This window comes from Budorcas taxicolor, chromosome X (assembly GCF_023091745.1).
Source record: "Budorcas taxicolor isolate Tak-1 chromosome X, Takin1.1, whole genome shotgun sequence".
Lineage (NCBI taxonomy): Eukaryota > Metazoa > Chordata > Mammalia > Artiodactyla > Bovidae > Budorcas > Budorcas taxicolor.
In genome coordinates, this window is record NC_068935.1 from 105,460,264 (window position 1) to 105,689,266 (window position 229,003).

General features: G+C 42.8%; 1 protein-coding gene across 2 annotated transcripts; it reads left to right on the forward strand.

Annotated features, from left to right (window-relative positions):
* The first annotated feature begins 21,231 nt into the window (after window positions 1-21,231).
* On the forward strand, window positions 21,232-190,572 carry SRPX (sushi repeat containing protein X-linked). Of its 2 annotated transcripts, XM_052663489.1 has the most exons (10): window positions 21,232-21,378; window positions 82,332-82,391; window positions 87,645-87,836; window positions 91,150-91,326; window positions 105,167-105,293; window positions 108,910-109,031; window positions 109,767-109,946; window positions 112,489-112,622; window positions 131,314-131,435; window positions 190,194-190,572. In XM_052663489.1, the coding sequence occupies exons 1-10, from the start codon at window positions 21,297-21,299 to the stop codon at window positions 190,375-190,377; spliced, it is 1,380 nt and encodes a 459-aa protein (XP_052519449.1). In that variant the 5' UTR covers window positions 21,232-21,296; the 3' UTR covers window positions 190,378-190,572. The 2 variants fall into 2 exon arrangements, with proteins under 2 accessions (XP_052519449.1, XP_052519450.1); XM_052663490.1 differs by lacking the exon at window positions 131,314-131,435 and having other exon boundaries at window positions 190,194-190,353.
* Window positions 190,573-229,003: the final 38,431 nt, after the last annotated feature.

Sequence of the window (229,003 nt, forward strand, 5' to 3'; positions counted from 1 at the left end):
TTTAATGCATTTTGAGTTTATTTTCATGTATGGTGTTAGAAAGTGTTCTAGTTTCATTCTTTTACAAGTGATTGACCAGTTTTCCCAGCACCACTTGTTAAAGAGATTGTCTTTTCTCCATTGTATATTCTTGCCTCTTTTGTTAAAGATAAGGTGTCCATAGATGCGTGGACTTATCTCTGGGCTTTCTGTTTTGTTCCATTGATCTATATTTCTGTCTTTGTGCGAGTATCGTACTGTCTTGATGACTGTAACTTTGTAGTATAGCGTGAAGTCGGGCAGGTTGCTTCCTCCTGTTCCATTCTTCTTTCTCAAGATAGCTTTGGCTATTCGAGGTTTTTTGTATTTCCATACAAATTGTGAAAGTATTCATTCTTGTTTTGTTAAAAATACCGTTGATAGATTGAATCTATAGATTGCTTTGGGTAGTATATTCATTTTCATGATACTGATTCTTCCGATCCATGAACATGGTATATTTCTCCATCTATTTGTGTCCTCTTTGATTTCTTTCATCAGTGTTTTATAGTTTTCTATATATAGGTCTTTTGTTTCTTTAGATAGATATATTTCTAAGTATTTTATTCTTTTTGATGCAATGGTGAATGGAATTGTTTCCTTAATTTCTCTTTCTGTTTTCTCATTGTTAGTGTATAGGAATGCAAGGAATTTCTGTGTGTTGATTTTATGTCCTGCAACTTTACTATAGTCATTGATTAGCTCTAGTAATTTTCTGATGGAGTCTTTAGGGTTTTCTATGTAGAGGATCATGTCATCTGCAAACAGTGAAAGTTTTACTTCTTCTTTTCCAATCTGCATTCCTTGTATTTCTTTTTCTGGTCTGATTGCTGTGGCCAAAACTTCCAAAACTATGCTGGACAGTAGTGGTGAGAGTGGGCACCCTTGTCTTGTTCCTGACTTCAGGGGAAATGCTTTCAATTTTTCACCATTGAGGATAATGTTTGCTATGGGTTTGTCAAATATAGCTTTTATTATGTTGAGGTATGTTTCTTTTATTCCTGCTTTCTGGAGAGTTTTTTATCATAAATGGATGTTGAATTTTGTCAGTCTTTCTCTGCATCTATTGAGATAATCATATGGTTTTTATCTTTCAGTTTGTTAATGTGATGTATTACATTGATTGATTTGCAGATACTGAAGAATCCTTGCATTCCTGGAATAAAGCCCACTTGGTCATGATGTATGATCTTTTTAATATGTTGTTGGATTCTGTTTGCTAGAATTTTGTTAAGGATTTTTGCATCTGTGTTCATCAGTGATATTGGCCTGTAGTTTTCTCTTTTTTTGTGGCATCTTTGGTTTTGGTATTAGGGTGATGGTGGCCTCATAGAATGAGTTTGGAAGTTTACCTTCCTCTGCAGTTTTCTGGAAGAGTTTGAGTAGGATAGGTATTAGCTCTTCTCGAAATTTTTGGTAGAATTCAGCTGTGAAGCTGTCTGGTACTGGGCTTTTGTTTGCTGGAAGTTTTCTGATTACAGTTTCAATTTCCATGTTTGTGATGGGTCTGTTAAGATTTTCTATTTCTTCCTGGTTCAGTTTTGGAAAATTGTACTTTTCTAAGAATTTGTCCATTTCTTCCAAGTTGCCCATTTTCTTGGCATATAGTTGCTGATAGTAGTCTCTTATGATCTTTTGTATTTCTGTGTTGTCTGTTGTGATCTCTCCATTTTCAATTCTAATTTTGTTTATTTGATTTTTTTCCCTTTGTTTCTTGATGCGTCTGGCTAATGGTTTGTCAGTTTTATTTATCTTCTCAAAGAACCAGCTTTTGGCTTTATTAATTTTTGCTATGATCTCTATTGTTTCTTTTGCATTAATTTCTGCCCTAATTTTTAAGATTTCTTTCCTTCTACTAACCCTGGGGTTCTTCATTTCTTCCTTTTCTAGTTGCTTTAGGTGTAAAGTTAGGTTATTTATTTGATTTTTTTCTTGTTTCTTCAGGTAAACCTGTATTGCTATGAACCTTCCCCTTAGCACTGCTTTTAACACAGAAAGGGTGTCATAGGTTTTGGGTTGTTGTGTTTTCATTTTCATTCGTTTCTATGCATATTTTGATTTCTTTTTTGATTTCTTCTGTGATTTGTTGGTTAGTCAGCAGCATGTTGTTCCTCCTCCATATGTTGGAGTTTTTAATAGTTTTTCTCCTGTAATTGACATCTAATCTTACTGCATTGTGGTCAGAAAAGATGCTTGGAACGATTTCAACTTTTTTTGAATTTACCAAGTCTAGATTTATGGCCCAGGATGTGATCTATCCTGGAGAAGGTTCCGTGTGCACTTGAGAAAAAGATGAAATTCATTGTTTGGGGGTGAAATGTTCTATAGATATCAATTAGGTCTAACTGGTCCATTGTATCATTTAAAGTTTGTGTTTCCTTGTTAATTTTCTGTTTAGTTGATCTATCTATAGATGTGAATGGGGTATTAAAGTCTCGCACTATTATTGTGTTATTGTTAATTTCCTCTTTCATACTTGTTAGCAATTGTCTTACATATTGTGGTGCTCCTATGTTGGGTGCATATATATTTAAAATTGTTATATCTTCTTCTTGGATTGATCCTTTGATCATTATGTAGTGCCCTTCTTTGTCTCTTTTCACAGCCTTTATTTTAAAGTCTATTTTATCTGATATGAGTATTGCTACTCCTGCTTTCTTTTGGTCTCTGTTTGCGTAGAATATCTTTTTCCAGCCCTTCACTTTCAGTCTGTGTGTGTCCCTTGTTTTGAGGTGGGTCTCTTGTAGACAACATATATAGGGATCTTGTTTTCATATCCAATCAGCCAGTCTTTGTCTGTTGGTTGGGGCATTCAACCCATTTACATTTAAGGTACTTATTGATAAGTATGATCCCATTGCCATTTACTTTGTTGTTTTGAGTTTGAGTTTATACACCCTTTTTGTGTTTCCTGTCTAGAGAAGATCCTTTAGCATTTGTTGGAGAGCTGGTTTGGTGGTGCTGAATTCTCTCAGCTTTTGCTTGTCTGTAAAGCTTTTGATTTCTTCTTCATATTTGAATGAGATCCTTGCTGGGTACAGTAATCTGGGTTGTAGATTTTTCTCTTTCATCACTTTAAGTATGTCCTGCCATTCCCTTCTGGCCTGAAAAGTTTCTATTGAAAGATCAGCTGTTATGCTTATTGCAGCCATGAAATTAAAAGATGCTTACTCCTTGGAAGAAAAGCTATGACCAACCTAGACAGCATATTAAAAAGCAGAGACATTACTTTACCAACAAAGGTCCGTCTAGTCAAAGCTATCATTTTTCCAGTAGTCATGTATGGATGTGAGAGTTGGACTATAAAAAAAGCTAAGTACCAAAGAATTGATGCTTTTGAACTGTGGTGTTGGAGAAGACTCTTGAGAGTCTTGGACTACAAGGAGATCCAATCAGTCCATCCTAAAGGAAATCAGTCCTGAATATTCATTGAAAGGACTGATGCTGAAGCTGAAACTCCAATACTTTGGCCACCTGATGTGAAGAAGTGACTCATTGAAAAAGACCCTGATACTGGGAAAGATTGAAGGCGGGAGGAGAAGGGGATGACAGAGGATGAGATGGTTGGATGGCTTCACTGATGCGATGGACATGAGTTTGAATAGGCTCCGGGAGTTGGTGATGGGTAGGGAGGCCTGGTGTGCTGCAGTCCATGGGGTCACAAAGAGTCAGACACCACTGAGCAACTGAACTGACTAACAGGTGGCACTAGTGGTAAAGACCTCACCTGCCAATGCAGGAGACATAAGAGATATGGTTCGATCCCTGAGTCAGGAAGATCCCTTGGAGGAGGGCATGGCAACCCACTCCAGAATTCTTGCCTGAAGAACCACATGGACAGAGGAGCCTGGTCAGCTGCAGTCCAAAGGTTCACAAAGAGTCTGACACAACTAAGGAGACTTCACACACACACTCCTTTCATGTATATTCATTGCAGTGTTAGAGTCTGCTCTTTAGGAAATTTGATCTGCAACAGGACATGAATAAGTCTTTCTCAGCTGCTGCTGCTAAGTCACTTCAGTCATGTCTGATTCTGTGCGACCCCATAGACAGCAGCCCACCAGGCTCCTCCGTCACTGGGATTCTCCAGGCAAGAACACTGGAGTGGGTTGCCATTTCCTTCTCCAGTGCATGAAAGTGAAGTCACTCAGTCGTGTCCGACTCTTAGAGACCCCATGGACTGCAGCCTATCAGGCTCCTCCATCCATGGGATTTTCCAGGCAAGAGTACTGGAATGGAGTGCCACTGCCTTTTCCAAGTCTTTCTCAGATATCCCCTCAAATCTCAATGTACCCTTGTGTCTTAAACACTCCCTTAAGCAGACTCCTGGTAGAGAGAACAGGACTTGGACCAAATAGGATTTGCCTCTGGAGTGGGGGAAGGGGTCACACTCCCTGTATTCTTATTTATTTATTTATTTTTGGCTGCAGTGGGTCTTTGTTGCTTTGTGAGGGCTACTCTTCATTGCAGTGCTCAGGCTTCTCATTGTGATGGCTTCTCTTGTTGAGGAGCATGAGTTCTAGGCACATGGGTTTTAGTAGTTGCAGCAAGCGGGCTCGCTAGTTGTCATTCCCAGGCTCTAGAGCACAGGCTCAGTAGTTGAGGCACATGGACTAAGTTGCTCTGCAGCATGTGAAATCCTCCCAGACTAGGGATCAAAGCAGTGTCCTCCGTGTTGGCAGGCAGATTCTTATCTGCTGAACCACCAGGGAAGTCCCTCCCCTAATTCTGTGGGGCATGGATGGGAAATGAATAAAACTGGGGCTCTGCCAGCAATGAAGATGCAAAGGATGGATATTGGGTTGGCAGCCAAGAGCATCTGAGGCATCACCTTCTGCCTCTAGATTTTCCTTCTTAACTCATGGCACCCTCTGCCATAGTCATCTTCTTCAGAGTCTGTTTTATTCATATGACTTCCATGCTTTTAAAAACTCTAAACGTATATCTACAGATCATATTATAGATACTTGTACTCTTTTTGTTTTTTTCTTGCCTCAGCATACCTAGAGAAACCACACACACCCATCAGCCACAAAGGCTTGTTACTTACTATTTCACTACAGGAGGGATGCTGGAAAAGAAGGAAAGGAGAAAGGCACCCCTGGCAAGGTGGTGCAAATCAGGCTCTCCAGAAGCAGGTATTTTTGACAACCCTAAGAGGCCATATTGCATTCTCCATGAGAATTAATAACCTATAGGTTCTAGGCTTTAGAATCAAGTGCTTAGCTTCTCACCACTCTTCAAGAACCTATATAATTTGGCTCCAGTTTTCCTTTTCAGCTGCCTCTCCCACTGTGTCCCTACATGACCATTCTGCTCCTGGCTTGTTGCAATGTACACACCCACTTCTGTGTTTCTGATCACATTGCTCGCCTTCAAAATCTACCTTAAGCCGTACCTCCTCTATAATGGCTTTCCTGACCCCCACCCCCACCCAAGTCTACTGACATCTCTCATTGACCATACTACCCATAGTGTCACTCAGCAAACACTTAATTAACAAAGGCTTTCTAAATCACTAAAATGTCAAATACAGATATTTCTATATACATTCCTAACTTTTTTTTTTTTCTGGGCTTCCCTGGTGGCTCAGACAGTAAAGAATCCTCCTGCAATGTGGGAGACCTGGATTTGATCCTTGGATTGGGAAGATTCCCTGGAGGAGGGCATGATCACCCACTCCAGTAGTCTTGCCTGGAGAATCCTCATGGATAGAGGAGCCTGGTGGGCTACAGTCCATGGGGTCACAGAGTTGGACACGACTGAACAACTAAAGTGCAGCTTTTTTCCTAATCACATTTCGATAGAGATGAATGATTCCTGGATGTGGCCACAGTATAATTTACTGCCGCAGAGACACAGAGGTTCAATCAGTTCAAGAACATTGTTGTTGTTGTTTAGTCACTGTGTTGTGTCTGACTCTTTTGCGACCCTATGGACTGTAGCCTGCCAGGCTCCTCTGTCCATGGGATTCTCCAGGCAAGAATACTGGAGTGTGTTGCCATTTCCTTCTCCAGTGGATCTTCCTGACTCAGGGATCAAACCCACATCTACTGCTTAGTAGGCAGATTCTTTACCACTAAGCCATGAGGGAAGCCCTCACGAACATTACCAAATAGAAAACAAAAGTCTATCAAGATCCTGATGGTGGAAGTACCAGCAAAGCATCAGAACTTTTCAGATTCAAATAAATGCCTCAGTAATTTCTCACAAAAATAAACACAAAGAATGTGGAGTCTTTGAATGACAATAGTCTCTGGTAAATTCTTGAAGCATTTCATGTAGGAACAACTACAGTACAGAACCCCTGTGGTATAATTCTTGGTGTTTCCAAATTGCCTTTGCACATAGTCAAATATTTGATGAATGGATGTTGAATCATCATTCATCATACTTTGACTAATTAATTTTACAGTGAGAAATGTCACCACAAATAAGCATAAGAGATTACACCATTAGATATATTGAATAGTTCATTTAAGCTGTTGTGTTTGAAAGTTATTAAACCTTGTACAAACAATAGAAATTCATTCATTAATTTACTTTAAAAGTTTATTTTAGCACCTCAGTTCAGTTCAGTCGCTCAGTCGTGTCCGACTCTTTGCGACCCCATGAATCGCGGCATGCCAGGCCTCCCTGTCCATCACCATCTCCCGGAGTTCACTCAGACTCATGTCCATTGAGTCCGTGATGCCATCCAGCCATCTCATCCTCGGTCATCCCCTTCTCCTACTGCCCCCAATCCCTCCCAGCATCAGAGCATCAGAGTCTTTTCCAATGAGTCAACTCTTTGCATGAGGTGGCCAAAGTACTGGAGTTTCAGCTTTAGCATCATTCCCTCCAAAGAAATCCCAGGGCTGATCTCCTTCAGAATGGACTGGTTGGATCTCCTTGCAGTCCAAGGGACTCTCAAGAGTCTTCTCCAACACCACAGTTCAAAAGCATCAATTCTTCAGCGCTCAGCCTTCTTCACAGTCCAACTCTCACATCCATACATGACCACAGGAAAAACCATAGCCTTGACTAGACGGACCTTAGTCAGCAAAGTAATGTCCCTGCTTTTGAATATGCTATCTAGGTTGGTCATAACTTTTCTTCCAAGGAGTAAGCATCTTTTAATTTCATGGCTGCAATCACCATCTGTGGTGATTTTGGAGCCCCCAAAAATAAAGTCTGACACTGTTTCCACTGTTTCCCCATCTATTTGCCATGAAGTGATGGGACCAGATTCCATGATCTTAGTTTTCTGAATGTTGAGCTTTAAGCCAACTTTTTCTATAAATACAATGATGAAATGAGACACTGTCCCTACTTGTGTCAAAGAAATCATAGTCTGTCAGGGAATACAGATATTGGTAGTGGGATTTATACAAATACATAAATACTATGATGAATTAAAATACTTTACACAAATAAGTATACATATGCTATGTATATGCTGTGAATCACTTATTTTTAAATTTTTTGTTATTTTTAAAAATTTTCTTGGAATATAGTTGATTTACAACGTTGTAATAGTTTCAGGTGTACCCTAAAGTGATTCAGTTTTACATATACATATATTAATTCTTTTTCAGATTCTTTTCTCTTACAGGCTATCACAGAATATTGAGTAGAGTTCTCTGTGCTATACAATACATCCTTGTTGGTTGTCTGTCTTACATATAGTACTGTGTGTATGTTCATCACAATCTCCCAATTTATCCCTCTCCTCCATATTTCCCCTTTGGTAATCATGTTTGTTTTTAATATCTGTAAGTCTGCTTCTGTTTTATAAATAACTCCATTTGTATTATTTTGGTTTCTAAATTAGATTCCATATATGTACAATAACATTTTTCTTTCTCTGTCTGACTTACTTCACTCAGTATGACAGTCTCTAGATCTATCCATGTTGCAGCAAATGTATTATTTTGTTCTTTTTTATGACTGAGTCATATTCCATTGTATATATGTACCATATCTTCTTAATCCATTCCTCTGCTGATAGACATTTAGGTTGCTTCCATGTCTTGGCTAAGGTAAATAGTGCTACATTGAACATTGGGGTGCATCTATGTGTTTGAATTATGGTTTTCTCTGAGTATATGCCTAGGAATGAGATTGCTGGGTCATACAGTAGTTCTATCTTTATTTTTTAAAGGAACCTCCCATACTATTCTCCATAGTGGTTGTACCAACTTACATTCCTACCAACAGTGTATGAAGGTTCCTTTTTCTCTACCTCTCCAGCATTTCTTATCTGTAGGCTTTTTGATGATAGCCATTATGACTTCTATGAAGTAATATCTCACTGTAGTTTTTTGATTTACATTTCTCTGATAGTTAGTGATGTTGAGCATCTTTTCACGTGCTTTTGGGCCGTGTATATGTCTTTGGAGAAAATGTCTATTTGGATCTCCTGTCCATTCTTTGATTGAGTTGTCTGGTTTTTTGAAGAAGCACACATTTTAGTTATCTATGCAGAGTAATGAATTGGCTCAAAATTCAGTGCCTTAAAACAATGAGATACCATTTATCTCACAGTTCTAGAGTTAACTGGGTTCAGTGGGCAATTCTCGGCCAGGATCTCTCATACAGTTGTGGTCATACGGTGACTTGGGTTGGAGTCATCTTGAAGGCTTCCCTCACTCCCATGTCTGGCAGTTGATACTCACTCCTGATTGGGATTTCAGCTGGGCTTTCAGGTGGTTCATAGACACATGACCCCTCCATGTGGATTCTTGCACAGCATGGTTGCTGACTTCCAAGAGCAAGTATCTAGAAAAATAAAAACCAGGTAAAAGCTGCATCTCCTCTTGTGTCATACATAACTTTGGAAGCACACCATGTTGCTTCTGGCATAATCACAGAGCCACCTTGATTCCAGGGGAGACAACACAGAGCTCCCTTGATGAGAGAAGTATTCAGTGTCACATTATAAGAAGAACTTATGGGATGGGAGGTACTTTGCAGCCATCTTGGAAAATATGGAGCACATAGAACTGAAATTTATCTACTAGGGAGTCTAGGAAAGCTTCCCTGAAGTGGTATTTAAGATAAAATCTGAAAATAAGGAGATGTTACCTAGAATAAGCGGTAGAAAAAGTAAGCAGAAGAAAGTATTTGCAAAGGCCCTGAAGCAGAAAGGAACAGCACAGACTGAAAGAAAGTCAGAGTGATAGCAGTAGTAAGACTGATGTAAGGGTGGTGAGAGCTGAGGCTGGATAAGTAGACAGTGTCTGGACGAAACAGAGCTTTGTATGTTATGCTCAGAATCTCGTTCTCTTATGTATCAGTACGTGTACCAGTAATCCAGCAAAGGGTTTTAAGCCAGTGAGTGATGGTTTGCTCTGACTGGAGCAAATGGAGAGGATGTGGAGGTCGCAGGAGATACAGGAGTGGATGCAAGGGACCACCTAGGAAGTCACTGATAGGGGTCCAGTTGAGAGGTGATAGTATAGAGCATGGGCCAAGTGGGTGACAGTGAAGACAGAGCAACATGGCTGGATTCAAGCATCATAAGGAGGAAAATACAGGACTGAGGGATGACTTGGCTGGAGAGAAAGGAATTCAAGGATGAATAGCAGTCACAGACACAGAGAATGCTGGAGGACACTGAAGTTCACAGGTTAGAGGATGTGAATCTATTCAGAATGTGTGGAGTTGATGGTGCATTTGAACAATCGAGAGAAGTTATTAAATATATAGTAAGGTCAGGCACCCACAGGAGAGTCTAAAGATACATATTTATGAATTATTAATGTTTAGCTGGTAATCGAAGCTCTGAGAGTAGATGAGATCACCTAGGAGAGAGAATAGAGATTCCCATGGAATTCAACATTTAATGGTTGCCCTGAGATGAATGGGTGGCCAAAAATACTTAAGAAGCATCCAGAGATGTTGGAGGTATGATAGTGTGGTGTCCTGGAATCTACAGATTGTCCACGTTACTTGAAGTGGTGTTGTTCAGTCACTAAGTCGTGTCCGGTGACAAGTGGTCACTAGTACTGAATGCTGAGAAGTGTATGGAACAAGGACTAAAACATGTCGATTGGTGCAAACAACACGCAGGAGACAACAGCAAGAGTTATTTCAGAGGACCAGTGTGCACAGACTCAGTTTGGAGTAGGCTGATGGAAGCCGAGAGTTTAGGCAACTTTTTTTTGAAAGGAAAATAAAGAGTTGGAGGAAACTGTGTAATACTATGGTCATGCAACAGCATTCATTTGAGAACATTCCAAGATATACCAAACATTGGGTTTCATTGTACCAGATCATATACTCAAGAGACATGTCACTGCGTATCCTCCTTTTAAAGAGAAGTGAGCATGAGGCAAGTGGGGAAGGTCCTTCTATATTCCAGCCAAACAGAAATTGAATCTACCCTGGCAGAGGGAGACAAGGACCAGAGCAGTGTGGGAAAGCTTCACACAGCCACTTGAAAAATATTACTGTAGACTCCCAACACTGATAGCTCAGAATCCTTATTCGGCTTTGGTGTGTTCAACTCTTGCGGGCCTTTGCTGCAAGTCTTGTAACTTTTCCACGAGTCAACTTTTCTTTGGCTGTTGACCAGGGTCAGAGGAAGGCTGATCCCTGAAAGGCAGACAGGACAAAAAGTCCAACAGGATTTGACTAAATGAAGCATTTGAATAGTTATCACTAATAGTATGATGCAACTTAGGAAGGACTGTTAACTCATTGTTTCTGAACTTGGCTTGTTTTTGTACTTGGCTGGAGCCCTCAGCCCTCTGGCCAAACAGCAGGGTTTCTGCATGTGCTCTGGCCTCCCTGAAGCCCTCATAATTGAGCCAGAAACTCTTGGGATCCAAGAGAGGTCTTGAGGAACAGGGGAAAGGCTCTGGGGGACAGCCACAGGAAGAGGCAGCCTGCACTGTGCCCACACGTACAGGGGATGCATGTTAGCTGTTCTCCTTGCAGCTGGAAGCCCTTCTTTAGCCTCCAGGACTCATTTTCCTGTCCAAGTCCTTTCTGTGATGCTGACCTTTGGGTTGATTACAAGTGAATAAATGAAAGCTTTCCCTCTCCTCCAACACGTCCTTCTATGACTTGAAACATGTGACAAGGCTGTTACCTCCAGCAGATGTTTTCTGGATGAATCAGCATCTGAAAAGGCAGAGGCCCCAGGGATGTGCCAACATCAACAGAATTGCAAGGACTAGGGGGAGAGAGGGGAGACAGTTCGATGGATGCAACCTTCTGCAGAGGGTCAGCTGCACAAACTTTAAAGAAGGCAGCCCGAGAATCGTGTTCAGAATAAAGGGTGAAAGGGCAGAACTGTCTCCACAGGGCCTTAAACAGATCCCACTGGACCGAGGACCAGGGTTGGTCTTCTTTGGGCAATCAATATCATCACAGTTGGATGCAGGCATATGTCTGAGGATAGTCTTTTGGCAAAAACATCCCAGTCTTACACGAGTTACACTCGTCTTCAAATGCATGGCATCTGGACTACCAACCAATTGTCTCATTTTTACCACATTAAGTTACTCCTGTCTCCCAAGAGCTCTGCCCCCTCCTCTACTCCTCTCTTAGACTGCCACAAACCACATTACCAGCCCAGGCGAGGGCTTAGAAGTTAGGGGTTCAATCCTTATGGGTGAGATATTTAACCACAGGATCTAACTGACGTTTCTTCACTTTGTTCTATTTTTTGTCAGCCTTTAGAACTGGGTCATGTTCCCTTGTCCATAATTTCTACAAGTCTTATCTGGCAAAAAAAAAAAAAAAAGTGTGCCTCTTCTCCCTTGGGACTCAGATGCCCCTTGTCAAGATTCAGAAGCTGTTGTTTGCTATGGCTTCCTTTGTGCTCCCCTGTTTAACTTGTATTTTCCAAGCCTCTTTTTCCTTTTCTTCCTTTTTCTCCAATGTCCTCAAGGAGCTCATCCACTTGAGTGACTTCAGCTTTCTCCTCCATGTAAGCATTTCAAATCTCTACCCCTCTCCTCTTCTCTCCTACTAAATTCCAAATGATCTTTGCACTAGAGGTCCCCACCTTGTTGGTCCACCCACACGGCCACCTTCACATGTTCAAAACTAAACTTACTATCTCCTCGCCCTCGCTCCTCACCTGTATCAGCCCATGTTCATCCAGAGAAGCAGATGTATATTGTGAAAGTTCAGTATGGATTCATTACAGGGAACTGTTCTTATGCAGTTTTGGCTGCTTACTAAGCAGTCTCTCTATGGCTGTTATCTCTGAGTCTAAAGCTGGAGCTTGACATTCATGGAATGTCCAGGAGGGAAGATGGATGTTAAGTGGAGGGGGGAGATTGAGGGTAGGTTGGAACCAAAAAACACAAGTTGGAGCCCCATGAGGAAGAACCAGACTCATGCAAATCCATGTGGCCTTTGACCTTGGTGATGAGGATCTCCAGCAGAAGTAGGGCTCTTCATCACAGAGCTAAACACATCTACATCTGGCCTAGAAGTCGAAGAAGCTGAAGGATTAGAGAAAGGTTGGTGCTTCACACTGGCGAGGTAAGTCAGCAAATCGGCAACATGTGTGAGCAACAAAATGGCCACTGCTTCTCTTCCAGCCTCCAAATCTCCCGAGAATCTTCCCTAACTGGAAACAAGAGAGTGAATTCTGGGAAATGTAGCTCAGCCTAGCCAAGCTGACACATCACGAAGCCATTAAAATTCACCCCTAGTCAACTTGGCATCCATACACATCTCCTTAAAGTATACTTAATATCTGAATCAGCACAAGGCTAAAGTCCTACTTCTGCCTAGTATTATACAACTCTTCCACATATGACCAAAAAATGCTAACCCTTTCCCCAGAAGAGAATACAGAGTTCCTTATTTTGTCCGTGGCTGATGTTCATTCTTTTCCAAGATGATTCACACATTTCCTTTGATATCGTTGAGATACAAAGTATTATTAATATATCATGTTAGATGATGAGATGAAATAACAAAGAAAACAAAAATATCTAGTTAATATATATACAAATATATCTGTATTAAAATAAGGAAGAACTATTTATAACTATTACAGTCTCCGTCTCTGCAGCAGCCACATGGTCGTAATGGATATTTATAAATTTGTTGTGGTTTACTCACTCAGTCATGTCCAACTCTTTGCGACCCCATGGACTGTAGCCCGCCAGGCTCCTCTGTCCATGGGATTGTGCAGGCAAGAATACTGGAGTGGGTTGCCATTTCCTCCTCCAGGGGATCTTCCTGACCCAGAAATGAAACCCAAGTTTCCTGCATCACCTGCATTGGCAGGCAGATCCTTTACCAATAAGCCAGTTGGGACACCCATGTTTATAACTGCCTTCCCATTGTATACTATTTGTATTCATTTTGCTGTCAACCAGCACCTCCGCAGCTTGTCGTGGTTCTTTGTTTGGTGAGGTGTGATAAACTTTCAGTCTTGAAGGTTCTGGTATATTAGCATCCCTGCCTGAATTGGCTTGTTGTCCACCCATCTTTGTGCCCTTCATTTAAGGGTTCAAATGGCTTCCCAGGTGGCACTAGTGGTAAAGAGCCTGCCTGCCAGTGCAAGAGACATAAAAGACAAAGGTCCAATGCCTGGGTGGGGAGATCCCCTGGAGAAGGGAATGGCAACCCTCGAGTATTCTTGCTTGGGAAATCCCATGGACAGAGGAGCCTGGCGGGCTACAGTCCATGGGGTCACAAACAGTTGGGCACGGCTGAGCGACAGCACACACACGTGGTTTTCTGTTGGCAATAATCATCGGACCTGGGAGTATTAAGAGGGACCCTTAAGGATTTTCACTAGAGGTAATAGCAAACAGTGCCGCTCCCATTTCCTCTGCTGTACTCAGGGATCTATGAATACTGGCTACAGGAAAACAACATCATATATTTGATGGCAACTCAAAGGATATACAGCATCCAGGATGACCCTGCCCAGCCCTGCAAGGTGTTACCACTTAGCTGTGCATCAGGTAAATCTTCAAAAGGCCGTGCCGCTTCAATCAAGCTGCTTCTGGGTGATAGGGAACATGGTAAGATGGGTAAATTCCATGACTCCGAGTCCATTGCCACATTTCATTTGCTGGGAAGTGCGTTCCTTGATTGGAAGCAGTGCTCTGTGCAGTACCATGATGGTGGGTAAGGTATTCCATAAGACTATGGATGGGAATTGACGCAGAAGCATGTGGACAGAGAAGGAAAATCCATATCCAATATCTCTACTCAAGTCACCAGGTGAAAGTGAAAGTAAAGTGTTAGTTGCTCAGTCCTGTCTGACTCTTTGTGACCCCATGGACTGTAGCCTGCCAGGCTCCTCTATCCAAGAGATTTTCCAGGCAAGGATACTGGAGTGGGTTGCCATTTCCTCCTCCAGGGGATCTTCCCAACCTAGGGATCAAACTGTGTTCCCTGTGTTGGCAGGTGGATTCTTTGCCGTTTGAACCACCACCAGGTAGACTTCTCAAAACCCTGCCTACTAAGAGGATCCCTCTCAGTGCTGCTGTTCAGGGCTGTAAGCGAGTTGGGTGCTAACGCTGCCACTCTCCACTTTCAGGTGCTGCCTACCTGCTGTGCAGAACTATCTGAGGTTTTTCTTCCTCAGTTAACTGGCCAGAGGGCTCATTCCATCAGGCCAGAGATGTGGGTTGGAAGAGAGAAGGTAATGTAGCAGAAGTAGGGACCATGGATTTTGAGGTCACTTCTTTTTTTCTTTTTGTGTTTTGGTTTTGGTTGCATGGGGTCTTTGTTGCTGTGTACGGGTTTTCACTAGTTGCAGTGAGTGGGGGATTCTCATTGCAGTGACTTCTCTTGTTTTGGAGCATAGGCTCTAGGCACACGGGCTTAGCTGCTGCATGGCATGTAGAATCTTCCTGCAACAGGGATAAAACCCATGTTCCCGGCCTTGGCAGGTGGGTTGTTTATCCACTGTACCACCAGGGAAGTCCTTGAAGCTTTTTCTCAATGCAACTTACGCCTTCCAGGCCCACACAAGCCTGATTACATATGAATCACTTCCATTTGACGATGGAGTGCCGCAGTGAATGCCCTACTGTATGGCTTGGCCAGTTGGACAACACTACTAGTTCACGATGAACAGCTCAAGTTACACAGTAACTTGGTGGTCCACAGATAAGCATTTCATCAACCAAAAGTTGATTCTGAAAAGGAGAGTAATTATCCACTAAAGAGGGCAGGGATTTGACCACAAAGTTTTAAGGGTCAGGTCTTGCTTCATCTAGAGGGGCTTGTCAAAGACTTCACACTGCACCTCTTTCAGCTGCTGACACATGGAACACCAGTAGATCTCCTGGGTCAAATGGCCCAAGTGACAGAGCAGCTTACAAAGTGGCCCAGACATATGGTGGGGTCTTCTCTTGTCCTGTGTGTGTGCATGCTCAGTTGCTCAGTCGTGTCCAGCTCTTTGCAACCCCATGGACCATAGCCTGCCAGGCTTCTCTCTCCATGAGATCTCCCAGGCAAGTATACTGGAGTGGGTTGCCATTTCCTCTTCCAGGGGATCTTCACAACTCAGGGATTGAACCTGCATCTTCTGTGTCTCTCTGCATTGGCAGGCGGGTTCTTTTCCACTGTGCCAACTGGCAAGCCCTCTCTTGTTCTGAGCCCCACTCAAAACTAGCATGTCTTAGGTCACATCCATACAGTATCTAACCAAAGAGGAAAATAAGAGGGATTCTTTCAACTGGGCTTTGTTTTATAAGTCTCTGAGCAAGCCCCTGGTTGGCCAGCCTGAGGCCTGTGCTGAGCCCTCTAATTCCAGGGACCTGGGGCTCAAGTTCTATTGACCCAGCGTGATTCATGGGACCACACCTATGACCGTGATTTGGAGAGTCTGTGGTCAGCAGATCCCGCCAAAACCACAGAAGGAGTTCCCCAAATGATTTTTTTTTTCTGGGAGTTCATCATCGAGCCATTCTTGGAGTTGAAATAAGGCTCTGGAAAATTCAGGTAGCCCTCTTCAAATAGTCCTTTTTTCTGGAGAAGTCTCTGAGCATATTTCAGAAGGATTACTTGTACCTTCTCTCTGCCAGAGCAGGAGGGGAACTTTCTTGGACCTTCACCATGAAAACCTGGTAGGGTTCCTGAAGTTAAAGCCTATGGCAGTGTGGGAATCTCTGCTATGACGTCACCCCCAGGAGTTTCTCACTCTCCTATTAGTCTGCACCCAGCCCTCAGTCATTTTTCTAAATTGCCATTACGGCGTACCTACCATGTATGACTCCAGCATGTCTTCTGCTCCAAGTAAGCAGATCTCAGCTGTGACTGTCTGGATTTGCCTGTCTTTCTAGATGGGTGGTGATTTGCCTGAAAACTCAGTTCTTTGTTGACTCCAAGAAAAGTCATGAATTTTTGTTTACCCAGCTTTCTCTTGTTGTCAGGACAGGAATGATAACTTCCAAGCCTGACCAAAGGCGTTAATTTCATATTTGAATCTTTGCATTCTTATATTTCTCAATTTTCTGTATGTGTGCTCAGTCGTTTCAGTCATGTCCAACTCTTTGTGACCCCATGGACTGCAGTCCTCCAGGCTCCTCTATCCATGGTGGTTCTCTAGGCAAGAATACTGGAGTCGGTTGCCATGCCCTCCTCCTTGGGACCTTCCCGACCCAGGGCTGGAAACCAGGTTGCAATGCGCCTTCAACCCGCATTGCAACCCTTTACCAACTGAGTCACCAGGGAAGCCTGTATGACCCTCTACTCCTACTATATAAGAGTATTCTTGAATCTTTTGCTGAATACACCAAATAGTTTCTGAAACTGCCTTTCCTTTTTTTGGGGTAGCTGATTATTTTCATAAATGAGATGTTTTCCTTTGAATCTTTAAGAGTCAAAATATTCCTTTTCCCTTATGCTGCAGAAATTTTCATCCCTTAGAGCTTGTATTGTATCACTCTGAATATTTATTCTAGAAAGAGAAGAAATCTCTTTAAGCCACGGGATTGTAAACAGACTGCCTGTAGCTTTTTTTGATCTTGACCTTGAGCACTCTTACGTTAACCCTCTCAAATCTAGATTTGTAACAGATAACAGTACCAGCCAAACTCGCCCTGCCCTCCTGGCATTCATTTAGCACGATTCCAATAGACTGTAGTTACATCTCCTTGTCCTTCGAGTCTTGAGTTCTCAGAAACCTGGAGTCTAGTGTGGTCTGTAGTTTGTATAAGTGCAGGATGGAAACAGTTAAACCCACTATAACTGTGCTACCCAAACTGTGGTCCCTAAACCCATGCTGCTCTCTGACTTATTCCCATTTTATTTTTCTAGGGAGTTATATTTATTGATTTTATGAAAGCCTTGATCAGTGATGGATTGGGAATTTTAAAAAATTTATGTAAGTATAGTTGATTTACAATGTGTTAATTTCAGGTGTACAGCAGAGTGACTCAGTTATGCATTATATACATTACTTTTCATGTTCTTTTTCTGTTATGGTTTATCAAGGGATATTGAATATAGTTCCCTGTACTATACAGGACCTTGTTGTTTATTCATCCTATATATAATAGTTTGCTTCTGCTAATCCCAAACTTGGATTGAGAATTTTGGAAAAATAGTCCTCACCACAGCTAGTTTCCAGGTGGCTCAGTGGGTAAGGAATCTGCCTGCAATGCAGGAGACCTGGGTTTGACCCCTGGGTCAGGAAGATGCCCTAGAGAAGGGCATGGAAACTCACTTCAGTATCCTTGCCTGGAGAATTCCATGGACAGAGGAGCCTGGTGGGCAACAGTTCATGGGTTGAAAGTAGTTGGACACAACTGAAGCGACTTAGCACGCACACATGCACAGCTAGTCTGCACTGTCTTAAATCTCATCCCAACTGAGTGTCTCCTTGACTTTGATTCCACTCCCATTTCCTAAGGTACAGTGAGCCACCAATGTTCCCCTTAAGCTTCAGGTCCTTTACTCTGGAAGGATGTGGGAAGAGAACCACTGGTTTGTGAGGGTGGGGGATAAGGAGGTGTGGGGAGATGGCAGGGGCTCACGAGGGAAGGGCCTTGACTGACATGCTCAGAAAAGCTCTCTCCTGCGGTAGGTAGGGGGCTGCCAGATTCTGTTTCAATGGCATCTCTGAGTCTACAAGTTCAAGGAAGAGAGTGGAGGGGTGGGGAATCCTGTGACTCCTTTTCCTTCCTTCTCCACTGTGGGTCATTCTGCTCTAACTCAGGGGACAAGGCTGTGCTGTTTAATCCGGCCTCCTCCACACTGCAATTGGTGGAAAGACACCTCTCCCCCACCCACCCCCTGCCAGACTTAGACTGTGTTCCCTTCTCCTCACTTTCGGCACTTTGTCCAGCACTCGAATGCTTCTGAGGATAGAACAGGCTCTGTCAGCAGTGCCCTGAGGTGCCTGGCAAATCTGTCGTAGCCTGTAGGCAACTAAGTATGGTAGGTACTGCTGAGAAGCCACGTTTCCTGTACTCTGAGTCTGTGTGGTTGAATTTTGAGATCTCATGTAGGGCATCATTATTTATTTTTCTTATCTTCTTATTTATTTCTGACTATGCCGGGTCTTCTTTGCTGCACACGGGCTTGCTCTAGTTGCAGTGAGTGAGGGCTACTTCATGCAGAGGGCAGGCTTCTCATTGTGGCGGCCTCTCTCTTTGTGGAGCACAGGCTCTAGAGCACAGACTTCAGTAGTTGTGGCTCTCGGGCTTAGCTGCTCCGAGGCTTGTGGGATCTTCCCGGGTCAGGGATAGAACCCATGTTCCCTGCATTGGCAGGCGGAGTTTTGATCCACTGTGCCAACAGCGAAGTCCTATCATTCTTTTTTAGTGTTCAGAGTCAATACAACATTCTTGCTTATTTATTAGAGATGCCTGGAACCTATTTCTTACCTATCTCTGTGCCTCATGCCAACAGTGTCTTTTCCCAACTCGTTAGTAGCTATGACCAGCAGGACAGGAAGAGATCAGACCTCTGTGGCACTCCCTGGGTGACTTCTCCTCCTGTTTCCATCCATTCATGACCCTGTCTGCTGGGTTCAATTGCTTGACAGATTATGAATCTGCTTAACCATCCTATTGTCTACCAGGACACTGTGAAGAGGATGGATAATTTCTCCTATGTGTCCCTCTTCCCTCATCCCTTCTGCCAGAGTCCTGTATATAAAAATTATAAATAGCAATACTAGTTATTGTAATTATTACTATAAATCTGGTTGGAGTTTGTTCTAAAGTAGCAAAGAAAGCAGCTCTTAACAGTGTGGTGTTGCTTGTTATCAGCCAGATTCAGGTGCTAGGTGAGAACCAGGTGTTCCTTGTCCGTTCAGTAATAAAATGCATGCTGGGTTTTGTGAGCAGAGCTTGTCTCAGAGGTGATAAAGGAAAGGAAGGCCACCGGTCAGACTAACCTGGGCCTGGAAATTTGGGGTGCCCATGAACCTTTGCTCATGAGCCTCCAACAGGGGTTCTCGATTAGGGCCAGTTTTTGTGCTAAAAGATATTTGACAGCTCCTGAAGACATGTATTGTCACAACAGGGAAAAATTGAGGGCCTGCTACTTGTTCTCAGGGGCACAGAGGCCAGGGATGCAACTAAAACATCCTTCAGTACACAGAGCAGGCACTTCCCCAACCAAGAATGGTCCAGCCGCAAATGTCAATAGCACTTGGGCTGAGAATCCTTGACTTAGAATTTATCCCATTCTAAAACCTGCACCACTGGAGCATGGGGGCAAGGGGATGATACATCTACTCAAAGGCCAGACCACATCCCTAAAGATTCTAGTTTCATTGGTCTGGCTGGGGTGGAACCCAGATAGGGTATTTCCATGAAGCTCCCCTAAGGTTTCTCTCCTGGGTGGACAGGATTGAGAACCACTCCCTGGAGAGCCTGGTGAGATGGAAGCCCAGGAAGAGCCTGACCACCCTCATTGTCTTGTGATCAGAGGGTTACTGAAGGGTTGTTGGCTCCATGAGGAGGCAGCAACGATGGAGAGAAGGCTCCCAGGCACCAGAGAGGGTAAGATGGAAGTTCAAGGCAGAGCCTTTTGTGAGAACTGGGAAAAAAAGCAAGCCATCTAGATTAAAAAAATTGAAAACCTTCTGGATGGATATTCCCAGGGCCCTTCGTCTAGCTAACAGACCAGACTGCTGAGGTGAGGAGAAAGCTGCCTTTCCACAATGAACATGGCCTCTATCATAGTACAGGGCTCGATGACCCCAGAGGCGGCTGGATGTTAGCACCCTTGCCCCTTCCTCCAGGACCTTCGCTCAGAGCGCATGGCACAACTGAATGCCGCAGCCCTAGTTGGAATCTGTCTTAGTTATGATCTGCTGGCAGGAAAAGGGGCGAGGTCCCTGCCTTAGGTGTTTACAAAAAAGAGAGAGAGAGGGAGAGAAACCCTTGAAGAAGAAACCAGATCCGTCCTGCAGGCAGCCGAGAAACCCTATCCTGACGCCAGCCCACAGGGTGGAGACTCCAGGCTGATCGTGGTGTCCTAGGGGTGCGAACAATCCAGGAAATGGGGAACTCTGATTGCAAGAAACTACAACAGCTGGATTCCCAGGCTGTGGGTGAGACGGGGAACTTTCTGGGCCTTGTGCTCTCCCATCAGCCAACCTTGGAAAGAGTACCTCAAGCCTCATCCCAAACCGCAGTGCAGCCGGCACGCACGCGGGCCAGCCCTTGATTCATTCCTTCGCTAAAGAGAAACCAAAAAGCCATAGCACGGACATTGGCGCCGGCGCAACCACACACCTAAGTTCAAATCTCTCCTCTGTCTGTAACCGTGAACCCGGGCAGGTTTCTAAGCGGCGTTTCTTTTCGGAGAGGGTGGGCATAATAACAGCAAACTTGGGGCGTGATCGGGAGGGTCAAACCCGCGAATTTGGCCATAATAACCTGCCGCGGTTGTCTCTTCTCTTTCCCTGAGACTCACGCAGCTCTCTGCTTAGATGATATGGTGGTAGGGGCCCGGGATCTAGGAGGGGGTCGGGCAACCGGTGTGTGTATTTGGAGTGAAAGGGCGCAAACTGGGAAACCCAGAGATACTTTGGGATGGTTCAGTTTACTAGGGCACGCCCCTGGCGCGCTCCGGCACCCCGGAGAGGGGGCGGAGGTGTCAGCCCCGCTCCAGAAGAAGCGCTGGCACAAAAGGAGGGGGTGGGTCGGAGCCCCAGCCGCGCCAGCGCTCCGGGGAGGCGGAGGAAGGAGGGTTGGCCGGGGGCGGGAGACAGGCGAGAGGAGGAGTTTTTAAGTTCGGCCTCCGCCGGCCCGCGGCACAGTCCCTCGGTCCGGTCGATCTCCTCCCGCCCCCGGGACGCGCGCCGCGCAGCTGAGCGGAGCGCAGCGCAGCCCCCGCGCGACATGGGGAGCCCCGCACTCTGGCCCGCGCTGCTGCTGCTGTTGCCACTGCTGCTACGAGTCCCGCCGAGCCGCGGCTTCCCAGGTAATGCCAGGGGCGGGCCAGCCTCCCCAACGGGGTGCAGGGGACCACCCCCATCCCCGGCTTGGCCGGAGGGTGGTGCGAGGCGCCCTTTGTTTGCGCCGACTTCGTCTTTCGCCGCCCGGGGATTGGGGGATGCGGAGCGGGGCTAGCGTCCGGGCATCGGGAAGGGAGAACCGATTGTCAGGCGGCCGCCGGTAGCCGATGGACCCTCTGCGCCCGGAGTTCCAGGGGGTCAATCAAACCCACGTAGGCGCTAGAGTCGACCAAGAGACTTTTGGCCGCGGGCTACTTTCTCATCCCCAGGAGTTGCCTCTCCTGCGGTTGCTCGCAGCCGGGACCCAGGGGACTGACAGCTTGTCCTGGAAGGAGTACCTACCCCCTCCCACTCGAGGTGCCAGGCCACCCCCTGGGGCTGCAGGGCACTAGTCGCCGTAGAAGGACTCTCGTGGCCGGCGCAGGCGGGGCCTCTCCCGCATCCCCCAACCCCCCCTGCTGGGGATTCCGAGAAAGTCTGCACCGCTGGGAGAGAGGTGCCAGCTGAGAGTGGTGACATGTGGCAAGCGCTTGGTTAGCACGCGGGCTCTGCTAGACAGAGGGTGGGGCTTCTGGTTTCTGGAAGGCGTGGTCTGTAGCATCTAAGGGGACCCAGGTGTTTATTAGGGCTCTCCTGGTGTTGACAAAACCTTCTTTGGAAATGCCCCTTTAAGAACTACTGCTGAGTCCCTCATCAGAGAGGCTTAAGTTAGCAAAGAGCTTCAGGGGAGCTGGGAAACATGGATGCACCCGTGTCGCCCTGGAGAGAAGAAATCCATGGGCGCATTTTAATTTAGTGTTAATGGGAACATGGGTGATGTGGGCTATGGGGTCAGCAGATATCTGGCTTTACTTTCAATACTATGGGCAGTTTAAATTTGGGTCTGAAAAGCGAACCTACAGAGTTGTGGGTGAAGCTTGGAGGGGGAGGGTTCCCAGATAGCATGTTGGGGACATTCCCTGCGCATCCACTAATGAGTGGATGAATCCAACGTGTGAAGTGATAATCAGGAACTTTTGTTTCCAGCTGACTCTTGTAAGTTTTTCAGCTGTTGGGTAGGAACTGATTCAGGGCGAAGTGGAAAGGAGACTTTATCCTCTGTGCCTGGCAAGTGCCATTCCCCTGACCCCCAGGTGGATTCATTTCCCCACCCCCCAAAGCGGGAATCAGGTTAATGTGAAACTAGAGGGGAGGGAGAAGCCCGCACTGGACAGGTAACAGGGGAGAAGTTGAGAAATTAGAGGTGGCTTTTCCTGCTGAATTGGGAGGCATCTCTAAGCCGCCTGTGCAACTGGTGGAGCCTTTCTTAGTTAGCCAAGGGGCCTCTTGTCTTTTTCCACCTGACCTTCCTCCCCTGTCTCACCCTGCCCTCCACTCTCCTTCCTTCTACTGCATAGCTTGCTGCCAGAGCCCAGCCACCCACAGAGTCATGGGTTTCCAGCTTGGGCGCTCACTACTTTTGGGAACTGGCCCTGGTTGGCCGGGCTCCTCCCTCCAGCGCCAGCCTGCAGGCTGCCCCCAACTTGGCACATCCCAATGGGATCTTTCAGGAAATGTGCTCTGCTGGGGCTGATGATTCCAAAGGAGCAGATTTCAGTCCAAGCCAGAGGTTTTGGAAGTCTGGGGAGGGGAGACTCTCTAGGTCTGTGGGTCCCAAGGCAAGTCATGTCAGCCATGTTCACCCTAAGTGCTGAGTGACAGATTTTGAAGATCATTTCAGAGGCAGTCTCTTAGCAAGTGGACAGTGTGTCTCTGGTAAGAGGCCTGGAATCAGAAATCTCTGAAAGAGGGAGATGGGTATTGAGAAGGCCCCATCAGCACTTCTCCCCCCATTGTATAACCGTCTGAGATTTAATAGGGAAACTGTCAGAGACAGAGAGAGAGAAAATCATTCCCAGTCCCACTCCTAGAAGGTCTCTGGAGTTCTTCCATCTTTGAATTTGATGCAGCTTTTCTGGCTTTCTGATTTTTGTAGCCTACCAAGATGCAGTGTCTATAAAAACCCACATGAAGTATATGGAAAGTTCATAGCAAAGTTGTCTATGTTGGATTGTGTTTGTTTGTCTGTAAGATAGGATTTCTTACTCTGTTTGTTTTTTCTTTTATTGATGTGTAATGGAGGCCTGGCGTGCTGCGATTCATGGGGTCGCAAAGAGTTGGACATGACTGAGTGATTGAACTGAACTGACACTGTAACATTAGTTTTGGGTGTACAGTGTAGTGATTTGATATTTGTACACACTTCACAATGGTGGCTACAGTAAGTCTAGTTATCATGCATCACTGTACATAGTTACAAAAATTTTTTTTCTTGTGATGAGAACTTTTAAGATCTACTCTCAGTACAGTATTATTAATGATAGTCATTCCCTGGTGACTCAGATGGTAAAGAATCTGCCTGCAATGCAGGAGACTTGCGTTCGATCCCTGAATTGGGAAGATCCCCTGGAGGAGGGCATGGCTACCCACTTTAGTATTCTTGCCTGGAAAATCCCATGGACAGAGGAGCCTGGCAGGCTGCAGTCTATGGGGTCACAAAGACTGGGTGAGTAACACACACATACCATGCTATACATTTCATCCCATGACTAATTTAAAGCTGAAAGTTTATACATTTTGATTGCCTTCACCCATTGCATCTACTCCTCACTCCCCTTCCCCTCTGGCTACCACAAATCTGTTCTATGTATCTATGAGCTTAGATTTTGTTTCATTTTTTAGATGCCACATATATGTGTGATCATATGGTATTTGTCTTTCTCTGCTTGACTTACCTCACTTAGTAAAATGCCCTCAGGATCCAGCCATGTTGTCACTAATGGCAGCATTCCATTCTTTTTTTCTGGCTGGATAATGTTCCATTGTATGTATATACCACATCTTCTTTATCTATTCTGAGCCAGCAGGGAAGACCTTTCTCTAAATGTAAATTTATATAATTTAATTTTCATTGCAAATGGGCTTCCCTGGTGGCTCAGACAGTAAAGAATCATCCGCAAAGGAGATGCGGGGTTCAATCCCTGGGTTGGGAAGATTCCCTGGAGAAGGGAATGGCAACCCACTCCAGTATTCTTGCCTGGAGAATCCCTTGGACAGAGGAGCCTGGTGGGCTACAGTCCATGGGGTCTTGAAAGAGTCGGACGCAACTTAGCAATTGCGCACACATGGTAGTTGTATTTTTAGTTTTTTGAGGAACCTCCATGCTATTTTCCATAGTGGTTCCACCAACTTATTTTCTCATCAATAGCACATAAAGATGCCCTTTTCTCCATATCCTTGCCAACACTTGGTGTTAATTGTCTTTTGGAGAATAGCCATTCTGACAGGTATCTCTTTGTAGTTTTGCTTTGCATTTCCATTTTATTCTGTTTGCAGTGAACTCTTGAGACCTCATTTACATCTGAGATTTTTGAGGTTCAGTGTACCTCCTTTTGCAAGCAAGGCTGAAGATAGAGAGCAAGCGCTGTGGCCACTAAGAAAGGCTCTGTGAACCTGGTGCCTGGTGAAAACTGGTAAAATGTGTGGTTTCACTTCACTGTTGTAGCCACGCATTCCGGGAAACAAAGTCACTCAGAAGGACAATGCAGATAGTGGAGTGCAGTTTATTACACCGGCGGGCCCAAGGCAGAGTCTCCTCTTAGCCAAGGACCCTGACCAGTTTTTCTGAAAACCTTATATACCCTAAGTGTACATGCCCAAACCCACCTCCCCAAATTCCCTGAAACTAGTCTGAACAAAGGAAAAGAAAGATATAATCAAAGTTAACCTGTGATTCATATGCCTTAAGCCTAGGTAGTTAACAATGGACAATTATCAATAGGCCTGTGGTCATACTCCAATAGGCATAATAGAATTTATGATTCTATTCAGTTATACAGATAATTTGGGTATTCTTTTAGGCAACAGAGAGTCTAGGTATGAGCCATGGGGCTCTTCCATCCAGGGGGCCTGGTTTTCCAGTTGGTATGTCGTTTCCATAGGTACTGGGCATATAGCTCAAAGTCCACAGTCCGGCCCAGGATGGAGTCCTGCTTTCAAGATGGAGCCTGTTCTGTCTGTTTCCTCCTTCATCCCCGCCTCTTGATGCTCTTAACTCATAGTATGAGCATCATTCATAGGGATATATTGCACCCTGACTCTCCAACCTCCAATTTGGGAGAACGACATCAACCTTTGGGTTACAAAGTTTATAATACGTTGTGAAATAAAGGGTCCACAAAGCAGAACTATCAAGACAACTATAAAAATGATAATATAGTTTTCCACCAATCACCCTTCACCCAAGATAGGACCAAAGTCCAAAAGGAAGATTATCATCAGACATAACTTTTACCTGACCTTTCATGTCATCTAGGGTGGCTGATATATAGCCAGATAAATCAGGAATATATGCACAACATTCAACTTTAATTATAGCACAGGTCCCTCTTTGTATTGAAACTAAGGTCAGTCTCAAGATGACACCAGCAAGTCCTTGTAGCAGCAGTTGATTGTAGAGCTTCCTCTCTGTTTCTTCCTTAAGATGATCTTGGCTTCACGGGGATCAGTGGGGTCCTGTTGTGTAGTCCGCTCGGCGTCCTCCGGGTCTGCGTGGTATGCTCTCTTCAGCCTCATGTGGTGGATCCAGGGAGTGACACCTGCAACTTTAACTGCAGTCGGGCTGGTTAGAAGAACAGTATATGGACCCTTCCAATGTGGGGCCAAGGAGTTGTGTTTCCAGTCCTTGACCACACCTGATCCCTGGGCACAAATTTATGAATCTGTTCTCCAAGGGGGAATGGCATCCTTTTTTGTACAAACTTAGTTACCTCATTTATTGCCTTACCCAGTTGTTCATCTGCTGTGAAATCTCATCTCCCCTCACCTGAGGCAAATTTGTTGATACCCGTTTTATTATGGGAGGGGGCCTCCTATACACAATTTTGTACGGAGAAGAGCCATGGGACTGTGGGGTCATCCTGAGTCTGAGCAGAGCCGTTGGAAACAAGTCCACCCAGGAACAGTCAGTCTCTAAGATCCACTTGGAGAGTGTCTCTCTAAGTGTCTGGTTGGTTCCTTCCACCATCCCAGAACTCTGGGGCCTATATGCTGTATGTAATTTACCCTTGATGTTTAAAGTTTTGCTTACTTGTTATACTAAATCAGCTACAAAAGCTGGGCCATTTTCTGATCCAATGCTGGTAGGAAATCCAAATCTAGGAACTATCTCCCTAAGCAGGCACCAGGCTACTTTTGATGCTCTTTCAGTCTGGGTAGGAAAAGCTTCTACCCATCCCGAGAACGTACATACTATGACCAGCAGGTAATGGTAGTATCAGTGAGGTTTCATTTCAGTGAAGTCCACTTCCAGGTGTTCAAAGGGCAGCAAGCCTTTTACCTGAATCCCTGGAGGTTTCTGTCTATGCCGAGAGGCAACATTGACCTGTGAGCAGGCAGTGTAGTTCTGAGATTGTCCCGCATAGGGAAGAGAGGCAGGGAACCAAGAAATATTTTCAAATTGGCTCTTCCAGTTTATCATGGCCTAGGTGGGTCACTTGGTGTGTTTGGCTTACCAGAGTCGGTGCCATCTCCTCCGGTACTAATAATTTGCCACTTGGCAATTCCCACCATCCCTTTTCAGTCTTGATGGCCCCTTCTGCTTTGGCTAGTTGGTTTTGGGCTTCGGTGTAATTTGGAGAGTCTAGCATTAGCTCAGGTAGCTCCGCCAATATGAGAGCTTTAATAGGGGCTTCACTTGTCACCTCCAAGCCTTTGGCTGCTTGTTTAGCCGTCTTATCTGCCAGTCTGTTCCCTGAGCCCGGGGGGTATCCTCTTTTTGATGTCCTCAGCAGTGTATGACTGCAACCCTTTCTGGTTTCCAGGCAGCATCTAATAGGGTCTTAATTTCTTCCTTATTTTTAATATCTTTTTCACTAGCTGTCAAAGGCCCCTCTCCTTATACAGAGCCCTGTAGTGTGGCAAAAGCATACCTGGAGTCTGTGTAAATGTATGTCTTCTTACCTTTTGATAGCTGGAGGGCCGGGATTAGAGCATATAGTTTGGCCTGTTGAGCGGACCAGTGTGATGGCAGAGAGCTAGCCTCAATGATGGTTTCTTCCATGACTACTGCATATCCCAACAATCACTGTCCTTGTTTCACCAGGCTGGTGCCATCGGTGTACAGGACCAAATCTGGGTCTGGGATTGGCTGGTCTCTCGAGTCAGGTCTGCTGGCATATTTCCTTGCAATCATGTGAGGGCCCACTTTCTCCCACAAGAAAGAGAGCGGCCAGATTCAGGACCTGACAAGGCTCAGTAGTAACATGGGGGTTCTCACATAACAGTCCCCGGTATTGAGTAATCCGGGATGTTGACAGCCATTTATGGGGGTCCCCTTGCAGGAGAGTGTTGACCTCGTGTGGGACTTTTACGAACAAATCTTGGCCCAAAGTCAGCTTGGTTGCCTCCTGGACCAGTAAGGCAACCGCAGCAACTGCCTGTAAGCATCCTGGCCACCAGTGGCAACATTGTCCAGCTGATTAGAGATAAGTCACTGGTCTATCCCATGTCCCTAGAGTCTGGGAGAACACTCCCATAGACAGCTTGTCCTTTTCAGTCATGTAAAGAGTAAATGGCTGAGCAAGGTCTGGCAGGCTCAAGGTGGGTACCGACATAATTGTACCAGGTTTGAGTTCTGTTACCAGTGGGACTTGTTTTGCAAGCCTGGTGGTGGTTGTCTTCCGCCCAGACCTCAGGGAATTGTTGAGTTAACTCTCTCTCTCTCTCGACTGTTTAGCCTGTCCGGTTTCCCTTCCGGAAGATCGTGCAACCTCCATTCATCTTGAGGGGTTACTGAGAGGAAGAGTAAATAGGTGGTTGGGCCCACTCGAACAGTGGGGTCTTTTGTGGGGGGAAGGGTCACTTGTGCCCCCAATATAGACAGCAAGTCTCTTCCTAACAAAGGTACTGGGCATTCAGGGATGTATAAAAATTTATGAGTCACTTGGTGTCCCCCCATCTGACATTTTCAGGGTAGGCTAGAGACACAAAGGCTGCATTTATTACCATCTGAGACCCAGCAGCCTCTGGCTGGGTCTATTGGCGTATAAAGTTTATAGGCCTCGCACAGTCTTTTGCAGAACTCAGAGGGTGATTCGCTTTCCCTTTGAATCACTTTGGAGGGTTTTGCGATACTCATAGCTTTTTGGGCCCCCCTCTTGAGACCTTGTAAGATAGTCACCAGATATCTCCCCAGGTGGCCCCTCCCTTCCTCTGTGTCACAGTCCCAGTTGGGCCTCTCATTGGGGGTGGCTAGTTCTGCCCACCACTGCAGGTTTGCAGTCCCCTCAGGTGCCATTTCTCTTAACCATTTTCTGGCCTCAGTTAGGATCCTGTGTCTTTCCTCAGTGCTGAAAAGGGAGACTAGTAGTTGGATTATGTCATCCTATGTAGGGCGGTGGGTTCGAAAAATAGTCTCCATTCGCCTAATCATGGCTTGTGGCTCCCCCGAGTATGGTGGAGCGTGTCTCTGCCAGTTTAATATATCCATAGAGGCAAATGGCTGGTAATAATAGGCTACAGGGGGCGGATGGTAGTGCCCCATGCGTCCTGAACTGGAGGCTGTTGTAGTCCTCTGAGGGGCATCTGTAGTGGAGTTCTTTCCCCCTGTTCCTTGGTGGAGCGCAGCCTCTGTCCAATTGCTGTGTTTTCTTCCCCTTTCCCATCAGTACTCACTGGGAGAGGTGGATACAATCTAGAAGGTCCAGCTGAGGTGGAATTCTGGGGGCATTGATCAGAGGTCTCCATTGCTGGGATTGGAGCCTGCTGAAACGGCGGCTCTACGAACTCCGGGAGAGCTGGCGGAAGAGTAGTGGCTGCTGCAGGAACTTCACCTGGCCCTGGATCGGGCATTAAGGCAGCCTCCGGTCCAGGTGGAGCACTGGGTGGCGGGCGCGTCATCACCCAGTATGGGGGAGGGGTCAGGTCATCCCCGTCCAAATCCTGTAGAATTTCCTTTTTTATCATCAGTCAATCTTTGTGCCATTAATATTTTTCCCTTTCCCTCCTGGATACAGAACCTTGTCCAAGTAGGAGGGTCTTGAGCTAACCCTAGCCATGAGTCAATATATGGATATAGATCCGGGTGTCCTGGCTCTCCTGTGATGACTGTATAGACTGCTGCCACTATTTTTAAGTTCATGGTGTTCTCTGGTGGCCATCCTACTCCCACAGGGGGCCATTTGACCTCACAGAGTATGTGGAGGCAGTTAGGCTTCATCCTCACCCCATAGTCTCCTCCTAATCCCTTCTTTAAACTTTTAATCATGCACTGCAATACAGTTGCCTTAGATTCACTTCCCCCCATCTTGCTTACCTTCTCGGACCTTCTTCTCCTTTTCCTTTTCGTTCTGTCTACGAAGTTCTCAGTACCCTATGTACTTCTGATATTTCTACTCAATGACACTTAAGTTGCCATTCTGCCTTCTTCCTAATTGGGGTGAGAAGAGCCTTACCTGCCAGTTGCCAGAGGGAGAAGAGGGATCAGCGTGTCTTCACCTGCTGGTCAGCACAGCCAAACCAGAACACCACGTGATCCAAGACTGTTTCTCCCTTTACTTTTAAAGTCCATTCTACCTTGGTGGGCTTGATCAGGTGCAGATGAAAATACAGATGGGTTAAATATCCCACATCCCAGGCTGTCTCTGGAGAAGCCAATTCGTACTCACTTATGTATCCCCCTCCTTCTAGCCTGACAATTTCAAAGGGGTCAAGAATTTCATAGAAGATGAACACCTCCTTGGGGAGGGCAGAATATGAGCACACAAAAACCAAATTTCTTCTCCTAAAAATCCCCTGGCAATTGCTTGGTAATAATTTTCCCTAAGACGGCGTGGATACCACCTCGTAAATGACCTTCACAAATTTCCTTCCTAAGCCCTAACACCCTCGTCAACCTGTGTACCAAGCAATCGTTGCCACCTGCCTATTCCAGGCTCCTGTGGGTCTGTGCCCCTTCTAATCCCTCCCAGGGGGGTGATCAGGCCCCCTCTTCCACCCTGCTAGGTGGGTTCCTCCTCACCTGAGCACTCAGTTCCCTTGCTGCTGTCCACTACCTGCTAACATGAAAGGTCCGGGCATTGAGAAGCAGAATCCTTCCAGAAGGGCGAGGCGCCTTCCCCCCTCTAGAAGATTCGAGCCACAAGGCCTCGGAGTAGTCCCAAATGGGACTTGTCTCCTCAAAGTGAGGAGTTTCCTGGCCCATGCACCAAATGTTGTAGCCACGCATTCTGGGAAACAACTCACTCAGAAGGACAATGCAGATAGTGAAGTGCAGTTTATTACACCAGTGGGCCCAAGGCAGAGTCTCCTCTTAGCCAAGGACCCCGATCAGTTTTTCTGAAAACCTTATACACCCTAAGTGTACATGCCAAACCTACCTCCCCAAATTCCCTGAAACTAGTCTGAACAAAGGAAAAGAAAGATATAATCAAAGTTAACCTGCGATTCATATGCCTTAAACCTAGGTAGTTAACAGTGGACAATTATCAATAGGCCTGTGGTCATACCCCAGTAAGCATAATAGAATATGATTCTATTCAGTTACACAGATAATTAGGGTGTTCTTTTAGGCAACAGAGAGTCTAGGTACGAGCCCTGCGGCTCTTTCATCCAGGGGGCCTGGTTTTCCAGTTGGTATGTCGTTTCCATAGGTACTGGGCATATAGCTCAAAGTCCACAGTCCGGCCCGAGCTGGAGTCCTGCTTTCAAGATGGAGCCTGTTCCGTCTGTTTCCTCCTCATCACCAGCCGGGAAAACTAAGTGAGGATGGCTGAAAGCCAAAGCAGACCCCACCAGCCAGAGCAGTCTTTTAAAATGCCACATTTGGAGATGAGTACTAGGAGCTGAACACCTGGCTCAGGATATACAATTAAAGTCTCATTGGGAGCGGGTTAGGCTAGAAATTTCTATTTGGGTTTAAAACATGTAATCAGCTGATAGAATTCCTCTGCATTCAAAAGGAGAATGCTAGTGAGAAATGGCATATTTTCTGCCCTAACAGTAAACATGGATGTCACAGCCATGAATGACTGCAGCCCTCCAGTTTGAGCCGGTGAGCCCTGGGGAAACTCAGGAAAGAAAAGAATTCCTGCTATCTTGACTGTAGCCATTCCCTACAGTGAACCCTGAGGAAACCCAGGATGTAAAAACACAGGATACTGGCTCTAAACAGCTGAGGTGCATATCAAAGGAATGATTTCAGTGAGCCCAGACTTGCATCTTCCCATAGATAGAAAAGCGCTGAATTTCTAACTTGGGTTATCTAGTTTTCTTTAATTAATGATAATCTTTTGATGTTCAGACTACCTGCCCTTTGGTGTTTTTAATATTTATTTTCATTTATTTATATGCCCTGTGAGAACTCTTAGTTGCAGCATGCAGGATCATAGTTCCCTTACCAGGGATGGAACCTGAGCCGCCTGCTCAGTTTGGGAGCATGGAATCTTAGCCACTGGACCAGCTGGGAAGTCCCTATCTGCTCTTTGTTGTGAAACTTCTACATAACCTGGCTCCTCTCCTCACCTCCTCAGAGCAGTTCTCTCAGGGCTACTGGAGATGCTGTCTCCCGGCTTGAAGTCCTAAAAATTCCCACCAAATAAAACATAACTCTCAGGTTGTGAATATTTTTTAAGTCGACACTGGGACAAGCAGGACCTTTTCATCTGGCATTTTCTTATTGGTAACACTTTCAGTACAATATCCTGCTGTTTTTGTTGTTTAGTCGCTAAGTCATGTCCAGCCCTTGCATCTCCATGAACTGTAGCCCACCAGGCTCCTCTGTCCATAGAATTCTCCAGGCAAGGATGCTGGAGTGGGTTGCCATTTCCTTCTCCAGGGGGATCTTCCCATTCCAGGGATCGAACCCATGTCTCCTGCATTGTAGGTGGATTCTTTACCACAGAACCACTGGGGAAGCCCATGTCCAATTCTTGTGAGCCCGTGGCTTTTCCGTCCATGGAGTTCCTCAGGCAAGAATACTGGAGTGGGTTGCCATTCCTTCCTCCAGATCCTGCTATTATTGCTACTCATTTCCTAGATTTGTGAACTGAAAGAGACACCAGAACCCATTACTAAAACACTGTCTTCAAACCTTCCTCACACAGAGATTGAAATATTGCCCTTCTCTTTTCAGTGATTTCTAGAACATTCTCATTTTTAGTCTCTCATATGACAACTCATCCTACATTCTTTGGCCAGATACTGCTCTTTTAAATACAATTTTACTTCATTTTTATTTTACTTCTAATTTTTAATGTTGAAGTAACTATCACTTTTCTTGATCACATTGCTCTCTTACTCAAAAAGCTAAAGCAGCTGCTCCCTGTCCTCTTAAATTAGCTAGAAAGTTCTCTGCTGTTGATAGGGGACTCTACAGTTTGCCTGCAGCTGAATTTTCCAGTCCTTCTCTCCTGGCTTCCTAAAATCCAGCCAAAGTTGACTGTATGCTTTTATAGACCTGGAGTCCATGTTTCCTCTTTTTGTTGGTTATTACTTCCTGCACCTGGAATGCTTCCCTCAAGCCTCCATTTGTCAAAATTCTGCCCGTCATCCAGCAACACTCCCACTTGGATGAAACTTTTCTGTGATCCTTTGATAAGGAAGCTCCTGCCTTCCTGTAAACACCCACAGCGTTTCCTGTGTCTTGTGGTATTTATCATACGTGCCATACATCACAATGAGCTATGCATTCCTTTATGCTTCTCCTAGATTCTGAGGCTGTGAAAGCAGGACACTACTCTGTCTTAGCCCTCTATATTTCCCACGGAGCCTAGCCAGGACCTTGGAAGCCAACAGGATATTTGTACTTATTGAGTTAATGTGTGCATGCGTGCTAAATCGCTTCAGTCATGTCCGACTCTGCAACCCCATGGACTGTAGCATGCCAGGCTCCTCTGTCCATGGGATTCTCCAGGCAAGAATGCTGGAGTGGGTTGCCATGCCCTCCTCCAGGGGATCTTCCCAAGCCAGGGATCGAACCCTTGTCTCTAACATCTCTTGCACTGGCAGACAGGTTCTTTGCTACCTGATAGTTTTCCTGCAATTCGGGTGATGAACTACTGGCCAGAGGAGCTAAGAGAAACGTGTGGGCAAACAGTACATGTGCCACCGCTAACCTCCATACATAGAGATAATGCCTTGCTGGCTGTAGAGGTTGGCTTTTTTAAATCCGTGAACACTCTCCATTTGAGCAATAACCTTCTCTGTTGGGGGTTGTAAGACGAGACACTTACTGTAGCCACAGGCTGGAATTTGCATTTATTATTTTTCTTGGCCACTTTGCTACAGTCCCTTCCAAAGTGGTTGAATGGTTTCCTTAGTCAACGCAAATGTGTGTGCTGCATCAATTCCCCTTTCAGAGAATGCAACTCAAATGAGTAATTGAAAGTGAAGACTGAAGTGAGTTTCAAGAGCAAAAGGTTGACTTGCCAGGTTGTACCATAGTCTGAAATTGTAGCAGCCAAGTTATGATCAATACCCAGGTTAAAGATTCATTTTGAAAACAGCAGTGTGAAGAATCACTTCACTGGAGTTCCAGTTCATAGAGAACTTCTCAAGCCAGCCCCCTCAGTTCTTTCTTTCATTTTTTAATTTTTATTGCTGTATGGTTGATTTTCCATGTTGTGTTAGCCGTCAGTTCTTGACTGTGTCATTTCTTGACTGTCAGTTTTTATGGGCCATTGTTTATGAGGTCTTTTAAGCCTGGCTCTTTCTCTTGGATTTTTGAATTCTGCCTTCTTATGGAACCTGGGCTCTACTCAGAGACTTTGTTTTTAAAGTGGACATAGAAGGATGGAATGCTAGAATACCAGGATGGAGAAGATGGGGAATTCCTTCTCACCATAAGACAGTAGCTCTCTGTATTATGGTGAAATAGATACCAAGTTATCTAAGGTGGTAACTATTAGCACACAGATGGGAGCCATGTAGGAACCCTGGACCTGGGGATTAAAGAATGATGTTGAGTGATGCTGATACCAATAGTGTTGACCCTACAGGCCCAAGGAAGGTTAACATAGGATGTCTCTGGGCTTCCTTCTCTAACAACATTTTGAAATTGAAAACAAAAATCTATGTGAGTGATCTTTTTCTGGGGAGAAGGCCCTATTCTAAATCAAAGCCACAACTTACTAGATAGCTTTGTGGATGTTATAATAAGTATGTGCTCTTAATGAGCACAAAAGTCAACAGAAAAAGTAAGATGAAATTGCCAGAGTAGGGAAACTTTGAACCAATGATTGGGTAGCCTCTTGGGTTATAACCAGCGGTACAGTTTCCCATTCTCCTCATTTAAAAATTGACACTAAACAAAACAGTCATAATCCTAGGTTGTAATTACCTTCAGGCCTGGGCTGGCAACTTACTATATCCCTCACTTAACACAGTATCTGGGACTTGGGGCAGAATCATTTCATGGCTGTTTGTGGGTTGATTGAACGATTGAGGTAATTGTGACAGGGAATCAACACATTCTATTTCAAATATCCTTGCAGGATTTAAGCAAAATTTCCAAGCTGCTACTCCCCAAAGAAAAAGAAATTCGAGATAGCAGAGGCAATTTGCAGGACTGCACCAAAGATCCATTTGGACAGGCAACATGTAGGGGCATAGTTAATTGCTCAGGCTCTTGCATCTCAAATCACCTTAGGACACTGGGAGACAGAAACACCAGGGAAGTTGCAGGGAGGGAGCAGGGTTTTTCAGATAAAAGATTTAAGGGTAAAGCTTGCTGGAGATGATAATTGGTTGCACCTGGGTCTTATGGACTCACAGCGCACTCTGACCTCAGAAACTTCTGGAGCTGTCATTCCTGAGGTGAGTGATTCATGGCCCCGTAATCCTTAGCTCATACTTCATGCCTCTTGATGCATTGTTCTCAAGAAGAAGATAAATGGGTTTGGACGTAGTGCCCTGGATTATCCCAAATGTTTGGGATTGTGAATTGAGTGTATTGGTTTTAAAACTTTTTTTTTTTTTTTAATGAGTAATAGTCGGACAGACCCAAACATGGAATTTGGGTGTGGACTTTCAGCCTTGGCATTGAAAGATCCTTGCCCCGTTGCTTCTGCCCTGCTCTGACAGTGACCTGTCCGATGACAGGGCCCCGCTGTTTCCTCTGTTATCACTCACTGGTGCTTGGCAGCGTCCGCCCAGTTATGTCGGATGAGCCTCTCTGTCTCTTCTGTAGCCAGTGCAGCCCAGGACCCTCTTCTGGAGGCCTCTGGCCTGCTGCTGGCTGTGTGGGTGGCTGGGCTAATGACCCTGCCAGCTCCAGGGATTCAAGAATGTTCAAACACGCTGGTTAAATGAGGGCCACGGGGCGAGTGAGAATTGAGCCGAGCATTGGCAGGCCCCTGGTGGAGTGGTGAGGAAGTGGTGGCCTGGCCACATCCCTCATCTTCTGAGACTCTGCCTCCAGGGTGGCCGCTCTGTAGAGGGACTCTGACAGACTTGTTGCCACTGACTCAGCATTTGTCAGACAAAGGCTCCAGTTCCTTTAAATATCCAGTGTTGAAATCCTGTCTCCACTTCGAGTCTAACTCAACTTTCCAAAGTAGTAGAATCGATCTCACCAGGAACTACTCATGGACCCGATGCCCCCAGCCATGTGAGCAGGCCTTGGAGTCTTGTTCATTCTGTGTCATCGTGGCTGACCAGGGAACCTGGTCCTTGGTGAGAGTGGGGCATTGTCTCAGTGGGACTGACGTGCTGGTGGGCATCTCGATCTCTATCTAGAGGCTCAGGAATTTCTCACCCACATCCAGGCTCCCTGCATGGGCCACTTGATTCATGTGGCACCTCAGCCTGAGAGGGCGCCTGAGACAGAACTCCCCATGTCTTAGTGATGATCCTCTAAGGTTCAGCAAGGGGAAGGAGTTTGTCTGGGGTCACACGGGGAGTGAGAAGCAAGGCTGGCCTTAGAACTCAATCTAATCTAGTGACTTCAGGATTCCCTTTCCTCCATGGGCAGGAACTAAATTCAGTTTTTGAATGGCCGCCACATGTTAGGCACCGAGGCACTGGCCCAGCACCAGGGATTGGCAGGCAGGGATCAGTGGTGCCCCAGGCACTCCCAGAGCCCTACCTTCATGTATTTCTGCGTGGTTGTTTGCATCAACACTTGGCTGCAATCTGAGACTCTCACACCCAAGGCTGCTTGGGTGTTCCTCAAGGGTTCTGAGAAGCTGCTGCCCTAAAGCTGGTCCTTGCCCATGCTTGTCGAGGTCCTGAAGGCTCCCTCTCTTTGCCACTTGCCTTGAGCTCCCCAACTGACAGGTCATGATATTTTTTAACAGCTTTCTTGTGATGTAATTCACATACCACATCAGTTACCCATGTAAACCAATTCAATGATTTGTATTCAAAGTTGTGTACCCATCACAATTCTAGAACGTTTTCATTACCCCTAAAAGAAACCTCACACCCCTTAACCATCACTTCCTACCCTCCTCCCCACAGCTTTAGGCAACCACCAAAGTATTTTCTGTCTCTATATTTTTCTCTTGTCAACATTCTATACAAATGGAATCACACAATATTTGTCCTTTTGTGTCTGGCTTCTTTGGCTTAGCATAATGTTTTTCAAACCTCATCCATTTTGGAGCAGGTATCAGCTCTTGACTCTTGTTTATGGCTGATTTGCATTCCATTGTATAGATAGACCACATTTTATCCATTCATCAATTGATAGAAATTTGAGCTCTTTCTACTTTTTGATTATTATGAGTAATGCTGCAGTGAATATTCATGTACAGACATATGTGTTCATTTCTCTTAAGTAGATCCCTAGGAGTGGAATGGCAAGGTCATACAGTAACTCATTTAACCATTTGAGGACCCGCCAGACTGTTTTTCCCAAGGTGACTGTACCCTTTTACACACCCATCAGCAGTGTGTAATGGTCCTGATTTCTCTGCATTTTCACCAACTCTTGAGATTATATGTCTTTTTGGCTGAGTGATATCATTATAGCTCAGTTCATGAACAGTATCCACTCAAGGGTTGAGTGACAAAGCAGTGTCTGAGCTGTCAACTGGCAGCATTTTGTCAAGAGTCACCTAAGGGTGCTTGCCACTCTCTCACTGCTGGCTGCAGAGCATTGCATAGTCCAATTCCTTTGGGCAGCTTAGAAAAAGATGCCCTGTCTAGGCACAAGTGGGCACAGAGCTTGATCAGAAGATAGATTTTGTGCTAAGTAGGAAAAGGATAGAGGCAGGCACAGGACTCAAGACTTAAAGAGTGGAGGGTGGGAATTTCCTGGCCGTCCAGTAGTTAAGATTCCGGGCTTTCATTGCCAAGGGTGCAGGTTGGATCACTGGTTGGGGAACTAAGATCCCACAAACCACGTGGTGCAACCAAAAAGTAAATAAATAAATGAAATAAATCTCATACAAAAATAAAGAATGGAGGGCAGCATGGTTTGAGACCCCCGCCTGGTCTTTGGTCGGGTGTGAAGGTGGGTGCTATGATGTAGACAACTTCCTGAAGGCCCATATATGCAGCAGTCCTGGGTGTCAGTAGCTCAGCTCCAGGTGGGACAAAGCTGTGGGCCCTATGTACTTTGACAACTTGCATCTATTAAAAGGCAAACTCATAGAGAAAGCGAGTCAGAAGCTCAGGCCCTACCCGAGACCGATTAAATCATGTGCATTTCAACAAGAGCCCTCTGAGGATTCTTCTACACAGTGAAGTTTGAGAAGGCTGGGTCTGCTGGGTGAGTTCAGTCCTTGACCAGGACCGGGCAGCAGGTCTGTTTCTAAGGGCTGCATGGTAACCCTCTTCCCCTTCTCATCCCCCTTCTCTCCTGGGCTTGGCCTTCCTTATGGCCTCCTCTAACTTCTTTTCCTAAGTCCCCGACATTCCTGAGATAAGCATGTGTAGCCTTTCCTTGTCTGCTCCCACTTCTAACTTCAAAACAAACCCAAGCCTTTGGGCCGGGGGCGGGTGGGGGGGGCGGGGGGGGGGCGGGGGGGGGCGGGGGGAGGGCTTCAACTGCCTCTCCTTTGAAGTCCTCCTCCATGGAGCACAGCCCCCATCTGGCCTGATTGCCAGCCATGGCAGAGCACATATTGGGTGATAGCTAACAGGGTGTTTGCCTGTCTTTGCCCTGCAGCTCAACTGAAGCTTAGAAATAACTTCAGCTCTTGAAGAAAGGCTGGCTGCGTGAGTCTAATTAGGACGGCTCTGCCTCTCTGGCAAGACCTTGTCCTGGGATTGAGAATTTCTGCAGCTGATCCACTCTTAAAGACACGGGGGCTCCACGTCTTTGTGCCAGAGATGGATGACGCTGGGCTTCGGTAGCAGGCAGCCCCTTGGAGGACGGGTGAGATTGACACCAGTGGGGAAGACAGAAGAGCACATCCCACCCCTCACATGAAGCCTCCCCAAAGCCCCCAGGCTGGGCAAGTCAGGAAGACTGAACTGTGAGCAGCACTAAAAGGGTTTCAGGGCTCTGGGTGGGCAAGTGGTTCCCCGCCCAGCAGTGGTGTTTGGACAGGCTAGGTTGGTATGACTGGGGGCAGTCTGATGAAATGAGGTTTCCTTGACCCCCTACCTCTGTGGGTTCTGCTCTGTCAGATCCGGAGTGGGGACCTAGGGTAGGTGTCTGCAAACTCTTAGGCTGGCCAAAAAGTTCATTCAGGGTTTTCTGTAACAGTGTGTGATGATCCCAAATGAACTTTTTGGCCAACCCAATAAATCTGGGCAGGCCAAACAGCATATCCCACCCCAAACCCCCTCCCCTGGTTTTGTAGGACCAGGGAGCTAAGAATGGTGGTTATATTTTCAAGTGATTGAAAAAAATCAGAAGGAGAAGACTAGTTTGTAACACCTGACATTTAAATGAAATTCAGCTATCAGTCTATCAGTGTCACTGGAACCCGGCCACACTCATTTGTTTGGGTGTTGTCTGTGGCTACTTGGTGATAAGTGGCAGGGTGGAGTAGCTGTGACAGAGACCACATGGCCCACAAAGCTGTAAGTAGTATTCTCTGGCTCTTTACAGCAAAACTTTGTCAACCCCTCAACTAGGGTCTTGGTACTCAGAATCTAGCCTGAGACCTGCCTGGCCTGGAGCTCTATAGAAGCCTAGCAATCACACCTATGAAGTCAGAGCCTCCCTGTAACAAGATCCCTCGGTGTTGGGGGCTTCTGCTCCTTTACCACAAGGCTCAGTTCAGGACTCATCTTGGTCTTAGGGGATCTTCTAAGCCATGTAGGCTAGCATGCTATGCTGTAGCCCTGTACACACTTTAAAAAATATTTATTTGTTTATTTTTGGCTGTGTTGGGTCTTTGTTGCTGTTGCACAGGCTTTCTCTAGTTGCGATCTGGGGCTGTTGTCTGGTTTTGGTGCACAAGCTTCTCATTGCAGTGACTTCTCTTGTTGTGGAGCTTAGTGGTTGTGGCGCACAGGCTTAGTTGCCCGGCGGCATGGGAGACCTTCCCAGAGCAGGTATGGAACCCGTGTCCCCTGCACTGGCAGGCAGATTCTTAACCACTGGACCACCAGGGAAGCCCACCCTGTTGTACACATTTATCTGATGAATAACGGCTGTCTCACTCTCTTTGTTGGAGGCTTGGTAACTTCCTGTTGGTCTCTAGAAACTAGGACCCTGTTGTATTCTCCACCAGTTCTTAAGGCCCGGTGTCCTGATCCAAGGCTGGAGGCAGACTGGCCTTGGCTGCCTCCTGACAGACTTGCTGGATGCTGTTAGCATTTCTGGACCACGGGCTTGGGGCTCTCCAGACCACCTGCCCTGCCAGGATCCTGCCTCAGGGTGTGGCCCGAAGCCCTTCACTACCCCTTACCCAGCTCACTGCCAAGGCCTTGACTTGGACATTTGTCTTTTTTGGTGGCGCTTTGCTCTGGAGCCTGTGATCTTTCTGCTGGTCAGGACCATCCCTAGTAGAAATTTTCCCAAAGTGGCTTCCTCAAAGCACTGCTTTCCAGAGAGATTCATACATATTGTCTGGGTGAAAGTGAAAGTGAAGTCGCTCAGTCGTGTCCGACTCTTTGCGACCCCATGGACTGTAGCCTATCAGGCTCCTCCATCTGTGGGATTTTCCAGGCAAGAGTGCTGGAGTGGATTGCCATTTCCTTCTCCAGGGGATCTTCCCGACCCAGGGATCGAACCCGGGTCTCCCGTATTGCAGGCAGACGCTTTACCATCTGAGCCACCAAGTTCTGTAGGTTTCTTTAGTGGGCTTTCCTCGTGGTTCAGTGGTGAAAAATCTGCTTCCCAAGCAGGAGACTTGGGTTTGATCCCTGGTTCAGGAAGATCCCCTGGAGAAGGAAATGGCAACCCACTCCAGTATTCTTGCCTGGGAAATCTCATGGACAGAGGAGCCTGGTGGGCTACAGTCCATCAGGTCACAGAGTTGGACACAACTTAGCAACTAAAGAACAACAACAACAAAGGTTTCTTTACTGCTGGACAGCTCAGGGTCATGATATGCTAATGTAATTGCTCCCCTATAGGAGAGAACAAACAGTGAGGACCACCAAATCTCAAGTTGTGTTCCCCAGACCACCAGTAGCAGCAGCACCTGCAAACTTATTAGATGCCTAAATTCTCAGGCCCCATCCCAGAACTGTTGAATCAGAAGCTGGATGCGGGGGACATTGGGCCCAGCAACCATGTTGTAACAACCCTCCAGGTGCTTCTGATGCTCAAGCGTGAGAACCACTTGTGTGGGCATTTCCAAGTTATTTTCCCACAGCATCTCAATAGACCGCATGCTAAGTTGCTTCAGTTGTGTCCAACTCTTTGCAACACACAGACTGTAGCCCACCAGGCTCCTCTGTCCACAGGATTTCCCAGGCAAGAATACTGGAATAGATTGCCATGCCCTCTTCCAGGGGATCTTCCCGACCTAGGGATTGAACCCATGCCTCTTACAACTCCTACGTTGATAGGTGGATCCTTTACCACTAGCACCACCTGGGAAGCCCCTCTCAATAGACTGCGGCTGCTGCTGCTAAGTCGCTTCAGTCGTGTCCGACTCTGTGCGACCCCATAGACGGCAGCCCACCAGGCTCCCCCGTCCCTGGGATTCTCTAGGTAAGAACACTGGAGTGGGTTTCCATTTCCTTCTCCAGTGCATGAAAGTGAAAAGTGAAAGTGAAGTTACTCTGTCATGTCCGACTCTTCACGACCCCATGGACTGCAGCCTACCAGGCTCCTCCATCCATGGGATTTTCCAGGCAAGAGTACTGGAGTGGGGTGCCAGTGCCTTCTCCGTCTCAATAGAATAGTGTTTCTATTTGTTGTTTTTCAAGGAAACTGAATTTGGGATTTCAGGACAGGACCTTTGGGAAGATGGCATTGAATTGCCTGAAGCGTTTACTGGTGGCAGGGACCACTGCAGGCTCAAGGGGAAAAGGAAAAACACCTTTGGGTAACACCATCTGCCTCACATCTGGCATGCTAGGTGGCTGTGTGCACACTTGAGAAGTTTCCTCCAGCTGAAGGCCACCAGTGTTTGGTTGTTGCAAATGTGTTCTTTGAAATGTTTTGTGTGTTAAAATGTGAAGAAAGCTGGGAACAGCCTTTGGGATATATCTCTCTCCTCCTCTAAACATTGTCTCCTTTCAGAATATTCTTCTTTCTTCTTCTGCAGAATTTCCTCATGCAAATCCCAAACCAGCCAGTCAGGTCCAAGTGGCTTTTGCTGGTGCCCTTGTCCACAGTGAGTGGCCCTCTTTCTGTCCATGAAAAGCCTCAGAAAGCTTTTAGCTCTGAAGAGATGGTGTGTCCTCTGACAATGACTCTTAGCCCAGGGCAGCTGTGCATTCCTTCTCAAGGCTCAGCTCTCCCCTTCTTGTTCTAGAACTTTCTCCTTTGCTGTCAGGGTCAGTGGTGTCACAGCCTTGGGCCCTCAGGTGAACACTTCATTCTTTGCCATCAGAGAGTTTATAAATGTTGTCACTTAGTTTGAAAATCTCAGCGACAGTGAGGCTTGAGGGTGAGGTGAGAGGAATCCCCGAGTCCTCTTGCCCACGTCTTGGCTGTGTCTTTGTTTAAAATGAGGAGAGGCCTCAGGACCTCGTGAGCTGATGTGGATGGGTGGGTTCTTGATATGGATCTCCCCTCTGAACAGAATTGTGAAGAAGTAGAATCACTTCATTTGCCTGGAGACAGAGGCGATTTGATGGCCGCCTGAGGTGAATCTGGAGCAAGGGAGAACTTGAATCCACCTCAGAGTCTCCCTCAGTCACTACCTTTATCTGGAACCTTCTGCTGAAGGGCTTGCTGCAGCCTCCCTCCTTTCTTGGATTTTCTCTGTCTCCATTGACCTCTGTGGAGAACAGTTGAGCCTTTGGAAGACCATAGGCCATTGCTGTTGTTCCGCTGTCTGGTTTTACTTTATAGGCCAGACCTTTTTTGGTTCTGTCTGTGTTGAGTGCCAACAGTCAGCCTCCAGGGCTTCAGGAATGCCCTTGGTGGGAACTGGAGCTGGCATTTGTGGAGGGCCTCTGCTTTGTGCCGATCTCTTCAGAGTTAGGTGCCTGTCTTTTTCCTGTCTTGCCTCTTTCCCAGCTTTAGGCAATGGGCCAAAAAGTAAACAATAGAAGGAGACTTAACTGGAAAAAAAATATTTTTCCCTTGGATGAGAGTAATGCCTTCATTTATAAAAGTTATCCTTTTAACTTTCTTTTTGTTAGCTGTGAGAATATGGTCACAATTAAAATTGCACAAGCCACATGCTGTCTTAATTGTCTCTGCTAATTCAAGGCAGAGTGCCTGGGGACCCCAGATACCATCAACTCTCCTAAAGTTGTCCTTTGGGGGTCTTGTACAAAAGAGTTTGAATGGAGGATGGAGCATTCTCTCAGATGAAGAGCTGTAGAAGCAAGGCCATCTCTCAGGTCTTGTGCCTGGCAGGAGTCACAGGCTGTATACAGATCTGATACTTTTTTCTTACCAGCTCCTCATGTTACCACTATTATTATTTTTTCTTTGATGAAATAAAGTTGAAGAGCAGCCTTAATGGGGAAAGAAATTACATAAAGGTGTAAGAGAGGGAAGAAGGGTCCTTAGTAGGATGGAGCTACAGTTGCCCAGCAAGCGGTCCATTTATTGCATTTCCTCTCTTCCCTCTCTTCCCCAGTCCATCATTACAATTATGCCCTCTGGGAGGCCTCCCAAATGAACCACCTGCACTTTACCTTTGAGTTTTCTGGGGACATTCACATGAAGAATGGCTCAGCTGGAACTTAAACCCAAGATTCAGAGTTCTTTCTACTGGTGAACTGATTCCTGCCAAATAGAGCTGCCTAGCTTAGAAAGTGAACTGTAATTCACACTTTTAGGAGGAAGCTTGAGGAGTGTTTCAGCTAGCTATTGCTGTGTAAGATACTCTCCTAAAACTTACAGGCACTTCATCTGGGATGGCTGGGATGGCAGGGCCTCTCTCTCTACCTCTTTACAGTCTCCTATTCTCTATATTCTTTCTCTTTCCTCCATGTTGTCTTTCTCCCCAGCAGACTAAGTGTACTTTTGAACATGTAGATGGTTTCCCAGGGGATGAAAGCCAAAGCTGCCAGGGCCCTGAAGGTCTAGGCATATCACTTCTGTCACATTCTATCCATCAGAGCAAATTGCAAAGCAAGCATACTTTCAGGGTGGGTGGTGGTAGTAGATGGACTCCACCTCTTAAGATAGCAACAGTGGTATACACGTGCAGGGTGGGAGGAATTGTTGCTGGCCAACTTTGCAAGCAATCCACTGTAGGGCTGGTCTGGAAGAGCATATTGGAAATGTGAGCTTAATTTCCCAGGATGTTTGCTGGGTGCATTCTGATTAAATGCTGGACCCCAGCTTAGCTATATAAATGTGTTAGACTGTTTAGCTACAGAAGGTGGCAGGCCCAGATTCACTGCAATCCATAGAAATGAATAAATCTGTAGTCTTGGGAAAATCCAACGTTTTCCCCAATGCTGACTGGTACTAGAATCATTTCTGTTGTTTATTCCCTAGTACTTCTCTCTCTCACTTTTATCAAAGGCAGATTTTGTTACAGAAAAGGTAACTCAAAATAAATCATAAATATAAAAGCTGTGTGTGTGTGTTCACTCAGTTGTGTCTGACTCTTTGCGACCCCATGGACTGTAGCCTGTCAGGCTCCTTTGTCCCTGGGATTTCTCAGGCAAGAATACTGGAGTGGGTGGCCATTCCCTTCTCCAGGGGATCTTCATGACCCAGGGATCAAACCTGAATCTCCTGTGTCTCACACATTGACAAGCAGGTTATTTGCCACTGAGCCATCTGGGAAAGCCACATATAAAACCAACAACTGTGAAACTTCATGATGATAATATGAGAGGGAATCTTTGTGAGCTTCAGTTACACAAGGCTTTCTTAGTTATGATACCAAAAGCATAATCTATAAAGTTGAAAAGTATTTCATCCAGATTGAAAACTTCTGTTCTTTGAAAGACATAGTTAAGAGAATGAAAAGACAAGCCACAGATTGGAGAACATACTTGCAAAAGATGTAGCTGATAAATAATTTTTATCCAGAATATATAAAGAGTTCTCTAAATTCAATAATAAGATAACAAGTAACCCAATTTAAAGAGTGGGCAAAATATTTTAACAGACACTTCAGCAAAGAAAGTATGTGAAAAGATGCTTAACATCTTTATCCACCTACTAGCTGGATGAACTTGACCAGCATGGTTTTTGCTTGCATCTGCCAACTGTGAACAATGCCACCTGCTCTCCTACCGAAGTAATCTGTGATGTACTGTGCATGTAGAAGTTATGGTTATAACTCCCAAAAAACAACTTGCTCACATTCTCTTCCTTGTAGAGGGCTGACTAGCCATTTTCTCTCTCTCCCTTACTGGACTTTATGTGACAGACACCCACAAATTGCTGGCCATGACTGTGAGGTAACCACTAGCCACTAGCAATTTGAGACAGGTCATTTACTGTAAGTCAAGTGGACGTGGGTGTCTCCCACCATGCTTTTCCAAGCCAGCCTGGTTTTTAGGTCTCCCTAAAAAATCTCTCAATGCCTACTTTTTCTGCCCTCAAGTGTCCTTATGTCCTTTCATTTCAAGGAACTTGCATCATTTGTCCCCAATAACAAAGGGCTTCAGTTGTTCCTTGGTACTATCAATACCTAAGAGATTTGCTTTGACCTTAAGTTTTTCTTTGAATTCATTTGTAATCTGAAATGGATTATTTTATATTTTCATGTTATTTTTTTTCTCCATGACCTAATGTTAAATGCTGAATGCTTAATAAGGACACTTATTACATGAGGAGTAAGTGACAGAATATTTTTTTCATCTAGTTTCTAAATTTGGATAAAGAAGCTAGGATGAACAGCTGCAGTAACCCAAGTAATTTTCCATTTCCATGAATCCCGAAGGCCCCCTTCATGTATTTAACATTCCTGAAATCCCTAATATTAAAAAAGTGAATACACAGTTGTTATTAAAAAAAAATAACAGCTTTATTGAGGTATAGGTGCATTAGGTGTGTGCTCCGTTGTGTCTGACTCTTTGCAACCCCATGGATTGTAGCCCACCGGCTCCCCTGTCCATGGGATTTCCCAGGCAAGAATACTGGAGTGGGTTGCCATTTCCTTCTCCAGGGGATCTCCCCAACTCAGGGATCAAGCCTGTGTCTTTGCTGTTTCCCACATTGGCAGGCAGGTTCTTTACCACTGCACCTCCTGGGAGGCCCATTTTTTGAGGTATACTCAGCATATAATAAACTCCATTGAATTTCCTTTGCACTTTTTAAAATAATTAATTGGCAGGGTTTTTTGCTGATCTGTTTCTTCTTTATTCTTGTCCATTGATCTTTGCGCCTATTCCTTCAATAATGTCATGTTATTTGGATTATTGTAGCTTTGTAAATAGTCTTGAAATTGGGTAGTGTGCTTCTTCCAGATTTATTCTTCTTTTTCAAAATTGTTATGGTTAGACATTCCATATAAACTTTAGAATAAGCTTGCCTCCATCGACCTAAGAAGCTTGCTGGAATTCTGATTGGAATTATGTTAAATCTATTAATCAATTTGGGGAGAATTGGCATCCTTTCTATTTTGAATCTTCTAATCCACCAACAGGATTATCTTTCCATTCATATAGATCCTTTTTTATTTGTTTAATTAGCATTTTTAGGTTTTCTGCATACAAATCTGGTACTTTTTTAATTGAAGATTTATACAGTCATCCCTTGGTATCTGTGTGAGATTAGGTTCCAGGACCTGCTGTTGATACCAAAATCCACAGATGCTCAGGTCCTGTAGTATGCCCTCCATATTTGCAGAATCTATATCCGTGGATTCAACCAACCACAAATCAGAAACAGAGATGGAGTTCGTTGAATCAGACAATGCAGAACCTGCAGATGGAGAGGGCTGACCATATATTTATTGAAAAAAAATCTGCATAAGTGGACCTGCACAGTTCAAACGATGGAGTTGGTTGAATCAGACAATGCAGAACCTGCAGATGGAGAGGGCTGACCATATATCTATTGCAAAAAATCTGCATAAGTGGACCTGCACAGTTCAAACTCATGTTGTTTAAAGGTTAACTATACTTAAGTATTTTGTTTTCTGGAGCTATTTTAGAAATGATTATTTTTTAAAATTCATTTTCTAACTATTTTTTAGCATATAAAAATACTTGTGATTTTGGGGTTTTGACTTTATATTCTGCAACCTTGCTAGCCTCAAGAGTTATTTGTAGATTGTTTAGGAGTTTCTATATAAATAATAATGCCACCTATGAATGGGGACTTCTTTCCAGCCTGCCTTCCTCCCTCCTTCCCTCCCCCTCCCCTTTCTTTGTTTCATCTTATTGCACTGGCTAGGATTACTAGTATAATGTTGAATAAGAGTGGTGCAAGTAGACGTCTTTCCATTATTCCCTATCACTGGTAGAAAGCATTCAGTCTTTCACCATGAAGTATAATGTTAATTGTAGGCTTTTTGTAAATTTTCTTCATCAGGTTGAGGAAGTTCTCTTTTCTTCCTAGTCTGCTGGGATTTTTTGTCATGGTGTTAAAATTCAACAAATGTTTTTTCTGTGTCAATTATATGATCATGTGAATTTTCTTCTTTAGTCTGTTAATGTGGTAGATTGCATTGTGGTTTTTTTTTTGATTGATTTTTTAAAATATTAAGCCAGCCTTACATTCCCAGTATCTATGTCACTTGATACTGGTATATTATTCTTTTTATGTATTGCTGAGTTTTGTCTGTTAATATCACTTTGGGGACTTTTGCATCTATGCTGATGACAGATATTGTCCTGTAGTTTTATTTTCTTGTGATTTCCTTGTCTGGTTTTAGCATCAGCTTAATGCTGGCCTCATAAAATCTATTTGGACATGTTTTCTCCTCATCTACTTTCTGGAATAGATTCCATAGAATTGATATTATTTCTTCTACAAATATTTAGTAGAATTCACCAGCAAAATCATCTGCACCTAGAAACTTTAACTACAAGTTTAATTTCCTTAATATCTTGGAGACTATTCAGGTTATTGATTTCATCCTGGGTGAGTCTTAGTAGTTTGTGATTTTTGAGGAATTGGTCTACTTTATCCAGGTTGTTAAAGTTATGTGTAGTGTTGTACATAGTATCTGAAATGATATCCCCTGCTTTATTCCTGATATTGGTAATTGCTTTCTTTCTCAGTCTTGCCAGAGTTGTATCAATTATATGAATATTTTCAGAGGACCAACTTTTCATTTGATTGATTTTTCTCTATTCTGTGTTATGTTGTTTTATTGATTTCTGCTTTTATGTTTATTATTCCTTCTTCTCTTGGCTTTATTTTATTCTTCTTTATCTAATTTGTTAAGGTAGAAGCTGAGATTATTGTTTTGAGACCTTTTCTTTTTCCTAATATAAGTGTTCAGTGCTATAAATTTCCCTCTAAGCACCACTTTAGCTGCATCCCACTGTACTCTTTCTTCTCTCCTTCTTGAACTCAGATGCCTTGAATGTTACACCTTTTGATCTTGTCCTGTAGGCTCCTGAGCAATAGTAAAAAAATAAACCAAGCTAGGGAAAGACAGAAGACAAAAATGACCCAGCAATCCCATTATTGGGCATGTACTGAGGAAACCATAATTGAAAAAGACACATGTACCCCAATGTTCATTGCAGCACTATTTACAATAGCTGGGACATGGAAGCAACGTAGATGTCCATTGACAGATGAAAGGATAAGGAAATTGTGGTACATATACACAATGGAATATTAGCCAGCTATAAAAAGGAAGTCATTTGAGTCAGTTCTAATGAGGTGGATGAACCTAGAGCCTGTTATACGGAGTGAGGTAAGTCAGAAAGAGAAAGACAAATACCGTATATTAATGAATATATATGGAATCTAGAAAGTAGGTTCATCAGTACCATTTTGCAGGGCAGCAAAGGAAAAACACAAAGAACAGACTTGGACACAGTGGGGGAAGGAGACAGAGGGATGATTTAAGAGAATAGCATTAAAACATATACATTACCAGGTGTGAAATAGATAGCCAGTGGAGTTTGCTGTATGATGCAGGGAACCCAAAGCCAGTGCTCTGTGACAACCTAGCGGGGTGGGAGGGGGTTGGGGGGTTCAAGAGGGAGGGGAAATATGTATACCTGTGGCCAATTCATGTTGATATATGGCAAAATCATCACAATATTGTAGTTACCCTCTGATTACAAAAAAAAAAACAAACAAACAAAAAAAACACCACGGATGATCTCCCTACCCTCTTGAGACCACAGCTTCTCCATTGAGAAAGTTTCCCTTACCCAGAGTCTCAGGTGCCTGCTGGCCCATGTTGCTACCGCTACCATCTCTCCTGCCCATTGCTACAAGATTACTTGGGAACTGGGACCCAAGAGAACAAAGAAAGGAAACAAGCAAGCAAAAACTGGAGAATTTTCTCCATTCTCTGAGCATTAGGAATCATCTTTCCCACTCTTTGAGCCAGAACTAGAGAGATTCTTCTAGAACTCTCTCTGCATCCAGTGTCCACTTGTGTATTCAGAATGACTTGAGTTCAGCCCAGTGGAACATCACCACCAATTCAGTGGTACTTCAAATTCTGCCTTCTTCTCCAGTCTACCCGCTGATGTTTCCTTTTCAGAGTCCTTAGATAGCTATTCAGTGCATTTTGTTCAGGTTTTTAGTCACATTCAGTAGGAAAGAAGAGGTGTGGAGTATGATTACTCCAACTTACCCAGAATTGTAATCATGTGACCTGTTTTTCTAAAATTCCATGATCTTTTTGATTCTGGCCACATAGACAATTTGCTTTCTTCTTTCTTTTTCTCTTTCATTTCTCCTTGTCTTTCTTTCCTGTGTTTTCTTGACTGCGGTACCAAGTAGATCATTAGACCTTGATAAGTAACTTTTGACTTTGTTGCAGATGGTGAAAATTCTTTTGTATAAAGTTTTGTAAAAATTATGATTTAGAGAAATGGTTGGAATACTTATTGGAAAACACTGTCTGCTTTCCAAACATATATTTACTAGTATAAGAGAAGAAAAGAATCATAATTTAAAGCACAGAGAATACTGATCTTATGGAGTCACCCTGAAAGCACAATAGGATAACATATCTGTATCTGACACAGGTATATAATTTTTGTCCCTTTAAGCAAACCCAGTTCCATCCAAAGCTGTTTTCTCATGAGGTCATGACAACAAATATATGTTAATAATTAAAGGAACCTTTGCTTTATTAAATAGTTCATTGGAGCAGTGATTGAACAATGCTGCCTTCAGTCTGAGTAATGGAAATTGTGGAATTGGGACAGAGTTAGTAAAACGTAATCTTTCATGCAGATGGGGCTTTTGGTAAACTTCTCAATTAATTGCTCTTTCCTTTGGGCACTTGTATTGGTGTCCTAAAACACTAAGCAGCTTTAAAACACAGTTATCTATATCTTATCTGAAAGTACAGACAATTATCTATAGAAGACTGAAGTGTGAAGAAGTGTGTGGCTTCTCTGTATGGGTCATGTACAAGGGTCCTAGCACAGTCATTAGCTCAGCTCTTTCTTTTTTTGGCTGTGTCACACAGCATACGGGATCTTAGTTCCCCGACCAGGGATCAAACCAGTGCTCCTTGCAGTGGAAAGGTGGCGTCTTAACCACTGGACTGCCAGGGAAGTCCCTGCCCAAGCTATTTCTAATCACACATGAACTAGCCACACATCCTTATTTTGAATGGACATCTGAAATTGCCTGCAGCACAATTCCTCAGTGATCGCCGAGACTCAGAAAACAGCATTCATGTTAACATCCAAGTTCTGTTCAAAACATCCGGAAAAGAGCCAAATCCTCCAATTCGATGAACTCTTTTGAAGTCTTGTGAGCCAACTATGTTGACATGTAATTCATCATTAGCTTAGAAAAACACTTTCAGAATATAAATCAGGCTTGAAGTCTAAGATGGAATGATGCTCCTTTCCATCAGAGCATCTCACCCTGCTGTTTCAGATCCTCTCTTCTTTTCTCCAGCAATTGCCATAAATCAGTCCCATCTCCCTCCTCATTTGTGTTCTTTTGCTCACACTCTTGAAATCAAGTCTTTCTCTCTGATGCAATGCCTGTGTCTTAATTTGAAAATCTTAGATAGAATGCCCTGACTCCATGCTTAAACAGGAAGAAACTAAAGCTGTGAGAGGTGGTGGGTCTGGCCATAAGCACACAGGTGGGTGGGAGCAGGGCTGGACGAGGCTTCCTAGCATGCCACTCCATTGTTTCACTCTGAATCTTTTAGAAAGGCACTGTTCTGATCGCAGAACCTCACCTCTGAAGACACCGCATTAGATTTTTAATCCACTCACAACTAAAAATACCACATCTAGTTTTTCATCTGCTCACAACTTTCCACACTTTTTTCTCTCTTTTTTTGGGGGGGGGGGGCTGCACTGCATTGCACGCAGGATCTTAGTTCCCTGACCAGGGATTGAACCCATGCCTGGTGCAGTGGAAATGTGGAGTCCTAACCACTGGGCTGCCAGGGACATCCCTCTTTCCACATTAAAAATAATTTATTTACTTATTTTTGGCAGTGCTAGATCTTTGTTGCTGTGCAGGCTTTTTTCCTCTAGTTGCAGAGAGCGGCGGCTACTCTCTAGTTGCAGCGTGCAGGCTTCCCATTGCGGTGGCTTCTCTTGTTGTGGAGCATGGGCTCTAAGGCACTCGGGCTTCAGTAGCTGCAGCTCCCAGGCTCTAGAGCATAGGCTCAATGAGTTGCTCTGCAGCATGTGGGATCTTCCTGGACCAGGGATCAAACCCATGTCTCCTGCACTGGCAGGTAGCTTCTTTACCACTGAGCCATCAGGAGAGCCCTACACTCTAAGCATATGAAAGGAAGTCACCTTGTGATGGTGTCAGAAGTCACGATCCTGCTCGTGATCCGTTCCTTAATCTGAGTGCTTTGGCCTGCGTGAGTTCAGTTTGAGACAAGTCATTGAATGATATACTTTTCTTTAAATAAAACATTTGTAAAAAGTCTACAGGAGATCAGTGATTGGTGGTGGACCGGTTGGGAAAAGCATAAGAGGAGACCAGTAGCATAGGGCAGGAGCCCTAATTTTGTGTCTGGGCTTCCAAACTGAATATTCTGCTAATGCTCTTTATTGTGCAACAAGTCACCGCTCTCATCCATCTTAAAAATTCATTTTCCTCTTAAAGCCCTTTTATCCTGCTCTCCAGGGTACTTTGGCTTCCTGGCGCCTGCATAATCTTTGTACCATCAGCGCTGCTGAATCTTACTTTAAAAGAGCCATTTGCTGTAGCTGAAAATCATAGCGATAATCATGCAGGGATCTTGGCCCCCACCCCAGGGTTCTTGCTTGTTTAATATTTGCTAACAAGCCAGGGCACATCTGGATTTATAGTTTCCCTGCACGCCTGTGCTCTAAAGCTCCAATGTATATGTGTGAGAGGCTGTAGTTTTCTTTTCTAAATGACAGCTCTGAGACCTCTTGTTTCTCTGCTTTTACATTGAATCTGAGATAGAGGAAATGCTTATTCATTGAGGCTTCTCTCTCTCCCATCCCCCACGTTTCTTTTCTAGCAGAAGGGGCAGGAGACCAAGTGTGTAACCAACAGTGGATTGAAAGCCACAGCTCCATCCCTCCTCCTCAGGACTGATGGAATGATCCTTGTAGGTGTTCAGGACTTGCCTTTTTAGTCTTCCTCTCTGTCTTTTGTCTCTTCCTCTATCTTTCTGCCCATCCCTCCCTCCCCACATGTTGTTCTTCAGTGACATCGGTTGATCCGGGGTCAGTGTGGGAGGCATTATTTAGTAGTCTAATTGCACCAAATCCTAGACTCTTAACCTTGGAGAGGGCCTTTAGGTTCCCAGCCCACTGCCCAGAGCAGGAACCCCCATCTCACTCACCCTGCCAGCATCCTCCACCCTTGTGGGAACAGGTCCAGGCTCAGTGAGTTTTGATGGTATCTCAAGATGGTCTCAATGCCTTGGAAAACCCTGGCTCAAATGGAGCTGAAACCAGCCTCTGGATAACTTCCAGACATTGTCTCTGGTTTTCACTTTTGGAATTATACAGAGTGAGTCTCCTTGTCTCTATGTTGATCCAGGAGAAATCAAAACATAGGGATTCTATTTCCCTGAAGTCATTTTCTTCAGACTATAAATCTAAAGTTTCCTCACCTTCTAACAAACTTTATACTTTTTTGGTTACTTATTTACTTGCTATGAAAGGTAGCCCACATTGGTCATTTGGGGGGGTTCTTCTTTCTAACATCTTCTAGCATGTCAGTATCATTCTCAAGTGGCCTCAAGAAGGAGCCTAAATGGTATCCCCAGGTGCAGTTGGTTCAGTATTCTGTGATTTAGTGTCTCTTGTTCTTTTCCTGGTCACTGTCACTGTCTCTTTCGTTTTCTTGGGTTGGCCAAAAAGTTCATTTGGGTTTTTCTGTAAGAAGCTACTTCATCTGTTAGCTCACAATCTGGCAGCTAGGTGACCGTTCTCTCCCAAGTCTGTCAGTTCTGCCCGTACTGGGTCTGAAGAGCTTAAAGGGAAGAAGAATATAAGACTTCATGTTCATAATCTTCTAGGTGTCCAACTGGCTATTGCCTCTGATGATTTCTTCATCTGTACTTTTGTGTCCACTTGTAGCCAGTGCTCCCCGCCCCCCAGCCCACCTCTGTGTCCTGTAGCCCAAGTGGACAGTTCCCACTCCTGGTGGCAGCTCTTGACCTCACATGTCCCTTTGTCTCAGAGACTCTGCCGGCAGACTTTCTCCAGTGTTTTGGAACCTGGCTTGGCAGAAGGTTCTAGAAAAAATAGGTTTACCACCACTGGGGCCAGCCTTCTGCCTAGACAGGGCAGGTGTCAGAAGACCAAGGCCTGAACTGCCGAGTCCCATTGCAGTTCCCCAGAGGGTCCCCCATGGGAGTGTGTCCCCATCAATTGCCCCTGGAAGCAGCCTGCACCTTAGCGCATCTTCATGGACTTTTCTCTTTTTCTCCTTTGTCAATTTCCCTACTTCCACACCAGGCTTACTGGGATCACCTCCCCAGTGACCTACCTACATCATTATCTCAGGGCCTGTTTGTGGGGAACACAACTAAGATCCTGTCCTCTGCAGCTCCGTATTATCTCCAAATTGTTGATCGAAAAAAAAAATGCACCACCTAAAAGTTGAGAATTATGCTTTACTTCGTGGATTTTTTTCTTTTCTTTTTTTTTTTTTTCGGGGGTAAGCCCAGATGACAGCTTTTTAGATTGCTCTGAGGGATTTTCCCCAAGAGGTAAGGGAGGAACAGCATAAAGAAGCGTGTTTGCAACAAAAACCAAGTAGTTGAAACATCAAAAGATGAAAGAAACCAGATATCTCCAGGTAATGAATTTAGCACTTTTCTGTGTATGGGAAGATGTGAAAGTCTGGGCTCATGAAAATCATTCCTTAGATATGCACCTTAACCATCTAGGGGCAGTATCCTGCTTTTCTCCTTCTTGAGTCCCCTCAGGATGCACTGCTCGTGGCAACTGCAGGGACTGAGAGTTTGATGGCTGCAACATCTTTTGTTTACTGATAAGGCAGGTGAAATTTTTCATCCACAAAATCTATTCTTAATTCTTCTCTTACTCATAGTCTACACAGAGCCCTATTGCACATCTCCTGACTGTTACACATTTGTGGCTTGTGAAATCTATTTAGTGGGTTGTGCCAGCACTTTTGTAACACTTGAATAGAGTAGAAAATTTAAGAGGGCATCACACCTTAAACATTGCCTTGCAGAACTTATTTTTCAGTCATATGAAGGTATGTGTGTAGTGACTTACAAGATAACATTTCTTTCTTAATGTGGGTTGTGGTCAAAAAAATTGTAAAATCCCTGCTTTTACAAACACAATGTATAAATCAGTATTTTTTAGGGTATTTACAACCACTGAACGTGTTATCATCCAGTCACAGGGATGTCAAGTGAGGATGTATGGGTCTTGATGCAGATAAGATGCCCTGTATCAGAGGAGACATTCTCTTCAGTAAATGAAGGAAATGAGGCTAACCAAAGCTGATTCCAAAGTATCACCATTAAAAAAAATAAGAAGATACATGTACCCCAATGTTCATAGCAGCACTATTTACAATAGCCAAGACATGGAAGCATTTAACTGTCCATTGACAGATGAATGGATAAAGAATATGTGGTACACATATACCATGGGATATTACTCAGCCATTAAAAGAATGAAATCATGCCATTTGCAGCAACATGAGTGGACCTAGAGATTATCAAACTAAGTGAAGACAGACAAAGACAAATATCATATGATATCACTTATATGTAGAATCTTAAAAAATGATACAAATGAACTTATATGCAAAACAGACCCACCTACACAGCAAACATATGGTTGCCAAAGGGGAAAGGGGAGGGGGAGGGATAAATTAGAAGTTTGAGATTAGCAGATACAAACTATTATATATAAAATAGATAACCAACAAGGACATACTACATAGGACCAGGAACTCTACTCAAGATCTTGTAATAACCTATAAAGGAAAAGAATCTGAAAAATAAATATAACTGAATCACTGTGCTGTACATCTGAAATTAACATGATGCTGTGAATCAACTATACTTCAAAAAACCTCCCTCCCAAATTCTTCCTATTTTTCTGTTTAGTGATATATTCTAAAATGAAGCCTAGGTTGGAGTTAGAATTTTCCCATCTGTAGCTTCCATAGTTCTATCTGTTTGAAAATTGCCCACCCTTCATCTTTGACATTTCTTTGATTTTCTTTAATATTTCCGTGATTACGAGGGATAATTGCACAATACATTCTTTCAGGCCCCGAAATGTCGTTTCCCTGAATCTGGGCATTTGAGCTCAGGTAAGGCACCAGCTGGGGTCTTACTGACCTTGTTTCAAGGCCCTTCTCTTAATGCTTGGCTTTTCCTAGCTGGTGATAGTTCATCTGCATGGAGGTGACAGACACACACCCATTGAGAAAATCTGGGTTTTATCTGCATATCTGTCCATGTATACACAGCTTCTCAAGTAGTGTCAAATTCATCTTGATACTCTCATCACTTTGAAACTCCTCATTTAGATGAAAATAAATGGAATCTGGGCAGCTTGTGTCCTCATAGGATGAACAAGATGTTGTCCTAGTCTAGTTGCTCTTTCATCAACTCTGCCATTTAATCGTGTTTCGGGCTGGGGTCCTGAGAGCCCCCCTTAGCAGCAGCAGAGGGTCCACCCACCCGCCTGGGCTCTGGGTTTGGCCCACTCTCTGCCTCATTCCCAAACTCATCCACTTCCTTCTTTCCTTTCTTGACACTCTAGTTCTTTTCTCTATTGCTTTTTTGGGAAATAACTTTATGAAATAGTTGTAAAGTTAGCACTGGGCCATTGAAAAAAATCTGAGAAGACTGAAAAGCATAAAATAAAAAAAGGAAAATCAGATCTCCTCTCATCTACTGTCTGGAGATAACCACTTTGAATAGTGCTGTTTAGCTTTCTAGGCTTTTCTGCACACTTGTTCAGTCACTACATCATGGCGGACTCTACGAACCCATGGATTGCAGCACGCCAGGCTTCCCTGCCCTTCACCATCTCTCAGAGCTTGCTCAAACTCATGTCCATTGGGTCGGTGATGCTGTCTAACCATCTCATCCTCTGTTGCCCTCTTTTCCTCATGCCTTCAACCTTTCCCAGCATCAGGGAGTTTTCCAGTGAGTTGGCTCTTCGCATCAGGTGGCTAAAATGTTGGAAGGTCAGCTTCAGCATCAGTCCTTCCAATTAATATTCAGGGTTGATCTCCTTTAGGATGGACTGGTTGGATCTCCTTGCAGTCCAAGGGACTCTCAAGAGTCTTCTCCAGCACCACAGTTCAAAAGCATCAATTCTTCAGTGCTCAGCCTTCTTTATGGTGCAACTCTCACTATTAAAATGATGTTATTTATCCATCTATTTTGGGGTCTTTTTGAAATCTTAAAATTTGTGGTGGACATCTTTTCTTTCCAATTAGCATTGTGTCAGCAAAATGTTGACAGATTTCAAACACTCCGAGAAGTTGAAAGCATTTTTATCGTGAGCCTTCATATGGTACCAACTAGGTTCTCCAATGAATATTTCACTATACATGCTGCATTGCATATGCATCTACCCCTCCACCCACCAATACGTGTAGTTCTGTTTTGTTTTGTTTTGTTTTGTGGTACCTTGAAGCTTGCCGGATTTTAGTTTCCTGACCAGGAATCAAGCCTGAGGTCCTCACCAGTGAAAGAGCCGAGTCTTAACCAGTGGACTGCCAGGGAAGTCCCTTAATACATCTAGTTTTTAAATAAACTTCAGATTATAGACATGTGAACCCCCATGCTTTAATCTGCATACCACCTAAGCTCATTTCAATTACTGTTTTTTAAATCATAGAAAAAAATAATTTTATTTTTGGCTGTGCTGAGTCTTCGCTGCTCTGTGGACTTTAGTTGCAGCGAGCAGGGGCTACTCTTCATTGCAGTGCATGGGCTTCTCATTGTCGTGGCTTCTCTTGTAGCGCGCAGGCTCTAGGGTGTGCAGGCTCAATAGTCGTGGCACACAGGCTTAGTTGCTCCATGCCATGTTGAATTTTCCTGGACCAGGGGTCAAACCTATGTCTCCTGCGTCGGCAGGTGGACTCTTTACTACTGAACCACTAGGGAAGCCCCTTATCATCATTTTTAATAACTTATATCACAATTTAACTAGCCCCCTTTTAATGGACTAGTACTTTCAACTTTTTGTTAGTATAAACACCATCACAACAAACATCCTTGTTTATGTACACTTACCTAATTGTTTCCTTAGAATGACTTCTGGAAGTGGCTGCCTCAAGGTATATGTGTATTTTTAAAGATTTTTATGTGTATTACCAGTTTGCTTTCTGGAAAGAGTCTTCCCAATTGTCTATCAGTAAGCAATATATATTGGAGAAGGCGATGGCACCCCACTCCAGTACTCTTGCCTGGAAAATCCCATGGACGGAGCAGCCTGGTAGGCTGCAGTCCATGGGGTTGCGAAGAGTCAGACATGACTGAGTGACTTCACTTTCACTTTTCACTTTCATGCATTGGAGAAGGAAATGGCAACCCGCTCCAGTGTTCTTGCCTGGAGAATCCCAGGGACGGGGGGAGCCTGGTGGGCTGCCGCCTATGGGGTCGCACAGAGTCAGACACAACTGAAGCGACACAGCAGCAGCAGCAGCAGCAAGCAATATATATGAGTATTTCCCCATACTCACCTCCCTAGATATTATCAATCTTTTAAAGTTTTTCTAGGGGAATTTCACTGGTGGTCCATTGGTTAAGACTCTATGCTTCTAATGCAGGGGGCCCAGTTTTGATTCCTGGTCAAGGAACTATGATCTCACATGCCATGTGGTGTGGTCAAAACCAGAAAAAAGAAAGGAAAAGTTTTCAAATCTGTTTGGGAAAATATAGTTTATGAATTTAATTTGTAAGCCTTTCCTGCTTTTATTCTTTCCCAGACTTCACATCCCTTCTCATTTTGCCATGGTGGTCAGTACTTCCCTGTCTTCCTCTCCTGGTCAGTCTAGATTCAGAGCCGCCATCTTCCCACTGCAGAGATGGGAAGTTCCATTGTCTGCTCGGGTGACTTCACGGATTAGGCCCTGCCTCCATTTGATTCAGGGGGCTCCCCTGGTGGCTTAGATGATAAAGAATCTGCCTGCAATGCAGGAGACCCAGGTTCAATCCCTGGGCCTGGAGAAGGATATGGCTACCCACTGCAAAATTCTTGCTTGGAAAATCCCATGGAGAGAGGAGTCTGGCGGGCTATAGTCAGTGGGGTCACAGAGAGTCAGACATGACTGAGGGACTAACACCCACCTGCCCATTTGACCCAGTTCTGTTGCTTGAGCCCCAAGAGGGCTTTTCTGTCCACTTGGATATACTGTCATTCCCCCTTGCCCAGATTTATTTGACCCACACAGAAAGTTTCTCCTGAGCATTGATCATGGCAATGGTAGGGTGTTGGCTTACATACAAAGGAAGAAAAATTTTAAGTGGACTTTCAGGATGAGCTTCAGACTATTCTGGAGATAAAAGCTGAAAGCTGCTTGAGGCTAGGCTGGGATGTCTACATTTTCAAACTTTAAGTTTTCATCGGGACACACTGAGTCCTTGCTGTCCGCATCAGAGTATCTTCCCAGACCATTTCCAGATCTTAAGAATCTCTCATTTTATTGACAAAACATGCCTTTTAGTTGAGGCCCAAATGGTCATTCTTAAGAACTTCAAGGATAAACAATTTCTTATAATTGCAAACAAATGAGAAACCAATGTAACAAACTTTTTGCATTGAAGACGTTATAATTGCTTCAGTTTAAAAAAATGTTTGTTTTTAAATGAAACATTAGTAGAACAAAAGAACGTTTATTTAATATGGATAAAGTAATAAAAAACCAAATCCTTCTGTGTTTACCAGCCAGTTTAATAAAAGGAACATTACCAACACGAACATTAAGTGTTACCTTGAAGTCCTTGTTATGCTTCTCTTGGATTCGAGTCCTTCTGTCTCTTAAGAAGTAACCAGTATCTAACTCGAGGTTTATCATTCCTCTGGTGTTCTTTATAGTATTACTGGGATATGTTTATATCTCTAAAATGTATTGTTTACATTGCAAGCTTTTGACCTTCGTGTAAATGAAGTCACACTGAATGCATTCTTTTGTGACTTGCTTTTTTCACTCAATATTAGATTCTTGAGATATGTTCGCACTGTTACCTGTAGTTGTAGTTTGTTTAGTCAAGTTACTATATAAAATCCCATTATATAAATATGCCATAGTTTATTCATGTTACTCTTGGTGTGCATTTGGGTTGTTGCTAGTTTTATAGGAAACAGTGCTGTTGGGAAGATCTTTGTTCATTTCTCTGGAACAGTGTGCAGGAATTTCTCTAGAATAAATACTTGGGGGTGGAATAGCTGGATCATAATACATGTATAACTTTGACTTTCTTCAATAATACCAAATAATTTACTAAGGAGACTGTACCCATTTAAACCACTATTGTGTGTTTTTACTGCTCAACATCCTTATCAGCACTTGATCATAGGTTATCAAATGTTTACCAACTTGGTTTGATATGAAATGGTATCCCAGTGGTTTTCATTATTATTATTGAGATTTTAGTAATAATAGCCATAATAATGTGGTTATGGATTCTCATGGGAGAAGTTTTTTCTTTGTCTTCCCCTCAATGCCAGTGTACAAGACAAAAGCTTTTCTTTGTAGCCCCACTACACGAGGTAGATTTATTTCTAGTTCACTTTTTATACTGAGTGTGTAGACCTTTGATATATTAGCTTTATGTAGGGGGTGGTGAGGGGAGGTGGGAGGGCTCCTTTGAAACTGCCAATCTTGAGTGGTCCCTGGAGTTTGTCTTCTGAACCTAAATCTTCACTGGTCTCTGGATATCAAAGCTCAGTTTTGGCAGTTTCCCTTAAAAGGGAAAGTGAACCTCAGTAACTGCTTACCCCAGGTTCCCACTTCTGTAATGATTTTGGCCTCTGAGTATTTGTTACTTTTTTGAAAACTCAAAGTGGATGCTCTCCAAATTTTTGTTTGATTTCTCCAGAATTTTTAGCTGACTTTTGTGTGAGCACAGTCAGGTTACAGTGGCTCCCATACTGCCTGAAATCGAGTCCTAATTGCTTGACTTTGAAATTGCTTCTCTTTGAAATTGCTTCTCTTTCCAAACAGTAGTTATTTTTTATTTATTTTATTTTTAATATAAATTTATTTATTTTAATTGGAGGTTATTACTTTACAATATTGTATTGGTTTTGCCATACATCAACATGTATCCAGAGTGAAGCAAGCCAGAAAGTAGTTATTTTTTAAATGTATTCATGGAATTAGACTAGGGCAATCTGGTCATTTAATGAGTTGAAGGACACTCGTACCTCCTCAGATTCAGAAACTAGAAAATTCTCAGTGGAGATAGCCACCCCATCACTTGTTCAAGATTTTACAATAAAACGAAGAGCTGTCTTTTGCTAACATTTGAGAATTTCTGCATGTGTTCACCAGGGAGGAGAGTAACAGACTGCCTACGCTGTTTCCTATTTTCTGCTTGTGTTAATTTTTCATTTGCAGTTCCTTCCTCAGCAGTTCACAGAAGAGCAATAGTTCTCAGAGACTTCAGTTTCATGCTGTAAAAATGCTCCTGGTTTACTCTATCTACCTAGGCATCCTTAATAATGAAAGAGATCCACACCCAATTTGATTTTGCTGTGTAGACTTTGAATATGACATGACTACTAGACATCAAGAAAAGCTTTCAAAGACCAATACCAATCAAAACTTTTGTAAGGAATGCACATTAGTGTGTTTGTATTTTTCCTTCTTTTTGGATAGAGTACATGGATTAAATGAAATCCTTTTTTTGTTTGTTTTTTCCTTCTTTTTTTTTAAAAAAAATTGAAAAATTAAGGCAGTATAGTTGATTTACAGTGTTGTGTTAATTTCTGGTGTATAGCAAAGTGATTTGGTTATACATATAGGCATTCTTTTCTATATTCTTTTCCATTATGGTTTATCACAAGATATTGAATATAGTTCCTTGTGCTATACAGTAGGACCTTGTTGTTTATCCACTCTTGCATGTAATAGTTTGCGTCTGGTAATCCTTAACTCCCACTTCATCCCTCCCCCACCCCCTCCCTTGGCAATCACAAGTCTGTTCTCTGTCTGTGAGTCTGTTTCTGTTTCATAAATAAGTTCATTTGTGTTATATTTTAGATTCTATACAGAATTGATAGCATTCGGTATTTGTCTTTCTTTGTCTGACTTCGCTTAGTATGATAATCTCTAGGTCCATCCACGTTGTTGCAAATGGAAGTCTTTTTATTATTTTTTTATGGCTGAGTATTATTCCATTGTATACATGTACCACACTTTCTTTATCCATTCATCTGCCAGTGGACATTTAGATTGCTTCCATGTTTTGACTATTGTGAATAGTGCTGCTATGAATATAGGGATGCATGTATCTTTTAAAAATATATATATTTTTATTTACCTATGCTGGATCTTAGTTGCAGCACGTGGCATCTAGTTCTTTGATGAGGATCAAGCCTGCGCCCCCTGCATTGGGAGCTCAGAGTCTTAACCACTAGACTACCAGGGCAGTCCTGCATGTCTCCTTATGAATTAAATTTTCTCTGGCTATATGCTCAGGAATAGGATTGCTGGATCATATGGTAGCTGTATATTTAGTTTTTTAAGGAACATCCATATTGTTCCCCATGCTGGCTGCACCAGTTTATATTCCCATCACCAGTGTAGGAAGGTTCCCTTTCCTCCACACCCTCTCTAGCATTATGTGAAATCCTTTATGGAAATTGCCCAGGGTAGCGCCTGGGGCAGTATCTATCCACTAAGCAGGAAGTCCTACTTCCCCCTAACAAGCTGTAGGCCCCCAGGGGTGTCTACTTTGGACAGTTAAACCAAATAAAGGGGTGCTCCCAGAGCTTCTGCATGATGAAAGGTTGGAGAAGTCACTGAGACTTCATTTACCTTTTATTTGACTGTTTCCTTCTTACCCTGGACTTGTGTCTGCTCATCAGAGTGCTGGAAAATTGCACAGAAAGACATGGCTTGGCCAAGTTCACTTAAGGGTGTATACTTCCTTTTCTACTGGCCCAGGGTTTCTGAGAATTGGCCTCAACTCTGAAAACAGCGACTTGACCAGCTCCACCAGTCCCCATTCTCCAGACAGTCTTGCCTTGACCCTGGGGCTTACTGATGTTTTGAGGTTCTGGAGGAAGAACAAAGGGAACTTGTCACTATAGGCCCTTCTCCAGCAAGAAGCTGGGCAGGGGCCAATGTGCCTGCAGGCTCCTGTATTGACAAGTTGCAGCATCCTGGAGAGCAGCCAAGACATAAAAATGGTAATTTGTGTTTGCATCTGGAATTTTTGAGCTTTCAGTTCTTGGACCAGAGGACTCTCAATAAGAGAAACCAGGATACACATATAAATATCTATATCCGTATTAGTCTCTTTGTTAGACTCTAGATCGCAGATCAAGACCGTCAAATAGCTGGATGACTGTACTAGGAAGAGAAGGAGCCTGAATGCCATGTCCCAGCATGGGGGTGGGGAGCAGCAAATGTGGGATATAGCAGGCGCTGGAGAGAGAATGCCCTTCCCGTTTAGTGTGTACTGAGTCACCCCCAGGCACATCTAGGGTTTGACTATATAATGACTTAAAAGGGCTCTTAGGACTCTCCAGGGGGTCTGATTACCAATTAGATGATTTCCAAGGGAAAGCCAAGTTCAAGTTACAAGCAACTAATTTATAAATGCACGTTTGGGACACTGCCAGCTATGTGTGAGAGGCATTTGGGCTTCCCTGTCATCATTGCATTGAAATCCTGGCAGGGGTACCAGACACCCCATGCTTCTCTGGCCTCTCTGGGGGCAAGGAGCTGCATAAGGTACTTGTTGAGTAATACTAAAAGTTCCTTGATGCAGTATACCACTCCAATTGCCTGTTCTGCTATCTGAAGTTTTCCCCATGAGAATCTGGAGTTTCCACAATGAAAAGGAAGCCATTTGGGGGAACCCTTTATATAATTGGTTGTATTAAGGCATTATGTAAATATGAGAGTGGATCCATGCCTTAATTGATACGGATAGCAAAGATTACTTTCTAAGCTTTTAAAAAATTCTTTAATTAATTAAATCTGTTGATTATTAATTTGGAATTCCTAGATAAGTCATGTTATGCAGTTATTTTCAAATTCTTTTGAGTGCTACCAGCAGTAAGAAATATATTTTACATCACAGTCCAGAACACACACACACACACACACACACACACACACACACACACACAGTGTGTCATCAAGTCTAAAACTCCATTGGTTGTCAGTGGCATCCTTGTTTTAGGTTACACCATTCCATTAAATTATAAAGGTCATCGTGAGTTCAGAGAAATTAAAATGTAAAACTGCTTTTTTAGATCAATGAAATATTTATACATATATATATATAATTATATTACTGAACCAGAAGTTTCATAAACTTTTATATATAGTAACTTTTTTTTTTCTCATTCTGACCTAATGTATTTTATTTAAAATAAAGCTGGCACTTGTGATCCAGTGGCTGAGGCTCTACAATTCCATGCAGGGGGCCTGGGTTCTAGTGGTCTGGTTCCGTGGTCAGGGAACTAGATCCCATATGCCACAACTAAAACAGAGGTCCCACATGCTGCAGTGAGGACTGAAAATCCGAGTGCCCCAACTGAGACCTGGTGCAGCCAAATAAATAAGTAAAAGAAATATTTAATAAAATAAAACTGATCCCACTAAATTTTTTGAATAGCACACTGAAAGTGAAAGTGTTAGTCACTCAGTCGTGTTCAACTCTTTGTGACACCATGAACAGTAGCCCACCAGGCTCCTCTGTCCATGGAATTCTCTACGCAAGAATACTGGAGTGGGTAGCCATGCCCTCCTCCAGGGGATCTTCCAAACCCAGGGATCGAACCCGGGTCTCTTGCACTTTAGGCAGATTCTTTACTGTCTGAGCCACCAGAGAACAGCACACTAAGGTATTTTAAATCTGAGCTATGCTATTGTTTTGAAATATGGGATCAGAGGTGATATTCTGAGGCTGATTTCTTATCCCAGACTGGATGTTGTGATACATCTTTTGGTCATTCATTTCATTCAAATGTGAATTGATGGTCTACTGCTTAAGTCAGCCCTCTTGATGGTAAGTGACAGAAATCCATCTTGAACTAGTTTTGGCAGAAGGGAGATTTTGTTTTCTGTCAGGACAGGGGTATGCTGGTGGGCCCAAGTTATAGTGGAACCTAGGGCTCAAGAACTATGAGGTTGCTCTTTCTCTCTATCCTCTACCTGTCCCTTCTTGTCTGTAATGATTTGATTCCCTTGGATAAGCATTGTCTACAAGACTTAACCTTTGTCATTGACAATGACAGGGCTCATAGCTTCCTTTTACTTTTACTGGATTTTACCACCAGAAAAAAATCCCCTGAAGGATCTGATTGTCCCAGCTTGATTCCCGTGATTGTCCCTGTGGTCAGGGGATGGGATCAAGCCATCTCCACTAGGAGCATGTGGGTAGTATGGGGGAATGTTACAGTTCCCCAAAAGGAGGAGGCCTGTTTCCTTCAGAAGAACACAGGGGATGTCCATCATACCTAGAGAAAGGGTAGCAGCAGGCAGGCACTTTGTCCTGGGGTTTAGCCACTCCCCAGAGGTATTATTACACAAGGCCTGCAGATATCATTTTGGAACCCAGGATTGCCATCAGTTCAGTTCCACCTTCTTTATCCCCCAGAGCTTGAGCCTCCCCATGAAAATAATAACTGAAAGCAGCCAGTGTGTGACTGTCAGTTCAAGGACACTGTGCAGAAAATCATGCTTTCAAAATTCAAGAGGAAAACTATTCCTGAAAGAAACCTTTCTATTAATACTTCCCACCACAGCAGAGCTGGCTAAATATATAGTGCATGAAAGGCTTCAAGTGAAATCCAGGTTTCCATCCTTGGATGCTGGTGTTCCATCCTCTGTCAGGGAACCAGAGAATGTTCCAGAAGGATGAAGCCTCAGGTTTCAGCTGAACAGACTGCAGCCTATCACAGGCAATCCTGTGATGTTCATTGAAGGACTATTTTCTAGCAGTGTTCTTCCTCACATCTCTTTTTCTCTCTCCCTCTCCCTGCCCACCTCCAGTCTTATCTGTCTCCCCTTAATCCACATTTTATCATTCTACAGCCATGCAGTTAAAAGGCTTGTTGCCTACTATTCTCAGTACACGCTACTGCAGTTTTCTTTTCTTTTCTTAGTATCTCTCTTAACTGAATCTTGTTCTTTTCAGTTTTGCTACAATGTGCCAAAATTTTGTAAATTATACCACCAGTTTACTGCCAAGAATGATATGCCGGTTGCAGCTTTATTTGGGCAGCTTTTCTGAATCTTAAATACCGTATCTGTTTCTGTAAGTACAGCCTTCGCTCAGGGAGATGGTGTTTCACTTTGATGCTGGTGGAACAGCTCCAGCAGATCAGGGGTGTGTAGACAAATGTCTCAAGGGAAAAAAGCCTTTTGAGGTACTCTCGATGGAGTGGCACTTTGTTCACTGAGGCTGTAAGAGAGTAAGGATATGTCTTCCAGATCCTCTCAATGAAACAACAGAGAAGAGTTTATGTCTGTGAGATTTGTGGATGTAGCTTTTGTCTAATGGAGTGAATTCCAAGAAGATTCACAGGAGACCCACAAATTTCTTGATAAGTTTTATATTTGGAAATATTACCAACATAACTTCCCTGAGAAGTTTCATGTCTGCTTGGGAAGATAGAACTTACACCCAACTGAAATAACTTCTGAAAAATCAAAATATAAGATCAGTGCTCATTCAAAAATGGGAACAGGGCATATCGATGTGAATAGATTTTAACGTGAAATTTAGAAAAGACCAACTAGAGGGGCTAGGCTTCAAAATAGCGTTTAAATCAGGAAAGGGGCTGAGAGGAGACAGAGGGCTTTTCAGGTGGGTCATGTAAAGGCATGAAGATAGAAACAAGAAGTTGTGAAATGGCACAGGATTTATGGTCATAGGAGTTCATTCAATCCTGTGTGCCTTGCAATTGACATTTACTTCATTCTGAGCTGAGAGCAGAGTCATGAACAAGGTAGTGAAGGGTTGCTGCCCTCCTGACCTATATATTCTAATCCCTGAATGATATCTCCCTCATGGGAGGCAATGGAAATGAAAGAATCTGGTGAAGTGAAGAGTCATGTGCCATGCTCCTTGTTTATTACCAGTTGGAGGAGGAGGAGGTCATGTCAATTGCCTCAACTGGACAATCTGCCCATTTTGGCCTACACCCATGACTGCCATGTGCGATAGAAGGCCCTACACCCGTGTCAGCCCTACTCAACTCAGGCAAAATTACTTGACTAAGTGATTCCAACTAGAGGTTGACTACAGGAATGTTTGGACGAAGCATAATTTAAAAATGTATATTGCACTCTTCTCCCCACTTCTGTCACTCCGTTTTACAGATGAGAAAACTGAGGCTGAGGAAAGGACACACTGGCTTCCCCAGTTAAGAACATACAGTGAGTGGAGGAGCTAGAACTTAATCCCAGGGCTCTTTCAATTACATCCTACCAGAGAGGATAGCCATGGGCAAATGAGGAAACTCTGTCCCTGCTTGGCTTTTTATGGGCTAGAACATCCATGTCCTGAGCAAATCAGGGCAAAACAAAGGCTTCCATCACTGCCCCCAGTAGCCTTTCTTGGATGGTCAGCTGTTTTCATCTGGAGGGAAGGAAGAAAGAATTAACTAGACAAGACTATCATTACCTATGGGTTTTCCTAAAAATTCTGAATCTGTTTTTCCAATTATTTTGACTAAGACCCATAGGAAGAAATACATACTGTGACCTACTATTTGGGAGAATATAGTATTTATTGTCCAGTCAGAACACTTGAAAGTGAGGAGTGCTAATGATAATCATGCCAGGACAAGAGACATAAAATCTGTCTCATGCAAACTGGGGACACCCTCCTACAGCACACCTAGATAATTGAAGAGTAGTATTTAGTCTTAATATGTGCCATGAACCCTGACATTTTCAATTCTAGTCTATTTCACTATAAAAACACTAATTTATGACCCATTAAATTGAGTCAAAAGTTTGAAACATGCTACTCTAGTTGGTTGTTGCTACATGTGAGGGGTTTTGAATCGTGATGGAGAGGGGAAAAGGGGATGTCATGAAGTGAATGTCTGAGACGGACCGTGGACTTGTCCCATCTGAATATTTTGGTGAACATTCTCCTCCAGGACAAATACTAGTAATAAACATTGCCTCCAACTTATTCCCCGTGATTAGCAAAAAGTTTATTTAGATCGATCTTTCTGGCTCTCCTTGTTCTGCTCAGAACAAGCATCTTCTCTGTGTACTTCCCCCACCCCCTTTTCTTACCATTGGGCTTCAAAAATTTTTTTATTTGACTGTGCTGGGTCTTTGTTGTGGCATGTGGAATCTTTAGTTGTGGTGTGTGGGATCTAGTTCCCTGACCAGGGATCAAACCCAGGCCCCCTGCACTGTGAGTGTGGAGTTTTAGCCACTGGACCACCAGGGAAGTCCCACCCTTGGGCTTTTATCTGTTGGTCTGCTCCTGATTTAGAAGTGTAAACTTCCGAGAAAGAGTTTCTCATTTACAGTGTCTGGCCCCTCTGTGTACTTACTCTTATGTCTTGGAGTTGAATGCTCTTGAAAAGCTAAATTTTCTCCTCTGCTCCCTTCCTTCAAAAATACACACTTATACACAACTCCTGGACATAACAGAGCAAGTCTTGCCTACCAGTTTGGCATGAAACTCACACCTGGGCTTCTTCAATCAATGGTCCCCGATATATTAGGACTTTCTGGGTAAGAAGTTCTTGGAAATTACCCATGGAGGAGAGAAGGGTTACCACTCTACCCTCTGTCTACGCTTCTTCAGGTCTTCTAAAATGTTTGAACACTTGTATGTGTCAATAAGAGCCACAGAATGTGAGAGACTCAGGAGTAATACTTCACAGAAGTAAAAAGAACTTTCTGTAAACCCCCATTTTGTAAATATCTTTAGGACATGGAGACGCATAGAGAACCACAGGGGTTTTCCTGCCTTGAAGGCTAAACTATGGTAATATCTTGAAATTGAGAGTCACTTTTTCCTAAAGCAGATTTTATCATCTGATCATACGAATTCATAAACTAAACTTGACAGCAGTTTATTTTACTAGAAAGGATAAAGTATGTGACTTCCTGGTATTATTAAATTGAATGTATATATACATATATTGTTTCTAAATCATAAATCATTCAAGATGGTTTAGACATAGGAATTTAAAAACACAAAACTTTGGTGGCATTAGGATTCCTAACCATGCTTAATGCTTTAAAAAAATTCTTCAAAAAAATACCAGCCCAGATATGTTTGTCTTATTTTATTTTATTTTTTTTATCAGAAGCTCATTTACATGCATAGCAGCTCAAGGTATGTGTGTGTGTGTGTGTCACTCAGTTGTGTCCGACTCTTTGTGACCTCATGGACTGTAGCCTGCCAGGCTCCTTTTGTCCGTGGAATTCTCCAGGCAAGAACACTGGAGTGGGTTGCCATTCTTTTCTCCAGGGAATCTTCCCGACCAAGGAATCAAACCCAAGTCTCCTGCATTGCAGGTGGATTCTCTACCATCTGAGCTACCAGGGAAGCCCAACAACTTAAGGAAGTAAAAGCCTAAAATATATATGTACTAAATTAAATAGAAAATGTGATTATGAACCATCAAATGAGGAGTTTGTAAAACAAGCCAAGAATAATAGTTTGTTTGAGGCCAATTGCAATATTTGAGTTTTAGGGAGATTCAGCTGCTATCTTACCTTGGTCCCCTAGAAGCAGAGCCTGTGACTTGCAGGGGGACTGCTCTCAGAGAAAAGTTGTCAGTGAGGAGGGGAAGGGAAAAAGACCCAATCAAGGATACAGTCTCAGGTAAAATCTAGCACCACAAGGTGCTCAGGAACATAAATCCTGCAGGTTTGTACTTCCACCCCCCCCTTTTTTTTTTTTGGGTTTTAAACCAAATACTGCTTCTTATATCAGAATTTGTATAGGTTGCAATCTGGTCATGGCTTAGCTGGCTCAAGTTTTCTCAAGAGGTTCCAATCAAGTTGTTGCTTTGGCCTGAGGTTTCATCTGAAGGCTCGGGTGTGTGTGTGTGTGTGTGTGTGTGTGTGTGTGTGTGTGTGTGTGTGTTTCATCTGAAGGCTTGACATGTGTGTAGATCTTCTTCCAACCTTATTCACGTGACTATTGGCAGGCTTTGGTTCCTCACCACATGGGCTTCCCCATAGGACTCCATCATGACTTGGCAGCCAGCATTCCCTGGGATGAATGACCCAAGAAATACACTGAGAGCATGTCCAAATGGAAACCATAGTCTTTTTATAAGTCAACCTCAGAAGAGATACGACATCCCTTATGCTATATTCTTTTCATTAGAAGCAAAGTCAATAATTCCATTCCACATTTTAAAGGAGGGAGTTATACAAAGGAGTGAGTTCCAGGAGAAAGGGATCACTTGGAGGCTGCATGTCACAGTCTACCCTCTGGCACCCAATGATCCATGTCCTTCCCACATGTAAAATACACTCACCCCCTCCCAAGGTCCCTAAAAGTCTTATTCCATCACAGCATCAGCTCAAAATCCAGAATTTCATCATCTAAATCTGGTCCAGGGAAGACAAAGCCCCTTAGATTTACTTTCATTTTTTGTTGGTTCTAAAGGAGGTGATTTTTTAAAAATTCATTATTTATTTGTGGTTGCGCCGAATCTTTGGTACTGTGTGCCGGCTTTCTCTAGTTTGGCGAGCAGGGGCTCCGCTTCGTTGTGGTACATTGGCTTCTTATTGTGGGGGCTTCTCTTGTTGTGGGGCATGGGCTCCAGGCACAAGGGCTCAGCAGTTGTGTCTCATGGGCTTTAGTTGCTCTGTGACATATAGAATCTTCTTGGACCAGGGATTGAACTTGTGTCTCCTGCATTGGCAGGCAAATTCTTATCCACTGTACTGCCAGGGAAATCCTAGATGTACTTCTTAACTGTAACTGCTTGAATAGAGTTCTTCTCTATTTGTAGACCTGCAAAATCAAAGGGGTAAGTTATCAGCTCCCCACATATCTACAGTGATTGAATAGGCATAATATAACTGCTCTAGAGATTCCTGCTAAAAATGGGGTCAAATAGGAGGCATAAGGGAGTCACTGTTTCATAGAACTTTTGAAATCTAGCTGGCCAAGTTTTGATAGTTCTTTGTTCAGGCCTCACAATCTAGAAAGAATTCTTTAGGGTTCGCTGCTCTACTCTCTGGGCTCTTGATTACACCCTCTGAGCAGTCTTTCCTTTGTCATGCAAGGTAACACCTATTTATAGCTAAGCAGCTCTATGTGTCTGTTTCCTGAAAGTAGAATTCTATGAATTCAAAGGTCTCTCCTCAATTCTGTAATGTCTCTATCTCTCTCAGTCATGTTGGTAATATTTCTGAATATATAACTCATTAAAACTTTGTGAGTCCATTGCAACAAAAAGAATAAAATACCTAGGAATAAATCTACCTAAAGAAACAAAGACCTATATATAGAAAACTATAAAACACTGATGAAAGAAGTCAAAGATGACACAAATAGATGGAGAAATATACCATGTTCATGGATCAGAAGAATCAATATCATGAAAATGAGTATACTGCCCAAAGCAATCTATAGATTCAGTGTAATCCCTATCAAGCTACCAATGGTCTTTTTCACAGAACTAGAACAAATAATTTCACAACTTGTATGGAAATACAAAAGACCTCAAATAGCCAAAGCAATCTTGAGAAAGAAGAATGGAACAGGAGGAAGCAACCTGCCCGACTTCACACTATACTACAAAGCTACAGTCATCAAGACAGTACGATACTCGCACAAAGACAGAAATATAGATCAATGGAACAAAATAGAAAGCCCAGAGATAAATCCATGCACCTATGGACACCTTATCTTTGACAAGGGAGGCAAGAATATACAATGGAGAAAAGACAATCTCTTTCACTAGTGGTGCTGGGAAAACTGGTCAACCACTTGTAAAAGAATGAAACTAGAACACTTTCTAACACCATACACAAAAATAAATTCAAAATGGATTAAAGATCTAAATGTAAGACCAGAAACTATAAAACTCCTAGAGGAAAACATAGGCAAAACACTCTCCGACATAGATCACAGCAGGATCCTCTATGACCCACCTCCCAGAGTAATGGAAATGAAAGCAAAAATAAACAAATGGGACCTAATTAAACTTAAAAGCTTTTGCACAATGAAGGAAACTATAAGCAAGGTGAAAAGAGCCTTCAGAATGGGAGAAAATAATAGCAAATGAAGCAACTGACAAAGAATCTCAAAAACATACAAGCAACTCCTGCAGCCCAACACCAGAAAAATAAATGACCCAATCAAAACATGGGCCAAAGACCTAAACAGACATTTCTCCAAAGAAGACATACAGATGGCTAACAAACACATGAAAAGATGCTCAACATCACTCAGACAAATGCAAATCAGAACCACAATGAGGTACCATCTCACACCAGTCAGAATGGCTGCTATCAAAAAGTATACAAATAATAAATGCTAAAAGGGTGGGAAGAAAAGGGAACCCTCTTACACTGTTGGTGGGAATGCGAACTAGTACAGCCACTATGGAGAACAGTGTGGAGATTCCTTAAAAAACTGGTAATAGAACTGCCATACCACCCAGCAATCCCACTACTGGGCATACACACTGAGGAAACCAGAATTGAAAGAGACACGTGTACCCCAATGTTCATCGCAGCACTGTTTATTATAGCCAGGACATGGAAGCAACCTAGATGTCCATCAGCAGATGAATGGATAAAGCTGTGGTATATATACACAATGGAATACTACTCAGCTATTAAAAAAGAATTCATTTGAATCAGTTCTAATGAGGTGGATAAAACTGGAGCCTATTATACACAGTGAAGTAAGTCAGAAAGAAAAATACCAATACAGTATATTAACACATATATATGGAATTTAAAAAGATGGTAATGATGACCCTATATGCAAGACACCAAAAGAGACACAGGTATAAAGAACAGACTTTTGGACTCTGGGAGAAGGCAAGAGTGGGATGATTTGAAAGAATAGCATTGAAACATGTATATAACTGTATGTGAAATAGATCGCCAGTCCAGGTTCGATGCATGAGACAGGGCGCTCAGGGCCAGTGTACTGGGATGACCCTGAGGGATGAGATGGGAAGGGAGGTGGGAGGGGGGTTCAGGATGGGGGATACATGTATACCCATGGCTGATTCATGTCAATGTATAGCAAACCACTACAATATTGTAAAGTAATTAGCCTCCAGTTAAATAAATTAATTTTAAAAAACCCACTTTGTGAGTCTCCTGTGAATCTTCTTGGTGATCACTCCATTAGCAAAAGCCACATCCACAAGTCTCATAAACTCTTGTTTAATTGAGAGGATCTGTGAGATACATCTTTACTAAAGGGCATGTTGTATGACTGAAAGTACTCTGAAGCACCACCTTGACCTAACAAAGGATTTGATGGTCATATCCTTGGCTTTATCTGTACACTGTTTTCCTGGCAGTACCCTGGATTTGATCTTTGAAGCCATTCACGTGTCCTTTTGGCTTTACTACAGTTGCGGTGTAGCCCCTTTGGCAAATCATTTGCTAGAACTAGATCATCTGGTTCCCGTAAATGAATACCCTATGGCTTCCAATAGTGCAAAATATCTTTTTCTAAACTTCCAAATCTCCAGTATCGTCACCATTTAAACTGATATCCTGAAGCTGTACTGAGTGGGATAAAACCATTCCAGACATACAAGCATAATGGCACATGGTTTATGTGTTGTAAGAAACATGAAGCAGCTTTTTCTCTCTTCTTCCAACATTTGTTGACTACCAATTCTGAATCATATTGCTAGGTATACAAGGCAAATTAGACATGGGTCTCATGACTGAGCCATTTAGAGACATGATTTATATCCACAGAGTAGATATTTTTAAATTAAATCTTGACCTATGATGTCTAGTATGGCAGCCACTAGTCACAAGGCTATGTAAATTTAAATTAATTAAAACTAAATGAAATTTTAAATATTATTCCCCAGTTGTACTAGCCATATTTCAAGTGCTTAATGATCACATGTGGCTAGTAGTTACCCTATTGTAAGCATAGATATAGAACATGTATATCATTGTAGAAAGTTCCATTGGACAGCAATAATCTAGGGGGAAAAAATAAGGTCTGATAAAGCTAAGCATTTATCCTTGTTGTACATATATTTCTCTGGCATACTAAAAAGATTCAGATATCAAGGAGATACTACTTATTTCCTTATTAAATACTCTAATGTGCTTCATAATAAAGAATAATGGGAAACCATGGTTCTTCATAAGTTTTTGGATTATAGAACCTTATTAAATCAACTAAAAGTTAGCAACTTTTCCCCAGAAAGTATATTCGTGTACCAGACAGTATGTCCAATTTCAAGAGGTTCATGGATTCCCTCAAAGCCCTTCCATTGATCCTCTAGGAGGCCAGGGACTCAGGTTAAGAATCTACTGCAAACTGAATTTGATTTTCCCATTGACTTTCAGCATACAATTGATGATGAAATTTATATTTACTATTAAATATTATGACCTCTGATAATAAAATTATATTTAGAATAAAGATGAGAAAACAAAAATTTCTGACAAAACATTAAGAATATATAGCTATCATCAAAATAAGTTAAAAAAATAAACCCAACCCTTTTAACTAAAACTTTAACACAGAACCAGCAAATCTGTTAACTTGCATCATGTATCACAGTCAATAAAGGAATATGGTTTAGCAGATTGGCCACTTCTTCCATTGGTCTTGAATGCTCCCTGTATTCCCCACTGTCACAATGAAAAAAATTTTAGGGTGATGAGCACTCTAGTAGCCTTTTAAATCTAAATTCCTGGTGTAATTCTAATATGTATAATAGATATTTCTTAAAAATGGGTTTGTTGACTCGATGATATTAAATACCTAACAGGCCAGGAAGACCCTTCTTTGAACTTCAGAAAAAAGGAGTGACTAGTTCTTTGCAAATCTGTTAATTTGATGAAGTTTCTGCAAGAAGAGCAGAATTATAAATGGAATTGGCTCCAGGTATGGCTAAGGGACAGAATCTGACATAGCACCGAGTTTCTGATTTCTAAGCCAGTGTAGAATTTGTATTTGTGTGGAAGAAGCACTGAAGCATTTTTTCCAAAGAGTGGTCATCTGAACCATATAAGGACTTATTAATAGTTGCCATAATAAAACCTCAATTAACCAGAATTCTAAAGGGAACAGCCTTTTGTAAATAAAGAAGAGTTTGCTAGGCAACTTCCCTCTCTCTTTCCCTGCCAACCTCTCTCTCTCTCTCTTTATTCCTTTCTATTTTAACCCAGTGGAAAATCTTTTTCTAATATGTGTGAATCTCCTTTGCTGTTTTAGTAAGCTTTAGTATGATCTTCTGAACATAATTAGTCAGGGGGCTTCCCTGATAGCTCAGTTGGTAAAGAATATGCCTGAAATGCAGGAGACCCTGGTTTGATTCCTGGATCAGGAAGAGCCACTGGAGAAGGGATAGGCTACCCACTCCAGTATTCTTGGGCTTCCCTTGTGGCTCAGCTGGTAAAGAAGCCACCTGCAATGTGGGAGACCTGGGTTCGATCCCTGGGTTGGGAAGATCCCCTGGAGAAGGGAATGGCTACCCACTCCAGTATTCTGGCCTGGAGAATTCCAAGGACTATATAGTCCATGGGGTTGCAAAGAGTTGGATACAACTAAGTGACTTTCACTTTGATCTTACTATATCCTTCATGACAACCATTTTGCAGACTGGTCATCATTTTTTATAGAAGTTGATATATGAGTTTAGGCTGAATATAGACTGGGAATTTGGGGGAATATCCATTTATTTTGTTTTCTCTGATCTCTTATCAATAATAGGCATTAAATTCCCTGTTCATTTGTGAATCAGTTTGGATGCATTCAGCTTGCAAGTGACAAACAATGCTATTCATAGCAGTTTAAATTGAAAGGGCATTTAGTATTGACCTAGCAAAAAGTGGGGAATGGCAACCTACTCAAGTATTCTTGTTTAGAAAATCTCATGGACAGAGGAGCCTGGCATGCTACAGTCTATGGGATTGCAAAGAGTCGGATACAACTGAGCGACTAAACAACAACAAACACGAAGTATGGAGGTAAGATGTCTAGGGTTGATTTAATAGGCCAATATAGTCATCACAGACCCCAGATTCTTTTTATCCTTCCACTGTACCATCCTCAGCTGAAAATCTTTAGTCCTGAGACATCTTACCTCATGGTTACAAAGTGGCTGCTATAGCTTTAGGTATTTATCCTTACACAATCACTCCCAAAGAAGGAAAAGAGAAACGAGGGCAAAATAATCTTCTCTCTGTGCACTTCTCTCTTTTATCAGGGAGAAAGTCTTTCCCATAAACCTTGTTCTCCTTAAGCAGGCTTCTTTGTGGTTGTCATCTGCCAGTGCTAGCTTTCATGCCTATCTCTGCAACATTTATTGGCAAAGAGGAATTTCTGACTTATAGTCATCATGATTCAAGGTAGAAAGAGATTAATTAGTGGGTTGTAATCTAAATGGGGCTTCCCAGGTGGCACTGTAGTAAAGAATTTGCCTGCCAGTGCAGGGGGCACAGGAGAAGCAAGTGTTATCCCTGGGTCGGGAAGATCCCCTGGAGGAGGACATGGCAACCCACTAGAGTATTCTTGCCTGGGAAATCCAATGGACAGAGAAGCCTGGCGAGCTACAGTCCATGGGGTCACAAAGAGTTGGACAGGACTGAGCATGTATGCACAGTCTAAATGGAGGTGGATGTACCATTATAAGTGAGTTACTAATCAAAGTAATCTCTGCCAGGATTCTGAACTGAGATCTGAACTGTCTGCCTTGGGGTCTTTAAGTAAAATCAGTAGTGAGAATGCCTGGTTTGGGGTTTGAGTAGCTATCCAAAGAAACCAATGAACAGAAGAGCTGCTTTACTGTGACAGGGAGACTGCTTTCTTGTGGGTGATGATGCAAACCATCCTTATATCTCCTTTTAGCTCATTATAAAGACTTGTCTCATGGTGTAACCTAGAGGGCTCCTTTCTCTAGGCAAACATCTACCACTTTTCAAATGACTCCAGAGTTGAGCTTGTCATCTTAAGTTGAATGTGTGGTTTAACAATACATGTGGTTTATCCCTGATACCCCTGGAGGCAGGGTCAAGGCTCACTGTGGGAGTTATCTGTGCAGGTGAAGGCAGATGGAGAAAACTTAGAACCCAGAGTAGAAAAGTCCAGTTTCTGGCAGTTGGCCCTGAACTTGTTTGTGTAGCCATCCTTTTAGATGTATAATAAGGCTTTGGAGTGTGAGGACTTGCAGTAGTGTGAAAGGTGGTGCTAGTGGTAAAGAACCCGCCTGCCAGTGCAGAAGACATGAGATATGGGTTCAGTCCCTGGGTTGGGAGATCCCTGGAGAAGAGAATGGCAACGCAACTCCAATATTCTTGCCTGGAGAATCCCATGGACAGAGGAGCCTGGCGGTCGGTGTATGATTCATAAGGTTGCAAAGAGTCAGACACAGCTGAAGCCATTCAGCACGAAATTAATCATACATATTGGATCCCACAGTCCACCATTTTTTGTCTTTAAGAGTTATCATATATATACATGCATATATATATATTTAAAAATTTTACATAATGATATGCTCAATGACGAAAACATGATAGAAAAAAAAAAGGATGGAAATTTTCATTCTAATTCTACTGCCCCAACATGGAGGTTTATGGTGTATTCTTTCAGCCCCTTTTTCCATTTCTCCCATTTCTTTCTTTTCTCCCTCCTTTTCTCTCTCCTTCTCTTCCTTTTAAAACATGGCAAAATATTTCAAATATAAGCAAAGTATTCACCATCTATATTCAACTGATGTTAATATTTTCCCACATTGACTTCAGCTATTTTATAAGAACTGAGACATCAGTGGCTCCTCATGTATGCATTTGGCTTCCTTCTCTTTCCTTCCTGCCCAGAGGAAGCCATTAATATAAAGTTGATGTATATCTTTCCAATCCATTTTAGCACACATCTCTAGAATATATATTATTTTCTGCATTTAAAAATTTTGTATACTTAATTTCACGCTGTATTTATCATGCAACTTGCTTTTTTTTTTTTAACCATACATTGTTTTGAGATTTCATCTTGTTTTGTGTAGATCAAGTTCACTTATTTGAACTTTTACAGCTTCTTATCGTATGAATAATACACCTCCATCTATTTCTAGGAATGGTTGTATACATCTGTTTTTACTAATGGCAATGCTGCAGGGAACCTTCTAGCACATGGCTACTCCTGCCTTATGCCAAAATTCCTGAGGCGTATGTCTAGAAATGGAAGGGCTGATTTGAAGGATAGTTTCAAATGAAGTGCAAAGTTTTTCCAGCCTACTTGTACAATTGTATTTCTACTAATGGAACTTGAGAGTGTCTATTTCATGACAGCCTTGACAGTTAAATTGTTGCCAATCTCCTGAGTATAAATTGGTATCTTGATATATATATTATCCCGAATACCAGTGAGCTTGAAGATTTTTTTTATATTAACATTCTATGGTTTTTGCTTCAAATTCAGGTCATTTTTTTTTTCTACAAAACTTCTAATCATTTTTGTCATTTTTTTCATTGGTCTATCTTCTTTATATATCCTGGATAATAATTCTGCATTATATACATTCCAAATATTTTTTCCCAGACTGGGTCTTGTCTTTAAACTTTATTTATGTATCTTTTATTGCATAGGAGTTTTATATTTTTGTATAGTGAAATGTAGCCATATTTTTCTTTATGGGTTATGGCTTGTGAGTTTTGTTTGATAGCTTTTCCTACCTCATGTTTATGCAGATATTCCTCATTTTCCTCAAATTTTTGGCTTTCAAATTTAGGTCTATAAACTGTCTGGAAATTATTTTTGGTTTGGCGTAGGATAGGATTCTTAGTTTTTGTTTTTCTTTGTATATGATTTATAGCCAATTAATCTCAGCATGTTTATTGACCTTTCACCTACTTTATCATATTACAAATTTGACATAGGTATGTGTCATATAACAAATTTAACATATGTATGTAACATATAAAATATGTGACATATTCTATATGATATATATAGAATATATAATGTCATTATATATATATATATTATATATATATATATACACATATGTGTATGCTAAGTCACCTCAGTTGTGTCTGAGTCTGTGCAACCCTATGGACTCTAGCCCACCAAGCTCCTCTGTCCATGGGGATTCTCCAGGCAAGAATACTGGACTGGGTTGCTGTGCCCTCTTCCAGGATCAAACCTGCACTTACATCTCCTGCACTGGCAGGCAGGTTCTTTACCACTAGCGCCACCTGGAAAGCCGTGTGTGTGTGTGTGTGTGTGTGTGTGTGTCTGGGTGTGTGTGTGTGTGTGTGTGTCTGGGTGTGTGTGTGTGTGTGTGTGTGTCTGGGTGTGTGTGTGTGTGTCTGGGGGTGTGTGTGTGTGTCTGGGGGTGTGTGTGTGTGTGTGTGTCTGGGTGTGTGGGTGTGTGTGTCCATATGTGTGTCTGTGTGTGTGTGTGTGTGTGTCTGTGTCCGTGTGTGTGTGTGTGTCTGTGTCCATGTGTGTGTCTGTGTCTGGGGGTGTGTGTGTGTGTGTCTGTGTCTGTGTCTGTGTTCAGTTTCATACTTCATCCTGTATATAGTTTGCAGTATCTGCTTTCCTGCTTAGTTATATTTCACACATATTTTCCAGACTTGATTAGTGGCTATAAAATAGTTTGTTGATATAAGATAGTTTGCTCATGCCCCTATTGTTAGATGTTTAATTTTCCACTATATTAAACAACATGTGATGACTCTGTCTTAGAATGCTGCTGTCCTGGTAAAGTGGAGCTGTGCACCCTAGGTGCCCTATCTCTCCAATAGGTCTCAGTCCCGTCTCATCTCTATGGAGGGTCCCTTCTTTGAGTTAACACATCTCCAGTTGATTCTCTGTGAGTGTTTTTGTGATGGTCACGGAGATGCATTGATCAGATGTGCCTTCAAAAGGACTGATTGTCTCAGCTGGGGGTAATGCTGTTCTCAGACACCCGTCAGCTTTCTGTTCCTTAAGAGCTTGCCTCAGCTGTTGGGAGTGCTTCACCCAAGTTCATGTCCTTGAGGTGGGCCATATCCAATGGTGGATGGAAATTGGGATAGAAGGGTCCAGCCATTTTAGTCCAACATCAGAAGCTGTCAGGCTTTCCCAGTGGCTCAGTGGTAAAGAAACTGCCTGCAATGCGGGAGCCACAGGAGACCTGGGTACAATCCCTGGGTTGGGAAGATTCCCTAGAGGAGGGCATGGCAACCCACTCCAGTATTCTTGCCTGAAGAATCCCATGGACAGAGGAAGCTGGAGGGCTACAGTCCATGGGGTCACAAAGAGTTGGACACAGCTGAAGTGACTTAGCACGCATGCATGCACAGAAGCTGTCACTGGGCTGGCTTTAAAGCTTGACTTCTCCCTCTTTCCAAACATACTTCCTTCTTATCCCTTTCAGAGATAAGGATCCCTAATAAACACTGTGTGTACTAAACTCCATCTTGTAAGGTAGTATACCTCCCAAAGAGCCCAACCTGTGGCAGTTGTCTTTTCTGCTTAGAGCCAGGAATCAGTCCAGATCCTCTTCCTGCCTAGATAGATTATACGGAGGCCAGGGTGACTTGGAAAGAGGGAACTGCTCTTAATATGAGACATATCTCGCAACGCTGAGAAATGTGCCATATGGAGTTGGAGAATTCACCAGTTCTGGAGGACGTCCAGTTCAACTCTGATTCTGGGGGAAGGGGGCAGGGTAGGAGGGGAGGGACAGTAAGTTCTTAAAAGCTTCTGATCCATTCAAAACATATTTTGGAATCTACACTTCTTTGCATTAAGTGAATAATAAATAAAATTTATTTTCCATTATGAAAGTAACATATGTTTATAATGGAACATTTAGAAGAGAAGAAAGAAGAGCATCCAGTGATCAAAGACTCTTTTCCATGCCTTGTTTATTTTGAATTTGTTTTACATTATTATAAATCATACCATTTATATAATTTTGTTACAGCACATTTTTCACTTAATAAGCCTTTTCTATTTAACCCTTTATAAACATTTTGATGACTACATTATATTATATCCAGTAAATGTACTTTGGTTTATTTAACCATAATATTGACTGTTTGGTCAGTTTTTATAGTCTTTTTCTATTTTAAATGATGTTGCAAAGAAATCTTTGTAAATTCTTTTAATTTTTTAAAATTGGAGTGTAGTTGATTTACAGTGTTGTGTTAGTTTCAGGTATACAACAAATGCAAATTATTTTTCTATATTTAATATTATTTCTTTGGGATAGATTCCCAGAAGGGGAATCACTGGATCAAGGGATTTGAATATAGGCTTCTAATTCATTGCTAGATTGCTTTCCTGAAGAGTTTCGTGTTCATTTTTTGATATAGAATAAGGACCAGTTTATGTAATTTTATACCTGTCTGGGTGGTCAGAGACCAGGTAAAGAAACCTGAAGCAGAACTGGGCTTCTCTCGTTGGGAAAGTCCTTTCCAAATGGACATGGTCTGGCCTTCATCACTTTTAATTTCCACTCACCATCTCTCATCCAGGATACAAGAAGAGCAGGACCATTACTCAATTCTCTTTTCCTGTTTGGAGCTTTGAATAAACTCATAAAAGAGAATGTTCTTACCTATGATGGTTGCAGTCCCTGCTGGTAAATGTGTAATCAGGGTGTTGCTAATTCAACATTCAGTGATCAGAAGAGAAAGGCGAGAGGGAGAGATCTCTAAATTCGAGATTATTGCTTTGAAGTTTGGGGCCTGGTGCTGCTCTAAAGGTTAAGAATCACCATTCACTGGAATTCAACAGTTAACATTTGAAAAATGATTCAGTTCCAAGTTCCAAGTGAGTTTAAAGTTTTAAATTAAACACAGACTTTCTCTCTGAGGTTGTGGTTTTCAAGGGTAGCAGGACTCATCAAGAAATTTGACTTTAGCCATGCCTGGGTGAGAGGTTTCGAACAAACATCCATGTCATCAATTTCAGCCCTCATTTCCTACAAATAGACTAAGGCAGCTTAGAACTAAGACATTTGATTTGCCTCCTTATCCTCCACCCAAGTTTATTTCACAAGATGGACTTATTTTCAGATTATTTTTATAAATAAAATAAAATAACACCCAGTTCTTTTAATAAACACCCAGTTCTACCAGGTTTTCTTTGACTGCTGGAGAAACTCTGGGCTGTGCCTGAGTCACACACATTTTACTGCGTCTCTGCTGGCATGAGATTCATATTCATTGGCGTCTTCTCAGAGTGAAGTTGACTTGCTCTCAATCCCGAGTCCAGAATTCCAGTGGACACATGGTGATTCCCAAACCATTGGAGGCTCATTTTGCTGGGCTCTGGCAATCTCAGTCCAGCCGGGTTCACTCTGAGCGGTCCCCTGTCCCTTTGTGAATGGCCACAGAAGCTTTCACTCTTGCTCTGCGTTTTAATAGCCCCTCTTGCATGGACTGTGCCAAAGCAGTGCTTCAAAATATTCGTCCATATCGTGTGGCTTTTCTTGCTGCAGTTTCTGTTCTTTTTTATTGTAGGATCTGGAGATTCACCGCTAGAAGATGATGAAGTCGTGTATTCAGACGCTAAATATAAAGGTGAATGCTTTGCTTATGTGCTAATGAAGACCTGCTGATGCCAGGAGAACTTTCCCTCTTGCCCTGCAGAACCGATTATAATAAAGTGACCAGACAAAACATTTTCACTTGTAATTGCCTGTCCAGAAAAGAAAATGTTTAAAAAGTAACATGCATATGCTCCCATTTGAAAGACAATACAGAAAAAAAAATGTAAACTAAAAGCATTTGAAAATCTCTGAAGTGCTACCCTTCAGCACCCCAGTGGTCATTTTATTCTCATCAATTTCTTTACTATCCTTACTTCTGCAAAGCCAAGCTCTAGCTGATGAAAGTGAAAATCAAGCCCTGAGTTCTACCTAATTCATACATTACAGCCAGACTCATCCTGAGTAAACCTTCCAAGGTCAAATCTGGACCCAGTGCTGCTAATGTACTGAGATGAATGGGGAATGAGAAAACTTGATTTTCATAAGCTCATTTCATTGTGCTCTTTCTGAGTGTGGCTTGGCTCCTGAAATGATGAGTAAAGTGTGTTGACCAATGAAACTTTAATGATAAAGAATTCCATCTCTACACATTTTCAGCAATCCACCCCTTCCAGCAGGTATAAAAAGCCTAATCAAGAACCTTCTATGCAGGCTCAGGTAAGTATGTCCATAAATATTTTCTACTGGTGAGTTGTTTCTCTGAAACTTAAGGAGTCCTGAGAAAAGTGAAGGTAAATTTAGATTATTCCTTGCTGAATCCAGTTCCTTTTACATTTGAGAAATAATTTGAATAAAATGGCTTTTTGTCCAGGAAATTTGTCTATATTTTGGCAAGAGCACTCCCCTGATCTGTCATGATGTATCTGACTTATAGGAAGATCAGGGTAGTACTGGCCATTCTTTGGTTGGAGAAAGTCCTTCAGTTGTTTTCTACACAAGTGAACAACCTTTCTAACATAATGGCTGGTACCTATGTCCAGCTGTGTTTCCCACCATATTCCATGTTTGCTTATGACCTGTGAGTACAAATACTCATTCCTATGCATAGCTCCTGTATTATTGCCTCAGGAATTAACCAATCAAGCAAAGCACAGACTTGTTAATGAGTTGTTTGGAGTAAGGTGATTTTCCTATTCGTAACACTTAATTGATTGAGAGTTAAAAAAAAAAATCTTCCTAAAACACACGTGTGCCCATGTGACCCTTCACATGTACAAGAGGCATTGTGTAGTGCCCTTGGATCGTTGTTCCTAGTGTTCATCCTCCCTTCACAGCATTGGATGTATGGAAGGTAGACCAGATGGCCAAAATATGTGCCTGCCCTAGAGTTCACCTAAAATGTTTAAGAATATATACTTCTTAGGGAATTGTTTTCATTGTCAGTTATTTTTAAATTCTAAAACTTAGAGGCAAACCATTATTCACCAGGGGATTAGTTGTAGATCCTCAGGCCCCTACACAGTGTCTGGCACAGAGTATGTACTCAGTGTTTTTGGAATTAAATTTATGATATAAATCATAATTTATAAAAGAAAGAAGTTGTGAAATGTAACCAACACTTAATGTGGCAACCCTTGCTTTTGACTCTTTTACCTGGAATGCCATTCTGTCTTCACACTAATGGAGGGGAGGAGAAGACATGTAGAGATACGATGTTGTTACTTATTTACAGATGAAGGAACCGCAGATTAGAGAGGGGAGGTGACTTGCCCAGACTCACACAGTTAGCAAACATTATGTTTGGGTCTAAACTCCAGATCTTTTAGCTCAACATCCAGAGTTTACTAGTGGTTCCTCAGTCTGCTACATGATACTGCTTACCCCCAGGAACTCCACAATGGCCCAGGGAGATGAAAAGCTTTCCAGAAGAATCAATTTTAGGTTTCTTCCTAAATAAACTGTCTTAATTGAAGCAGCATAAGAGCGTCCTTTCTGTAAATCTCTATTTTAAACATTTTGCTAATTCACTTTTTTAAACATTTATTTTTTAAATTATTTTCTAAAATTAATTTTTATTGGAGCATAGTTAATTTATGATGTTTATTTGTTTTCCGCTGTGCAGCAAAGTGAATCATTTAATACACGCGTACTTCATGGTGTTTGCATGCACTTCAAATTCAAGTCACTCAGTGACTTTTTCATTACTGTCACTGCAGGGCTGTTAAAATGTCAAAATACCTTCCAAAGATCTGTCTTGGGAAGTAATCCAAAAGAAATTCCTTTTGAAAAAAAATAAAAACAAGATCTTTCCCCTACATGTTGACAACAGCACAGCTTTTGGATAGGTAGCCAGCACTGTTTTTTAGCTGTGTGAAGGCTCAGAATATCTTAAAAAAAGAAAACTGCTAATGGCCTGGTTGTACTGAAGTATGTGAATTTGTGATACATGTATATGCCCATCATTCTGTAATGTACCTGCTAGCCTTAAATATTTGTCCTGGGCACAGTTGTGAAAAAGACAACCATAATATGTGTGCTAAACATTGTGGGTCTGCTGCCTGACATTAGTTTATTCTAAGACCCTGTATTTCCTAACCTCACATCAAAGTCCAGAGGCTGGAGGATGTGAGTGTTTTTCAACACTCGAGTGAAAAAATGAGTAGAGAATTGGATGCCCTTCCAGGTTGTAAATCTGTGGAATTATGATTGGGACCCATAATGTAAACGGATTTGCCTTTAGCTGGAAGGATTACGAGAGACTACCCAAAGTTATCAGTCAGAAGGAGTAAGGAGGTAGGCATGGGTGTGAGATGGGTAGGAGGGCAGAGAGGCATAATTTGAATTTGAATCATACAACTGCAAAGCTAGATGGGACTTTTTTTGGACATTTTCAAACTGGTATAAAATTTGATCAGAATAAAAATAAACATCGTACTGGGTTGCCCAAAAAGTTCGTTCAAGTTTTTCTGTACCATCTTAGGGAAAAACCCAAATGAACGTTTTGTCCAATGCAATAGATGGGACTTTTAAAATAATTTCATCAGATTCCTTACTTGTGTAGGTTAGGAACCTGAGTCCCTGAAAAGTGTTTTGAATTACTAGGAGATGATAGAGTTCGATAATATGAGCCCAGTCCTCTTGACTTTGCCCAGTAGCCACCATATACTACTAGCTCACCGTTTTCATCACCTCCCTCTGGGTCTCCTGTATTCTTCTCACCTCATCACCCTTCTGCCCCGATGGGGATTTCATTTGCTCTCTCTGGAGCCCAGTTCTCAGTCCAGGATTTCAGTTTGACCTGTGAGATGGTGACAGAAGGGCAGTGAAGGGGACCAGTTGGCAGGAGAAGTTGGAACTAGAGAAGCACAGAAGCGTGACAATCCAGAAGGGGAACTTAGAGGAAGTGAGGCAGTGGGGGAGTCAGGGATAGAGGGCGGGGAAAAGAGGACAAAGACAAAGAGGTAAGGCCACAGATGACTTTTAAGATCTAACACTGTGGAAGTCCTTTGTGGACTATACAAAGTGCTTCTTTGAGCTTTAAAACACTAACTACATTTTGGAGTTTGCTTGTGGGTGGTCTTTCTTATTACAGTTGGAAAAGAAAGGCAGAAATAGAGGGGAGGGAGAAATATACATCACTTCTAGTAGTCATAGAAACCAATAGGTTCCAAGTCTTGGAGTGGTAGGCATCTATGGATTTTTTCAGAATTTATTGTAAGGACTTCTGATTATAGAAGAAATATCCACAGCTTGGCAGTACTAAGCAAACATACCCCCAAAGGCTTCTCATTTACCTGTGATCTTGAAATCTCTTAACTTCGTGGCTTACCAGGAGCCATCACCAAAGAAAGAACTGAAACATTTAAAATCGGTTCAAAAATTATAGTTAGAAGAAAATACTGGAGATAGTCTGCTGTTTTGTACTTCATTTCAGGGTTAGATTTTTCTCATTTTAAAATGTTAGCACACACAGACTGGATGTGTAAACCCCAGAGGAAGGAAACTTCATTCCAGAAAGGGATAGAGGCCTGGTGTAAGCTCCTGCAAGTCTGTATCCACATGGTCAAACTTAATCAGCTCTAGACCAAGCCTGGGACAGCACTTCTCCCCAGGAAGTCCAGGAAATACTGCTTGAGTCTCTACCTTAGCACCCATTTGCAGCTGCCTGCAAAGCATAATATGATGAAAATATTAGCCAAAGGTGATGTCAAAGCACATAAGTTTAAAAAAAAAGGAAAACAGTCTATGCACGAGACCTGGCCAGGAAGGACTGTTGGTTTTCATGGTTGAGAAGCAGCCAGAAACACAAGTCAAATAGGGAGTTTCCTGCATGGCCACATGATGGCGCACAAACCTCACTCACTGACAGCGCAGGTGCTGGGGGGGAGAGTGAGGAGCGTGGCAGCTGCAGGGAGGGGACACCTGTTCAGGGTGCGGAGAACCTGACAGACTTGAGGGAGCTGTCTCTGGTCCCCATTGATGTGTAGTGGGCACTGTGGGAACTTTCCAGGAGCTAGTCTTGTCCTGCTAATTTTATGGCTCTCAGCGAGCACCTACTAAAGGCCCAGGGAGAGGTTCTAAAGTATGTGTTGCCCTAAGCTGTTCTCTAGGCAACTGTGAGACCGAGACCAAAACACCCTGGAACTTTGCCATTGGAGAAGGGTGTCATCTCTTACCTGAAGGGGGCTTAACTGCAGACATCTGAAAAGGGAGGTTGCTTCCCAGTGGGGAGTCCCTGTTCTGTGACTTTAAACCCAAATTATATCCTGTGGCAAAACCCTGGAAATTGTTGCTATATCCACACTCATTAAGATGGGATTACGTGTTTTTACAGTCACTATGATACAAACTTGGAAAAAAATCTAAATTGACCAATTATTAACTCCCTGCCATCATATATGTATGGTTGGGGTTAGAGTTCACGATGGTAACAGTTGCTCTCAAGAGAATTCTGTCTCTAGTCAAGGGAAATATTCAAAAGAACAAGCATTCATTGAGCATTTACTATGTGCTAGGCACTGTGCTAGTTGCTTACTATGCATTTTTTTAGTCCTTGTAAGAGTCCTATGACATAGTTACGAGTATTCACTCAGAGAGGTTAAGTAATTTGTCTAATATCACACAGCCACCAATGGAGGAACCTGGACCCATATTCAGATATATCTGACATCTAGTCCCGTGATCATAGCCTCCCCACCCAGAGATACCTTATAAGACATGGGGCACTATTTGGAGGTCCAACATCTGGAATGCAGCCAGTCAGGGACTTCGAGACTGAAAAAGACACATTTTCTGAAGATATCATTTTCTATTTCTCCTTTTCCTTTGTTTCTGCCCCCTGTAGACATCCCATGGTGCTCCCCCATCAAGGTGAAGTATGGGGATGTGTACTGCAGGGCCCCTCAAGGAGGATACTACCAAACAACCCTGGGAACCAGGTGTGACATCCGCTGCCAGAAGGGCTATGAGCTGCAGGGCTCTCCCCAGGTGATCTGCCAGTCAAACAAACGGTGGTCGGACAAAGTCATCTGCAAGCGTGAGTAGCCTGGCCCCATGTGGGAGACCCCAGGGCCAATCAGGGCCAAAGTTCTTTTTTTGTTTATTTGTTTTAAATATTTTTTTTTAATGTGGACCATTTTTGTTGTTGTTATTTGGCTTTTTAGTTATTTAGTTTTGTTTATTTGGCTGTGTTGCAGTATGTGAGATCTAGTTCCCTGACTAGATTTAGTTCCCAGGGATTGAACCTGGGCCTCCTGCATTGGAAGCATGGAGTCTTAGCCTCTGGACCATCAGGGAAGTCCCTGATGGTGGACCATTTTTAAAGTCTTTACTGAATTTGCTTCAGTATTGCTTCTGTTTTCTGTTTTGTTTTGTTTTGTTTTGTTTTTTGCCCCAAGACATGTGGGATCTTGGCTTCCCACCCAGGGACTGAACCTGCACCCCTTGCATTGAAAGATGAAGTCTTAACCCCTGGACCACCAGGGAAGTCCTGGGGCCTAAGTTCTTTTGCTCTGAGATCAAGGATTTTTACTGAATGTTTTGTGGGCTGTGATGAGAAAAACTCCTTTGTGAGCAGAAGCCAATGTGTTCTTAAGATGTGGCAGAAGTAAGATGACACAGTTCAGACAGAGGGGTGTGATTGGCTGTTTGGAAAGGGGGAGAGAACAGAGGTTTGTTTTGCACTGTATTATGTCCATTTAATGAGTGCTGGACCCTGGAAAGGTGTTGGGGATTGAGAAACAAGACACGTTCTACCATCAGGGGTCATCTGCCATCAGGGGTCTCACGGAACAGCATCAGAGACAGCGGGCAGAGGAGTAAACCACAGTATAAGTGCAAGAATGGTGTTCTGGCCCACCTCCTAGCTCCTGCTTTATGGGAGGCAGATGGTGATTGCAGCCATGAAATTAAAAGACTCCTGCTCCTTGGAGGAAAAGCTGTGACCAACCTAGACAGCGTATTAAAAAGCAGAGACGTTACTTTGCCGACAAAGGTCTGTCTAGTCAAAGCTATGGTTTTTCCAGTAGTCATGCATGGATGTGAGAGTTGGACTATAAAGAAAGCTGAGCACCGAAGAATTGATGCTTTTGAACTGTGGTGTTGGAGAAGACTCTTGAGAGTCCCTTGGACTGCAAGGAGATCAAACCAGTCAATACTAAAGGAAATCAATTGTGAACACTCACTTGAAGAACTGATGCTGAAGCTCCAATACTTTGGCCACCTGATGCTAAGAGCCGACTCATTAGAAATGACTCTGATGCTGGGAGAGATTGAAGGCAGGAGGAGAAGGGGAGGACAGAGGATGAGAGTTGGATGGCATCACTGACTTGATGGACATGAGTTTGAACAAGCTCTGGGAGTTGGTGAAGGACAGGGAAGCCTGGCATGTTCCAGTCTATGGGGTCACAAAGAGTTGGACACAACTGAGTGACTGAACAACAACAAATCAGTAAGCAAATGGAAAAAGAAAACACTACAAAACAGGGCAAAAATCAAAACCAGGTGCAACATAAAAGAGAAAATGCAAATAGCCAAGGAACCAGGGAAGAAAAGATTTGCCTCACCAGTGTCAATGAAAATAATCAATAAACAATCTATAATAGAATAGAAGAGAGTTTTATCTGAGCCAAACTGAGGACTCTGTAGTGACCCAAGGATGAAAGAGCAGATAAAACCAAGGAGGGCCTTGGAATGCAGGAACGGAAAAACCAGACCCTTAGTGTCCTTCTCTTGCCCATGTTGTAATTATTAATGGATTTCAGGTCCTCCTGAGCAGTATAACCTGTCTTCCCTCCTACCCCATAGGGAGAAGGTATTTGCCTTATTCTTCCCCCACCCAGTGTACATGCCTCATCCAATCAGCAAATGACCCACAAGACCCTATCCCACTCCTTGTACCCTGGGTATAAAAGTAAACTAAGTTCCCCTGTTCAATGTCGGTTCTCCCTTGAGCTGGCCCACTGTTCTGTCAGCATCTCCCACTCTAATAAACTTTATTTCCCTCTCAAAAAAAAAAATTGTGCTCTGCCCTGGACTACTGGTAGTAGAGAAAAGTGCTCCTCCAAGAGGTAGAACTTAGGGAGGCAGGGAAGAATTACCCGCTGAATGATGCTCATTCCCTGAAAGGCACCAGGCCTCAAGGGAGAAGCCTCTAAGCGCATTTCAGGGGCTGACTTTGAGCTTCCTGAAAAGTTCCATCTCACTTGGGAAACTGCACATTGCATGGTTGAAGCACATTTCAGGTGCCATTGCTTTTCCAGATCGCTGTCATGAATGGAGCACTTGGGTACCAAGTGTTTCACATACATGCAATTTTTGCAACAACACTGTTGAGATGGGTGCCTTTAACTATTGGGGAAACTGGGGCTGGTCTGCAGCCATGTGATCCAGGCTGTGTAGACGACTATACCGTCTGGGTGACTATCCTGGACAGTGTATGCTTCTCTCAGGTGTCCTGGATGCCCTGCTGCCAGTTGCTCTTCATGACTTGTACCATTGATTGACCTTCCTCCGAGGAAGAAGAGGCTCTGCTCCTTCAGAGCACTGTTTTCTCCATCCTAACAGGGAGAGCATCCCCCATGGGCAGCCTCTAGCTGCCCAGTATTACTGACGGGTAAAGGATTCTGAAAGCCCAGCTACCATGCCTGGAGGCAGGGCAGGCTCAGGTGTCAGTCATGCTCCAGGGCTCCCCTGTGAGATCAGGCTGAGGCTCACCTGGCCTGAGATACCACCTTGCCCCCCTTCCTCCTCTCCCCATCCTGCCTCCCCCACCCTTCACTGGTCTCCCCTGGAAGCACAATCTTACTCCAGATTGGAGTTTGGAGCAGAGAAAGGTTTATTGCAGGACAAAACAAGGAGAATCAGTGGCTCGAGCCCAAACTCACCCCCCCTCCCAACTGCCCAAAGGGTTTTAGCACAGCCTGTTTAAAGGCCAGGTGTGTGTGTGGAGGGGGTGTGGGTCTCAGAGTACATGAAAAGTTCATGCACAGTTCTTTGATTGGTTGATGGTGAGGTAACAGGGCAGTTAACATTGTAGGCGCCAGGGGTCTGGGGTCATCAAATAGTTCACTGTGCCCACTTGGTGGTGGTTTTAGCATTTGAAAAACTCAGGGAGTGTGCAGCAGATACTATTATCTGGGTCTTCAGAGAGGAGTTGGCATGGAGGATATGGGAAGAGGTCTGCCTCCCCAAAGGCCCCATGGCGTCCTGCTTGGTGACACCATCCATCTTTCCTCAGACTTCTGTCTGCTTTATTTCAGTTAACTTCCCCCTATGCTTTCAGTTTCTGGACTCTGAAACTCCGTGACAAAAACTAAGACCTGCTGAATCTCTGGTTTTCTCTTTTTCAGAAAAGCGATGTCCTACCCTTGCCATGCCAGTCAATGGAGGGTTTAAGTGCATCGACGGTGCCTACTTTAACTCGCAGTGTGAGTACTATTGCTCGCCAGGATACACGCTGAAAGGGGAGCAGACAGTCAGGTGTATGGACAACAAGGCCTGGAGCGGCCAACCAGCCACCTGCGTTGGTAAGAAAATATCACCAGTCCTCAGGAGGCACCTACTTTGGGAGGAGTGGGGGGTGTCCATACAGTGGATTTAAAATTTTTATTTATGTATCTATCTCCACCCAGTCTTAGTTGCAGCATGAAGGATCCCTAAATTGCTGCATGCAACCTCTTAGTTGCAGCACGTGGGATCTAGTTCCCTGATCATGGATGGAACCTGGGCTCCCTGTATTGGGAGCACAGAGACTTAGCCACTGGACCACTAGGGAAGTCCCCATAAAGTGGATTTTTAAAGGAAATACCTGTGTTCCATGTGTAAAGCCAAAGGCCTGGTTTTGCTTTCCGTGGTTCTCTTCATCCCTATTTCTCTGGCTTAGCACAGATCTAGCCTCAGTCTCTTTGCTTGAGTTGACTTCACAGCTCATGGCTTTCCCATGACTTGTCTCTCTCTTGGATTGCGATCGAGGCAACTGGAGGCTAGCAGAGAGAGGTGCAGGGAAATCCTGCTATTTTAGTTCCAGGATGTGCCCTGTAGCATTGAGCAGAGTTGTTGACATCTGGCTGGATGGTCCTGCGGGGAGCAGCTCTGTGTCTTGCTGCCCACAGACATAGTTCCTTTGTTAGCAACTCTGGGAATCAGCAAATGCTCAGTGTGCTAAACTGGCAGGGATTTGGCTGTCTTACCTGACTCTGGATTTGTTGGCAGTAGCTCTTAGTTGTGGTTCGGGGGAGCCTTGGCCGCAGCCTCGCTGGAACTCTTTTTTTTTTTTTTTTTTAATTATTTTTGGCTGCGCTGGGTCTTCGTTGCCTCTCTCTGGCTTTTCTCTAGTTGCGGTGAGCAGGGGCTGCTCTTGGTTGACAGTGTGTGGGCTTCTGCCGTTGCAGAGCACAGGCTCTAGGGCTCACATACTTTGGTAGTTGCAGTGTGTGGGCTCAGTTGTGGCATACGGGCTTAGTTACCCTGTGGCATGTAGAGTCTTCCGGGTTCAGGGCTCGAACCTGTGTCCCCTGCATTGGTAGGCAGATTCCTATCCACTGTGCCACCAGGGAAGTCCTCAATGGAACTCTTTACACATGCAAATTCAGGGCCCCACCCCAGACCTGCTGAATCACAAACTCTGGGCACGGGCCTAGCACTTGGCACTTTAAGGAGCCTTCTAGGGTGTTCAGAAGAGCTTAAAGAGAGAGCCACTGATCTAAGACAGTGCTTCTCCAGCTTGGGGATCACCTGGGAACCTTGGTAAAAATGTAGCTTCTGCTTCAGGAGATCTGGGGCAGATTCTGGGGTTCTCCTAGACCCCGCTCTAGACAAGGTTTCTGAATCTTGGAACAATGGATATCTGGTGTCCAATAATTATTTGTCATGGGGTCCTGTCCTTTGCACTCTAGAATGCTTAGAGCCTTGGCTTTTACACACTAAATGCCAATGACATCTTTCCCCAGCGCCCACATGTGACAACCAAAAATGTCTTCAGACATTGCCCAATGTCCTCTGGAGGGAGGAGAAGAGGGAGGAGAAAAATCACCCCTCCTTTGAGAATCACCCATCTCTGAGCAGTGGATACCCACCCTGGCTACTTACTAGAATCACCTGAGTATCTTTTAGAACCTAGCCATGCCTTGATCCTGGGGCTTCCCCAGTAGCTCAGCGGTAAAGAATCCACCTGCAATGAAGGAGACCTGGGGTCAGAAGGGCATGGCAACCCACTCCAGTATTCTTGCCTGGGAAATCCCATGGACAGAGGAGCCTGGCGGGTTGCAGTCCATGGGGTCGCAAAAGTGTCGGACATGACTTAGTGACTGAACAACAACACGCCTTGGTTTTACCCTAGAGATTCTGATTCAGTTAGCCTGATGTGGGATAGCTAGAGGAGGCAAGTGGCATTATAAAAGCTTCCCAGGTGGTTTTTGTGCCCAACCAGACTCAGGACCATCATCTGAGAGCAGTGGATCTCAGAGAGTGTGGGCTCCTGACCAGAAGCATTAGAAATGCACATTTCCAGGCCTGCAGGATTGTCGATGCTGGGGTGGGGCTTAGCAATCTGCATTTTCACAGGCCCTCCAGGACATTCTGATGCTCTAAAGGTTGAGAATCTGCCTTGGAAGATCAAATTTGGGAAGAACTTTCGTACCTTTTGGAGAAGGAAATTGCAACCCACTCCAGTATTGTTGCCTGGAGAATCCCATGGACAGAGGAGTCTGGTGGGCTACAGCTTATAAGGTCGCAAAGAGTCAGACACAACTGAGCAACTAACGCAACACTTAGTACCTTTTAATACAAAATAGTGCCCAGCAGTTTGAGCACCAGCAGGAAGCTTGTGAGAAATATAGACTTTTGGGACCTATCCCAGACCCAACAGATCAAAAGCCACATTGTAAGAAGATCCCCAAGGGATTCCTATGTCCTTTTAAAGTTGAGGCAGACTGCTCTGAGATAGTGGTTTTTAACTCTAGCTGCAGTTTAAATCTGAATATCTGGGGCCCTGGCATATTTCCAAAACTAATCCAGGTAATTGAAAACTACTATTCCAGGAGACTGTTGACTCATAACGTGTTAGAGCTGCCAGGACCCAGCCTAACAGAACATTCTAGTCCAATCCCCCTTCTGCGGATAAGGCCTTGACTTTGTTGATGTTGCATAGAGCCAAGCCTATGTCTCCAGGCTTTTAGGCTCAAAGTCCCTGAATCCAGAGACAGCTCTGGCACAGAGGTGGCAAGGCAGCTGACCGCAGGAGCCTGGCTCCTATCCTGCTTGGGTCTGCCCATCCTGCAGAGAACCATTCCCAGCTTAGTCTGCGCCTGCCCATTCCCCCAAGGACTCCTTCCTGACAGCTCAGCATCTGGGCAGACAATTCAGGGATGTGACTGAAACTGGATGCTGCCCTCTGGGGGCAGTTGTACAGCAGCTTCTCTGGCCTTGGTCCTACAGATGTCTTCATGACGGTACCACTGTCCACTGTCTGCCTTGGCAGCATCGGTCATCCTTTTTCTTCATTTATAGCCAGGGGACTGACCCGAGATGTGAGCCTTCTGCATCTTCTACATCACAGCCCCGGACCTTGCCTTATAGCCATCTTAACAAGAGCACCAGGTCCAAGTAATTTCTCAGATAACTGACTCAGATTTATTCCCGGCTTTTCTTTTTCTACAATTTAGGTGGGAGTTTGAATTGATCAGTAATCGGGAAGACAGAAACCATTATAGGTGTTTCCAACAGAGGAGACGTTAATACAGGGCAATGGTTACAAACATATAGGAAGGGCTGGAGGAACAAAAGAGGAAAAAGACTTGCCAGACATTATGTGCGTGTGCACTCAGTCGTGTCCGACTCTTTGTGACTCCATGGACTGTAGCCTGCCAGACTCCTCTGTCCATGGGATTTCCCAGGCAAGAATACTGGAGTGGGTAGATTCTCCAGACAACCTTTCTGACCCAATTCTCCTGAATTGGCAGGCAGATTCTTTAGTACTGCGCCATCTAGAGATTAGTTAGAGCAGAAATCCATCCCAACCAAGGGCTGGGGGAAGCAAAAGTGGCCTAGTGGTGTTACCCAAAGTCCATAAACTCACCCTGAGGCTGACATGTCTGCAGCGGACACCATCATGGATGAAAATGAAGTCAGGAGCCCAGGAAACCTTCATGAAAGCCCCTACCAGAAGCCTAATGGCTTCCCTCTTCCTCCTGCCCTGTGTCATCATGGGAGTGCCTCCCATTGGCCAACCTAGCTGGCACCCAGCTGGCAGAAGGAGTCCAAGACATGTCAATTTGAGAATTTCAGTACAGGCAGTGAAGATTTCAGTGCAGGCAATGATTTAAAAAAAAAAACTGAGTGCCAACAGAATCTGTGCTACAGAAGCCTTTTACTTTCTTTTATTTATTTATTATTTTTTTGGTGGTACTATGTCTTTGTTGCTGCACGTGGACTTTCTCTAGTTGTGCTGAGTGGAGGGCTACTCTCTAGCCTGTGTGTCACACAGGTTTAGTTGCCCCAAGGCATGTGGAATCTTCCTGGACCAGGGCTCGAACCCATCTCCCCTGTACTGGCAGGTGGATTCCCAACTACTGGACCACCAGGGAAGTCCTCAGCAGCCTTGCTCTGAGGTTTTAGACATCTCCCTGTAAATCGCTATAGTTCTCAAGAGGAGCCTGCAAAGCGGGCCTGCTCAGCCCATGCATGTAGGATAGTGCTCAGGCTGTGAGTTCCAGGCACTCTTCTAGAAGGACATGACCTGAGGCCAGATGTTGAGGTCAGAAGAGCCCCTCACAGATGTTGCTTTCACTCGCTGCCCAGTGACTTGGAGTGTGCAAGCTAGCTCTTCAGAACACTCCTCTCCACACACCCCCCCACCCCCCCCACCCCCGTCTCCCGCTTTGAATGTCTGCTCCCTCACATTGGAAGGGGTAGAGGTGATGGGAGGGGAGGAGATACTCGAAAATCTCCCTGCTGAGCAAGCACTGGCAGAATCCTCCAGGGATCACAGTGTTCAGATGTCCAGATTGTGCATAACAATGGAAAGAAATTGCTGATTGTTCTCAAAAAGCAACAAGCATGTCTTAAGCTGGACCAGATGGGCCTGGAACCTTCCCAGAGGGAGAGAGAAAAAACTAAGAAATGAACCCCAATTCCATGGGATTGATCTTAGAGTGGGACAGGGCAAGGTTCAGGCATCTTTGGGGGTAGGGGAATTTGTGCATGCAATGTCCTGGGTGAAAAGGAGATCAGTGATCGATGAGCTCTCAGGAAAATAAAGAGAAATAAGACACAGCAAGTAGGCAAATCTTTCTTTTATTCTGTGACAGAGAAGCTGGAGTTTGTCCCCTGTGAATTTTACTCCAGGGATGTCACGGACTCTTTGGCTTTCAACGTATTATTAAATAAGTTTATTGACTTGGTGTGTTGGCAGGGCTCGGGGGTCTGTGAGCACAGCTCGGAGCCTCAGCCTAGTTTAGGAGCTGACACATGGTGGCCAAGGAATTCTCAGATTTCTACACCGGCTTGAGCAATACCTCTAGGCACAGCTGTGCTGAGTGCTAAGGAAATCCTCTCAGTTCTCCTTCAGATCTGGAGGGAAGAGCGAACCCTGGGCTGGCTTTTGATGCTGAGGTGGTCAGTTCTGTGGTCTGGCTAAGTTGAAAGGACCACAAGTCAAAATTCATTCTCTTAGGCAGCCTACACTCTGGCAGTAGACTCAATGTCCATGGTTATTTTAAAAACAGATATAGATAGAAATAAGTCAATGTAGGAAAAAAAACATACTGAAAATTGCAGAAGGGTAAAATATTTAGAGAGCCACAACTTCCATGTTATATATATAAAAAAACCCCAAACCCGTAGACTGTAACAACTATTGTTTTGGGGTATATTTTTTTCTTTCCATTTTTACTCCTTTCCAGTTACATTGGCATGTAGATATAACAATGGACAGTTACAATTACAGGTCTTCTCCTTTGGACCAACACTTTTCCCTAGGCCAACAGGAAGAGGAAAAAAAAATTCAAGTAAATTTAAAACCCATGGACAATGAAAACCGAGCAAGTATCTTGAGATACACAGGGAGCCCCATTGAGATGTTTTAACAAAAGACCATGTACAAACCAACTTGCTTCCTGAAATTACTCTCTAGTTATTTTATATTTCCTGTGGAATAGAATAGTTGGAGAGTTAACACAAGCGGAAGTCTGGAATTAAAAAAAAAAAATCTCTGCAGTTTTAGATATGCACATTGATGGACTACTTTTCCAGCTTGCCAATTATCTGACAGCTTGGTTGACCCAGTGACCCACAAAGAAGTTTGCTAGGCAGAATGGTATTATTTTTAGAGATTCAGTTGAGGATACAAATGTTATGGGGCTGAGAATAGATGTGTCAGGGCATTGCTGTAAATGCTCTGAAATCATACAAAATTTTTCCCAGGTTGACAAATACACATTGATTTATAAACTTTTAGGAAGCTAGTTTCAGCTTTGCAACAAGTTGCTTGATTGAGACACTGCTCCACTTTTTTTTCTTTTTTCTTTGGCTCCACTGCATGGCATGTAGAACTTGCCCAACCAGGGCATGCAGAATCTAGCTCTGTGATCAGGGATCGAACCCATGTCCCCTGCATTGGAAACATGAAGTCTCCAGTGGTTACACTACCACCTTGGAAGTCTGAGATACTGCTCCACTTTTTAACCTGGCATGATTTTTAGCACAAATTAAACAGGGAAACTGTTATTGTACCACTGTAGTATATCCCCAATGAATTTTTAGTTTAGCATCTTTCTGATGAAGATAGTGACTTCCAGCTGTGGAGTTCTTTGCTTCTCAACTCTTTGGTCCATTGGGAAAGTTTCCTAATATCTCATATGGTGCCAAAGAAGTGGAAACCCTGTTCAGGGGCATGCACATGGATTACAGTCTAGCTGGGGGAAGCAAGCAATGAGGGAAATTTTCAGTGGCCAGATTTGTTCTGCCTTGGTTAGTCACTCTCTCCCTGTGCCAAGAAATGACCACTTCTCCCCTCCATCAACAACCTCCAACTATTTTATGTTTGTGTCAGTAATCTATTGCTGCACAACCAATCACCCAGAACTTAGTGGCTTCAATCAACCATGTTATGGCTCATGGTTGTTTGGGTTGGCAATTTGGGCAGGGCTTGGTGGAGACAGCTCACCTTTGTTGCACATGGTAATGGCCAAGGTGCATGTCTGGGGCTGGAGGATCCAAGACGGCTTCTCTCCCATGTGCAGCATCTCACTCAGAGGTCACTGTACTGGCGAACATTTGAGTCCCTTTTTTCTCTCTCCCTTCGTTTCTCATCTTCTCCACCTGGCCACTCAAGTCAGATAATTGGGCTTCCTTAGATGGCAGCTGGCTTCTGAGATGGTAAACACAGAAGGTGCCAGACTCTTTAAGGACCTATGCCTGGGACTGGCATAGAATCACTTCCCTTGCATTCTGTCAGTCAAAGTAAGTTACAAGCCAGGCACAGATTCAGATGGAGGGGAGGCAGACTCTACTTCTTGGTAGAAGGTTGCTGTTGTTCAGTTGCTCAGTTGTGTCCAACTCTTTGCAACCCCATGGACTGCAGCACGCCAGGCCTCCTTGGCTCCCACCATCTCCTGGAGTTTGCTCAAGTTCATGTCTATTGCATCAGTGATGCCATCCAGCCAGGTCATCCTCTGTTGCCCTTTCTCCTCCTGCCTTCAATCTTTCCCAGCATCAGGGTCTTTTCCAATGAATCAGCTGTTCGCATCAGGTAGCCAAACTATTGGAGCTTCAACATCAGTCCTTCCAATGAATATTCAGGATTGATTTCCTTTAGGATTGACTGGTTTGATCTCCTTGCAGTCCAAGGGACTCTCAAGAGTCTTTTCCAACACCACAGTTTGGAAGCATCAATTCTTCGGCGCTCAGCCTTCTTTATGATCCAGCTCTCACATCCGTACATGACTACTGGAAAAACCATAACTTTGACTAGATGAAACTTTGTTGGCAAAGTGATGTCTCTGCTTTTTAATATGCTGCCTAGTTTTGTCATAGCTTTTCTTCCAAGGAGCAGGCATCTTTTAATTTTGAGGCCACAGTCACCATCTGCAGTGATTTTGGAGCCCAAGAAAATTAAGTCTGTTTCTGTTTCCATTTTTCCCCCCATCTATTTGCCATGAAGTGATGAGACCGGATGCCATGATCTTAGTTTTTTGAATGTTGAGTTTTCAGTCAGCTATTTTACTCTCCTCTTTCACCTTCATCAAGAGGCTCTTTAGTTCCTCTTCACTTTCTGCCATAAGAGTGGTATCATCTGCATAACTGAGGTTATTGATATTTCTCCCTGCAATCTTGATGCCAGCTTGTGCTTCATCCAGCCCGGCATTTCACATGAAGTACTTCGCATATAATTTAAATAAGCAGGGTGATGATATACAGCCTTGACGTATCCCTTTCCCAATTTGGAATCAGTCCATTGTTCAATGTCCAGTTCTTCTACCTCTCGCTTCTAACTGTTGCTTCTTGACCTGCATACAGGTTTATCAGGAGGCAGTTAAGGTGGTCTGGTATTTCATCTCTTTAAGAATTTTCCCCAGTTTGTTGTGATCCACACAGTCAAAGGCTTTTCTGCAGTCAATGAAACAAAAGTAGATGTTTTTATGGAATTCCCTTGCTTTTTCTATGATCCAATAGATGTTGGCAATTTGATCTCTGGTTCCTCTGCCTTTTCTAAATCCAGCTTACATCTGGAAGTTCTCGGTTCATGTACTTTTGAAGCCTAGCTTGAAGTATTTTGAGCATTACCTTGCCTAGCATGTGAAATGAGCATGATTGTGCAATATTTTGAATATTCTTTGGCGTTGCTCATCTTTGGAATTGGAATGAAATCTGACAATTTTCAGTCCTGTGGCCACTGCTGAGTTTTCCAAATTTGCTGACACATTGAGTTCAGCACTTTCACAGCATCATCTTTTAGGATTTTAAATAGCTCAGCTGGAATTCTGTCACCTCCAGTAACTTTGTTTCCAAAGCCCACTTGACTTCACACTCCAGAATGTCTGGCTCTAGGTGAGTGATCACATCATCATGGATATCCGGGTCAGTAAGATCTTTTTTTTTTTTTTAATAGTTCTTCTGTGTATTCTTACCACCTCTTCTTAATCTCTTCTGCTTCTGTTAGGTCCTTGCCATTTCTGTCCTTTATTGTGCCTGTCTCTGCATGAAATGTTCCCTTGGTATTTCTTATTTTCTTGAAGACTCTAGTCTTTCCCATTCTTTTGTTGGTAGGAGGAACTGCATGTATATAAGGGGATTATGGGTAGCCACCTTCCCAGGAAATTCACCAGAGTATTCTTTGTTAGAAATCAGAGCTTAGAAATCATTAGTGAACTACATCTTGGAAGATGTCCTACCAAATTTGAAAAAAACAGATGTGGTTGCTTATATCCTATTTCCAGGTATATTAATAAGGCCGAAATCACAATTCTTTAAACAAGTTAGAACTTCCATTCTCATATAAATGTCCGGGCAGCGTCCTAGACCCAACCTCCTCCTCATTTGTTCTTCCACTCTCAACTTGCAGCTTTCATCTGCAATCGAAGATGGCTGTTCACAGCTCACCACTTCATACACATTCAAACCATCACGGAGGAAAAAGAAAGAGGAGAGTACCTCCTGCCACAATCACACACATACCTTTTTAAAGCCCAACCCAGAAGTTGCACATGTCACTTTTTCTCACAGCTCACTGGTAGAACCTGTCCCATGGCCATAGATAACTTGAAACAAGGCTTGGAATAGAATCTTTATTCTGAAGGGTCACAGGCCCAGGAAAACTTCTTCTCTTCTAAAGAAACGGACACACATGGGCGTTTCTCCAGTTGTAGAGAACGGGAGGTGCTCTTTACTTGTGGTGCGCGGGCTTCTCCACCTGGTGGCTTCTCTTGTTGCAGAGCACGGGCTCTAGGGTGAATGGGCTTCAGTAGTTGCGGCTCCTGGGCTCTGGAGCACAGGCTCAGTAGCTGTGGCCCATGCGTTTACTTGCTCCACGGCATGTGGAATCTTCCTGGACCAGTGATCAAACCTGTGTCTTCTGCACTGGCAGGCAAATTCTTAACCACTGGACCACCAGGGAAGCCCTCAGCCTCTTTTTTATTTCCACCATTTTATCTGGTTAGACATAGTAAATATTCCCAAGTATGTTGTATAGCTTTGCAGATAAACAGTGGTTGATAACAATGCAACATGTTTGTTTCTGATATTTTATATGCGGAGAAGAAACTAGAGCATAGAGGCAGGGGACAGTTTGTCAGATGTCTCCAGTGAGTGGGGCAGAGGCCAGGATGTTCATGAGAGTTGCAAGGTTGTCACACGGTAACTTGCCCTGGGGGCACTCTGACTCAACAAGGAATTGTGATCAGGTTTCTATAGTAACTTTGTTTATTTCATTCATGGAAATTTATAATAATGTAGAAATAGCAGTGATGGCCACGGCTGTGTAATAATAGACTTCAGTTTCTGGAGCATCTGCTGAAGGGCAGGCCAGCTAGTCTCCTCAGCTGAGAAAGAGGGCCTGATGCTTGAGAATGTGACAGGAGTCCACTCTGCTGCTGCTTTTCCAGGGTTTATGGGGAAGGTGGATGGGATGACCAGGAAAGAATGTTTATGCAGAGGACGGAGGGAAATAACTAGCTCAGCAGTAGGCAGACACACAGAAGTCTTTGACTGATTAAAATAATTTAAAAATATGTCATCATGTCTTAAAATCCCAGACTGCAAAGAAGTTCCCAAAGAGAGGAAAGGCTTCCCAGACTATAAATGGGGATGATAATGACAAGACTTTGTCTAGTGGGTGGTGGCAAGAATTCAGTGAAATAATGCAGGGCGGGTACCTCGCCTGGGCTGGGCAAGTAGGGAAGGGTCAGTAAATAAATATTAGCTATTATTGTTAGTGCTTTATTTCCTCTTGGTTCTTGTTTGGAAGAATACTGCTTCTGAAAAAGTAGGCCAAATTCGACTGATCATTGTTAGCTGTCAGAAGCTGGCTTTGGGAAGCTGAGACTCTTCACCCAGATAACCTAATTTGGAGCTGTGTTTGCTCAGTGTCAATATGTCTAGTTTATAGGGAAAACAGCCCAGCCAGCATATCATCTAGATGTTTATTTTACATGACACAAAGAGTAAGAATATCTTTTCACTGACAGTGTTGCTCTAAGAAAATATGGTAACACTAAGTAATTTTATATTGAAATCAATTTCCCTTCCTCCTCCCCTCCTTTATGGCTTTAATTTTTTTTCTAGATTCAGTATTGTTGTTCAGTCACTGTCATGCTTGACTCTCTTGCAACCCCATGGGCTGTAGCCCACCAGGCTCCTCTGTCCATGGGATTTCCCAGGCAAGAATACTAGAGTGGGTTGCCATTTCCTTCTCCAGGAGATCTTCCCTACCCAGGGATCAAATCCATGTCTCCTGCATTGCAGGCAGGTTCTTTCCCACCGGGCCACAGTACAGCATTTTTAGTTGAGATATAATTCATTTTCACACCCCCCTCTTTAAAAAAATATTTTTGCCCATGCAATGCAGCATGTGGGATCCTAGTCCCCTGATTAGGGATTGAACCTGTACCCCATGCAGTGGAAGCACAGAATCCGAACCATGGACCGCCAGGGGAGTCCCTTGGCTTCAATTTTTTAAAAAATAAATATGCTTTCTATTATGAGCTTGCTGATTATATTTGGCCAGCAGGGGGCAGGTATTATATACATATCTTTCTGATTCACCCAAAGCTGAAAAATGTTCATCCGAACTATAAAAGTATATCTTCTATCACCTATCATAGTAAAAACAAAAAAGGATTGTTTTTAACATCTGAGCAACTGAAAATAGACACCTCTAACTCATTTAAAGCAGCTTTCATTTCACCATCACGTTGATAAACTATACATTCTAAGAAGCATATTTTTTTTCAGTTACTATCCCTGAAATTAGCATGCATCTCACAATCGGTGACTTAGATTCAATAAAATATCGTTATTCACTTTAGGATTAGCATATTATGGCTGTAAATTCACACTCCACGGAAGCATGGCAGTGAATGAAAATGAATTTGGATCGCTGAAGACACTACTCTTTAACAAATTATTCGTGATTTCTTACCCTAAATAAAATGAGTTATTGGACAAGACACAAGAGAAAGTATATGAAGACTTGACTTGGTGCATTTAGTCTCTCAGAAATGTTTGTGATTCAGAATCAAATGACATTTCACTTTCATTCAGGCTATAGTAGTATTTAAACAATTAGCAGTTGACATGTAAAATAATGCAAATCGAAATGTATTTACTCTGCCTTCTTAAAAATACATTCTCTGCCTGTTGAAAATCATCAAGTAGAACTTGTAAAAGTTTGAATCCCCCCTTCTTGTGATTTCACATTGTGTTTGGGTGTGTTAGTCACTCAGTCATGTCTGACTCTCTGTGACCTCTTGAACTGCAGCTCGCCAGGCTCCTCTATCCATGGAATTCTCCAGGCAAGAATACAGGAGTAGGTTGCCATTCCCTTCTCCAGGGGATCTTCCCAACCCAGGGATTGAACCTGGGTCTGCAGCATTTCAGGAAGAGTCTTTACCATCTGAGCCACAAGGGAAGTCTATTCTAAGGATAAGTGCTCTAATTTGGGTTATAATTCACTTTCTCATTATTTCCATGCCTGGCCTTAAATAAATAACTTATGCTGTCTGAGGCTCAGTTTCCTGATCCGTAAAATGAAAGCATTGGGTAACTCCTTTAAGCCTCCACAGCATTTACTTTTATGTAGCCTAGAGCAGTGTTAATTTTCTACCTCATGTCATATTTCACATATGGTGATATAATCCTCTCAACAGACTGTCAATTCTGAGAATAACATGATTCTCTTGCCTTTGCATGCCCAAGCCCAGCAACTGAAAATGATGCCTTGGGGAAGGCTGGTACTCATTAAAGATTTGTTGCCTTGAATTGAATCAAACTAGATGATACCTAGGAGAAGGCAATGGCAACCCACTCCAGTACTCTTGCCTGGCAAATCCCATGGATAGGGGAGCCTGGTAGGCTGCAGTCCATGGGGTTGCTAGGAGTTGGACACGACTGAGTGACTTCACTTTCACTTTTCACTTTCATGCATTGGAGAAGGAAATGGCAACCCACTCCAGTATTCTTGCCTGGAGGATCCCAGGGACGGGGGAGCCAGGTGGGCTGCCGTCTATGGGATAGAACAGAGTTGGACACGACTGAAGTGACTTAGCAGCAGCAGCAGCAGATGATACCTAAGGTGCTTTTCTCTAGTATCTGATGATACTGTCTTTAAAGCAGGAAGGACTCACTATGGCTGAATGATTTCTAGTTGGGTAACTGCTATGTTGCCAAGTCAATAGGCAGAGTTTGGAAGCGTGGGGAAGAAGTTGCTGTAGCTGATAAATTACCCTACAAGACACTAGCAAGGCCAGCTGATTGCTGATTTAGCCATACACAGGTATATACTCACACAGTCTTTAAAACTCAGCAGGCATATCACTGGGAACTCAGATCAGTGTGATGTGGCAGCCTGGGTAGGAGGGGAGTTGGGGGAGAATGGATACATATATATGTGTACACACACACACACACACAGACACACACAGACACACAGACACAGACACACACAGCTGAGTCACTCTGCTGTGCACCTGTAACTATCACAATCATTGTTAATCAGCTATACCCCAATATGAGCTTCCCTGCTGGCTGAGTGGTAAAGAACCCACCCGCAATGCAGAAGACACAGGAGGCACCGGGTTTGATCCCTGGGTTGGCAAGATCCCCTGGAGGAGGGCATGGCAACCCACTCCAGTATTCTTGTCTGGAGAATCCCATGGACAGAGGAGCCTGACGAGCTACAGTCCATAGGGTTGCAAATAGTCGGACATGACTGAAGCGACTGAACACGCATGCATATCCCAATACAAAATAAAAAGTTGAACTTGGCAGACAAGAAAGGGCAAGATGAAGGGAAAGAAGATAAATACAGAAGAGGTGAAGAAGCCCTTTAAAAATAGGGAGCACCTAGAGCTTTTGGGCACTCGCAAAGATAGTGCAGTGGTAAAGAACTTGCCTGCCGATGTAGGAGATACAAGAGACAAGGGTCTAATCCCTGGGTCAGGAAGATCCCCTGGAGAAGTAAATGGCAACCCATTTAGTATTCTTGCCTGGGAAATCTCATGGACAGAGGAGCCTGGTGAGCCACAGTCCACGGGGTCACAAAGAGTCAGACACAACTCAGCACAGAGCTTCGGGCATGTCTAATGGTGGGTTGGGTGTCGAACCCCAGGTTGATATTTCCTGATGATGGTGAGAATATTCTGGTTATATTTTCAGATCTCGAACCTCCTAGAATCAAGTGTCCAAGTGTGAAGGAACGCGTTGCAGAACCCAACAAGCTGACAGTCCGAGTGTCCTGGGAGACGCCCGAGGGAAGAGACACAGCAGATGGCATTCTCACTGAGTAAGTGCAACATGGCAGCTGGAATGAGGTTGCCCGTTTATGTGATAAGTTCACTACCAAGAATAAGGAAGTGTATGCATATACTGGTCAGTATATGCTTTCAGCCACACCTCATTCATTTCTTTGTTTTTCTTCACTGTCTGGCATACTACATTCTTCACTTATGTATCTGTTCACTGCCTGTGTCAACTACAGTATGTTTGCAGCCATATCCTTAATGCCCAGAACCATGCCTAGCACATAGTTGCTGCTTAGTAACTATTTGTTGAGGGAAAGAAAGGAAGTCAGAGTGGTGGGAAGAAGGGAGGAAAAGGGACAGAAGAAGGAAGAGGAAGTCAAGTGGTTAATTCATGGAAAGACTCACTGCCATTGTCTGCTAGGCCCCCTACCCAGGCCTTCCTAAGCCACCGCCTCCCTGGGAACCTGTGTCTCCCAGGTGGAGCTCAGTGTCGCCCCCTTGTGCTCTTGGAGTATGTTTTAGGGCAGAACTCCAAAATCTCGTTTTTTGGCACTTGTTTCTTTCACAACTTTTGATTTTTAATTTTTCAATATATGACCATTAAACACTTAAACCAGTTGTAAATAAAAGAGGAGTCCTTCTGCCTTCTTCCCCACCCCACCCCCCTTCTCCAGGACCAACTGCACAAATAGTTTGAAATACATCCCCAAAATCTTTAAAAATGGGTGGTTCCCTTCAGTGAAGTTTAGCCACATGCTGCTCTAATCTAGCAGCTGTGCCTGTGCCCCTGCGTCTATGGATGGGCCCTCATGTTCCCTGGAGGCCACTACTTCATGTCAGCATATTCACATCCATGCCTTAGAGTACACGGTTCTATTAGACCTCCCCACCAAGTTTCCATCTGTGGACAAAGAACACCTCTGACTTATCCCTGGTGAGCCATACAGCAGGGCAAGGCTTTCTAGAATTCTGTCAACCCAGGCTGGGCAAGAGGAAATGTTTTTAAGCCAATATTAGCCATAACAGAACATTTTCTTCTAGGAAGAGGCTCAGTCTTTCACCCCTAGGACGTTTTGTTCTGACAGCCTGATAATTTTTCCCACCATCTAGCTTAGATCATATTTGTTATGTTTCCCCTTGTAATTCCTCAAAGATAAAGTGTGAGTATTAAGAAATTATTTATTTGCTGTTGCATACATATGTCACCCTTTAAGGAGAAACTTTAGGCAATGGGGATTAAAAATATAAGTCACAGTTGATATAACCATGTCATGCATCATGTGTGTATGTGCTCAGTCATGTCCAACTCTTTGTGACCCCATGGACTGTAGCCTGCCAGGCTCCTCTGGCCATGGGATTCTCCAGGGAGAATATTGGAGTAGGTTGCCATTTCTTCCTCCAGGGGATCTTCCTAACCCAGGGATCAAACCCAGGTCTCCTACATTGGCAGGCAGGTGGGTTCTTTACCACTGAGCCACCTGGGAAGCCCTTGATACTGTCAGGGATTGGCTTTTAACAATTGTTGAATCTTTTGGGACCCAGCATGATGCCTGGCCCTGCTCCTAGCCCATAACAGATTCTTAGATTCTCACAACTGCGATTGCTCTTGAAATTTGGTGTAATATACACACAATATCAGGTCATCAGATGACTCTAGTTATCGAGCAAGGATATTCACCTTGGCATTTTTGTGGGTAATCTGTGTGTTACAGTTAGAAATGTCACATTTTGAAAGAGCATCTTAGTAACCCGAACCCTCTGTTCAGAGCAGCTATTGGCTTCCTAAATTCTACAGCCCAGGGCCATCAGAGGTGTGGAGCAGAATGAGGAGTTCAGATAAGGCTATCTTTTCCCCCTTTTCAGCTCTTGCTTGGCCCCTTTGCTTCTCTGGCATTTCTCTTCTTTTCCTCATGTCTTTTGCAAGCTTCTGTTCTGTAGTCCCCTTCTGCGGTAGGGGGAAGGTTCTAGTGTCAGGTGCTGAGACAAGTGCTTCCTATGAGCTCCATATTTATGCCCTATGACTGTTATTTGCATGTCACACATGAAAGAGAGTCTCCAAGAGGTGAGCGGCCACTCATGTTTGAAGTATGATTCCTCTCAGGTTTATCTGCTTTTAAATTATGCTTCCTGATGAGGACCTTAAAGCACCTAAGGCCCAAAGTGACACGTCTGTAATGCTGGGATGTCTGGCACTCTCGTAACACCCCTCACTGCATACTTGTAAACAACTGCCTTGTCCACCTGTGTGGAAGGTTCTCCTCAATGGTGACAGAATTTCACATGCACATTGTCAGTCAATATTCTTTTCATTCCTTAGACGTGTAGAGAGAAGGGAAATTATCTATTGAAAAACAATTGATCATATTGTACCTACTGATATTCTTATCAGACAACTGAGAAGAAAGATGTGGAAGTCACCCTTGCTCTGTGACCTTGGGTGGGTTCCTTGATCTTTTGGTGGCTCAGTTTCCTCATCTGTGAAATGGGTATAATAATGCTTACATCATAGGGTTGTTGAGAGGATTAAATAAACTACTGTATATGTGTGTGTATATATATATGTCTAGAGCCACACCAGACATGTGTAAGGTTTACATACTGGGCTTCCCTGGTAGCTCAGAAGGTAAAGAATCTGCCTGCAATGCAGGAGACTTGGGTTCGATCCCTGGGTTGGGAAGATCCCCTGGAGGAGGGAATGGCACCCCACTCCAGTATTCATGCCTGGAGAATCCCCACAGAGAGAGGAGCCTGTAGGGCTGCAGTCCATGGGGTTGCAAAGAGTCAGACACGACTGAGTGACTCAGCACACACGGCACAAAGAATAATAATAATTATAATAATAATAACTAATAATAAAGATAATAATAACTTGAGTTATTATTATGATCACCATGAAATCACAGTGAATTTGCCTTTTGCTCAGGAAAGGTCTCCACTGAAATAGAAAAAGCAAAGAAAGTTCTAGCGCCCCCTGCAGGCCCAAGTTGCCAGTGACTGCTGGGACTACCCTCTCAAATGATTTCCCTCAAAGAAAATTCCCTCATCCTCTCAATCGGGTGGGAGTCCCTGGTGGCTCAGAGGTTAAAGCATCTGCCTGCAATGCAGGAGGCCTGCGTTCGATTCCTGGGTCGGGAAGATCCCCTGGAGAAGGAAATGGCAACCCACTCCAGTATTTTTGCCTGGAGAATCCCATGGATGGAGGAGCCTGGTAGGCTACAGTCCACGGGGTCACAAAGAGTCGGACACGACTGAGCAACTTCACTTTCCCTTTCACTTTCCCAATCCGGTGGCAGTTCAGGTCTCCCCTGGACCAAAGGAAGGAAGACTTGAGCTTTGGGTTCTCAGCATCTCCCATCCTCTGTTCTACATCCCAACAAGAAAAACCAGTCTGATCTTCCCAGGAACTGGGGACTTCCATTTTCTGGTCTCAAACTGCACTTCCAAAACAGAGTAAAGCTCAGAAAATTCTCTTCTTTGAGGATTAAACTAGTAAAACTGGCTTAATGGCAGTCTTTTGGAGTCTCTGTATCTTGAACAGAATGGGTGCTCAACAAACACCCATGATGATCCTCTTTGATCCTTAGGCCATCATGGCCTGATTGTTGTTAGGGCCTACAGCGATCATCTTTGGTGTTTCTGATTTTTTCCCCCTTTAAGTGTTATTCTAAAAGGCCCACCCCCAGGCTCGCATTTTCCAGAAGGAGACCACAAGATCCAGTACACAGTCTATGACAGAGCCGAGAACAAGGGCACTTGCCAATTTCGAGTTAAAGTAAGAGGTAAGATGACTGCTTCTTAGCTATTTTTTCCCTCTCTCTTTTTAAGAACAAAGGGAAGCAGAGACTCAAGCTAGAACCTTCTGTGAGTGCCCATTGTCAGAGGAAGACTTGCCAGCTCTGGATTTGCCTCTGATCATGAGGCTAGGGGAAGGGTGCCACTTCACTGCCTAAATTTCACAATTCAAATCTGGATGAGGTTGAGTGCTGGCAGATGATTGAAGGAGTCCAAGAGAGCAGTAAGCTCATCTCACATGAGCCCATCGCTGGCTGTCCCAGAACAATAGTATTTAATAGCTTTTACACTCCTGGGCTTCAGTGACCAGCCAAAGCTTATCTAAGTCCTTCTATGAAGGAGGTTAGGAGCCCCTTAGATGGCCCACCAGCCCGACCGTGTTCTTGGTGTTCCAGAAGCTTTGGGAATAAAAGGTTTTTAAGGTTTACTTTGAGCTTCATGATTTGGGTAGCTAATAACTATCCATCTTTACTCCTTCCTCTTCTGGGTTCAACCTCCTCATCTAGACCACAGGGAGCTGAATCAGTTTATCTCAGTGGTCTTGTTGGTTTGAACAGTGACCCTCCCAAGGCCCACCCACTGGCAGATAGCCACACCTGCCCCTCCCTACACACCTGCCCAGTGTAGAAGCTGGTGTTTCTGACTCCCCTTCTCCCTGCTTGCTTTGTGGTGGTGGTGGGGCACTCAGCACTGAGCACCCTCTGGGCTTGTGTCCCACACAGTGAGACGCTGCGGCAAGCTCCACGCCCCGGAGAACGGCTACATGAAGTGCTCCAGTGACGGCGATAATTATGGGGCCGTGTGTGAATTCTCCTGCATCGGAGGCTACGAGCTCCAGGGGAGCTCTGCCCGAGTATGTCAGTCCAACCTGGCTTGGTCTGGCACTGAGCCCACCTGCACAGGTACGAGGGCAGCTCTCTCTCCAGCCAGCAGCAGACCCTGATGCCCCTTTGGTTCCGGTTTCCAGGACAGGGAGGCTTCTGTTCTATATACTTTGAAAGGTTCAGGGCCAGCCATCTGCATCTGTTGGATGAAAACAGTCTTCCAGGAACTGGGCAGCCCATCTTGCCCACTCTCCTTGTTCACCTCTGCTCATCTGCTGATTTATCTCGCATGTCCACTAAGGAGGAAGCTGGAGGTAGGAGCCCAGGGTTCATTATAAATCAGTGGCATTATGAATTAGCAAAGTCTGCACCCTTGGGACCTCCCTGGCAGTCCAATGGCTAAGACTCTGCGCTCCCAATACAGGGGACCAGGGTTCGATTCCTGATCAGGGAACTAGACCCCACATTGCCACAATGAGTAGTTGCTTGCCACCACTAAAACCTCGTGCAACCCAAACAAAAAAGCATCTGTACTTGCAGCCATGAAATTAAAAGACGCTTACTCCTTGGAAGGAAAGTTATGACCAACCTAGACAGCATATTGAAAAGCAGAGACATTACTTTGCCAACAAAGGTCCGTCTAGTCATGTATGGATGTGAGAGTTGGACTGCGAAGAAAGCTGAGCACTGAAGAATTGATGCTTTTGAACTGTGGTGTTGGAGAAGACTCTTGAGAGTCCGTTGGACTGCAAGGAGATCCAACCAGTCCATCCTAAAGGAGATTAGTCCTGAGTGTTCATTGGAAGGACTGATGCTGAAGCTGAAACTCCGATACTTTGGCCACCTCATGTGAAGAGTTGACCCATTGGAAAAGACCCTGATGCTGGAAGCGATTGAGGGCAGGAGGAGAAGGGGATGACAGAGGATGCGATGGCTGGATGGCATCACCGACTCAATGGACCTGAGTTTAAGTGAACTCCAGGAATTGGTGATGGACAGGGAGGCCTGGCATGCTGCGATTCATGGGGTCACAAAGAGTCGGACATGACTGAGCGACTGAACTGAACTGAACCCTTGTTCCTCTCTTCAAAGCCAGTACACTACTATGTACAGATGATAGAGCCCCTGCTTTGCAGCACTAGCTAGAAAGTCCCGCAGATCTTGGGCCTTCGGGATCTTTCCTCCTAATGTCAAATGAGGAAGCAAATACTCTACCTTCTCCTGGAGCTGTTGAAAGGATGAAATGAGGTCATCTATTGAACAGTGGAATTGAGCAAGGCTTGGCATATGGTCCTGGAGTTGGGAAGATCCCCTGGAGAAGGGAATAGCAACCCACTCCAGTATTCTAGCCTGGATAACAGTAACAATAATGAAACTAAAACTTTCAATACCTGTCAGCTGTTATTACTGAGGAACAAAATGTGACATTTGGACTAGCCAGAAAATTCTGGACATGGCTTCTATTTCTGTACTCCACTTTTTCTCATTTCCTAGTACTTTCTCTGGAGAAGGCAATGGCAACCCACTCCAGTACTCTTGCCTGGAAAACCCCATGGACAGAGGAGCCTGGTAGGCTGCAGTCCATGGGGTCGCTAAGTCAGACACGACTGAGCAACTTCACTTTCACTTTTCACTTTCATGCATTGGAGAAGGAAATGGCAACCCACTCCAGTGTTCTTGCCTGGAGAATCCCAGGGACGGGGGAGCCTGGTGGGCTGCCGTCTGTGGGGTCGCACAGAGTCGGACACGACTGAAGCAACTTAGCAGCAGCAGCAGCAGTAGTACTTTCTCATCTTTATGCCTTCCCTTTAATCTTAGCTGCTCAGAATTAGCTTAGAGAGAGAGAGATGGAGACAGATACATACATCAACAGCTAAATGCCTGAGGCTCTTAGATTTCATTAAAATACAAAGAACATCCCTCTTTCCTTCCCTGTCTCATTTCCTGGGGTAGGAGAGTAATGCCCCCCACCTCCAGTACCCCGCAAAACATATTCACATCGTAATCCCCAGAACCTGTGAATGTATTACCTTATGTAGCCAAAGAGACTTTGAAGTTGTAAATTAAGGATTTTGAGATGGGGGAAAAGCACGTGGATTACCCAGGTGGGCTCAGTGGAATCCCAAGCATCCTTTATAAGAGGGAGGTGGAACTGCTCTCAGAGAGGAGTGAAGTTGGAGTCTGCTATGCTGCTGGCTTTGAAGGTGGAGGAAAGGCTAGGAGCCAAGATTCTGGAAAAAGACAGGGAAACAGATGTTCCCCCAGGGCATGTGGGTTGGGGGCGGCTGGGGAGGGAGCACAGCCCTGCCAACAGCCTTGACTTGACCCCAGTGAAACCCGTTCCAAACTTTGCACTGCCAGAATTGTAAGAGAATGTGTTTTAAGCCACTAGGTTTGTGGTGATGAGTTGACCACAAGCAAGAGGAAACTAACACGCATCCCTGCTCCCCAACTGAGTGCTCTTTGGGACCACCTCCTGAATAAACTGAAGACTTCTAGTTGAGTCTTTATCTCGGGGTTTACTTCTTACACATATGTTTCTGTGTCTCATCACAGGCTGTATGTATTGAGCCAGAAGCAGTAGAGGGTTTCTGACCTACCTGACTGTTTCTGATTACAGCCATGAATGTCAATGTCGGCGTGAGAACAGCAGCTGCACTTTTGGATCAGTTTTATGAGAAAAGGAGACTGTTCATTGTATCTACCCCCACAGCCCGAAACCTCCTCTACCGGCTGCAGCTGGGGATGCTGCAGGTGAGTCCTGGCAGCAGGGCCGAGGCAGGAGGGAGACCTCTGAACAGGAAGGGCCCAGCCATTTCATTAAAAAGCAAAGGCTAGATTTAGTTCTTAATCCATTTTCCGGGAACTTTAGGAACTGGCACTTCAGAACTCCCACCATTCATTTCTGGGTCTGGGCTATAACCTAATTAGCATTGACACCCCAGAGCTAACACAATCGTTTTCCAAATAATGAGGTTTGTTTGTCTTCACTAATAAACCTAACTGACATGTTGTCCAGGTTCAGCCAAAGAACAAATTGTCTTTGCTGAATCCGGCCAGGGTATGCCTGGGAGGGAGGCCATCTATCTGTAGTTTACCCAGAAGGCTGACTCAAGAACTGAGAAGAGTCCAGGGGTCCTCAGGCCCCACATGCCACCACAGGGAGCTTCCCCAGCTCCCACAGAGCTCCTCAAAGAGGGGTGAGCATCTTTCAGAAAAGTGGTTCTCTGAACCGTGGTCCATGGACTAGCTCTGTCAGCCTGGGAGCTTGTTAGGAATTCAAATTCTCAAGCCCCCACCCAAGACACACTGGATCAGAAACTACCTGTTAGCAAGACCTCCAGGTGACTCCTTAGAACTTCAGAGTTGGGGGGTGGCTTTTCTAGAAAATGTGCCCTTCTTAGCTGTGTAAGTTTTGTAGCTACAAAATGAGGCAACCAATGTCTTTGGGGAGGGAAAAAAAGCCAGAAACTGAAAGGATTGAATTAGAATCTGCTTGATTTTTGTCCTGAAGCATGTTGTCAATAAGAGTGGCCAATCTGATTGAAGAGGTGGGATGCTGTGCTGCGTCATAGATGTGGTGTTGCTATTTTGAGAGGAATGTTTAACCCAGGTGGTGCTAGTGGTAAAGAATCTGCCTGCCAGTGCAGGAGATGCAAGAGATGCAGGTTCAATCCCTGGGTTGGGAAGATCCCCTGGAAAAGGAAATGGCAAGCCACTCCAACATCCTTGCCTGGAGAATACCATGGACAGAAGAGTCTGGTGGGCTGTAGTTCATGGGGTTGTAGAGTCAGACACGACTGAGTGCATACTTGTGCACACACACACACACACACACACACATGACAGTAAACACAACTAGATGTCCAGAACAATTTTGGTTTAATCGAAGGCTACAATTAAACTTTTCAGCTTTAAGACATTGAATAATAAAACTTTGTTTATTCTCCACATGTACTTGGACTTCCCATGAACTCTGAAGAGCCATATAAAAAGTTTGGGGCTCCCTTGATAGGAACCTAATTTATCTCATCTTTACCTCCAGTCCCTGCCACCTGACCTCCACCTTATGTCCCCTTGTCCCAGCTAGGGGCTTGCTCTTGGGGTAGCACAAGGCTACAACACTCCATCGTGTGGGGAACTGGCCTTGCAGGCTCTATCCCATAACTATACATTTCCCGACCTCTTGTTATTTCCATGGAAAAATAAAAAAGACAAACAACTTGCTTTTTTCTGTTGGGCAAACTATGGCATTTGTAAGTAAAATTGTATTGACGTGCAGCCAAGGCTTGCTCATTTGTGCGTTCTTTACGGCTGCTTTAGCATTACAGTGGCACCATGGAATAGCATCTGGTGGCACCATTAGAACAGAGACCAGCCATCCCCATGGAACCTACAATCTTTACTCTCTGGCCCTGTACACAAAATGTTTGCTGACCCCTGCCCTAGTCTAGCCTACTCCTTCAGGTACTTGCTAAGTTACTAATCAACTAGTTGGTTAGGATACTTGATATCAAGGTATTGATATGTGACCTCCCCCTTCCAACATATTTACATTGGCATTTTAAGCAGAGCCTTCAAAGAAAGGTTTGATTGCCTTATGTGATTGTTAGAATAATAAAAATGTATATTTCTGCCTTTTTTTACATTCTCCTACCACTTCTATCATCCCATACAGAGATATTTCAGTGGAACTGTGATAAAAACTTGGTGTTCTCATACCTGAGGAGTTTAAACTTTCTTTTTCCCATTTAGTCATCATTCATCTTAAATTACTTTTTTGTTTCCTTATTGCCACTGCCGCTACTGATGAGACTTCCTGGCATGTGACTGAGCAGGTCATGGTTCTTGCCAAGGACCAGCTCAGAGGACTGGAACATTTTCTTTAAAAAAAAAAAAAAAATGAGGTATGGTGGACATCTAACATACTAGTTTCAGATGGACAACATAATGACCCAATATTTGCATATATTGCAAAATGATCATAACAGTAGTCCATTTACCATCCATCACCATACATAGTTACTAAAAATGGTTTTCTTGTCATAAGACCTTTCAGGATCCACTCCCCTAGCTACTCTCAAATATACAATATAGTTTTATTAACTAGAGTCACCAAGCTGTATATTACATCTCCATAATTTTTTCATTTTATTACTAGAAATTTGTACCTTTTGACCCCCTTCACCCATTTTGCCCAACCCCCAGCCCCCACTTTCGGAAAACGACAATCTGTTCTCTGTATCCATGAGTTCAATTTGTTTTAGTTCTTTGGGTTTTTCTTTTAAGATTGCACATGTAAGAGAGATCATATGATATTTTCTCTTTGACTTACTTAACATAATGCTTTCAAGGTACATCCATGTTTCAAATGGCAGGAGTTCATTCCTTTTTGTGGCAGCAGAGATATACTCCCTCGGTGTGGGTAGTGAACTTCTCACATAAAAGGGGCAGCCTCATTCCAGCTGCCAAGTTGTGCTTACTCAGTGAGAATGCCATCTGCTAAGGACCTACAGATCTTTTTTATTTGTGACTTGCCAACTAAATCAGATCAGAGAGGAGCAGCCTTTCCAAATGATCAATCAAAAATAAAATGTACCTTTTTAGCCTGGTATTTCTCCTGGTCTCATTTGTTTTACATTTCAGTGAACATATATTGGGGCTTCCCTGGTGGCTCAGTGGTAAAGAATCTGCCTACAATGCAGGAGACAAGGTTCGATCCCTGGGTTGGGAAAATCCCCAAGAGAAGGAAATGGCAACCCACTCCAGTATTCTTGCCTGGAGAATCCTATGGACAGAGGAGTCTGCCAAGCTATAGTCCATGGGAATCACAAGAGTCAGACAGTGAAGTGAAGTGAAGTCGCTCAGTCGTGTCTGACTCTTTGCGACCCCGTGGACTGTAGCCCACCAGGCCTCTCCGTCCATGGGATTCTCCAGGCAAGAATACTGGAGTGGGTTGCCATTTCCTTCTCCAGAGGATCTTCCCGACCCAGGGATCGAACCCAGGTCTCCTGCATTGCAGGCAGACGCTTTAACCTCTGAGCCGCCAGGGAAGCCCGACTTAATGTCTTAGCCTTAGTGACTAAACAACAAGAATAAATACTGCATTTTATATATATCATTTTCTTCATCAAGGGACATTGAGGTTGTTTCCATAGCTTGACTATTGTAAATAATGCTGCAGAGGACATGGGGGTGCTTATATTTTTTCAAGTTAGTGTTTTTCTTTGGATAAATATGCAGAAGTAGAATTGCTGGATCATATCGTAGTTCTATTTTTATTTTTTAAAATATGAATTTATTTATTTCAATTGGAGGTTAGTTACTTTACAATATTGTATTGGTTTTGCCATACATCAACATGAATCCGCCACAGGTACACACGCAATGTCCCCTGATGAAGAAAATGATATATATAAAATGCAGTATTTGTTCTTGTTGTTTAGTCACTAAGGCTAAGACACTAAGTTGTCTGACTCTTGTGACTCCCATGGACTATAGCTTGCCAGACTCCTCTGTCCATAGGATTCTCCAGGCAAGAATACTGGAGTGGGTTGCCATTTCCTTGGATGTGAGGGCGATCTGGTTGTGACATCTGTCACCCCATTGATCGCCAGGGTTGATTCAGCTGATCTGGCTGGCTAGGTGGGTGTCCCCTTCCTCCCTCACCACTCCATGTGCGTCCCTCCCAAAGCTGCGTGCTTGGTCGAACACGACGACCATCCCCGATAGAGGAGGACCGGTCTTTGGTCAAGGGTATACAAGTAGCTGCGCTCCCCTGCTAGAACCTCCAAACAAGCTCTCAAGGTAGTTCTATTTTTAATTTTTTTGAGTCACTGCCTTACTGTTTGCCCTAGTGGCTGTACCCATTTACATTCCCACCAACAGTACATCAGTTCACTTCAGTTGCTCAGTCGTATCCGACTCTTTGTGACCCCATGGACTGCAGCACGCCAGGCTTCCCTGTCCATTACCAACTCCCGAAGCTTACTCAAACTCATGTCCATTGAGTCGGTGATGCCATCCAACCATCTCATCCTCTTTCGTTCTCTTTTCCCACCTTCAGTCTTTCCCAGCATCAGGATCTTTTCCAAAGAGTCAGTTCTTCACATCAGGTGGCTGAAGTATTTGAGTTTCAGCTTCAGCATCAGTCCTTCCAATGAATATTCTGGACTGATTTCCTTTAGGATGGACTGGTTGGATCTCCTTGCTGTCCAAGGGACTCTCAAGAGTCTTCTCCAACACCACAGTTCAAAACTATCAGTTCTTCAGGGCTCAGCTTTATAGTTCAACTCTCACATCCACACATGACTACTGGAAAAACCAAAGCTTTGACTAGACGGACCTTTGTTGGCAAAGTAATGTCTCTGCTTTTTAATATGCTGTCTAGGTTGGTCATAACTTTTCCAAGGATCAAGCATCTTTTAATTTCATGGCTGCAGTCACTATCTTTGGTGATTTTGGAGCCCCCCCCCAAAAAAAATAAAGTCTCTCACTGTTTCCATTGTTTCCCCATCTATTTGCCATGAAGTGATGGGACCAGATGCCATGATCTTATTTTCCTGAAAGTTGAGTTTTAAGCCAACTCTTTCATTCTCTTCTTTCAGTTTCATCAAGAGTCTCTTTAGTTCTTCTTTGCTTTCTGCCATAAGGGTGGTGTCATCTGCGTATCTGAAGTTATTGATGTTTCTCCCCACAGTTTTGATTCCAGCTTGCAGTTCATCCAGCCCAGCGTTTCTCATGATGTACTCTGCATACATTAAATAAGCAGGGTGACAATATACAGCCTTTATGTACACCTTTCCCGATTTGGAACTTGTCTATTGTTCCATGTCCAGTTCTAACTATTTCTTCCTGACCTGCATACAGATTTCTCAGGAGGCAGGTCAGGTGGTCTGGTATTCTCATCTCTTGAAGAATTTTCCACAGTTTGTTGTGATCCACACAGTCAAAGGCTTTGGCATAGTCAATAAAACAGTAGTAGATGTTTTTCTGGGAACTCTCTTGCTTTTTTGATGATCAAACAGATGTTGGGAATTTGATCACTGCTTCCTCTGCCTTTTCTAAATCCAACTTGAACATCTGGAAGTTCACCTACTGTTGAAGCCTGGCTTGGAGAATTTTGAGCATTATTTTGCTAGTGTGTGAGATGAGTGCAGTTGTGCGGTAGTTTGAGAATTTTCTGGGGCATTGCCTTTCTTTGGAATTGGAATGAAAACTGACCTTTTCCAGTCCTGTGGCCACTGCTGAGTTTTCCAAATTTGCTGCTGTTTTGAGTGCAGCACTTTAACAGCATCATCTTTCAGGATTTGAAATAGCTCAACTGGAATTTTATCACCTCCACTAGTTGTTTTTTAGTGATGGCTCCTAAGGCCCACTTGACTTCACATTCCAGGATGTCTGGCTCTAGGTGAGTGATCACACCATCGTGATGATCAGTACATGAGCTTTCCATTTTCTGTATGTCCTCAATGGCATTTGTTACATGTCTTTTTTCTTTCCCCCTTTTGTAGCACTGGTTTATTAAGACTGAATCCCTATCAGTATTTGTAGACTGTCAGTAGTCATGTATGGATGTGAGAGTTGGACTATAAAGAAAGCCAAGCACCAAAGAATTGATGCTTTTGAACTGTGGTGTTGGAGAAGACTCTTGAGAGTCTCTTGGACTGCAAAGCGATCCAACCAGTCCATCCTAAAGGAAATCAGTCCTGAATATTCATTGAAAGTACTGATGCTAAAGCTGAAACTCCAATACTTTGGCCATCTAATGTGAAGAGCTGACTCATTTGAAAAGACCCTGATGCTGGGAAAGATTGAGGGCGGGAGGAGAAGGGGACGACAGAGGATGAGATGGTTGGATGGCATCACTGACTCAATAGACATGAGTTTTTGAGTAAGCTCTGGGAGTTGGTGATGGACAGGGAGGCCTGGCGTGCTGCAGTCCACGGGGTCGCCAAGAATCGGAAATGACTCTGTGACTGAACTGAACTGAAACAATGGGGAACTGAAGCATCAAAGCAAACACATTAAGGATCATACATAATAGATAAACCCTTAAATTTTCTTATTCCCTATATTATTATTCCCCTTATTTGTTTGCTTAAGTAATTCAGTGCATACTGATAGCTTCAGGTGTTGAATTCGTGATCTCCAAAGAAGATTTAGCTTTGGGACCAGGGACCAGGCTTGATCACTCAAGAGCTTTTGTGTAGCAGAGTTTTATTAAAGTAGGAAAACAGAGAAAGCTTCTGACATAGACATCAGAGGGGAACAGAGAATGCCCCCCTTGCTAGTCTTAGTAAGGGAGTTATATACGTTTTTAATTGGTTATTGCAGTAAATCAAAAGAATGTCTCAAGGTTGTAAAGGTCTTACCAGACTCACTCCCACAATATACATTTTAAGATATGGGATTAGAACTAACAATAGAAAGATTTTACCAGAGCTGCTCCCATAATATACATTTTAAAATGACAGGATTAGTCAGAAGGTTCTCAAAAGGGAGAAACATGTCCTCAAGCAGGATACATTGTTTTTATATAATCATTGGTAGAATTTAAGGGAAAACATATCCTTGAGCAATATGAGTTGTTTTGTTGTGTAATCATCTGCTCTGGGCTTAAAGGACAAAACCCTTTGTCTTTTTCTCCTCCTTGAAAACTCCAGAGCCCTTTCTCCTCCTCAGGACTTCTTACCAGCCTACCTAGGAACTGACTCTCAATACTTAACCAAAACTGAATTCTTTATGAAACATTTTTGCATAGGCTGCAGATCTTTCTGTGCCTTTTATCTTTTGTTTGACTTCCAGCAATTCTGCCTGAATAGCTCTATCTTCTGGTGCCATCTCCTGGGCTTTCTTAAAGTCAGGCAATGCTTGATCATATTCTTTGAATCCTGGCCACCCTTGGGCTTTATGGTACAATGCCTTGGAGTCTGTTTCAAGGACCTCCAAGCAACTGTCAACCACTCCCTGCCAATCAGACATTTTCAGTGGACATCTTCAGTTTGCAAGCTCCAATATTCAGCACACAGCTTAAAGCAACAGGCTGCAGCTTTGATCCATGTGCTTTCTCAATTGCAACTTTCGTGCCTTCCACATACCTTAAAACTTTGGTGTATTTTTTTTTTTTTAATGGCCATCTCTCAGTTCTGGGATTTGAATAAAGAATTTCCAATGTTTTTAAGTCTTCTGTTACTGATCAAATTTCATCTACATCTGTTAAATCTGCATCTGCATCCTCAGAAATCTCGATGACTGTCACCAGAACTATCTTGGGGGAATAATCCCTAATCATCCCCTTCCTTCAGTTCTCTGCATTCTGCAATAATGCCCAATTTGGCAGTTTTTTGACCTTTCATCTCCACGTTTTCCCAAATCCTTGCCACACCGATTCCTTTCATCACCTGCCCAAACACCACGTGTTTCCCATGAGTGAGGAGTCTGAACTGTCATGATGAAGAACTGAGAATTGCTTGTCTTGCAGCCTGCATTTGCCAGGCTCAGTAATTCCCCCTCGTTATGCTGATAATGGAAGTTTTCATCTTCAAATTTTTCATCATAAATATTTTCTCCACCTGTCCCATTCTAACTGGAGAAGTCTCCACCCTGAATCATAAATTACTTGATTTGATGAAAAAGGCATCCTTTCAATTTCACCACTTCCCTGGTGGCTCAGACAGTAAAGCATCTGCCTATAATCTGGGAGACCCAGGTTCAATTCCTGGGTCAGGAAGATCCCCTGGAGAAGGAAATGGCAACCCACTCCAGTACTCTTGCCTGGAAAATCCCATGGATGGAGGAGCCTGACGGGCTATAGTCCATGGGGTCGCAAAGAGTCGGACACGACTGAGCGACTTTTTTTTTTTAAATAGAGAAGTTTCCCAGTAGTGAGTCCAATGCCTGTTTCTCCTGTACCTGACTGCTAAGTCACTTCAGTCATGCCCAACTCTTTGCGACCCCATGGACTGTAGTCCACCGGGGCTCCTCTGTCCATGGGATTTTCCAGGCAAGAGTACTGGAGTAGGTTGACATTTCCTTCTCCAAGGGAATCTTCCTGACCCAGGGATTGAACTCACATCTCTTATGTCTCCTGCACTGACAGGAGTTCTTTACCACTACCACCACCTGGGTTAGTGTTGTACACAATTTTGCTGTACACAATGCTTGAAAAATTTCTGCAGTTTTGGGCATAATATCTGCAAGCAATTTTAAGGCAATTAGACCATCTTGTTCCCCTCCAGTATCCAGATTGAAGAAGACTACAGGGTTACTGGGGTTGGAGTGCTTAACAGGGGTGAGGAGGAGACAAGTGCAACATTGTGGCCCAAAGACACTATTTGCAAGTGACTCAGAGCACTTCACGGAGAAGGTGATGGCACCCCACTCCAGTACTCTTGCCTGGAAAATCCCATGGACGGAGGAGCCTGGTGGGCTGCAGTCCATGGGGTCGCTAAGAGTCGGACATGACTGAGCGACTTCACTTTCACTTTTCACTTTCATGCCTTGGAGAAGGAAATGGCAACCCACTCCAGTGTTCTTGCCTGGAGAATCCCAGGGACGGGGGAGCCTGGTTGGCTGCCGGCTATGGGGTCACAGAGTCGGACACGACTGAAGCAATTTAGCAGCAGCAGCAGAGCACTGCATGGCCACAGCACAGCACACTGCATCCATGTAGACCAGCTGTGCTGTTATGTGTCTCTTTAATGATGGCCCTTCTAATAGGCATTTGGTATTATCTTATGATTTTGATTTGCTTTTTAATGACTAGTAATATTTAGCATCTTTTCATGTATCTGTTGGCCTTTCATATATTTTCTTTGGAGAGATGTCTATTCAGGCCTTTTGACCATTTTAAAATTGAATTATTTATTTGCTGTTGAGTTAAATGAGTTCTTTAGAGATTCTGGATATTAATCCCTTATCAGATAAATGGCTTGCAAGTGTCTTTTGTTCCCATTTTGTAGGTTGTCTTTATACTTGTTGATAGTTTCTCTTACTATGCAGAAGCTTCTTAGTTTCATGTAATCCCACTTGTTTTTTGTTTTTTCATTTTGTTGCTAGTGCTTAAGGTGTCATATCCAAAAATCATTGCCGAGAGCTATATCAAGGAGCTCCTTTTCCTGTGTTTTCATCTCGGAATTTCATAGTTTCATATCTTCTATTTAAGTCTCTAATCCATTTCAAGTTCATTTTTGTAAGCAGTATAACCTAAGGTGTTAGTTTCATTTTTTATGTGTGAATATCCAGTTTCTTCAGCACTAGTTGTTAAAAAGACTGACTTTTCTCTATTGAGTATTCTTGGCTCTTTTGTCAAATAGAAGTTGACTATATATCCTTGAGTTTATTTCTGGGCTCCCAATTCTGTCCCATTTGCTTTTTTTTGGCGGGGGCGGGATGTGTTTTTATGCCAGTACTATACTGTATGCAGGTCAGGAAGCAACAGTTAGAACTGGACATGGGACAACAGACTGGTTCCAAATAGGAAAAGGAGTACGTCAAGGTTGTATATTGTCATCCTGCTTATTTAAATGTTTGGTAATGTTCATTAGTGAAGCTATCTGGTCCTGGGTTTACTTCATTGGGAGATTTTTAAATTTTTTTTTATTATTTTATTGATTTAATCTCCTTACTAGTAATTGATCTATTCAGACTTTCCATTCCTTCATGATTCACTCTTGATTGTTTTTATGTTTCTAAGAATTTTTCCACTTCTAGGTTGTCGAATTATTGGCATAGAGCTATTCATAATAGCCTCTTAGGAACTTTGTATTTCTGTTGTATCAGTTGTAATGTCTCCTTTGACATTTACAATTTTGTTGATTTAGTTTTTTCGTTAGTTTAACTAAAGGAGTGTCAATTTTGTTTATCTTTCAAAGAACCAACTGTTAGTTTGGTTAATCTTTTCTACTGTTTTTCTGTTCTCAGTTTCATTTATTTCTGTTCTAATCTTTATTTCCTTCCCTCTGCTAATTGTGGGTTCAGTTTCTTTCTCTAGCTCCTTAAGGCATAATTAGGTTGTTAATTTGGGGAATTTCTTGCTTTTTAATGTTGATTTTTATTGTTGTGCAATTAAGTTTTCATATGTTGTCTCCATTTTTGTGTCAAGATACTTTATTTCCCCTTTAATTTCTTCCTGATCCATATGTTATTCAGGAGAGTGTTGTTTAATTTCCATGTATTTGCGAATTTTCAGTTTCTTCTTGTTATTGATTTCTTATTTTGTACCACTGTGGTCAGAGAAGATACTTGGTATAATTTCAGTCTTCTTAAATTTTCTAAGACTTGTTTATTTAGTGGCCTAACATATGGTCTGGAGAAGGAAATGGCGACCCACTCCAGTATCCTTGCCTGGAGAATCCTGTGGACGGAGGAGACTGGTGGGCTGCTGTCCATAGGGTCGCACAGAGTTGGACACGACTGATGCAACGTAGCATGCACGCGTGCATTGGAGAAGGAAACGACAAACCACTCCAGTATTCTTGCCTGGAGAATCCCTGGTGGGCTGCTATCCATGGGGTTGCACAGAGTCTGACATGACTGAAGCGACTTAGTAGCAGCAGCAGCAGCAACATATGGTCTGTTCTAGAAAATATTTCATGTGCACTTGAGAAGAATGTGTATTCTGCTGATGTTGGATAGACTATTCTGTGTATGTCTGTTTTGTATATTTGGTCTATGCATGCTAACTACCTTCAGTCATGTCTGACTCTTTGTGAACCTATGGACTATAGCCTGACAGCCTCCTCTGTCCATTGGATTCTCCAGGCAAGAATACTGGAGTGGGTTGCCATGTGCTCTTCCAGGGGATCTTCCTGACCAGGCATCAAACCCTTGTCTCTTATGTCTCCTGCATTGGCAGATGAGTTCTTTACCACTAGTGCCAGCTGAGAAGCCCCTTTTGGTCTATGAAGTGAAAGTGAAGTCGCTCAGTTGTGTCCAACTCTTTGTGACCCATGGACTGTAGCCCACCAAGCTCCTCCGTCCATGGGATTCTCCAGGCAAGAATACTGGACTGGGGTGCCATTTCCTTCTCCAGGGGATCTTCCTGACCCAGGGATCGAACCCAGGTCTCCCACATTACAGGCAGACGTTTTAACCTCTGCACCACCAGGGAAGCCAGAGTTGTTCAAAAATGCTGTTTCTTTATTGATTCTGTCTAGATGATCTATCCATTGTTGAGAGTTGGGTATTAAAGTCCTGTTTATTTCTCCTTTTAGGTCTATCAGTTTTTGCTTTATGAATCTCAGTTTTCCAATATTGGGCACATAAATATGATCATTATAACTTATTGATGTATTGATCCTATCATCATTATATAATGACCTTCTTTGTTTCCTTTTACCATTTTTAAAGTTAAAGCCTATTTTGTCTGATATAACTACCCCTGACTTTTTTGGGTTGTTTGCTTAAAATATTTTTCCATTCCTTTACATTTCCTTTGTATGTCTTGAAGGCCAAAATGATTCTTGCAATGAGCATATCATTGGATCTTTTATAAAAATCCATTTATCCATTTGGTTTCTCATTTAAAGAACTGGATCCATTTACATTTAAAGTTATTATTGATAAATAAGAAGATACTGCCATTTTGTTAATTGTTTTCTGGTTGTTTTATAGATCAGCTGTTTCTTCTTTTCTTTCATTGTGTTTTGATGTTGTGTGGTATTAGTATGCTTTGACTTTATCATACTTTTTTGTAATTCAGGTTTTTCCCTTCTTGTTACCATATGAGTGTGCGTTTTAAGTCACTTCAGTCATGTCTGATTCTTTGTTACCCTATAGACCATAGCCCATCAGGCTCCTCTGTCCATGGGATTCTCCAGGCAAAAATACTGGATAGAGTTCCATGCCCTCCTTTAGGGGATCTTTCCAACCCAGGGATCGAACCCACATCTCTTATGTCTCCTGCATTGGCAGGCAGGTTCTTTACCACTAGCACCACCTAAGAAGCTGTTACCATGAGGCTTACATTAAAAAAAAAAAACACCTTAAAATTATAACACACTGTTTTAAACTAATACCAACTTAATTTCAATCAAATCCTAAGCTTTATACTTTAAATTATACTCCCTTCCCATTTTAGGTTATTGATGTTACAATTTACATAGTTTTTAATATTGTATACCTCAGATTATTGGGATTTTAGTTATTTTTACCATGTTAGGTATTTTTTTAACTAAGTTTCTGTATCTTTAAAAAAATGTTTTAGATTATAGTTGATTAACAATGTTAGTTTCAGATGAACAGCAAAGTAATGCAGTTATATATATACATATACATGTATCTACTCTTTTTCAAATTCTTTTCCCACTTAGGTTATTACAAAAAATTGAGCAGAGTTCCCTGTGCTATACAATAGGTCCTTGTTGATTATATATTTTAAATATAGCAGTGTGTACCTGTCAAACCCCTGCTGTCTCCCCTCCCTGCCCTTCACCCTGATAACCATAGTTCATTCTCTGAGTCTGCTTCTGCTTTGCATATTGAGTTCCTTTGTGTCACTTTTTAAGATTCTGCATACTAGTGATGTCATGTATTTGTCTTTCTCTTTCTGACTTTCTATGATAAACTCCAGGTCCATCCATGTTTATGCAAATGGCATTATTGCATTCCTTTTATGCCTGAATAAGATTCCATTGTATATATGTACCACATCTTTATCCATTCATCAGTGGACATTTAGGTTACTTCCATGTCTTGGATATTGTAGATAGTGCTGCAATGAACATTGTGGTGTGTGTATCCTTTTAAATCATGTTTTTCTTTTGATGTATGCCCACGACTGATGTGACTTAGCAGCAGCAGCAGGAGTATCACTATTTTTAGTTTTTTAAGAAACCTCCACACTGTTCTCCATAATCCCTGTACCAATTTAAATTCCCACCAACAGTGTAGGAAGGTTCCATTTTCTCCACACTCTCTCTGACATTTATTATTTGTAGACTTTTTATTCCTAGATTTTTTTTAAGAGCCTCCATACAGTTCTCCATAGTGGCTGTATCAATTTACATTCCCACCAATAGTACAAGAGGGTTCCCTTTTCTCCATATCTTCTCTAGCATTTATTGTTTGTAGATTTTTTTGATGATGGCCATTCTGATCAGTGTGAAGTGATACCTCATTGTAGTTTTGACTTGCATTTTTATAGTAATGAGCAATGTTGAGCATCTTTTCATGTGTTTATTGACCATCTGTATGTCTTCTTTGAAGAAATGTCTGTTTAGGTCTTCTGCCCATTTTTGATTGTGCTGTTTGTTTTTTCTATATTGAGTTATATGAGCTGTTTGCTATTTTGCATATTAACCCCTTGTCAGTCGGCCTTGTTTGCAAATATTTTCTCCCATTCTGTAGGTTGTCTTTTCATTTTGCTGGTGGTTTCCTTTGCTGCACAAAAGCTTATAAATTGTATTAGGTTCCATTTGTTTATTTTTGCTTTCATTTCTTTTGCCTTGGGAGAGTGATCTAAGAAAACATTTCTATGATCTATGTCGAAGAAGGTGCACTTGAGAAGAATGTGTTTTCTACTGCTTTTGGATGAAATGCTACATGAATATCAGTTCCATCTGGTCTAATGTATCATTTAAGGCCTGGGTTTCTTTATTGATTTTCTGTCTGGATAATCTATCCATTGATGAAATTGGGGTGTGAAAGTCCCCCACTATTATTGTGTTACTGTCAATTTCTCCTTTTATGTCTATTAGTATTTGTCTTATATATTGAGGTGCTCTCTATCTGTGCATCCATTCTTTTTCTGAGATCTTGAATTATCTTTACCATCATTACTCTGAATTGTTTTTCAGGCAGATTGCCTATCTCCATTTCACTTATTTGTTCTTCTGGAGTTTTATCTTGTTCTTTCATCTGGGACATATACCTCTGCTGTCTCATTTTGTCTAATTTTCTGATTGCAGTTTCCACTCTGCAGGCTACAGGCTGTAGTTCTTCTTGCTTCTGTCTGTCCGCTTATGAATGAGGCAGTCTAAGAGGATTGTGTAGGCTTCCTGGTGGGAGGGATTAGTTCCTGCCCACTGGTAGGTGGAGCTGGGTCTTGTCCATCTCCTGGGCAGGGCCATGTCCATCTCCTGGGCAGGGTAGTGTCAAGGGGTGTGTTTAGTAGGCAGCTGTGTGCTCAGGATGACTTAAAACAGTCTCACAAGTGGGGCTGTTTTCCTGTCCTGTTGGTTGTTTAGCTTAAGGTATCTCAGCACTGGCGCCTACAGGCCATTGGGTGGGTCCAGGTCTTGATAAGAAAATGGTGGCCTCTAGCAGGGCTCATGCTGATGTGTATTCCCGAAAACTACTGCTGTGATTGTCTGTCCCAACAGTGAGCCACAGCTGCTTCCCCTAACCTCTGCAGGTGACCGTCCAATACTAGCAGGTAGGTCTGGCTCAGTCTCTTATTTGGTCACTGATTTCTTTTCCCTGGTTCCTGGTGTGCCAAAGACCTTGTGTGTGCCCTCCAAAGTGGAGTTTCTGTTTTCCCCAGTCCTATGGAATTCCTGTGATTAAACCCCACTGCCTTCAAAGCTAGAGGATTTGGAGGCTCCTCTTCCTGTTGCCAGACCCCCTAGCTGAGGAGCCTGATGTGGGGCTCAGAACTTCCACTCCTGTGTACAACTTCTGTGGCGTAATTATTTTCCAGTTTGTGGCCTGCCCACCTGATGGCCAGGAGTTGATTTAATCACTTTTGCGCTGCCCCCCTCCTACCATCTTGTAGCTCCTTCTTTGTCTTTGGATGTAGGGTATCTTTTTTGATAGGTTCTAGTATTTTTTTGCGGAGAAGGCAATGGCACCCCACTCCAGTACTCTTGCCTGGAAAATCCCATGGGTGGCAGAGCCTGGTAGGCTGCAGTCCATGGGGTTGCTAAGAGTCGGACATGACTGAGCGACTTCACTTTCACTTTTCACTTTCATGCATTGGAGAAGGAAATGGCAACCCACTCCAGTGTTCTTGCCTGGAGAATCCCAGGGACGGGGGAGTCTGGTGGGCTGCTGTCTATGGGGTCGCACAGAGTTGGACATGACCAAAGCGACTTAGCAGCAGCAGCATTTTTTTGTTGGTTGTTCAGAAGTTAGTTATTTTGGTGGTTTCCTCAGAAGAGGTGAGCTCACATCCTTCTACTCTGCCATCTTGTCTCTGTCTACCATGGTTGTTTTTTAACTTTTAAATTAGAGCTGTAAGTGAATTACATACCACTATTACCATATTACAGAACCCAACTTTGACTAAGGTTCCCCCTTTCCAGTGAGTTTTACACTGCCTTCTTATGTTCTTATGATGTTAGTTATTGTTCTTGTATAGTTATTCCTCAGTACTTGCAGGGGATAGGTTGCAAGACTCACTGTGGACCCCAAAATCCGTGGATGCTTACATCCCATTGTCAGTGCTCTGTATCTATGGGTTCCATATACATTGATTTTCTGGTTCTACATATAGTATCTGGTCCATGGTTGGTTGAGTTTGTGGATCTGTAACTTGTGGATATGGAGGGCTGACTGTACTTCCACTCAAAGAAGTCTTATAAAGCAGGTCTAATGGTGATGAACTCTCTCAGCTTTTGTTTTTTCAGAAAAGTATTTGTCTCTCTTTTATTTCTGTAGGGGAGCTTTACTGGATATGGAATTTCTAGGGTTGACAGTTTTTCCTCCCAGTATTTTGAATATGTCATACCATTCTCCTCTGGTCTGAAAAATTTCCATTATTAAACCACTGGTAGTCTTATGGAGGTTCCCTTGTATGTAACTTCTCTCTTTTCTCTTGTTGCTTTAAAAATTCTTTGGTTTTGTCTTTTGACAATTTAATTATATGTCCCGGTGTAGCCTATTTGGGTTCAATCTATTTGGCATCCTTTTTGGATCTAGATGTCTAGTTCTCTCCCAAGGATTGGGAATTTTTCAGCCATTATTTACTGAAATACACTTTTTGTCCCTTTCTTCCTTCTAGAATTCCCAGAATGCAAATATTTTTCATTGTGTCCTATAAGTCCCTTAGGCTCTCTTCAATCTTTTTCATCATTTTTCCTTTTTGTTCCTCTGACTGGATAATTTCAAATGATCTGTTTCCCAGGTTTATTATTTTTCTGCATAGTTGAGTCTGCTTTTGAGGCTCTCTGTTGAATTTTTCAGTTATTTTATTATTCAGCTATATGATTTTTTTTTTCGTGGTTTATATTTCTTTGTCAAACTCCTGTTCATTTTTCTAATTTCATTTAGTTGTCTGTTCTTATAGCTCACAAAACCTCTTTAAGAGAATTATTCTGAATTCTTTGAAAGTTCATAGCTCTCCAGTTTCTTAGGGTCAGTTATTGGCCCTTTATTAATTACATTTGGTGGTATCAGACACACTTGCTTTTTCATGATCCTTGATTCTTTTTATTGGTATTCATTTGAGTATGTGATCTCCTTTTCCAGACAGTTCAGGTTTACTTTGTCAGAGACAGTTCTTCAGTCAGCTCTGTTAGGTTTCTGGACATATCTGCTGGTAATGTCCTTGGGAAGGTGGGGCTTGCTACTAGGGTCTGGTTGGCTGAAGCATCGATTCGAGCTCTGAGCTTGGTGGCGGGGGTGTGCCATTGACTGAGAACAGCTGGGTAGGTCTGCCATCTTAGTTCCCTGCCCAAATGCAGCTGTAGGATGTGCTTCATGAATTCTAGATTCTCCTCAGGCTTTCTAGATGCTTTAGACTGGGTAATATGCCCAGCTGTAGGTGCGGCTATGAATTAACTTCCCTCCTCTGGCAAAGCAGCAGGAAGGGACCCAGAGTTGGCATGGCTCATGGTCTGGGGACTCAAGTCAAACAAGAGTGTGCACTGAATATTTTGCCTAGGTAAGGACACCAGTTTTGCTCTGCAGACAGAGAAAGCTACAGTCTGTGTTCTGTTCAAATGCACCATAAGCAGGGCTGTTGGCTGGGTGATACAGCTCCCAGTGTGTTAGGCTTCAGTTCCTTGGTCAGGTGATCTGAAGGTAGGATTCAGTTATAAGTGAGGTTGTGAATGGTTTTCCATTCCTGGGCATGGTGGGAAAAGCACCTTCAATGCCACGGATGTTCTTAGTTTGTGACCTTGACTCAAGCTGACTCAAATATCAAGTTCCCTGGCTGAACAGGGCCACTTCCTTTGCTCTGGCAGCCATCAGCTCTGCTCACTCGCCTCTCAGTTAAGAGTTGCTGGGTTTTACAGCTTCCAGGTATTCTCACCAACTCTTCCTGTCAACTGGGGGCCACACTCCAGAGTGGGTAGGGCAATGACTCGGGCCATGTCTGGGTGGTACTGGGAAGGCCCATTTCAGGCAACTCTCAAATTTTCCCAAATAGGCTTTCTGGTCTGGAAGTGACAGGAGCCTCAGTCTGTAGTGGGTGAGGCTATGTATCATCTCCCCTGCCTGGGCATAGCAGGGGGACTGTCCAGAGGGAGAGAATAAAAATGGTGTCCCTGGCCTGTATTCCCTGAGAGCCTCTCTGTAGGTCTCAAGATGTGTGCCAAGCCTGAAACCTGTCCTTAAGGCTGAAGATCCAGGAGAAAAAATGAGACCTCTTTCACAGAAACTGGGGGCGTATTTTAGTTTGCTGTCTTTGCAGTGACCTGGAGGTGGTAGCCCAGCAAAAACTATTAGAGTCATGTGTGACCCAGCATTGTAATCCCTCCAGCCACCAGAGCCAGGTCATCAAGTGGTGTCCACTGGGTGCAGGTGTGCATATGTGCTAAGTCACTTCAGTTGTATGTGTCTCTTTGCAACCCCATGGACTGTAGCTCACCAGGCTCCTCTGTCCATGCAATTTCCCAGGCAAGAATACTGGAGTGGGTAGCCATGCCCTCCTCTAGGGTATCTTCCCAACCCAGGGATCGAACCTGCATCTCTGTCTCTTAGGTCTACATGCATTGGCAGGTGGGTTCTTTACCACTAGTGCCACCTGGGAATTGGGTGGCAACCACCAAACCCAGGTCACCAATTGTTAAAAAAAGAAAGAAAGCATGGCATCAGATGGGGGTTGGAATGTCTTATCCTAGTTTCTTCACCATGTTAGTGTGTGTGTGGGCTTTGGGCTGGTGAGTGTGAGGGGTGGAAGAATGGGCAGATAAGGGGACACTAGAAGTAATCTTTTGTCCTTGCAAATACAAATGAAAATCCTCTGGAGGTGGTCTTTGATACTTGTTAGGAAATTTGGCTCATGCAAAGTCTCACCCCACCTGGAAATACATACACTGTCATTTTGCTTAGGTTTTCAAAATCTCATTGCCAAGTCATTTCTGAATGATTCCTTTAGGAAGGTATTTGGGTTTTATAGCCATTAGTTTAACCCCGATTTCTCAACTATCTTCAGGACAGTATGGAGTGGGCAGAGAAACTTCCCCAAACAGAACAGTGCTGCTTCTGTCAGCCTGTAGTTTGACATGGATTTTCTTTGGCTACACTTACACCTCCTATCTTGGATTTTTTTTTCCAGCAAGCACAGTGTGGCCTGGATCTTCGACACATCACTGTAGTGGAGCTGGTAGGGGTGTTCCCAACCCTCATTGGCAGGATAGGAGCAAAGGTGATGCCTCCAGCCCTGGCCCTGCAGCTCAGGTAGGGGGAAGTTCTCCTCTTAAATGTTGTTACCTATAAATGTACTTTTTTCTGATCAGGGTCCCTGATTTCTGTCTATTGAGTCTTGATTCCAGGCAATGTTTCAGTACTTCTGTTCTGGGAGTATTATAACCATGTTAATTGGCATGTGGCTGCTTATCCAAATATATAATGCAGAGGGTAATCACCAGGGTTCTTCCTCTCCCCCCACCCAGGTGTTTTTGCTTTGTCTTTGTGTTTATTTTTCCCTTGGTTGGGGAGGGATGGAAAGGGGAGAAAATACAAAAAGGACCTTAAGCAGTCTTTGGTCTTATTAAGAGGGCAGGCATCCAGTTTAGCCTTTCCAGGCTTGGCATCCTTTTCCTCCATGCTTCCAGGGCACATATCCATAGCCCCATTTTAACAACTATTTTATTTTGGTAACGTATAATGCCAGAATCATGGTGTTCGGACTCTGAGTAATGGTGCATTAAAAAAGCAAAAATTAGCAGCCAAAAGGTAATTTCAGAGCGACTCAAACTTTTACTTGTGTCTTTTGACCACTGTGAAAAGAATAATAGAAAAAGCAACGCTCCTTAAAAACCTTCCTTTCTCATCTATCTTTTTCTCTCATGCTCTGTAGAGGAGGGGGTAGATCTCTGTTCTTATGGTCCCAAGCCATTGGTAGTTCCACTATCTTGTAGCATCCACATCCCAGAAGATATTACTTCCGGGTTGTACAAAGAAGGGGAAAGAGTGAAAAAAGAATGCCATTTGTGTGTGTGCGTGTGTGTCATATTGGAAGCATAAAATTGCTGACTCCAAATCCATTGGCCAGAACTCATCACATGATTGTGATCAGAGTTCAAGGGAGACTGGGAAATATGGTCTTTGTATATACTCAGGAAGAAGAAAATGAAATAAAACTTGGTGAACCATATCACAGATTTTCAAAAAAGTTCACAGAAATTCCTTATCATGATGGAAATATGTCTTTAGCAAGTGTTGTTATGTAGTGACATAACAATTTATTTTTTTAAATTTCCTTATTTTCCATCTGCCTTAAAAAAAATAATTTTACTAATTTTTTGCTGTGCTGGGTCTTCATTGCTCCCCAGGCTTTTCTTTAGTTGCAGCGAGCAGGGGCTACTCTCTAGTTGTGGTGTGCAGGCTTCTCATTGCAGTGGCTTCTCTTGTTATGGAGCGTGGGCTCTAGATATGTGGGCTTCAGTAGTTGCAGCTCCTGGATTCAAGAGCACAGGTTCAATAGTTGTGGCACATGGGCTTAGTTGCTCAGCGGCATTCCATCTGCTTTTTGACCCACCACACATTTGATTTATACCTGTTTCCTCGCAGAGTCTACAACAGGCCCATCCACAACAGGATCAAAAATTCAGAAGGCCAGGGATGGAAAATGATAAAGAGGCCTGAATTCTCTTTTGTTGGCTGAAGGAGAAGCCGGGGAACACTCATCAGCTTTTATGTATTCATTTTTGTCCTCCTGCATTTGTATCTAGTACCTCTGTAGGGGTGACACTTGTGAGGTCAGAACTAGATCTTTTCGAATTTGCTACCTAGTACCTAGCACAGTGCCTGGTGCCATGTTGGTGCTAAGTGATTCAAAGGGAATCAGCTTTACTATTTCCAGGGGTGACAGTACTCTTTAAGAGTATCTGTATCATTCCCAACACTTCAAATTGAAGATAAGAAGATGTGAGAGGGCAGTTGCCATCTGAAAAATTTTATTGAAAATTCTCAAAGTAGATTTCATGAAGCTATTGCACATTTAGAACTACCTATACATATGCTATGGTATGTCAGTGATTTTTTTTTTCCTAAAAAGAACGCTGCAGAATTTAACAAAGAGTTTTCCTGGATTGCAAATATACAGAGAGAATCTTTGAAGGATAGAAAAATCTGATTTAAGAAAATTTCTGTGATTCAGGTTGTATATGTTGGGGCTACTATAGACCTCTGTAGGCTAATGCTAATGATTTAAACAGTAAATAAGCTGCATAAAAGAATTGTGCAGTGGATCTCAAGCTTTACCCTGCCTCAGAATCTCTGGGAGGGCTGATAAAGAGTGCAGGACCCCAGCCCCAGAGTTTCTGACTCACTTGGTCTATAGTGGGGCCTGAGAACTTGCATTCCTAGCAAGTTTCCAGGTGTTGCTGATGCTTGTGGTCTGAGGATCACAGTCAGTGAACCACACTGCCTTGTGCTTTTACCAAATGCTTCACAGTTTTGAAATAGAATGTCTATTGTTTTCAATGTAAAAGTCCTTAAACTTCTTGGTTAAGTTTACTCCTAAGTATTTATTCATTTCGCTACAATTATAAAAGTGATTTTTCTATTTCTGGTGCTTCCTTATTGTTGTTGTTGTTGTTCAGTTGCTCAGTTGTGTCTGACTTATTGCAACCCCATGGACTGCAACATGACAGGCTTCCCTGTCCTTCACTATCTCCTAGAGTTTGCTCAAATTCATGTCCATTGAGTCGGTGATGATCCAACTATCTCATTCTCTATCGCCACCTTCTCCTCTTGTCCACAGTCTTTCCCAGCATCAAGGTCTTTTCCAAAGAGTCAGTTCTTCACATCAGGTGACCAAACTATTGGAGCTTCAGCTTCAGCATCAGTCCTTCCAGTGACTATTCAGGGTTGATTTCCTTTGGGATTGACTGCTTTGATCTCTTTCTGTCCAAGGGATTCTCAAGAGACTTCTCCAACAACACAGTTCAAAAGCATGAATTCTTTGGAACTCAGCTTTCTTTATGGTCCAACTCTCACATCCATACATGACTACTGGAAAAACCATAGCTTTCACTGAAGACCTTAGTTGGCACAATGATGTCTCTGCTTGTAATACACTGTCCAGGTTTGTCATGTCTTTTCTTCCACGGAGCAAGCATCTTTTGAGGCTGCAGTCACTGCCACAGTGTTTTTGGAGTCCAAGAAAATAGTCTGCCACTGTTTCCATTGTTTCCCCATCTATTTGCCATGAAGTGATGGGACCAGATGCCGTGATCTTAGTGCTTTGAATGTTGAGTTTTAAGCCAGCTTTTTCACTCTCCTATTTCATCGTCATCATGAGACTCTAGTTCATCTTTTCTTTCTGCCATTAGCATCGTGTCTTCTGCATATGTGAGGTTACTGATATTTCTCCCATAAATCTTGATTCCAGCTTAAGATTCATCTGGCCCAGGCTTTCACATGATGTACTCTGCATATAAGTTAAATAAGGAGGGTGGAAATATACAGCCTTAACGTACTCCTTTCCCAATTTTGAACCAGTCTGTTGTTCCATGTCTGGTTCTAACTGTTGCTTCTTAACCTGCATACAGGTTTCTCAGGAGGCAGGTAAGGCGATCTGGTATTCCCATCTTTTTAAGAATTTTCCACATTTTATTGTGATCTACACAGTCAAAGGCTTTAGACTACTCAGTGAAGCACAAGTAGATGTTTTTTCTGGAATTCCATTGCTTTTTCAATGATTCAACTGATATTGGCTTTTTGATCTCTGTTTCCTTTGCCTTTTCTAAATCCAGCTTGTACATCTGGAGGTTCTTGGTTCACGTACTGTTGAGGCCTAGCTTGAAGGATTTTGAGCATTACTTTGCTAGCATGTGAAACAAGCACAGCTGTGCAGTAGTTTGAACATTCTTTGGCATTGCCCTTCTTTGGGATTGGAATGAAAACTGGCCTTTTCTGGTCCTGTGGCCACTGCTGAGTTTTCCAAATTTGCTGGCATGTTGAGTGCAGCACTTTACCAGCATCATCTTTTAGGATTTGAAATAGCTCAGCTGGAATTGCATCACCTCCACTAGCTTTGTTCATAGTGATGCTTTCTAAGGCCGACTTGACTTCACACTTCAGGGTGTCTGGCTGTAGGTGAGTGATCACATCATTGGGTTACCTGGGTCATTAAGACTTTTTGTATAGTTCTTCTATGTATTCTTGCCACCTCTTAATATCTTCTGCTTCTGTGAGGTCAATACCATTACTGTCCTTTATTGTGCCCATCTTTGCATGAAATGTTCCCTTGGTATCTCTGATTTTCTTGAAGAGATCTAGTCTTTCCCATTCTATAGCGTTTCTCTCTTTCTTTGCATTGTTCATTTAGGAGGCTTTCTTATCTCTCCTTGGTTTTCTTCGGAGCTGTGCATTCAGATGGGTAATATCTTTCCTTTCCTGCTTTGCCTTTTGCTTCTTTTCTTAGGTATTTGTAAGGCCTCCCCAAACAACCATTTTGCCTTGTTTCTGTTTTGATGATCTATTCATTGTTGTAAGCTGGATATTAAAGTCCCCTACTATCCTTCTCCTCGTATTTGTCCTTTTAGGTCTGTTAATATTTGCTTTATTTATTTAAGTGCCACTGTGCCAGTTATACACACACACACACACACATATGTATATATATTTAACAAATATTATATCCTATTTTTGGATTGAACTCTTTATCACTATGAATCACCCTTCTTTAGAGCATTACAGTCTTTATCTTAAAATATTCTGTCTAAGCATAGCCATCCAGGTTACTTTTGGTTTGCACTTGCATTGGATATATTTTTCCATTCCTTCAATTGCATTTTGTGTGTCCTCACATCTGAATTGTGTCCCTTGTAGTCAGCACATAGATAGGTCTTGATTTTTTTTTAATCCATTCAGCTACCCTTTCTTTTTATTAGATAACTTAGTCCACTTAAATTATTGATAGATGTATACTTATTGCCACTTTCTTAATTGTTTTGGCTGTTTTATAGTTGCTCTGTTACTTTCTTCTCTTGTTCTCTTTCTATGTGATTAGATGACTTTAGCAGTATGCTTAGATTACTTTCTCATTATCCTTTGTGTATCTACTGTAGGTTTCTGGTCACCATGAAATGTATATATAAACTATTTATAGTGGTTTAAGTTGATAACAAATTAAGTTTGAATACATTCTAAAGGAACTCAAATATTTCTGCAAAATAAATAGACTCACAGAGATAGAAAACAAATTTAAGCTTACCAAATAGGATAGTGTGGGATTGAGGGAGACTGGGTGAAATTAGGAAGCTGGGTTTGACATATATACACTAGTAGAAAAAAAGGGAAATAACAAATACCTCCTATATGTCAAAGGGAACAATATTCAATAGCCTATAATGGAAAGGAATCTGAAAATATATATAGCTGTATTTATGTATAACTATCACTTTGTTGGATACCTAAAATAATTTAACTACTTCCATTTTAAAATGGTTACAATGTTTAAAATGTAGATATGTTAATAAAAGTAGTGGATCTATAAAGCTAGTATAAAGGTTTAAAGACAAAGTAGTAAAACAACTACAATAGCTACTTAAGGGATACACAGGATTAAAAGATAATAAATGTGACATGAAAAAACAAGTTTATTTCAATCATCTTTTTAGATTCCAAATATAAGTGATGTCACATAATATTTGTCCTTTGGCTTTATTCAGTTAATAAGATAATTTCTAATTCCATCCACTTTGCAAATGGCATTATTTCTTTTCTATAGCTAAGTAATATTACGTGTATATATACCACATCTTCTTTATGTCTTCATTTGTGAATGGACAGTTAGGTTGCTTCCATGTCTTGGCTGTTGTAAATAGTACTGCTGTGAACATTGAGGTATATGAACATTTTCTTTCTTTTTTATTTTATTGTCGTATAGTTTCTTTACAATATTCTGTAGTTTCCTTTATACAGCAAAGTGATTTAGTTATACCTATAATCATTCTTTATTGGGTTGTTTTCTCACATAGGTTATTACACAATATTTAGTAAAGTTTTCTGTGCTACATATTAGGTCTTTCTTGGTTATCAACCTTTATAGAGTAATGGATATATGTTAATCCAAAGCTCTTAATTTATTCCTCCTCCTCCATGTTTCCCCTTTGGTAAGTATATGTTTCTTTTCAATATGTATATATCTGTTTCTGTGTTACAAATAAGTTCATTTGCATTGTTTTTTAAAAATTAGATTCCACATATGAATGATATCATATAATATTTGTCTTTCTCTGTCTGACTTACTTAGTATGGCAATCTCTTGGTCCATCTAAGCTGCTACAAATGGCATTATTTCATTCTTTTTTGTTGCTGAGTAATTTTCCATGCCATATATATGTGGGTGTCTGTGTCTCTATGTGTGTACACACAATATCTTTATCCTTTCCTCTGTTGATGGACACTTGGTTACTTCCATGTACTGGCTATTGTAAATAGTGCTGCTATGAACATTGGCATGCACATATCTTTTTGAATTATGCTTTTCTCCAGATATATATCTAAGAGTGGGATTGCTGGGTTACATGGTAGCTTTAGTTTTTAAAATTTTATTTATTTAGTTTTGGTTGCACTGGTTCTTCACTGCTGTGTGGGCTTTTGCTAGTTGCAGCGAGTGGTGCCTACACTGTGGTATACAGACATCTCATTGCAGTGGCTTCTCTTGCTGTGGAGCATAGGCTCTAGAGGTTGCAGCCTTCAGTAGTTGTGGCATGTGGGTTCAGTAGCTGAGGTTCCTGGGCTCTAGAGCACAGGCTCAATAGTTGTGGCTCACAGGTTTAGTTGCTCTGTGGCCTTCATTCCATCTGCCTTTTGACCCACCAAATATTTGATTTATACCTCTTTTCTCACAGAGAGTCTACCCCATCCACATCAGGATGAAAAATTCAGAAGGCCAGGGATGGAAAATTATAAATAGGCCTGAATTCTCTTTAGTTTAGACCACTTGACCTGCCTCCTAAGAAATCTGTAAGCAGGTCAAGAGCAACAGTTAGCACTGGATATGGAAAAACAGACTGGTTCCAAATCGGGAAAGGAGTATGTCAAGGGTGTATATTGTCACCCTGCTTATTTAACTTATATGCAGTGTACATCATGAGCAGTGCTGAGCTGGATGAAACACAAGTTGGAATCAAGATTTCTGGGACTAATATCAATAACCTCAGATATGCAGGTGATACCACCCTTATGGCAGAAAGCAAAGAAGAACTAAAGAACCTCTTGATGAAAGTGAAAGAGGAAAGTGGAAAAGTTGGCTTAAAACTGAGCATTCAGAAAATTAAGATCATGGCATCTGGTCCCATCACTTCATGGCAAATAGATGGGGTAACAGTGGAAACAGTGACAGACTTTATTCTTTGGGGCTCCAAAACCACTGAAGATGGTGACTGCAGCCATAAAATTAAAAGACGCTTGCTCCTTTGAAGAAAAGTTATGACCAACCTAGACAGCTTATTAAAAAGCAGAGACATTACTTTGACAACAAAGATATGTCTAGTCAAAGCTATGGTTTTTCCAGTAGTCATGTATGGATGTGAGAGTTGGACTATAAAGAAAGCTGAGTGCCAACGAATTGATGCTTTTGAACTGTGGTGCTGGAGGAGACTCTTGAGAGTCCCTTGGACTGCAAGGAGATCCAACCAGTCCATCCTAAAGGAAATCAGTCCTGAATATTCATTGTAAGGACTGATGCTGAAGCTGAAACTCCAATACTTTGGACACCTGGTGTGAAGAACTGACTCATTGGAAAAGACCCTGATGCTGGGAAAGATTGAAGATGGGAGGAGAAGGGAACGACAGAGGATGACATGGTTGGATGGCATCACCAACTCCATGGACATGAGTTTGAGTATGCTCTGGGAGTTGGTGATGAGCAGGGAGGCCTGTCGTGCTGCAGTCCATGAGGTCACAAAGAGACAAGAGTGAGCGGGGGAGATGCCGGGAGCCACCATGGGAGATCCCACCCGTGACAAAGTTCATACGAAAGAGAACTCTTAAGCAAGGCTTCAGAACTCAAGGGGCTCCCTAGGCTTTCTCAAGCATCTACCCCCAAACCAGAAAAAAAAAAAAAAAAAAACACGAGGTGACCAAGCTGCTTTGGTGAGCGAGGCCCAAAAGCTTTATTTTTCAAAAGGTACTTTTATACCTTGCCTTATACATAGAGGGAAATGAAAGATGCAAGGTCATACCAAGTCAGCCCAAACATTCCAGCAGTTTTGCCCTTATCGAAACCAGGATTTTTTTGCATACCTTTCCCACAAATGATGTTGTGTACAGTATCTTCTGGCTTTGGAGTCCTGTGAACATTTTATGACCCTCTTTTGATAAAGGCTGCTCAACCAGAAAACTTATTTTCCCTCAAAGTGTTTTTTCTTTATATTTCTAATCTATGTCAGCCTCAGAAAATGCCAAACAGAGTTAACGTTTTTCACAGAGCAAAGGTGCAGTGAGTTACAAGAAAGAACCAATTAGCTCAAAAGTCTGATATGGTTAAATTCAAGGCTACACTTGTTTTTCTAGCATTCTCACTATGTTAACTAATGCATTCCCAGGTGCACAGTGGATAAGAGATATGGGAACTTAGCAACAAGCATTGGCCCAATAATGAAATCCTACATCAGCACTACCACTACTCTAATAACTTTTAACTCTTTCAAAGGCTCTATGTTTTAGGCTTTCTGTGCCTCTCACAGTTGGGAGACTGTAAATAATCACACGCGTAGCTGTAAGAGTCTAGATATACCTGCTGAGCAAGCTAGAATGCTAACAGAGGGGGTTTGATTTGAAATATTCCTCTCATGTCCAGGAGACTTATTAGCTATAGCCCTAAGTTGATTTTCTCCAGAGAAAGGTGGTCAGGGTTAGCCCCCTGTTAATATCAGAGGAGTTGGTGAAAGTCATGAAATAGTGAAACAGACAGATTCTGGTTTTGGGGTAGATGCTCGAGAAAGCCTAGGGAGCCCGTTGAGTTCTGAAGCCTTGCTTAACAGTTCTCTTCCACATGAACTTTGTCATGGGTGGGATCTCCCGTGGTGGCTCCCAGCAGGAAAGATTGAAGGTGGGAGGAGAAGGGAATGACAGAGGATGAGATGGTTGGATGACATCACTGACTCAGTGGACATGAGTTTGAGTAAGCTCTGGGAGGTGGTGATGAACAGGGAGGCCTTGCGTGCTACAGTCCATGGGGTCACAAAGAGTCAGACAAGAGTGAATAACTGAACTGAACAGAACTCTCTTTAGTTAGCTGAAGGAAAATACTGGGAACACTCATCAGCTTTTATTTATTCATTTTTTTCTCCTGCTATATTTGCATCCAATAATTCCCTAGGTTTAACACTTTGAGGTCAGTACTAGATCTTTTTAGCATTTGCTACCTAGCATAGCACCTGGTGCCATGCTGGTGCTAAGTAAGTAAATGACTCTGAATGGAATCAGCTTTACTATTTCCAGTGAGTGACGGTAGCCTTTAAGAATATATGTATGATTACCAACACTTCAATTTGAAGATAAGAAAACTTAAGAGGACAGTGGACATCTAAAAATTTTCATTGAAAATTCTCAAAATAGGTTTCATGAAGCTGTTGCTCATTAAGAACTAACTCCTGAAAGGCTCTGTCAGTGATTTGAAAATCCTCTTGTATAATTTACTAAAGGGTTTTTTTTTTTTTCTGGATTGCAGATATGTAGAGAGAATATTTATAAAACCTTGATGTGATTTTTAAATTGCTTAAATTTGAAGGATAGAAAAATCTGATTCAAGAAAACTTCTGTGATTCAGGTTTTATATGTTGAGGCTATTGTAGACCTCCATAGACTAATGCTGATGATGTAACAAAAAATAAGCTGCATAAATGATTTATACAATAGTTCTCTAGCTTTATCCTGCCTCTGAATCTCCAGGAAGGCTGTTAAGCTGTGTGGGGCCCCAGAGTTTCTGACTCACTTGGTCTAGGGAGGGGCCTGTGAACTTGCATTTTTAGCAAGTGTCCAGGTGTTGCTGATGCTTGTGGTCTGGGGATCACAGTGAGTGAACCACTGCCTTGTGCTTTTACCAAAGGCTTCACAGCTTTGAAATGGAATGTCTATTGTTTTCAATGTACAAGTCCTTTAACTTCTTGATTACGTTTACTCCTATGTATTTATTCATTTTCATACCATTATAAAAGTGATTTTTCCATTTCTGCTGCTTTCTTATTGTTGTTCAGCTGCTCAGTCATGTCCGACTCTTTGCAGCCCCATGAATGGCAGCATGCCCAGCTTCCCTACCCTTCACTAACTTCTGGAGTTCACTCAAACTCATGTCCATTGAGTTGGTGATGCTGTCCAATCATCTCATCTTCTGTCACCCTCTTCTCCGCCTGCCCTCAATCTTTCCCAGCATCAGGGTCTTTCCAATGAGTTGGCTCTTTGCATCAAGTGGCCAAAGTATCAGAGCTTCAGTATCAGTCCTTCCAATGAACATTGAGGGTTGATTTCCTTTAGGATTGACTGGTTTGATCTGCTTGCTGTCCAAGCCACTCTCAAGAGTATGCTCCAACACCAGAGTTTGAAAGCAGCAATGCTTCCGTGCTCTAATGGTCCACCTCTCACATCCATACATGACTACTGGAAAAATCATAGCTTTGACTAGATGGATGTTTGTTGGCAAAGTGTTGTCTCTGCTGTTTAATACACTGTCTAGGTTTGTCATAGCTTTTCTTTTAAGGAGCAAGCATCTTAATTTTGTGGCTGCTGTCACTGTAGGCAGTGATTTTAGAGCCAAAGAAAATAATGTCTCACTGTTTCCATTTTTACACATCTATTTGCCATGAAGTGATGGGACCAGATACCATGATCTTAGTTTTTTGAATGTTGTTTTAAGCCAGCCTTTTCACTCTCCTCTTTCACCTTCATCAAGAGCCTCTGTAGTTCCTTTTCAATTTCTTCCATTAGGATGGTATTATCTGCATATCTGAAGTTATTGATATTTCTTCTGGCAATCTTGATTCCAGGTTGAGTTTCATCCCCACCATTTCATGCATAAAAGTTAAATAATCAGGGTGACAATATACAGCCTTGATGCACTTCTTTCCCAATTTGGAACCAATCTGTTGTTCCGTGTCTGGTTCTAAATATTGCTTCTGATCTAGTTACAGGTCTCTCAGGAGGCAGGGGAAATTGGTTTGGTATTCACATCTTTTGAAGAATTTTCCAGTTTATTGAGGTCCACACAGTTAAAGGGCTTCCCTGGTGGCTCAGCCGGTAAAGCAACTGCCTGCAATGTGGGAGACCCAGGTTCAATCCCTGGGTCGGGAAGATCCCCTGGAGAAGGAAATGGCAACCCCCTCCAGTATCCTTGCCTGGAGAATCCCATGGATGGAGGAGCCTGGTAGGCTACAGTCCATGGGGATTGCAAAGAGTCAGACATGACTGAGCTACTTCACTTTCACTTTCACACAGTCAAAGGCTTTAGCCTACTCAGTGAAGCAGATGATCTTCAGGAAGTCCCTTGCTTTTTTTTATGATCCAACGGATTTTGGCAATTTGATCACTGGTTCCTCTGCCTTTTCTAAACCAGCTTGTACATCTGGAAGTTCTTGGTTCATGTATTGTTGAAGCCTAGCTTGACAGATTTTGAGCATACCTTGCTAGCATGTGAAACGAGGGCAGTTTTGCGATAGTTTGAACATTCTTTGGCATTGCCTTTCTTTGAAATTGGAATGAAAATTGACCTTTTCCAGTCCTCTGACCCCTCCTGAGTTTTCCAAATTTGCTGGCATGTTGAGTTCAGCACTTTCACAGCATCATCTTTAAGGATTCAAAATAGTTCAGTTGGAATTCCATCACCTCCACTAGCATGGTTCGTAGTAATGCTTCCTAAAGCCCACTTGACTTTGCACTCCTGGGTGTCTGGCTCTAGGTGAATGATCACACCATCGTGGTTATCCAGGTCATAAAGATCTTTTTGTATAGTTCCTCTGTGTATTCTTGCCACCTCTTCTTAATATCTTCTGTTTCTGTTAGGTCCATATCATTTCTTTCCTTTATTGTGCCCATCTTTGTATGAAATGTTCCCTTGGTATCTCTAATTTTCTTGAAGAGATTCCTAGTCTTTCCCATTCTATTGTTTTCCTCTGTGTCTTTGCATTGTTTATTTATAAGAAGGCTTTCTTATCTCTCCTTGCTATTCTTTGGAACTCTGCTTTCAGATGGGTATATCTTTCTTTTCCCCTTTGCCTTTGACTTCTTTTCTAAGCTATTTGTAAGGTCTCCTCAAGACAACCATTTTGCCTTATTGCATTTCTTTTTCTTTGGGATGATTTTGATCACCGCCTCCTGCACAATGTTATGAACCTCCATCCATAGTTCTTTAGGCAGTTTGTTCTGGATTAAATCCCTTGAATCTATTTGACTTCCAGTGTATATTCAAGAGAATTTTGATTTAGGTTATATATGCATAGCCTAGTGGTTTTCCCTATTGTGTTCTATTTAAGTCTGAATTTTGCAATAAGAAGCTCATGATTTGAGCCCCAGTCAGCTCCAGGTCTTGTTTATTTCAAATATACTACTTAAGAAGACCAGAGAACTAGCTCCAGAAGGAATGAAAAGACTGAACCAAAGCGGAAACGATGCCCAGTTGTGGATGTGTCTGATGGTGAAAGTAAACTCTGATGCTGTTAAGAACCATATTGCATAGGAAGGTGGAATGTTAGGTCCAAGAATCAAGGTAAATTGGACCTGGTCAAAGGAGATGACAAGAGTGAACATCAACATTTTAGGTATCAGTGAACTAAAATGGGTGAAAATGGGCAAATTTAATTCAAATGACCATTATATCTACTACTGTGGGCATGAATCCCTTAGAATTGGAGTCACCCTCACAGTCAACAGAAGAGTCCAAAATGCCATTCTTGGTTTCAGTCTCACAAATGACAGAATGATCTCAGTTTGCTTCCAAGGCAAACCATTCAGCAACACAGTAATCCAACTCTATGCCCCAACCACTAATATTGCGGAAGCTAAAGTTGAATAGTTGTATGAAGACCTACATGACTTTCTAGAACTAACACCAAAAAAAGATGCTTTTTCATCATCAGTTCAGTCGCTCAGTCGTCCAACTCTTTGCGGCCCTGTGAATTGCAGCACACCAGGCCTCCCTGTCCATCACCAACTCCCGGAGTTCACTCAGACTCACGTCCATCGAGTCAGTGATGCCATCCAGCCATCTCATCCTCTGTCATCCCCTTCTCCTCCTGCCCCCAATCCCTCCCAGCATCAGGGTCTTTTCCAATGAGTCAGTTCTTCACACCAGGTGGCCAAAGTATTAAGAGTTTCAGCTTTAGCATCAGTCCTTCCAATGAACACCCAGGACTAATCTCCTTCAGAATGGACTGGTTGGATCTCCTTGCAGTCCAAGGGACTCTCAAGAGTCTTCTCCAACACCATGGTTCAAAAGCATCAATTCTTCAGTGCTCAGCTTTCTTCACAGTCCAACTCTCACATCCATACATGACCACTGGAAAAACCATAGCCTTGACTAGACGGACCTTTGTTGTCAAAGTAATGTCTCTGCTTTTTAATATGCTGTCTAGGTTGGTCATAACTTTCCTTCCAAGGAGTAAGCATCTTTTAATTTCATGGCTGCAATCACTATCTGCAGTGATTTTGGAGCATAGAAAAATAAAGTCAGCCACTGTTTCCACTGTTTCCCCATCTATTTGCCATGAAGTGATGGGACCGGATGCCATGATCTTAGTTTTCTGAATGTTGAGCTTTAAGCCAGCTTTTTCACTCTCCTCTTTCACTTTCATCAACAGGCTCTTTAGTTCTTTGGTTTCTGCCATAAGGGTGGTTCATCTGCATAGCTGAGGTTATTGATATTTCTCCCGGCAATCTTGATTCCAGCTTGTGCTTCCTCCAGCCCAGCGTTTCTCATGATGTACTCTGCATATAAGTTAAATAAGCAGGGTGACAATATACCGCCTTGATGTACTCCTTTTCCTATTTGGAACCATAGACTGTCAAATTTCTTGGTATATGATTTCTCATAACAGACTCTTATCCTTTGTATATCTGTGGTAGCATGTGTGAGTCTCCTCTTTCTTTTCTGTCCTGGTGAGTCCAGCTAAAGTTTTATGAATTTTACCTTTGTGCAAAGAACAAGCTTTTTTTTGCTTTGCAATGCTTTATATTTTATACATTAAGCACATTTCCTCATGTGATCAAATGTCTTCTTATAGTGTGATTCTGAACAGCCTCACAGTACACAACAAGAAACATCCATGTAATTCAGTTAACCAACCTCCTACTGTATGGTATTTCTAGTGTTTTCTGCTTTTTATTTTTTGTTTTGAAATTGTAGTTTCTTTATTTTCTTTTATTTTTTAAAATTTATTTATTTTACTGGTGTTTTTTTATTGTTTTTCTGGACGCTCCTTCATTTATTTCTTCTCTGATCCTCATTATTTCCTTACTTCTACTAACTTTGGGCATTGTTTGGTCTTTTTCTAGTTTTTTCAGGTGTAAAGTTATGTTCTTTTAGAGACTTTTTCTTGATAAGTGTTTTTGCCCTGAAATTCTTGTTTAGAACTGCTTTTTCTGCATTTCATAAGTTTTAGAATATTTTATTTCAATTCTCATTTGACTGTATTTTTTTTATTTCTCTTCGACCTGCAGGTTGTCCAATAAATACACTGTTTACTTGCCACATTGTATGTTTCCAGTTTTCATATATTTGATTTCTAAGTTTGATACATTATGATCTTAAATGATGCTGGATATGATTTCAATCATCTTAAATTAATGCTTGTTTTAAGCCTAGCATCCTATCCTAGAGATAGGATCTATCTCTATCCTAGAGAATGTTCTGTGTGCACATGAGAATATATATTCTATTGCTTTGGATGGGATGTTCTGTATTTCTCTGTTAAATCCATGGTTTATTGTGTTTAAGGCTGTTTTGTTTATGACTTTCCATCTGAATGATCTATTCATTGTTGTATGCTGCATATTAAAGTCCCCTACTATCATTGTCCTTGTATTTCTCCTTGTAGGTCTGTTATATTTGCTTTATATATTTAAGCACTCCTATGCTGATTGTATATATATATTTACAAATATTATATCCTCTTTTTGGATTGAACTCTTTATGATTATATATCACCCTTCTATAGCCCATTGTAGTCCTTGTCTTAAAGTCTATTTTGTCTGATATAAGAATAGCTATCCAGCTTACTTTTGGTTTTTACTTCCATACAATATGGGCTTCCCTCGTGGCTCAGCTGGTAAAGAATCCAGCTGCAATGCAGGAGACCTGGGTTTGATCCCTGGGTTGGGAAGATCCCCTGGAGAAGGGAAAGGCTACCCACTCTAGTATTCTGGCCTGGAGAATTCCAGGGACTATACAGTCCATGGGGTCACAAAGAGTCAGACACGACTGAGTGACGTTCACATTCACGTTCACATCCATACAATATATTTCTCCATTCCTTCACTTTCAGTTTGTTTGTGTCCTCACGTCTAGATTGAGTCCCTTGTAGTCAACATATAGATAGAACTTGTTTGTTTGTTTTAATCCATTCAGCTATACTTTTTTTTATTAGATAATTTAGCCAACATAGATTATTTATAGGTATATACTTACTGTGATTTTGTTAATTTTGTTTTGGCTATTTTGTAGTTCCTCTCTTACATTCTTCTCTTATTCTCTGTGATTTAATGACATTAGCTGTACACTTAGATTCCTTTCTCATTATCATTTCTGTGTCTATGTTTCTTGTTTCTGGTCACCATGAAACCTATATATAATGTATATTGATAATGGTTTATTTTTAAGTTGATAACAACTTAAGTTTAAATGCATTTTAAAGCTCTGCAAATATTTTTAAAAAACAAAACTGAACTCATAGACATAGAAAACAAACATGATTACCAAAGAGGATAGTGGGAGGTTGAGCAAGAGTGGGAGAAATTAGGAATTTCAGGTTAACATATACATACTACTGTAAATAAAAGAGAAATAACAAAGACCTCTTGTATACCACAAAAAACAATATTCAATAACCTATAATGGTAAAGAATCTGAAAAATAATATATATTTTTATGTATAACTAACACTTTGTTGTACACCTCAAACTAAATTTAAATTAACTACTTGCACTGTAAAATGGTTAAAATAAAATATTTAAACTGATAAAAATGTAGATATATTGATAAAAGTAGTGGATCTATAAAGCTAGTATAAAGGTTGAAAGACAAAAGTAGTAAAATAACTACAATAACTACTTAAGTGATACACACTACACATGATTAAAAGTTATTAAATGTGACATCAAAAACAAGTTCACTTAAATCATATTTTAGATTCCACATATAATTGATGTCATATGATATTTGTCCTTCTTTGCCATTCTTCACTTAATAAGATAATTTCTAATTCCACCCAAATGCCATTTTTTATTACCACTAAGTAATATTCCATTCTGTCAGACCTCTCCAACATGACCCTTCTGTCTTGGGTGGCCCCACACAGCATGGCTTAGTTTCATTGAGTTAGACAAGGCTGTGGTCCGTGTGATCAGATTGGCCTGTTGTCTGTGATTGTGGTTTCAGTCTGTCTGCCCTCTGATGCCCTCTCTCAGTGCCTACCATCTTACTTGGGTTTCTCTTACCTTGGATGTGGGGTATCTCTTCACAGCTAAGTGAGAAATAGATTCAAGGGACTAGATCTGATAGAGTGCCTGATGAACTATAGATGGAGGTTCATGACATTGTGCAGGAGACAGGAATCAAGACCATCCCCATGGAAAAGAAATGCAAAAAAGCAAAATGGCTGTCTGAGGAGTCCTTACAAATAGGTGTGAAAAGAAGAGAAGTCAAAAGCAAAGGAGAAAAGGAAAGAGATAAGCATCTGAATGCAGAGTTCCAAAGAATAGCAAGGAGAGAGAAGAAAGCCTACCTCAGCGATCAATGCAAAAAAATAGGGGAAAACAATACAATGGGAAAGACTAGAGATCTCTTCAAGACAATTAGAGATACCAAGGGAACATTTCATGCAAAGATGGGCTCAATAAAGGATAGAAATGGTATGGACCTAACAGAAGCAAATGATATTAAGAAGAGGTGGCAAGAATACACAGAAGAACTGTACAAAAAAGATCTTCACGACCCAGATAATCATGACGGTGTGATCACTCACCTAGAGCCAGACATACTAGAATGTAAAGTCAAATGGACCTTAGGAAGCATCACTACGAACAAAGCTAGTGGAGGTGATGGAATTCCAGTTGAGCTATTTCAAATCCTGAAAGATGATGCTGTGAAAGTACTGCACTCAATATGCCAGCAAATTTGGAAAACTCAGCAGTGTCCACAGGACTGGAAAAGGTCAGTTTTCATTCCAATCCCAAAGAAAGGCAATGCCAAAGAATGCTCAAACTACCGCACAATTGCACTCATCTCACATGCTAGTAAAGTGATGCTTAAAATTCTCCAAGTCAGGCTTCAGCAATATGTGAACCGTGAACTCCCTGATGTTCAAGCTGGTTTTAGAAAAGGCAGAGGAACCAGAGATCAAATTGCCAACATCTGCTGGATCATCAGAAAAGCAAGAGAGTTCCAGAAAAACATCTATTTCTGCTTTATTGACTATGCCAAAGCCTTTGTTTGACTGTGTGGTTCACAATAAACTGTGGAAAATTCTGAAAGAGATGGGAATACCAGACCATCTGACCTGCCTCTTGAGAAACCTATATGCAGGTCAGGAAGCAACACTTAGAACTGGACATGGAACAACAGACTGGTTCCAAATAGGAAAAGGCATACATCAAAGCTGTATATTGTCACCCTGCTTATTGAACTTATATGCAGAGTACATCATGAGAAACACTGGGCTGGATGAAGTGCAAGCTGGAATCAAGATTGCCGGGAGAAATATCAATAACCTCAGATATGCAGATGACACCACCCTTATGGCAGAAAGCGAAGAACTAAAGAGCCTGTTGATGAAAGTGAAAGAGGAGAGTGAAAAAGCTGGCTTAAAGCTCAACATTCAGAAAACTAAGATCATGGCATCCGGTCCCATCACTTCATGGCAAATAGATGGGGACACAGTGGACACAGTGGCTGACTTTATTTTCTGGGCTCCAGAATCACTGCAGATGGTGATTGCAGCCATGAAATTAAAAGATGCTTACTCCTCGGAAGGAAAGTTATGACCAACCTAGACAGCATATTAAAAAGCAGAGACATTACTTTGCCAACAAGGTCCGTCTAGTCAAGGCTATGGTTTTACCAGTGGTCATGTATGATGAGCTCCTATCGATTAATGTTCCCTGGAGTCAGGAGTTGTCTGGTGTTCTCAGGATTTGGACTTAAGCTTTCTGCCTCTGGTTTTCAGTCTTATTCTTACAGTAGCCTCAAGACTTCACCTGTCACTTCCAAGGTGGTTTTAGCTTCTGCTGTTTGCTGGTCTCGTCAGTGTCTAATTTCCACCCTGACACAAGGGGGCAGTGGTGGACACATTTTTAGGCTCACTTGTTCAGTCGTGCTGTGGGGAGGGAGGGACACTGCAAACAAATAACACTGGCATGTGCTCACAGTGTCTCGGCCACACTGGGTTTGCCCCCGCTCACGGCGTGTGTGCTTTCCCTGTCTACACTGCTTAGGCTCTAGGTTGCCCTGCCAGGAACTGTCTGAGGCCGGCCCTGGGTTGTATGCACTTCCCAGGTCTAAGCCGCTCAGGTTCAGGTACTCGGGTAGACCTCAAAGGCACAGACTCGGTTGGGCCTGCGTTTTGTGTCCTTCCCAGGTCCGAGCAGCTCCAGTGACCAGGTGTTTGGCAAGCATGGTCTCTGCGACTTATCGTCTCCCCCATCCCTGCCACTCGGTTTTCTGGGTGTACAACTGGCGCACCTTCTCAGGCAGATGTCAACCGTCCAGAATCCCAAGAAGTCTTGGTTAGCAATGAAGCCTGCTTGCAGTTTGGTAGATAATGCCTCTCTGGGAGCGTGATTGCCCCTTCCAGCTCTGGCTGCCCTCGCCTGCCTGTCTCTGGAGGGGGGTGGGCCTGTCTGCAGCTGGCTAGCTCTGCTTAGTCCTTTGTTCTGTGAGCCGGCCTGGCATTGTCTTAGGTTAGGGCTTTTCCCATGGTAGCTATCCCACAGTCTGGTTTGCTATTTCAAGTTACTTCCCTCAGATCGCCCTCGGGGCATTCAGGCCGGTCCTTACTCTAAGCAATGGAGCCCGCGCCTCCCTGCCCAGCCCCTGCTTGCTAGTGGCGGATGCAGGCGTCTGCACTGCTTCTCCGCTGGGAGTTACTGTCGGGCACGGAATCTGTGGGTTTTGATTATTTATTTATTTTTCCTCTTGGTTATGTTGCCCTCTGAGGTTCCAAGGCTCGCCAGAGACTCACCAGTGAGAGTGTTTCCTGGCGTTTGGAAACTTCTCTTTTTTTAAGACTCCCTTCCAGGATGGGCCTCCATCCCTCCCTCTTTTATCTCTCTTTTTATCTTTTTTTCTTACCTCCTTTCAGGTGCCTGATGTCCTCTGCCGGCATTCAGAAGTTGTTTTGTGGAATTTACTCAGCATTCAAATGTTCTTTTGATGAATTTGTGGGGGAGAAAGTGGTCTCCCCATCCTATTCCTCCACCATCTTAGGACCGCCTCCCACAAAGTTTTTAATTTTGCCATAAAACTTTTTTTCAAGGACTTTCTCTTATTCTCTAATTTCTCCCTTTTATAGCACCCTGTTCCCATTTTATAAACCCACTGTCATCTTTACAGTTCTGACAATATGAATTTGGATTTTTTGTAATGTTCTCTTCTGTTTCCTGTAGTATATTTGTTTTTCTCCCCAGAAATAGTTCTGTTTATTCATCATGATCTCTTTCACTTCCGCCAAATATCTGGTAAACATTTGTCCATCCATATTTGGGAGTAAAGGACTCAGGTTTGATCCCTGCATCTGGAAGATCCTCTGGAGATGGGAATGGCTACCCAATCCAGTATTCTGGCCTGGAGAATCCCATGGACAGAGCAGCCTGGCCGGCTATAGTCAGTGGGGTCGCACAGAGTCCAACACGACTGAACGACTAACACTTCCACGTTTTTCATTGTGATTTCACCGCCTCCCCACCCCGCTTTGTGGTTCTTATTATGATTGCAAGAGGTGCCTCAGTAGCAACCCTTAGGGAACTTTGTAAAGAAAACATGGCTTATTACTCACAGGTCCTGGAGGACGCACGGCATGCGTCGGGCTGCATAGCCAGATCATGGGTAGAAACTGAGTGCACGTTCAGCCTGGGTCGCTTTTATTGGGGTCTAGGATGGGATGCCTGGCGTGTCACAGATTTAGTCTTTCTTGGTGAATTTAAAACAAGAGCGTGAATTAAAATGTCAGATGGGAAAACCAAGTGGTCGGATGGTCAGTTATCCTAGTCAGACAGTGATCTCTAAAACAAAGGAAACTTCTGTGATGGGGAAGCCTGGCTCTCATCTAGTCTGGTAGCTGGCACTGTGTTTATTTAAGACAGCTGTCTGTGATGTGGATGCCTTGGCAATCAACAGCTTAAGATCAGACAATTACGTTACAATAAAAAAAACATTAAAAACAAACAAACAAACAAAAAAACAACTCAGGGGACTTCCCTGGTAGTCCAGTGGCTACAACTCCAAGCTTCCAGTGCAGGGGGCCTGGGTTCAGTCCGTGGTTGGGGAACTAGATCCCACATACTGCAGCTAAGACCCAGTGCAGGCAAACGAAACAAACCAACTCAGGTGCTCAGAGTACAGTCCAGCCTGTGATGCTGACAGCAGAGTTAGGAGGTGAGGACATGAACGGCCTTCAGTATTTGTAGGCAGGGGCGCTGTCTGTTTCTGAGGCACCTTTTGGCCTCAGAAATGACTGACAGTCTGACGGGCCTCTTGGTCTAGGGTTGGGTCAGCCAGCAAGCACCCAGCAAGTTCCACCAGACAATAGCGGCTCATCCTCTGGTGCCTTCAGGCAGTGCACTTAGTCCATTGTTTCAGGAACGTCTCAGTCCCCATTGCAGTGTTCCACACTGTAAACTGGGGAGCAACCCATCTGGGTGAGCAGCTACATCTCCAACATGGTGCCATGGCCCTTGGGTGTCATCTCCAGTGGGCAAGGCATAGGTGTCTCCAATGGTGAACTCCTGGCCTGGGACGATGTCGCCTGGGATGGGATCATCTCCAGTGATGAGTGAGTCTGTCTCACTCACTAGTGAGGTCCTCTGGAGTGGAGGCCACCCAGGGGTAGGAACCCATGTGGATATGCAGTATTGGTCATCAGCTGGGCATAGGCTAGCCTGATATAACGTAGAGGCTTCCTTGAGGACTGCAGGGCATGCTGCTTGTGGAACAAATTGTTGAGAGCTCTCTGGGGTCATCAAGGACATCTTTAGCAGTGGAACGAGTGGCTGTCCTTTCCTTCCTGGAAGAGCTCATCCAAAGCACATGAATATTCTGGGGCATTTATATCCCAGGCTACAGGCGATCTTATGGATGCTACTTAGGCACAACCATGAGGGCAGTCCCTGCACAGATCCTGGGAGCACATTCCCCATATTCAGATGGGTTTCATGTAGGAATGATCATAGGGCCAGTTGGCTTGTAGCGCTATTTGATGTTGATACTGGAGGGCAAGTATTGCTTGGATGTTGCTTCCAGAGAGCCTGTTGCCTTTAAAGGGCTTCCCTGGTGATTCAGAGGCTAAAGAACCTGCCTGCAAGGTGGGAGACATGGGTTTGATCCCTGGGTCGGGAGGATCCTCTGGAGAAGGGAGTGGCTACCCAATCCAGTATTCTTGTCTGGAGAATCCCATGGACAGAGCAGCCTAGCGGGCTACAGTCCATAAGGTCACAAAGAGTCAGACAGGACTGAGTGACTAACAGTACACTCCTAAGTTTGGATTACTTGGCATTTAATAGAGGTGGTTCTCAGAGGCTTTCTACTTCACATGCCTCTTTAAAGCTATTGCTTTTTCAGTTCCGATACTTGGCACTGGGCTGGAGTCTTCCTCCTACTGGGTCAGTGGTCTTGGCTCTTCCTGGCCTCCCCTCAACTCAAGCATCTGCTCTTACCTTTTGTAGAATTTCTTCAGGGACTTCTGGTTGAAGTTTGTCTCTCCATTGTCATAGCACAGCTTGGAGGGGGCAGGCTTGACCTAGGAGTATATTCAGTCCAGCTCAGTTGCTCAGTCGTGTCCGACTCTTTGCGACCCCATGAATTGCAGCATGCCAGGCCTCCCTGTACATCACCAACTCATGAAGTTCACTCAAACTCACGTCCATCAAGTCAGTGATGCCATCCAGCCATCTCATCCTCTGTCTTCCCCTTCTCCTCCTGCCCCAGTCCCTTCCAGCATCAGGGTCTTTTCCAATGAGTCAACTCTTTGCATGAGGTGGCCACGGTACTGGAGTTTCAGCTTTAGCATCATTCCTTCCAAAGAAATCCCAGGGCTGATCTCCTTCAGAATGGACTGGTTGGATCTCCTTGCAGTCCAAGGGACTCTCAAGAGTCTTTTCCAACACCACAGTTCAAAAGCATCAAATCTTCGGTGCTCAGCCTTCTTCACAGTCCAACTCTCACATCCATACATGACCACTGGAAAAACCATAGCCTTGACTAGACGGACCTTAGTCGGCACACTAATGTCTCTGCTTTTGAATATGCGATCTAGGTTGGTCATAACTTTCCTTCCAAGGAGTAAGTGTCTTTGAATTTCATGGCTACAGTCACCATCTGCAGTGATATTGGAGCCCGCAAAATAAAGTCTGACACTAGGCTTTCTTCTCTCTCCTTGCTATTCTTTGGAACTCTGCATTCAGATGCTTATCTCTTTCCTTTTCTCCTTTGCTTTTGACTTCTCTTCTTTTCATAGCTATTTGTAAGGCCTCCCCAGACAGCCATTTTGCTTTTTTGCATTTCTTTTCCATGGGGATGGTCTTGATCCCTGTCTCCTGTACAGTGTCATGAACCTCATTCCATAGTTCATCAGGCACTCTGTCTATCAGATCTAGGGCCTTAAATCTATTTCTCACTTCCACTGTATAATCCTAAGGGATTTGATTTAGGTCATACCTGAATGGTCTAGCGGTTTTCCCTACTTTCTTCAATTTAAGTCTGAATTTGGCAATAAGGAGTTCATGATCTGAGCCACAGTCAGCTCCTGGTCTTGTTTTTGTTGACTGTATACAGCTTCTCCATCTTTGGCTGCAAAGAATATAATCAATCTGATTTCGGTGTTGACCAGCTGGTGATGTCCATGTGTAGAGTCTTCTCTTGTGTTGTTGGAAGAGGGTGTTTGCTATGACCAGTGCATTTTCTTGGCAAAACTCTGTTAGTCTTTGCCCTGCTTCATTCTGCATTCCAAGGCCAAATTTGCCCGTTACTCCAGGTGTTTCTTGACTTCCTACTTTTGCATTCCAGTCCCCTATAATGAAAAGGACATCTCTTTTGGGTGTTAGTTCTAAAAGGTCTTGTAGGTCTTCATAGAACCGTTCAACTTCAGCTTCTTCAGCGTTACTGGTTGGGGCATAGACTTGGATTCCTGTGATACTGAATGGTGTGCCTTGAAAACGAAGAGATCACTCGGTCGTTTTTGAGATTGCATCCAAGTACTGCATTTCGGACTCTTTTGGTGACCATGATGGCTACTCCATTTCTTCTGAGGGCTTCCTGCCCGCAGTTGTGGATGTAATGGTCATCTGAGTTAAATTCAACCATTCCAGTCCATTTTAGTTCGCTGATTCCTAGAATGTCGACGTTCACCCTTGCCATCTCTTGTTTGACCACTTCCAATTTGCCTTGACTCATGGACCAGACATTCCAGGTTCCTATGCAGTATTGCTCTTTACAGCATCGGACCTTGCTTCTATCACCAGTCACATAAGTCACTTGGGCGTTTAACTTTGTTAGATCTTCCCCGAGTAAGGGAAGAGGGCATTCAGGCAGATACGGAAAGCTGTGCCCTACATATGCTATTTTTTTCTCCCCCAATTATATAAGATCTGAGGTAGAAAATGGAGAGTGTACATGTACGAATGCCCTGGGCTGACCTCGGTCATCTCGCCCTTTGGGAACTTGTTTCATTTGATACTGCCCTGCCTGAGGGCAATTTAAAGGATACAAATTTTAAATATGTTTACATTTAAATGAAACATTGACAATATAATAAACCATCTACTCTCTTGCTGCTGCTGCTAAGTCGCTTCAGTCGTGTCCAATTCTGTGCGACCCCATAGATGGCAGCCCACCAGGCTCCCCCGTCCCTGGGATTCTCCAAGGCAAGAACACTGGAGAGAGTTGCAATATCCTTCTCCAATGCATAGAAGTGAAAAGTGAAAGTGACGTTGCTCAGTCGTGTCCGACTCTTAGCGACCCCGTGGACTACAGCCTACCAGGCTTCACCGTCCATGGAATTTTCCAGGCAAGACCACTGGAGTGGGGGTCCATTACCTTCTCCGTCTACTCTTTTAAGCAATAGTTTCTTGATCCTTATTTTACATATGAGAAACCAGAGGCACGGAGAAGGTAATTCACATTCCCCAATGCCCTCAATTTAGTCAGTGGCTAGAATGGGATTTGAACCCAGGCCATCCGTGGGGAAGAATCCACGACACCAAACTGTTTCTCCAAAACAGGACAGTAAGAAGGATCTTCAGGCTTGCCTGGTGGCTCAGTGGTGAAGAATCGTTCTGCCAAAGCAGGAGACCTGGGTTTGATTCCTGATCCAGGAAGATCTCACATTTCGCAGAGCACCTCAGCCTGCACATCACAGCTACTGAACCTGTGCTCTAGAGCCGGGGAACCACAACTGCTGAGCCCATGTGCCACAACTACTGAAGTCCAGGCACCTCGAGCCCATGGTGTGCAAGAGGCAAGGCCACCACCATAAAGAACCCACATACCGCAACTAGAGAAAAGCCTGTGCAGTAAGGAAGCCCCAGCACAACCTAAAAGTCAATTTCTAGTTATAAAGATGAACAGCTACTCACCTGGTGCTTGCTTCTATCTCGAGGAGGACAGTTAATTGACATATGTAGGATCTGGGACATTGTCAGGGAAAATGAAAGTGTCAGTCACTCAGTTGTGTCCAACCATTTGCAACCCCATGGACTGGAGCCTGCTAGGCTGCTCTGTTCATGGAATTCTCCAGGCAAGAACACTGGACTGGGTGGACATTCCCTTCTCCCAGGGATCTCCCTGACCCAGGGACTAAACCTGCGTCTCCTGCATTGCAGGCAGATTCTTTGGTGTCTGAGCCACCAGGGAATGCTGGTCAAAGAGAGAGGAGAGATCCTCAATGTGAGCAGAGAAAGAAACAGAGTGAAAAGACCCCGGTTGTCTAAGAACAAAGAACAAGGAAATTTTCTGGAAATTTAACTGAAGAGAGTTAATCCTCATTAAAAAAAAAAAAAATATTCAAGTGCGGTCATGGTGAAATGGGACAGTTAATTCCTTTGTAGCCAGGCTTGTTTATATATTTGTAAATATTCAAAGTAAGAGTTAGTCGCTCAGTCATGTCCGACTCTCTGCGATTCCATGGACTGTAGCCCACCAGGCTCCTCTGTCCATGGGATTCTCCAGGCAAGAATACTCAAATGGGTTGCCATTCCCTTCTCCAGGGGATCTTCCTGACCCAGGGATCAAACCCAGGTCTCCCACATTGCAGGCAGATTCTTTACTGTCTGAGCTACAGGGAGGAATATTGGTAAATATTCAAAGCAGTTTGCAAATTTTGGGGAGACTCAGATGGACCATGTGTCAATCTGAGGACCATCTGTTATCAAGGACTATGTGTCCTTGATAAGACAGGCAAGATCTGTAAAATTTTCACTTTTGCTTTATTAACCGCACCTAGGCACAGAAGAAACATATTTTGAGTGTTTTTGTTAGGCAGAGGCAATATTAGGGTTTACATGTGTAGAGACTTCATCTGATCATGATGTCTCCCATAGGTCTGTTTCTAAAGCTGACATCCACATCGACTCTGAACTTCAGATTCATTTTTCCGGCTACCTGCATGACAGTTCCACTTGGATGTCTAATATGCATCTCAGATTTTACAGGACATGCCTTCTCCAACCTTCCATGCCAGCTGTGCCCCTGGCAAAAGACCCCAAATTGATAAAATGGCACCAGCATCAAGCCAGGCATAGGTTTTCTTCTTCATATCTCACTCTTCGTCTCTGGTCCATGAAGAAACGTTGCTGATGTATCCAAATCCATCTGCAGTTACGTCTCTTCATTTCCTCATCCTCCACTCCAGTTCAACCACCATTGTCTTTCACCTGGACCAGCTGTCATACCTTCTAACCGGTCTCCCAGCTTCAGCCTTTCCCCCTCTAGATACTTCAATGCAGCCAGTACCACTGACTTCATATTCAGGGGGATTCATTTTACTTTATATTCAGTATCACAAATTGACCTCCATTCATGAGCTTATATTTTTCACCCTAGAAGGGCTATATAGAATCACCCTCAATAGAACTGAGATAAATTTTGAGTGGTATCATGCTGCTTTATCGCAGGGTGGTACAATTCAAGTAGAAAATCACACGTGGATGTTTTGTAAGGGCCGCTCCCATGCTCAACAGCGGTGACCACAGGAAGTGTGTCTCTAGGAAAGCCAGCCCTGCTACACTTAGATTGTCACAGTAGCCCAGGGTGAGCTTGTCAGAGAGGGACTCTGCTATGGCAGCATCCCAGGTCCCCATCTTGCTACCCAGAAGTCTGCTTCAAACAAAATGAAGACCCCTTGATTTCATTCCCTCCCCAATCCCTTTCCCTTCACTATTTCTGGGGATCAACCCCAATCGTGATTTTCAGGCCATATTTTTATGTCTCGTCTATTCACAGGCACCCACGTTCACCAGGGCCTCACCTCATTATGTCTCGTCTACTCACAGGCACCCACATTCACCAGGGCCTCACCTCACCCATGCCCGCCCCGTATACCACATTGTTTATTAGGGGAAGGTACATTTTGTATTGTTCAGGGTCCCATGGATCCCCTTCTTCCCTCCCTCTGTGGAGATCCTGAGCTGCCTGTGGACAGGGCATTGGTAGCTCGAAAGCCTGCCGGATACCTGTTTTAAAACTTGAAAGGTTAAGGGTTTGCACGCGTGAATCAACAAGGCACGTTTATTTCTTCAGGAAGCAATTACTTTATTTGAGGAACACTGAAAGAAGGGAAACTTAAAGTGAACGTTTTCTGCAAGGGCAGTACTGCGGTCTGCATTGCAGGCAGGGTGACCTTGGGCAGTCACCCAGGACTCGGGGGAAAGTCCGGTCCAGGCTCAGTCCTTCTTGTCATCGTCACCCAGGGTGAGCTTGTCCAAGAAGTACTCTGCCAGGGCATCTTCTGGGAACCCCATGTTGCTCAGGTCGCTGAGATGGTTCCGCAGCTCCCTGATGAACTTGACCTGCTGGTGCAGGTAGCCGGCCCGCAGGCACTGGCACAGGTCGGTGTCGCTGCTGTCGGTGGCCAGCTGGTGCAGGTTGAGCAGGCTCTGGTTGACGTACTTCTCCAGGTGCAGGGTGTCTTGCATGGCCTGGAGTCCGCTCTCCCACTGTTGGGTCTCAGGCTTTCTGATGCCGAGGAAGCAGATGCGGCCCCCACGCTGGCTCTGCAGGAACATCAGGCTCTCGGTTGTCTTGCTGTGCTCGAGGCAGCGGAGCAGGAAGAAGTGGGAGAAACGCTTCAAGGCCACGTCATCATGGCCGAGGTAGAAGGACACGGCCAGGCAATGGAAGGAGGCGTGGAACTCCAGGGCGGCATGGCTGTTTACCGCGGCCTCACACTCGGGGCGGTAGTTCTGACGCACCTGTGAAGGCAGTGTGGGCAGCATGGCGGGCAACTCCTCGAACCAGGGAAGGGCGGCTGGGATGAGGCGTCTGCGGGGCAGGAATCGGCGGGGGCGCGGGCGCCAGCGGTCTCCTCGGAACTTTCCCAGGGTGGACGATGTGGGTGGCCGGAGGCGGGCTCCGGGCCAGATGGCAGGCGGCTGGGTGCGGGCTCTGGGACGGACGGGTAATGGCGTCTGTTGGGCGGGGTCAGTGCCTGGGCTTGAGATTGGTTAAGGACGAGGTCACGTGGGTGGGCCGGATCCGTGGGCGGGATCTGTGGGCAGGGCAAGACCACTGTCTATCAAACCCAGGGTGTGGGGAGGGTGAGACCACTGTCATTCAAAGGCAGGGTGAGGCTGAGGCGCTTTGAGCTGAGTCCTTCGCATCCACAAAGTTTTTCAGTTATTTATTTTTTAATATAAATGTATTTATTATAATTGGAGGTTAATTACTTTAAAATATTGTATTAGTTTTGCCATACATCGACATGAATCTGCCATGGGTGTACTCGTGTTCCCCATCCTGAGCTGCCCTCCCACCTCCCTCCCCATCCCATCCCTCTGGGTCATCCCAATGCACCAGCCCGGAGCACCCTGTCTCATGCACGGAACCTGGACTGGCGATCTAGTTCACATATGATGATATACATGTTTCAATGCCATTCTCCCAAATCATCCCACCCTCGCCCTCTCCCACAGAGTCAAAAAGACTTCTGTACATCTGTGTCTCTCTTGCTGTCTCGCATTCAGGGTTATCGTTGCCATCTCTCTAAATTCCATAAAAATGCATTAGTATAGTGTATCGGTGTTTTTCTTCCTGGCTTACTTCACTCTGTATCATAGGCTCCAGTTTCATCCACCTCATTAGAACGGATTCAAATGTATTCTTTTCAATGGCTGAGTAGTACTCCATTGTGTATATGTACCACAGCTTTCCACTCAAACCCATGTCCATTGAGTCAGTGATGCCATCCAACCATCTCATCCTCGGTCGTCCCCTTCTCCTCCCACCTTCGATCTTTCTCAGCATCAGGGTCTTTTCAAATGAGTCAGCCGTGCACATCAGGTGGCCAAAGGATTGGAGTTTCAGCTTCAACATCGGTCCTTCCAATGAACACCCAGGACTGATCTCCTTTAGGATGGACTGGTTGGATCTCCTTGCAGTCCAAGGGACTCTCAAGAGTCTTCTCCAACACCACAGTTCAAAAGCATCTATTCTTCGGTGCTCAGCTTTCTTTATGGTACAACTCTCACATCTATAGATGACCACTGGAAAAGCCATAGCCTTGACTAGATGGACCTTTGTTGGTAAAGTAATGTCTCTGGTTTTGAATATGCTGTCTAGGTTGGTCATAACTTTTCTTCCAAGGAGTAAGCGTCTTTGAATCTCATGGCTGCAGTCACCATCTGCAGTGATTTTGGAGCCCCCCAAAATAAAGTCTGACGCTGTTTCCCCATCTATTTCCCATGAAGTGATGGGACCCGCTGCCATGATCTTAGTTTTCTGAATTTGAGCTTTCAGTCAAATTTTTCACTCTGCTCTTTCACTTTCCTCAAGAGGTTTAGTTCTTCACTTTCTGCCATAAGGGTGGCGTCATCTGCGTATCTGAGGTTATTGATATTTCTCCCGGCAATCTTGATTCCAGCTTGTGCTGCTTCCAGTCCAGCGTTTCTCATGATGTACTCTGCATAGAAGTTAAACAAGCAGGGTGACAATATACAGTACTAATAACAGACTCCCTTTCCTGTTTGGAACCAGTCTCTTGTTCTATGTCCAGTTCTAACTGTTGTTTCCTGACCTCCATACAGATTTCTCAAAAGGCAGGTCAGGTGGTCTGGTATTCACATCTCTTTCAGAATTTTCCAGAGTTTGTCAAAGGCTTTGGCGTAGTCAGTAAAGCAGAAATAGATGTTTTCCCGGAACTCTCTTGCTTTGTCTTTGATCCAGTGGATGTTGGCAATTTGATCTCTGGTTTCTCTGCCTTTTCTAAAACCAGCTTGAACATCTGCAAGTTCATGGATAACATATTGCTGAAGCCTGACTTGGAGAATTTTGAGCATTATTTTACTAGCATGTGAGATGAGTGCAATTGTGTGGTAGTTTGAGCATTCTTTGACATTGCCTTTCTTTGGGATTGGAATGAAAACTGACCTTTTCCAGTCGTGTGGCCACTGCTGAGTTTTCCAAATTTGCTGGCATATTGAGTGCAGTACTTTCACAGCATCATCTTTCAGGATTTGAAATAGCTCAACTGGAATGCCATCACCTCCACTAGCTTTGTTTGTAGTGATGCTTTCTAAGGCCCACTTGACTTCACATTCCAGGATGTCTGGCTATAGGTGAGTGACTACACCATCGTGATTATCCGGGTCATGAAGATCTTTTTTGTACAGTTCTTCTGTGTATTCTTGCCCCCTCTTCTTAATATGTTCTGCTTCTGTTAGGTCCATACCATTTCTGTCCTTTATCGAGCCCATCTTTGCATGAAATGTTCCCTTGGTATCTCTAATTTTCTTGAAGAGATCTCCAGTCTTTCCCATTCTATTGTTTTCCTCTGTTTCTTTGCATTGATAGCTGAAGAAGGCTTTCTTCTCTCTCCTTGCTATTCCTTGCAACTCTGCATTCAGATGCTTATCTCTTTCCTTTTCTCCTTTGCTTTTGACTTCTCTTCTTTTCATAGCTATTTGTAAGGCCTCCCCAGACAGCCATTTTGCTTTTTTGCATTTCTTTTCCATGGGGATGGTCTTGATCCCTGTCTCCTGTACAGTGTCATGAACCTCATTCCATAGTTCATCAGGCACTCTGTCTATCAGATCTAGGGCCTTAAATCTATTTCTCACTTCCACTGTATAATCCTAAGGGATTTGATTTAGGTCATACCTGAATGGTCTAGCGGTTTTCCCTACTTTCTTCAATTTAAGTCTGAATTTGGCAATAAGGAGTTCATGATCTGAGCCACAGTCAGCTCCTGGTCTTGTTTTTGTTGACTGTATACAGCTTCTCCATCTTTGGCTGCAAAGAATATAATCAATCTGATTTCGGTGTTGACCAGCTGGTGATGTCCATGTGTAGAGTCTTCTCTTGTGTTGTTGGAAGAGGGTGTTTGCTATGACCAGTGCATTTTCTTGGCAAAACTCTGTTAGTCTTTGCCCTGCTTCATTCTGCATTCCAAGGCCAAATTTGCCTGTTACTCCAGGTGTTTCTTGACTTCCTACTTTTGCATTCCAGTCCCCTATAATGAAAAGGACATCTCTTTGGGGTGTTAGTTCTAAAAGGTCTTGTAGGTCTTCATAAAACCGTTCAACTTCAGCTTCTTCAGCGTTACTGGTTGGGGCATAGACTTGGATTCCTGTGATACTGAATGGTGTGCCTTGAAAACGAAGAGATCACTCGGTCGTTTTTGAGATTGCATCCAAGTACTGCATTTCGGACTCTTTTCTTGACCATGACGGCTACTCCATTTCTTCTGAGGGATTCCTGCCCGCAGTTGTGGATGTAATGGTCATCTGAGTTAAATTCACCCATTCCAGTCCATTTTAGTTCGCTGATTCCTAGAATGTCGACGTTCACCCTTGCCATCTCTTGTTTGACCACTTCCAATTTGCCTTGACTCATGGACCAGACATTCCAGGTTCCTATGCAGTATTGCTCTTTACAGCATCGGACCTTGCTTCTATCACCAGTCACATAAGTCACTTGGGCGTTTAACTTTGTTAGATCTTCCCCGAGTAAGGGAAGAGGGCATTCAGGCAGATACGGAAAGCTGTGCCCTACATATGCTATTTTTTTCTCCCCCAATTATATAAGATCTGAGGTAGAAAATGGAGAGTGTACATGTACGAATGCCCTGGGCTGACCTCGGTCATCTCGCCCTTTGGGAACTTGTTTCATTTGATACTGCCCTGCCTGAGGGCAATTTACAGGATACAAATTTTAAATATGTTTACATTTAAATGAAACATTGACAATATAATAAACCATCTACTCTCTTGCTGCTGCTGCTAAGTCGCTTCAGTCATGTCCAATTCTGTGCGACCCCATAGATGGCAGCCCACCAGGCTCCCCCGTCCCTGGGATTCTCCAAGGCAAGAACACTGGAGAGAGTTGCAATATCCTTCTCCAATGCATAGAAGTGAAAAGTGAAAGTGACGTTGCTCAGTCGTGTCCGACTCTTAGCGACCCCGTGGACTACAGCCTACCAGGCTTCACCGTCCATGGAATTTTCCAGGCAAGACCACTGGAGTGGGGGTCCATTACCTTCTCCGTCTACTCTTTTAAGCAATAGTTTCTTGATCCTTATTTTACATATGAGAAACCAGAGGCACGGAGAAGGTAATTCACATTCCCCAATGCCCTCAATTTAGTCAGTGGCTAGAATGGGATTTGAACCCAGGCCATCCGTGGGGAAGAATCCACGACACCAAACTGTTTCTCCAAAACAGGACAGTAAGAAGGATCTTCAGGCTTGCCTGGTGGCTCAGTGGTGAAGAATCGTTCTGCCAAAGCAGGAGACCTGGGTTTGATTCCTGATCCAGGAAGATCTCACATTTCGCAGAGCACCTCAGCCTGCACATCACAGCTACTGAACCTGTGCTCTAGAGCCGGGGAACCACAACTGCTGAGCCCATGTGCCACAACTACTGAAGTCCAAGCACCTCGAGCCCATGGTGTGCAAGAGGCAAGGCCACCACCATAAAGAACCCACATACCGCAACTAGAGAAAAGCCTGTGCAGTAAGGAAGCCCCAGCACAACCTAAAAGTCAATTTCTAGTTATAAAGATGAACAGCTACTCACCTGGTGCTTGCTTCTATCTCGAGGAGGACAGTTAATTGACATATGTAGGATCTGGGACATTGTCAGGGAAAATGAAAGTGTCAGTCACTCAGTTGTGTCCAACCATTTGCAACCCCATGGACTGGAGCCTGCTAGGCTGCTCTGTTCATGGAATTCTCCAGGCAAGAACACTGGACTGGGTGGACATTCCCTTCTCCCAGGGATCTCCCTGACCCAGGGACTAAACCTGCGTCTCCTGCATTGCAGGCAGATTCTTTGGTGTCTGAGCCACCAGGGAATGCTGGTCAAAGAGAGAGGAGAGATCCTCAATGTGAGCAGAGAAAGAAACAGAGTGAAAAGACCCCGGTTGTCTAAGAACAAAGAACAAGGAAATTTTCTGGAAATTTAACTGAAGAGAGTTAATCCTCATTAAAAAAAAAAAAATATTCAAGTGCGGTCATGGTGAAATGGGACAGTTAATTCCTTTGTAGCCAGGCTTGTTTATATATTTGTAAATATTCAAAGTAAGAGTTAGTCGCTCAGTCATGTCCGACTCTCTGCGATTCCATGGACTGTAGCCCACCAGGCTCCTCTGTCCATGGGATTCTCCAGGCAAGAATACTCAAATGGGTTGCCATTCCCTTCTCCAGGGGATCTTCCTGACCCAGGGATCAAACCCAGGTCTCCCACATTGCAGGCAGATTCTTTACTGTCTGAGCTACAGGGAGGAATATTGGTAAATATTCAAAGCAGTTTGCAAATTTTGGGGAGACTCAGATGGACCATGTGTCAATCTGAGGACCATCTGTTATCAAGGACTATGTGTCCTTGATAAGACAGGCAAGATCTGTAAAATTTTCACTTTTGCTTTATTAACCGCACCTAGGCACAGAAGAAACATATTTTGAGTGTTTTTGTTAGGCAGAGGCAATATTAGGGTTTACATGTGTAGAGACTTCATCTGATCATGATGTCTCCCATAGGTCTGTTTCTAAAGCTGACATCCACATCGACTCTGAACTTCAGATTCATTTTTCCGGCTACCTGCATGACAGTTCCACTTGGATGTCTAATATGCATCTCAGATTTTACAGGACATGCCTTCTCCAACCTTCCATGCCAGCTGTGCCCCTGGCAAAAGACCCCAAATTGATAAAATGGCACCAGCATCAAGCCAGGCATAGGTTTTCTTCTTCATATCTCACTCTTCGTCTCTGGTCCATGAAGAAACGTTGCTGATGTATCCAAATCCATCTGCAGTTACGTCTCTTCATTTCCTCATCCTCCACTCCAGTTCAACCACCATTGTCTTTCACCTGGACCAGCTGTCATACCTTCTAACCGGTCTCCCAGCTTCAGCCTTTCCCCCTCTAGATACTTCAATGCAGCCAGTACCACTGACTTCATATTCAGGGGGATTCATTTTACTTTATATTCAGTATCACAAATTGACCTCCATTCATGAGCTTATATTTTTCACCCTAGAAGGGCTATATAGAATCACCCTCAATAGAACTGAGATAAATTTTGAGTGGTATCATGCTGCTTTATCGCAGGGTGGTACAATTCAAGTAGAAAATCACACGTGGATGTTTTGTAAGGGCCGCTCCCATGCTCAACAGCGGTGACCACAGGAAGTGTGTCTCTAGGAAAGCCAGCCCTGCTACACTTAGATTGTCACAGTAGCCCAGGGTGAGCTTGTCAGAGAGGGACTCTGCTATGGCAGCATCCCAGGTCCCCATCTTGCTACCCAGAAGTCTGCTTCAAACAAAATGAAGACCCCTTGATTTCATTCCCTCCCCAATCCCTTTCCCTTCACTATTTCTGGGGATCAACCCCAATCGTGATTTTCAGGCCATATTTTTATGTCTCGTCTATTCACAGGCACCCACGTTCACCAGGGCCTCACCTCATTATGTCTCGTCTACTCACAGGCACCCACATTCACCAGGGCCTCACCTCACCCATGCCCGCCCCGTATACCACATTGTTTATTAGGGGAAGGTACATTTTGTATTGTTCAGGGTCCCATGGATCCCCTTCTTCCCTCCCTCTGTGGAGATCCTGAGCTGCCTGTGGACAGGGCATTGGTAGCTCGAAAGCCTGCCGGATACCTGTTTTAAAACTTGAAAGGTTAAGGGTTTGCACGCGTGAATCAACAAGGCACGTTTATTTCTTCAGGAAGCAATTACTTTATTTGAGGAACACTGAAAGAAGGAAAACTTAAAGTGAACGTTTTCTGCAAGGGCAGTACTGCGGTCTGCATTGCAGGCAGGGTGACCTTGGGCAGTCACCCAGGACTCGGGGGAAAGTCCAGTCCAGGCTCAGTCCTTCTTGTCATCGTCACCCAGGGTGAGCTTGTCCAAGAAGTACTCTGCCAGGGCATCTTCTGGGAACCCCATGTTGCTCAGGTCGCTGAGATGGTTCCGCAGCTCCCTGATGAACTTGACCTGCTGGTGCAGGTAGCCGGCCCGCAGGCACTGGCACAGGTCGGTGTCGCTGCTGTCGGTGGCCAGCTGGTGCAGGTTGAGCAGGCTCTGGTTGACGTACTTCTCCAGGTGCAGGGTGTCTTGCATGGCCTGGAGTCCGCTCTCCCACTGTTGGGTCTCAGGCTTTCTGATGCCGAGGAAGCAGATGCGGCCCCCACGCTGGCTCTGCAGGAACATCAGGCTCTCGGTTGTCTTGCTGTGCTCGAGGCAGCGGAGCAGGAAGAAGTGGGAGAAACGCTTCAAGGCCACGTCATCATGGCCGAGGTAGAAGGACACGGCCAGGCAATGGAAGGAGGCGTGGAACTCCAGGGCGGCATGGCTGTTTACCGCGGCCTCACACTCGGGGCGGTAGTTCTGACGCACCTGTGAAGGCAGTGTGGGCAGCATGGCGGGCAACTCCTCGAACCAGGGAAGGGCGGCTGGGATGAGGCGTCTGCGGGGCAGGAATCGGCGGGGGCGCGGGCGCCAGCGGTCTCCTCGGAACTTTCCCAGGGTGGACGATGTGGGTGGCCGGAGGCGGGCTCCGGGCCAGATGGCAGGCGGCTGGGTGCGGGCTCTGGGACGGACGGGTAATGGCGTCTGTTGGGCGGGGTCAGTGCCTGGGCTTGAGATTGGTTAAGGACGAGGTCACGTGGGTGGGCGGGATCCGTGGGCGGGATCTGTGGGCAGGGCAAGACCACTGTCTATCAAACCCAGGGTGTGGGGAGGGTGAGACCACTGTCATTCAGAGCCGCTTTGAGCTGAGTCCTTCGCGTCCACAAAGTTTTTCAGTTATTTATTTTTTAATATAAATGTATTTATTATAATTGGAGGTTAGTTACTTTAAAATATTGTATTAGTTTTGCCATACATCGACATGAATCTGCCATGGGTGTACTCGTGTTCCCCATCCTGAGCTGCCCTCCCACCTCCCTCCCCATCCCATCCCTCTGGGTCATCCCAATGCACCAGCCCGGAGCACCCTGTCTCATGCACGGAACCTGGACTGGCAATCTAGTTCACATATGACGATATACATGTTTCAATGCCATTCTCCCAAATCATCCCACCCTCGCCCTCTCCCACAGAGTCAAAAAGACTTCTGTACATCTGTGTCTCTCTTGCTGTCTCGCATACAGGGTTATCGTTGCCATCTCTCTAAATTCCATATATATGCATTAGTATACTGTATTGGTGTTTTTCTTTCTGGCTTACTTCACTCTGTATCATAGGCTGCAGTTTCATCCACCTCATTAGAACGGATTCAAATGTATTCTTTTCAATGGCTGAGTAGTACTCCATTGTGTATATGTACCACAGCTTTCCACTCAAACCCATGTCCATTGAGTCAGTGATGCCATCCAACCATCTCATCCTCGGTCGTCCCCTTCTCCTCCCACCTTCGATCTTTCTCAGCATCAGGGTCTTTTCAAATGAGTCAGCCGTGCACATCAGGTGGCCAAAGGAGTGGAGTTTCAGCTTCAACATCGGTCCTTCCAATGAACACTCAGGACTGATCTCCTTTAGGATGGACTGGTTGGATCTCCTTGCAGTCCAAGGGACTCTCAAGAGTCTTCTCCAACACCACAGTTCAAAAGCATCTATTCTTCGGTGCTCAGCTTTCTTTATGGTACAACTCTCACATCTATAGATGACCACTGGAAAAGCCATAGCCTTGACTAGATGGACCTTTGTTGGTAAAGTAATGTCTCTGGTTTTGAATATGCTGTCTAGGTTGGTCATAACTTTTCTTCCAGGGAGTAAGCGTCTTTGAATCTCATGGCTGCAGTCACCATCTGCGGTGATTTTGGAGCCCCCCAAAATAAAGTCTGACGCTGTTTCCCCATCTATTTCCCATGAAGTGATGGGACCCGCTGCCATGATCTTAGTTTTCTGAATTTGAGCTTTCAGTCAAATTTTTCACTCTCCTCTTTCACTTTCCTCAAGAGGTTTAGTTCTTCACTTTCTGCCATAAGGGTGGCGTCATCTGCGTATCTGAGGTTATTGATATTTCTCCCGGCAATCTTGATTCCAGCTTGTGCTGCTTCCAGTCCAGCGTTTCTCATGATGTACTCTGCATAGAAGTTAAACAAGCAGGGTGACAATATACAGTACTAATAACAGACTCCCTTTCCTGTTTGGAACCAGTCTCTTGTTCTAACTGTTGTTTCCTGACCTCCATACAGATTTCTCAAAAGGCAGGTCAGGTGGTCTGGTATTCACATCTCTTTCAGAATTTTCCAGAGTTTGTCAAAGGCTTTGGCGTAGTCAGTAAAGCAGAAATAGATGTTTTCCCGGAACTCTCTTGCCTTGTCTTTGATCCAGTGGATGTTGGCAATTTGATCTCTGGTTTCTCTGCCTTTTCTAAAACCAGCTTGAACATCTGCAAGTTCATGGATAATATATTGCTGAAGCCTGACTTGGAGAATTTTGAGCATTACTTTACTAGCGTGTGAGATGAGTGCAATTGTGTGGTAGTTTGAGCATTCTTTGGCATTGCCTTTCTTTGGGATTGGAATGAAAACTGACCTTTTCCAGTCCTGTGGCCACAGCTGAGTTTTCCAAATTTGCTGGCATGTTGAGTGCAGCATCACTCTTTCAGGTGCAGCATCACTTTCACAGCATCATCTTTCAGGATATGAAATAGCTCAACTGGAATGCCATCACCTCCACTAGCTTTCTTTGTAGTGATGCTTTCTAAGGCCCACTTGACTTCACATTCCAGGATGTCTGGCTATAGGTGAGTGACTACACCATCGTGATTATCCGGGTCATGAAGATCTTTTTTGTACAGTTCTTCTGTGTATTCTTGCCCCCTCTTCTTAATATGTTCTGCTTCTGTTAGGTCCATACCATTTCTGTCCTTTATCGAGCCCATCTTTGCATGAAATGTTCCCTTGGTATCTCTAATTTTCTTGAAGAGATTTCCAGTCTTTCCCATTCTATTGTTTTCCTCTGTTTCTTTGCATTGATAGCTGAAGAAGGCTTTCTTCTCTCTCCTTGCTATTCCTTGCAACTCTGCATTCAGATGCTTATCTCTTTCCTTTTCTCCTTTGCTTTTGACTTCTCTTCTTTTCATAGCTATTTGTAAGGCCTCCCCAGACAGCCATTTTGCTTTTTTGCATTTCTTTTCCATGGGGATGGTCTTGATCCCTGTCTCCTGTACAGTGTCATGAACCTCATTCCATAGTTCATCAGGCACTCTGTCTATCAGATCTAGGGCCTTAAATCTATTTCTCACTTCCACTGTATAATCCTAAGGGATTTGATTTAGGTCATACCTGAATGGTCTAGCGGTTTTCCCTACTTTCTTCAATTTAAGTCTGAATTTGGCAATAAGGAGTTCATGATCTGAGCCACAGTCAGCTCCTGGTCTTGTTTTTGTTGACTGTATACAGCTTCTCCATCTTTGGCTGCAAAGAATATAATCAATCTGATTTCGGTGTTGACCAGCTGGTGATGTCCATGTGTAGAGTCTTCTCTTGTGTTGTTGGAAGAGGGTGTTTGCTATGACCAGTGCATTTTCTTGGCAAAACTCTGTTAGTCTTTGCCCTGCTTCATTCTGCATTCCAAGGCCAAATTTGCCCATTACTCCAGGTGTTTCTTGACTTCCTACTTTTGCATTCCAGTCCCCTATAATGAAAAGGACATCTCTTTTGGGTGTTAGTTCTAAAAGGTCTTGTAGGTCTTCATAGAACCGTTCAACTTCAGCTTCTTCAGCGTTACTGGTTGGGGCATAGACTTGGATTCCTGTGATACTGAATGGTGTGCCTTGAAAACGAAGAGATCACTCGGTCGTTTTTGAGATTGCATCCAAGTACTGCATTTCGGACTCTTTTGGTGACCATGATGGCTACTCCATTTCTTCTGAGGGCTTCCTGCCCGCAGTTGTGGATGTAATGGTCATCTGAGTTAAATTCACCCATTCCAGTCCATTTTAGTTCGCTGATTCCTAGAATGTCGACGTTCACCCTTGCCATCTCTTGTTTGACCACTTCCAATTTGCCTTGACTCATGGACCAGACATTCCAGGTTCCTATGCAGTATTGCTCTTTACAGCATCGGACCTTGCTTCTATCACCAGTCACATAAGTCACTTGGGCGTTTAACTTTGTTAGATCTTCCCCGAGTAAGGGAAGAGGGCATTCAGGCAGATACGGAAAGCTGTGCCCTACATATGCTATTTTTTTCTCCCCCAATTATATAAGATCTGAGGTAGAAAATGGAGAGTGTACATGTACGAATGCCCTGGGCTGACCTCGGTCATCTCGCCCTTTGGGAACTTGTTTCATTTGATACTGCCCTGCCTGAGGGCAGTTTAAAGGATACAAATTTTAAATATGTTTACATTTAAATGAAACATTGACAATATAATAAACCATCTACTCTCTTGCTGCTGCTGCTAAGTCGCTTCAGTCGTGTCCAATTCTGTGCGACCCCATAGATGGCAGCCCACCAGGCTCCCCCGTCCCTGGGATTCTCCAAGGCAAGAACACTGGAGAGAGTTGCAATATCCTTCTCCAATGCATAGAAGTGAAAAGTGAAAGTGACGTTGCTCAGTCGTGTCCGACTCTTAGCGACCCCGTGGACTACAGCCTACCAGGCTTCACCGTCCATGGAATTTTCCAGGCAAGACCACTGGAGTGGGGGTCCATTACCTTCTCCGTCTACTCTTTTAAGCAATAGTTTCTTGATCCTTATTTTACATATGAGAAACCAGAGGCACAGAGAAGGTAATTCACATTCCCCAATGCCCTCAATTTAGTCAGTGGCTAGAATGGGATTTGAACCCAGGCCGTCCGTGGGGAAGAATCCACGACACCAAACTGTTTCTCCAAAACAGGACAGTAAGAAGGATCTTCAGGCTTGCCTGGTGGCTCAGTGGTGAAGAATCCTTCTGCCAAAGCAGGAGACCTGGGTTTGATCCGTGATCCAGGAAGATCTCACATTTCACAGAGCACCTCAGCCTGCACATCACAGCTACTGAACCTGTGCTCTAGAGCCGGGGAACCACAACTGCTGAGCCCATGTGCCACAACTACTGAAGTCCAAGCACCTCGAGCCCATGGTGTGCAAGAGGCAAGGCCACCACCATAAAGAACCCACATACCGCAACTAGAGAAAAGCCTGTGCAGTAAGGAAGCCCCAGCACAACCTAAAAGTCAATTTCTAGTTATAAAGATGAACAGCTACTCACCTGGTGCTTGCTTCTATCTCGAGGAGGACAGTTAATTGACATATGTAGGATCTGGGACATTGTCAGGGAAAATGAAAGTGTCAGTCACTCAGTTGTGTCCAACCATTTGCAACCCCATGGACTGGAGCCTGCTAGGCTGCTCTGTTCATGGAATTCTCCAGGCAAGAACACTGGACTGGGTGGACATTCCCTTCTCCCAGGGATCTCCCTGACCCAGGGACTAAACCTGCGTCTCCTGCATTGCAGGCAGATTCTTTGGTGTCTGAGCCACCAGGGAATGCTGGTCAAAGAGAGAGGAGAGATCCTCAATGTGAGCAGAGAAAGAAACAGAGTGAAAAGACCCCGGTTGTCTAAGAACAAAGAACAAGGAAATTTTCTGGAAATTTAACTGAAGAGAGTTAATCCTCATTAAAAAAAAAAAAATATTCAAGTGCGGTCATGGTGAAATGGGACAGTTAATTCCTTTGTAGCCAGGCTTGTTTATATATTTGTAAATATTCAAAGTAAGAGTTAGTCGCTCAGTCATGTCCGACTCTCTGCGATTCCATGGACTGTAGCCCACCAGGCTCCTCTGTCCATGGGATTCTCCAGGCAAGAATACTCAAATGGGTTGCCATTCCCTTCTCCAGGGGATCTTCCTGACCCAGGGATCAAACCCAGGTCTCCCACATTGCAGGCAGATTCTTTACTGTCTGAGCTACAGGGAGGAATATTGGTAAATATTCAAAGCAGTTTGCAAATTTTGGGGAGACTCAGATGGACCATGTGTCAATCTGAGGACCATCTGTTATCAAGGACTATGTGTCCTTGATAAGACAGGCAAGATCTGTAAAATTTTCACTTTTGCTTTATTAACCGCACCTAGGCACAGAAGAAACATATTTTGAGTGTTTTTGTTAGGCAGAGGCAATATTAGGGTTTACATGTGTAGAGACTTCATCTGATCATGATGTCTCCCATAGGTCTGTTTCTAAAGCTGACATCCACATCGACTCTGAACTTCAGATTCATTTTTCCGGCTACCTGCATGACAGTTCCACTTGGATGTCTAATATGCATCTCAGATTTTACAGGACATGCCTTCTCCAACCTTCCATGCCAGCTGTGCCCCTGGCAAAAGACCCCAAATTGATAAAATGGCACCAGCATCAAGCCAGGCATAGGTTTTCTTCTTCATATCTCACTCTTCGTCTCTGGTCCATGAAGAAACGTTGCTGATGTATCCAAATCCATCTGCAGTTACGTCTCTTCATTTCCTCATCCTCCACTCCAGTTCAACCACCATTGTCTTTCACCTGGACCAGCTGTCATACCTTCTAACCGGTCTCCCAGCTTCAGCCTTTCCCCCTCTAGATACTTCAATGCAGCCAGTACCACTGACTTCATATTCAGGGGGATTCATTTTACTTTATATTCAGTATCACAAATTGACCTCCATTCATGAGCTTATATTTTTCACCCTAGAAGGGCTATATAGAATCACCCTCAATAGAACTGAGATAAATTTTGAGTGGTATCATGCTGCTTTATCGCAGGGTGGTACAATTCAAGTAGAAAATCACACGTGGATGTTTTGTAAGGGCCGCTCCCATGCTCAACAGCGGTGACCACAGGAAGTGTGTCTCTAGGAAAGCCAGCCCTGCTACACTTAGATTGTCACAGTAGCCCAGGGTGAGCTTGTCAGAGAGGGACTCTGCTATGGCAGCATCCCAGGTCCCCATCTTGCTACCCAGAAGTCTGCTTCAAACAAAATGAAGACCCCTTGATTTCATTCCCTCCCCAATCCCTTTCCCTTCACTATTTCTGGGGATCAACCCCAATCGTGATTTTCAGGCCATATTTTTATGTCTCGTCTATTCACAGGCACCCACGTTCACCAGGGCCTCACCTCATTATGTCTCGTCTACTCACAGGCACCCACATTCACCAGGGCCTCACCTCACCCATGCCCGCCCCGTATACCACATTGTTTATTAGGGGAAGGTACATTTTGTATTGTTCAGGGTCCCATGGATCCCCTTCTTCCCTCCCTCTGTGGAGATCCTGAGCTGCCTGTGGACAGGGCATTGGTAGCTCGAAAGCCTGCCGGATACCTGTTTTAAAACTTGAAAGGTTAAGGGTTTGCACGCGTGAATCAACAAGGCACGTTTATTTCTTCAGGAAGCAATTACTTTATTTGAGGAACACTGAAAGAAGGAAAACTTAAAGTGAACGTTTTCTGCAAGGGCAGTACTGCGGTCTGCATTGCAGGCAGGGTGACCTTGGGCAGTCACCCAGGACTCGGGGGAAAGTCCAGTCCAGGCTCAGTCCTTCTTGTCATCGTCACCCAGGGTGAGCTTGTCCAAGAAGTACTCTGCCAGGGCATCTTCTGGGAACCCCATGTTGCTCAGGTCGCTGAGATGGTTCCGCAGCTCCCTGATGAACTTGACCTGCTGGTGCAGGTAGCCGGCCCGCAGGCACTGGCACAGGTCGGTGTCGCTGCTGTCGGTGGCCAGCTGGTGCAGGTTGAGCAGGCTCTGGTTGACGTACTTCTCCAGGTGCAGGGTGTCTTGCATGGCCTGGAGTCCGCTCTCCCACTGTTGGGTCTCAGGCTTTCTGATGCCGAGGAAGCAGATGCGGCCCCCACGCTGGCTCTGCAGGAACATCAGGCTCTCGGTTGTCTTGCTGTGCTCGAGGCAGCGGAGCAGGAAGAAGTGGGAGAAACGCTTCAAGGCCACGTCATCATGGCCGAGGTAGAAGGACACGGCCAGGCAATGGAAGGAGGCGTGGAACTCCAGGGCGGCATGGCTGTTTACCGCGGCCTCACACTCGGGGCGGTAGTTCTGACGCACCTGTGAAGGCAGTGTGGGCAGCATGGCGGGCAACTCCTCGAACCAGGGAAGGGCGGCTGGGATGAGGCGTCTGCGGGGCAGGAATCGGCGGGGGCGCGGGCGCCAGCGGTCTCCTCGGAACTTTCCCAGGGTGGACGATGTGGGTGGCCGGAGGCGGGCTCCGGGCCAGATGGCAGGCGGCTGGGTGCGGGCTCTGGGACGGACGGGTAATGGCGTCTGTTGGGCGGGGTCAGTGCCTGGGCTTGAGATTGGTTAAGGACGAGGTCACGTGGGTGGGCGGGATCCGTGGGCGGGATCTGTGGGCAGGGCAAGACCACTGTCTATCAAACCCAGGGTGTGGGGAGGGTGAGACCACTGTCATTCAGAGCCGCTTTGAGCTGAGTCCTTCGCGTCCACAAAGTTTTTCAGTTATTTATTTTTTAATATAAATGTATTTATTATAATTGGAGGTTAGTTACTTTAAAATATTGTATTAGTTTTGCCATACATCGACATGAATCTGCCATGGGTGTACTCGTGTTCCCCATCCTGAGCTGCCCTCCCACCTCCCTCCCCATCCCATCCCTCTGGGTCATCCCAATGCACCAGCCCGGAGCACCCTGTCTCATGCACGGAACCTGGACTGGCAATCTAGTTCACATATGACGATATACATGTTTCAATGCCATTCTCCCAAATCATCCCACCCTCGCCCTCTCCCACAGAGTCAAAAAGACTTCTGTACATCTGTGTCTCTCTTGCTGTCTCGCATACAGGGTTATCGTTGCCATCTCTCTAAATTCCATATATATGCATTAGTATACTGTATTGGTGTTTTTCTTTCTGGCTTACTTCACTCTGTATCATAGGCTGCAGTTTCATCCACCTCATTAGAACGGATTCAAATGTATTCTTTTCAATGGCTGAGTAGTACTCCATTGTGTATATGTACCACAGCTTTCCACTCAAACCCATGTCCATTGAGTCAGTGATGCCATCCAACCATCTCATCCTCGGTCGTCCCCTTCTCCTCCCACCTTCGATCTTTCTCAGCATCAGGGTCTTTTCAAATGAGTCAGCCGTGCACATCAGGTGGCCAAAGGAGTGGAGTTTCAGCTTCAACATCGGTCCTTCCAATGAACACTCAGGACTGATCTCCTTTAGGATGGACTGGTTGGATCTCCTTGCAGTCCAAGGGACTCTCAAGAGTCTTCTCCAACACCACAGTTCAAAAGCATCTATTCTTCGGTGCTCAGCTTTCTTTATGGTACAACTCTCACATCTATAGATGACCACTGGAAAAGCCATAGCCTTGACTAGATGGACCTTTGTTGGTAAAGTAATGTCTCTGGTTTTGAATATGCTGTCTAGGTTGGTCATAACTTTTCTTCCAGGGAGTAAGCGTCTTTGAATCTCATGGCTGCAGTCACCATCTGCGGTGATTTTGGAGCCCCCCAAAATAAAGTCTGACACTGTTTCCCCATCTATTTCCCATGAAGTGATGGGACCCGCTGCCATGATCTTAGTTTTCTGAATTTGAGCTTTCAGTCAAATTTTTCACTCTCCTCTTTCACTTTCCTCAAGAGGTTTAGTTCTTCACTTTCTGCCATAAGGGTGGCGTCATCTGCGTATCTGAGGTTATTGATATTTCTCCCGGCAATCTTGATTCCAGCTTGTGCTGCTTCCAGTCCAGCGTTTCTCATGATGTACTCTGCATAGAAGTTAAACGAGCAGGGTGACAATATACAGTACTAATAACAGACTCCTTTTCCTGTTTGGAACCAGTCTCTTGTTCCATGTCCAGTTCTAACTGTTGTTTCCTGACCTCCATACAGATTTCTCAAAAGGCAGGTCAGGTGGTCTGGTGTTCACATCTCTTTCAGAATTTTCCAGAGTTTGTCAAAGGCTTTGGCGTAGTCAGTAAAGCAGAAATAGATGTTTTCCCGGAACTCTCTTGCTTTGTCTTTGATCCAGTGGATGTTGCAATTTGATCTCTGGTTTCTCTGCCTTTTCTAAAACCAGCTTGAACATCTGCAAGTTCATGGATAACATATTGCTGAAGCCTGACTTGGAGAATTTTGAGCATTACTTTACTAGCATGTGAGATGAGTGCAATTGTGTGGTAGTTTGAGCATTCTTTGGCATTGCCTTTCTTTGGGATTGGAATGAAAACTGACCTTTCCCGTCCTGTGGCCACTGCTGCGTTTTCCAAATTTGGTGTACTTCCACAGTATCATCTTTTAGGATTTGAAATAGCTCAACTGGAATTCCATCACCTCTCCTAGCTTTCTGTGTAGTGATGCTTTCTAAGGCCCACTTGACTTCACATTCCAGGATGTCTTGCTCTAGGTGAGTGGTCACATTGTGATTATCTGGGTCATAAAGATCTTTTTTGTACAGTTCTTCTATGTATTCTTGCTCCCTCTTAACATCTTCTGCTTCTGTTAGGGCCATACCATTTCTGTCCTTTATTGAGCCCATGTTTACATGAAATGTTCCTTTGGTATCTCTAATTTTCTTGAAGAGATCTCCAGTCTTTGCCATTCTGTTGTTTTCCTCTATTTCTTTGCATTGATCACTGAGGAAGGCTTTCTTATCTCTCCTTGCTATTCTATGGAACTCTGCATTGAAATGGGTATATCTATCCTTTTCTCCTTTGCTTTTCACTTCTCTTCTTTTTGCAGCTATTTGTCAGGCCTCCTCAGACAGCCATTTTGCCTTTTTGCATTTCTTTTTCTTGGGGATGGTCTTGATCCCTGTCTCCTGTACAGTGTCACAAACCTCTGTCCATAGTTCATCAGGCACTCTATCAGATCCAGTCCCTTAAATCTATTTCTCACTTCCACTGTATAATCATAAGGGATTTGATTTAGGTCATACCTGAATGGTTTAGTGGTTTTCCCTACTTCCTTCAGTTTAAGTTTGAATTTGGTAATTAGGAGTTCATGATAAGAGCCACAGTCAGCTCCCGGTCTTATTTTTGCTGACTGTATAGAGCTTCAATCTGATTTTGGTGTTGGCCATCTGGTGATGTCCATGTGTAGAGTCCTCTCTTTTGTTGTTGGAAGAGGGTGTTTGCTATGACCAGTGCATTTTCTCGGCAGAATGCTATTAGCCTTTGCCCTGCTTCATTCTGTACTCCAAGGCCAAATTTGCCTGTTACTCCAGGTGTTTCTTGACTTCCTACTTTTGCATTCCAGTCCCCTATAATGAAAAGAACATCTTTTTGGGGTGTTAGTTCTAAAAGGTCTTGTAGGTCTTCATAGAACCATTCAACTTCAGCTTCTTCAGCATTACTGGTCAGGGCATAGACTTGGATTACCGTGATATTGAATGGTTTGCTTTGAAAAGAAACAGAGATCATTCTGTCGTTTTTGAGATTGCATCCGAGTACTACATTTTGGACTCTTTTGTTGACTATGATGGCTACTCCGTTTCTTCTAAGGGATTCTTGCTCGCAGTAGTAGATATAATGGTTATCTAAGTTAAATTCACCCATTCCAGTCCAATTTAGTTCGCTGATTCTTAAAATGTCAATGTTCACTCTTTCCATCTCCTGTTTGACCACTTCCAATTTGCCTTGATTCATACATCTTAGAATTTTTTATTTCCATTTTACTGAATGTATTTTTTAATTTCTCTTTGAGTCACTCATTGTCTAGTAACACAGTCTAATTGCCACATTATTTGTAAATGTTTCTACTTTTCTTCTTATATTTGATTTCTATGTTTGATACATTATGATCTAAAAAGATCATATGATTTCAGTCATCTTGAGTTGATGAAGGCTTGGTTTACAGCCTAACATGATGTATCCTAGAGAATGTTCTGTGTGCACATGAGGAATATATATTCAGTTGCTTTGGATGGGATGTTCTGTATTTCTCTATTAAATCCACAGTTTAATGTGTTTAAGTCTGTTTTGTTATTGAGCTTCTGTTTGGATGATCTATCCATTGTTGTAAGCTGGATATTATTGTCCTCGCATTTTTCCTTTTAGGTCCGTTAATGTGTTAATACTTGCCTTGTATATTTAAGTGCTTCCATGCTGCTTTTATATATAGATATACATCTATCTGTCTCTCTCTATATATTTACAACCATAGTATCTTCTTTCTGGATTGCAGACTTTATCATTATGTATTGCCCTTCTTTAGCTGATAATAGTCTTGTTTTAAAGTCTATTTTGTCTGATACAAGAAAAGTTATCCAGCTTTTGGTTTGTACTTGCACAGAATATATTTGTCCATTCCTTCACTTTCAGCTTTTGTGTGCCTTCCCATCTGAATTCAGTCCCTTGTAGGCAGCATATAGATAGGTCTTTTTTTCCCCCCATTCAGCTACTCTTTCTTTTGATTAGATAATTTAGTCCACTTAAATTATTGATAGGTATATTCTTACTGACATTTTCATAATTGTTTTATGTCTGTTTTATAGATCCTCTGTTACATTCTTGTTATCTTTGTGTTATTTAAAGAATCGGCGGTGTGCTTAGATTCCTTTCTTGTTATTGTTTGTGTATCTACTGTAGTTTTATGGTTTCTGGTCAACATGAAGCTTGTATATAACTTATGTTTATCATGTTTTTTTATTTTGAAAACAACTTAAGTTTGAATACATTCTAAAGGACTACAAAGATTTTTACAAAACAAAAATAGACTCATAGACATTGAAAACAAACTTATGGTTACCAAAGAGGATAGTAGGGGATTGAGGAAGACTGGAAAAAATTAGGAATTTCAGGTTAACATATACACACTAGTATAAAAGAGAAGTTACAAAGACCTCTTGTATAGCACAGGGACCTATAGTGGAAAAGAATCTGATAAACAATATGCATATTTATCTATAATTCTCACTTTGGTGTACAAACAAAATTGAAATTACTTCCATTTTAAAATAGTTAAAATAGTATTTTTTTTAAATGTAGATATATTAGTAACAGTAGTGGATATATAAAACTAGTATAAAAGTTTAAAGACAAAAGTAGTAAAATAGCTGTCATAATTAATTACGGGATACACAGGACTAAAAGATATTGAATGGGACTTCAAAAACAAAACAAGTTCATTTAAATCATTTTTTTAGATTCCACATATAAGTGATGTCACAGGATATTTGTTCTTTGTCTTTCTTCACTTGATATGATTATTTCTAATTCCATTCATGTTACAAATGGCATTCTTTTTTATAGTTAAGTAATTTTCCATTGTGTATATATTCTACATCTTCTTTATGCATTGATTTGTCAATGAACACTTAGCTTGCTTCCATGTCTTGGCTGTTGTAAATAGTGCTGCTGTGAACATGTACATGAATGATTTCTTTTTTGTTTTATTGTAGCAGAGTTCCTTCACAGTGTTTTGTTAGTTTCAGGTGTACAGCAAGGTGATTCAGTTATACATATATTCATTCTTTTTTAGATGGTTTTTTTCATATAGGTTATCACAGAATATTGAATAGATTTCCCTGTGCTATATATAAGTTCTTCTTGGTTATCAATCGAATATATAGTAGTGTATATATATAAATCCAAAGCTCTTGATTTATGCTTCCCCCCTCCATGTTTCCTCTTTGGTAACCATGTTTGTTTTCCATATCTGTAAGTCTATTTCTATGTGTAAATAACTTCATTTGTATCATTTTTTAAAATTTAGATTCTACACATCAATGATATATTTGTCTTTGTCTGACTTGCTTGATTTACTGTGACAATATTTTGGTCCATCCATGTTGTTACCAGTGACATTATTTCATTCCTTTTTTTTTTGGCTGGATATTTTTATATGGCACGTGTGTGTGATGGAGATGTGGTTACTTTCATGTCCTCGCTATTGTAATAAATAGTGCTACTATGAACATTGGCATGCACATATCTTTTGAATTATGGATTTCTGCAGATGTATGCCCAGGACTGGGATTGCTGGATCCATTGTTGCTATTGCTCAGTTTTAGTTTTTAAAATTTTTAAATCTTTTATTACACTGGTGCTTCATTGCTGTGCAGGTGTTCTCTACTTGCAGTGAGTAGGGGATACTCTCTAGTTGTGGTACACAAGGTTATCATTCCAGTGGCTTCTTTTGTTTTGGAGCACACAGTCTATGGTTGGCAAGCTTCAGTAGCTGCAGAACACAGGTTCAATAGTTGAGGTTCCTGGGCTCTTAGAGCCACGGGCTCAGTAGTTGTGACACACAGGCTTAGTTGCTCTGCGGCATTCCATCTGCGTTTTGACCCACCATACTTTGGCAGAGTGTCTGGAGGATAAAAAAAACTCAGAAGGCCAGGGATATAGAACAATAAATAGGCCTGAATTCTCTTTAGTTGGAGGAGAAGCCTGGGAACACTCATAACCTTTTATTTATTCATTATTTGTCCTACTGCATTAGCATCTAGTACCTAGCACAGTGCCTGGTGCCATGTTGGTGTTAAGTAAATGACCCTAAATGGAATCAGCTTTACTATTTGCAGGGGTGATGGTACCCTTTAAGAATATATTTATAATTACCAACAGTCCAATTTAAAGATAAGAAAACCTGAGAAGATTGTTGACATCTGAAACATTTTATTAAAAATTTTCCCAGTAGGTTTCATGAAGCTATTGCTCATTTAGAACTGTGTCAATGATTTTTTTAAAAGCCTGTTGTAGAATTTCCTAAAGGGTTTTTTTCTGGATTGTAGGTATATAGAGAGAGTCTTGGAGAAGGAAATGGCAACCCACTCCAGTGTTCTTGGCTGGAGAATCCCAGGGATGGTGGAGCCTGATGGGCTGCCTTCTATGGGGTCGCACAGAGTCGGACACGACTGAAGCGACTTAGCAGCAGCAGAGAGAATCTTTATAAAATCTTGATGTGATTTTAAATTGTTTAAATTTGGATAGAAAAATCTGATTTAAGAAAACGTCTGATTCAGGTTGTATCTGTTGGGGCTACTGTAGACCTCTGTAGGCTAATGATGATGGTGTAAAAAGTAAATAAGCAGCATAAAGGAATTATACAGTGGTTCTCAAGCTTTGCCCTATCTCAGAATCTCCAGAAGAGCTGTTAAAACAGTATGGGGCCCCTGCCCCAGAGTTTTTGATGGGCTAGGTCTATGGTAGGGCCTGAGAACTTGCATTTCGAGGAAGTTTCCAGATGTTGCTAATGCTGCTGGTCTGGGGATCACAGTGAGTGAACCACTGCCTTGTGCTTTTACCAAAGGCTTCATAGTTTTGAAATGGAACGTGTATTGTTTTCAATGTACAAGTCCTTTGAATTCTTGGTAAAGTTTACTCTAGGTATTTATTGATTTTCATACAACTAGAAAAGTGATTTTTCTATTTCTGGTACTTTATTATTCTTGTTGTTCTTCATTCCCTCACTCGTGTCCAAATCGTTGTGACCTCCACTGACTGCAGCATGCCAGGCTTCTCTGTCTTTCACTCTTTCCCAGAGTTTGCTCAAACTCACATCCATTGAGTCAGTGATGCCATCTAACCATCTCATCATCTGTCGCCCCATTCTCCTTCTTCCCTCAATCTTTCCCAGCTTCAAGGTCTTTTCCAAAGACGTGATTCTTTCCATCTGGTGGCCAAAGTATTGGAGCTTCAGCTTCAGCATCAGTCCTTCCAATAAATATTCAGGGTTGATTTCCTTTAGGATTGACTGGTTTGATTTCTTTGCTGTCCAAGGACTTTCAAGAGTCTTCACCACCATACTTCCAAAGCATCAATTCTTCTTTGATCAACCTTCTTTATGGTCCAACTCTCACATCCATACATGATTACTGGAAAAGTGATAGCTTTTACTAAACAAACCTTTGTTGGCAAAATGCTGTCTCGGTTTGTCAAAGCTTTTTTTTCCCCCAAGGAGCAAATGTATTTGATTTTTGAGGCTGCAGTCACCATACACAGTTATTTTGGAGCTCAAGAAAATAAAGTCTGTCACTGTTTCCACCTTTTCTGTATCTATTTGCCATGAAGTGATGGGACCAGATGCCAGGATCTTAGTTTTTTGAATGTTGGATCTTAACCCAGGTTTTTCACTCTCCTCTTTTACCATCAACCAGTCTCTTTAGTTCCTCTTCACTTTCTGCCATTAGGTTGGTGTTACCTGAGGTTATTGATCTTTCTCCTGGCAATCTTGATACCAGCTTGAGCTTCATCTAGCCCAGCATTTCGCATGATATACTCTGCATAGAAGTTAAATAAAAAAGGTGACGGTATATAGCCTTGAAGTATTCCTTTCCTAATTTTGAACCAGTCCATTGTTCCATGTCCAGTTCTAACAGTTGCTTCTTGACCCGCATACAGGTTTCTCAGGAGGCAGGTATGATTATCTGCTATTCTCATCTCTCTGAGAATTTTCCCCAGTTTGTTGTGATCCACACAGTCAAAGGCTTAGGATAGTCAACGAAGCAAAAGTAGATGTTTTTCTTGAATTCCCTTGGTTTTTGTATGATCCAAGGGATGTTGGAAATTTGATATCTGGTACTCTTTGTTTTCTAAACAAAGCTTCTATGTCTGTAAGTTCATGGTTCATGTACTGTGGAAGCCTAGCTTGAAGGGTTTTGAGCATTATCTTGCTAGTATGTGAAACGAGTGCAGTTGGACAAGTAGTTTGAACATTCTTTGCCCATTTTTTGGATTAGAAAGAAAACTGGCCTTTTGCAGTCCTGTGACCACTGCTGAGTTTTCCAAATTTGCTGGCATATTGAGTGCAGCACTTTCACAGCATCATCTTTTAAAATTTGAAATAGCTCAACTGGAATTCCATCACATCCACTAGCTTTAGTCATAGTAATGATTCCAATGGCCCACTGGACTTCACACTCCAGGATGTCTGGCTCTAGGTGAGTGATCACACCTATGTGGTTATCCAGGTCATTAAGACCTTTTTTGTACAATTCTTCTGTATATTCTTGCCATGTCTTCTTAATATTTTCTGCTTCTCTAATGTCCATACCATTTCTGTCCTTTACTGTGCCCATCTTTGTATGAAATGTTCCCCTGGTCTCTCTCATTTTCTTGAAGAGATCTCTAGTCTTTCCCACTCTATTCTTTTCCTCTATTTCTTTGCAGTGTTAGTTTAAGAAGGCTTTTTTTTTTTTAATCTCTCCTAGCTATTATTTGGAACTCTGCTTTCAGATGGGTATATCTTTTGTTTTCTCCTCCTTTGCCTTTTGCTTGTCTTTCAAAACTATTTTTAAGGCCTCCTCATGAGACCATTTTGTCTTGTTGCATATCTTTACTGGAGGAAAATTTTGGTCACCACCTCCTGTACAATGTTATGAACATCTGTTTGCAGTTCTTCAGGCACTCTGTCTACCAGATCTAATCCCTTGAATCTGTCACTTCTACTGTATAATTGTAAGAGATTTGATTTAGGTCATATCTGAATGGCCTAGTGGTTTTCCTTTCTTTCTTCAATTTAAGTCTATATTTTGCAATAAGCAACTCATAATCTGAGCCACAGTCAGCTCCCTGTCTTGATTTTTGTACAATATACTACTGGAGAAAAGCAGAGAAATAGCTCTAGAAGAAACGAAAAGGCTGAGCCATAGCAGAAATGATGCCCAGTTGTGGATGTGTGTGGTACTGAAAATAAAGTTGGATGCAGTAAAGAATCATATTACATAGGAACCTGGAATGTTAGTTCCATGAATCATCGTAAATTTAACATGGTCAGACAGGAGGTGGCAAGACTGTGCATCAACTTTTTAAGAATCAGTGATCTAAACTGGATGAAAATGGGCAAATTATATCAGATAACCATTATATCTACTACTGTTGGAAAGATTTTAAGATTTGCTTGTTAGTGTATAGAAATGCCCAAGATTTGTGTATATCCATTTTGTATTCAGAAGTTTTACTGAATTTGGTTTATTAATCTAACAGTATTTTGTTGGAGTCTTTAGGGTTTTCTATATATAACATCATGAAATCCAGAAATAATGAGTTTTATTTTCCAATTTGGATGTCTTTTTTCTCTTTTTGTTGTGTACCAAGTCTGGCTAGGACTAACACTAGCATGTTGAATCCAAGTGGCAAGAATGGGCATCCTTGTCTTGTTTCTGATCTTAGACTAAAAGCTTTTAGCTTTTTACCATCGAGTATAAACTTAGCTGTGGCCTTGTTTATATATGGGCTTTATAATGTCAAGATTTGTTCCCACTATACCCACATTGTTGAGAAAGTTTTTATCATAAATGGATGGTGAGTTTTGTCAAATGCTTTGTCTGAAACTATTGGGATTATATGATTTTTATCATTCATTTTATTAATATGGCATAACATGATTGGTAGATGTTGAATCATCTTTGCATCTTGGAAATGTATAAATATGTTGAATTGTTTTACAAACGTTGAGGATATTTGCATTTGCATTCACCAGGGATGTTGGCATGTAATTTTCTGGTGTCCTTGTCTGGTTTGGGTTACCAGCAAATGATGGCCTTGTAAACTGAGTTTTAAAATGGAACCTCCTCTCCTAGTTTTTGGAAGAGTTTGAGAAGGTTTAGTATTCTTCTTTGAATGAAGGTAGAATTCAGTTGTGTAACCATCTGGTCCTGGGCTTTTATTTGTTGGGAGGTTTTTGATTAGTGATTCAATCTTCTTAATAGTAATTAAAGAGTTTCTATTTGTTCATAATTCAGTCTTGAAGGGTTGTATTTTTCTAGGAATTCATCCACTACTAGGCTGTCAAATTTCTTGGCATTTAAATTTTCACAGTAGTCTCTTGTTCTTTCCATATCTGTGATATCAGTTGTGAGTCTCTTTCATTTCTGATTTGTATTTGAATCCAAACTGTCCTGGTGAGTCTACCTAAAGTTTTATGAATTTTACCTTTGGAAAGACCCACCTCTTGTTGCAGTGGTCTTTTGTCTTTTTTGTCTCTCCATTTATATCTTCTCTGATCCTTATTATTTCCTAACTTTCTAGTTGTTTCAGATGTCAAGTTAGGTTTGAGATTTTTGTTTTGATAAGTATTTATTGCCCTGAACTTCTCTCTCAGAACTGCTTTTGATGCATTTCATAAGTTTTAGGATGTTTTATTTCCATTTTCATTTGACTAAATATATTTTATTTCTATTTGAGTCACTTGTTGTCCACTAACACACTGTTTAATTGACACATTATTCTTAACTGTTTCTAGTTTTCTTCTTATATTTTATTTCTAAGTTTGATACATTATGATCAAAGGAGATGCTGTCTATGATTTTAATCATCTTGATTAAGGATCTATCCTGTAGAATGTTCCATATGCACATGAAGAATAGATATTCTCTTGCTTTCAATGGGATGTTGTGTATATTTCTCTATGAAATCCACAGTTTCATGTGTTTAAGGCTGTTCTGTTACTGAGCTTCCATCTGGATATCTGTCCATTGTTGTAAGCTGCATATTAATGTACCCTACTATCATTATCCTTGCACTTCTCCTTTTACGTCTGTTAATATTTGATATATATATATGTGTGTGTGTGTGTGTGTGTGTGTGTGTGTGTGTTGCTATGCTGGTTATCGGAGAAGGCAGTGGCACCCCTCTCCAGTACTCTTGCCTGGAAAATCCCATGGGTGGCAGAGCCTGGTAGGCTGCAGTCCATGGGGTCGCTAAGAGTCGGACACAGCTGAGCGACTTCACTTTCACTTTTCACTTTCATACACTGGAGAAGGAAATGGCAACCCACTCCAGTACTCTTGCCTGGAGAATCCCAGGGATGGGGGAGCCTGGTGGGCTTCCATCTATGGGATCACACAGAGTTGGACATGACTGAAGCGACTTAACAGCAGCAGCAGCAGCAGCAGCATGCTGGTTATATACATTTACAAATGTATAAATTCCCTCCTCTCTCCTGGAATCAAACCCATGACCCATGCATTGGGAACCAAACTCCTAACCACTATACCACCTAGGACTTCCCAAACATCAAGCTCCTTCTTTCATCCTTGCTCTGAGACACAGAGGTATAAAACTAAAGAAGCTGCTTTGAATGATGGCTGACAGTATAGAGGGCAGGATAAGGTTGGGTAATAGAAATCTTCTTGCATTAGGAATTGTAATTACCTATTCTTGGACTGTCCTGTCCTGGAACACAAGGTTGGGTTAGTATGTTTTCATTGTTAGGAAAGATTTGGTGGACTTAGAGACACAGAGCCAGTTTCACGGGTGTGTGATCTATGCAACCACACAGGTCTCCACACTGAAAAGGGTCTTGTTTTTGGTGTAATGGCATGATGTTACCATCTTGACCTTCTTAATTTTTTCTGGCTTCTATTGCAACCTAAATTTTTATTTAGCCTAAGTTTTTTTTTGACAATTGTCTGTTTTATATTTTAATTTTAGTAGAATATAGTTGATTTACAATGTTGTATGTTTCAGGTGTACAGAAAAGTCATTCACTTACACATATATAAAAAATATAAATATATATTTATTCAAGAAATATTTTCTCATACAGGTTATCACAGAATGTTGAGTAGAGATTTCTGTGCTATACAGTAGGTCCGTGTTGGTTATCTATCTATCCTATATGTTTCTCTATATAGAAGAACATATATTCCTTTGTTTCTTCATTTTAGTTGGCTCTCTGTTGGTTTCTGTGCATTAGCTGCAATGGGCACTTCTAGTCTTGAAGGACTGGCCCCAGGTAGGAGATGAACCCTAGTTTCTCTCGCAAACCTTTGTGATTGTCCAAGGAGCTTATTTTAATTTCAGTAGTTCCCAGTGTTTGAGGGTGTGCCAAGACCTGTTAATGCTCCAGTGGAGAGGATCAGTGAGCACTTAGATTCAGGCTGATTGGAAGGCAGACCTGCAGGCAGCAGCTTTTAAAGTATGCAGATACAGTCCTTAGGGACTGCAAGCAAAAGGCCCTGTTGGCCACCAGGGCCATGGGGGTGGAGGGGTGGTAGACGGTACCTGCTGGCTTTAGTATGGCAGAAAGAACACAGGAAAATGTCTATCCTGGGTGGACCATGGAGGTGGCAGTCGGCCAGAAAAAGAGGTAAGAGATGGTTTCTGCTGGCTTTCACCCGGTAGAGGGAGTTTGAAAATTGCTCACACCAACATACCCCTGGCCCCTCAGTCTGCTTACTTAAGATTATCAAATGAGCCTATTCACATAAAGTCTGGGTACTTTTAAATGGATACTTCTACACTGTGTCTTGGGGTGCATTAGTCTTCACTTCAAGAACTCTTTCTGAGTTTGTGACAGCTCAGCAGCTCTTATGGGATGAGCCCCACTGGTTTGGAGAGATATTTGGGGGTTGTCTCTCTGCGGCAGGTCTTAAATGCTGGAGAGCCTGCTGTGGGAGAGGAACTGTCTACTCCTCAGGGAGAAACTCCAGGTTATGAGTGCCCTCCTGACTGCTGGTCCTCACACATGGGTGGGGACTGTGACTGGAGATATTGCTGGGGTTTTGGTCAAAATTGTCTCTCACCCTTTTATGCCTACTTTGATGTGATTTCCTTCTCATTTTCCTGACATGCAAAAGTCACTCTCCTAGTTTTTAGTTTTTATTTTTTTTTTCTGTGGAAATTGTATGTAGATTTGGTGTGTCAATGGGAAGAGGTAAGTTCAGACTCTTCCTACACTAGGATTTTGAACTGAAACCTCCCTTAGTGTTTTGTCTAGTTCTGTAGAACTTGCTCTGAAATTCATATCAACCTGATATTTGAGTAACTCTGAAATATTGCTGGTACCATCCTTCATCCTGTAGGATGTCTTATCTCCAAAAGTTCTGTGGTTTCTTAGCCATGGTGGGATGCATTTCTATACCTGTTGGTAGCCTGCTGATCTGACAACTCCTCTCTTCTCATGGCAGTTTTCCCTCTTAATATTCTGTGTCAATCAAGGCACAAGGCCCACAGGAAGAATGTGTGTGGTAGCAGCAGATGGTGGCACCATGGGGGATTTCTGTCCTAACTTAAGTACTGTGACAGCAAATGCTCCGATTCTATATTGGTCACCCTCTCCCATCGGCTCCAGCCACCACAACATTGCCTAGTTCCTTTTTCCTTCCAAATGTACTTCTCTCTTGTTTCCTATTCTGTTCTTTTAAAATCCCCCTTTACTGTCAGCAGTTTAGCTGCTGCGTGTACCTATATACCTATGTGCACGTGGGGAGATAAAGACAGGTAGGTGTGCATCACCTGTGTCCAACTCTTTGAGACCCTATGGACTGTAGCCCCCCAGCCTCCTCTGTCCATGGAATTGTCCAGGCAGGAATACTGGAGTGGGTTGCTATTTCCATCTCCAGGGGATCTTCCTGACCCAGGGATCGAACCCGTGTTTCTTACGTCTCCTGCATTGGCAGGTGTGTTCTTTACCACTAGCATCACCTGGGAAACCGCTAATTAGTCTTCTTTTTAAAGAGGCAGAGAAGTTTAGTTCTCCATTCTAACATCACTTGCATGCTCAAGATTTGAATGTTCCCAAACTCATTAATGCACTTCTTGAGGTCATCTACTCCCAAGTTCTCCTTTTACCACCACGAGAAACCATGGGAGATATGGTAATGCTGTCTTTTATTTCTACTCACTAGAAGTGGACAGAGGAGCCTGGAGGGCCACAGTCCATGGGGCCACCAAGAGTTGAACATGACTAAGCAACACACACAAGTGGATGAACAATTTAGTTTCCCACTGGGATAAAACAAATGATTCTCATCTCTCCTACAACTATCAAAAGCCAGAAGAGGGACTTCCCTGGTGGTCCAGTGGTTAGGACTCTGTACTTCCACTGCAGGGAGCACAGGTTCAGTCCCTGGTTGATGAACAGAGAGCCTGTATGCTCAGCCAAAAAAAAAAAAAAAGAAAGGCAGAATAAAGTATAGTCAGCTTGGATTTTGAATAATGATTTTTTTCCCTTAATCTATTTGTGTGAGGGAAAAAAGTCACTTTAAATCCAGATGGCAGTATGTACTCTATCTTGAGATTATATGTGAGATGGTCTCTTCTCCAGATTTTGTTGTGTAGCTGAGTGGGCTCCTCCCCCCGCCCCAAACTCATCTGTTTGCTTTCCCTGGCTTTTTTTCATCTAAACAGGTTTCTAATGAAATACATTACTTTATACATTTGAAATTCTAATGGGGTAGAACAGAAAAAACAGGCCCTTGAAACCACTTCAAATGCTTTTTGAAATTACTTGATGTATTAAAAAAAAATAATCACCCAAGTGAATAAAACTAGGGTGAAGAGCAAGTTCTGTCCCCCCTTATGCAGTTGTGAGCTAGATGGGCCACAGCTGGAATGTTTGGAACATAATTTCAATTAGCTTCACCTAGACTTGGCAACTACACCACCACCAGGCCAGGATTGTTCAACCACGGCACTATGGACAGCGGGCTGTTCTGTCCATTGTAGGATGGCAGGCAGCAGCCCTGGCTTCCTACCATTAGAGGCCAGTTGCACCCATCACACATGGTGAACACCAAAACTGTTCATACAGAACCAAATGTCCCCTGGGGGCCAAAATCACCCCTGCTGATAACCAGTGGCTCTATTGCCTCTGTGGTTGTGCAAACCTCATCTGCAATTAGGGGTTGACTCCAATATAAAACAAAAAATTGTTAGCGTTGTTGAACATGCCTTGGAGCAACTGTTGGTACATAGCACCATTGCAGGTCTAAAGTCTTCCTGCCATTACAGTCTAAAGCTGTCCTACTCAACCAGTAGAGTGAATGCAGCTTCTAATTCAGTAGGTTGGGTGGCGGGTGGAGGGGTGGTGCCTGGGATTCTCCATTGTTAAGAAGTTCCCATGCGATGTACCACACTTTGACAAGAAAAGGTCTAAAGGATAATTGAGTCCTTAGTGGTATTAAGCCTTTTTGTGCACACAGGTTCACTCTAGGATTCTGGTTCACCAGGCCTTGGGAAGACAGTTCTGACCTAGTCTTCTCTTTGTCCTAGGCTGTTACTGCGAATTCCACTCTATTCCTTCAGCATAGTGGTACTGGATAAGCATGGCGTGGACAAGGAGCGCTACGTCTCCCTGGTGACGCCTGTGGCCCTCTTCAATCTGATCGACACTTTCCCCTTGAGAAAAGAGGAGATGGTCCTGCAAGCAGAAATGGGCCAGACCTGCAACACCTGATGGGCTGTGTCCTCTCTCAGTAGTGCCTCTTCTCTCTACATCGAGCTACACGCACAGAAAGGCCTGAACAATATCCTTGATGTACAGATTTTTATTTGTAATTTTTAAAGTCTATTTTATTATTATAAGCTTTCTTGGCACTTAATTTTGCACTGCTTTTTGTACTTTGTAGCAAAAACTGAATATACTTACTCTGTTAATTCCATCATGGCTGGTTACTTTGGTAGAGAAACTAGAAACTACAACTATATACAGGCTTCCCATGCATTTATACAGTGTGACACGTATATATCTTCTGTTTTATATAAAACTTACTAATAAAATATTTTAGAGCAAATGTGCTAAAAATCATTTTTTCTCAAGCACTAGCCATACTTGCTCAGTGTGGTCACTGGTCTTCAGACTGTGACTATTGGTGTTTTAGGAATGGAAAAATTAAGTCTCAGGAGGAGCTCAGTTGAGCTGAGAGAGCTGAACTTTCAAGTGTCAGAGGAGCCCCTAAAGCAACAAGCTGGCAATGAAAGAGGTAAGACTTTTATCATTTACTGTGCTGCTATAACCAAGAAGCTAAAACTGGAGCTTCCATCTTCTATTTTTCCATCTGCATTCTCTCCAGTGGACCAGTGGTCACCAGGTGAAAGCTCAGGTGGGTTACAAAGACATGAGGTCGTCACATTGTTGAGGGAGACCCAGCTCTGGCAGCTTTATGGACTCTGGGGTCATGGAAGGATGAGCAGCCAGGAGTGGGAAAATACTGGCTCCTGAATCGGGGGGAAAGCTTCCCTCCCTTCCTCCTGTAAGGCCCCAGGAGAGGAACGTGAAGACCTCTGCTCAAGGCCTCAGAGACCTAGGAATGCAGTCACTTGGGCTAGGAATACAAATATGTGACAGGACACTTCCAGTCCTTGACTACAGTTCCAGCCAGTGGCTGTGATTCATTGACTGTATACCACCAGTCTGTGTGGGGCAAGCAGCTTCCCCTCATGAGGCCTTCCAAGGGAAGGCTCTGTATTAGTATTTGCCGAAGGTCAGGCCTGAAAAACCATACTTTTACAACTAGGAGTTGGACTCTTTCAACTCTCATAAGCAAACCCTGATCCAAACTGATATCCTGAAACTGAAGGGAAAATTTCAATCAATTCCTGAACAAATAACTAAATCAATGATGGAAAGTCCAAATTCCAACCTGGAGGTTTAAAACTAGAAGCAGATTTGACACTTTTGAACATTAGACAGTGATTGCTATCCTGTGAATAGGTTTATATTTCATTTACAAATGATTTTTCCCCTAGTAGCTGCTCTTTGACCTCTGTCTTCCGCAAATGTATCTATCAGATGAAAGGTCAATGACATGATTGGGAAAGGAAGATTAACCAATGGTGAGTATGTGAAGCCATGAACATTTCAAAAGACCACTTGTCACAATTCAGTAAATGTATCAGCCCACGTTAAAGCTCTCCTGTCTGTGCAAAGCCAGCCTGTGCCCTTTGCCCCATACATGAAAGATCTAAGGCTTGAAGATGGGCTAATATTTAAGGAGCTGCTCAGATTTCTTCAAACAAGTCTTCTGTTCTGTTCTATTCTATTACAGACATTTTGCCTAATGAGATATAGACTATTTGAAGAATGAGTACACTGTGGTATGTCATGGTACGTGAGTCTTACCTTTTTCTCTCCTCCCCTCTAACTTGTAGTTCAGCTCAGTTGCTCAGTCATGTCTGACTCTTTGCAACCCCATGAATCGCAGGACACCAGGCCTCCTTGTCCATCACCAACTCCCGGAGTTTACTCAGACTCACGTCCATCGAGTCGGTGATGCCATCCAGCCATCTCATCCTCTGTCGTCCCCTTTTCCTTCTGCCCCCAATCCCTCCCAGCATCTGGACATGCGTAAATAAATGAAAGAACCTTTGCACAGGCCAGCAAAGACATCCGTCCATCTGTGCATACGAAAGTGAGTAAATAGGAGCTCAGAAGAGGCTACCGAGGTAAAGGGAACTGCAGAAGCAGCAGTGGAAACATCAGTGGTGGCCTCTCTAGCAAAGGAAGTGAAGGTCTGTCAGGCCATGGGGGCTACAGCTGGAGGCTCCCTTTGCTCTTCAGCAAAATCCTGCATAGCTGAAGTGAGACGTCCACAATTGTGGGGAGGGAGAGGGAAGAAGGCAGACCAAGGGAACTAGAGGAATGTATCTCCTGCTGTCTGCCCTGAGATGCCCACCACCCCCTACTCGAAGATTCCCCCGACCAGGCCATGGGCACCCAAAGCCCCCAGTACGTACACATCTCACACTCTGCTGCCACCTTTTTAAAAAAGTTTTTCCCACCATTGTTTTTTCCCTATATACACTCCCAACCCTAGCAGGGAGTTGATTCCTCTACTAAGGACTAAAACTTTTGCTATAGCGCCACCTTCTGGAAAGCAGAAGGAAGGCTCTTAACTACTAATCTGAATGGAAGTAAACAAAATCTTACCTAAATAAGAAAGGTGCTCCCTATGACAGACAAGGCAGCAGAGGCTCTCAAACACTATAAAGAAAAAACTCATAGTAACATGGTATCACATAAAGAAGATGACAATTCTCCAGCAACCGAGGCCAAAGATACAGAATATTGCAATCTAACAAAGAAATCAAAACAGCACTTCTGTGAACTCAGGAATAAAATGAACGAACAGGACTATTTCACCAAAGAGACTGAGATTCTATAAAGAATAGAGAAATAAGAAAAAATGTATCAGAAAGCATTTGAAATAGAGATCAGATGGAAAAGAGAATAAATAAGCTTGAGGACTGGAATTTAGAAATGATATGAGTATAAAAGCGGAGAGAGTTAAGATTAATGGGTATACCAGAAGAAGAAGGGAGATGTGAGCAGAGGGCTTAAAGTAACAGTAGCTGAAAACTTACCAAATCTGGACAAGGAATTGTATTTACAAGTCCTTGGAGCTAATAGAACCTTATCATCTCAATGCAAAAAGACTTTCTCCAGGACACATTATAATAAAACTGTCAAAAGTCAATGAAAAAGAATTTCAAAGGCAGCTAGGTAAAAGATGAGAGCAGCCCACAAAGGACCCCCCCCCCCAACCCATATTAGGGTATATTAGTTGCTCAGTTGTGTCTGACGTTTTGCGTCCCTATGGATTGTAGCTCAGGCTCCTCTGTCCATGGGATTCTCCAGGCAAGAATACTGGAGTGGGTTGCCATTTCCTTCTCTAGGGCATCTTCCAGTCCAGGGATTGAACCTGGGTCTCCTGCATTGCAGGTAGATTCTTTACCATCTGAGCCACCAATGAAGCCGAATTAGTGTATCAATAGGTTTCTCAAAAGAAGCTACAGGCCAGGAGAATCTGGAATAGCATGAAACTTCTGGAATAATATATAAGGAATAAGCTTCCTGATACTAGACTTGGCAATGATGGTTTTTTCTGGCATGGCACTAAAAGGACAAACAACAAAAGCAAAATCATCAAACTCAAAAACTTTTTCACAGCAAATAATCAACAAATATTTGCAAATCACAGAGCTGATATGAGATTAATATGCAAAATACATAAAGAACTTATTCAACTCGATAGCACAATACCAAACCAAGTGGACAGAAAATCTGATAGACATTTTTCCAAAGAGTACATCAAAATGGCCAAGAGGCACATGACAAGACCCCCAGTTCACTATTCAGCAGGAAAATCAAGATCAAAGCAACTAGTTATCTCATACCTGTTAGAATGCCTGTCTTCAAAGGAGACAGAGACAACACATGCTGGTGAGGATGTGGTGAAAGGGAATTAGTCCAACCACTATGGACAATATGAAGGTTCCTCAAAAAATTAAAAATAGATCCATCATAGAATCCAATAATCCCCCTTCCATGTACCCAAAGGAAATGAAAACAGGATTTTGAAGAGATAATAGGCACACCCATGCTTATTGCAGCATTATTAACTATAGCCAAGATGTGAAGATAAGCCACATGCCTATCAACAGATGAATGGAAAAAAAAATGTGGCATGTATACCATAATGGAATAGTATTCAGCCATGAGAAAGGATGATACCCAGCTCTCTGTGACAACATGAATAGACCTTGAGCATATTATACCAAGGAAGAGAAACCAGAGAAAAATAAGTACTGCATGATATCACCTATATGGGGAAATTAAAAAGTCAAACATGTAAAGACTAGAGTAAAATGGTGATTACCAGTGGGTGGAACATAAAACTGATGTTGTTTAAGGGCACAAACTTATAATGAGTAGTAAATACTCATAATTCTATGACATTTAATTCAAAGTATAATGAATACAGACAAATAATATATACTAAAATGATATAAAGTGATAAATACTGCTACAATGGCAATCATATTGCAATATTTAAATATAATAGCACCTTAAATCCACAAAATGCTGTATGTCAAATTTGCTCAATAAAAAAGTACATAAATGCATGCATGCATCTGTATACATATCCTACAACAAACTTTGGGGCCATTTCAAAATAATAGCCTGTCTTCTAGAGGACTGGTTGCTCACAGCAAATCTTACAGGATATTTCTATGTGCCTTTTGGACCCCAGAAAAACAATCCTCAGTTATGTCTGGTCACACCGTTTGGCACAGCAGCACTCTTACTGATGTGCATGCGTGTGTGTATAATAAAGGGGCAGGTGAATAAATTGGCTGAATTCAGACTCTGCTTTGGTAGATAGCAGCTGGAGTCTCAGTTCAGTTCTTTTAAACTTCACTGGGCTACTTGGAACCTGCCCCCCACTCCTCACCTGCATATGAGTGGCACAGTGATCTGTGAGAAATGCAGGTAGTTTACACACAGAATCAGGAGCTCCCCTTCTTGCTCCTTACTTTTGGCTATCTCCTTTCTGAGATTTCCCTTCTGACTTCTCAGTTGCCATGGTTGCTCTTTCCGTCTCTGGTGGCACTTCAAACCATTTAAGACTATCTTCAGTAAGGCCTCCTCCCTAAGATCAGCCTGGTGCACACAGCAACCAGCCCTTACACAAAACCCAGCAAACCCTGATGACTCACATAGTATATGTGCCCTCTTCCAACTGATGACTGCCCTCCAGTATCTGCCTGCATTTTGGTCACTCTCCAATTCCTGCAGATAGCTATTTTCTATATTTTGTCCACATATAATTAATTGTTTGTGGGAGGCAGGTCTAGGAGGAGCTGCTGGACCATTATCAGAAGGCTAGCGAAGGGTGAACCAGAAGGCTGAAGAGTCTAAGCCATTCTCAGAGAACTGCAGATTTCACCTCTACAGGCCTTCAACGCCGGGACTTCAGCTTAGATGAATGGGGTGGGGAATGAAGGAGAAAAAAGGCAATGAGATCGTCTAAAGCACATTGAAGATAAGATCAATGACTGACATGCTGGTAACCATATCACACATCTATTCATGCATTGAAAATTACCCCAAAGCTTAGTGATGTCACAAGAAACGTTTATTCTCTCTCACATTGTGTGTGGGTCATGAATTTGAGAGCAGCTTGGCTGAACAATTCTGGCTTGTACTCTCTCATGAGGCTGCAGTCACCTGAAGGCTTGGTGGGCTGGAGGATCCACTTCCATGGAGACTCACTCACATGACTGGCAAGTTGGTACTGGTTGTTGGAAGAGGCCTCTATTATTCCCCACATGAGCCTCTCAAGTGGCATGAGTGTTCTCATAACATGGTGGTGTCTTCTTCCAGTGGAAGTGATCCAAAAAAGAACAAAGCAGAAGTGACAATATCTTTATGACCTAGCCTGAGAAGACATGCAGTTACTTCCAAGGAATCCTAGATCTCACATACGTCAGCCCTATTCAGTGAGGGAAGGGGATATATAAATGTATGGATACCAAGAGGGGAAGATCATGGTGGGGAGAGACAATTTGAAGGCTGGCTTCTACAGCGTCTAAACATTTTTATATTAGAGAATCATTCAGTGATTTTTAGGATAGGGATAGTGTGGTCAATAATGTAGACAGGTCTGCTTAATATGTATTCAACCCTTTTTAGCATGCAGATGAAGAAAGACAAATTATATTCCCCAGATCCCATTGCAGCCGTAGTTTGAGAAGTGATGAAAATTCTATCAGACAAGGGAGGTTGGGGTGAGAGATCAAGTGGGAGTATGGGGTTAGCAGATGTAAGCTATTTTATACAGGATGGATAAGTAACAAGGTCCTACTGTATAACACAGGGAACTATATTCAATAGAAGCCATAATGGAAAAGAACTTGAATATACATATATATATATCTGAATTACTTTGCTGTACAGCAGAAATTAACACAACATTGTAAATCAACTATACTTCAACAAAAATTGAAAAACCAGATTCCATCAGTCACATGCACTCAAAGTGTGACTTGGTTTTGAAACCAAATCAATGTGTGGAAAGAGAAAAATGCAGAACAAGCATATTATTCTAGACTGTGGCTGAGGCAGTGTGGTTTTTTGCCAATAACTGATGGCAGCTTCTTAATTGGGACCATGACTTCTTGATGGTGGCAAGAATGGAATGATTCTAGAACAAGCAAATCTACTGACTGGTACCTTCTCAATCTGGTAGGCAAATTCCTGATTTTCTAGTTTCTTGGCAGCTCCTTTGGCATTCCCAAGTGGCTTGGGGAGGTGTTCACCAAGTTCAGCATACAGCCTATTTCTTCATCTTTCACCTCTAGATGATGAAGGAATCCTTTCTGTTTAGCTGTAATAGGTTTTATTTTCTGAAACTCAATCTTGAGTGATACTGATAGCAAAATAAAAATTGTAGTCTTCAAACACTGGATTTGTTGGACTTTACTTCCTTGAAATTCAAAAGTTAACAGAGATATTTAAGTACCTCTTGGAAAAATATCTTATAAGCCATACTGAAACCAATCAGCACAAATGAGCATTTATTTTTCAGCAATGCTTCATTATCCAGGTAGAGGATGAGAGAAGGCATGTTAGAGAACTGATCTAGGGGTGGAGGGTTGTGCTAAAGGTGTGGTGAAAGGACAAAGGTGAGGGAGGTATATTGTAGGACTGAGAAAATGTGATGACCAACAGTGACCTGGATCAGTCTGAAAAGAAAAGACAGCAACAGCACTAATATATTGAACACATATAGGGAAGGGCTGGTGATCCCCAGGTGGTTGAAGATTGAATGTAGTCAGTAAAAGGTAAGTGGCATTTAGAAAATACGTGATGACAGAGAATGGAGGAAAACATCCTTGGAATTGTGATGTTAGAGAGGTGGATGGGCTGTCCACATGATAAGTCCTCTTGGCAAGATTGAAGACAGAGAAGATAAATGAGATTGAAATTCCAAACGCTTATCTAAGTGTGGAGGAGAGAACCGAATGTAATGTAGATAGATGGTTGTAAGGGGAGGTGATGGAAGTCATATGTTAGGAGGCAGGAATCTCAGAGAAAGTCTTTTGCTTAGGTTAGGTTAAAAATGAAGAATTAGAAAGGGCAGTGGAGAATTGGAATGATCATGACAGTGCCTCTCAACTAACAAACACTGAAGTATGGAACAAAGAACAATATCCTCTAAGAAAAGTGATGCAGGATAAAGTCAGGATTTACTCAGGATTGTCCTGAAAAGATACCAAAGATATAGGAAGCCTAATTTACTATGATGCGTGTGGGTGTGTGTGGCTGTGTGTGTGTGGGTGTGTGCGCGCGCACGTGCCCACACATGGTAGTGGTCCAGAAGGCATCAAAGAATGTCTGGGGGAGAGTTCAGTGTGGGAACACTCAGCGTTCAGAGCAGTATGAGAATGACAGGACAAAAGAAGACTAGTGAGAAGAATGGTAAGACATGTCAGGCTTATAACTGAAGGATTATAGAAATAAGCATGGGTGAATCTGACAGCTTTGATGTTCCCATTTTAGGGTATAATGCTTTGGTGCAGAAGTGACTTGCACAGTAATTTCCAAGTATCCCATCCTAGACTCCAAGGCAGGAAGAGCCAGGGCCCTCCCATGGCCAGAACTAACTCTATGGTGAGGGCTGGGCCCAGCTCTTCCTGTTTCAGGGTCTAAGAAAGATTACACGAGTTATCATGAGTTGTCACAAAAAGTGACAGGATTCCCTAGGGAGTACAGCTGACCTTTGAACCACATATGGGTTAGGGATGCTGACACACACAGTTCAAAATCCATATGTAACTTTAAAGTGGGAAAGTAGGCCCCTGTGTCTGTGGTTCTGCATCCCTGGATTCAACCTACCTCAAACCATTTAGTTCTTCAGTATTTGCTATTGAAAAAAAAACACATATATTTGGATCCACACAGTTCAAATCCATGTTGGTCAAGGGTCAACTGTAGTTGGTTCCATCTGTAGGGCAGGAAAACTCAAAAGGGATCCTGAGACATCTCCTTATTGTTAAAAAGTAAGAATGGTTTCAGAGGTAACTGAAGTAATATTTTGTCTTAAGTGAAGATAAGGATCTCCTGCAAATCAATAATATAAATAACAAAATAGTGAAAGATTTAATCAGTTCAAAAAGAAGACATATGAATGGTCAATAGTATATGAAAAGATGTTCAACATCTTTAGTCATCAGGGAAATGAAGAATGAAAACTACAATAAAAGACGCTTGAGTGGACTTCCCTGCTGGTCCAGTGGTTAAGAATCATCCTGCCAATGCAGGGGACACAGTTTGGATCCCTGGGCCAGGAAGATCCCACAGGCCGCAGTGCAACCAAGCCCGTGCACTACAACTGCGGAGCCCGTGTTTCACAACAAAAGAAGCCACCACAATGAAAAGCTCCTGCACCACAACGAGAGAGTAGCCCCCGCTCTCCACATCTAGAGAAAAGCCTGTGTGCAGCAACGATGTCCCAGCACAGTCTAAATAAACATATATTAAAAAAAACTTTGAGTGGTTAAAATTTTAAAAAGACTGATAATACTAAGTGTTGATCAGAGGTAGAACAACTGCAACTCTCATACATTGTAGCTAGGGGTGTGAAGTGGTAAAAGTACTTTAGAAAAATGGTCAATTCTTATAAAGTTAAACATACAACTTCCCTATGACCCAACAGTCTCACTCCCTGGTATTTATTTAAGGGAACAAAAAATGCATATACACTAAAAGGCTTTAAGCTTTATTCATCATAACCCCTACTGGAAATGGCCCAAGAAAATGTATAAACCAGCAAGACAGAATAAAATTCAGCAGTAAAAACAACAAACTACTGATACGTGCAACATTCAAAATCATCTGGAATGAAAGCTTGACCCAAATGAGCACACACTGTATAATTCCATTTATATGAAATTTGCAAACAGACACAATTAGTCTGTAGTGACAGAAATCAGCACAATAGTGATTTCATCCATCGGGGAGAAACTGGTTGGAAGGAAGCATAAGGGAAACATCACAGGGTGTAAGAATGTTTCATCTTGATAGGGATGTGGGTTACCTGGATGTATACAGCACAAGCTGGAATCAAGATTGCTAGGAGAAATATTAATTACCTCAGATATGCAGATGACACGACCCTTATGGCAGAAACCAAAGAAGAACTAAAGAGCCTCTTGATGAAAGTGAAAGAGGAGAGTGAAAAAGTTGGCTTAAAGCTCAACATTCAGAAAACGAAGATCATGGCATCTGGTCCCATCTCTTCATGGCAAATAGATGGGGAAGCAGTGGAAACAGTGGCAGACTTTCTTTTGAGGCTCCAAAATCACTGCAGATGGTGATTGTAGCCATGAAATTAAAAGACGCTTATTCCTTAGAAGAAAAGTAATGACCAACCTAGACAGCATATTAAAAAGCAGAGGCATTCCTTCATCAACAAGGGTCTGTCTAGTCAAAGCTATGGTTTTTCCAGTAGCCATGTATGGATGTGAGAGTTGGACTATAAAGAAAGCTGAGCACTGAAGAATGGATGCTTTTGAATCATGGTGTTGGAGAATACTCTTCAGAGTCCCTTGGACTGTAAGGAGACCCAACCAGTCCATCCTAAAGGAAATCAGTCCTGAATATTCATTGGAAGGACTGATGCTGAAGCTGAGACTCCAATATTTTGGCCACCTGATGCAAAGAACCGACTCATTTGAAAAGACCCTGATGCTGGGAAAGATTGAAAGTGGGAGGAGAAGGGGACGACAGAGGATAAGGTGTTTGGATGGCATCACCGACTCAATGGACATGAGTGCGAGTAAACTCTGGGAGTGTGATGATGGACAGTGAGGCCTGGCATGCTGCAGTCCACGGGGTTGCAAAGAGTTGGACATGACTGAGTGACTGAACTGAGCTGAACTGATACAGCTTTCAAAACACATCCAACCCTACACTTTAATAGGTGCATTTCATCGTAGCTAAATTACGCTTCAATAAAAAAGGGTTAGAAAAAGGAGTAAATTAGTTACCCTGAAGAAAAAGCTAGTAAAGGCTAACTGAATATCAAAAATATGATAATGATTAATGTCAACTGGAACTGTAAGTCCACACCGATGTAAATGGTCAAAAAGCAGAAGGCATTCTTTAGAAAGACATATATAATAATGTGAATTAATCACAAAATGCCAGTGTGAGCCAAGGATGTTGGATAGATGACTAACTACCAAAGATGAAGGGGTAAACTGTGAGGAGATTATGTTAGCCCAACATCAGAAGCACATATATAGAACAATATTAAGTGGGAATCAGTATGAGGATTGTGGGAAGAGAGATTACAGAACACTGCACAGCTCGAGGAGGACACATTTTTCAATGACCTGGTATTGACTCTGTTGTGTCCCTACAGATCAGGACATGACCTGTTGATCTTGGTTCAAATATGAGAAAAGACAATAACTCCATTTCATTTCACAGCCGTGCAGCTTATACTATACTACCTCTCCTTGATGATGATTATAAATCTGGAAAAATAGAGGAAAAAAAATCACCTGAGTTCATTGGATTTCAACCAAAAGCAGGCAAGAATTATAGAAGATACAACCCTCAAAGAATGAAGCACACTGGATGAAGCACACACATTTAGTTGGCTTTTACTCTGAAGGCTCCTCCATTTGCTTGGTGCATTGGACATGGAGCTCAAGCAGAAGGCTGCAGTCTTAACTGGGCCCTGGCTCCATCAGAGGGCAGACAGGATGAAAACAACCACCACAGAAAACTAACCAAACTGATCACATGGACCACAACCTTGCCTAACTCAGTGAAACTGTGAGCCATGCCATGTGGGGCCACCCAAGATGGACGGGTCATGGTGGAGAGTTCTGACAAAACGTGGTCCACTGGAGAAGGGAATGGCAAACCACTTCAGCATTCTTGCCTTGAGAACCCCATGAATAGTATGAAAAGGAAAAAAGGTATGACAGTGAAAGATGAATCCCCCAGGTCAGTAGGTGTCCAATATGCTACTGGAGAAGAGAGGAGAAATATCTCCAGAAGGAATGAAGAGGCTGAGCCAAAGTGGAAACAACGCCTAGTTCTGGATGTGTCTGGTGGTGAAAGTAAAGTCCAATGCTGTAAAGAACAATATTGCATAGGAACCTGGAATGTTAGTTCCATGAATCAAGGTAAATTGGAAGCAATCAAACAGATGGCAAGAATGAACATCAACATTTTAGGAATCAGTGAACTAAAATGGATAGGAATGGGTGAATTTAATTCAGATGACCATTATATCTACTACTGTGGGCAAGAATCTTAGAAGAAATGGAGTAGCACTCATAGTCAACATGAGAGTCCAAAATGTAGTACTTTGGTTCAATCTCAAAAACGACAGAATGATCTCTGTTCATTTCCAAGGCAAACCATTCAGTATCAAAGTAATCCAAGTCTATGCCCCAACCACTAATGCTGAAGAAGCAGAAGTTGAACAGTTCTATGAAGACTTATAAGACCTTTTAGAACTAACACCCAAAAAGAGATGTCCTTCTCATCATAGGGAACTGGAATGCAAAAGTAGGAAGTCAAGAGATATGTGGAGTAATAGTCAAGTCTGGCCTTGAAGTACAAAATGAAGCAGGACAGAGGCTAACAGTTTTGCCAAGAACACACTGGTCATAGCAAGCACCCTCTTTCCAACACAACAGAAGACTCTACACATGGATATCACCATATGACCAAGACCGAAATCAGATTGATTATATTCTTTGCAGCCAAAGATGAAGAAGCTCTATACAGTCAGCAAAAACAAGATCAGGAGCTGACTGTGGCTCAGATCCATGAACTCTTTATTGCAAAATTCTGACTTATATTGAAGAACAACATAGGGAAAACCACTAGGCCATTCAGAGGGCAGCTATGAAGAGGCTAGAAATCTAGGAGGAGACTGGAGAGAGGAGAAAGCCACAGGGAGGGAGGCTCCAAATCTGCATATAAATTCATCTCAAATCCGTTAAGTGCCCCCTGAGGAGTGCATGTGCAGAGCCAAGCTCAAATTAGTCCAGGGAGAAAACAACAGTTGAAAGAAAAAGATCTGAACAGACATCTCAGTAGCTGATCAGTGCTGGAGATTGAATCAAGGTAAAGGGGCTTTTTGAACAAGTTGGGCTTCCCTTGAAAACCCAGAAATAAAGATTAAGCCTTTGGTCTAAGGTAAACTGAAACAGATCTGCTCAACAAAGCCTACAGCCAAACTTCCATAAGATCAAGATGACTGAATTTAACTGGGCAAGAATGAAAACAAAGCTAGCCTATGTGTGTAGACATTTCCTTAAACTAGCAGTTCTCAAACTTTTGGAGCACTGGCTTAAAGCTCAACATTCAGAAAACTAAGATCATGGCATCTGGGCCCATCACTTCATGGCAAATAGATGGGGAAACAGTGGAAACAGTGTCAGACTTTATTTTTCTGGGCTCCAAAATCACTGCAGATGGTGATTGCAGCCATGAAATTAAAAGACGCTTGCTCCTTGGAAGGAAAATTATGACCAATCTAGACAACATATTAAAAAGCAGAGACATTACTTTGTCAACAAAGGTCCGTCTAGTCAAGGCTATTGTTTTTCCATAAGTCATGTATGGATGTGAGAGTTGGACTATAAAGAAAGCTGAGCACTGAAGAATTGATGCTTTTGAACTGTGGTGTTGGAGAAGACTCTTGAGAGTCCCTTGGACTGCAAGGAGATCCAACCAGTCCATCCTAAAGGAGATCAGTCCTGGGTGTTCATTGGAAGGACTGATGTTGAAGCTGAAACTCCAATACTTTGGCCACCTGATGCAGAGAGCTGACTCATCTGAAAAGACCCCGATGCTGGGAAAGATTGAGGGCAGGAGGAGAAGGGGACGGCAGAGGATGAGATGGTTGGATGGCATCACCAACACAATGGACATGGGTTTAGGTGGACTCCGGGAGTTGGTGATGGACAGGGAGGCCTGGAGTGCTGCAGTTCATGAGGTTGCAAAGAGTCGGACATGACTGAGTGACTGAACTGAACTGAACTGAAAGTACTTTCATTTATGTGGGTTATCCTACTGGTATTTACTGTGTTAGAAATTAAAACTGAGAAGAAATTAATCCCATTTGCAATCACACCAAAAAGTAAAATACCTAGGAATAAATTTACCCAAGGAGGTGAAAGACCTATACACTCAAAACTGTTAAGACACTGATAAAAGAAACTGAAGACACAAGAAGATGTTCCATGGTCATGGATTTTAAGAATACTGTTAAAATCTCCATATTACCCAATGAAATATACATATTCAATGCAACTTCTCAAAATTTCAATGGCATTCTTCACAGGAACAAACAATTCTGAAATTCATATGGAACAAAGACCCCGAATAGCTAAAGTAATCTTGAGAAAAAGGAACAAAGCTGGAGGCATCATGGTCTACATCCTGATTTCAAAATACATTACAAAAGTATGGTAGTCAAAACAGTATGATATTGGCATAAAACCAGACACACAGACCAGTGGAACACAACAGGGAGTCCAGGAATAACAGGGAGCCCAGGAATAAATCTATGCGTATATGTTCAATTAATTTACAACAAATGCGCCCTGAATAGACAATGATTTTAATAAGTGATGTTGGGAAAACTGGACAGCCACATGCAAAAGAATAAAACAAGATCACTGTCTTAACATTGTACAAAGAAATCAACTCAAAATGGATTAAAGACTTGAAAGTAATACCTGAAACCATGAAACTCTTAGAAGAAAACATAGGCAGTAAGCTCCTTGACATCTTGGCAATGATTTTTTGGATCCGACTTCAAAAGTGGAACCAACAAAAGCAAAAATTGAGGCTACCTCAAAACAAAAAGCTTCTGTACAGCAAAAGATATTATCAATAAAATGAAAAGGCAACGTATTAGATGGGAGAATACATTTGCAAATCATATATGTGATACAGGGTGAATATTGAAAATACATTAAGAAGTCATATAACTCAATAGCAAAACAACAAATCCAATTAAAAAAACAAGGAAAATAAATGATACACCAATAAATTTTTTTAAAAACAGATCTGAATAGAAACTTTTCCAAGTAAGACATACAGATGACCAATGAGTACATGAAAGAATGTGCAATAGTACTAATCATCAGGGAAATGCAAATCAAAATCACAGAGATATTATCTCACACTTGTTAGAATGGCTATTAGCAAAAAGATGATAAATGTTGTGAGAATTTGGAGAAAGGGGAACTCTGGGTACTGTTGGTGGGAATGTAAATTGCTGCAGTCACTATGAAAAACAGCACAAGTTAAAAATAGAACCACCACATAATCCAGCAATTCCACTTCTGGTTATTTATCTAAAGAAAATGAAAACAAATTCAAAAAAATATGTATGCACCCCCATGTTCATGGCAGCATTACTAACAATAGCCAAGCTATGGAAACAACCTAAATGCCCACCAATGGATGAATGGATATAGTAGCTGTGTTATATACTACTCAGCCATAAAAAAGAATGAAATAATGCTATTTGTGGCATCATGGATGGACCTAGAGATTATACTAAGTGAAGTAAGAGATCGAGAAAGACAAATATTATGTGATATCACTTACATGTGAAGTCTAAAAAGCAAACAAATAAACAAACTCCAAACTCAAGAACAGATTGGTGGTCACCAGAGAGACAGAGGCAATAGTTGGTGAAATGGGTAAAGAGGGTAAAAACTGCACAAACTTCTAGCTACAAAATGAATAAGTCATAGGAATGTTACACAATAGCAAGGTTGTTGCAGGAAGGAGGACCTCTTCCAGGGCCCGAAACTGGGCTCTTGTCTAACACTTGGAAATGAATTGTCTGAGGAGACACATGTGCTGACAAAGCAAGCGATTTTATTGGGAAAGGGCACCCAGGTGGAGAGCAGTAGGGTAAGGGAACCCAGGAGCACAGCTCTGCCACGTGGCTCCCAGTCTCAGGTTTTATGGTGATGGGACTAGTTTCCGGGTTGTCTTTAGCCAGTCATTCTGACTCAGAGTCCTTCCTGGTGGTGCACGCCTTGTTCAGCCAAGATGGATGCCAGAGAGGATTCTGGGAAGTGGTTGGACATGTGGTTTCTCCTTTTGACCTTTCCCGAACTCTTCCAGTTGGTGGTGGCTTATTAGTTCCTTGTTCCTTACCAGGACCACCTGTCGTAAAACAACTCATGCAAATGGTTACTATGGTGCCTGGCCTGGGTGGGTGGTTTCAGTCAGTGTGCCTCCCCTAACAACTCATACTAAGTGAAGTAAGAGAGATCAAGAAAAACAAATATTATATGTTATCACTTACATGTGAAGTCTAAAAAGCAAACAAGTTAACAAACTCCAAACTCAAGAACAGATTGGTGGTCCCTGGAGAGACAGAGGTGGTAGTTGGTGAAATGGGTAAAGAGGGTCAAAAATGCAGCAATTTCTAGCTATAAAATGAGTAAGTCACAGGAATGTTATATAATAGCAAGGTGACTATTGTTAATAATACTGTATTTCACATTTAAAAGTTGCTTACAGAGTGGATCTTAAAAATCCTCATCACAAGAAAAAATATTTTGTAAATATGGATGATGATGTTAACTATACATGTTGATCACTTCACAAGATACATAAATATTGAATCAATATGTTTTACACCTGAAACTAACATAATGTTATATGTCAGTTGTACCTAAATTAAGACTGAACACATTTTTCAAAACTTATCTTTCAATTCATTTAGGAAAAAATTATAAACTCATGTTAATGTAGATAACATTTTTAAGAAAAACTGCATATGCATCACAAAATTTTTAAAAAGTCAGATAAGTGGCATTATTTTGCATTATTGTAACTCTTCAAAAATATGCCATAAAAGCAGACTTCTAGATTTTCACATATGCTTTCCATTCAATCCATTATAATATCAATGTTCTTTTAATTAAAGTATATGAAGATAATCAGAATTTACAGAAAAGAGTTTAATAGCCCTATTTAGGTATCTGGATATTTTTCTTTGATACTTCATCAAAACTCAGGAAGTAGTAGTTCCTTAAATATTGATGCCAATATGGACAACTTTTTACACTGTGTTGCATTAAAATCCATTGATCTAGGACCTCCCTGGTAGTCCAGTGGTTAAGACTCTTTGCTTCCACTGCAAGGAGCACAGGTTCAATCCCTGGTAGGGGAACTAAGATTCTGCATGCCATACAGTGTGGCAAAATAAAACAATAAAACAATGATGACCCTATATGCGAGACAGCAAAAGAGACACAGATGTAAAGAACAGACTTTTGGACTCTGTGGGAGAAAGCGAGGGTGGGATGATTTGAGAGAATAGCATTGAAACATGTATATTATCATATATGAAATAGATCACCAGTCCAGGTTCAATGTATGAGACAGGGTGTTCAGGGCTGGTGTACTGGGATGACCCTGAGGGATGGGATGGGGAGGGAGGGTCAGGATGGGGAACACACGTACACTCATGGCTGATTTATATGAATGTATGGCAAAAACCACCACAATATTGTAAAGTAATTAGCCTCCAATTAAAATAAAAAAATAAAACAAAATCCATTGGTCTATCTTGTACTTTGAATGGATCTTTAACCACACATGATTTTATAACTCATGCATTGGTCATTGAGAACATATTGGTTCACTGAGTTAGGCAGATCTTCCAAAGGTCAATAAGATTTATTATACAATATAAAAAATTCACCTTGGTTAATGTCATCACCGATCCTATCAAAAACATCTCTATGCACTGGGAAGCTATCATAAAGAACAGTGTACACAAGTTTTCCAAAATTCTAGTTTTTGCTTCAACTCTCAAGTTTTATCATTAAGAGCAAATACTGTCAGTTATTTTCCTTGAAATGACAACTCTTTTTGTTGATTTTGAGAAAATGTGTGCCAAGTCCTCAAGCCTAAATAATTATACTTTATCCGTCATTCATTCATTAAAATAAAAATGGTGAAAAATATAGCCAGTTCAATATGCAACTAAAATGCCCAAGTGCTTTTCCCTGAGCATGCATAAAACATCTGAAAAATCACACATCCTTAAAGGTCAAGATTTAAACACATTAATAACTTTTACTGCTTCATCAGGACTTTTGAAAATGAAAGTGGTATGTTACTTTTTATCATATGTGTGTACTTGGGCAAACAAACTACTGAAGTGTCTGCAGTTTTATTCACCATTGCTTCTGGACCACCCCAGCAAATGTCAACACAGCAAAAAAAAGTAAATAAGGAAAACCACTTTGGCCTTGCTGACCCCTCAGAAAGGTTTTAGGCTGCCCAAGGGTCTGCAGACCACACACCATGATCTGTTGCCTTCAACTGAAGTGCACTGATTGTGAATATAATTCTGGAATGGTGACAGAAGCTTGAGTAGGAATGTGTGTAAGCATAAAACTTTGGCTCTTTCTCTCAACTCGGGCAGGACTCGTGGGCAGTGTGCCTTGTAGAGACCCAAAGCACAAGGGAAAATCACTTCAAATTTGCTGCATCCACTTCTGTTGTCTGCAGCTCTCTTTTTATCAATAAATTCTATTAATAATCTTCACTAATTTAATCAGAAATGAATAGCAGGCTGATTGAGAATCCAAACATTGCACGCACATGATCTCATTTCATCTTCACAGGAAGTCACAAGTATTTCCTCTCCTTGCAGTTTTAACCCCTTTTTAACAATATTAACTTTGGAAACTGGAGTAACAGAAGAGATGCTGGAAGGTTCCCCTTAGCTTAGTGCCCTAAGGGGTATGCCATTTTTAGCAATCATTCTACCCTTAGCCTACAGTTCTCTCAATACTCTTTGTGTCAGTCTTTCTTAACCTTGGATGCACACTGAATTACTTGTGTGTGTGTGTGTCTGTGTGATCAGTTGTGTTGGACTCTTTGTGACCCCATGGACTAGGGGAGTTTTAGAAGACTGATGCCTATGTGCCATCACTGGAGATTAAGATGTAAATTTCCTGGGTGCAGACAGGTCCTGAGGAGACTTTAAAAGCTTCTGAGGGGATTCTCATGTGCAGCCAAAAGTGTGAATCACTATTCTGGGTGAGGTGAGAAGGATGCCAGTATAATCACTGACATAAACACTCACTAAAGTCATTGGATCTCTGCTTATGGCCAATGTTTAAAGTTTGCATTACAAGCTTAGAAGTATGCTTCAGTTCAGTTCAATTCAGTTCAGTCGCTCAGTCACATCCAACTCTCTGCGACTCCATGAATCGCAGCACACCAGGCCTCCCTGTCCATCACTAACTCCCGGAGTTCACTCAGACTCACGTCCATCGAGTCAGTGACGCCATCCAGCCATCTCATCCTCTGTCGTCCCCTTCTCCTCCTGCCCCCAATCCCTCCCAGCATCAGGGTCTTTTCCAATGAGTCAACTCCCTGCATGAGGCGGCCAAAGTATTGGAGTTTCAGCTTCAACATCAGTCCTTCCAATGAACACCCAGGACTGATCTCCTTTAGGATGGACTGGTTGGATCTCCTTGCAGTCCAAGGGACTCTCAAGAGTCTTCTTCAACACCACAGTTCAAAAGCATCAATTCTTTGGCCCTCAGCTTTCTTCACAGTCCAACTCTCACATCCATATATGACCACTGGGAAAAACATAGCCTTGACTAGATGGACCTTTGTTGGCAAAGTAATATCTCTGCTTTTCAATATGCTATCTAGGTTGGTCATAACTTTCCTTCCAAGGAGTAAGTGTCTTTTAATTTCATGTCTGTGATCACCATCTTCAGTTATTTTGGAGCCCCCCAAAATAAAGTCTGACACTGTTTCCCCATATATTTCTCATGAAGTATGCTTAACTCATCTAAAATATAGCATTTGTTTCTCCTTGAAAGACATAGGAATGATACAAGAGAAGTAGCTTTGTTAATCAGAATCAATTTCACTGGAGAATGTGCACATGAAAATGTATTTCTATTATTTTTTAAAAATCATTGAAGTTTAGTTGATTTACAATGTGTTAGTTTCTGATGTACAACAAAGTGATTCAGATAATATATATATATTCTTTTTTATGTTCTTTGCCAGTATAGTTTATTACAGGATATTGAATATCTGTGCTATACTTTAGAACCTTGTTGTTTATCTATTTTATATATAGTAGAGTATATTTGCTAATAGAAACTCCTAATTTATCCCTCCCCACCCCCTTTCCCCTTTGGCAACCATAAATTTGTTTTCTATGTCTGTGAGTTTGTTTCTGTTTTGTAAATAAGTAAATTTGTATCATATTTTAGGTTCCACATATAAGTGATATCATATGCTATTTGTCTTGCTGTTGTCTGTACATTCAGTATGATAGTCTCTAGGTCCATCCATGTTGCTGTAAATAGCAATATTCCATTGTTTTTAACGGAAAAGTAATATTCCATTCCAGTCCATAGCAAAGGAAACCACAAACAAAATGAAAACACAACCCACAGACTGGGAGAAAATATTTGCAAATGATGCAACTGACAAGGGCTTAATTTTCAAAACATACAAACAGCTAATACAACTCAATAGTAAAAAAAAAACAGGAAGACAACATAAACAGACACTTCTTCAAAGACATACTGATGGTCAACAGGCACGTGAAATGATGCTCAACATCACTAATTATTAGAGAAATGAAAATGAAAACTACAATGAAGTCCAACCTTACACCAGTCAGAATGGCCAACATGAAAAAAATCTACAAATAACAAATGCTGGAGAGGGTGTAGAGAAAAGGGAGCCCTCCTACACTGTTGGTGGGAATGTAAATTGGTGCAGCCACTATGGAAAACAGGATGAAGTTTCCTTAAAGAACTAAAAATATTGTTGCCTTATGATCCAGCAATCTCATTCCTGGGCATATATTCAGATAAGACTCTAATTCAAAAAGACATGCATCCCAATGTTCATAGCAGCACTATTTACAATAGCCAAGGCAAAGAAGCAACCTGAATGTCCACTGACAGACAGATAAAGAAGATGTAGTTTATATATACAAGGAATACATTTCTATTATTATGGTATCACTTTTGAAGATGCTCAGCCTAAGGATTTATTTTCCTGTTTGTTCTATGGCTACGCTGGAACTCGGGGGAAATTGAATTTAAGTGCACAGAGGTTGGAATTCTGTTTGGTCTGTTTGTCTCTCTATCAGAAGTGACAAGTTTCCCTGTAGAATGATGTTATACTTCAGCAGCAGTGCCCTGGGACTAACAAACTGATTTCAAATGGAACTGAAATGTTGTCTGACCACAGAGCAAATCTGAATCCTTCTCTCTGAGTATCTTTCAATGTGTCTGTTAGTCTCATGCAATTCCATTTGACTGCTGGGCAGGCTATTAAGTGGGTTTCTGATGCCCTCTGAAACTAAGCATGGATACAAAGGCTTGGAGAAAAGAGGCACTTCTTGGAATGTGAAGTAATACTCACATTTCTCAGCAAGTGGCAGCACTTCTAGAAGATGGTCCTGTGAACGGACTGAGTTCTAAGACCCTCCAGAGTAATGCTCCTTGGAGTATAGTCCTCCTACTGGCTACTGGTCCCTGGACCATTTGTTAGTGGTTCAAAAAAAAAAAAAAATCAGGAGCTGGCCCCAGAATGTAAATCAGCAATGTCCATAAATGCATTATATAGTTTGGCTGATATTTTTTTGATAGCAAATCTTTCTCAGCAAAGGAAGCAGCACGTTAATTTACATTCTGATGGGAAGTTCCTTATTTTATCATGGACCCATGCTCTGAGTAGCTTTGCTCCAGAGAAGGGCCAGAGAACAGACACTTGTTTGTCTCTGTGGGAACAATTAGGAACTTAAGAATTAGAAAAAGGAAACACAGTAGACTTTTCCAAATGCACAGTAGCTCTTGTACTGGCCTGAGTAACCTCAGTTATTGCTAGATTTCAGCAGATAGCCTCTGCAGTTTGGGTCAGTAGCTTTGCTAAAGAGTTCGTAAGTTCTAAACAGGCAGCCTAGACTAAGTGATGTCTGTAAAGAAGGCCCGTGAGTGTGTGCTAAGTCACTTCAGTTGTGCCCAACTCTTTGTGACCCCATGGACTGTAGACCTCCAGGCTCCTCTGTCCATGGGATTCTCCAGGCAAGAATACTGGAGTGGGTTGCCACGCCCTTCTCCAGGGGATCTTCCTGACCTAGGGATCAAACCTGCATCTCTTATGTCTCCTGCATTGGCAGGGGGGATCTTTACCACTTGCACCACCTGAGAAGCTCAAAGAAGGCCCATGGCTGTTCAAGTAGGCTGGGCCAGAACATATTCCAGTTGTCACACAGGCAGTGAATGTGCGTTAACTGCAGCTTGTGAGGACTGATGATTTCTCATACTGTTCTCCTGCAGAAAGCTTTGAACTCAGGTCATGAGGAGTCACAAGCAACAGTCATTAGGCCTGCTTCACCAAACACCAAATCGTACCCCTGTCGGTAGCTTTTCCTTTGGAGTCATCTCATTTCCAGAGAAAGGGAATCACTCAAGAGCATTCTGATATTTTTGTTCTGATGTAACAATTAGGCGTCCTAGGCAAGGACATGACCTTCATATTGATTACCCGTCTCAAGACTGCACGTGAAAAACCATCTAGGTACATAAGAAGAATCAATGTTGATTCTGATTGTTGAAGTTCATTCTGAATAACACACCATCTGGCACAGCACTCCACTGCATCTGTCCTTTGAGGTAAGCTGCACTCTGAATATGAATCATTCCTTGATTCATTCATTCATCAGGAAGATATTGCAATTAGCATAGTTCACTGATCCTGAAATGCACCACCCCCCCAATACACACATTTTAACATCTCTGAAGTGGAGAGTGTCTTACAATCAATGACAATTTTTAAAATGTAAGTTCTAGTGGGGAACAGATGGCAGATTCTAATGGGAATTGAAGAGGACATAATGAAATAATTATTTATAATGAATGAGCATGGTCAGTGGTAAAGACTCCGCCTGCCAGTTCAGGAGAGGCAGGTTCGATCCCTGGGTCAGGAAGATCCCCTGGAGAAGGAAATGGCAACTCACTCCAGTGTTCTTGCCTGGAGAACTCCATGGACAGAGGAGCCTGGCAGGCTACAGTCCAGGGGCTTGCAAAAGAGTTAGACACAACTTAGCAACTAAAGAACAACAACCAGAAATGGTAAAGGGAACTATTAAGGGATACTGAAGCACTTTAAAGCTAGCAGCATCAGAAGACATTTACCACCCTAGGCCTGAAGGGCAAGCAGAGAGAGTGATTACTAGAATCCAGAGAGAATGCCATGTACCGTTTAAAAACAGAACACCTCTGAGGAGCCGTGGTAGAGGAAGCCAGCCTTTAACAACCCTCGGCCCAGCAGGGAGGGAGCCTGGGGAATAAATGACCTGAACTTTCTCTCCTTCTGTCTTTTTATCTCCTGCTATTGGATCCAGTTGGTCAAACCCAACTGAAAATTAGAGGGCCAAGGAGCAAAGCAGAAAGCAGTTTTGAAAACTGCAGAGAGGAACTCTGGTGGGGCAGACAGAGAATACCAGCACAGTTCATCCCTTTTACCCTCAGCATCTACTCTTTTGTCTGAATAAAGAAAAAAAAATCTCAGGTCTCAGGACCTTCCTGGTGGTCCAGTGGCTAAGACTCCATGCTTCCAAGGCAGGCAGCCCAGGTTCAATCCCTGGTCAGGGAACTAGATCCTGCATGATGCAATGAGGACCATGCACATCCAAATAAAATAAATATTTAAAAAAATCTCATGTTCCTATCAGTTCAGTCTCTCAGTTGTGTCCGACTCTTTGTGACCCCATGAATCACAGCACGCCAGGCCTCCCTGTCCATCACCAACTCCTGGAGTTCACTCAGACTCACGTCCATCAAGTCGGTGATGCCATCCAGCCATCTCATCCTCTGTCGTCCCCTTCTCCTCCTGCCCCCAATCCCTCCCAGCATCAGGGTCTTTTCCAATGAGTCAACTCTTCGCATGAGGTGGCCAAAGTACTGGAGTTTCAGCTTTAGCATCATTCCTTCCAAAGAAATCCCAGGGGTGATCTCCTTCAGAATGGACTGATTGGATCTCCTTGCAGTCCAAGGAACTCTCAAGAGTCTTCTCCAACACCACAGTTCAAAAGCATCAATTCTTCAGCACTCATCTACTGCAAAAGTCAGCAAATTACAGCCAGTAGTCTGGCTATTTGTTTTTGTCATTAGTCTTATTGGGTCACAGGCGCACACACACATTTTTTTTTTCTTCTTTTATTTATTGTTAATGGCTGTTTTTGCTCCACAGTGGCAAACATCAGTAGTTGCAACTAAGACTGGATGGCCCATAAGGCCTAAACTATTTACTATGTACCACATACAATCAGAACATTTCCCCAACTCCTGACAACCAGATCATTGCAGGGTAATATCAGTTCTCTGATACACTCACCAGAAACCTAAAATCTTAGCTACCACCGGCATTCTACCCAGAAGCTAGTTGGAGGAGAAAGAGGTTGGAAGAAACAGTTAATGTCAAACAAAGGTGCTTCAATCTCATTCAGGTAGCTGCTCATGAGATCTGTGTTAATAATTATTTCAGATTCTCCTGTGACTCTCTGCCAGCACTTCAGCTGAATTTCTTTACCTGGAGGATTGACCCAAACCTTCACTGTGGAAAGGACGTGGTTTCTTAGTGACCATTTCTATTGGTTTGCTGCAGTTTTCCCCTGACCAGGATGACTGAGCATTGGAAAACTGACAGATATCTCGATAAATTCCCTGAGCTCTAGACACAGTTCTCCTTATGGAGACAAGCAACTCAACTGTGGATAAGCAACTCAATTTCTTCCTAATGATCACCCGAGCTAGTACCTCTTCTCTGCCTGTAGCTTTAGTGGTGTGAGGGGCCCTACCTATTTAAGAGGCATTCTCAGCTTGCAATATAATAGCACCATGACTGTTTCCTATGTAAAAATGCTAGTGCCTTCCTTGGGCACTAGAGCCCTTCAGCTCATTGAACCCAAGTTCATGTAGACACATAGGAAAAACTACTTAAGTAGCTTATTAAGTATAACAACAAGAAGGGACACCGCCAGTTGCACATCTTGGTCCCTGAACCCATGGGTTTCTGTTATGAGGGCTACAGCACTGTATAATGGCAACCCATTCCAGTCTCCTTGTCTGCAGAATCCCCTGGACAGAGGAGCCTGGTGGGCTATGGTCCATAGGGTTGCAAACTGTCAGACATGACTTAGCAACTAAACAATAGCAACTTAAAGTATATACTCTATCATGTAAGACATCTCTCCAGCCTCACTAAGCATTGTCTATCAGTGCTTTCTATAACTGACCTTTGAGTAAACCATTTCATTCTTCTATCAAACCAGCTACTTTGGAGGTGCTGAGATATGTGGTAAGACCAATGAATTCCACGGCATGAACTCACAGCTGTGCTTTCTTCACCGTAAATTGAGTTTCTAGGTCAGAGGAGATACCTTGTAAGATGTCCTTGGAGTCTAAGTATAATGATGCATTCACATGACAGAGAACAGTTTATCTTTACTTTCTGACCTAAGAAACACTCACCACCTCTGTGGCTCTTTGTTATAAGGGGCTCTGGAGGAATCTTCATTGTCTTTACATAGGCTCATCCATCATATTGATGACGTTCTTGCTAGTCCAGACGTGCTATCATTACTAGAGCAAAGCAATAAAGTCTAGGACTTGGTAACCAAGTATTGACCAAGAAATGCTTTCTTAATTCTTATCAGCACACATAATCAGAAACAGGGATGTCTGCTGTAGAGAGCCAACGGAATCTTTTAAAGGGAACATATATCTTTCGATGACCATCTTTGTACATATTAGGAAACCTTAGAGAGCAATCTCTCTTAATTTATGGCCATCTGAGTTTTTATGGTTATTAGAGGTGCAAAGATTGGAAGATCATTTTTTTCCATTCATTCCAGCAAACTAACTAAGCATCTTTTACTTTGCCAAGCACCTGCAATGGTCCTCAAATATGGGAGTGACAAACCTAAAATTCTATTTTCAGGGACCACTTTTTAAGAATACCCCCCAATACCAATTACTGTATCAATGAGGGTCCCAGCCAGAAACAATGGAATACTAAAACTATGAATGGAATCTTAAGGAAAAAGTAACAAAAGGACTATTTATAAAGGGGTGGTTGGGGTTAAAGAAAAGTAAAGAGGGACACTGCAACTGATCACGGTCAAGACTACCCCTCTTAGGCCTAACGGGGGTGGAGAGAAAGAGTGGTGGCCATACCTCCAGCTGGGGAAGGCCACCTACCAGGAGCTCTAGTCCTGGGCAGAGGAGCATAACCCCCATGATCCAGTAGGAAGGAGCCAGGGGAAGAATTATATTGATCTCACCATTCAATCTCCTACTGGTCCCTTCCTTTGGCCAATCCCAACCAAAATCCACATGGCAAGAGAGCCCCTGTGAAGCAGTTCATTAAGGTTGGCTTCTTAGGGTACAGATCAGTGTGAAGAAGGACAAAGAGGGAAAAAAGCAGGGACAGAGGTAGAGCACCCAGAACAACATCTTACAGTTAGAACTGGCTGTATTTTGCCCCTTTTAGAGTGGTATGGAAGCCCTGCTACACCTGCAACAAAGATTGAACATCTGATGTGCCGCAACTAAGACCTGACGCGGCCAAATAAATATCTTTAAAACTCCTTTAAAAAAGATACAAATGAATTTATTTACAAAACAGAAGTAGAAAACAAACTTATGGTTACCAAAGGGGAAAGGGATAAGTTAGGAGCTTGAGATGGAAATATACACATTATTATGAATAGACAACCACAAGGACCTACTGTATAGGACATGAAACTATACTCAATACCTTGTAATAAGAATATGTGTGTGTGCGTGTGTATATATATATTTCTTTTTTACATTCTCTTCCATTATATGTGGGACTTCCCTGATAGGTCAGTTGGTAAAGAATCCACCTGCAATGCAGGAGACCCCACTTCGATCCTGGGTCGAGAAGATCCACTGGAGAGGGGATAGGCTACCCACTCCCTCCAGTATGCTTGGGCTTTCTTGTGGCTCAGCTGATAAAGAATCCACCTGCAATGCGGGAGACCTGAGTTCGATCCCTGGGTTGGGAAGATCCCCTGGAGAAGGGAAAGGCTACCCAATCCAGTCCACGGGGTCGCAAAGAGTCGGACATGACTGAGCAACTTGCACTTCACTTCAATGTGTGTGTGTGTGTGTGTATGTATGTATAGATATAAATTTGTGTGCTTAGTCACACAGTCATATCTGACTCTTTTTGTGACCCCATGGACTGTAGCCTGTCAGGCTCCTCTGTCCATGGAATTCTCCAGGCAAGAGAATACTGGAGTGGGTAGCCATTCCCTTCTCCAGGGGATCTTCCCCACCCAGGGATCCAACCCAGGTCTCCCACATTGCAGGCGGATTCTTTACCATCTGAGCCACCAGGGAAGCCCATATATATATAATATATATATATACACAACTGAATCACTTTGCTGTATACCTGAAACTAACACAATATTGTAAATCAACTATAGTTCAATAGAAGTTTTTAAAAAAAAGACTGATAAATGGGGTGTGTCTTAGGCCAATGTTCACAACAACCAGGCTATAGTATCAAGTACCTTAAATATTAAGGTCCAGTCAATGCTTCTTAAAGTTTATTGTGATTTCAGGTCAACCAAGGATCTTGTTCTAATGAATATTCTGATTGAATCTGGCTTAAAGCGCAACATTCTTCATTTCCAACAAGCTCCCAGATGAAGCTAATGCTGTTGGTTCATGAATCACACCCTGAGAATCTGGGATACATTTTGGTGAAGAACTAAGGACATGGGCTTTGGGATCTGAAATGTAGGGTGGGGCCTATTACATACTAGATGGGTTACTTAACCTGAGACTCATGTCTCCAGTTTTGTCCTTTGTCTTTTTTAAACACAGATAATAGGTAATAATTTATAAAGTCCCTGATGTATAGTAGGTGCTCAATAAATGTCACTTCTTTGATCCCTTCTCTTATCGCTGCCCAGAGCAAAGGGAATGATGGTATCAGGGTTCAGCTTTACAAAAAGAAAGGTGAAGAAAAACCAAAATGAGAGATTCAATAGCTAAGCAACAAGAAGAGTTGTTCAACATCATCCGAATCTTAGACACCAGACAGTCATCCAAACTGTGTGTCTCAATTCAGCAAATGTGCTTTGCTCCAAAGACAAATAAGTATAAAAACAGGAGGAATAGGTGACACACGACACATTTTCAAGTATATGTATCTTCAAGTACCCAGGAATAATTTGTAATAGAACACATGAGAGATATTAGGAAAGTGAATTTAATGAAAAAGATATTACACTTTGCAGCAAGTACAGAGTGGCACAAAGCTTTGGTCTGGGGGACACAATCCATACAGAAGCTTAGAAGTAGGCATATTAAGTGTTTAAGCATTGCTACTGATTTTGCACTATATATGGCAAAACAAGTAAATAGGAACAATCACTTGTAGCCAATAATAAAACCAAGAAAACCAGCAAAATAAATGCAGACCTCCCATCTTCTCCAGGTAATTTTTTTAATGTTTGAGAAATCTTTAAGAAATTTTAAATGTTTAAGAAACAATAATTCTTAAATCTTCCATCCTTTTCTCTCTCTCCTTAAAACCAACGATACTGTATTGTGCACTTAAAAATTTGTTAAGAGGGTACATCTCCCATTAAGTGTTCTTACCACAGTCGAAAAAAAGAAATCAATGAGTTATTAAGCCACAAAATACACGGAGGAACTTCAATGCATATTGATAAGTGAAAGAAGCAAGTTGGAAAAGGCTATATACTGTATAATTGATTCCAACTATATAACATTTTGGAAAAAGGCAAAACTATAGAGACAGTAAAAAAAGACCAGTGGTTGTTAGGGGTTGGAGTGCAGGGATTTTTAGGGCAGCAAAAAGATTCTGTATGAGAATGTAGTTGTGGATACATGATATCAAGCATTTGTTAAAACCCATACCAATGCAAAACACCAAGAGTGAGCCCAAATGTAAACTATGGACTTCATTGAACAATAACACACCAATGTTGGTTAATCAATTGTATTAATGTATCACACCATCACCACACCAACAGAAGATGTTAATTACAGGTGAAACTTGCAGGGGGAGGGGAATGGTAGTATATGGCAACTCTGTACTTTCTGTTTAATTTTTCTGCAAACCTAATACTTCTTTAATTTCTTAAAGTCTAATAATTTAAAAACAAAGAGATCAACTTCCTAGCAAAGCCAGAGCTTAGGAGAGTAAATTGGCAGACAAAGTAGCTGCGTGCTAGGGACAAGGCAGATACAGGTGACCCAGTCATTGGCAGAGTTTGGAAATTTTCCACCCTTACTTCTTCCCAAGGAGAGCTGCCATTCCAATGTCCCAGGAACCCAGCAATCCTCAGGTGTTCTTAGGGTACTGCAAGTGCGTCTTCCCTCTCCAGTCCACTAAACACTTGGATTCATCTTCAGGCCCAGAGAAAAACAGCCTGCCTGTGACAACCACACTCAATCCAGCAACAGGGACCTAGTGCATTCAGAGTTGGGCCAGTTCTTGCCCTGATAATGTGGTGTCCGTCTCCGAGGCTCTTTAAATATTTATATTGATACAACAATTATTTTGAGAAATGCTGCCTAGTGGAAGGGATAAAGGAAATGTCCAAAGGAGGCCACCCTTCTCCGCCTTTCCCTGTCCTTAGCGATTCATGCCTGGCCCAAGTTACATACTCCATTCAGGAAAACAGAAGCCCAGTCTCTAATCAAACCTGTCATTCATCAACCATGAATTGCTGTTCAGGCATGGGGTCCCTGCCTCACTTCTCTACTCAAGAAGACAGTATTTCTTGCTAATACCATAGTCTTTCCAGGAGGAGTTCCCCATCTCATTATACTTTCGCAGGGATGTTTCGTACCCCTTGCATTCTGATTCCTTAGGAAGCAGTCAGGGTAACTCCTCCACCCCCAACCTGGCTTTGTGCATTCAGATGCTTTGCCAACAAATGACTGTAACAGAGCTGGTTTCAGAGGTGATAGAAAAGACCTGAAAATTACTAATAACATTTCCATTAATCCAAAAACATTAAGGACATCTCCCATCTTCGGAGCTACACCCCATCTGTCAGAGGCACAATGTAAGATGATACTTAGGAATTAAGAAGGACAAATTAATTGTAATAAAGAAGGTCAAAAGCAAGAAGATTCAGAAAAGTCTAAACATTTCTTTCTTCATAGCAACTGAAAACCAACGAACTCTCTTCAAGACGTCAATTTATGAATAATGAATATTGGAAAGGATGGAAAAGCAAATATTTTCCTGATATGCAATCACTCTAACTACCGTTCAAACATAAATGATTGACATAAACTGTTTTGTAAGGGAATGGCTCCCTTCCCTGTTTTCAAATGGGAAAGATTTTAAAAGATTTTACTGGTAGAATGGGCAGGGGTGGGAAAGAGGCTGAAGAAGGGATATGAGTGAGTATACATATGGCCAATTCATGTTATTGTCCAGCAGAAGTTAATGCAACATGGTAAAGCAATTATATCCCAATTTTAAAAATCCATAAATAAATAAATAAAACATTTTACTGTTGGGACCCATCAGTTTCCATAGATTTGCACAAACAAGTTTCATCTTTCTGAAGACAAAATGAACCTCTGGCTAAGTAGAAAATCATACTTGGAAGGAGCAATTAGATTCCTTCCCCCAGAGTAAGCAGACAAAGACAATAAAAGGGTAAAAGTATTTTGACTCAAGTTCATATCTAGTTCTCTGCCCTTCTATAAAGAGACATTTTTTCCCTTAGCAAATGCCAATGATTTTAACTTTTGCTTTAACTATTATACCGAAATATTTTACTTGCTTGTTGTATTAATTTCTGCCTCAATCAGAGACAAAGGAAAACAAAATAAGAGACATTTATCCTTCTTTGCTGAAATACTGGAAAGAAAAACATGATCTACTCCCTATAGGTGTATTTTGTCACTTATAGGCAATACTAACTATCTCCTTTTTCCAAGTATGAAAGGAACCCTCTGCCGGTATAAGTCAATAAATTCTAATGCGGTAAATGAGAAAGAAGTACTAATCTTTGAAACACCATGCATTCCTCATAATGACCACAGCATTTGTATTTCTATGGAATTTGTTTTGACAGAATGGTAAATTTCCTTCTGTAGATAAAAAGTGAGATTCTGAACAACCCTGTGAGGAAGGCAGGTTTGATCCCCCTGACATAGGAGATAAGTGATGGGCCATAGTAAGAAATGGTCATTACAATGAAAATGTTAAGGAAAAGGGTGGAAAGATAGCTTGTTTATGGATTCTACAAACTCTTAACAAAAAGCTGACAAGTCTCTCTTTCCATCAAATGGAACACTTTTGCAAAAATTACTATCTAATCAGATGAAGTAGGAAATTCCACAATGGATGATACAGCAAAGTAAGGAGTTTTTTGGGTATTTTTTGTATTGTTGCTATACACTGGAGACTACTTCATTATAATGAATGATTAAGACCTAGCTAAACACCCAGGAAAAGAAGGGCTTAAGAGATTATGAACCACAGATTGCTATCTCTCAGTTCAGTTCAGTTGCTCAGTAGTGTCCGACTCTTTGTGACCCCATGAATCGCAGCACACCAGGCCTCCCTGTCCATCACCAACTCCAGGAGTTCATTCAAACTCATGTGCATCGAGTTGGTGATGCCATCTCATCCTCTGTTGTCCCCTTCTCCTCTTGCCCTCAATCCCTCCCAGCATCAGGGTCCTTTCCAATGAGTCAACTTCCTGCATGAGGTGGCCAAAGTACTGGCGCTTCAGCCTCAGCATCAGTCCTTCCAACGAACATCCAGGACTGATCTCCTTTAGGATGGACTGGTTGGATCTCCTTGCAGTCCAAGGGACTCTCAAGAGTCTTCTCCAATACCACAGTTCAAAACCATCAATTCTTTGGCCCTCAGCTTTCTTCACAGTCCAACTCTCACATCCATACATGACCAGTGGAAAAACCATAGCCTTGACTAGATGGACCTTTGTTGGCAAAGTAATATCTCTGCTTTTCAATATGCTATCTAGGTTGGTCATAACTATCCTTCCAAGAAGTAACTGTCTTTTAATTTCATGGCTGCAATCACCATCTGCAGTGATTTTGGAGCCCCCCAAAATAAAGTCTGACACTGTTTCTACTGTTTCCCCATCTATTTGCCATGAAGTGATGGGACCAGATTCCATGATCTTAGTTTTCTGAATGTTGAGCTTTAAGCCAACTTTTTCACTCTCCTCTTTCACTTTCATCAAGAGGCTTTTTAGTTCCTCCTCACTTTCTGCCGTAAGGGTGGTGTCATCTGCATATCTGAGGTTATTGATATTTCTCCCTGCAATCTTGATTCCAGCTTGTTGCTATCTCTAGATCACTAATAATGATCTTTTTTTCACAGTGGGTTAGAAGTGGCAAAGCATATTTACCTATATTATCTCATTTGATGCCTTCAATTTCTCCAAAGCAGCCCAATTATCCCTATTTTCCAGGCAACTAGATCAAGGCCTAGATTGGATAATGAACTTGACTGAGGTCACACAGTTGGTATGTAGTCAAGACTTGAGCTCCTGTCAATGTGAGTTCAAGTTCAGGCTCCTTCCATCTCACCATGGTTGGCTCACAATGAAGAACATCCAGGTTAATCAAATCCAATGTGTTATCATGATGCAGAGTTGGTGCAAATGATATAGCTAACATAATTTCTCCTCAAATACAATCTTCCTCAAACTGTGATCCGTTTGTATTAGAATCACCCAAGAAGCCTGATAAAAAATGATGGAATTTCATGGAGATTTTGTTCAGTAGGCTTGGAGCAATGCTCTGGAATCAGTGTATTACATTCACACCCCATATTCAGATAATCCTGTGGAATCCTTGATATGGCCCAATTTCCATGGCTCTTGCTCAAGCCTTGCAAGATCCAATGCTTGCTATAATGGTGCCTATATAAACTTCCTCATTCTTTTTTTTTTTTTCATTAACTTCAGAGGTCATAAATATACCATTGTGGAAGGAAACCTTTTCTGCCAACTTCTAAAAGCAATGCTCAGTTTCATGTGAAGTATCTACATGGAAGAAAAACACTGATCACAGCCCAAAATGCCATCGTAGTTCACTCTGAGTTGCTTCTGGGACTTGATATCCTGATCCAGTTTGCTTCTAAGAGTGGGCTTTACCCTTATTTTTTCCACAGCTATCTCTTCCCCTGCCAAATAGAAACCTTGGAGTAGTAGATGCTGCTGCTGCTAATATTACTGTCAATATGGTGGGCTCAATTCACCCATTAGTTAAGTACTTAGAGATGATTTATCATATATTTAAGCTTTTTCTAAGGCAAAGGAAATCAAAATAAAAAGTCCCATCAAAGTATCTTTGTGGTTGGTGCTTTTGTGACCTGGAAAATCCACATCCTGACGATTCCAATGACATTAACAACAAACAGCAAAATGAGAGCTGATATACTGGTATACACATCTTCCATGTGTCCTGCAGGTGCTATTTACAAATGGAACGGTTGAAATCAGGCTTGTAAGCTTGCCAAGGTCTCTTTATAACTTGTCTGATTCAACTAAGAAAAAAATTGAGGGCTGCTTGAAATAAGGAGTAGGATCCTCCAGGCAAGGCCATGGTCTCCTCTTCTGAGAAGCTGAGATGCTAGGCTGGAGAGAACACTCTGTGCTTTATCTATGCCAAGAGAAACTGAAATGTGCTGTCTAGGATTGAACTAAAGTACTTATAGTGCTGTGCTGTGCTCAGTCACTTCAGTCGTGTCTGACTCTTTGTGACCCTATAGACTGTAGCCCACAAGGCTTCTCTGTCCATGGGATTCTCTAGGCAAGAAGAAAGGTTGCTTTGAAAAGACCAATCAGAGTCAGATATTTTTCTTGATCTATGTGGATCCCAGTTCCCTGTAACAGTGATCTCTAAAGATGTCTATATTCTAACATTCTTTTACTGTTTTTTCACTTTCACTTAATCCACAAATATTTTATTGCCTTCTCTTAACTAAGCATGGGGGATGCAGCTATGAAATAATATGAATACCGTCTCTCTCTGCCCCTCTGAATCTTATATTCTTGGGATGTGGTGGGAAGGGAATTGACACAGGCATGATAGGACTCATTACATGAATAATTTATTAAAATTGTGATGTATGTAGTGAAGGGGAAAGAGAGGCAGGTGACCTAGTCAGGCAGAGGGGCATCAGGAGAGATTTCCCTGAGCAGGTAACATTTTAGACCTGGATGATGAATGGAAATCAGGTCAATAAAGAGAAGGAGCAAGAAGATTCCATTGCAAAGGCTGTGAGAGAGACTAGAGGCTGGCACAACTGAAAAGTAGAGAAATGCATTGTGTGGCTGAAAGGGGAGAAAGGAAGGAGGCATGGTGTGGGGTGAGCTGGAGGCAGCAATCATCTAATACAGGGCCTGGCAGGCCATGAGCAGGAATTTGGATTTTATTCATAGGGCAATGGAAAGCCACAGAAGGTTTTAAAGGATGATCAGATTTGCAATTTTTAAACGATCATCACCGACTCAGTGGACATGAGTCTGAGTAAACTCCGGGAGTTGATGATGGACAGGGAAGCCTGGCATGCTGCCATCTGTGGGGTCACAAAGAGCTGGACATGACTAAGTGACTGAACTGAACTGAAATGAGGATAGACATAGAGCCAATGATGTGTAAGTATAGCCTACTGGTAGAAGTTGAATTTAGGTGGTGGGTATAAGGGTGTTCACTATAAAATCATTTCAACTTTCCCATATGTTTAAACATTTTAAATTAACATGCTGGGAAAATCTGGCCACTGTGTGGAGGGTAGATTGAAGGAGGGCAAGAGTGGCTGCCAAAATAGCAGTTAGGAGATTTGTAACAATTACAGAGAGGGGTCAGTTCAGTTCAGTTCAGTTGCTCAGTCGTGTCCAACTCTTTGCGACCCCATGAATCGCAGCATGCCAGGCCTCCCTGTCCATCACCAACTCCTGGAGTTCACCCAGACTCACGTCCATCGAGTCAGTGATGCCATCCAGCCATCTCATCCTCTGTCGTCCCCTTCTTCTCCTGCCCTCAATCCCTCCCAGCATCAAAGTCTTTTCCAATGAGGGTAATGATGGCTTATACCTAGGTGGTGGCATGGAGATGGTGAGAATTGGATAGGTTTTTGAGATCTTCAGGAGATATAATCAATACGATTTCCTGATTAATTTTGCCTCAGGGTAAGGAAGAAGCATAAATCAAAAATCACTAATTTGGAAAGATATATATACCCAATGTTCACAGCACTAGTATTTACAACAGCCAAGGTATGGATGCAACCTAGATGCCCATCAACAGAGGAATGGGTAAAAACGACATGGTGCATATATATAATGAAATATCACTCAACTGTAGTAAAGAGTGAAATAATGCCATGTGTAGCAACATGGATGCCCTTGTAGGGCATTATGCTAAATGAGATAAGTCAGAGAAAGACAAATACTGTATGCTATCACTTGTATGTGGAATCTAAAAAATACAGCAAACTAGTGAATATAATAAAACAGAGGGGCTTCCCTGATGGTTCAGAGGTTAAGAATCTGCCTTGCAAAGCAGGGGACACTGGTTTAATTACTGGTCCAGAAAGATTCCACATGCTTCAGAGCAGCTAAGCCCAGGGACCACAACTACTGAGCTAGCTCTCTAGAGCCCTCGAGCCACAACTACTGAAGCTGGGGTGTCTAGAGCCCAGGCTTCACAAGAGAAGCCACAGCAACAAGAAAACCCCACACACTACAACTATACAGAGTAGCCCTTGCTCGCCATAACTAGAGAAAAGCTTATGCACAGCAACAAAGACCCAAAGCAGCCAAAAATTAAAAAAACAAAAAAAATTCACACAGAGGACTAGTGGTTACTAGCGGGGAGAAGTGTAGGGTAAGGCACAAGATATGTGAGTGAGTGAGTGAAGTCGCTCAGTCCTGTCCGACTCTTTGTGACCCCATGGACTGCAGCGTGCCAGGCTCCTCCGTCCATGGGATTTTCCAGGAAAGAATACTGGAGTGGGCTGCCATTTCCTTCTCCAAGAATATGTAAAAGGAGGTACAAATTACTAGGTATAAAATAAATAAGTTATAAGGATACAGCACATGGAATATGGTCACTATTTTATAATAAGTTTACATGGAATATAATCTATAAAAATATCAAATTACTATGTTGTATAGCTAAAACTAATATTGTAAGTCTGCTACAGGTCAATGAAAAGAAAAGGTCACTACCCAGTGTCTAGTTAGTATAACCTGGTGGATGATGGGACAAGGTACTGAGACAGAATGTAGCGGAGCAGAAAGATATAGGTGTAAGAAAAAGGGTGGAATAAAGAGTTCATTTTTTACTATGTTGAGAGTATGAGCAATCCTGGTGGAGATATCATATAAACTGCTGGATCAGGACCTGGGGCTGAGAGAAAGGGTCTGGGTTGGGGATGCAAATTTGAAGTCATAAGTATAAGTAAAGTAAAGTTGCTCAATTGTGTCTGACTTTTTGAGACTCCATGGACTGTAGCCCACCAGGCTTCTCCGTCCATGGGGTTTTCCAGATAAGAATATTGGAGTGGGTTGCCATTTCCTTCTCCAGGGGATCTTCCCCACCCAGGGATTGAACCCAGGTCTCCCGCATTGTAGGCAGATGCTTTACCCTCTGAGCCACCAGGGAAGCAAAAGTGAAAGTGAAGTCACTCAGTCGTGTCTGACTCTTTGCGACCCCGCGGACTGTAGCCCACCAGGTTCATGGGATTCTCCAGGCAAGAATACTGGAGTGGCGTGCCATTTCCTTCTCCAGGGGAATCTTCCTGACCCAGGGATCGAAGCCAGGTCTCCCACATTGCAGGCAGACGCTTTAACCTCTGAGCCACCAGGGAAGCCCCAGTTAAATCCATGAATGAAGTGAAGTGAAGTGAAGTGGCTCAGTCGTGTCTGACTCTTTGCAACACCATGGACTGTAGCCTACCAGGCTCCTCGGCCCGTGGGATTTTCCAGGCAAGAATACTGGAGTGGGCTGCCATTTCCCTTCTCCAGGGGATACTCCCAACCCAGGGATCGAACCCCGGTCTCCCACATTGCAGACAGATGCTTTACCACCTGAGCCACCGGGGAAGCTGGTCATAAAACAATGAGGATACCATACATGATAATACCTGAGGATGGATAAAGTGAGGAGGAAAGAGAGAACAAGCATCAAAGAATCCAATGTTTAGAGGGACTTCCCTGGTGGTCCAGTGTTTAAGAATCCACCTTTCACTGCAGGAGATGCAGGTTCAACTTCTGGTAAGGGAAGTAAGATCTCACATGCCGTGGGGCAAGTAAGCCTGCCTGCCACAACTAGAGAGCCTGCGTGCTCCAGAGAATAAGAGAAACCCACACGCTGCAACTAGAGAAAGCCCCTGTGGAAGGGGCAATGAGGAAGACACAGCACAGCCAAAAAAAAAAAAAAGAATCCAAAGTTAAGCATTTTACAATCCTTAACAGACAAGGAAAGGGAACAATTAATGAAATAGAAAAATTAGGCATGAATGATATTAGAGAAGGCCTCTATTGATGGGCTTTTGGATATTTTCCAATCTTTTCCAAGAAATATCCTTGTATGTACTTATTTTTAACATATTTATCAATCTCTGTAGGATAAATAACCAAAAGTAGGATTGATATGTAATATACAGATCTCATTTTGAATTTAGAAGTGTTTACTCTGGAAAAAAAATGCTTCAAAAAGCCACCAAACATAGATAGCTTAATTAACCATATTAAATGTGGTATTTGATAAGAATGGTTAAATAAATTTAATATACCCCTATAATGTAGTACACTATAGCCATATAAAAAGAAAGAGACTGTCAATATATTCTGATATGGAAGAGGAAAGGGTAAGACTTGCTTTTCACAATTTTGAACTATTTTAATTTTGTGCCATTCACATGTATCATTTATATTAAAAATCTTTTTTGTACCTCTACACTATACTTAACAAAAAGTAACCTAAAAGATCAACTTGCCTTTTATTTCTGAGAGTCACACCAACAGGATTCTGATGGACTTCGGCATACCTGGGCCTTACATTATGGAAACACCCAGTTAGATGTTGGATTTTATGAAATCATAATACTCTAACAATTGCTCTAACTGTGGCAAAGGTCTGAATACATGAAATTCATGCTCATCTGGAGTTCAAGATATTTTGGAATTAATTTTGCCACTTTCATTATTAGTGAATAAATCTAATTCAGTCTGTCTACTTTAGAAATGTCTCCAGGCTTACCCTCTCACCTCCCCTAAAAATGTCATTGAGGATATACTGAGCCATGTCAAGTCTGAAGACATTTATTCTTCCAAAATAGGAAGTAGTGATGATCATACAGTTTTTGTTTTCTGTTTTTAAGAAGGGCAACATAGAGATACAGGTGTGAGTTTTAAAAATTGTATCATATGCACTAAGCTACACTAAACTAATAACTTCCATTTCCTAGAACTGGATAGCCTATTTTTGAATAACAGTCAATATGTATTGCTATTCACCTTACTAAGAATAATGGTAAATATATTCTTAAATCTGTTTTCAAAATTCAAAAAGAAATTTCGAATATGGAAGAATTAGCTACCTGAAGATGATTCTAGCTTTCCTACTACTAAAATTCAGTATCCACCCTTTTAAGGAATTTTACATGAATTCAAGTGAAAAAATGAGCTGAGAGGCTAGAACATGACTCCAGAAGAAGACTGTGTCAAGTATATTCATATACAAACATTCAGACTTGACTCCACCTCCCGCCATCTATGTGCTCTTGCCCATCACGATTAGCATAGGATCATGCCGAGTGGAAGACCACAGTCGACAGAACACTGGCTTAGAAGTTACACCCTGTATTTAAGTCCAGATACACTCACAGATTTTATATGATCTTAGGCAAGTCATCTTTGCTCTATGGGCTTCAGATTTGGACTGTGCAAAATGAGGAACAGGTCCAAGGTCCCTTGTCAGCATTAACTCCCTTTGCATCTAAGTTTGGTGGCTAAAGCCTCTGCATTTCCAAGTGACAGAGGTGGGATGGAACTATTGGCCACAATCCTTTATCTCTTCCAGCACCCTCACTCTTGCCATGGCTTCAGTGTGAGCAGAGTATATTTCCCTACCTCTTGATTTTGGGCTTG

Bases quoted from the DNA above. Each gene is read 5' to 3' on its own strand.
- SRPX (XM_052663489.1), top strand. From the start codon at position 21,297: ATGGGGAGCCCCGCACTCTGGCCCGCGCTGCTGCTGCTGTTGCCACTG. The intron at 91,327-105,166 runs GTAAGAAAATAT...TTATATTTTCAG, and splicing joins CCAACCAGCCACCTGCGTTG to ATCTCGAACCTCCTAGAATC. The intron at 109,947-112,488 runs GTACGAGGGCAG...TTCTGATTACAG, and splicing joins CACTGAGCCCACCTGCACAG to CCATGAATGTCAATGTCGGC.